At 45.6% G+C, this 274,941-nt stretch overlaps 2 protein-coding genes and 1 long non-coding RNA gene across 7 annotated transcripts; 2 read left to right on the top strand and 1 right to left on the bottom strand.

The window, feature by feature from the left end:
• Positions 1–66,868: 66,868 nt before the first annotated feature.
• LCA5L (lebercilin LCA5 like) lies at positions 66,869–104,855 on the bottom strand. 3 transcript variants are annotated; one of them, XM_077293867.1, is made up of 9 exons: positions 104,785–104,855; positions 95,350–96,026; positions 94,266–94,447; positions 93,930–94,160; positions 84,785–84,922; positions 78,727–78,817; positions 76,945–77,045; positions 73,793–73,856; positions 66,869–67,547 (listed from the first exon to the last, which is right to left on the bottom strand). In XM_077293867.1, the coding sequence occupies exons 2-9, from the start codon at positions 95,930–95,932 to the stop codon at positions 66,988–66,990; spliced, it is 1,950 nt and encodes a 649-aa protein (XP_077149982.1). In that variant the 5' UTR covers positions 95,933–96,026; positions 104,785–104,855; the 3' UTR covers positions 66,869–66,987. The 3 variants fall into 3 exon arrangements, with proteins under 3 accessions (XP_077149982.1, XP_077149980.1, XP_077149981.1); XM_077293865.1 differs by having other exon boundaries at positions 93,930–94,447; XM_077293866.1 differs by lacking the exon at positions 104,785–104,855 and adding an exon at positions 104,662–104,769 and having other exon boundaries at positions 93,930–94,447.
• Positions 104,856–114,802: 9,947 nt separating this feature from the next.
• On the top strand, positions 114,803–174,902 carry SH3BGR (SH3 domain binding glutamate rich protein). The gene is made up of 7 exons (XM_077293871.1): positions 114,803–114,963; positions 140,082–140,267; positions 147,129–147,209; positions 152,473–152,544; positions 154,195–154,230; positions 162,872–162,953; positions 174,605–174,902. Exons 1-6 carry the CDS (start codon positions 114,919–114,921, stop codon positions 162,920–162,922), a joined length of 471 nt encoding a protein of 156 aa, XP_077149986.1. The 5' UTR covers positions 114,803–114,918; the 3' UTR covers positions 162,923–162,953; positions 174,605–174,902.
• A 26,610-nt stretch (positions 174,903–201,512) lies between these two features.
• LOC143817915 (uncharacterized) lies at positions 201,513–206,494 on the top strand. Of its 3 annotated transcripts, none has more exons than XR_013224204.1 (3): positions 201,513–201,527; positions 205,458–205,729; positions 206,331–206,494. It is a non-coding gene; the product is annotated as an uncharacterized LOC143817915 (long non-coding RNA). The 3 variants fall into 3 exon arrangements; XR_013224205.1 differs by lacking the exon at positions 201,513–201,527 and adding an exon at positions 202,043–202,078; XR_013224203.1 differs by lacking the exon at positions 201,513–201,527 and adding an exon at positions 202,430–202,444.
• The last annotated feature ends 68,447 nt before the right edge of the window (positions 206,495–274,941 follow it).

Raw genomic sequence — 274,941 nt, 5'->3', positions numbered from 1 at the left:
TAAAGCGCTGCGGAATATGTTGGCGCTATATAAATAAAGATTATTATTTTTATTAGTTATATTCTTGTACAGAGGAGCAGTATTATAGTAGTTATATTCTTATACATAGGAGCAGTATTACAGTAGTTATATTTTTGTACATAGGGGCAGTATTATAGTAGTTATATTCTTGTACATTGGGGCAGTATTATAGTAGTTATAATCTTGTACATAGGGGGCAGTTGTAATAATTATAGGGGATAACTCAGGAGACTCTTTGCGTGGAACAAGACAACTACAGGACACAGTTTTATAAGTGGTAAAGTCTATATTATCACACGGTGATTCAAACAGGTGCAGAGAGAAACTCAAGTCCACAACACTTGGTATAAATATTAAACGCAGCTTAGCAGTCTATAGGAAACTTCAGAGGAAAATGCAATCAAGCAGAAAGTCTATGAAGCACAGTTATTCTTGAGGATACTTGACACGAATAAATCCTTGTCTTAGTCCAAACACAGATAGATATGCTATAACGCAGTTCAAATCATATCTTAGCTCAACCAGGGAGGCCTGGTTAATAGTCTCAGGTTTTTGCAGAGCAGCAACAGCTTACATGTCCAGCAAATGCAGGTGGAAGTAAATACGAGCAGCAGATGAAGGAGGATTACTGGAAACTGGTGTATGCAGCAGGAACTCAGAGCAGAGTAGCAGGATCACCACACAGGTTCACAGGAGCAGGTATATAGCCAGGGAGTAATCAGAGGTGAGGAGCTGGATGCAAGGCAGAATAATCTAGCACAGACTGAAGGCTGGGGTGGAGTTTTATAGCAGGAAGACACAGTGCACATGAGACCAAAGACGCCATCTTGGAAAAGGGCAGTAATGCACAAAAGGTAATAAAAATGTTCAGAGTCCTGACACTACTCCCTCCTTAGAAGTGGCCTCAGGACGATCCTGGACCTGGTTTCTCAGGGAATCTCTGATGAAAACGATAAATCTTCTGTTGGGCATTGATGTTTTCCACAGGTTCCCAAGAGTCTTCCTCAGGGGGATATCCCTGCCATCTTATCAGATATTGGAGCCGATTCCTGCGAATCCTGGAATCAATAATTTCCTCCACCTCAATTTGTTCTTGCCCCTCAATCACCACAGGCTGCGGAGGTGGCACAACACGTCCCTGGAAGGTATTAGGAGATACAGGCTTTAGTAAAGATACATGAAAAACTGGGTGTACCTTCATAGTCCTAGGCAGCTTCAGCCGGCAGGCCACAGAGCTCACAATACCGTTGATCTTGAAAGGGCCAATGAATTTCTGTCCAAGTTTTTGTGAAGGAACGTTTAACTTCAGATTCTTGGTTGCTAACCACAAGGAATTTCCTACCTTGAACATGGGTGCAGGTTTACGGAATCTATCAGCCGATCTCTTATAACGTTCTTGAGCTGTGGTCAGGGATTCCTTCAGAACCTCCAGATTTTGCCTCATCACAGTCAGCCTTTCCTCCACTGCCGGAACCGGAGAATTAATTGGAGACCTAGGTAAGATACACGGATGATAACCCAGATTGGCAAAGAGAGGTGTAAATTTAGTGGAGGCGCTCTGAGAATTGTTATATAAAAATTAGGCTAGCGGCAGCAACTCCAACCAATCATCCTGGAGATGGCTGACATAACATCTTAGATATTGTTCCAGCGTCTGGTTGGTCCGCTCAGTCTGACCATTTGTCTGGGGATGGTAAGTGGAAGAGAGACAGACATTAATATTGAGTGCAGAGCAAAACCCCTTCCAGAATCTTGAAGTGAACTGTACTCCACGGTCAGAGATCTCATCCGGGACCCCATGCAACCGAAAGACATTCTGTATAACCAAGTTCACTGTATCTTTAGCTGATGGGAGGCCGGTGCACGGAACAAAATGAGCAGCTTTAGTCAGGCGATCAACTACCACCATGATTGTATTCATGCCCCCCGATGTAGGCAGCTCCACAATAAAGTCCATTGATATAGACCTCCAAGGGCGGGACGGAACAGGTAATGGTTGTAGAAGACCCGTAGGTGCCACATGAGGAGTCTTGTAACGAGCACATACCTCGCAAGAGAGAACATAGTCCTTGGTATCCTTCAGGCAAGTTGGCCACCAGAAGAATCGGCTCAGGAACTCTTGTGTCTTCTGTACCCCCGTGACCAGCCAACTTGGAGTCATGTACCAAATTGAGGATCTGCAGACGGACGACCTCAGGGACGTAGATACGTCGATCTCTGAACCACATGCCACCCTTAAAGATAAGATTAATATCCAAAGGTGGGTTGGCCAGAAATACATCACCGTCATAAGCCTCCCTGCACTCCTTCCACAAGTCCTGATCGTGGATAACTCCGATGAAATTGGCATCAGATAGAATGGTCTTGGACGGGGCTCCAGGTACGGAATCCGCAGCATGGATTCGGGATAAAACATCAGCCTTCCCATTACGAGAACCTGGACGGTACGAGATAACAAAGTTAAATTGATTTAAAAATAAGTTCCAACGAGCTTGACGAGGAGAAAGACATCTGGCGGATCTAAGGAACTCTAAAATTGCGATGGTCAGTTAGCACTATGATCTGTTGTGCAGCTCCTTGCAGATGATGCGTCCATTCTTTGAAAGCCGCAATAATAGCCAGCAATTCCTTGTCTCCCACATCGTAATTCTTCTCTGCTGAGGTTAGTCTACGGGAAAAGAAAGCACAAGGATGTAGCAGACCCTTCTCTCCAGTTCTTTGGGAGAGAATAGCCCCCAAAGCATTATCAGAAGCGTCCACCTCCACAATGAAAGGATGTGTTGGATCTGGGTGTATCAACAGTGGTGCTGATGTGAAACCGATCTTAAGCCGATCAAAAGCTTCTTGAGCCTGTGATGACCACTTAAAGGGCTTTTCCTTCTTTGTAAAGGAACGATGGAACTCGCATTTCTCCGGCTTAATATACAGATGGTTCCCTTTCAGACGTCTTAAAACAATTTTGACATGTTCTTCATGTTCCTGTAGAGAGTCAGAAAAGATTAGTATATCGTCCAAATAGATCACCACAAACTAGTCCAACAAATCTCTGAAAATGTCATTAGCAAGGTGTTGAAATGTTGCAGGGGCGTTACAAAGCCCGAAGGGCATCACAAGATATTCAAAGTGTCCATACCGGCATCTGAATGCTGTCTTTCACTCATCCCCTGGACGAATACGCACCAAATTATAAGCCCCACGAAGATCCAGTTTAGAGAACACTTTAGCATGGCGGACTCTTTCCAGTAATTCGGGGATCAGAGGCAAAGGGTAACGGTTTTGTATGGTTACTTTATTAAGTTCCCGATAGTCAACACAGGGTCTCAGGGTCCCATCATTTTCATCAATATACTCCTTTAAGGCTTGAAGCTCAGGTGCCGCCAAAGGTTATACGTTACCAAAAGGAATAGCTGCCCCAGGAAGCAGGTCAATGGGACAGTCATAATGCCTGTGTGGAGGAAGCTGATCTGCATTCTTCTTGTCACAGATGTCAGAGAACTCTTTATATGCTGAAGGTAAAGTAAATACCTGTACATGTGGTTCCGTAGCCGTGGACTCAGGGACAGCTTCTGTTAACGCTGAGTTGCTTCTTGTTGGAAAGATAATCTCCTTGGTCTCCCAGTTGATAATTGGGTTCTGAGAACGCAACCAAGGAATGCCTAAAATCACAGGAAAATGAGAAGAAATTAGCAAGAAAGAAAGTTGCTCCTGATGATTAGGCTCCAACAAAATTTCAAGGGGTACGGTCTCCTGATCCACAGGCCCAGAGATTAAAGGTGACCCATCCACTGTTTCCATGGTAATTGGAGAGGCTCTTTGCTGAATTTCAATACCATGTTCCTTGGCAAATGCGATATCCATGAAATTGCCACCTGCACCAGAGTCAATCATAGCTGCACTGGAAATCCACTGTCCTGAATACAGGATCTTAATAGGGAGAGAACAGTGAGAGTTCCTTCTCCTTCAGCTCCTTGGGGGGTGAAGTCATAGAAAGTGAATGGAATACAGCGTTTAAAGGCAGGCTACATTCAGAGATGTCAGATTCATCATCACAGTTGTCATATTCTCCTACCGCTGCTAGCACCTTGTTTGGCCGCTTGGGACACTTGGGACAGATGATTAAAAAGTGGTCAGACTGACCGCAGTAGAAACATAGACTTTCATGAATGCGATGCTCCTGGCGCTCATTAATCTCGCGCCTCTGAACGGAATCAATTTGCATGGGCACCTCCTCCACCTCCCGAGAGGTTTTACCTGCAGGCTCTTTGGAAGGAAGGGAAAAGTTAGAAATACGGTTATATGCAGCAAATTTCTCCTGCCTACGCTCAGTAAGGCGAATGTCAATGCACACAATGCTGTATAAATGTCTCTAGCTCTTGGGGTGACTCAGAGCGGGCTAGTTCATCTTTTATTTTACTAGACTGACCCCTTTTTAAAATTAGGCAATTGTGCATAACTGTCCCAATTGGTATCTACCGCTAATCTCCTGAACTCAGTAGCATACTCAATAACAGAACGTTTAGCTTGGCGTAAAGACAATAAAGCAGATTCAGCGGTTGCACGGCGATTAGGGTCATCAAACATTAATGCCATAGCGGCCAAGAAATCATCCAAGTTATTTAACCGTGGGTCACGAGACTCAATCATCGGATTCGCCCAGGCGAGCGCTCGTGAGGTCAGTAGCATTAATACACACAATACTTTGGATCTATCAGTAGGAAAACGGTCAGCATGCACATCAAAATATAGCATACATTGATTCACAAAGCCACGAAATTTGTCGCGATCACCATTAAATCTGAATGGGGGCAACTTAGGTGGGCTAGCTGGTGGCGGTTGCCCAGAGGGTAAAGTTACTTGTGCAGCTATTTGCGTGCTTATGTCCTGAAAAGCCCGTCCATACTGGGACTTTATGCCAGCAAGTTTGTTTTCCTGGGCTGCCATGCGGTTGCTTAAGTCCTGCAAAGTTTGTCCAAACACTTGTTGATTGTGTTCAAAGCTTCCAAACTTCTTTTGCAGACCTTCCACATCTTTCTGCAGTGATCTAATTATGGAAAACACCTGCTCTAATCTGCTTTCTGCAGTCATTGTTCCAGCAGTCTCCTTTTTTTTTATGGCTAGAGTATCCTGTAATAATTATAGGGGATAACTCAGGAGACTCTTTGCGTGGAACAAGACAACTACAGGACACAGTTTTATAAGTGGTAAAGTCTATATTATCACACGGTGATTCAAACAGGTGCAGAGAGAAACTCAAGTCCACAACACTTGGTGTAAATATTAAACGCAGCTTAGCAGTCTATAGGGAACTTCAGAGGGAAATGCAATCAAGCAGAAAGTCTATGAAGCACAGTTATTCTTGAGGATACTTGACACGAATAAATCCTAAATTGACACAGATAGATAAGCTTATAAGGCAGTTCAAATAATATCTTAGCTCAACCAGGGAGGCCTGGTTAGTAGTCTCAGGTTTTTGAAGAAGAGCAACAGCTTACATGTCCAGCAAATGCAGGTGGAAGTAAACACGAGCAACAGATGAAGGATTACTGGAAACTGGTGTATGCAGCAGGAACTCAGAGCAGAGTAGCAGGATCACCACACAGGTTCACAGGAGCAGGTATATAGCCAGGGAGTCATCAGAGTCAGGAGCTGGATGCAAGGCAGAATACTCTAGCACAGACTGAAGGCTGGGGTGGAGTTTTATAGCAGGAAGACACAGTGCACATGAGACCAAATACGCCATCTTGGAAAAGGGCAGTAATGCACAAAAAATAATAAAAATGTTCAGAGTCCTGACAGCAGTATTATAGTAGTTATATTTTTGTACATAGGAGCAGTATTATAGTAGTTATATTCTTGTACATAGGAGCAGTATTATAGTAGTTATATTCTTGTACATAGGGGCCGTATTATAGTTGTTATATTCTTGTACATAGCAGGCAGTATTATAGTAGTTATATTCTTGTACATAGGGGCAGTATTATAGTAGTTATATTTCGCTTTAATTATTGTATTGATAACGTTACTCATGACTGTTGTGTTTGAAACTGTTAAACTGTAAAGCGCTGCGGAATATGTTGGCGCTATATAAATAAAGATTATTATTATTATTAGTTCTTGTACATAGGGGCAGTATTATAGTAGTTATATTCTTGTACATAGGGGGCAGTATTATAGTAGTTATATCTTGTACATAGGGGGCAGTGTTATAGTAGTTATATTCTTGTACATAGGAGCAGTATTATAGTAGTTATATTCTTGTACATAGGGGGCAGTATTATAGTAGTTATATTCTTGTACATAGGAGCAGTATTATAGTAGTTATATTCTTGTACATAGGGAGCAGTATTATAGTAGTTATATTCTTGTATATAGGAGCAGTATTATAGTAGTTATATTCTTGTACAAAGGGGGCAGCATTATAGTAGTTATATTCTTGTACATAGGGGGCAGTATTATAGTAGTTATATTCTTGTACATGGGAGCAGTATTATAGTAGTTATATTCTTGTACATAGGGGCAGTATTATAGTAGTTATATTCTTGTACATAGGAGCAGTATTATAGTAGTTATATTCTTGTACATAGGGGCAGTATTATAGTAGTTATATTATTGTATATAGGAGCAGTATTATAGTAGTTACGTTCTTGTACATAGGGGCAGTATTATAGTAGTTATATTCTTGTACATAGGGGCAGTATTATAGTAGATATATTCTTGTACATAGGGGCAGTATTATAGTAGTTTTATTCTTGTACATAGGAGCAGTATTATAGTAGTTATATTCTTGTACATAGGGGCCGTATTATAGTTGTTATATTCTTGTACATAGCAGGCAGTATTATAGTAGTTATATTCTTGTACATAGGGGCAGTATTATAGTAGTTATATTTCGCTTTAATTATTGTATTGATAACGTTACTCATGACTGTTGTGTTTGAAACTGTTAAACTGTAAAGCGCTGCGGAATATGTTGGCGCTATATAAATAAAGATTATTATTATTATTAGTTCTTGTACATAGGGGCAGTATTATAGTAGTTATATTCTTGTACATAGGGGGCAGTATTATAGTAGTTATATCTTGTACATAGGGGGCAGTGTTATAGTAGTTATATTCTTGTACATAGGAGCAGTATTATAGTAGTTATATTCTTGTACATAGGGGGCAGTATTATAGTAGTTATATTCTTGTACATAGGAGCAGTATTATAGTAGTTATATTCTTGTACATAGGGAGCAGTATTATAGTAGTTATATTCTTGTATATAGGAGCAGTATTATAGTAGTTATATTCTTGTACAAAGGGGGCAGCATTATAGTAGTTATATTCTTGTACATAGGGGGCAGTATTATAGTAGTTATATTCTTGTACATGGGAGCAGTATTATAGTAGTTATATTCTTGTACATAGGGGCAGTATTATAGTAGTTATATTCTTGTACATAGGAGCAGTATTATAGTAGTTATATTCTTGTACATAGGGGCAGTATTATAGTAGTTATATTATTGTATATAGGAGCAGTATTATAGTAGTTACGTTCTTGTACATAGGGGCAGTATTATAGTAGTTATATTCTTGTACATAGGGGCAGTATTATAGTAGATATATTCTTGTACATAGGGGCAGTATTATAGTAGTTTTATTCTTGTACATAGGGGCAGTAGTATAGTAGTTATATTCTTATACATAGGAGCAGTATTATAGTAGTTATATTCTTGTACATAGGGGGCAGTATTATATTAGTTATATTCTTGTACATAGGGGCAGTATTATAGTAGATATATTCTTGTACATAGGGGCAGTATTATAGTAGTTATATTCTTGTGCATTGGGGGCAGTATTATAGTAGTTATATTCTTGTACATAGGGGGCAGTATTATAGTAGTTATATTCTTGTGCATTGGGGGCAGTATTATAGTAGTTATATTCTTGTACATAGGGGCAGTATTATAGTAGTTATATTCTTGTGCATTGGGGGCAGTATTATAGTAGTTATATTCTTGTACATAGGGGCAGTATTATAGTAGTTATATTCTTGTACATGGGAGCAGTATTATAGTAGTTATATTCTTGTACACAGGAGCAGTATTATAGTAGTTATATTCTTGTACATAGGAGCAGTATTATAGTAGCTATATTCTTGTACATAGGGAGCAGTATTAGGCTATGTGCACACGTTGCGGATTGGGGTGCAGAAAATCCGCATCTCCTGACAGAAAACGCAGGGGCAGATTTGATGCTTTTTTATGCGGATTTTGTGCGTTTTTGTTGCGGATTTTGTGCGGATTTCATGCGTTTTTTACTACTGCGGATTTCTATAATGGAAGGGTGCAGAAACGCTGCAGATCCGCACAAAAGAAGTGACTTGCTACTTCTTTCGTTCCGCAGCGTTTTTCATGCGGAATTTTCCGCACCATTAGCACAGCATTTTTTTTTTCCTATTGATTTACATTGTACTGTAAATCACTTTGCGGATTTGCATCGTTTCTGCGCGGAAAAAAAAATGCTGCGGATCCGCACTAAATCCGCATCGCGTGCACACAGCCTTTTGGTAGTTATTTATTTATTTTATTTCATATGCTTTGCTTATATAGTGCTATCTTATTGCGCAACGCTTTACAGACATCATCATCACTGTCTCCGATGGGGCTCACAAGCTAAATTCCCTATCAGTTTGTCTTTGGAATGTGGGAGGAAACCGGAGTACCCGGAGGAAACCCACACAAACACAGGAAGAACATACAAAGTCCTTGCAGATGTTGTCCATGGTGGGATGTAAACCCAGGACCTCAGCTCTGCAAGGCTGCATTGCTAACCACTGAGCCACCGTGACATAGTAGTATTATAGTAGGTATATTCTTGCACATGGGGGGGTTTATTGCAGTTGGTGTTAAGGGGCCTATTTTGTGGCAAGCTATATAACCATGCAGACCTATTGACAGAAAGCTAATTTAATAGATGAATTTAAGTGTGAGATCCTGACCCTGACAGTGTAGATGCCTGTTCTTCAGACAAGGTAACTTTAGCCGTTCAGCTTTGGAGTGTCTGTGACTATTGTCACTTCCCATGTTTTACTTTTGGGAGTGTAAACCAGTGAGGTCTTCTACTGTGGTGGTTCATCCATAGAAGACACGTATGAAGATCATGCCTAAGCTGGATAAATGCCACAAACTTTATTGCCCTCCATGACCCAAAGTCTTGGACCTACCTTAATTAATGTAAATGTCTCCTTTGATACTTGTCCACCAGTACTTTTTCTTTTTATTATGGCTAGGTTAAGTCCTTACCAAATTAAAAATTGTTTCCCCTAGGGAACAAAACATCAGAAAATATACATTTTCAAAATATAAACTTTGGCATTTTATGATATTGCTAGTTATGTTTGCCAGGTGAAGTGTTCTATCACCCAAACATTAGGTTTATTATTTGTGATTCGACAGTGTTTTAAAAAGATTTGTTAAAAATAGGAAAAAAAAACTCGAAACATTTTTACACACCCCTCACCCCGCAATAAATATATTTGGTACCGCCGGGGCCAAACTATAACATTAATTTCCTCAAATGCCTTAAAGAAAAAAAATCATCAGATTTGCTGTTGGTCACAAAAAAAAATAGTTACGGGTCCCAGAAAATGGTGACACAAGCAAAATATATATTTTTAAAAAATGTCCCCAAAATATGAAAAAAAAATTTTTTAAAAATCATAATGACCTGGAGAATCATGTTACCATGTTTCACAGCACAAAGAACACTGTCAAAACAAAACCCTAAAAACAAAGGCGGAATTGTGTTGTTTCTCTTTTCACCAGTTTATTGCACTGTAGGTATTCATGCTCTCAGGTAGGCATTAGGTAGCGTTCACACAAGCAATGCGGTTTGGTCACAACGTGCAGTTTTATATCTTTCATAAAGTTCCAAGGATTCAAAACCAAAGCATCTCCAACACACAGACTGCTGAGCTTTCCTAGCTGATCCTATGCAGAGAGAGAGACTCTGGCTTGTCTCTTCCCCAGTTAAAGCTCACATTTTGGCTGGTCGCTCACCAACACCACACTTGACTATGCTTCATCCAACAGACTGACACCCCTAGTGAACACAGGCCCTGGTTCTTAGTTAAAACATGTTTCACCGTACATTATATGGTAAAATGAATGGTGCCATTCAAAACTACAGCTTGTCCCACAAAAAAAATGACCTCATGAGATTATTTCTAAAAAAAATAAAAAGAAGTTGTGACTTTTGGAAGAAGAGAAGGAAAAGTCAATCTACCATCAATAATATACAGATGACACATGCAATATTTTTCTGTTACAAAATCAATGGCTTAGGCTGGGTTCATACAGTGTTTTCTTTTATGTTCAATTACTCCATTGACCTCTGAACACCCCGCGAAATGGGATTTAGGCTTGTGCGCCAACGAGGCCTTTGACTATAATTATGCAGACAGAGTGTGCTCTGTCCTGCATCATTTTCGGCCCTGTATGTCTATTGGAGAAGGACACCAAGGCCATAATATGGTAGTGCTAGTTGTGCATTGAGTATTCATGTAAATATAGTATGGCATTATTATATGAGCAGTTGCTCAAAAGTTTACATACCCCAGCTGAATTTTTGCTTTCTTGGCCTTTTTTTACAGAGAATATGAATGATAACACCAAAACCTTTTCTCCACTCATGGTTAGTGGCTGGGTGAAGCCATTTATTGTCAAACTACTGTGTTTTCTCTTTTTAAATCATAATGACAACCAAAAACATCCAAATTACCCTGATCACTCATGGTACTCATGTTGGAGTAGCTTTTCATACTCAAATCTTAATTTGGAGTCTGGTGAAGTATACTTCGTTGTTTATTCATTTCTCTATTTGTATTGTGTTCTCTCCACGCACATATTGTGTCGTCCTGATAGTTTGCTTTGTGGTGCTGTTTACTTTATCCCTGTCGGTCTTTATCAGTGTTTTCCTTTACAGTTCACCTCCTGGGGTGGGGGTTAGGGACTTAGGGTACCGTCTCACAGTGGCACTTTGGTCTCTACGACGGCACGATCCGTGACGTTCCAGCGATATACATACGATATCGCTGTGTCTGACACGCTACTGCGATCAGGGACCCCGCTGAGAATCGTACGTCGTAGCAGATCGTTTGAAACTTTCTTTCGTCGCTGGATCACCCGCTGTCATCGCTGGATCGGTGTGTGTGACACCGATCCAGCGATGTGTTCGCTTGTAACCAGGGTAAACATCGGGTTACTAAGCGCAGGGCCGCGCTTAGTAACCCGATGTTTACCCTGGTTACCATTGTAAATGTAAATAAAAAAACACTACAAACTCACCTTCTGATGTCTGTCACGTCCCCCGCAGTCAGCTTCCCACACTGACTGTGAGCGCCGGCCGTAAAGTAAAAGCAGAGCACAGCGGTGACGTCACCGCTGTGCTGTGCTTTACGGTCAGTCAAGCGGGAAGCTGACGACGAGGGACGTGACAGACACCGCAATGTGAGTATGTAGTGTTTTTTTTTTACATTTACAATGGTAACCAGGGTAAACATCGGGTTACTAAGCGCGGCCCTGGTTACCCGGGGACTTCGGCATCGTTGGTCGCTGGAGAGCTGTCTGTGTGACAGCTCTCCAGCGACCACACAACGACTTACCAACGATCACGGCCAGGTCGTGTCGCTGGTCGTGATCGTTGGTAAATCGTTTAGTGTAATGGTACCCTTAGCTCAGGGCTGGACAGGAGATAGGGACAGGTCGGTGACTCAGGCCTCGCTACCATCAAGAGTACTCCTGAGTTAAGGAGAGACAGGGCTTCCCTAGCCTGAGGGGCAGTTCAGGGGCCCAGGATTCTTATCTCCTGTTTTCCCATTGCTCCCCATCAAACTGTGATTAACAAATGGAAAATCAGGGGCTCTGTAAAAACAAAACCACTGTAAGGTAGACCAACAAAAATGTCATCCACAACTGCCAGGAAAATTGTTTGGGATGCAAAGAAAAACCCACAAATAACATCTGCTGAAATACAGGACTCTCTGAAAACTAGCAGTTTGGCTGTTTCAAGATGTACTATAAGGAGGCACTTGAAGAAAAATGGGCTGCATGGTCGAGTCACCAGAAGAAAGCCATTACTGTGCAAATGCCACAAAGTATCTCACCTACAATATGCAAAACAGCACAGAGACAAGCCTCAAAACTTCTAGAACAAGGTAAAATGGACCACAATTTAACTTTTTGTCCACAACCATAAACGTTATGTTTGGAGAGAGGTCAAGAAGGCCTATGATGAAAGGAACACCATTCCTACTGTAAAGCACGGAGGTGGATCGCTGATGTTTTGGGATGTGTGAGCTACAAAGGCAAAGGAAACTTGGTCAAAGATGAAGGAAAGATGAATGCAGCTTGTTATCAGCAAATACTGGAGGCATATTTGCCTGAAAGCTGCGCATGGGATGTACTTGGACGTTCTAACATGACAACGATCCAAAACACAAGGCCAAGTCGACCTGTCATTGGCTACAGCAGAACAAAGTGAAGGTTCTGGAATGGCCATCTTAGTCTTCTGACCTCAATATCATTGAGCCACTCTGGGGAGATCTCAAGCGCGCAGTTCATGCTAGACAGCCCAAGAATTTACAGGAGCCGGAGGCTTTTTGCCAAGAAGAGTGGGCAGCTTTACCATCTGAAAAAATAAAGAACCTCATCCACAACTACCACAAAAGACTCGAAGCTGTCGTTGATGTTAGAGGGGGAAATACACGGTATTAAGAAATGGGGTATATATTCATATTCTCTGAAAAAAGGCCAAGAAAGCAAAAATTCTGCTGGGGTATGTAAACTTTTGAGCACAACTGTATGTGTGTGTACATATATACAGTATATAAATATATATCTAATGTACTGTGGGCATAGTCTTTACTATATTCCCATCATCCATTGTCATTGCAATACTCAATGTACATACGTGGGATTATTTTCTTCTATTCTTCTCTCAGAATTCCACTGATATATACGTTTATTTCTGTCTTTCCTTCTTAATTTAATAATATACCAAATTGTTCCTGCAATATCACAAATGCAGATTTCTTCATTTTTATGCCTACAGAAACGCTCGGTACAGAAAAAAAAAATCACTGAATTCACTTTATGGCAGTCTGTTAAATTGCCCGAACCCCCTCCTTCCTCCCTCCATCTCCTCCGCTCCCTGTTTAATCTTCTCCTGTCCCTTGCTTTATGCGCTATGGATGCAGGATAAGAGATCACGTTCTATCAATTGGACGGTCAGGGGCTTCCTATGGCAAAAAAAAAGGTTAAAAAATAAAAATAATGACAATTAGTATTGAAATGTCCAAATTAAATCAGAGAGCCGCTGAAATTCGATTCGAGACCTCGCTGCTTCATTAACCAGGGGTTCCAGGATTTCACACAAAGGCAGAGAGAGCCGAGGCGGATCGTACGGCCGGGGTTTTACAGTATTTAGTGATTTAGTGGGCCGTTCCATATGTTGTGTAAGGATTTGGGGAAGGGGCAGATATGGATGTATATATAGACTATAAACAATGACGTCCCCGCAGGCTGACGGGCACGGATCAGCACTTTATGCGGCAGGGAGAATAGAAATGCACAGAAAAATGCAGAATATTTTTACAATTCCCAGCTCAGCATTAGCATTTCTTTATGTCTACGTGACATTTGTGATTATCTTCCTGCACGGATTCGATTTCCAAACGTCCATTTTAAGGCAGGGATGGCTGAATGCCAGGAGGCAGCTCCACGCAGGATGGATCCGCCAATCAATGGAGTGCAGAGGGCTGAACACGCTCATTAGAGAGGCACACAAACAGCACGGACGGCGCGGACAAACCTTTCTGTAACCCAGCAGATGTTTGCTCGTCTTTCTAGATTTTTTTTTTTTTTTTGCATTTTCCAGGCAACGCCACAAGGCTTTGCTCTGCCCATGCAGTATTTACACTGTGCCATCCTAAATTATTTTTGCAGCTTTGCAGATAAACATATTTTCACTCCTCCCAAACTCCCGAACCAACGTCATTATAAAAAGGAGGCTGTCTAAACCTGTATTAGGCTTGTCTAGGCACATATGCTTTTCTATTATTATTGAGCGTTTTTTAGGCATTTTTTTATATTTGACTGTAATAAAGGCATAATATAACCAAAATAAAATAGATATATTTTTATAGGTTTTTATCTTTTGCATTTAACTGCATCGACTGCAGATTACAATATATATATATATATATATATATATATATATATATATATATATATATATATATATATATATATAATTTTTTAAATATATTTATTTATCTATAATTGTTTATATATAAATATAAAAAATACAGATTATAACTACAATAATTTACGTTTTTGTTTTTTTTCATTGTTTTTGTATATTTTTCATATTTTTAGGCATTTTTATGTTTAGCTGCATTGGCCGCAGATTATAGCTAAAATAATATATATTTTTCATTATTTTTCTATATTTTTCTTTTTTAGACATTTTTTGTATATAACTGCATCGGCTGCAGATTATACTAAGAAAATATATATATTTTTATTTTTCATTGTTTTTGTATAGTTTTCTTTTTTTAGTTTTTTTTGTGTATTTAACACTATTGACTGCAAGTTATAACTAAAATTCTATACTATATATATATATATATATATTATATTTTTCTATTTTTTTAGTTTTTTTGTACTTTACTGCACTGACTGCAAGTTATAACTAAAATTCTACACTGTATATATATATATATATATATATATATATATATATATATATATATAATATATTTTTCTATTTTTTTTAGTATTTTTTTTGTACTTTACTGCATTGGCTGCAGACTATAACCAATAAAGTGTAATATTTATTTGTCTACTCATTTAGTATTTTATTGTTATTGATGTTTTTTTAGACATTTTTTGTGTTTAGCTGCATATTATAACCAAAATAATATATTTTACCCAATTGTATATTGTTATCTAGGCATTTTTTTGCATCTCACTTCATCAAGTGCAGATTATGGATAAAATATTTGTTTTTTTACTTTTAATATATTTGTTTATTTTACAGTAGACTACGGATATAATCTAATGACGCACAAACACTCAAAATTAATGCAAATATATGAATACATTCTAAAAAACATAAACACAAAAAATGAAGAAAAAAAAAATACATTTCAAAAAACGCAAATAAAATAATAGTCTGAAAACCTAGTAAATGAAACAACCTAAAAATGTAATAAAAAGAATAAAAAAAAATAACAACCTAAAAATATAAATAAAAAATGGACAATCATAAAAGTAAATTTAAATATTGAATTAAAATAAATAAATAAAATACCCAATATCCTGTTTATGTGGTTGATTTAAATTTTTTAGAATAAATAAATTAGAATATTGGAAGGAAAATCCTTCGAACAAATAAAGCTTACTCTAATCCACGCTGTACATGGCGGAGGATTAGAATTATGTCAGTGTTTGTGGTTCTTGCCTAATTGTGGCAAGGGTTGCCCGGCAGTGCCCTACTATGCAATTTGTGACTACAGCAGAGTTAGAAAAGGCTAGTGAATAAAATGTTGATTTTGCGTTTTGCCGCCAGCTGCTGCTCTCTATCTGACAACAGACAACAGGGGAGAATGATTCAGAACAAAAGACAACGCTGATCGGATGTTCTCATGGAGTGACCCATATTTTATGTGCCGGTGAGGAAGCTGCAAGTGGAAATTTTCATGGAGACTGTTAAATTATTGCTAAGAAAGTACCTCAAGAGACGAGAAAATAAAGATGTATTTTATTCTGTTTTATTACTATTTTTTATTATAATTTATATTATTCTATATTTTTTAGATTTTTTTATGTTATTATTTTACCTATATATATATATATTTTTTTTTAAGAACATCAGTCAAAACTACATTTGGAGATGTCCATGTTGTCTCCGTGGCACAACGGCGATTCTTTATGATAATTTCCAAGATGTGGAATAGTCTGTTTCTAAATTATAAAATTCCACAGAATTTCATTATAGATAAGTTCCGCAGACACCGGGATGTTGTAATTTTTTTTTTCATGTTAATCCCTTTAATTACAAGGGAGTTTGGGTCCGTTATGAACAGACAGCAATGTTTGATATTTTCTGGCTTAAAGGGGTTCTCTGGTATAATAAAATAATTTTCCAATGTCTTATTAAAAAATTCTTAATTATTAAGCGGGAAGAATCCCTGTTTCACAATCCTTATCTATTAACTAAATTATTCAAAGATTATCTCCCGTTCTGGAGGACCCTACCTGTTTATTTGAATGGGATATGTGTAATGCTTTATTTCTCTTGTGGTGGCGCTGCATGGGAACTAAACACTTGCTGCCAAATTTCCGCGCAGATCATCAGTGGGAAAGTAGTGGGTTCTCCAAAGCTAAAATCTGATGGACACTGGCTGAGCCGGGGTGTAAAGTCTTAGGGACTCCCTAGTACTCAAACTTTAACCAGTGGCAGTGAATACCGGTCTCAGATAATTATTATTGGCTCATCTGGTGAGGAAGAGTCATCGAGCTGTTGGTCAGGATGAGAAGCACAGACCAGTGGCATTGATGCCGTGGAGTTTGATAAGCCAGACAGCTTATGGAACAGTGAGTGATCAGTAAAGCTGGATATGCTGGTTGACACACTACCGTTCGAAAGTTTAGGGTCACTTAGAAATGTCCTTATTTTTGAAAGAAAAGCAGTTTTTACCAATGACACTAACATTAAATGATTCAGAAATACGCTCTATACATTGTTAATGTGGTAAATTACTATTTTAGCTGCAAACTTCTGGTTTGTAATGCAATATCTTCATAGGTGTATAGAGGCCCATTTCCAACAACCATCACTCCAGTGTTCTTATGGTACTTTGTGTTTGTTAAGTGTGTAAGAAGGCTAATGGATGGTTAGAATACCCTTGAAAACCCTTGTGCGAGTATGTTAGCACAGCTGAAAACAGTTTGGCTGATTAGAGAACCTATAAACCTGACCTTCCTTTGAGCTAGTTGAGAATCTGGAGCATTACATTTGTTGGTTCCATTAAACTCTCAAAATGGCCAGAAGCTCGACAGTCTATTCTTGTTCTTAGAATTGAAGTATATTCAATGCGAGAAGTTGCCAAGAAACTGAAGATTTCCTACAACGGTGTGTACTACTCCCTTCAGAAGAAAGCACAAACCGGCTCTAACCAGAGTAGAAAGAGAAGTGGGAGGCCCTGCTGCACAAATGAGCAACAAGACAAGTACAAGTCTGTAGTTTGAGAAATCGACACCTCACAGGTCCTCAACTGGCAGCTTCATTAAATAGTACACGCAAAACGCCAGTGTCAACGTCTACAGTGTAGAGGCGACTCCGGGATGCTGGCCTTCAGGGCAGAGTGGCAAAGAAAAAGCCATATCTGAGACTGGCTAAAAAAAGGAAAGATTAATATGGGCAAAAGAACACAGACATTGGACAGAGGAAGACTGGAAAAAAGTGTTATGGACAGAAGAATCCAAGTTTGAGGTGTTTGGATCACACAGAAGAACATTTGTGAGACGCAGAACAACTGAAAAGATTCTAAAAGAGTGCCTGACACCATCTGTCAAGCATGGTGGAGGTAATGTAATGGTCTGATGTTGCTTTGGTGTTGGTAAAGTAGGAGATTTGTACAAGGTGAAAGGGATTTTTAATAAGGAAGGCTATCACTCCATTTTACAACGCCATGCCATACCCTGTGGACAGCGCTTGATTGGAGCCAATTTCATCCTACAACAGGACACCTCCAAATTATGCAAGAACTATTTAGGGAAGAAGCCGGCAGCTGGTATCTATCTGTAATGGAGTGGCCAGCGCAGTCACCAGATCTCAACCCCATTGAGCTGTTGTGGGACCAGCTTGACCGTATGGTGCGCAAGAAGTGCCCATCAAGCCAAACCGACTTGTGGGAGGGGCTACTGGAAGCATGGGGGGAAATTTCTCCAGATTACCTAAGCAAATTAACTGCTAGAATACCAAAGGTTTGCAATGCTGGAATTGCTGCAAAGGGAACATTATTCTTTGACGAAAGCAAAGTGTGAAGGAGAAAATTATTATTTGAAATAAAAAAAAATTTTTTCGAACCTTGTCAATGTCTGGATTAGATTTTCAATTCATTTGGCAACTCATTTTATTAATAAAAGTATGAGTTTTCATGGAAAACACAAAATTGTCTGGGTGACCCTAAACTTTTGAACGATAGTGTAGATTACCGGAACTAGATATGTTAGATAGCACGTAGATTAGCGGAGTTGGATATGCTGGATGGCATATGTACCAGCAAGCATCAGCAGAGGAGATGAGAACAGGTGCTTTGTTATAGCATAGTAGAGTGTGGGACAGCAGCTTAGAGCAGTAGAGTCATATTAAGGGAGCGATACCTTGATGCATCAAAGCCGAGTGTGCAGGCAACACTGTAACAGCAGAGCCACATAGACATGTATCTCGATATAGCAGACACAAGTGTCTGGATAGCGACTTGGAACAGCAAAGCTGAGACAGTCTTGTGGCACTGGCTGTGCTTGTGGTAGCAGCATGTACTTACCACCTGAATACGCAGGTGTAAGCAGAAGGACTGGACTGGGGGTGCCTTTCTTGTGCCGGGTCCAGAACTGTAGGGGCTGTCTCCTCTGTTGTCCGGGGGAAAGCTTAAGCAACCGGACAGACCTTTGCACCCATCAGCAGGGGGCGTAGTTAGCTTAAAAAGAGCGGAGCTTGCGCAAAAGAGGGCAGACTTGGCGGGAAGGGACAGCGTACGGCAGGCAGGCGTGAGCACTCCGGCCCTAGAGTACCGGTGTGACGCAGGCCCGCGCCGGAGTTTCCCCGCTGTTTCAAGCCGAACTTGTGATCAAAGACATGCAGTGCGTCCGCTTATCGTGACTAAGCAAGAAGCTGAGCGCTCCGGGCCTGTGAGTACAGTGCAGTTGCCTCTTGAGAGAGACCGAGAGTGGAACTGCTGGCAGTGCTCTGCTACTCCCCGTATACTTTTGCCGGGCCAAGTGGGCTCAGACCGTGCGGTGGCATCCATCCTTACAGCCACACTGATACATGGACTAGGGACTCAGCGGAAGGTACCGGAGACCAAGCGCTGCTGCCAGAAGACAGAACACCCTTACTTCCAGGACCTCCGTGGACAAGCGTTGCATCAGCCATTGTCGGCACCATCACCGCTCTACAACACCCACGGCCCAAGGATCAGCAGATAGGATAAGTTAAGCCCACAAGAACTGTCCCTACTGTTATTATTGTTCTTTTACCCTGCCCACAATTTCACGTTGCATTCCTTGTTTTACCCTTTATCAAACTGCGTGGAGTATCCTACTGTCCTACTGTTGATTAAAACCCAGTTAATCCTTGCTCTGTTTCCTGCCTGTCACTGCATCCCGCAACCTGCTCACACAGGCAAGGTGCAGCCACCTGAGCCAGCCTTAAAAGGTCTAGGGTGATGACAGGAGAGAGATTTGACTGCTGAGGAAGGAAGGCGCATGGGCCACCCCTAGCTCCCCAGACAGGGGAGTGACATTAATCAATTTTGGTGCTGACAGGAAAGCATGGTCAAGGACCAAGTACGAAGGCAGGTAGTGACAGGCAAAGGGATGATCAGATGCCGAGTCAAGGGCTAGCGAGGGATAAGGATCACTAATGATAGCAAGGTATCCGAGGAACAAGAGAGGCGCATGCTGAGGGACGAACCCGGGATCACAACAAGAACCAGGCAGACAATGCGGAAGAGCAGGAAGAGCAAAGGCAAAGATGAGGTCAGGAGGAGTGATGAGCGAGTGTACTCGTTGCTCGGGTTTTGCAGAGTACGCTCGGGTGACCTCCGAGTATTTATGACTGCTCGGAGATTTAGTTTTCATCAAGGCAGTTGAATGATTTACAGCTACTAGCCAGGCTGAGTACATGCGGGGGTTGCCTGGTTGCTAGGGAATCCCCACATGTAATCAAGCAGGCTAGTAGCTGTAAATCATTCAGCTGCCGTGATGAAAACTAAATCTCCGAGCAGTCATAAATACTAGGAGGTCACCCGAGCGTACTCTGCAAAACCCGAGCAACGAGTATACTCGCTCATCACTAGTCAGGAGCAGAGGTGAGTAACAAACGGTCAGGACTGAGGTGTAAATGCTGAAGACTGCTGTAAAGAGGACTTGTCACTTGCCATAAATAGGTCATTTTCTGATGTAAGTGCCAGGGTTCCCCTGAATCCAGTGTTTTTCTTTTCTTTCTTCGCCTCTCCTTTCTGGAGATATGGTCCTCTCTTCCCTGTATATAAATCTAGACCTTTTTTTTGGCAAATGGGTGTGTCTTTGGAAGTCTTCTTTAGGATGACACCCAGTTGGATATTTTTGTTACTTGTCTAAATTTTTGTGTTTTTGTGTACTTTAGAGCATTTAAACACAGTTATGAAAAATGTTGATTTTAGTGGCTTTTTTCAATGAAAAAGTGTGAATTGGCTGCAAAGTCACAGACATGCCAATTGCCAAGCGTTAATTTAATCCTTTCTTGAGGTTTTACACTTGGAAAGCATCTTTCCTCTATTATATGAGCACCCAAGCAATTCCTAGGTTATAGCAGCAGTTCTTTCCTCCAACAGCGATCAGTGATTGACATAAGAGCTCATATGTCCCCTATGAGCCATACAGCGCCTTCAGTACTGCATAATAGCTGCCACCAGGGATGTCTGGCGTCTCCTTCAACCTTGGATCTCCGTTAATTAGCAGCAAGGGGATTGAGGGTAAACAGGGTTTGGTGTTATTGTGATTTGTGCCACACATCCTGAGCGCTATAGCAAACAGTAACATGGCATGAGCATTGGGATGTGTGTAATAACTGTTCGATATCTGGGTATGAAGGGGTGCTAAGGTTGCGGTTGCACCTAGATCCTTTAGGAGCCCAAATTCCTCAATGCTACATAAGAGGACATCAGTATTACTAATAGCACTCGGGATGTGCTTGATTCATAGTTTAATAGCACCTTATTACACGAGTTACATGGTCTACAAAGGCAGTCAGTCTGTTAGGCTCAAAAGGTGAGGTGGATCCTCCAAGCTCAAGGTCTGGGTGAGCACATGGGCCATGGGCATCGGTACAGCAAACAGGTGAAGCATGCAGAACAGGGAAAGTTGGGATACTGGACACCACAGAAGGGATGCTGGAAGCCATAGGCAGGAAACGTCCAGTAGGACACGGACATGCAGCTGCGTGCTGGAAACCGCAGGCAGGAAACGCCCAGTAGACCATGGACAGGCAGCTGGGATGTTGGAAACCGCAGGCAGGCAGAAGAAGTCAAGGATACCATGGACAGGCAGCTAAGATGCGGAAAACCGCAGGCAGGCAGGAGATGTCCAGGATACCAAGACAGGCAACTGGGATGCTGGAAACCGCAGGCAGGAGAAATCCAGGATAGCACAGACAGGCAGCTGGGATGCAGGAAATCACAAGCAGGTGGAGACATCCAGGAGACCACGGACAGGCAGCTGAGATGCTGCGGGAGATCGCAGGCAGGTGACAGACGTCCAGGAGACTGCAGATTAGGTCAAGTTGCTTAGATAAATGCACAGTTTTAGAAGCACTGAATCTTAATACCAAGACACAGGTGTGTGTCTTGCTGAGCCTTGTATAGATGGACAGTTGTTCACATGGGATCACACAGGCCATCTGTGAAGCCTGACATGGAGCACAACAGACTAGCGGACTGAGGTGAGGGAAACAAAGTACGGATTCGGGCATAGGTGTGTAATGCAGCCACTTTTATTGGGAGTGTAAAGTTGCCCATTCACTAAAAAAAAAGTGATTTGAACCCACTTATTTTGTCAGGACAAGCTGGCTACCTAGTGTGGATGGGGTTGGTCAGGACAAGCTGGCTACCTAGTGTGGATGGGGTTGGTGCCAACTTTTCCCCAAAAGTGATTTTGGTGGCGAAGAAAAATTAAAAATTAAGTGTGTTAAATATCAAAGCCTGAACTTTTTCGTTCTCAGGGGAGAAGAGGCGTCATCAGAGGTGTCTGGCAGGAGCTTATACTCCTCTGCCTATTGGGGACACGTACATACTCAGCTATTGTACATAACTTTTTGGCATGTTCCACTGCTTTGTTGCCATAGACAATAACGATTGATGTACAGTAATCTGCAACAGTGTTAACAGGTGTTGGTAAAAAGCTGGAAAATAGTTTATTTTTATCAATTAACAAAATGCAAAGTGAATGAGCACAGAGGGATACATAGAAATCATGGAGCCCCATAACAGAGGTCCCAATAGTGCCCCTTCCCCACACAAAAAAAGAAAAAAATGACTGCAGAGGAGCATATCTCACAACTTTGTAGCCCTAACAAAGTCTATTTCCTCTAATTGAAGCCCCTTAGAGTTCCCACGCATTAAGATACCTCTTTCATTGCCCCTACTAAGTATGTTGCCTACAAAAGTGCCCCCGAACACAATATGATATCCCCACAGTGAACTTCTATACAGCACCCTACAGACAGTTTGATGACCCTACATTACCCCCACCCTGCAAATTATGATACCCCCGCAGTGACTCCATCACAGTTTGATGGCCCTGATATATCCCTCTATACATATAATGACCCTGCATACAGTATAATTGCACTTACACCTCTCCACACAGTTTGACAGCCCCAACACAACCTTCCACATTGTATTGTTTCCCGCTCACAATATAATCGGCCCCATTAGCCCTTCAAACAGTCTAATGGACCATCCAAATAGTATAATAGATCTCACATAGCCATGCAAAAAGTATAAAGGCCTCCACATAACTCTCCAAACAGTATAATGGTCCCCACATAGCCCTCCACATAGTATAATGGCCCCACATAGCTCTCCGAACAGTATAATGGCCCCCACATAGCCCTCCACATAGTATAAAGGCCCTCACACCCCTCCACACAGTCTGACAGCCCCAACACAACCTTCCACATTGTATATTTGCTCGCACACAGTATAATCGACCCATTAGCCCTCCAAAGAGTATATTGGCCCCCACATGGATTGAGGACACGGCAGTGTCAGCACCTGCAGCTGTACCACCACCAATTGGCGGCGGCCTTATACCTCACAGACTGGCCATACTTCTTATGCATCACTAGGGGACACAATAGCATATGTTCCCTGCACCGTGCGACTATGTGACCAAGGCCACTAATTTGGCCGAAACGTTTTCCTTGTCGCTACAAATCACTTATAAAATTACACTATTAAGCATAAAACTTCATTTTGACAAGTGCAGTATTTTTCGGAATCATTGACTATTGGGACAATCAGTCCCTTCTTACTAGCACCGTCCAACCCCCTTAGTTGAGTGCTAGCCCTCTGTTTCCGTATTCAAGTAACTATAGTTAAGATCTTATAACAGTATGTCCTAAACCTATTTCCCTCATCTTATGTCCTAGATCCTAAACTATATCTTACCCTATACTGTACACTACCATATCACAGTCTATTCACAATACATGTTACACTCATGTATTACCTCTACATTACTCACGCACTATATTTTATCATATCACAATACATTACACAACTAGTATTGTGAGGAAGAAGGGAGACACAAGCACAAACAGATAGAGTAAGCAATTTAACTGAAAACTGCTCACCTGGTATTAGTTATTCAAAGCATGTGTAGGTAATGGCTGCCGTAGATCCACAAGTCGGTCACCGACTGCATAAAACAGAACTCTGCAAAGGAATATGTGGATTTCGGCAGCGCTGCCCAAATGATAAGATTCCAGAAAGTTGTTAAAGTTTGTCAGTGGTTTATTCTACGCGTTTCAAGGTTTTTTTGTAACCTCTTCTTCAGGAAATACCACCTTTCGCTAAGTCTCATACTCAGTAGATCAGTGGTCAGTTCTCCAAAATGTTTGCAACAGCCTCCAGCAGGGCTGCTTAAAAACTGTGACCGATTAATTGATGCTGTTATGCTGCTTAACCCCTTTCCGACATTTGCGGTGTATACAGTATGCGTCATGGTTGGGAAGTACTGAGAAAGAGAACCGTGCGCACCACTATATGAGGTGCCAGGGTAGGCTCCAACACCTAGTACTTCCCGACCGATGAAGTATACAGTGAGGGAAATAAGTATTTGATCCAGTGGGGGAATAAATATTTGATCCCTTGATGATTTTGTAGGTTTGCCCACTGACAAAGACATGAACAGTCTATAATTTTAAGGGTAGGTTAATTTTAACATTGAGAGATAGAATATCACTACATATCAATACATGACTCCATCCATTCTCCCATTGATGCGGTGATGTAGGCCTGTGCCCTTAGCAGAGAAACACCCCCAAAATATAATGTTTCCACCTCCATGCTTGACAGTGGGGATGGTGTTCTTTGGGCCATAGGCAGCATTTCTCTTCCTCCAAACACGGGGAGTTGATTTAATGCCAAAGAGCCCAAGTTTTGTCTCATCTGACCACAGCACCTTCTCCCAATCACTCACAGAATCATCCAGGTGTTCATTGGCAAACGTCAGACAGGCCGCACATGAGCCTTCTTGAGCAGGGGGACCTTGCGGGCACTGCAGGATTTTAAACCTTTACTGTATAATGTGTTACCAATGGTTTTCTTGGTGACTGTGGTCCCAGTTGCCTTGAGATCATTAACAAGTTTCCCCCGTGTAGTTTTATGCTGATCTCTCACCTTCCTCATGATCAAGGATACCCCACGAGATGAGATTTTGCATGGTGCCCAAGATTGATGTCGATTGCCAGTCATTTTGTATTTCTTCCATTTTCTTACTATTGCACCAACAGTTGTCTCCTTCTCACCCAGCGTCTTACTTACGGTTTTGTAGCCCATTCCATCTTTGTGCAGGTCTATGATCTTGTCCCTGACATCCTTATAAAGCTCTTTGGTCTTGCCCATGTTGTAGAGGTTAGAGTCTGACTGATTGAGTCTGCGAACAGGAGTCTTTTATAAAGGCGACTATGTAAGACAGCTGTCTTTAATGCAGGTAACAAATTGATTAGGAGCATCTAACTGGTTTGTAGGAGACAGAACTCTTAATGGTTGGTAGGGGATCAAATACTTATTTCTCACTGCAAAATGTAAATAAGTTTATATAATTTATACAATGTGATTTTCTGGATTTTATTTTTGATATTCTATCTCTCAATGTTAAAATTAACCTACCCTTAAAATTATAGACTGTTCATGTCTTTGTCAGTGGGCAAACTTACAAAATCAGCCAGGGATCAAATACTTATTTCCCCAACTGGATATACTATCGGCGCTCCCGCAATTTCATCGTGAGGGGTCGAGCGTTGCCATGATGACCCAATTTCGTCCCAGCTAGCAAACTTGTTATATTATGCACAGAGCATGGTGTATCAAGTTTGTGTGTCGGTGCAGCACTGACATTTTTTAAAGCATAGCAATACTTGTGCATTGCTATGCTTTGAAAGCAATCAGAGCTGTCAAAGTGAAAGTCCCATAGAAGTACTAAGTAAAAAAGTTTTTTAAAAAAAGTAAAAATATATATTAAAAAAATCACAAAATAATAAAAAAAATTGTACACATAAATATTTTTATGAAAAAAATGTACACATATATAGTATCGCCTTGTCCGTAATCACCTGACCTATAAAACTATCCCACTTATTAACCCCTTAGGCCTCTTTCACACTTCCATTTTTTGCCATACGTCGCAATCCGTCGTTTTGGCAAAAAAACAGATCCTGCAAATGTGCCCGCAGGATGCGTTTTTTTGCCATTCACTTTTATTGACAACGGATTGCAACGAATGGGCACATGTCGCATCCGTCGTGCAACGGATGCATCGTGATTTTGCGGCCCGTTGTGACGAAAAAATGTTCAATGTAATGTTTTTTCGTCCGTTGAAACTGCCATATCCGACCGCGCATGTGCAGCCGGAACTCCGCCCCCTCCTCCCCGGAACTCATAATGGGCAGCGGATGTGTCTGAAAACTGCATCCTCTGCCCACGTTGTGCACTATTTGCACAACGTCCGTGGGTACATCGGGCCGACGGTTTGCGACGGCCCCGTACTGACAGAAATGTGAAAGAGGCCTTAGGTGGAGACCGTCAAAAAAAAAAATGAGGCAAAAAATGTTTCTTTATCATCATACTGCCGAACAAAAAGTGGAATAAAACGCGATCAAAAAGACACGTTAATAAAAATGATATAGCTGAAAACGTCATCTTGTCCTGCAGAAAACAAGCCGCCATACAGCTCTATGAGCGAAAAAATTAAAAAGTTATCGCTCTCAGAATAAATCAATGCAAATATAATGCTTTTTTCTATAAAATAGTTTTTATTGTGTAAAAGTACCGAAACATAAAAAAACTAAAATAAATGTGGTATAGCAGTAATCTTACTAATCCGAAGAATAAAGCTGCCTTATCAATTTTACCACACGCGGAACAGCATAAAAAAAGGAAAAAACAATTACTGTACTGCTGTTTTTTGTTCATTCTGCCTCCCAAAAATCAGAATAGAACGTTATCAAAAAATGTCATGTGCCCGAAAATGGTACCAATAAAAACATCAACTCGTCCTACAAAAAAACAAGTCCTCACATGACTGTCAGCTGAAATATGGAAAAAGTATAGCTATATATACATACAGGGCCCGGACTGAGCATCGGGTACTACGGGCAATTGCCAGAAAGGCCGATGCTTGTAGTGGGCCGCTCGATCGGCGCATGCTGGCTGAGTGGCAAGTACCAGCGTCAGAGAACAGTGGCAGAGAACAGCAGCACGCAAGCTGAAAAGTAATAACTGCCTGCGAAACTGCTTCCCTAGCTCTCACTGGAAGCACAGAGTCAGCGCAGTGACATTATCTCCTGCTCTGATCTCTCTGCTTTCATTCCCGGCAGAGAAGGAGAGACCGGGGAGGTGCCGGGACAGAGCTGCTGTGAGCAGGAGAACCTGAAGAGCTGCACATGGACATCAGCCTGCTCTGCACCACAGAAGTGTGTGTGCGTGTGTGTGTAGTCTGTGAGTGTGTAATGTTGTGAATTTACCTTTTTGGCTCCCTCTAGTGGTTACTAGTGATTTGACTCTGGGAATGTCTGCCATCCCTTGTATGCTCACCTGGGTCGTTAGGTCAGGGGTGTTGCTATATAAGCTCCCTGGACCTTCAGTTCAATGCCTGGCATCGTTGTAATCAGAGCTAATCTGTTGTGCTCTTGTCTACTGATCCTGGTTCCTGCTAGATTAAGCTAAGTCTGCTTTCTTGCTTTTTGCTATTTGTTTTTGTTTGCATTTTTGTCCAGCTTGTACATAATCTGTATCCTTTCCTTGCTGGAAGCTCTAGGGAGGCTGGAGTTCTCCCCCCGGGCCGTTAGACGGTTCGGGGGTTCTTGAATTTCCAGTGTGGATTTTTGATAGGGTTTTTGTTGACCATATAAGTTATCTTACTACATTCTGCTATTAGTAAGTGGGCCTCTCTTTGCTAAACCTAATTCATCTCTGTGTTTGTCATTTCCTCTTACCTCACCGTTATTATTTGTGGGGGGCTTGTATCCAACTTTTGGGGTCTATTCTCTGGAGGCAAGAGAGGTCTTTGTTTTCCTCTTCTAGGGGTAGTTAGTCCTCCGGCTGGCGCGAGACATCTAGCGACCAACGTAGGCATGTTCCCCGGCTACTTCTGGTGTTGGCGTTAGGAGTAGATATATGGTCAACCCAGTTACCACTGCCCTATGAGCTGGATTTTTGTACTTCGCAGACTTACTTGTTCCTCTGAGACCCTCGCCATTGGGGTCATAACAGTTTGCCAGGCCAGTATTAAATGTTAAATGCATTGCAGAAGCGGGATTATAAGAAAGAAAATTCTGAGGTTTTTTTTCTCTTTCTCATTTTTTTTTTTCTTTTCCCCTTTACCTCTGAGTGGCTTGTGTTTGCTGCAGACATGAATGTCCAGACCTTGATTACAGGTGTGGACCAGCTTACTGCTCGTGTGCAGGGCATACAAGATTATTTTATCAGAAATCCTATGTCAGAACCTAAGATACCGATTCCTGAACTGTTTTCCGGAGACCGATTTAAATTTAGAAATTTCAGGAATAATTGTAAATTGTTTTTGTCCCTGAGACCCTGTTCATCTGGAGACTCCGCTCAGCAAGTGAAAATTGTTATTTCTTTTTTACGGGGCGACCCTCAGGATTGGGCCTTCTCGCTGGCGCCAGGAGATCCGGCATTGGCTGATATTGATGCGTTTTTTCTGGCGCTCGGTTTGCTTTATGAGGAACCCAATCTTGAGATTCAGGCAGAAAAAGCCTTGCTGGCTATGTCTCAGGGTCAGGACGAGGCTGAAGTGTATTGCCAAAAATTTCGGAAATGGTCCGTGCTGACCCAGTGGAACGAGTGTGCATTGGCTGCAAATTTCAGAAATGGCCTTTCTGAAGCCATTAAGAATGTGATGGTGGGTTTTCCCATTCCCACAGGTCTGAATGATTCCATGGCCCTGGCAATTCAAATCGACCGGCGGTTGCGGGAGCGCAAAACCGCAAATTCCCTCATGGTGTTGTCTGAACGGACACCTGATTTAATGCAATGTGATAGAATCCTGACTAGAAATGAGCAGAAAATTCATAGACGCCAGAATGGCTTGTGTTACTACTGTGGTGATTCTACACATGTTATCTCAGCATGCTCTAAACGTCTTACTAAGGTTGTTAGTCCGGTCGCCATTGGTAATTTGCAACCTAAATTTATTCTATCTGTAACTTTGATTTGCTCACTGTCATCGTATCCTGTCATGGCGTTTGTAGACTCAGGTGCTGCCCTGAGTCTGATGGATCTGTCATTTGCCAAGCGCTGCGGTTTTGTTCTGGAGCCATTAGAAAATCCTATCCCTCTTAGGGGTATTGATGCTACGCCTTTGGCAAAAAATAAACCGCAGTTTTGGACACAGGTTACCATGTGCATGACTCCCGAACATCGGGAGGTGATACGTTTTCTTGTTCTGCATAAAATGCATGATTTGGTTGTTTTGGGTTTGCCATGGTTACAGACCCATAATCCAGTCTTGGACTGGAAGGCAATGTCGGTGTCAAGTTGGGGCTGCCATGGAATTCATGGAGATTCCCTGCCCTTGTCTATTGCTTCTTCTACGCCTTCGGAAGTTCCGGCGTATTTGTCTGATTATCAGGATGTCTTCAGCGAGTCTAAGTCCAGTGCACTGCCTCCTCATAGGGAATGTGACTGTGCAATAGATTTGATTCCTGGCAGTAAGTTTCCTAAGGGGAGACTGTTTAATTTGTCGGTACCTGAACATACCGCGATGCGTTCATATATCAAGGAGTCTCTTGAGAAGGGGCATATCCGTCCTTCTTCTTCCCCTCTTGGTGCGGGATTCTTTTTTGTGGCCAAAAAGGACGGATCTTTGAGGCCTTGTATTGACTATCGGCTTTTAAACAAGATCACTGTCAAATTTCAGTATCCTTTGCCGCTGTTGTCAGACTTGTTTGCCCGGATTAAAGGTGCCAAGTGGTTCACCAAGATAGACCTTCGTGGTGCGTACAACCTTGTGCGCATTAAGCAAGGCGATGAGTGGAAAACCGCATTCAATACGCCTGAAGGTCATTTTGAGTACTTGGTGATGCCATTTGGGCTCTCTAATGCACCTTCAGTTTTTCAGTCCTTCATGCATGACATTTTCCGGAAGTATCTGGATAGATTTTTGATTGTTTATCTGGATGATATTCTGTTTTTTTCTGATGATTGGGACTCGCATGTGGAGCAGGTCAGGATGGTTTTTAAGATTTTGCGTGAAAATTCTTTGTTTGTTAAAGGCTCAAAGTGTCTCTTTGGTGTACAGAGGGTTCCCTTTTTGGGGTTCATTTTTTCCCCTTCTGCTGTGGAGATGGACCCAGTCAAGGTCCGAGCTATTCATGATTGGACTCAACCCTCGTCAGTTAAGAGTCTTCAGAAGTTCTTGGGTTTTGCTAACTTCTACCGTCGTTTTATCGCAAATTTTTCTAGCGTTGTTAAACCATTGACGGATATGACCAAGAAAGGCTCTGATGTAGCTAACTGGGCTCCTGTTGCCGTGGAGGCTTTCCAGGAGTTGAAACGCCGGTTTACTTCGGCGCCTGTTTTGTGCCAACCTGACACCTCACTTCCCTTTCAGGTGGAGGTGGATGCTTCGGAGATTGGGGCAGGGGCCGTTTTGTCGCAGAGAGGCCCCGGTTGCTCTACTATGAGACCTTGTGCCTTTTTCTCCAGGAAGTTTTCGCCGGCAGAGCGAAATTATGATGTGGGCAATCGGGAGTTGTTGGCCATGAAGTGGGCATTTGAGGAGTGGCGTCATTGGCTCGAGGGTGCTAAGCATCGTGTGGTGGTCTTGACTGATCACAAAAATCTGATGTATCTCGAGTCTGCTAAACACCTGAATCCTAGACAGGCCCGCTGGTCATTGTTTTTCTCCCGTTTTGACTTTGTGGTCTCGTATTTACCAGGTTCTAAGAATGTGAAGGCCGATGCTCTGTCTAGGAGCTTTGTGCCTGATGCTCCTGGAGTCGCTGAACCTGTGGGTATTCTTAAGGAAGGAGTTATCTTGTCAGCTATTTCTCCTGATCTGCGGCGTGTGTTGCAGAGATTTCAGGCTGGTAGGCCTGACTCTTGTCCATCTGACAGATTGTTTGTGCCTGCTAAATGGACCAGCAGAGTCATTTCCGAGGTTCATTCCTCAGTGTTGGCAGGGCACCCGGGAATTTTTGGCACCAGAGATCTGGTGGCCAGGTCCTTTTGGTGGCCTTCCTTGTCAAGGGATGTGCGGTCATTTGTGCAGTCCTGTGGAACTTGTGCTCGAGCTAAGCCTTGCTGTTCTCGTGCCAGCGGGTTGCTCTTGCCCTTGCCTGTCCCGAAGAGACCTTGGACACACATCTCTATGGATTTCATTTCTGATCTTCCAGTGTCTCAGGGCATGTCTGTCATCTGGGTGATATGTGATCGTTTCTCCAAGATGGTCCATTTGGTTCCTTTGCCTAAGCTGCCCTCATCTTCTGATCTGGTTCCTGTGTTCTTCCAGAACGTGGTTCATTTGCACGGCATTCCTGAGAATATTGTGTCGGACAGAGGATCCCAGTTTGTTTCCAGGTTCTGGCGATCCTTTTGTGGTAGGATGGGCATTGATTTGTCGTTTTCGTCCGCTTTTCATCCCCAGACTAACGGACAAACGGAGCAAACTAATCAGACTCTGGAGGCTTATTTGAGGTGTTTTGTCTCTTCTGATCAGGATGATTGGGTGACCTTCTTGCCGTTGGCTGAATTTGCCCTTAATAATCGGGCTAGTTCCGCCACCTTGGTTTCGCCATTTTTCTGCAACTCTGGTTTCCATCCTCGTTTTTCCTCGGGACATGTGGAGCCTTCTGACTGTCCTGGGGTGGATTCTGTGGTGGATAGGTTGCAGCGGATCTGGAGTCATGTGGTGGACAACTTGAATTTGTCACAGGAGAAGGCTCAGCGTTTTGCCAACCGCCGTCGCGGTGTGGGTCCCCGACTTCGCGTTGGGGATTTGGTATGGCTGTCTTCTCGATTTGTTCCTATGAAGGTCTCCTCTCCCAAATTTAAGCCTCGCTTCATTGGTCCTTACAAGATATTGGAAATCCTTAATCCTGTATCCTTTCGCCTGGATCTTCCGGTGTCGTTTGCCATTCACAACGTATTTCATAGGTCCTTGTTGCGGCGGTACGTTGTGCCTGTGGTCCCTTCTGCTGAGCCTCCTGCTCCGGTGTTGGTTGAGGGCGAGTTGGAGTACGTGGTGGAGAAGATCTTAGATTCTCGTCTCTCCAGGCGGAGGCTTCAGTACCTGGTCAAGTGGAAGGGCTATGGTCAGGAGGATAATTCCTGGGTGGTCGCCTCTGATGTGCATGCGGCCGATTTGGTTCATGCCTTTCACACCGCTCATCCTGATCGCCCTGGTGGTCTTGGTGAGGGTTCGGTGACCCCTCACTAAGGGGGGGGTACTGTTGTGAATTTACCTTTTTGGCTCCCTCTAGTGGTTACTAGTGATTTGACTCTGGGAATGTCTGCCATCCCTTGTATGCTCACCTGGGTCGTTAGGTCAGGGGTGTTGCTATATAAGCTCCCTGGACCTTCAGTTCAATGCCTGGCATCGTTGTAATCAGAGCTAATCTGTTGTGCTCTTGTCTACTGATCCTGGTTCCTGCTAGATTAAGCTAAGTCTGCTTTCTTGCTTTTTGCTATTTGTTTTTGTTTGCATTTTTGTCCAGCTTGTACATAATCTGTATCCTTACCTTGCTGGAAGCTCTAGGGAGGCTGGAGTTCTCCTCCCGGGCCGTTAGACGGTTCGGGGGTTCTTGAATTTCCAGTGTGGATTTTTGATAGGGTTTTTGTTGACCATATAAGTTATCTTACTACATTCTGCTATTAGTAAGTGGGCCTCTCTTTGCTAAACCTAATTCATCTCTGTGTTTGTCATTTCCTCTTACCTCACCGTTATTATTTGTGGGGGGCTTGTATCCAACTTTTGGGGTCTATTCTCTGGAGGCAAGAGAGGTCTTTGTTTTCCTCTTCTAGGGGTAGTTAGTCCTCCGGCTGGCGCGAGACATCTAGCGACCAACGTAGGCATGTTCCCCGGCTACTTCTAGTGTTGGCGTTAGGAGTAGATATATGGTCAACCCAGTTACCACTGCCCTATGAGCTGGATTTTTGTACTTCGCAGACTTACTTGTTCCTCTGAGACCCTCGCCATTGGGGTCATAACAATGTAATACATGAGTGTATGGTATCTGTAGTGTGTGTGTAATGTGTGTGCAGTATCTGTAGTGTGTGTGTGAATGTGTGTGCGGTATCTGTAGTGTAACACTTGTGTGTGCAGTATCTGTAGTGTGTGTGTGTAATGTGTGTGCGGTATCTGTAGTGTGTGTAATGTGTGTGAGTTATCTGTAGTGTGTGTGTAATGTGTGTGCGGTATCTGTAGTGTGTAATGTGTGTGTGTGTGTGTAATGTGTGTGCAGTATCTGTAGTGTGTGTAATGTGTGTGCGGTGTCTGTAGTGTGTGCGGTATCTGTAGTGTGTAATGTGTGTGTGTGTGTGTAATGTGTGTGCAGTATCTGTAGTGTGTGTAATGTGTGTGCGGTGTCTGTAGTGTGTGCGGTATCTGTAGTGTGTGTAATGTGTGTGCGGTATCTAGTGAAATACTTGTGTGTGCGGTATCTGTAGTGTGTGTGTAATGTGTGTACGGTAACTAGTATGTGTAATGTGTGTGTAATGTGTGTACGGTAACTAGTATGTGTAATGTGTGTGCGGTATCTATAGTGTGTGTGTGTAATGTGTGTGCGGTATCTAGTGTGTGTAATGTGTGTGTGGTATCTGTAGTGTAATACTTGTGTGTGCGGTATCTGTAGTGTGTGTGTTTAATGTGTGTGCGGTATCTGTAGTGTGGGTAATGTGTGTGCGGTATCTGTAGTGTGTGTAATGTGTGTGAGGTATCTGTAGTGTAATACTTGTGGGTGCGGTATCTGTAGTGTGTGTGTAATGTGTGTGCAGTATCTGTAGTGTAATACTTGTGGGTGCGGTATCTGTAGTGTGTGTGTGTAATGTGTGTGCGGTATCTGTAGTGTGTGTGTGTAATGTGTGTGCGGTATCTGTAGTGTAATACTTGTGGGTGCGGTATCTGTAGTGTGTGTGTAATGTGTGTGCGGTATCTGTAGTGTAATACTTGTGGGTGCGGTATCTGTAGTGTGTGTGTAATGTGTGTGTAGTATCTGTAGTTTAATACTTGTGTGTGCGGTATCTGTAGTGTGTGTGTAATGTGTGTGCAGTATCTGTAGTGTGTGTGTGTAATGTGTGTGCGGTATCTGTAGTGTAATACTTGTGTGTGAGGTATCTGTATGTGTGTAATGTGTGTGCGGTATCTGTAGTGTAATACTGGTGTGTGAGGTATCTGTAATGTGTGTGCGGTATCTGTAGTGTGTGTGTGTAATGTGTGTGCGGTATCTGTAGTGTAATACTGGTGTGTGAGGTATCTGTATGTGTGTAATGTGTGTGCGGTATCTGTAGTGTAATACTTGTGTGTGAGGTATCTGTATGTGTGTAATGTGTGTGGTATCTGTAGTGTTTGCGTGTGTGCAAATTCTGCGCTCCCAAATCCAAATGCTCCTCCCTTCAGAGCTCCAGTGTGCCTAAACCACATTTGCGTCCACATGTTTGGCATTTCTGTAGCATTGAGAGGCCGCCTAATTTAAGATTGCATGGCTCCAGAAGCATGAGCTGGGCACTACTATGCACTAGGTACTACAATGTTCTGGTGACTATAATGTACTGGTCACTACAACGTCAGTCTGCAATTTACTGCTGCTTGTTTCTGGAAAACAACCATGAAGTCAAAATCGTCACTACATCTGTGGATAAATTCCCAAAGGGGTATAATTTCCAAAATGGGATCAGATGAGGGGGGATTCTGCTCTTCTAGCACTTAGAGGCTCTGTAAATGGAGTCCGAAAACTATTCTAGGAAAATCTGCGCTCCATGAAGCAAATAGCGCTCCGTCCCTCCCAAGTCTCACTGTGTGGCTAAGTAGTACTGTACAGTCACACATGGTGTATTTCTACATTCAGCAGAAATTGTGGGACAAATTTTGGTGCCATTTTTACCAATTTACCCTTATGAAAATGTAAAATCTGGGGCTAAAACAAAATTTGGTAAAAATGTAATTATTTTTTCTTGACTGCCCAATGGTATAAAATTCTGTGACACACCTGTGGTGTCAATATGATCACTGCACCCCTAGATAAGTTCATAGAGAGGTTTAGTTTGTAAAATGGGGTCACTTATAGAAGTTTTGCTGTTCTGGCACCTCAGGGGCTCTGCCAGTGTAACATGGCACACACAAACTGGTCTATCAAAATCTGAACTCCAATATGGCGCTTCTTCCCTTCTGAGCTCAAAAGTAGTTTTAGACTACTGTACTTATGGGGTATCGGTGTAATCAGGGAAATTGCACAACACATTTTGGGGTTCATTTTCTCTTTCTATCCTTGTGAAAATTAAAACATTTGGAGTTAAAACATTTTTGTGGGAACAATATTTTTTTCTCATTTTCACAGATCAACGTTGTAAAATTCTGTGAAACACCTGCGGGTTCAACGTGCTCACCACACATCTAGATAAATTCCTTGAGGGGTCTACTTTCTCGTCACTTGTGCAGAGTTTGCCCTGTTTAGGCACTTCAGGAGCTCTGCACATAAGAGATGTCACTCTAGGGGAGAGATGACCCTGTACATAAGAGCTGACACTCTACAGGACAGAGGAGCCTGCACAGAAGAGCTGACACTCTACAGGAGAGAGGACCCTGCCCATAAGAGCTGACACTCTACAGGAAAGAGGACCCTGCACATAAGAGCTGACACTCTACAGGGGAGGGGACCCTGCACATAAGAGCTGACACTCTACAGGAGAGAGGACCCTGCACATAAGAGCTGACACTCTACAGGAGAGAGGACCCTGCACATAAGAGCTGACACTCTATAGGAGAGAGGACCCTGCACATAAGAGCTGACACTCTACAGGAGAGAGGACCCTGCACTTAAGAGCTGACACTCTACAGGAGAGAGGACCCTGCACATAAGAGCTGACACTCTACAGGAGAGAGGACCCTGCACATAAGAGCTGACACTCTACAGGTGAGAGGACCCTGCACATAAGAGCTGACACTCTACAGGAGAGAGGACCCTGCACATAAGATCTGACACTCTACAGGAGAGAGGACCCTGCCCATAAGATCTGACACTCTACAGGAGAGAGGACCCTGCACATAAGAGCTGACACTCTACAGGAGAGAGGTACGCAGGGATGTACGCTGTTTGCAGATGCCTCCGCATGCGCCGTTTGGACACTGCATCGACCGCAACAAAATGCAACATGTTGCTTTCGGCACAGATTGGCGCAATGTCCAAACGGCGCATACGGAGGCACCCGCAAACAGCGTACGTCCCTGCGTACCCAATGATAAAGATAGGTACGCAGGGCACCGCAGGACGCAAGGAGGCATAGGCAGAGCGTAGGCGTGGTTTCATGGAGGAAGAAGGGAGGAAGTACGCTGCCATCCGCAGCACTCCCATACGTTAGTGTGAAACCAGCCTTACACTATAGTATAAACCAGCCTGAATTTCCGACCAACAAGTAGTACTTCAGGGCATCTATTGCCCATTTGATTGCCAAACACTCTTTCTCCACAAACTAGTAGTTCCTCTCACACATGGACAGTTTCTGGCTTTGGTACATCACGGGGTGATCCTACACATTAATCTTCTGCAACAAGACCACACCCAGCCAGACATCCGATGCATCCGTCTGGACCACAAACTCCCAAACTCCAGTTTCAGTTCCTGGAACTCTGCTTCAGTTTCCAGGGACCACTTAGCCATACAGTAGCTGACTTCGTACCTTTTAGGAGGTCCACCAGAGGGGCTGCTTTCAGGGTAAAGTTAGTGGCAAACCTTCAACAATAGCCCTCGATGCCCAGGAACGCTCTGACTTGCTTTTTTGAGACAGGTTTTGGCCAACTTTGCATTGTCTCTACCTTATTTATTCGGGGTTTGATCTCGCCCCTGTCTACCACATAGCCGATGTACATGGCATCCTCCAACCCGATGGCACATTTCTTCGAGTTAATGGTAAAGCCTGCCTTCCTTTCAATGAGCTCATCTACGTGGGGCATTGGGTAGGTGTCAGACTTTGAAACTTCATTCCGATTTCTGTAATCTTTACAAAACTGCCATTCCCCATCTGGCTTTGGTATCAACACTATGGGACTGCACCACTCACTCTTGGACTCTTCAATGACTCCCAGGTTCAGCACCCATTTCACGTCCTTCGAGGTCACCTCTTGCCAGCCTTCTGAGATCTGATAGGGCTTCAATTTGACTCGCACATGAGGCTCTGTGAGAATCTCATGTTCTATGACTTGAGTGAGACTTGGTAACTCCAAGAATGGGTCTCTGTTCTGGTGCAACAACTCCCAGCAATGTTAATTTTGGGAACGCGACAAAGATTCTGCCACCTTAACGTCTTTCACTCTAACTTCAGACTTGACCATCAGACAAGGAGCTTCCACGCGTTCAATGTCCTGACAAGGTTTAATCAGGTTGACATAGTAAACCTGGTAGGGCTTCCTTTTACCTGGTGAACTTTATTGTTGACTTCGCCATCTTTTTCTACCACTCCATAGGACTTTTGCCACTTGGTCAGGAACTTGCAACCAACCATGGGCATGAGCACAAGTAAATGATCTCCAGGGTTGAGCTGTCTCATTCTGGCCAGATGATTATACACCCTTGACTGCACCACTTCTGCCTTGAGGAGGTGGCCCTTCACAATGTGCATCACATTGGAAATCCACTCTTGCATCTGGGCCACATGCTGTAACATGCTTCTGTAGAGTGTGGCCTCATTTTCCCTGGACTTTTTGACAGATCCAGGAATCCACAAGGATGTCAAACGATGTAGCTCCGGTGTCTCTGCATGCTGCCCCTCTTCCCCGGCAGAGACGCCAGCTTACTCACTTCCTCCTTGTCTGCTGATGCCTGGGGTGCTCCCATGGCGTGTGCAGATCCCTGGGCACTGTGCTTAGGGCATGTGCACTGTTGTGAATTCTGCTCTTGGGCTCCCTCCGGTGGTTGTAAGTGGTAGCGCTGCTGTCTCTGAATCGCAGCATTTATCAGGTGTGTTCACTTTTTGCAAATCTGACTGGGCTATTTAGTCTTGCTTCACCCTTTAGTCAGTGCCAGTTGTCCATTGTTCCTGGAGGATTCACATCTCTGCCTGGTCTCTCCTGCTTTGCAGTTCTTTTCAACAAAGATAAGTTCTGGCCTTGATTTTTTGCTGCCCACATGCTGTGGCCTTATTGTTCAGTTCATTTCCATGTTTTTGTCTTGTCCAGCTTGGTCTGTATAAGGATTTGTTTAGCCAAGCTGGTATCTCTGGAGATGCAGATATAGCCTCCATATCTTTAGTTAGCTGTGGAGTTTTTGTATTTTCTGTGGTGGATATTTTCTAGTGTTTTAATACTGACCGCATAGTACTCTGTCCTATCCTTTCTATTTAGCTAGAAGTGGCCTCCTTTGCTAAATTCTGATTTCAGTCTGTGTATGTTTTTTCCCTCTCCTCTCACAGTCAATATTTGTGGGGAGCTGTCTATCCTTTGGGAATTTTCTCTGAGGCAAGATAGTTTTCCCTTTTCTATCTCTAGGGGTAATTAGTCCTCCGGCTGTGTCGAGATGTCCAGGAAGTGCTAGGTACATTCCACGGCTACTTCTAGTTGCGGTGTTAAGTTCAGGGTCTGCGGTCAGTACAGGTACCACCTTCCCCAGAGTACGTCTCATGCTGCTCTTAGGCCACCAGATCATAACAGTGCACGCTCCCTCTTTCTTAAAAGGGCCACATTTGGCTTCCTAATGTGTCTCGAGCCAATAGCTGGGGACACCGACTATTTAAAGCATCTCCTCCAGCGTGGAGGTGCCTGAGCAACGTATGTGGCCCCGGCATCTTCACCATTAGGAGTTACCTGGGGAGCAGGGACAGCTAGGGCACTGTTGTGAATTTTGTTTGTGGGCTCCCCCGGTGGTGTTTTATGGTAGTGCCACTTATTTGCCTTCTTCTATCCTTGATCACCTGTTGACACCCATTAGGGGAGTTTCCTATTTAAGGCTGCTTGGCTGCTGGTCTGATGCCGGCCAACAATGTATCAGTAGCATTCTGTTGCATTCTCCTGCCTCAAGATCCTGTTCAGCTAAGTTGAATTTTGTTTCTAGTTTATGCTATTTTTTGGCCAGCTATTTGCAATGTGACTCTCTGTAGCTGGAAGCTCTCGTGGACTGAAATTGCCACTCCAGTGGCATGAGTTGTCACTGGAGTTTTAAAGTAATTTCAGGATGGTGTTTTTGAGTAGTGTTTTGAAGTTGACCGTGAAGTAACTCTTTCCTGTACTTCTGCTATCTAGTAAGCGGACCTCACTGTGCTAAATCTGCTGTTCATCCTACGTATGTCTTTTCCTCTTGACTCACCGTCAATATCTGTGGGGGGCTGCTATCTCCTTTTGGGGTTCATCTCTGGAGGTAAGGCAGGCCTGTATATTCCTCTGATAGGGGTAGTTAGATCTCCGGCTGGCGCGTGGTGTCTAGGGCATCGTAGGAAACACTCCCCGGCTACTTCCAGTGTCGTGTCAGGTTCAGGTCACGGTCACTTTAGTTCCCATCACCCGAGAGCTAGTCCGTTGTTATTTTGATTTCCCTGCCATTGGGAAAATCATAACAGTTTGACCGGCCAACATGTGTTAAAACTATGCACTAAAGCAGGAAAGGATATGAAAAGGTTTTTTTTCCTTCTGTGTTTGGAAAGTGCACCTTAGTGCTTATTTGTACTCCTTGCTTAAACTGCAGTCTTCAGCCTTTTTTTTTTTCCTCTCCTCTTAATCTCTGAATGGCTTTGGTTACACCTGTTTGAATCATGGATCCACAGAGTTTGGTTGCAGGTCTGAATAACCTGGCTACAAAGGTCCAGAACTTACAAGATTTTGTTATACGTGCTCCAATGTCTGAACCTAAGATCCCTATGCCTGAATTTTTTACCGGAGACAGATCCCGTTTTTTGAATTTCAGAGAGAATTGTAAATTGTTTTTGTCTCTGAAATCTCACTCTGCTGGTGATCCTGCGCAACAGGTTAAAATTGTTATTTCTCTATTGCGGGGTGACCCACAAAGTTGGGCATTTGCATTGTCGCCAGGGGATTCTGCGTTATTAAATGTAGATGCGTTTTTTCTGGCTTTGGGGTTGCTTTATGAAGAACCTAATTTAGAGATTTTGGCTGAGAAAGCCTTGATAGCTCTTTCCCAAGGGCAAGATGAAGCTGAGATATACTGCCAAAAATTTCGTAAATGGTCGGTGCTTACTAAATGGAATGAGTGCGCTCTAGCAGCTAATTTCAGAGAAGGTCTCTCTGATGCCGTGAAGGATGTCATGGTGGGGTTCCCTGTGCCTACAGGTCTGAATGATGCCATGAAATTGGCTATCCAGATTGATCGGCGTTTACGGGAGCGCAAATCTGTGCACCATATGGCGGTATCTTCTGAGCAAAAATCTGTGCACCATATGGCGGTATCTTCTGAGCAAAAACCTGTGCATCATTTGGCGGTGACCTCTGAAAAGGCACCAGAGCATATGCAATGCGATAGTGTATTGTCTAGAGGCGAACGACAGAATTACAGGCGCAAAAATGGGTTGTGCTTCTATTGTGGAGATCCAGCTCATGTTATATCAGCATGCTCTAAACGCATAAAGAAGGTTGATAAAAAGGTTGATAAATCTTTTTCTATGGGTACCTTGCAGTCTAAATTTCTTTTGTCCGTGACATTGATTTGTACTTTATCATCTGTTACTGTGGATGCTTATGTGGATTCTGGCGCCGCTCTGAGTCTCATGGATTGGTCCTTTGCCAAGCGTTGTGGGTTTGATTTAGAGCCTCTGGAGGTTTCTATTCCCTTAAAGGGTATTGATTCTACACCTTTGGCTAGCAATAAACCACAATATTGGACACAAGTGACTATGCATCTTTCCCCAGACCATCAGGAGATTATTCGTTTCCTTGTGTTATATAATCTACATGACGTATTAGTACTTGGATTACCATGGTTACAAATTCATAATCCAGTCTTGGACTGGAGATCAATGTCTGTGCTGAGCTGGGGATGTCAGGGGATTCATGGGGATGCACCTTTGGTTCCCATTTCTTCATCTACTCCCTCTGAGATCCCAGCATTTCTGTCAGATTTTTATGATGTCTTTCAGGAGCCTAAAACTGATTCTCTCCCCCCTCACAGAGAGTGTGACTGCGCTATTGAGTTGATTCCCGGTAGTAAATTTCCTAAGGGTCGCTTGTTTAATTTGTCTGTACCTGAACATACTGCTATGCGGGAGTATATCAGAGAATCTTTGGAAAAGGGTCATATTCGCCCCTCTTTGTCTCCACTGGGGGCAGGGTTTTTCTTTGTGGGTAAAAAGGATGGTTCATTGAGACCTTGTATCGACTATCGACTTCTGAATAAGATTACAGTTAAATACCAGTACCCGTTACCTTTACTGACTGATCTTTTTGCTCGCATAAAGGGGGCGAAGTGGTTCACTAAGATCGATCTACGTGGTGCGTATAATTTGGTGCGGATTAAGCAGGGGGATGAGTGGAAAACCGCATTTAATACGCCTGAAGGCCATTTTGAGTATTTGGTAATGCCTTTCGGTCTCGCGAATGCCCCTTCCGTTTTTCAGTCCTTTATGCACGATATTTTCCGTGAATATCTGGATAAATTTATGATTGTGTATTTGGATGATATTTTGATTTTTTCGGAGGACTGGGAATCTCATGTTCAACAGGTCAGGAGAGTTTTTCAGGTTTTACGAGCTAATTCTCTATTTGTGAAGGGCTCAAAGTGTATTTTTGGGGTTCAGAGAATTTCCTTTTTGGGATATATTTTTTCCCCTTCATCTATGGAGATGGACCCTGTTAAGGTTCAGGCTATTTGTGATTGGGTACAACCTACTTCTCTAAAGAGTCTTCAGAAATTCTTGGGATTTGCTAATTTCTATCGCCGATTCATAGCAGGTTTTTCTGCCATTGCTAAACCTTTGACTGATTTGACCAAGAAGGGTGCTGATGTTGCTAATTGGTCCTCTGCGGCTGTGGAGGCCTTTCGGGAGCTTAAGCGCCGCTTTTCTTCTGCTCCTGTGTTGCGCCAGCCTGATGTTTCGCTCCCGTTCCAGGTTGAAGTAGATGCTTCCGAGATCGGAGCAGGTGCAGTTTTGTCGCAGAAAGGTCCTGACTGCTCAGTGATGAGACCATGTGCGTTTTTCTCTCGAAAGTTTTCGCCCGCTGAGCGAAATTATGATGTTGGAAATCGGGAGCTCTTGGCCATGAAGTGGGCATTTGAGGAGTGGCGTCATTGGCTTGAGGGGGCTAGACACCAGGTGGTGGTCTTGACTGACCACAAAAATCTAATTTATCTTGAGTCAGCCAGGCGTCTGAATCCTAGACAGGCGCGCTGGTCGTTGTTTTTCTCTCAATTTAACTTTGTGGTTTCATATCTGCCTGGGTCTAAGAATGTGAGGGCGGATGCCCTCTCTAGGAGTTTTGAGCCTGACTCGCCTGGTGATTCCGAACCTACTGGCATCCTGAAGGATGGGGTGATATTGTCAGCTGTCTCCCCAGACCTGCGGCGCTCTTTGCAGGAGTTTCAGGTGGATAGGCCTGATCGCTGTCCGCCTGGTAGACTGTTTGTCCCTGATGACTGGACCAGTAGAGTTATTTCGGAGGTTCACTCTTCCGCGTTGGCAGGTCATCCTGGAATTTTTGGCACCAGGGATCTGGTGTCTAGGTCCTTCTGGTGGCCTTCCTTGTCTCGAGATGTACGTATTTTTGTGCAGTCTTGTGATGTTTGTGCTCGGGCTAAGCCCTGCTGTTCCCGGGCCAGCGGGTTGTTGTTGCCCTTGCCTATTCCTAAGAGGCCTTGGACGCACATCTCTATGGACTTTATTTCTGACCTTCCTGTTTCTCGTAGGATGTCCGTCATCTGGGTGGTGTGTGACCGTTTTTCCAAGATGGTTCACTTGGTACCTTTGCCCAAATTGCCCTCCTCCTCTGAGCTGGTCCCTCTATTTTTTCAGAATGTTGTGCGTTTGCATGGTATTCCTGAGAATATAGTGTCTGACAGGGGTACTCAGTTTGTGTCTAGATTTTGGCGGGCGTTCTGTGCCAGGATGGGCATCGACTTGTCTTTTTCGTCTGCATTCCATCCTCAGACTAATGGCCAGACTGAGCGTACTAATCAGACCTTGGAGACTTACTTGAGGTGTTTTGTGTCCGCTGATCAGGACGATTGGCTTGATTTTTTGCCATTGGCAGAGTTTGCCCTTAACAATCGGGCCAGTTCTGCCACTTTGGTTTCTCCATTTTTTTGTAATTCAGGGTTTCACCCTCGCTTTTCGTCCGGTCAATTGGAGTCTTCGGATTGTCCTGGAGTAGATGCTGTGGTTGATAGAATGCATCAGATTTGGGGACAGGTTGTGGACAATCTGAAGTTGTCCCAGGAGAAGACTCAACAGTTCACTAATCGTCATCGGCGTGTCGGTCCTCGTCTTTGTGTTGGGGACCTGGTTTGGTTGTCTTCTCGATTTGTTCCTATGAAGGTCTCGTCTCCTAAGTTTAAGCCTCGGTTTATCGGCCCTTATAGGATTCTGGAGGTTCTCAATCCTGTGTCCTTTCGTTTGGACCTCCCAGCATCTTTTACTATTCATAATGTTTTTCATCGGTCATTGTTGCGGAGGTATGAGGTGCCGGTTGTTCCGTCTGCTGATCCTCCTGCTCCTGTGCTGGTTGAGGGTGAGTTGGAGTATGTGGTGGAAAAGATCTTGGACTCCCGTGTTTCCAGACGGAAACTTCAGTATCTGGTTAAGTGGAAAGGCTATGGTCAGGAGGATAATTCTTGGGTGACAGCATCTGATGTTCATGCTCCTGATTTGGTTCGTGCATTTCATAGTGCTCATCCAGATCGCCCTGGTGGTTCTGGTGAGGGTTCGGTGCCCCCTCCTTAAGGGGGGGGTACTGTTGTGAATTTTGTTTGTGGGCTCCCCCGGTGGTGTTTTATGGTAGTGCCACTTATTTGCCTTCTTCTATCCTTGATCACCTGTTGACACCCATTAGGGGAGTTTCCTATTTAAGGCTGCTTGGCTGCTGGTCTGATGCCGGCCAACAATGTATCAGTAGCATTCTGTTGCATTCTCCTGCCTCAAGATCCTGTTCAGCTAAGTTGAATTTTGTTTCTAGTTTATGCTATTTTTTGGCCAGCTATTTGCAATGTGACTCTCTGTAGCTGGAAGCTCTCGTGGACTGAAATTGCCACTCCAGTGGCATGAGTTGTCACTGGAGTTTTAAAGTAATTTCAGGATGGTGTTTTTGAGTAGTGTTTTGAAGTTGACCGTGAAGTGACTCTTTCCTGTACTTCTGCTATCTAGTAAGCGGACCTCACTGTGCTAAATCTGCTGTTCATCCTACGTATGTCTTTTCCTCTTGACTCACCGTCAATATCTGTGGGGGGCTGCTATCTCCTTTTGGGGTTCATCTCTGGAGGTAAGGCAGGCCTGTATATTCCTCTGATAGGGGTAGTTAGATCTCCGGCTGGCGCGTGGTGTCTAGGGCATCGTAGGAAACACTCCCCGGCTACTTCCAGTGTCGTGTCAGGTTCAGGTCACGGTCACTTTAGTTCCCATCACCCGAGAGCTAGTCCGTTGTTATTTTGATTTCCCTGCCATTGGGAAAATCATAACAGGGCACCCCTAGCTTTAGGGATCGGGAAGGAGCCTCTAGCCTTGTGATATGGAACTACAGATACGTGGCATTTATGGGACTGATCTCTCGGAAGTGGTTCAGATGCCTTTTTTGGGCCTTTGGATGCCCCACAGATTGGCCTCCCTTTGTGAAATCTAGTAAGTGACGTTTAAACCCCCCCCCCCCTCCCCCTGGACTTCCCAGGGAACTTTCAGCTGTCAGGTATTTCTCCATCAGGCTCACCAGGTCATCAGCATTCTAGGGATCTCCCTGGGCAACTCCGCATTGAACCGACCTTGGCAGAGAATGTATGCATCAGTCATCACCAGGCTTTCTACCATCCGCCTGTGGGAAGAATTCTCCATCTGCAGCCATTTTTGCACCAGGTGCAAGAGATCAAACATCTGAGACAGGGGAGGTTTGTCCCTGTGATAGCCTCAATGATGCACCAGCTATGCCCGGACTGCCAGGGTTACACCCAGACGAGCCAAAATCTTTACTTTCAGCTTGCCATAGTCCTTGGCATCCTGAAGGGTCAGGTCATAATATGCCTTCTGCGGTGCCTCAGTCAAATATGGCACCAGAGCCTCCACCCACTGTTTCGGAGGCAATTTCTCTCGGTCTGCCACCCTTCTCAAACAAAGTTAGGAATGCCTCAATGTCGTCATCTGGAGTCATCTTTTGCAACGCTCCTTCAAACAAAAAAAGAAAAAAATAGACCTCCGCACTGCTGTTTGTAAGGCTAGACTCTGTTGTTTTTATCACCCTTCATTAGTGAGCCGATATCAGATCCTTTTTATACAACGGGGTGCAACTTACAAAGTAATACATAACAGTCCATGAAAAAGATAAAAAAAAGTGCACTTACCCGTGTATGTAGAAAGTCACAACTTTATTCGGACAACATTATAATAACAGCAAGGGAGAGTGTAGAAAAAATGCGGACAACGATCGTTTCGTGCCTCAGCACTTCAACGGGTCCGGGTTTGGACCCGTTGAAGTGCTGAGGCACGAAACGATCGTTGTCCGCATTTTTGCAACGCTCCTCTTACCTTCTTCCTCACCTGGGACTCGTCTTTACAGTTTGAGGAAGGAGCTGTTTCCCTGGCCCAGACCGTCTTTTCCAAGAGTGTCATCTGCTGCTGCTGTTGCTGCAGATGGATGTGTTGCTGCTGCAGCTGGAACTGTTGCAGTTTTTTGGTGCCTGCTTCTCTGGGTCATACATCACCGAGGCTTGGCACCTCGGTGACAAGTACCTCCCTGACAGGACCTCTCAAGCTGCCACCTTTCACTATCCAAAAACTCAAAAGTTCAATGGATGCAAGAATTGTGAAGGTGATATCAAAGAAGGTTCCTATGTTAACATGTACTATAACTTAGCCTGTTAAAATTGCTGGCATGGGCCCCTGGAACCTGTTTAAAAGCTTGTAATAACTAGGCAGTGTATAGCTGAACTGTGTTTATTGCAGGCTGCTGATAAATCAGTGATGTGAAACTGAAAATGCCGCTTTGTTGATGCTTATGGCAAAGGTTTATCTTGCAGCCCTTATATAAGTGTGGACGCACTAGTGACTTGTACAGAGGCCAAATTATGTTCTTGTCATGAGCAGCTCAGCCTATTTTAATACATCCAATTATTGTATTGGCCTTGTCAGCAGCTTCCTGACATTGGTCACTAAAGTTGAGTTTCCCATCCATTAATATGCCTAAAACAGTTTTACCCAATGTTTTACCATTTAATACATAAATTTATACATTTTATTTCCTAGGCCAGGTACATAACTTTACATTTAAATACATTAAACTCCAATAGCCATTTCTCAGCCCAAGCCGACAGCTTACATAAATCCTACTGTAATATTAAATCATCCTCCTATGTGTTGATTACCAGGCAGAATTTACCATTATCTGCAAAGAATTTTTCACCAAGTTTTTCATGTTGAACTGCACACACAATGTAATAGTGGCTGCAGAGCAATATAATATAATATGGGTTTTTTTGCTTTAATTTTACCTCTGTCATCAAAGTATGTGGCACATAATGAGTTAACGTTTGTTAAGACATAGTGGTGTTATTAGATACTCAGGGGAAAAAAATACACCCCCAGTGAAAAAGATCTAAGAACTCCCACTTGGACTTAATTAAAGTTAACTGACTAGGTGCAAAGTACTTTGATTACTAATACAATATTTCCTCAATGGAGTGGAGAAATTATGAGAAAATAAAAAAGTTATATTCCGCTCTGTGACCACTATTATATTGTGTATCCAGCTGAACATAAAAAAATTGGTGAAAGGTGCACTTTAAAATTTTTCTCTGCATTCCCTCTACAAAGTAATTAATAAATGTTACAAAGAAGAGGGCCCAATTCTGACCCCTGTGGTACCCCACTATTAATGCATACCCAATCAGTTTGTGTTCCATTAATAACCACCCTCTGTTTCCTATAATTGAGCCAGTTGTTACCCCCAATTACATGTATTTCACCTAGCCTGATTGCTCTTATTTTGTATACCAGCCTTTTAATTGCACTGTGTCAAACAACTTAGTAAAGAGGACATTCTTGGTCTTGGAATGGTTAAGACTGGAACTTACCTCCTCACCGAAGATGACCAGATTAATTGACAGGACCGATCCCTCAGAAACCCATATTGATATTTTGTCATGAGGCTATTCTTATTGAGATACTCCAGGATAGCATCTCTTAGTAAACCCTCAAGGATTTTACCTACAGTAGAGGTTAAACTCACCAACCTATAATTTCCAGACTCAGTTAGTGAATATTGGCACCACACTTGCTATGCACCCATCCTGTAGTGGATACCCAATTATTATTGAATTTTTTAATATTAAAAATTACAGTCTGTCCATCACAGGATTTAATTTTTGCAGTACTTAGGTGTCTATGCCATTTGGGCCTGGAAATTTGTTTACTTTATTTAGTGATTTTGAGGCGCCACTGTATGTTCTGCTGGGTTAAGCCGGTGACATTTAAAGAAGCACTGCTTCTATTATTATCATATTATATAGCACTGTGTACTTACAATTGCTCTTTTTACCTTTCCACCCAGTTCTTCTCCCATCAGCGGCGCCTGCTCTCACGTTTATCAGTGACAGCAGGCATACACTGATGAGATACCAAACAGGAGGACACAGGAGCATTGATAAAAAATTATAAATATACAAAGACCTCCCCTTGAGAAAGCGAGCAGTATTAGAGTGAAACGGGGTGGCACTCAATTCATTTTGACTCCAGTATTTGGTAAGAGGATTACTATGTGGCATTCCCATGTTAAAGGGAACCTGTCACCCCGTTTTTTCGGTATGAGATAAAAATACTGTTAAATAGGGCCTGAGCTGTGCATGCCCGCGGCCATTTTCCTGAAGCCGCGGCCAGCAGAGCGCCGCTTCTGCGCACGCGCGGCCAAAGCAAGATGGCCGCGCCCACCGACCACCAATGGAATAACGGACATCGCTGCTATTTTCACCCCCCCGTGCAGGATTCAGGACCTTGGACATGCGCACACCACTACGCCACCAACGGAAAACTACGCAAGATCTGGGGGAAGACACCACGCCCATCTGACCTGACCAGCCTGGTTGACAGGCGAAAACGACTACTTTGGTAACGTATTTCGGCAGCATAGGTGGGGAATCGGGGTCCACAAAATACACTATTGTAATGCACAGCTCAGGCCCTATTTAACAGTATTTTTATCTCATACCGAAAAAACGAGGTGACAGGTTCCCTTTAATGGTTACGCCAGCGGGCACTTTATGGAGATTTGTCATGGGTTTGTCCATAGGCTGGTCAGAACCCCAGATCTATTATTTGCTATATGCCTGCATATGAGCCTATTTGGGCACTATTTGTGATAGGGGGCTTTAAGCAATACAATTGCATGGTTTTTTGTGGGTTTTGGATAGGGCAGATCCTCTTTTCCATACTATTTTAAGCTTATGGTAAAGTTATTGACTATTATTATTGGTGCATTACTGGATGTCAGCGTATGGTGTCCATATTTCATGTAATTTTATGTGTGTGATTTTTGTTTGATTTTATTAATAACATTTTGTATATTTATAATTTTTTATCAATGCTCCTGTGTCCTCCTGTTTAGTAAATGATTTATTGGGAGTAATATATATAGGGGCCAGGATATGGTTCCTGTATACCTTACAATATGAGTCTGGGTTTCTATGTATTGATACACTGATGAGAGTAGTACTTTCTCATCAGCCAAAGCCTGTGGCCTATGTTTTTCCACCAGTCACAGCTGCTGGCTCATGCTGTCATCTGTCAGCGTGGGAACGTCATCTATCTGACCGGCAGTAATTCTCTTACCGCCGATCAGAGCCCATATTTGCCGTGCTGTCATGCAGATGATAGAGTGGCAAACAATGGACGTTCGGACCCTTCACCCATCTGAATGGGGTCCGAGTTTGAGTTCGGGTACCATTCTAGTACCCAAACTGAACTTTTTTTTTGGAGCTTCAGTCGAACCCAAACATCCACGGGTTCGCCCATCAATAGTAATTACCCTTCTCCCAGTTCCAGTTCACTACCTAGACTATCTTCCCTCCTGTGCAGTAATCGCATCCCCCCCAGTCCCTAGTTTAAACACTTCTCCAACGTTCTAGCCATTCTTTCCCCTTCCCCTGGCATAGCTGCACCCTCCCATTGAGATGCAGCTCATCCCTACTGTTAGACTCACCTGGTGAGGTGGATTCACTAAGCTTCAGGACTGGGTTGGTACACGGACCCCAGGTGTGGCAGGCAGAATGGTACGTGTTGAATGAATGAAGACTTGAAACACTGGATATCCGAAGTGCTCAGGTACAGAGAGGATGCAGGAAAGTCCAAAGCAACTAACGCAAGAGGCATGAGAGGTCACAAGGCAGATTCAGATCAGGGCGCTGATAGAGGATCACAGCAAACCAACAATACACAGGACTAGGAGTCTTAATACTAAGACTAAGACAGGTTGTGTGTCTTAATAGGCCTTAAATAGACCTAGACCGATGATGGCATTCTGGGACACTTGTAAAACATGAAGTGGAGAACAGCAAAGGGCAACGGCCATAGTGGAAAGTAGTGAAGCCCCGTCAAACTGAGGCAGGTGCATAACACCTACCATAGAACCTGTAGCCAACAGAGAAGTCGGCTTAGTTGTCTAGGAATACGAAACCCTTTGGTACAGGCAATTTTTCCGAAAATACTAACTTTGAGGTCCGTGCCTTTAATTTTCGGCCTAATTTCCTATAATAATTTTAAGGACCTGCCTCTAACTTTTTCAGTGGTGCTGATGTGCATCCAGTCCGCTCTGTCATCAACAGCCTTTCCCATTAATCTGTCAACCTGGTCTGCAATGTGTTGAATTCAAAGGCAAGAACAGCACGCCATTCGATGATCCCTGTCTTTGTGACAGACTGCCCTGTTTGTTCCACTAATAATGGAGTCCTCCACTACCAATCTGTATGGTCTGCCGTCCTATTTCCCCCTTTAGTGGAGCATACACTCCCCCGGCTTTCAGAGAACATGTCATACTGCAGCAATTTTATCCCTGTAGTGACACCCCCTCATCTGCCAACTTACCAAACTTCTTGGGGTGTACCAAAATCAGGACTAGCCTCCCTGACAATTTCCTTCCATCACACATTCTGTCACCTGGCTAGCTGCCTCACTGTCCTGCGGCTCCATGCTACCACCCTCCCCCACATTTACCCCAGCGAGCAGCAAACTTCTTTACATATTGTCAATGGAATTTAGTGTTGTCGGCTGGTCATTTAGATCCTGTACCTGGGCTTTCAAATGTACAACATGCACACATCTTGCACAGCAGTACGCACCATCACACGACAGGTCAAAGATTGCTTACATGTGACAAGATGTACTGAATCGCATTGTCAATAATGGAGCACATATTACTAATAGGGATTTCCCAAGACAGAAATAAAACAATGAATTAATACAAGTCTATCTTTTCTAAAATCCTTGAATCCAAGTCACACTTAAGCCAGACTACACTTAGAACAAAATATTCGTAAGCTCAGAATTGAGGCAAAGCTTAGCTGTGCACAGGTGTTTGCTGTGAGGTCATGGATGCCCTTCTGGACAGCATGTCTAGATTGTAAGTTGTGTTTGAGTTTATTTTAGGCAAAAAAAATTTTTGTTCTGAGGCTTTGCTTTTAATTTTAGTATAAGGACTCACAAGACAATGAAGACTCTTGACATGAGTTAATAGCCACAAAAACCTCTTTGACATAATTCTGTCAACATAAGGGGCTACAGTTAGCCCATTCAGAAAAAGAAAGAAACTACCCACTCAGGAAGATATACATGCAAGGAGAAACAGGAGTTTTATGTATTTTAGAATAAAAGCTAGAGTTTATTGAAAGTTCACATAATATAATTGTATACAAAATTCATCACAAAAAAAGAGACCAAGTAAAATTATACATATGCAGACCAATACCAGGGTTACCAGGAACTACCAAAATCACCTGCCCATCTGTGCCTAGAAGTCAATCCGATCATAAAGTGCATGTGCAGTAAAGTATGACACAGGTAAGTATGCCTCACCCAAGAACATTACATGTAAGGCGACTAAAATGCAGCACCATATAGGGCAGACAGGCACTTACCGCGAGCAGAGATTGGGGGGTCCTGGACCGAGAATAAAAAAAGCCCGACGCGCGTTTTGCGTCTTCAATAGACCGCTTTTTCACTTCCCTTGAAAAACATGTGCTGATTTAGATGCGTTTTTACCACGTTTTCCATGCGTTTTAGAAGCGGATTACAAGCGGATTTGCAGCGCCCCAGAGTCCTGGTCGTTGCAGTACTGATGCTCCGCCGCTAAGGGGGGCTATGGTACGTCTGATGGCACTGAAGGAGTTCTTCTGACCAGGTATCACAGTCACCAATACACTTCACAGTCTGGCCTCCAGGGGGAGCTAAGGGTTCTATGTATTAGGCCACTCCTCACAATCTGGTAAAACTGGGGGTTAGGCAGAAAGTTAGACAGAAGCTGACTGGGTTGGAACCAGGCAACACCTTGTGGCAGAGGGTGTTGTAGGGGAAGATTCAGAGGGGTCCCTGTCAGGGGTGGGATCCTGACAGAGGCCTAGCAACCAGAGAGAACGTTACGGGACCACGCCTGCACGATATAGCGGCGGTACCCCAAGAAAGGACAAGAAGCGAGGTTCATTGTGCTGAGTGAGAAACGAGATCAACGCAACAAGGAGAATACCAGTAGGAGTCGTGCTGTAAGACGAGGCAACATCCTATTGAGGCGCATAACCGGTGGCCGGAACGCCGAGGAAGTATAGAGCTCCAGGCCAAACTTCAAACCTACGGCAGGACAGTCAGTTATAGGCGGGCTGTCTCACCCAATTGACCCAGGAAGACACAGGGGGGGTAACATCAGGAGTGGGGCGATGCTAGAGTCCCGGAAGAGCTCCGAGCCTCCCCGTCATACGGGTGCGTCCTAACCATAAGATCTGGGGGACGTGGAAGAACATCAGAATCGAGTTGTGAGGGAACACGAGGAACAGACACAACAGTTGTGGGGACTATCCCGTGAGCACAGCAGGGGAGGACCACAACACACAAGCGCTAGAAGGTAGGCACAGATTTCCACCTGCAAAGGGAACTCTGGAGGTGCCATCGGACCGGCCAGGCTTGCGCAGCCCGGTTAACCGTATTCCGGATTGAGGATCCTGAAGTCTTCAGTAAAGAGGTAAAGAGACTGCAACTTGGTGTCCTCGTTATTTACTGCGACCTGCACCGCACCACCATAACATCATCACCATTCCCTCCACCTTTATTGTACGCCCCTCAGCAGGGTCACGGACCGGGTCTAGCCACCGTGACAACCCCAGAGCAGAGACTTAGAGGCCCGGTACCGGGTACCCCTCGGCCCTGCGGCAGTGGGGGCGCTACAACTTGGCGTCACGAACAGGATCTACTTAAGCCTGAAGAATCAGGTCATGTGTGCCTTGGAACTGTAATTTATTGTGCTTGGACTGTGACTTATTGTAAAGACTGTGCATTGCCATTTACCGCCAAAAACCGCCACCATTACAGCGCTGAGGAGAGCGCAGGAGAAGAAGAGGGGCGTGGAGTAGGTGTGGATCGGCTGGAGAGCGCGAAAGGACAATGGCCGCCCAGTCTAAACATTTTTGCATCCTGAGGACGTGTCCGTCAACGGCCGAGGTCCACCTTCTCATCCTCTTTGAAGGGTGGAGACCATGGAGACGGGGCCGCCCACGAAAGAGACCGCGGGAAGAAGACACTGGAGAAGAAGCCAAGATGGCGACGCCGGGAGCACTGCATGGGGACGACCCGACCCAGCATGAGGCTGCACCACTCGACACAGCTCCAGATGTGCCATCGTTGCAGGGACTGGCCCTTACGGAGCTACCAATGGGCAGACCCAACTGGCCGCCGTCGGAGGAGTGTGTAGCCGCAGCCGAGGCCCGGCAGATAGCACGTCGCCTGGAGGCCGACGCTCGCGTGATCGCCCGACTGAGTCAGCCTACGGAGGTCCGCCTAACTCCGGTGTCCCTTGCTTCCTCCAACCCGGCCGCACAGGGCCTGAGGATCCTGCCGGAGGCAGAACACCTGCGGTGCCTGATGACAGAGTGGCAGAACAGACCCCTGCCTGCAGCCCAGGTCGATCTGACAAGCATCGAAGAGACCCCACCGTCACACTGGGGTGTTGTGGTGTCCTTCAACTCCCGGAAAGTAAGGGGAGTTATTCAGGAGATCGGGGAGCCACTACAGGTCCGTGTTGATCGAGAAGAAGTGGAACCCTGTGGGGGAAGGTACGATTGCGACCTGGAGCCTGGCGACACAGTGACCTATACCCGGTGGAGGAGGGAAACTGGCGAAACTGGCTGGATAGCTCGAGGTGTCCAACGGTGCGTCGCACTCCAGGCTGCTGCCGGAACGTCGGAGGACGAGCCTCCTGCAGGGAAGGTGCCGGAGCCCGTCCCCGCAGAACCTCAGGAGGTCCAGGCCCACCGCATGCCTCTGGGTCGCGCTCGCCCACAAGCCAGGAGGGCATCCCGACGAGGGATCCTGTCGTTGCTGGAGCTGGGACCGGTCCTTGTCACGTCGACGCGGCCCGTTGGCCGGGTGAGACCCGGGAGGAGACCGCCCCCTGCGCAGCCAGAAACTGAGTAAGCAAGAATGCTTTATCACTTGTAAATAGTTAACTGTTTGTCCTTCTGATGTTTTGCTGCTACAACCCGATCAGGGTTAACTCTTAAAGGGATCCCTTTGTTTACCCGGGATCCCTTCTTTTGCTTTTTGTTTTTGTTTCCTGTTTATTCATCATTGAAAGAACTGCTGAATCATGAACAATGCATGATTACAAACTTTTTGTACATAGTTTGCACCTTCTTAAAGGTGCTCCCTACTGGTTTTACACAAGGAAAGGACTCTTTGCGAAGACACTGGTCTTGGAACCAGCACCGGAGTCCTTGCTGCGAACAGACTTGCAGCTGGAGAAGTTGCACTACCTCATAGGGACTTGGTCCCCTCTTAAAGGGAATGTTCACATATTGCACTTATGAACAGTGTTGCCTTAAGCTGGTTAAATGGCAATAATGTCTTGAAAGAAGAAGTTAAATGTAGCTAACTAGTTGATTGTGAGAAATGTTTAATGATGTTGATAAAAGAATGAGGACAGAAAGTGAACCCGTACGGGGTTAGTTAGTGAGTCCTCCTAGGAGCCATACAGAGATGGCTCAGTAATCCTGAACTGAAAGATGGATGATAAGTTCTATACCGTGTATAGTAGTGGAAAGGCAGTAGGCCCGGGCAGAAAGGGGCGGTCCTGTAACAGAAAGGAGAGGCAGTAGGCCTGGAGCAGATAGGACAGGCAGTCCTGCAGATGTAAAGAAGGAGAATGCAGAAAAGTTGATTAGCCTTATAATGTTTTATAAGAAGGTCTTTAGTGGATTCAGCGAGTACGTCCTTAAAGGCAATGTTAAATTATTGTTCAAAAATTTTGCACTTAGTAGAATACCCGGTTGGGTAAGAAAAGTTAGTTATAGTATGTTATTTAAAGTATTTAAGTATTTAACCATGTTTGTAACGTTCAAGTGTCCTCACCTCCCATAAAGGGAAGCTCTGTTAAAAAGTTTACTTGTACTTGCATTTTCAAAATTGTATGTCTTTTTGCTGACATGTATTGTTGTTTTCTTCCCAGTCCAGGAGTACTGGATTTAACCGGGGGGAGTGCAGCGCCCCAGAGTCCTGGTCGTTGCAGTACTGATGCTCCGCCGCTAAGGGGGGCTATGGTACGTCTGATGGCACTGAAGGAGTTCTTCTGACCAGGTATCACAGTCACCAATACACTTCACAGTCTGGCCTCCAGGGGGAGCTAAGGGTTCTATATATTAGGCCACTCCTCACAATCTGGTAAAACTGGGGGTTAGGCAGAAAGTTAGACAGACGCTGACTGGGTTGGAACCAGGCAACACCTTGTGGCAGAGGGTGTTGTAGGGGAAGATTCAGAGGGGTCCCTGTTGTGAACTCTATTTTTGGGCTCCCTCTAGTGGTCACAAGCGGTACTGTGTAGTGTTGTCTTTCTGCAGGTTGGCTTCATCACCTGGTTCGTTATCCTTGGTTGGTTTCCTATTTAGCTCACCTGGATACTCAGTTCCTTGCCTGCTATCAATGTATTCAGTGCTCTTCAGATTCCTGGTGACTACCTTGCTCCCAGTCTCTCCAAGACAAGCTAAGTTTTTGTTTGTTCAGTTTCTGGTTATCAGCGTTCATCATGTTTTTTGTCCAGCTTGTTAAAATGTGATTTCTTACTTGCTGGTTGCTCTAGGGGACTGAGTTTCTCCCCTCACACCGTTAGTTGGTGTGGGGGTTCTTGAAATCTCAGTGTGGATATTTTGTAAGGGTTTTTTACTGACCGCATAGACCCCTTTTCTATTTTCTGCTATCTAGAATTAGTGGGCCTCTTTTGCTGAATCTGCTTTCACCCCTGTGTATGTGCCTTCCTCTTACCTCACCGTTATTATCTGTTGGGGGCTTCTATATCTTTTGGGGATTATTTCTCTGGAGGCAAGAGAGGTCTTTCTTTCTCTCTAGGGGTAGTTAGTTCCTCAGGGTGGCTCGAGACGTCTAGGATTTTAGACACGTTCACCGGCTGCCTCTAGTGTGGTTGGATAGGTTCAGTTTTGCGGTCAGTCCAGTTTTCCACCTCCCTAGAGCTTGTCCTATGTTTAGTCACCTTGCTGGAGTAATTTGTGATCCTCAACCACTAAGGATCATAACAGTATAGCAGGCCAAAAAGTGTTTTTGCATCGCAGAAGTGGGATTAAAAGAAGACCTGAGTACATTTTTTTTTTTTGTGTGTTGCAGTCTGTCTAGCTTCTTTCATCCCCTTGAACTCTGAGTGGTTTTGAGCTCAGCTGCAGACATGGATGTTCAGACTCTGACTTCTAGTGTGGATCATCTTGCTGCACGGGTGCAAAGTATTCAGGATTTTGTTATTCATAGCCCTATGTCAGAACCAAAGATACCCATTCCTGAGTTGTTTTCTGGAGATAGATCTAGGTTTCAGAATTTTAAGAATAATTGTAAGTTATTTCTATCTCTGAGACCTCGTTCCTCTGGTGATTCCGCTCAGCAAGAAAAAATTGTTATCTCCTTGTTGCGTGGCGACCCGCAGGATTGGGCTTTCTCTCTGGCGCCAGAAGATCCTGCATTGCTTAATGTGGATGCGTTTTTTCTGGCTCTTGGATTGCTTTATGAGGAGCCTAATCTTGAGAATCAGGCAGAAAAAGCGTTGCTGGCCATCTCTCAAGGGCAGGATGAAGCAGAGGTGTATTGTCAGAAATTTCGGAAATGGTCAGTGCTTACTCAATGGAATGAGTGTGCCCTGGCTGCAAATTTCAGAGAAGGTCTTTCTGAAGCCATTAAGGATGTTATGGTGGGGTTCCCCACTCCTACAAGTCTGAGTGATTCTATGGCTTTAGCCATTCAGGTTGATCGGCGTTTGCGGGAGCGCAAATCTGCTCATCCTTTGGCGGTATTTTCTGAACAGAGACCTGAGTCTATGCAATGTGATCGAACCCTGACCAGAATTGAGCGACAAAGTCATAGACGTCAAAATGGGTTGTGCTTTTACTGTGGTGATTCTGCTCATGTTATCTTAGCATGCTCTAAACGCTTAAAAAAGGTTGCTAAACCTGTCACCATTGGTACTATACAGCCTAAATTTATTTTGTCTGTTACTTTGATTTGTTCTTTGTCGTCCTACTCGGTTATGGCCTTTGTGGATTCGGGTGCTGCCCTAAATCTGATGGATTTGTCATTTGCCAGGCGCTGTGGTTTTGTCCTGGAGCCTTTGGAATTTCCTATTCCTCTGAGGGGAATTGATGCTACGCCATTGGCTGAGAATAAACCTCAGTATTGGACGCAAATGACCATGTGCATGACTCCCGTTCATCAGGAGGTGATTCGCTTTCTTGTTCTGCATAATTTACATGATGTTGTCGTTTTGGGTCTGCCATGGCTGCAGGCTCATAATCCAGTTTTAGATTGGAAAGCTATGTCTGTGTCTAGTTGGGGTTGTCAGGGAATTCATGGCGATACTCCATTGGTGTCTATTGCTTCTTCCACTCCTTCTGTGGTCCCTGAGTTTTTGTCTGACTACCAGGATGTATTTGATGAGCCCAGGTCCAGTATCCTGCCCCCTCATAGGGATTGTGACTGTGTTATAAATTTAATTCCTGGTAGTAAATTCCCTAAGGGACGACTTTTTAATTTGTCTATACCAGAACATGCCGCAATGCGGAGTTATATAAAGGAGTCTTTGGAGAAGGGACATATTCGCCCATCCTCTTCCCCTCTTGATGCAGGATTCTTTTTTTGTGGCCAAGAAGGACGGTTCTTTGAGACCGTGTATAGATTATCGCCTTCTGAATAAAATCACAGTCAAATTTCAGTATCCTTTGCCACTATTGTCTGATTTGTTTGCTCGGATTAAGGGTGCCAGTTGGTTCACCAAGATAGATCTCCGTGGTGCGTATAATCTTGTGCGCATTAAGCAGGGAGATGAATGGAAAACAGCATTTAATACGCCCGAAGGCCATTTTGAGTACTTGGTGATGCCTTTTGGACTCTCTAATGCTCCTTCTGTGTTTCAGTCCTTCATGCATGACATTTTCCGAGAATATCTGGATAAATTTATGATTGTTTATCTGGATGACATTTTGTTTTTTTCTGATGATTGGGAGTCCCATGTGAAGCAGGTCAGGATGGTGTTTCAGGTCCTGCGTGCTAATGCTTTATTTGTGAAGGGCTCAAAATGCCTCTTCGGAGTACAGAAGGTCTCCTTTTTGGGTTTTATTTTTTCTCCTTCTACTGTGGAGATGGACCCAGTCAAGGTCCAGGCTATTCATGACTGGACTCAGCCCACGTCTGTTAAGAGTCTTCAGAAGTTCTTGGGTTTTGCTAATTTTTACCGTCGTTTCATCGCTAATTTTTCTGGTGTGGTTAAACCTTTGACGGATTTGACCAAGAAGGGCTCTGATGTGACTAATTGGTCTCCTGCGGCCGTGGAGGCCTTTCGGGAGCTTAAGCACCGGTTTTCTTCAGCTCCAGTCTTATGTCAGCCAGATGTCTCTCTCCCCTTCCAGGTCGAGGTTGATGCTTCCGAGATTGGAGCAGGGGCTGTTTTGTCGCAGAGAAGCTCTGAGGGCTCTGTGATGAAGCCGTGTGCTTTCTTTTCAAGAAAGTTTTCGCCTGCCGAGCGAAATTATGATGTTGGTAATCGGGAGTTGTTGGCTATGAAGTGGGCATTTGAGGAGTGGCGACATTGGCTCGAAGGAGCTAAACATCGTGTGGTGTTCCTCACTGATTACAAAAATCTGATTTACCTCGAGTCTGCCAAGCGCCTGAATCCTAGACAGGCTCGTTGGTCGTTGTTTTTCTCCCGTTTCAACTTCGTGGTCTCATACCTGCCTGGTTCGAAGAACGTGAAAGCTGATGCACTTTCTAGGAGTTTTGTGCCTGACTCTCCGGGAGTTTCTGAGCCGGCTGGTATTCTCAGAGAGGGAGTGATTTTGTCTGCCATTTCTCCAGATTTGCGACAAGTGCTGCAGAAATTTCAGGCGGATAGACCTGACCGTTGTCCACCAGAGAGACTGTTTGTCCCGGATAGATGGACCAGCAGAGTTATTTCCGAGGTTCATTCTTCGGTGTTGGCGGGTCATCCTGGGATTTTTGGTACCAGGGATTTGGTGGCTAGGTCCTTCTGGTGGCCTTCCTTGTCGCGGGATGTGCGTTCCTTTGTGCAGTCTTGTGGGATTTGTGCTCGGGCTAAGCCTTGCTGTTCTCGTGCCAGCGGTTTGCTTTTGCCTTTGCCTGTCCTGAAAAGGCCTTGGACGCACATTTCCATGGATTTTATTTCGGATCTGCCAGTATCTCAGAAAATGTCTGTCATCTGGGTGGTGTGTGATCGTTTTTCCAAGATGGTCCATTTGGTGCCCTTGCCTAAGCTGCCTTCCTCCTCCGATTTGGTTCCTCTATTTTTTCAGAATGTGGTTCGCTTGCACGGCATTCCTGAAAATATTGTGTCTGATAGAGGATCCCAGTTTGTGTCCAGGTTTTGGCAAACTTTTTGTGCTAAGATGGGCATTGATTTGTCTTTTTCGTCGGCCTTCCATCCTCAGACTAATGGCCAAACCGAGCGAACTAATCAGACGTTGGAGACTTATTTGAGATGTTTTGTTTCTGCTGATCAGGATGATTGGGTGACTTTTTTGCCATTGGCCGAGTTTGCCCTTAATAATCGGGCTAGTTCTGCTACCTTGGTTTCGCCTTTTTTCTGCAATTCTGGTTTCCATCCTCGTTTTTCCTCGGGTCAGGTTGAGTCTTCTGACTGTCCTGGGGTGGATTCTGTGGTGGATAGGTTGCAGCAGATTTGGAGCCATGTGGTGGACAATCTGAAATTGTCACAGGAGAGGGATCAGCGCTTTGCCAACCGCCGCCGCGGTGTGGGTCCCCGACTTCGTGTTGGGGATTTGGTGTGGCTGTCTTCTCGGTATGTTCCTATGAAGGTTTCATCTCCTAAGTTTAAGCCTCGCTTCATCGGTCCTTATAAGATCTTGGAAATCCTTAACCCGGTGTCTTTTCGTTTGGATCTCCCAGCATCGTTTGCCATCCATAATGTGTTCCATAGGTCTTTGTTGCGGAGGTATGTGGTACCTGTGGTTCCTTCTGTTGAGCCTCCTGCTCCGGTGCTGGTCGAGGGCGAATTGGAGTACGTGATGGAGAAGATTTTGGATTCTCGTATCTCTAGACGGAGACTTCAGTATCTGGTTAAGTGGAAGGGCTATGGTCAGGAGGATAATTCCTGGGTTGTCGCCTCTGATGTTCATGCGGCCGATTTGGTTCGTGCCTTCCACGCAGCTCGTCCTGATCGTCCTGGGGGTCTTGATGAGGGTTCGGTGACCCCTCCTCAAGGGGGGGGTACTGTTGTGAACTCTATTTTTGGGCTCCCTCTAGTGGTCACAAGCGGTACTGTGTAGTGTTGTCTTTCTGCAGGTTGGCTTCATCACCTGGTTCGTTATCCTTGGTTGGTTTCCTATTTAGCTCACCTGGATACTCAGTTCCTTGCCTGCTATCAATGTATTCAGTGCTCTTCAGATTCCTGGTGACTACCTTGCTCCCAGTCTCTCCAAGACAAGCTAAGTTTTTGTTTGTTCAGTTTCTGATTATCAGCGTTCATCATGTTTTTTGTCCAGCTTGTTAAAATGTGATTTCTTACTTGCTGGTTGCTCTAGGGGACTGAGTTTCTCCCCTCACACTGTTAGTTGGTGGTGGGGGTTCTTGAAATCTCAGTGTGGATATTTTGTAAGGGTTTTTTACTGACCGCATAGACCCCTTTTCTATTTTCTGCTATCTAGAATTAGTGGGCCTCTTTTGCTGAATCTGCTTTCACCCCTGTGTATGTGCCTTCCTCTTACCTCACCGTTATTATCTGTTGGGGGCTTCTATATCTTTTGGGGATTATTTCTCTGGAGGCAAGAGAGGTCTTTCTTTCTCTCTAGGGGTAGTTAGTTCCTCAGGCTGGCTCGAGACGTCTAGGATTTTAGACACGTTCACCGGCTGCCTCTAGTATGGTTGGATAGGTTCAGTTTTGCGGTCAGTCCAGTTTTCCACCTCCCTAGAGCTTGTCCTATGTTTAGTCACCTTGCTGGAGTAATTTGTGATCCTCAACCACTAAGGATCATAACAGGTCCCTGTCAGGGGTGGGATCCTGACAGAGGCCTAGCAACCAGAGAGAACGTTACGGGACCGCGCCTGCACGATATAGCAGCGGTACCCCAAGAAAGGGCAAGAAGCGAGGTTCATTGTGCTGAGTGAGAAACGAGATCAACGCAACAAGGAGAATACCAGTAGGAGTCGTGCTGTAAGACGAGGCAACATCCTATTGAGGCGCATAACCGGTGGCCGGAACGCCGAGGAAGTATAGAGCTCCAGGCCAAACTTCAAACCTACGGCAGGACAGTCAGTTATAGGCGGGCTGTCTCACCCAATTGACCCAGGAAGACACAGGGGGGGTAACAACAGGAGTGGGGCGACGCTAGAGTCCCGGAAGAGCTCCGAGCCTCCCCGTCATATGGGTGCGTCCTAACCATAAGATCTGGGGGACGTGGAAGAACATCAGAATCGAGTTGTGAGGGAACACGAGGAACAGACACAACAGTTGTGGGGACTATCCCGTGAGCACAGCAGGGGAGGACCACAACACACAAGCGCTAGAAGGTAGGCACAGATTTCCACCTGCAAAGGGAACTCTGGAGGTGCCATCGGACCGGCCAGGCTTGCGCAGCCCGGTTAACCGTATTCCGGATTGAGGATCCTGAAGTCTTCAGTAAAGAGGTAAAGAGACTGCAACTTGGTGTCCTCGTTATTTACTGCGACCTGCACCGCACCACCATAACATCATCACCATTCCCTCCACCTTTATTGTACGCCCCTCAGCAGGGTCACGGACCGGGTCTAGCCACCGTGACAACCCCAGAGCAGAGACTTAGAGGCCCGGTACCGGGTACCCCTCGGCCCTGCGGCAGTGGGGGCGCTACAGATTTTTAATACATGTCTATGGGTGCGGAATTGCTGTGATTTCGCAAAAATAATGAGCATGCTGCGTTTTTTACCGCAATGCGTTTCCACGGCGGTAAAAAAAATGCAGCATGGGCACATCAATTGCAGAATGCATAAGAAATTAATGGGATGCTGTTTGTAAGCGTTTTTTAAGCATTTCTGAGTCGCCCCCAGGGCAGTGGGGTACTCGGTACCGGGTCCGGTCGCAAGGGGGGATGTCACAGTGACTGTGACCTGGTCCGTGGCCCTGGGCCTCAACGTTAAAGGGGAAAATGTTCAAATTTTGTCATGATGCCACTTGTGGAGTTCGGTAAGTAGTTGGACCGACGCTGCATTAAAGTCGTCCCCTGGGGGATGTTGCGGCAGCACAGACGTTACACTTCCCACAGGGCTCCTCAGGTGCTGCTGCATCTCAGGCGTGGTGCGGGCAGGTAACGTGTAGTGTCGTTCCCTCTGCTCTTGTCCTAGAGTCCCACAAAAGCCTCGGGCTCCCGATTCCCGGCTACTGCACTTCGACTCTGAGGGTGCCCTGCCACAGTTCCCCTCTGAGCTCTGTTCCTCTCCTGTGCTCCTTCCCTTCCGGCTACTCCACATTTAACAACCCTTCAGGCTCTCTCTCCTTCCAGAGGCTGCAGCTCCCTCGTGTCTGCCAGGCCTCTGTCTGCACTCAGTTCCAGATTTCCTTCTACTTCTGTGTCTTTCCCAGACTAAACTCGCTCCTCCTCCAGGTCAGAATACATAAAGCCTAGGGAAGCTCCCCTGAATCCGGGTATTGAGCTCCCCCTCCTGGCCTGGATTCAGAATGTGTTGCTTGTGTGTGCCTTACCTTGCCTCCGAGCATGATATAACCCTCCCCGAAGGAAAAGCAACATCACTGCAGCAACCGGTCACCTGGGGTGCTGCATTTCCGCCACGGAAACTCGACGCAAAAATGCTTAAAAATGCAACGTGGGCACATAGCCTTATACTAAGCAATCACATCTTCCATTATTGGAAGGTTGTGAGTGGTTGTCTCATCAGTACGTTGCACCTCTGTTGCCTTTACCTTTATCAAGGAGGTTTTCTGCCTCCAGTTAGGGTATTAATTTATGTGACCTGGGAAGGAAACATTGTCCTTTCTATTGCAAACCTAATTTTTGACTTTTTTGTGGAATTTTAATTCCTTTTTATGTGGCTTTGTTTTGAATCTCGAGTCACACTTAAGCCAAATCACACTTAGAACAAACCACTCGCAGACTCAGAATTTAGGCAAAGCTTAGCAGCGCACAGAGATGTTTGCTGTGAGGTTCTGGATTCTTATTTTGAAAGCGTGTCTGAACTAGAAGCTATGCTGGAGTTTGCTTTAGACTGCAAAGAATATGTGATACGTTGCAGATCCATGAGGGGCCAACCAGCAGAACCCCCACCAATCCCAACGAGGTCCTGAAATGACCCTCGGAATGAAGCACTCCATTTACTCTCTACGTCAGTGTTCCCCAACTCCGGTCCTCAAGACCCCACAACAGGTCATGTTTTCAGGATTTTCTTAGTATTTCACAGGTGATGGAATTATTGCCTGTGAAGGTGATGCAATTATCACCTGGGCAATACTAAGGAAATCCTGAAAACATGACCTGTTGGTGGTTCTTGAGGACCGAAGTTGGGAAACACTGCTCTACGTGATTGCCGGAGATAGCTGTCGGTCTCGTCCATCTCTGACAGTGAGCGATGGTGTGCATGATGGACCGTCGCTGCATTTCACTGCAGAACCCAGTCCTAAGGATTAGTTGGGGTCCTCGCAGTAAGACCTCCCCCAGGGATTAGCAAGTTATCACATACCAGAATGTTGTATCTATAACTGATCCTGCAGAAAACAATCCCTCATATCATAATCTGATAAAGTCAAACGAAAAAAAAAAAATCCTGAATGCCAAAATATGCCTGACCCTTGAAGGCCTAAGAATATTTTTAAATTGGGGGGTGGGGTGGAGGAAATGTTTATTTTTTATATATATTCCGACTGTGTTATTGCAAGACATGACGGATGATGATGATGATGGGGAAGGGTGGTCTGCACTGCAGCAGGGAAACACAGTCTGGTGTCGCGGATGCGCCGTCTCTTGCAGCCAGTGATGGGGAACTAACAGGCTGAGCTGGAAATGGCTCTGATCTACACAGACTTTGTGCAGCCACAGTGATGAGATTACAGCAGCTCGGGCTCAAAAAATCATCCTTGATGCCGCCCTTCTGCTGCCTCACACACCGGTACCCGAATATCCAAGAAATGATCTGCTCTCCTGACAACAGGGGCGATTAGAGCTAAAAATAGAATGATGCGGAGAATGGTCAGACCGCCGAATCCGAGCCCAATTATCTCCCTGCTATAATTACAAAAGCTTGCTCCCGGTGATAACATGATGGACGGCGACGAGGCCTCGTTTACTCTCATTGTACGATAAAGGAATTCTTACATTGTAGAGCACAAACCACATCGAGTTGATTTGGGACCTCGAGGATGGGGTTAAAAAATTCTGGCTCCATCTCGTTAATTATAATATAAAGATGGGACTCAATCAGTTCATGTAGAAGAAGGCAATGGACGGTAGGGGGGTCCTGGAAAGGGTGACTCCATGGCTGCATGCAAGACCAGCCTTAGGTGGGTTTTTCGGCTCCTACGTTGTGCCGTACAATGCTCAAAATATAAAACAGCGTGCAAAAAAACACAAAAGAGGCAAAATGTAGGCTCAGGAATGTATGAGATCAACTGTTCCAGCTCTGTGTGCCGGATCACCAGTGATGTCCCCTTCAGTAGTAATAGGTTCAAAATTCTGTGCTAGTTAAAAAAAAGGTTCTTGACCCCCAAAATTTTTTTCATAAAAAATTCAAACAAACAAAGAATATCGGTCACTTTTTTCACATCATTGCCTGGGTTCTCCTGCAATCCCAATCCCAAGCCAATCTTTGCTGTCTGGGTACATGTCTGCGCGGCCACTACCGGCCCATTCTGTGCATACTGTTCCCAGCACTGAATTCAGGATTCCCGATTGCTGGCAATGTGCTAATTTTATTGTAGTCGTTACAGTGCTAGGCAGAATTTCCACCAAGATTTTTATTCTCATCCGCAAAAAAAATAACAATTTTCATCAGTGTGCCCAATCTGTTTACATCTGGTTTCGGTCCGTGTGAGCATCTTTACTTCTATGAATAATAAACATGATGGAGGCATCTCCTGGTTCTCCTACCAGTCAGAGAAATCGGTCGACCCACAGATGTAACACATCATGATGGTCATGATGTCTGTTTTTTTGCGGAAACAATCACGCAAATTGGACCAGACTCGGACATGTCTCCATTTCTTTATTGGGTTAACGTGAAAAAAGCCATAGACGACAGTTTTACAGTACCAGTCATAATGTGTAAGGAGGCACAATGGGGTTATTATATGTAGCGGGCATGGTGGGGGCATCATAATGTACAGGGGCACACGGTTGGGGCATATACTCTGGGAACTGTGTGGCAGGGGCACTGTACGGGGATCATAATGTGTGTGAGGGCATCTTTGTGACAAAAAAACATTTTGGTTGTGCATCATATTGAGTATGGGCCTTAATTGGTGTGTAAAATTGTGTGGGGACACTAAGGGTCTTCACTAGACTGGACAAGGTGCAGCTTAGCTGGCTGCGTGCTCCCCAATTTGTGTCATTTAATGTTGTAAGGTATGTCTCTGTTACTTGCTCCATATATTCATACAACGGGACCTTTGCTGTAGATGTCTGATCCTGAGCCTCAAATTCTGATACCTGTCTGTTCCTGGGCTTCTTTAAGCTCTATTTTTCTCTGATAACTGTCTGTCTGAACCTGAAATTTTGCTGCCAATACTTTTGCACTTTGGCCAGTAGGCCATAGCTCCTCTTCTTGTGGTTCCACTCTTACTGCTCTAATATCTGTACTCTGTATTGACCTTCACACACGCTCTCCGCTCACATGATCTCTGTACACTCACACATGGTCTCTGCACACATGATCTCTGTACACTCACACACGCTCTCCGCTCACATGATCTCTGTACACTCACACATGGTCTCTGCACACATGATCTCTGTACACTCACACATGGTCTCCGCACACATGATCTCTGTACACTCACACATGGTCTCCGCACACATGATCTCTGTACACTCACACATGGTCTCCGCACACATGATCTCTGTACACTCACACATGGTCTCCGCACACATGATCTCTGTACACTCACACACGGTGTCCGCACACACATGATCTCTGTACACTCACACATGGTCTCTGCACACACAAGTACATACAGGCACAATTCTGCACATGCTTCTGCCCTGGTCTTGGCTGGATGTTACAGCTGATTTTTACGCCGGCCACTAGCATGCCATCTAAGTGTCGCCCTACTCACCATGTGTTTCGCTCTGCTCCACCCTCCATTTCTTGCCTGAACTTCGTTTCTAGTAGCTCAGTCTCTAGCTTCTTGTATTGGCATATTCTTGTTTTGCCTCACCTGTTATCGACCCTGTCTGCCTTCTCGTTTATCCTGATCTCTTCGCTCCTGATCTCAACTACGAATTCTGATCCTGGGCTTCTTGCTCCGACCTCGGAACTTCTGACTATGCTTTTGTCTCGCCCTCCTGTACCCCGTACCTGAATCTTTGATCCTCTGGTCAGATGCTGCAGTCACGGGGCCTGTCGTGGAGTGGTACATGGTGTCAATCGGCTGCCCATCCCATCCTCACCATCAGAGGCTCTAGTGTAAACACAGTGTGTGTTTCCACGTTCAGGAAACGCTGCGTGTTTGATGCTGCGTAGAGCCGCAGCGTCAAACACGCAGTGTCCAGATGTTACAGCATAGTGGAGGGGATTTTTAAGAACGCAGCATGTCCTTACATTGCTGAAACAACGCAAGAACAACGCAGGTGACCTGCCAGTGACCTCAGGTGCAGATTTGGTCAAGATTTTACCTGCGTAAAATCCTGACCAAATCCTGATGCAATCCTGAAAGTGGACACATACCCTAAGTCAGAGGTGTCAAACTGCATTCCTCGAGGGCCGCCAACAGGTCATGTTTTCAGGATTTCCTTGTATTGCACAGGTGATAATTTAATCACCTGCACAGAATGATTCTAGCACCTTGTGGAATGCTAAGGAAATCCTGAAAACATGACCTGTTGGCGGCCCTCGAGGAATGCAGTTTGACACCTCTGCCCTAAGTCATATTCCATCATTGCCAGCTTGTTAAACTTGACTCACGGCAATCAGCTGATCACTGGCTGCACTAATATGCCCAATATTTGGCGTCTCTACATAAGAAGACGGTGCTGATAATAACGATAGGTGATATTTTATTAAACATAAGTAACGGCCGATAGGGGACAGATTCTTAGCACGGATGGTTAGTTTAGACTTGCTCTAATTTTCTGGTTACTTTTACAACTCTGTAAACTGAACTATTTCTCGAAATTAACTAAAACATTTGAAAAACAATTCTGCATGTCATACCCAGGTCCAAAAAGTTCCTCCATCAAGTTTTTCTTTCTGTTGCTCAAAGAAACTTGTGGACATTTAGCAATCTTTTCGTTCTCGTTGCCGATCTCAATTTCTGGCAGTGAAAATTCTACTTGACTAAGAGCTGAGTCGCACTGAAGCTTTAAACTTTTGCAGTTTTGGGCCTTATATAAGCTAGGGATTGGCCCAATTGCCGGGAGGCCTTGGTGGAGGTTCTCTGTGGCGGCAGTGAATATGTAGCGTCTACTGATCCTCGGGAGCAAAGGCTTCGTGTGGCTGGTCTCAACGCTCATCACCGAGCCAACTTTATCTTTGTTACGCAAATTTTCTGGATGGTTCTTCTCATAAGTTCTTGCGTCCCCCTGTGCCAAGTCTTCCTCCATTAACAGCTGGTTTAGCCATTCTGTTGAGTGCTCTCTGTCTTGCACTTTGGACTTGTGTCCATCTATGTCCACTAGGGCATTACTTTTCTCGTCCTGCAAAACGTCAAGTGTCGGGGCCTCTAAAAATAAAAAATACAAAAATCTAATGAAAGTAAGAGGCAAAAATGTCTGGTTCCCAATAAAATCCTAAAAATCATTTCATACAAACTGTGAAAGTATATAACCCTACAAAAAAAAATACTGCACAAAATGGGAAACATCTCAAAAATTTAATTTTATTGAATAAAGTCAAATTAACAATGGTACCAACAAGAGGGGATTATCTGAGGTGACAACTACACCGGGGCCGCAGATCAGAGGCTATAAATATGCAAAAGGGTAACAATGATGTCTACAATGGAGATTAACATGTAAAAATAGTGGGTTCATTAACATACAAACAAAATACCACTCAGCTGGTAAAAAGCATACAGCCAGCAACCAAACCAGACATAATAATAATGAACATTATAAAGCATACATTACCTCAGATTATCCCCTCTTGTTGGTACCATTGTTAATTTGACTTTATTCAATAAAATTAATTTTTTGAGATGTTTCCCATTTTGTGCAGTATTTTTTTGTAGGGTTATATATGTTTATTGCATGGGATTTTGTTATTTATTAATCCCCTATTAGGGCACAGGTGTAATTTATTACTAACTGTGTATTGTGGCTCAAATTTTGGTTTACAAACTGTGAAAGAGTAAAATGCCACTCACCCCAGTTCCTTTAATAGGCACCTAATGGTAAGTGACTGCCTCCGGTCAAGCCCAAATAGGGCGATCCTTTGGACCTGTGGATCCATTATTGTATGAGAAATCAGGCCCAGCATACAGAGGTTCCACAAAAATGGCTGCCCCTTTCTGCGGGCCTTTCTCCATTGTGAAAAAATTAGCAAAAACCCTGCTGTAAGTAAGTAACAAGGAAAAGGTGCATCTAAATAACACAGAGTTTTTAGTAATACTGTTTTTGAACAAAAAATAGCACAAAAGCAATCCTACCACGACAAGGTAACTCTGATTGGGACAGTCCTACACTGTCTAATATTAAAAACCTTACCATGTGTCAATGTTGACCTCAGTGTGAATAAGGGCAGACAAAAAGGACTGGGCCCAACCAGTGGACACCAGTTTGGGGGAGCCTTACAAACAATCTCCAGCTCAGAAAAAGGGAGGCCATACCCCGGCTTGCACAGAATGCAATAATACAAAGAAAAAACACAAAAATTGAGCTTGACTTAAGTTGGTACACATGCAGCACATAAACGCATGTTCACATTGGCCATAAAACATATAAAGCCTACAAGAGAAAAAATGAGCAAAAACCCTACTGGAGCTAAGTAAATAAAAAGCAAAAAGTGCATCTAAACAACACAGAGTTTGTAGTAATACTGTTTTTGATCAAAAATAACACAAAAGCCATCCCACCACGACAAGGTAATTCTGATTGGGACAGTTCTACACTGTCTAAGATTAAAACCTTACCATGTGTCAATGTTGACCTCAGTGTGAATAAGGGCAGACAAAAGAACTAGGCCCAACCAGTAGAACACCAGTCCTTTTTGTCTGCCCTTATTCACACTGAGGTCAACATTGACACATGGTAAGGTTTTTAATATTAGAGAGTGTAGGACTGTACCTGTCAGAGTTACCTTGTCGTGGTGGGATGGCTTTTGTGCTATTTTTCATCAAAAACAGTACTACTAAAAACTCTGTGTTATTTAGATACACGTTTTGCTTTTTACTTAGTTACAGCAGGGTTTTTGCTAATTTTTCTCTTGTAGGTTTTATATGTTTTATGGCCAATGTGAACATGTCTTTATGTGCTGCATGTATACCAACTTAAGTCAAGCTCAATTTTTGAGATTTCTCTCTCCATTGTGACCTATGGTGGCTGGAGAAACAGCGGAGCCAGTTTGCTATTGCATTGATCTATCATAAGTTTCTTTGTTTCTGTAAAAGATAATGTGTCAGCAGAAAATTACCTATTTTTTTAAATCAGGTTTTTATGTTAAATGCATCTTTGTTAGCTTTTATATTTTTTTTCTAGTTCTCATATAATATAAACATGAAAAAAATAAAAAAGTGAAATGTAGCAATTTTCACACTGGCTGCTAGGCCTAATTCTGTCTATATAGCTTTCAACAGGCAGCAGGTGTTGAACCAGTCAGGTCTGGAACCTGCTCTGCTCCCAGAGTTAGGGACCGTCCTGACTGGGGTACACCTTGTCACGGTGGGATGGCATTTACACTCTTTTGATCCGAATACTGTCAACTATGTACCATATGGTGAGCTGGGACATCATCTATAGTGAATGGTGGATCCTGTGTTATCTACTGTATATAGAGGTGTTATCAGTCATTGTACAGGAGGAGGAGGTGAGCTGTGACATCATCTATAGTGAATGGTGGATCCTGTGTTATCTACTGTATATAGAGGTGTTATCAGTCATTGCACAGGAGGAGGAGGTGAGCTGTGACATCACCTATTGTGAATGGTGGATTCTGTGTTATCTACTGTATATAGAGGTGTTATCAGTCATTGTACAGGAGGAGGTGAGCTGTGACATCACCTATTGTGAATGGTGGATCCTGTGTTATCTACTGTATTTAGAGGTGTTATCAGTCATTGTACAGGAGGAGGAGGTGAGCTGTGATATCACCTATTGTGAATGGAGGATCCTGTGTTATCTACTGTATATAGAGGTGTTATCAGTCATTGTACAGGAGGAGGTGAGCTGTGACATCACCTATTGTGAATGGTGGATCCTGTGTTATCTACTGTATATAGAGGTGTTATCAGTCATTGTACAGGATGAGGTGAGCTGTGACATCACGTATTGTGAATGGTGGATCCTGTGTTATCTACTGTATATAGAGGTGTTATCAGTCATTGTACAGGAGGAGGTGAGCTGTGACATCACCTATTGTGAATGGTGGATCCTGTGTTATCTACTGTATATAGAGGTGTTATCAGTCATTGTACAGGAGGAGGTGAGCTGTGACATCACCTATTGTGAATGGTGGATCCTGTGTGATCTACTGTATATAGAGGTGTTATCACCGATAACACCTCTATATACAGTAGATCACACAGGATCCACCATTCACAATAGGTAACTTATCAGTCCTTGTAGTCTTTCCTAGAATGAGACTATTGAAAAGCCTTGTGTGAATCCAGTTTTAGGCCTACTCCCTGTGTGAAAATTGCAAACCTTCTGATTTGTTTTTAAAATATAAATGGGGTTATGAAAAAATTTCTGACGACACATTTCCTTAAATTCTTCAGTCAGTATTGTCTTTTTGGCATCTTGAACAAAAACTCAGCAGGGAAGATCATATGAGGGAAAAGATATAAAGATTACAAATGGTGTTTATCAAAATCTTATTTTCAAAGTGCCTTTAAAAGGAATCTGTCACCAGGTTTTTGCCACTCAATCTAAGACCAACATAATGTAGAGATAGAGACCCTGATTCCAGTCATTTGCAACTTACCGGGCTACTTGTTGTAGTTTTGAAAAAAGCACAGTTTTATCATCAGGAGATTATCACTAGAGGACTAGTAAACTGCTGCCAAGTAGCCCTGCATAGTCATGAGCTGTGTATAACCCCGCCCCAATCACTGTTTGGCAGCTTTCTGCCTATGCACAGTGCACACAAAAGCTGCCATAAAGTGGTGTAGGTGGGATTACACAGAGCTCAGCATTCAGAGAACATCTAGATCTGCAGGAGATAAAAATAGTGATTTAATTAAAACTTCTGGAAGCAGCCCATTAAGTGACATATCGCTGATATCAGGGTCTCTGCCCCTACATTGTGCAGCTCTCAGATGGTGACAGATTCACTTAAAGATGTGGCCTTAAAGGGGTTTTCTAGGATTTACCATGCCATCAATGTGTGCTCGGTGCACTACCACAAGCAAGGAGTGAAGTATCTGTATTACTAACTGAAATGCTTTTCCCCTTTTCACAACAGTACCCAGCACAGCGCCATCCATGTGCTTCAGGATGTAATGAGTACTACTGCGCACAATCAACACATCACCCCAAAAAGTTACACAACCTCCTCATTATATTGTTTGGGTGCCAGGACTAAGACCCCCTTCAAAATCACATTGATGACCCAGACTAAAGCCGCGATTAGACCAGCCGATCAGAGGTCAAATAACCCCCAGGGACATCTGTCAGTCTGCGGTTATTTAATAGCCTGTTTACAGAGGCCGACCGCGCTCATGATGTGCACAGAACAATCAGTAATATATCAGTAATAGTGGGGAAAATAAGTATTTGATACACTGCCGATTTTGCAAGTTTTTCCACCTACAAAGAATGGAGAGGTCTGTAATTTTTATCGTAGGTACACTTCACCTGTGAGAGACAGAATCTAAAAATAAAACCAGAAAAATCACATTGTAGGATTTTTACATAATTAATTTGCATTTTATTGCATATAATAAGTATTTGATCACCAACCAACCAGCAGGAATTCTGGCTCTCACAGACCTGTTAGTTTTTCTGTAAGAAGCCTCCTACTCTGCACTTATTACCTGTATAAAAGACACTTGTTCACACAATTACACTCCAACCTCTCCACCATGGCCAAGACCAAAGAGCTATCTAAGGACTCCAGGGACAAAATTGTAGACCTGCACAAGGCTGGAATGGGCTACAGGACAATAGGCAAGCAGCTTCATGAGCAGGCAACAACTGTTGTCACAATTATTAGAAAATGGAGAAACACAAGATGACTGTCAATCTTCTTCGGTCTGGGGCTCCATACAAGATCTCGCCTCGTGGGGTAAGGATCATTCTGAGAAAGGTCAGGAATCAGTTCAGAACTTCATGCGAGGACCTAGTCAATGACCTGAAGAGAGCACAGCCTCAAACATTACTGTTAGTAACATACTACGCTTTCATAGATTAAACTCCTGCAGGGCACACAAGGTTCCCCTGCTCACACCAACTCATGTCCAGGCCTGTTTGAAGTTCACCAATGACCATCCGGATGATCCAGAGGAGACATGGGAGAAGGTCATGTGGTCAGATGAGACCAAAATAGAACTTTTTGGTATCAACTTCACTCGCCGTGTTTGGGGGAAGAAGGAAGATGAGTACAACCCCAAGAACACAATCCCCACTGTGAAGCATGGTGGGGGAAACATCTTACTTTGGAGGTGCTTTTCTGAAAAGGGGACAGGACGACTCCACCACATTGAAGGGAGGATGTATGGGGTCATGTATTGCAAGATTTTGGCCAACAGCCTCCTTTCCTCAGTAAGAGCATTAAAGATGGGTCGTTGCTGGGTTTCCAGCATGACAATGACCCAAAACCCACAATCAGCGCAACTTAGGAGTGACTCCGTAAGAAGCATTCCAAGGTCCTGGCGTGGCCTAGCCAGTCTCCAGACCTGAACCCAATAGAAAATCTTTGGAGGGAGATGAAACTCAATGTTACCCAGTGACAGCCCCGAAACCTGTAAGATCTGGAACAGATCAGTATGGAGGAGGGGGCCAAAATCCCTGCTGCAGTGTGTACAAACCTGGTCAAGATCTACAGGAAACGTCTGACCTCTGTAACTGCAAACAAAGGTTTCTGTACCAAATATTAAGTTCTGTTTTTCTATTGTATCAAATACTTATTTCATGCAATAAAATGTACACTAATTATGTAATAATCCTACAATGTGATTTTCTGGTTTTTATTTTTAGATTCTGTCTCACAGGTGAAGTGTACCTGGGATAAAAATTACAGACCTCTCCATTCTTTGTAGGTGGGAAAACATGAAAAATCCTCAGTGTATCAAAAACTTATTTTCCCCACTGTATATTGTTCTGTGCGCATGGGCTATCATTGTTCTCGGCAGCACAAGCCCTAATTACCCAGGACGATGTGCTGCTGAGAGCGATGACTCTTTAGCAAACTTAAAAATCATTTCACAGGACAAGCTAGCGTTCTCCTCATTTCATCGACTGAGCAGCAGCCTGTCTACACTGATAGAATATTGGGAAAACAATCGGGAATTGTTAAATAACAATTTGGGATTTTTTTCTTCATGCTGTCCCTCAATTGTTCCTCCTGGAAATATATACAAAGTTAATTCCTAACTGGGTGTAACTTTTTCTAGTCAATAGGACATTTCTTTCCACAGTCTGACATTATCGGTATTGCGGCACAACTGGCAGTTCTAAGAAAAGATACAGAACTGGTATTTCAGGTGGAACAAAGTATTCACTAAAACAGACACGAGAACCTGGCGTTCCCCTGTAGGCACCATTGATGGTCGGATCTGGAGAAGAGGAGGCCGGGCTTTCCTCTGACACTCACCTTCGCCGCCCATCTGAGAATTACTGTCTTCCTCTCTAGCGCTCTCGTTTCCTGACTCAGAGCTCTGCAACAATAGTCACGTTTGATACGATATAAACAGAAAGGTCTGCGGCTAAGATGGAAAACCATATAATGTAGTTATCGCCAGTGACATTAGCTTTTCACATTGCCCTAAAGACCCTCGATAATGTGAAACCTTTAAAGGGGTATTCTGGTCAAAAAATATACATGGCATAAATCGCAGCTCAGATAAGTGTCATGGAAGTGAATGGAGAGATCACACACAGCCACAGCCTCTGCACCAGGCGGAATGGATAGACTGTAGCTCCAGTCCGATGGCTATATACATGGCTGACTTCACGGGAAACCCAAATAACAGTCCATGTTCTCATTATATCCATTGTCAATGGCTGTAAGTCAAGTAATAAGATCCATAGAAGTTTGGAGACCCACGGACCATCTATCACTGGAAGAAGAAGACCCGCAGGTCGCTACCTGGAAGTTATATTTTTTTAAAGACAGTACAGGCTCTTTTGAGACATCATAGACCACCAGTCCCCCGGGAAGATGACTTCCAGAGACTTGTGAATGCCGGAGAGACCAGACACTTTGGATTTGATGTCCCCAATAAGGAGTTTGTTGCTTTCTTTTTCTGTAGGACAGAAATGTAATTCAGAGTCAGAATTTAAGAGATCATTGAGCCAGATGTGAACGGCATAAATGATCACTGGGTGTCAAGTTGCTCCCAAAATGTCTCCAGGTTTTGAGTACCAAATTGGTGGCTAACAATTCCCTAATCAGTGACAGAATAGTTTTTCTCATCAGGATTGCAAATTTTCTAGAAAAAGACAGGTCAGAGCTTTCCCAAAGGCTTTTTTTTTGTGATCACAGCTCTGATTCCCACCGATGAAGCATTTTCAGGGTGAATTGACAGCAGGAATCAGAGCCTGGGCTGAAGCAAATTCCTTCTTTAGTTTTTTTAAAGCCTCCAGGGCCTTAGTCGGTCATTCTGAGATTCTTTAGGATTGCTCCCGTTGTAAGTCAAGAGAAGAAGTGGTGGGTGAACTGTGAATAGTAAATTGCAAAATTCTAGAAAAGACAGGGTTTGCAATAAAACCACAGAAACAACGTAACACCAAAACACATCACAAGAATATGCCATATCTTTTATACCCCTGATTCCCTCGTTTCGTAAAATCAGGGAGCAGATTTGGGGTTCGAAAAATCAGGCTCAGATTCAGGGTTCACAAGGAAACACAGGGTTCAATTTCAGTCTCTGTATACATAATTGGGTTTAGAGTGCAGCAAAGATCCAGAGACAGAGCTAATGCAGAGCAGCTAAAGTAATGGCAGGAAGTGAGCACCGTGTGAGGCTGAAACACGTACGGAGCACTACACACTGGGGCGAGGATATCTCACTACAATAGGCAAAAGAAGAGGAATTTGTTCAGGTACTTTATTACACAGTGGCTGAGGAAACCACAGAAAGGCCACGTTTACAAGTTCAGTATTTGGTCAGTATTTTGCATCAGTATTTGTAAGCCAAAATCAGGAGTGGAACAATCAGAAGAGAAGTGTAATAGAAACATATGCACCACTTCTGTATTTATCACCCACTCCTGGTTATTGGCTTACAAATACTGATGTAAAATATTGACCAAATACTGATTGTGTGAATGTGGCCAAGAAGTCGTCTACAAATTTCAGAAAAACAGCAGTATGAATGGCAAGGCCAGGTTCTTATAACAGCCACCTTGTGCACTGAATGTTGTCTTTCACTCATCACACTTTGTATATGATCAGACTGCAGGTTCCCCTTGGATTACATTTTGGGAGCAATCCTAGCCCTATAGAAGCGATCAAAGAGCTCAGATATTTATTCTTGACACTTTTAAGTCCTCAGTAGTGAATACAGAGTCATAGACCTTGATTAATCAAAGTTTTTAAAGCAGAGTTCTGGTGTACAAAGATTTGAAAAGTTGCAAACTTTTTGTACAACGTGAGGCTTTCACGTGAGGTTTCACGCCTTCTATGCCAAGCGTCAACGGGGCATAATGAACCCACTTGTCAAATTCATGACAAGCGGAGGTGTTCCTTACATCCCTGACTTCGCGAACTACTTCATGCCTTGCCATATTCAGTAAGAGGAGTGCGCCTTTTAATACATCAGGCCCCTCGCACTCCACTCTTCACCCTCATCGGGTCCAGCATGAAAAAAGTCTTGGTGAATCGAGGCCTAACATTTATCCTCCAGATACTCCTCGCTGGATAGAAGAGAGAAGGCCTCGGTAACAGACATGAGACACACACAACCACGAGAAGAAGTGCCGGACGAGAGGTTAATGACATGACGGTTATCGACAAATCTTTAGATGACGTAAAATTACATTTTCTCTTCATTACAAGCAACTACAGAAGTCGATGGATTGGTCACCAGGTGGCACCTCACCATTACTGGAGGATATGTACAATCGCTAGAGCAAAATTCACAGTGAAATGTGATGCTCTTTGACCCTGACCTGGTTCTCATTTCTAAAAATGACTTAGCTTGGGCTAAACTGAAGTTATAGTCAACCCTGGGAGCCCCCGGTGTTCACCCTTCACCCACCTCCACTGTGAGATCTCTGAAGTATAGTCAGACAAGCTGAGGTCAGGGCAGATGCTGTTCTAACAATATGGTTGTTCATGCAGAAGATCAGAGTTGGCGACGTTCACTCTAAGTTGGAGGAAAGGTCAGGGCAGGCGGCAGACAAAAATCACGATTGGAAAATGGAAGTCAACACTGAATCTTTGCAGACAACAAACCTATAAATGCTTGTTGCTCAGAGGGTCCCTCTAGTGTCCCTCTAGTGTTCTGGGTCTAATTCTATTTCACAGTTAAAATCTAGAAAGATTTCCATAAAAGCTGAAACTAACATTTTCACTGATTGATTATGGAATTTCTAGGCATTTCAAGTGATTTTACGGGGGTGATTAGAAAAGAAATGTCCAAGGTCTGTGCAGCCTACGTGTATTGATGTTTCTCCAAAAACCAGCAAGCAGAGATTTTGAAAACGGTAAGAAATGAAGGGATATACAGTATATTACATCTAACACATTGGAAATCTGCAGAACGTTTCATTATAAAGTTATGTTCTTGGTATGTTATTTACTTTGTCTTGGAGATCGGCGTATTCGTCATTTTCGTGGGTATCCGGCTGTTTTGGTGTAAATGCCTCGCTCTCAGTCTGCGTGCTCCTAGTGAAAGTAAACCCTGCAAAACCAAATGTTACAAGTCAGTGATTCTGTACAAAGTGGCAGCGGCAGTTCTCCAGAGATGTACTCCAGTGCTCCAGAGCTGTACTCCAGAGCTGTACTCCAGAGCTGTGCTCCATTGCTTCAGAGCTGTGCTCCAGTGCTGTACTCCAGAGCTGAACTCCAGTGCTCCAGAGCTGTGCTCCAGTGCCCCAGAGCTGTATTCCAGTGCTCCAGAGCTCTACTCCAGAGCTGTACTCCAGTTCTCCAGAGTTGTACTCCAGAGCTGTGCTCCAGTGCGCTAGAGCTGTATTCTAGAGCTGTACTCCAGAGCTGTACTCCAGTGCTCCAGAGTTGTACTCAAGAGCTGTGCTCCAGTGTGCTAGAGGTGTATTCTAGAGTTGTACTCCAGAGCTGTACTCCAGTGCTCCAGAGTTGTACTTCAGTGCTGTACTCCAGTACTCCAGAGCTGTACTCCAGTGCTCCAGAGTTGTACTCCAGTGCTGTACTCCAGAGTTGTACTCCAGTGCTCCAGAGTTGTACTCCAGAGCTGTGCTCCAGTGCGCTAGAGCTGTGTTCTAGAGCTGTACTCCAGTGCTGTACTCCAGAGCTGTGTGTCGGAGCTGTGCTTCCTCCTCTAAGAGAGAACAGTGCTGTAAGTTAGAAAGCAGAACCTTCTGGCCATGGTAGATCCGAGCATACAGAAACCAATCCTCATGTCTTTCCTGTGCCGCCCCTCTCACCTCATGAATGTTGGGGTATGTTTACACTATGAGTTTTTTTACATGGATTTTGGAGCTGATTTTTCTCCAGAATCCACATAAAAAACAGCTTCCATTACTCTTTGAACAAGTTTCCTATTGATTTATAGGTCAAAGCCACATTGATGGTTAGTGTATCTCTGATGTAGTTTTAAAATCTGTGCCTTGCAAAAAAAAAGTGACGAGACAACTATTTGCAGTTGACAAAGAAGTCAAAAGGTTGCAAAAAAAACGCTTTAAAAAAATGTCAGAATTGAAAACCGCATTAAAAACGTACATGGATTTCGGTTGAAGCCCATTATGGATTTTATCTCCTGAAGATCACGGATCGTAAATGGGGTCCGCCAACAATCGAATACGAATGGTAATTGGTCCTGATCCAACCGGCAAGGAAAGCCTTAGCTCCGATGATGCCCATTGCAATTCATTCAGTGGCACCAGGCCATCGGGGTCAGTGGCGCCCCCTTTCTGTAGTGACACGTAATACACCCTGTGTGACCGCACCGATCACTATCTAAGGTTGGAAATGTTGGATTCCTTTTCCAGGGTGACATGCCATCCACATAAGTGCAGAGGTGTTATGTATACGTGAGCGGATCCGAGGGTCGATGGCATCACTCCATCTGTGTGATGATGTCTCTCCAATGGTTGGAGCAATCTCCATACTTTGTATATTGCTCCTATACTGTCTATCTTCATGGGGTTGTGTAATAGTGCTGGCGCCCATGATTATAAAGATGGCAGCTGCCAGGCATCTCGGACCACCGCAGAGTCAGATCAACCTGTCGAATGCAGATCGGACCCTGTGACATCCCCCATAGACTATCTGAGGTGCCTGGGGGTCCCTCCCATATACACGGAGTGCCTACAGGTCTGTAACACGGACCCATTGCCAGAAACAGTGCAAACAGGGCCTGAGCATTCATAACTCGCACCTACCTCCATGACCACCCAGGCCACCATACTTCCATATGTTTCTTGGCATTCGATGGGCATAGATGTTTTTTATATGGATCTCTCTCTCTTTCTCCTTAAAATAAAGGAAAATATTAATTAAAAGTTACCATACATTTCATTATGATATATTCCTATATTATATGGCGGGATAACGGGACTTCATGCGCTGACCTGGCAATGAGCCGGAGGTGGGCTTCTGCATGTACATATCACATCATGGATGGATGGATATTAATATTATTATAATATTATAAGGAGGCACGATGGGGGCATTATTATAAGGAGGCATAATGGGGGCATTATTATAAGGAGGCACAGTGAGGGCATTATTATAAGGAGGCACAATGGGGGCATTATTATAAGGAGGTACAAATAGGGGCATTATTATACGGAGGCACAAGTAGTGTCTGTGACAGAAGCTTCTTGCTGCTTTGGATATGGTATTGGTCCCCTTACCTCTTGGTCCCTGTGCGGCAACATCAATGGTATGTCCGCGCCTGTCACAGATACAGTGTCACACTGATGGATCATGGACCCACTGTGCCATGGTCCAGGCTTACCCTGGTAGGATGTGGCTAAGCGGCTACCTGGTGTTCACTAAAGCCCTGATGGTGGAGTGAATCAAGCTCGAGCTGCAGCTATCCACCTGGTACCACTCCAGGGAAGTCCCTAGTACTGCAGCAGCTGACTCCAAGAGTCAGGATCTCAGTTACGGACATGGACTCGGAGTCACTGGCAGGACAGGATTCGGAATCACTGGTAGAATGGATATAGGAGCGGGTTCAGACAGAAAAGGATCAGGTTTGGACAGAACAAGATGTTCAGACGGGATGGACTCAGGGTGTAGACCAGAGAGGTTTTGGAATACTGGCAGATGGTGCAGGTTCAGACAGGACGGCTTCAGAACTCAGGATCAGGTTCTGGCAGGATGGGCTCAAGTTCAGGTTCAGACAGGATGGGCTTAGGAACAGGTTCAGAGATGACAGGTTTTGGAACAGGTCCAGGTTCAGAGAGGACGGGATTAGTAACGGGTCCAGGTTCAGAGTATACTGGCTTAGTAATAGGTTCAGGTCCAGAGAGGACGGGCTTAGGAACAGGTTCAGAGAGGACAGGCTTAGTAACAGGTTCAGGTTCAGAGAGGACGGGATTAGGAACAGGTTCAGGTTCAGAGAGGACGGGCTTAGGAACAGGTTCAGTTTCAGGGAGGACGGGCTTAGTAACAGGTTCAGGTTCACAGAGGACGGGATTAGGAACAGGTTCAGGGAGGATGGGCTTAGAAACAGGTTCAGGTTCAGAGAGGACAAGATTCGGAACAGGTTCAGGTTCAGAGTGGACAGGCTTAGGAACAGGTTCAGAGAGGACTGGATTAGGAACAGGTTCAGGTTCAGAGAGGACAGGCTTAGGAACAGGTTCAGGTTCAGAGAGGATGGGCTTAGGAACAGGTTCAGGTTCAGAGAGGATGGGCTTAGGAACGGACGAGCTTAGGAACAGGTTCAGAGAGGACGGGCTTAGGAACAGGTTCAGGTTCAGAGTGGAGGGGCTTAGGAACAGGTTCAGGTTCAGAGAGGATGGGCTTAGGAACAGGTTCAGGTTCAGAGAGGAAAGGGCTTAGGAACGGACGAGCTTAGGAACAGGTTCAGAGAGGACAGGCTTAGGAACAGTGCTTGATAAAGGTCTGTTGACCGAAACGTCACTACAGGAGGCAGAATAAATGTAAGCTCCTATTTTTTCACCATCCATTGTGGCGCTGTCTCTTGGTTTTTTGTAGGCTTAGGAACAGGTTCAGGTTCAGACAGGACGGGCTTAGGAACAGGGTCAGGGAGGACGGGCTTAGGAACAGGTTCAGGTTCAGAGTGGACAGGCTTAGGAACAGGTTCAGGTTCAGAGAGGACATGTTCAGGAACAGGGACCGGACAACAGACTAGTAGATACAAACACTAACTAGAAACTAAAGTTGCTCAGGCACCATCCTACAGGTGAGAGTGCCTTAAGTATCTGATGCCTCTCAGCCATAGGCTGAAGACATTGCCGGAGTGCTCTTGTTGCCCCTTTAAGAAGAAGGGAGCACATTGCAGGGAGACCTGACCTGTACAATGTGTGCAGCCCCTGGAAGCAGGAAACCGCAGCATAGACCGAAGCAGAAGAAACAAAGAGCGGCTGTGGTGGTGAGAATGTCGGCGTCCTTGCCGGGAGGAGGAAGAGGGATCATGCAGGGATGCTGGCCTTATATACAGCTGAATATAATGGTGGCAGAAAGAGCCGGAAGGTCCTTCCACCACTGTTCAGTCTACAGGTACAGTATGTAAAGACTGAAGGTCTTTTGGGTAACGTGACTGTAACACCCCAGGTAACCGGTTGTTACAGTGATGTTGCCTTCCTTTCGGGGAGGGTGATATCATGCTTGGAGGCAAGGAGGATTCCCTGTAGGCACCTACTTTGAACACATTCTGAATCCAGGCCAGAAGGGGGAGCTCTGAACCCGGATTCAAGGGAGCTTCCCCAGCTTTAAGTATTCTGGTCTGGAGGAGGAGTTAGATTTGTTCGTAGAAGGCAGTGGAGAAGGAAGTCAGGAACAGATTGTGAAAGCAGAGAGCGGAGCCGTGCAGCCAGGAGAGAGCTGCAGCTTCAGGAACGGAAGATATCCTGAAGAGCTGGAATGTTAGTGAGCATCTGAGGAAAGGAGCAAAGGAGAAGGAAAGGGCTAAGAGGGGAACTGTGACTGGGCACCCTCGGAGCCGAAGCGCAGGAACCGGGCACCGGGATCCCGAGGTTGTGTTGAACTCTAGGTTGCACAGCAGAAGCGGAGGGCAAAGGACTTTTCGTAGTTTGCCCACACCCACACCCGAATGTGAAGCAGTACACAAGGAGCCCGGGTCGTGATAGAGACCCTGTAAAAAAGCTCGTACTGACCACCATACGGGCTACTGTCCCAGGACAGGAGAGAGAGGATTTTGTCAGAGAGCCACAGGCAGCAAGGACCTTGCATACGAGCGCGAGCAGGAAGGCTTACAGATCTCACCTGGGGGATCCACCATTGCCTCCAGGCCTCGCATACGAGCGCGAGCAGGAAGGCTTACAGATCTCACCTGGGGGATCCACCATTGCCTCCAGGCCGGCCGGACCACATAACCACCTGTTGTTGGTACCCTGGACTGTTGCCTGATTCTGCCAGTAAACCAGGTAAAGACATTGCAACCTTGTGTCCTCCATTTATTTGCCAGCATTCACCACCCTTGCCATACACACTGGGAACCCTGGGGACCCCGCTTCACCTGTGGGAAGTGACACCATTTTTGCTGCAGCACCATCACCCCAGAGGACCCCTTTAAGCAGCATTGGTCACCTCTGACCGATAACCACAGGTGGCGTCACGAACACAAACGTTATTATCGCTCCCTTTAAAAACTCCTTTACTTGGGCGCCCAGGGCCACGGACCGGGTCGCTGCCACTGTGACCACCCCTTTAATTGCGACCAGACTCGGTACCGAGTACCCCTAGGCCCTGGCGGGCGTTCCATGACAATATCAGGTCACATGACCAGGTATCGGAGAAGAGGAGCAGGGCAGGGGCAACTGTGTGATGGAGGTTGTGTGAGGGGGCATCCTACTCTGTGATGGGGGTTGTGTGAGGGGGCATCCTACTCTGTGATGGGGGTTGTGTGAGGGGGCATCCTACTCTGTGATGGGGGTTGTGTGAGGGGGCATCCTACTCTGTGATGGGGGTTGTGTGAGAGGGCAACCTACTCTGTGATGGGAGTTGTGTGAGGGGGCATCCTACTCTGTGATGGGAGTTGTGTGAGGGGGCATCATACTCTGTGATGGGAGTTGTGTGAGGGGGCATCCTACTCTGTGATGGGGGTTGTGTGAGGGGGAATCCTACTCTGTGATGGGGGTTGTGTGAGGGGGTAGCCTACTCTGTGATGGTGGTTGTGTGAGGGGGCATCCTACTCTGTGATGGGAGTTGTGTGAGGGGGCATCCTACTCTGTGATGGGGGTTGTGTGAGGGGGCATCCTACTTTGTGATGGGGGTTGTGTGAGGGGGCATCCTACTCTGTGATGGGGGTTGTGTGAGGGGGAGGGGGCATCCTACTCTGTGATGGGGGTTGTGTGAGGGGGCATCCTACTCTGTGATGGGGGTTGTGTGAAGGGGCATCCTACTCTGTGATGGGAGTTGTGTGAGGGGGCATCCTACTATGTGATGGGGGTTGTGTGAGGGGGCATACTACTGTGTGATGGGTGTTGTGTGAGAGGGCATCCTACTCTGTGATGGGAGTTGTGTGAGGGGGCATCCTACTCTGTGATGGGGGTTGTGTGAGAGAGCATCCTACTCTGATGGGGGTTGTGTGAGGGGGCATCCTACTCTGTGATGGGAGTTGTGTGAGGGGGCATCCTACTCTGTGATGGGGGTTGTGTGAGAGGGCATCCTACTCTGATGGGGGTTGTGTGAGGGGGCATCCTACTCTGTGATGGGAGTTGTGTGAGGGGGCATCCTACTCTGATGGGGGTTGTGTGAGGGGGCATCCTACTCTGTGATGAGGGTTGTGTGAGGGGGCATCCTACTCTGTGATGAGGGTTGTGTGAGGGGGCATCCTACTCTGTGATGAGGGTTGTGTGAGGGGGCATCCTACTCTGTGATAGGGGTTGTGTGAGGGGGCATACTACTCTGTGATGGGGGTTGTGTGAGAGGGCATCCTACTCTGTGATGGGGGTTGTGTGAGAGGGCATCCTACTCTGTGATGAGGGTTGTGTGAGGGGGCATCCTACTCTGTGATAGGGGTTGTGTGAGGGGGCATACTACTCTGTGATGGGGGTTGTGTGAGAGGGCATCCTACTCTGTGATGGGGGTTGTGTGAGGGGGCATCCTACTCTGTGATGGGGGTTGTGTGAGGGGGCATCCTACTCTGTGATGATGGGGGTTGTGTGAGGGGGCATCCTACTCTGTGATGGGGGTTGTGTGAGGGGGCATACTACTCTGTGATGGGGGTTGTGTGAGAGGGCATCCTACTCTGTGATGGGAGTTGTGTGAGGGGGCATCCTACTCTGTGATGGGGGTTGTGTGAGGGGGCATCCTACTCTGTGATGATGGGGGTTGTGTGAGGGGGCATCCTACTCTGTGATGGGAGTTGTGTGAGGGGGCATCCTACTCTGATGGGGGTTGTGTGAGAGGGCATCCTACTCTGTGATGGGAATTGTGTGAGGGGGCATCCTACTCTGTGATGGGGGTTGTGTGAGAGGGCATCCTACTCTGATGGGGGTTGTGTGAGGGGGCATCCTAATCTCTGATGGTGTTGTGTGAGGGGGCATCCTACTCTGTGATGGGGGTTGTGTGAGGGGGCATCCTACTCTGTGATCGGGTTGTGTGAGGGGGCATCCTACTCTGTGATGGGGGTTGTGTGAGGGGGCATCGTATTGTGTGATAAGAGGTTCTGTTGGGGCATCATACAGTTTGGTGGGCACTGTGATGGCATTATACTATGTGCGGTGGCATACTACTGTATAGGGAGCATTGTGGGGGCCATGAGAGGGGTACTATACTGTAAGGGAACTCTGTTGGCCGTTCCTAGGAGCAATGTTTCTGTGTGGGCACATATAAAGAAGAGGACGAGGTTAAGGTGCTCTCTGAGTGTAAATATATGTGTCCCTCTTTCTTATTTTAAAAGTTGGTGGGTCTGGAATAGACAATCATGTCTGGAGCAATGGTCACATAACCTCTCTGGCTCCGTTCACACAGAGGACTTTGGCACCCCCATTCTCAATATCACTGGGGGTCCCAGTTGTCGGAACACCAGTGAAGATACATTTATCTGTCCTGAGGATAGGTGATATATGGTCTTTATGGGATAACCCATTCAACCTTTTTTGTACAGTAAATATTATAAGTTTTTTGCTCATTTTGAGAAAAATACTGAAGTTTGGGAGTGATTCTCATTCACAGCAAGGCACAGAGGGGCATAATGTGACCACATTTAGGGTCTGTCTTGTCACGCCCAACGCTGTACTGTGTGAGGTCTGGAGTGGGACCACCAGCCCCCTATGTCACCTTCATCTTCTGCTGCAGTAGTAGAATTTGCTCCTGCAGATTCCTCGCCATGTCCTGAGCCTCGGACCCCTTCTTACTTTCTAGGACCATCTGCCGGTCGTAGAGGCGCGTTGTGAGGTGGAGTTGTTTCTCCAGGACCTGTAGGCAGCGGAGGAATAAATGAATGGAGCTGTGGAGATTCTATTCATGTACGCAATCACTGTCACTATCTCTGGAGATGTAGAAAAATCTGGGGAGCTGGGATGCTGAGGCCATTGGCTCCTGGACCATGTGAAGTTGTACTTCTGGGCTGCAAACATCTAGACTTTAACCCTTCATTACTCCCACCTATTGACCTGGACCACAAAGGGGTGTGACTTGGGTGTATTTGCATATATTTTGCATAATATTTGCATATTTTAAGGTTTTACCCCAGTGGAGCAGGAAATGGGCCTAAAATGTTCCTTAAATTCGGTTTTCGGATGTGAGTTATGCTCCTGCTGAATAAACCCAAATTTACACAAAAGCCAAGAAGAGCTGCAATGGAAAGCATGGGAAAAACAGAACAGTAACCTCCAGCTGTGCTGTGACACAAGGTTTCAGACCCCTCTAGACTGCCGAAGGATCAGAACTCGCAATCTGTTACTACTGATATGCAGCTAATTTATATATATATTAATCCCTAGATTTTTTTTTACATTTTTAAATGAAATCTGCAAATGTAAGATTTAATTTAAATAAAAAAACAACATAGCCTTAGTTCCATGTAAAAGCATTACTATATGAGGCCTCCGCAGGCCCGACACCTCGATGCACACAAGACTACATGAACCTGTAGGTGGTCTTCTTCTATGGATCTCATGCAAGAAAACCAGAGGAGAAATATTCTACATATTAAGGAGGGATGCAATTTCCCTTATTGGGGGCAGGAAGGCACGAGGCAGAGGTATGAGGTTGGCACTTACATGGGCGCAATGTTAGTACTTATTACGGGGAGATGTGTCAGGCAGTTATGCGAGACTTGTGGCAGGCTCTTCCTGGATGTGGCTGCCACTTTGCATGGTGGGCACGTGGCTGCCCCTTTATTCGGTGGCTGAGACGGCATGTGCTGCACTGTATATAGGGGTCATGTGACAGGCACTTATAAGAAGCATCTGGCTGCTACCTTGTATGGTGGCTGTCACAGACATTTTCTGCATTGTACCGTACATAGGGAGCACATGTCAGGAACTTTTGGGGAGTCTATGGCTGATGTCACTTTGGTGGGGTATTGTGTACAGTGGGGGAAATAAGTATTTGATCCCTTGCTGATTTTGTAAGTTTGCCCACTGACAAAGACATGAACAGTCTATAATTTTAAGGGTAGGTTAATTTTAACATTGAGAGATAGAATATCAAAAATAAAATCCAGAAAATCACATTGTATAAATTATATAAATGTATTTGCATTTTGCAGTGAGAAATAAGTATTTGATCCCCTATCAACCAGTAAGAGTTCTGGCTCCTACAGACCATTTAGATTAGCCTCTCCTAATCAACTCGTTACCTGCATTAAAGACAGCTGTCTTACATAGTCACCTTTATAAAAGACTCCTGTCCACAGACTCAATCAGCCAGACTCTAACCTCTACAACATGGGCAAGATCAAAGAGCTTTATAAGGATGTCAGGGACAAGATCATAGACCTGCACAAAGCTGGAATGGGCTACAGAACCATAAGTAAGACGCTGAGTAAGAAGGAGACAACTGTTGGTGCAATAGTAAGAAAATGGAAGAAATACAAAATGACTGTCAATCGACATCGATCTGGGGCACCATGCAAAATCTCACCTCGTGGGGTATCCTTGATAATGAGGAAGGTGAGAGATCAGCCTAAAACTACATGGGGGAACTTGTTAATGATCTCAAGGCAGCTGGGACCACAGTCACCATTGGTAACATTACACCAAAAAGGTTTAAAATCCTGCATTGCCCACAAGGTCCCCCTGCTCAAGAAGGCACATGTGCAGGCCCGTCTGAAGTTTGCCAATGAACACCTGGATGATCCTGTGAGTGATTGGGAGAAGGTGCTGTGGTCAGATGAGACCAAAATTAAGGTCTTTGGCTTTAACTCAAGTCGCCATTTTTGGAGGAAGAGAAATGCTGCCTATGACCCAAAGAACACCTTCCCCACTGTCAAGCATGGAGGTGGAAGCATTATGTTTTTGGGGTGTTTCTCTGCTAAGGGCACAGGACTGTTATGACCCCAATGGCAGAGGGTCTCAGAAATAATTACTAAGTCTGCAAACACCAAAAACCAGCTCATAGGGCAGTGGTAACTGAGCTGACCATATATCTAATCCTAGCACCACAAATAGCAGCAGCCGTGGAACGTGCCTACGTTGGTTCTAGACGTCTCGCGCCAGCCGGAGAACTAACTAACCCTAGAAGGGAAAAGAAAGACCTTTCTTGCCTCCAGAGAAAAGACCCCAAAAGTTGGATACAAGCCCCCAACAAATAATAACGGTGAGGTAAGAGGAAAAGACAAACGTAAGAATGAGCTAGGTATTTAGCAAAGAGAGGCCCACTAGCTAATAGCAGAATATAGTAAGATGACTTATATGGTCAGCAAAAACCCTATCAAAATATCCACGCTGGATATTCAAGAACCCCCGAACCGTCTAACGGCCCGGGGGGAGAACACCAGCCCCCTAGAGCTTCCAGCAAGGTCAGGAATCACATTTAGTACAAGCTGGACAAAAATGAGAGCAAGCAAATAACCAAAAAACAAAGAAGCAGGACTTAGCTTAATTTTGCACGAACCTGGACAAGCAGACAGGAGCAAACAGAAAGGATCTGATTACAACGATGCCAGGCACTGGACTAAGGATCCAGGAAGCTTATATAGCAACTCCCCTGGACTAACGACCCAGGTGGGTGCCAAACTGAGGAAAGACAATCCCAGAGTCATATCACTAGTAAGCACAAGAGGGAGCCAAAAAGTCTAATTCACAACACAGGACTACTTCACCGCATCAATGGGAGAATGGATGGAACCATGTACCGTAAAATCCTGACTGACAACCTCCTTCCCTCCACCAGGACATTAAAAATGGGTCATGGCTGGGTCTTCCAGCAAGACAATGAGCCAAAACATGCAGCCAAGGCAACAAAGGAGTGGCTGAAAAAGAAGCACATCAACGTTATGGAGTGTCCTAGCCAGTCTCCAGACCTTAGTCCCACAGAAAACTTATGGAGGGAGTTAAAGCTCCGAGTCACCAAGCGACAGCTTCAAAATCTTAATGATTTAGAGATGATCTGCAAAGAGGAGTGGACCACAATTCCTCCTGACATGTGCGCAAACCTCATCATCAACTACAAAAAAGTCTGACTGCTGTGCTTGCCAATAAGGGTTTTACCACCAAGTATTAAGTCTTGTTTGCCAGAGGGATCAAATACGTATTTCTCACTGCAAAATGCAAATAGATGTATATAATTTATACAATGTGATTTTCAGGATTTTACTTTTGATATTCTATCTCTAAATGTTAAAATTAACCTACCCTTAAAATTATAGACAGTTCATGTTTTTGTCAGTGGGCAGCCTTACAAAATCAGCAAGGGATCAAATAGTTATTTCCCCCACTGTATATCACTGTGATTGGGGGAACATGATTATTGCTGTCTGAGGTGCTGTAGCTGGCACTTTATTTATCCCTCCAACAGGAATGACTCAAAAATTCACAAAGATACTAATATATATGAACAATTTTGGTTTTGGGTGGAAGGAACCTTTCATCAGGTTTTTGTGTTAAATGTATTTTTTAATGTTTAGTAATTTTATTTATTTTTTTTTCATTTCATGATCTTTATTTAAAAACACTATCTGAAATCTTGCAATTTTCACTCCGACCATCGGGGCTTTTAGTTTTGTAGACAAACACTTTCTGTCCTTTTTATTTTCATCAGTTTCCATATCGTCAGAGGCAGGATTACAATGACAGGTAACATCTCACAATAGGTGATGTCACAGTTCACCTCCTTCTCCCTTCAAAATTTGCCCTACTTTTGCACACTCTCATTAGATGCCTCAACACAAAGGATAGGGTTGGGATCTGGCCTTTGCTGCTCATGTAAATGTGCATTTCCTGAAACAACAGAAAGTTAGTCTAAAAAGACCCACTGATCGGTTTGAAAATTGCAATATTTATTTTTTTTTTTTAACTTTTAATACAGATTGTGATAATAGGAAAAAAAATCAGAAAACTGTCAAAAATCTAATATATAAAGCTGAATGTGTGTATGTGTGTATGTATGTATGTATGTGTGTATGTCCGGGATTGGCATCTGAACCGTCGCAGCTACAGCCACAACATTTTGCACAGTCACACGTCTGGACCCCGAGAGCGTCATAGGCTATGTTGTGAGGTGAAATTTTAACCCCGCGCTTTCCAATTCACCAAACAATTTTGCCCCTATCTACATAATGGGGAAAAAATGAAAGGAAAAGTGTTGGAGGCAAATTAACAGCTGCCAGATGTGAACAAGGGGGACTTAAAGAATGAGAGCGATGGCGCCAAAGAGTATATACTGTACAGTTGCTAAGGTGGGGCCCCAACATGGGATAATCACCACACACGGGGATATGAACACACACACAAAATGCGCCACACACTACCACGTGCTCGAACACATATACCACCCTCAGCGCACATTTCACCACACATACACCAACCTCGCCACATAAAAGTAGAAACACAAAAGTCGCCGCTCAAAACTCGCCACGTGCAAAACTCTCCACATGCAAAACTCGCCACACGCGCAAAACTCGCCACACGTGCAAAACTCACCTCATGGAAAAATCGCCACATGCAAAACTTGCACACGCAGAAAAATTGCCACACGCAGAAAAATTGCCACATGCACAAAAGTTGGAACACATGCAAAAGTTGCCTCACACAAAACTTGCACATACTCAAAAGGCACCACACATAAAACTCGCCACGCGCAAAACTCGACATGCGCAAAACTTGCTGCACACAACTTGCTACACTAACCTGTCACATGCAACTCGACACACAAAAAGTTGCTACACGCATGTCGCCACACAAAACTCATCTCACAAAAGTCCCTACATGCATGTCGCCACACGCAACTCAACACACACAACTTGACACACGAAACTCGCCCTAAAACACACACAAGTCTGGTATTATCCTTCAAAAATAAAAATCTGATTAATAAGCAGACAAACTACAAGAGCAACAAATGTACCATATAGGAATCCGGCAGCTGTCAGTCACATGACCAGTCTATTATGTGTATGTGTGAGCTAATATATACTGCCAGGGGGTGGGCTTACTGTTGGCTGGGGATTTATCAGGCTGCCATTTTAGCTTACAAATACTGAGGTAAAAATACTGACCAAATAACGTGTGAACGAGGGCTAATACAGGAGGAGATGACATACAGATATATACTATATACAGGAGGAGATGACACACAGTTATATACTATTTACAGGGGAGATGAAACACAGGTATATACTATATACAGGAGGAGATGACACACAGATATATACTATACACAGGAGAGATGACACACAGGTATATACTATATAGAGGAGGAGATGACATACAGGTACATACTACATACAGGAGGAGATGACATACAGGTATATACTATATACAGGAGGAGATGACACACAGGTATATACTATATACAGGAGCAGATTACCTACAGGTATATGGTATATACAGGAGGAGATGACATACAGGTATATGCTATGTATAGGAGGAGATGACATACAGATATATACTATATACAGGAGGAGATGACACACAGATATATACTATATATAGGTGAGATGACACACAGGTATATACTATATACAGGAGATTACATACAGGTATATCTAATATATAAAGCTGAATGTGTGTATGTATGTATGTGTGTATGTCCGGGATTGGCATCTGCACCGTCGCAGCTATAGCCACAAAATTTTGCACAGTCACACGTCTGGACCCCGAGAGCGTCATAGGCTATGTTGTGAGGTGAAATTTTAACCCCGCGCGTTCCAATTCACCAAACAATTTTGCCCCTATCTACATAATGGGGAAAAAGTGAAGGGAAAAGTGTTGGAGGAAAATTGACAGCTGCCAGATGTGAACAATGGGGACTTAAAGAATGAGAGCGATGGTGCCAAAGAGTATATACTGTACAGTTGCTAAGGTGGGGCCCCGACATGGGATACTCACCACACATGGGGATATGAACACATACACAAAATGCGCCACACACTACCACGTGCTTGAACACATATACGACCCTCAGCACACATTTCACCACACATACACCAACCTCGCCACATAACAGTCGAAACACAAAAGTCACCACTCAAAACTCGCAACGCGCAAAACTCGCTACATGCAAAACTCGCCATATGCAAAACTAGGCTCACGCAAAACTCGCCACACGTGCAAAACTCACCTCATGGAAAACTCACCTCATGCAAAACTTGCACACACAGAAAAATTGCCACATGCACAAAAGTTGCACCACATGCAAAAGTTGCCTCACACAAAACTTGCACATACTCAAAACGCACCACACATAAAACTCGCCACGCGCAAAACTCGCCATGCACAAATCTTGCTGCACACAACTTGCTACACTAACCTGTCACATGCAACTCGACACACAAAATGTTGCTACATGCATGTCGCCACACAAAACTCATCTCACAAAAGTCGCTACATGCATGTCGCCACACGCAACTCAACACACACAACTTGACACATGAAACTCGCCCTAAAACACACAGAAGTCTGGTATTATCCTTCAAAAATAAAAATCTGATTAATAAGCTGACAAACTACAAGAGCAACAAATGTACCATATAGGAAATACGGCAGCTGTCAGTCACATGACCTGTCTATTATGTGTATGTGTGAGCTAATATATACTGCGAGGGGGTGGGCTTACTGTTGGCTGGGGATTTATCAGGCTGCCAATAGCAACCAATCACAGCTCAGCTTCTATTTTGCTACAGTTAATTAACCTGAGCTCTGATTGGTTAATATAGGCAACAAAGACAGTCTCAGTATAACAAAGCTAATATACACTGTGTTCCAAATTATTATGCACAAAGCGTTTAGGAGTGATAAGGTTAGATTTTTTTTGTTTGTCATTTAAACTCATTGATGGTGATGTGTGTCAGGGCTCTTTATATCACTGACAGTAATTGCAGATACCTGTGCACATTAGTTTGGCCGGTGTGTCCAAATAAAGGCAAGACTACTTAAGAAGGCTGTTCCACATTATTAAGCAGCCTACATTTTTTGCCAAAATGGGAAAGAAAAAGGATGTGTCGTCTGCTGAGAAGCAACAAATTGTGGAGTATTTAGGTCAAGGCATGGACTACAATCAACATTGCCAAGACACTTCATCGTGATCATCGCACAATCAAGAAGTATGTAGCTGATTCCCAGCACACACGTGTGCGTGCCGATAAGGAAAAATTGAGGACTCTTTCCAATAGGCAATTGCGTAAGGTTAAAAGAGCAGCTGCAAAAATGCCTTGTCATAGCAGCAGACAAGTTTTTGAAGCTGCTGGTGCCTCCAATGTCCCCAGAACAACAAGATGCAGGGTCCTTCAGCAGAGGTTTGCAGCTGTGCGTAAGCCATCCTGTCGACCACCTCTATCCACTGCACACAAGCAGAAACGGCTCCAGTGGGCCAAACGATACATGAAGACTGACTTCCAAACTGTTTTGTTCACCGATGAGTGCCGTGCAACGCTCGATGTCCAGATGGATGGAGTGGAGGATGGCTGGTTGATGGACACCCCATGAAAACACGGCTAAGGCGCCAACAAGGAGGAGGTGGAGTAATGTTTTGGGCTGGAATCATGGGGAGAGAGATTGTCGGCCCCTTTTTGATCCCTGAAGGGGTAAAGATGAACTCCATAATCTATGTGGAGTTTCTAAAACAACACTTCCTGCCATGGTTCAAGAGGAAGAACCGTGCTTTCCGCAGCAAGATCATTTTCATGCCTGATAATGCACCGTCTCATGCTGCAAAAAACACATCTGCATCTCTGGCTGCTATGGGCATAAAAGAGGACAAACTTATGGTGTGGCCACCATCTTCCCCTGACCTCAACCCCATTGAGAACCTCTGGAGCATCATCAAAAGGAGTGTCTATGATGGCGGGAGGCAGTTCACATCTAAGCAACAGCTCTGGGAGGGTATTCTGTCCACATGCAAAACAATTGACGCAGAAACCATCCAAAAACTGACAAATTCAATGGATGAGAGAGTTCAGAAGCTTCTTTCGAACAAGGGGTCCTATGTGCAAATGTAACATCACCTAGAATAAAGTTCTCACTTGAAAACTGTTTGATTTCATTTTGTAATAAGCTGATAATGCTTATAACTTCACAATTGGCCATTTTTTTGTTCAAAATAAAAAAAAAGGTTGAAAACTCTGCTGTGCATAATAATTTGGGACATGCATTTTGAGTGTTTATTTTTTTTAAAAAGATCCTGTTTTCATAGGCAGTTTGTTCCAAAACATTGCAATTATACTAGAATAGTAGATGACTGCAAAATAACAATGACTGCAATTCAGAGAGGTAATTGAGAGAAAATATGAGGAAATATTATTTGCATAATAATTTGGAACACAGTGTATGTTGTGAAATGCTTCTATTAGCTTAGTTTTTGCCTTTTAATAATTACATTTCAATCTATTTGTTTTGTGGTTTTTGTGTGCAGAATAAATTTTTGTTAACACAGTCTATTTCAGCAGTCATTAACCCGGGCGAAGCCGGGTAGTACAGCTAGTATAAAATAAATACAATAACAAAAACCTGATTAAAAAAAATAGTTTTTTTTCTGATAATAGCTTCCCTTTAAAATAGGGAATACTTGGCTTCCTTATTCTTAAAACAGCACCCCTCATGTCTGCAGGTTATGACTGGTACTGCAGCTCAGCTCCAGTGAAGTGACGAGTACAGAGCAGTAATACCACACACAACCTGTAGAAAGAGTGGTGCTGTTTTAAGAATAAGGAAATTGACATAGTTTTAATTTTCTGGACAACCCCTTTAATTTTCTGAGCTACTAGACCCTAAGCCATGGGGTCTATCCCGGGGACAGGTTCACTTTCTGGATAGGGGTTTACCTTAACTTTGGTGCTATCAATTTCCTTCTTAATCAGAAGACTGGATAGCTTCTGGTTGAGCTCTTCTCTCTCGGCGAGGTTCTTGTCTTCGGAGAGTCTCTGTAACCTCAGTAAATTATCCTTCACTTTGAGCAGTTCACTCTCCGCCATTCTCAGCTTTACGGATAGACCTCGTTCGCTCTGCTGCGTGGACCTCAGGCTCTGTCTCAGCATCCTCACTTCATTACCGAGCTGGAAGATAAGATGGTGTATACCGCCCTCAGAGCTTTCGTACTTGTCCAGTGCCTTCATGTGCCGGTACTGGAGACTGGTCAGTAGCTTGTTCTCTCGGCTTACTTCCTCCAAGGTGCGCTGGACGTCACACAATTGGTCATTCAGTTCTTTAATTTTGCGAACCTTTGCTGATAGGACGCGCCTTGCGACATCACCTTCATTCTTATGGGTGAGGAGTGGTGGGTGTTGTGGCTTCATTGATGACCGCTTCCGTGGCGGTGGCTTCCTCCAGGAAAATACTTTGTCTGCAAATCACAAAATTAGGGTTTAATTAGATGAATAAAGGAGCAGTCCAAAAAAAACGAATATGCAGTGTTAAGCAGGGGCGGGGTATGACACAGGAAGTTATTTTGTTTTGTTCTTCATGTCATGCTCCACCCCCGCAGGTCTGATTACAAGAAGACTCTGCTTCGGATCCCTTATTTCAGGGGGAATTTTAGAGGAAAATTCTAATTTCAGGAGCCCAATCTGGAGGAATTAAATTTCTTTCATAAGCCTTTAACTGGATGTTAGTGGCTCTAGATAAAGGGGCTACTTTGGTGTATGGACATTAAACAGGTGGTCCCCTGCTCTGAAGTCCCCAGAATAATACCAGTGCCAAAACAGAGAGGAGTTCTGAATGAGTTGAACCATCCTTGTATACAAGGATGGCCATTCACCTAGGGATCCCCTGCGTGGCTGGCCCTGTCTCCTATGAGGGTGCCAGGAGTGGGACTCTGATCGCCCCTGACTCTGATCTGCTTTTTGTGAAAGGTTGTCACTGATGAGTGAACTGTGTACATCTGGATGCCATCGGGAGCTGATAATATCCAATCAGATCACGTGGTGGGTGTCAGACCTCATTAACCTGATACTAATAAGTTATCCTAAGAATAGGCCATCAATATCAAAACTCTGCACATCAAGCCTTTATTTTTCATTTTGCTACAAATACATAAAAAACCAATTCAGCCACAATTTTATATCTATGGATCTATATCAATTACGGTATATACATTTATTGTGCTGGTTGTTAAAATTTTACCAATTTTGTTTTGATTTTGAACGTATATTAAGTTAGGTTTATTTATTGCAAAAAATGTGCAGAAGAGGGAGATACAATTTTTGCATCAATGGATGGAACACGTTATAAAGAATGTTGACTTACCAACTTTAGAAAATGTTTGACATGTTTTGTTGTTTGTTATTGCTGACGTTTTTATTTGCGCTTTATGTGCCTCATTTACACTTTCTGAATTCTTGGAGTTTTTGCTGGGGGATCGGTCGTTGCGGTTTGTCTTGCTCCTGGGTGATCGGTCGCTGCTGCTCATCTTGCTCCTGGGTGATTGGTCGCTGCTGCTCATCTTGCTCCTGGGTGATTGGTTGCTGCTGCTCATCTTGCCCCTGGGTGATTGGTCGCTGCTACTCATCTTGTTCCTGGGAGATCGGTTGCTGCTGCTTGTCTTGCTCCTGGGTGATCGGTCGCTGCTGTTCATCTTGCTCCTGGGTGACCGGTCGCTGCTGCTTGTCTTGCTCCTGGGTGAACGGTCGCTGCTGCTTGTCTTGCTCCTTGGGGATCGGCCGCTGCTGCTTGTCTTGCTCCTTAGGGATCGGTCGCTGGGGCTTGTGCTGCTGCCATCACTGCTGGGATTGTGGTTTGGGTCATTACTTTTGCAGAAGGACCTCTGCTCAGGGTCTGTCAAAGGTTCCTGCCTCCATTCTCTGTCTTCACCTGGAACTTTAAAACTCATTCTGATAGGACTAAGTATTGAAAAAAATCAGACTTTTCTTTTTTTTTTCTAGAAACGATCCGGTTCGGAAAATTGGATCACAACTGTCAAGGTCCTGAAAAAAAAAAGGATTGTACAGATCAACGTTGGCTTTACAAAAAAGTTGCATATTATGGAACCTGGACACATTTGCGGAACACTTTGTGACTTTTTGCCCATTTGCACCTTTTTGCAACTTTTTAAAGAAGGCAGTGTTTAGTGGAAGGGCGTATAGACTTACTATAGCTGATACTCATAACTGGCAAATATTTCATTTTCTGGCACACAAATCTCTATTGTGGAAGCTTCCATTGAAGGGGTTAATTCCACCTTGTATATTTGTGGCATATCCATACGATACACTACAACTGTATACTAGATGAGGATCAGCAATCTGCCATGCACAGAAATGGAGAAAGCTGCGCATGTGCGTCCACTTCTACACTGACAGCAGTGCGTGATGGAGCATCCCAGTGGCGGGATGAAAAAAAGGATGTAGATTATCTGCACTGCATCAGTTTTTTACCATTGGTGTTTCATCAATTTTTTTCGGTAGGCAAAAAAAAGCTGTTGAACATTTCTCAAGCTCCTCCTAGCAAACAGCCAGCAGAGCGAACAAGACTAAGGTGCGACTAGGATGCCATCAATTTGCTGTTCAGAGTTTTCAAGAAACAATGGATTTTTAATTGTGAGTCAAAATTGGACATGTTTCCGTTTTTTTCTTTTTTTTTTTTTAATGATACTCGACCACCCAAAAAAAACACAAACACTATAATGGGTTTGTGTTCTAACTGTTGAAAAAGTGCGGGTAGAACACATATGTACAAATGTCAGAGACCGGCCTTAGGGATACAAGCATAGAGAGGGTTGCATAAAGATTTCCACAGAATGGAAGGGGGTCAGTGTAAATTATCTTAAGGATGGTGGGTAGAAGTCTGTAGAAAAGGAAGAAAGCACATGAAGAGGAAATTAGTGCAGGATAGACGTTGTTCTGATCAGCACGATGGCTATGCACAAAGGTCAAATTCAGCATTTATTACTGGGAAAGGCACATATACCTCACATCCAGTCAATATTACTGTAAGAGACACGCAGAGCTCGCACCCAGCCTATATTACTGGGAAAGACACACAGAACTCACATCCAGCCTATATTACTGGGAAAGACACACAGAACTCACATCCAGCCTATATTACTGGGAGGCACACAGAGCTCACATCCTGCCAATATTACTGGGAGGCACGCAGAGGTCACATCCAGCCTATATTACTGGGAGACTCTCAAAGGTCACATCCAGCATCCAGCCTATATTACTGGGAATCTCACAAAGGTCACATACAGCCTATATTACTGGGAGACACATAGAGCTCACATCTAGCCTATATTACTGGGAGAGACACACAGACCTCACATTCAGCCTATATTACTGGGAGAGACACACAGACCTCACATCCAGCCTATAATTCTGGGAGAGACACACAGGCCCCACATCCAGCCTATATTACTGGTAGAAACACACAGACCTCACAATGAACCTATATTTCTGGGAGAGACACACAGAGCTCACATCTAGCCTATAATACTGGGAGGCACACAGAGGTCACATCCAGCCTATATTACCAGGAGAGACACACAGAGCTCACATCCTGCCAATATTACTGGGAGGCACACAGAGGTCACATCCAGCCTATATTACTGGGAAACTCACAAAGGTCACATCCAGCCTATATTACTGGTAGAGACACACAGACCTCACATCCAGCCTATATTACTGGGAGAGACCCACTAACCTCACATGGAGCCTATATTACTGGGAGAGACACACAGACTCACATCCAGCCTGTGTTACCAGGAGGGACACAGAAATATGACACCCAGCCTATAATTCTGGGAGAGACCCACAGACCCACATCCAGCCTACCGGTCTATTACAACATACCTCCCAATCAACCCAAATCCAGCAGTACAGTTCCAAATTCAGGGAGTGGTCCTAGGAGGATGGGAATATTTACTGATGTCAACTGTATCTGTGTCCCCAAGACTCATTCAGTTGAATACAATGGTGAAAACAGGAGCAGTCAGATCCTTGCTCTATCATTGGGTATGGGTAGAGACTGAAAGACCTTCAAGGACCTTCAGGTCACTTTTGTATTATTCCTATACACATAAAGGAAATAATCATGTGTAATTGCAATAATTTCCTGGATAAAAGCTTCATTTTCTGGAACAATTTCAAGGGTGCCAAAACTTTCAGCCATGACGGTATCTATATCATCATAATATAGGCTGGATGTGAGGTCTGTGTGTCTTTCCCAGTAATATAGGCTGGATGTGAGGTCTGTGTGTCTCTCTCAGTAATATAAGCTGGATGTCAGCTCTATGTTTCTTTCCCAGTAATATAGGCTGGATGTGAGGTCTGTGTGTCTCTCCCAGTAATATAGGCTGGATGTGAGGTCTGTGTGTCTCTCCCAGTAATATAGGCTGGATGTGAGGTCTGTGTGTCTTTCCCAGTAACATAGGCTGGATGTGAGGTCTCTGTCTCTTCCAGTGATATAGGCTAGATGTGAGGTCTGTGTGTCTCTCCCAGTAATATAGACTGGATGTGAGGTCTGTGTGTCTCTCCCAGTAATATAGGCTGGATGTGAGGTCTGTGTGTCTTTCCCAGTAATGTAGGCTGGATGTGAGGTCTCTGTCTCTTCCAGTAATATAGGCCAGATGTGAGGTCTGTGTGTCTTTCCCAGTAATATAGGCTGGATGTGAGGTCTGTGTGTCTCTCCCAGTATTATAGGCTGGATGTGAGGTCTGTGTGTCTCTCCCAGTAATGTACATAGTTACATAGTTACATAGTTATTAAGGTTGAAGGAAGACTTTAAGTCCATCTAGTTCAACCCATAGCCTAACCTAACATGCCCTAACATGTTGATCCAGGGGAAGGCAAAAAAACCCCATGTGGCAAAGAGTAACTCCACCATGGGGAAAAAAATTCTTTCCCGACTCCACATACGGCAATCAGACTAGTTCCCTGGATCAACGCCTTATCAAGGAATCTAGTGTATATACCCTGTAACATTATACTTTTCCAGAAAGGCATCCAGTCCCCTCTTAAATTTAATTAATGAATCACTCATTACAACATCATACGGCAGAGAGTTCCATAGTCTCACTGCTCTTACAGTAAAGAATCCGCGTCTGTTATTATGCTTAAACCTTCTTTCCTCCAGACGTAGAGGATGCCCCCTTGTCCCTGTCAGCGCTCTATGATTAAAAAGATCAGCAGAAAGGTCTTTGTACTGTCCCCTCATATATTTATACATAAACATAAGATCACCCCTTAGTCTTCGTTTTTCCAAACTAAATAGCCCCAAGTGTAATAACCTATCTTGGTATTGCAGACCCCCCAGTCCTCTAATAACCTTGGTCGCTCTTCTCTGCACCCGCTCTAGTTCAGCTATGTCTTTCTTATACACCGGAGACCAGAACTGTGCACAGTATTCTAAGTGTGGTCGCACTAGTGACTTGTATAGAGGTAAAATTATGTTCTCCTCATGAGCATCTATGCCTCTTTTAATGCATCCCATTATTTTATTTGCCTTTGTAGCAGCTGCCTGACACTGGCCACTGAATATGAGTTTGTCATCCACCCATCCACCCAGGTCTTTTTGATTGACGGTTTTGCCCAGAGTTTTAGAATTAAGCACATAGTTATACATCTTATTACTTCTACCCAAGTGCATGACCTTACATTTATCCCCATTAAAGCTCATTTGCCATTTATCAGCCCAAGCTTCTAGTTTACATAAATCATCCTGTAATATAAAATTGTCCTCCCCTGTATTGATTACCCTGCAGAGTTTAGTGTCATCTGCAAATATTGAAATTCTACTCTGAATGCCCCCTACAAGGTCATTAATAAATATGTTAAAAAGAAGAGGGCCCAATACTGACCCCTGTGGTACCCCACTGCTAACCGTGACCCAGTCCGAGTGGATGTGAGGACTGTGTGTCTCTCCCAGTAATATAGGCTGGATGTGAGCTCTGTGTGTCTCTCCCAGTAATATAGGCTGGATGTGGGTCAGTGTGTCTCTCCAGTAATATAGGCTGAATGTGAGGTCTGTGTGTCTCTCCTAATAATATAGGCTGGATGTGAGGTCTGTGTGTCTCTCCCAGTAATGTAGGCTGGATGTGAGGACTGTGTGTCTCTCCCAGTAATATAGGCTGGATGTGAGCTCTGTGTGTCTCTCCCAGTAATATAGGCTGGATGTGGGTCAGTGTGTCTCTCCAGTAATATAGGCTGAATGTGAGCTCTGTGTGTCTCTCCCAGTAATATAGGCCAGATGTGAGGTCAGTGTGACTCTCCCAGTAATATATCACCTATAGAGAACAACGGAGTATGACGCCCCAAGAAAAATAAATTTCTTATACATCATATAATAAAAAATATATAACTTTATTGAAAAATGCAATATATCATAAAAAGACAGTAACATGATAGATAATTGGTGATGCCACGAAAAACAAACAAACGGTACCATAAAACTACATTTTTAGCACCAGATAGCATCATGGATCATGGATGACAGACCATTCTGTGAAAAATCTAGCTGCATCTTATATAAAGTGAGAAGATAGATAGCGATCTGTCAAGCGCCCATAGGAACCTCCGACATTGCCCCAAGTAAGTCTAGAGTGGCATCTTGCCTGGAGACCCATGTGCCACCGCCATAAAGTAAAGTGCCAAGTGCTTAGAACCCATGTTGCATAAGGTGCTTACCCATGTGGGAATGGTAACCGCCGAGTTTGTAGCCCCGACGTACGTTTCGCAATCAATTTCCTGCCTCGGGAGGCTCCTGACGAAGCCACTTTGGTGGCGACACGCGTTGGGCCTCATGCCCCCTGGACCTCTGGGTGATGGATCTTATGGTCATGTTCTTATAGCAGGGTTATTCCCTTGGTACTGATAGTGTGGGCTTTATGTTCTACATGCAACCTTGTGGTATTTGCCTGGGCTGCATGTCTTCCATGGGATATCTTTAATATTTGTGTATAGGCTCGCTCAGTTAATCTACCTGGATTCAACACTCTAACCCGACCATGATATATGTACGCTTTAGGTGCATTCCTCTATGCTAAAAGGAGCCATAAATAATCTGGCCAAATATTGTTAGATATTGGTAGTGGGGGGTTTACCCTTGTTATTGCTACATCTTTGGAGTATATTCCATCTCTCCTTCTTTGCGATTTAGCATATAGAGTGTTGTACTGATATACAGGACTTGTTGCCTCACACGGCTAAGAATGTTTATTAGCAGCTATTGTTTAGGTGCACATTATTTGTAAATGTTCATTTTTTGCTATTTATGCTGCGAGCTGTGCCATACCTCTTTATTTAGATATGGCTTTTCCATGGTGATACCCTTCTAGCTGTTAGATCTATCTATTTATTCAGGACAGATTTATTACTGCTAATGCTGTATATACCATCATCTATTTTTATCTATCTGTCTGTACATTTGTTTTCCACCACAACCATGTCCAGGGGGGGTGGTTCCTCACTTGGAACCCATGACTCATTTTGGTTTAGGTTTTAAGTGTTTTTAATAGTGTGGTGTTTGTTGTTTTTTTTGGTTGACAAATACAATTTATACTTAATTTATATTGTATTTAGTGGTGGTCCCCTATATATAGCTTGACGCTTTCTTTTTCTATATGGTTATACTATATGTATGACTATGGGCTGTGCATTATACTACATGGATGACTATGGGCTGTGCGTTATACTTTATGGATGACTATGAGCTGTGTATTATACTACAGTTGTGCTCAAAAGTTTACATACCCCGGCAGAATTTTTGCTTTCTTGGCCTTTTTTCAGAGAATATGAATGACTAGATGGTGGCCCAATTCTAACGCATTGGGTATTCTAGAATATGCATGTCCACGTAGTATATTGCCCAGCCACGTAGTATATTGCCCAGCCACGTAGTATATTGCCCAGCCACGTAGTATATTGCCCAGCCACGTAGTATATTGCCCAGTCACGTAGTATATTGCCCAGTCACGTAGTATATTGCCCAGTCACGTAGTATACATCACAGAGCCACGTAGTATATTGCCCAGCCACGTAGTATATTGCCCAGTCACATAGTATATTGCCCAGCGATGTAGTATATTGCCCAGTCACGTAGTACATTGCCCAGTCACGTAGTATATTGCCCAGTCACGTAGTATATTGCCCAGTCACATAGTATATTGCCCAGCGATGTAGTATATTGCCCAGTCACGTAGTACATTGCCCAGTCACGTAGTATATTGCCCAGCCACGTAGTATAGTGCCCAGTCACATAGTATATTGCCCAGCGATGTAGTATATTGCCCAGTCACGTAGTACATTGCCCAGTCACGTAGTATATTGCCCAGCCATGTAGTATAGTGCTCAGCCACGTAGTATATTGCCCAGTCACATAGTATATTGCCCAGCGACGTTGTATATTGCTCAGTCACGTAGTATATTGCCCAGACACGTAGTATATTGCCCAGCCACGTAGTATATTGCCCAGTCACATAGTATATTGCCCAGCGATGTAGTATATTGCCCAGTCACGTAGTATATTGCCCAGTCACGTAGTATATTGCCCAGCCACGTAGTATATTGCCCAGCCACGTAGTATATTTCCCAGCCACGTAGTATATTGCCCAGCGACGTTGTATATTGCCCAGTCACGTAGTATATTGCCCAGTCACATAGTATATTGCCCAGCCACGTAGTATATTGCCCAGTGACGTAGTATATTGCCCAGCGACGTTGTATATTGCCCAGTCACGTAGTATATTGCCCAGTCACATAGTATATTGCCCAGCCACGTAGTATATTGCCCAGCCACGTAGTATATTGCCCAGTCACATAGTATATTGCCCAGAGATGTAGTATATTGCCCAGTCACGTAGTATATTGCCCAGTCACGTAGTATATTGCCCAGCGACGTTGTATATTGCCCAGTCACGTAGTATATTGCCCAGTCACGTAGTATATTGCCCAGTCACGTAGTATATTGCCCAGCCACGTAGTATATTGCCCAGTCACATAGTATATTGCCCAGCGATGTAGTATATTGCCCAGTCACGTAGTATATTGCCCAGTCACGTAGTATATTGCCCAGTCACATAGTATATTGCCCAGTCACGTAGTATATTGCCCAGTCACATAGTATATTGCCCAGCCACGTAGTATATTGCCCAGCGACGTAGTATATTGCCCAGCAATGTAGTATATTGCCCAGCGACGTAGTATACAGCACAGAGCCATGTAGTATATTGCCCAGGTAAGTATATTGCCCAGCGAAGTAGTATATTGCCCAGCGACGTAGTATATTGCCCAGCGACATAGTATATTGCCCAGCGACGTAGTATATTGTTCAGCGCCGTAGTATATTGCCCAATTACGTAGTATATTGCCCAGTGATGTAGTATGCAGCACAGAGCCACGTAGTATATTGGCCAGTCACGTAGTATATTGCCCAGCCACGTTTGTCACAGGTTAAAAAATAAAAAATAAACATATACTCACCTTTCCGAGGGCCCCTTGTAGTCCACGGCAGCTTCCGGTCCCAGGGTTGGTCTGAGCGCAGGACCTCTGATGACGTCGCGGTCACATGAGTGAGTGCGGGCAGTAAGGAGCGGCCATTTTTTTCCGGACTGTGCGCATCGCTGATTGGTCGCGGCAGCCATGACAGGCAGCTGGCGAGACCAATCAGTGAACGAACAGACAGAAGGACAGACGGAAGTACCCTTAGACAAATATATAGTAGATAACATCAAAACTTTTCCTCCACTCATGGTTAGTGGTTGGGTGAAGCCATTTCTTGTCAAACTTCTGTATTTTCTCTGTTTAAATCATAATGACAGTTTTTCTTTTTTAATAAATTTACAAAAATTTCTACATTTCTGTTTTTTTTTCAGTCAAGATGGGGTGCAGAGTGAACATTAATGAGAAAAAAAATGAACTTTGTTGAATTTACCAAAAGGCTGCAATGAAATAAAGAGTGATAAATTTAAAGGGGTCTGAATACTTTCGTACCCAATGTATGTAGTGGCGTCTCTAGTTACGCCCCTAAGCAGCGGTTCCCAGTCTGATCGTACCATCTGAATAACCGTTATATAATACTACACAAAAGATGCTCTGCTACATGAGGTGAAGCTAAATTCATCATTTAAAATTTTCAGGAAGTCGCCGAGTTTGGATAGTAGGAGGATTAGTTATGGTATACCATAAATTAGATTCTGCTGAACTTAGCTCTGCTACATCACTCTGGACTGAATGTCATACTCGGCTCTGCTACATCACTCTGGACTGAATGTCACACTCGGCTCTGCTACATCACTCTGGACTGAATGTCATACTCGGCTCTGCTACATCACTCTGGACTGAATGTCACACTCGGCTCTGCTACATCACTCTGGACTGAATGTCATACTCGGCTCTGCTACATCACTCTCGACTGAATGTCATACTCGGCTCTGCTACATCAGTATAGACTGAATGCCATACTCAGCCCTGCTACATCACTCTGGACTGAATGTCACACTCACTGCTGCATTAGTATACACTATGTCTATGAATTAAATGTCAAACTCGGCTCTGCTACATCAAAACTCTGTTTTAATACTTATTATAACTGAAGTCTCCATCCGCTATTTTGCCATAAGAAACTCACTGCATTTCATAGTTCAGGACCCCAAACTGTCCTGACCCCGGCTGACCCCAGGTAGTGCCCCTCTTGCCTTCCTAGGTGATAGGCGCTTACTAACGAGACACTACAACCCCCATCCTCTGTTACCTGCGCTCCGTGCGCTTCCTACCAACAGTTTCCAACAGATGTTTCACTGGAGAAAAAAAAATCCTGTATCCTGTTGCTATGGAGACAGGAAACCTAAGCATCTGCAGTGCATGCTGGGAGATGTAGTTCCTAGAGGCAGGACTCCATCTTGTGGCCAGATAAGATGCCGGTATATATATATAGCACCACACTGCGAGTCGCCTTGTACCCCGCTTTGGTATATGGCGACGCCGAGAAATTCATATAGAATTTTCTATTAAATATTAAAATAAATAATCGCTATCCACAAGTGACAAACGTGAGAACGTGCGGATTTCTCCCTGATCTGATCGACCACCGCTGACGGGAGCATTTTTTTTTTTAACCCTTTCACTTTTTTCATTTTTAGAATTTCAGTTTTTCCTCCCCTTCTTCCCAGAGCCATGAATTTTTTTTATTTTTCTGTATACATAGGCGGACTTGTTATTTTGCGCACTGGTTGTAGTTTTGAATGACGCCGTCCATTTTACCGCATCTGAATAACAAGGGAAAAAAAATGCTGGTGTAGGTCCACTGTGTTTTATCAAGACCAAAGTCATCACAGCCGTTTACCAGGAAATTTTAGAGCACTTCATGCCGACAAGCTTTTTGGTGATGGAAATTTCATTCTCCAGCAGGACTTGGCCCCTGTCCACACTGCCAAAACTACCAATACCTGGTTTACAAGCAACAGTATCACTGGGCTTGATTGGCAGCAAACTCGCCGGACCTTAACCCCATAGAGAATCTATGATAGTGAATCCATGGGGTATTGTCAAGAGGAAGATGAGAGACACCAGACCCAACAATGCAGACGAGCTGAAGGCTGTTATTTTCAAGAAAATTACTCTGGAAATATGTCTCAGGCATTGTGGTCACCTGAGATCCCGTGTGCATCAAGCAGCGAATGCGTTGGCCGTTGAATTCAGCCCAGGCAATGGGTCTCTCACAGACAATATACTCAGTATTCTCTCTTCCACCCTCTGAGGCTCGAAACTCCAAGGTATGCTCCATGACTGTTGGGAGCGTTAGTTTAACAGGCTCCCCCGTTTCCTCCTTTCTTGACTCGGACAGTCTCTTGAATTATGCCCCCTTCCACGTCAGGTTAAACACTCTCACTTGCTTTCCACTGGTGGGCTACGTACACGGTGAGATGGGGTTTGGAAGTAGCAACTTTCCCGCTCTGACCTCCTCTCACATGAGGAGGGTTGGCAGCAGGGGTCCCCTTGATGCTGCACACCTCACCTGACATGTCCCAAATCTCTTGAAGTATATCCCGCACCCAGCTCAGTACAGGTTGACTCAGGGATGAACACTTCATAACTCTGGACCGTGGCGGAAAGAACAGGGGTCTCTCGCTCTAAGATTCTAACATCGGCTCCAACCTCAAGGAAGCTCAGACTGGGATTCAGGCGTAGGCGCTACCGTAAGATCTGCTTCAGAGAGGGATCCTTCAGTCCAGCAATGAGTTGATCCCGCAACACTTTGTCCAAGAGATTAAGTCCTTGGTGCCCATCTTGGGTCTACTTGGTGATATGGGCCTTCACTTTCTGCAATGCGAACGTGCCCTAGGTTTGTGGTGTCACCATGCATATCCTCCAAGAGTTTTATCACCTTAACCACAGTGTCACAATCCCTAGGTGGGCAGTACATAACCGTCTGTTGGGCCTCTCCATCAAGGGTTAGAACTAACTTGGCCTGAACAGAAGGGGTCAGTGGATACATGAGCAGCATGCTTTTCAGCCTCTCTACCTTGTCCCACAGCGACACGCTGCTCCCTGTGAACTTGGGAAGGTTGCTAAGCATATCCCCCAAGGGTATATTTGCCTTGCCGGGCTTTGTCACAGACTGGTCCTCCATCTCTGTGTCTGAATGTTCCATTCTGCCGACTATGCCAAATGTAATGCAGGTGTCTGGATGCAATGAGCAGAGATTACGAGTTGGAAACAGTCAGGGTCTGATATAATTTTTTTATGTACAACAGTAACTTTAAACAATTAGTATTAATAACTATGCAATTTACCAGTAGAAGGAATAACAAGTTTAGAATAACCAAGAACGTCTTTCACTATTTAACGTTAGTGTCCTTTTAACAAAGGTGGTGTGCCCATTCTTGGGAGACACCACGTGAGCTCCCACTCGAAGCTCTGGGTTTTCTCGCAAGGAGGCAAGTCTCTTCCTGACGTAGTCTATTAAAGCCCGTTGAGCCTCCCATGCACCAACCAACCTCCTCCCAACGTGTACTCCTAATCCCATTCAACCCTGGTACCATTGATGATAGCCGGAAATGTTGTCCCTGCTCACTCGCACTGTCCCTCCACAGAGGTGTGCTTCTCCTGTCGCAGTCTCCGCACGGCTCTTCTCGGCTTGACCGTAGGCAGAAGTCTCTCAGGTTCAGGGACTAGAGGTCTGGGCCTCAGCTCTTGACAGGCATAGTCGGGCCTCGGAGATTTGACCAGCGCAGGGCTCAGATTCCGGCTCTGACCAATGTAAGCCGTACTTGGAAAAGTCTTCTGGGGATCCGGACCTTGACAGGCGGTGAACAGACATGGGTGGCACAGACTCCCCGCTGAGGCCTGTCATGTTGGTCTTAGCGGTGTCTTTGGAGCACGTCTGCCCCCATCTCTTCCCTGGCGCCAAATCTCCTCGTGGTTGGGCATGCAGAGCTTTTATAGGTCGCTCCCCCTGCAAATCTTACAGCACACTTTGGTTACACTTGATTTTGGCTGGCCAGCAGATGGCAGCCTCTCTTCATCAATGGCACATCCTGTAAGAGTTTTCCTGAGATGTCATGGCTTCTTGTTACAGTTAAACCATTTCGGTTGCTCCTGTTAGAGGAAGGTGACGGGTGTGTAAGAGGGAGAACAAGATCGGGTATACCTTTCTCACGCCGGTTCTGGAACTACCGGGACTGTCACCAATGTTGAAGGGGGAAGATTTTCAGACAAGGACCGACCTTTGCATGTGACTGCAGTAGGCGGGATCGTATTAAAAAGCGCTGTGCGCGGGAAAAGAGACAGAGTCCAGGCGGGAAAGCTAAGCGGACAGTTGGGTGCAGTGTCGGCTGTAAAGACAGAGCATCCCTTTAACGCAGGCCGACTTGACGGAACCCCTGCGTACCGGTCCACTGCAGGTGGACGATCGACTGCCAGTTTCCCGCTAACGTCCGTGCCAGGAGGTGACTTAGACTTGAAACCAGAGACTGTAATGTGCGCAGCACAGTGGGAAGCAGGTGACTAGGCCAGAGCCTCTTAGCCGGGTACCTGTATACACCGCGGAGCAAAGCCTTGTTCCGGTGGTTCTTCGTACTGGACTGAGCACAGTGTTTAGCATCCATGAGTGCAGGAACTCCCCGCACCCTTCAAAGACTCTTTACCCGCTCAGTGGATTGGAACCCTGTCCTCTACACCTCCGAGACGTCACGTGCCGCTGTTGTCAGTGCCACCATTGGAGAACCGAAACGCTGCAGTCAAGAAGACTACAGACTGAAAAGTTTTATTGCCTTTGTTTCTTCCTATCGAACTATCGTTCGATCCTGCCCTACCCACTTCCAGCTCCCAGTTCTGCCCTACTTCCTAACACCCCCCCGCGTCCTACCACTCCCTGCGCTTAGTATATGTGTTGTTAATAAACCTGCTAACTCTTGATCTGCCTCCTGTCCGTGACAACATCTCACGTTCCTGCGATTTCTACAGCTGTATAGTACAGCCATCATCTGCCATGTTTACAGCGGCTCAGCTCCAGAAACCCCCAATATAGATGGCTGCACCTGACATGGACTTATACCAACACTCCCTATGTCAGGAAGGGGCTATGCTCACACTAAAAGGACCTGAGGCGCTCTATTATCAGACATTCTAGATTACTAGATGTTCGTAGAAATGTACATCCACACACCTTCCCAATATTTGGATCCCCCAGCTATTTTGAGGCATAGTTGCATAAGTTTTGCCTCCTTTCGGGTGCCTTTCGAGGGACAGTCCTGTAAAGAACAGGACTGTTGTGACGTACCTCATACTGTACATATGTGTTAATTTTGACCACGACCCTTTTTTTTTACCCTGGCACGAGGAGTTGTCAGAGGGGCTGTGGCAGCAAGGGACATTTAGCAGACTGCAGGGCATAGACCCAAATCCGGGACTGTCCGTTGCATCCGGGACAGTTGGGACTAGAGATGAGCGGATTGTTTCACGGGAGGCCGTGAATCTCTAACCTTCCGGTGTCCCCGGCGTGGCTTTTGATCACCCAGGACTGGCGGGACGTCATCTGTGCATCCTACTCCTCTCTAGTCAGGATCTGTGGATTTATTTTTTATTAATCAATTCACAGTCGGAGCCACCAGAACTTTCTCATCGTTATGTACAGTTGCTTCACTATAGAACATTTGGCTTTTTAGTGCCTGTAGGTCGTGTTTTTGGTGCAGATGTGAAGCCGCGTTTTTAAGTGTTTTTTATATTGCTCCAAATTTAATTGATGCAGTTTCTTACATGTGTTTTTTTTAGGCTCCACATAGAAGCCCCTAGAGAAAAAAAGCAGCGAAACCGCATAGTTCAGCAGCGTCTTTAGATGCACAGAAGACGCAGTTTTTATGAAATCCCATCCACTTTGCTTGGACAGTTAAACACAGCAGAAATTTTGTCGAAAAAAGCATCAGAAAATATGCAGCATTTATACAACATGTGAAACAGGGCCTAAATGTCCAAGCAAATTGGATGTGATTTCATGAAAACTCAGTCCTTGATGCGTCTAAAGATACTGCTGCACTCTGCGGTATTATGGGCCCCATATAGTCCTCCATACAGTATTATGGGCCCCGCTTAGTTCTCCATACAGTATAATGGACCTCATATAGTCCTCCTTACAGTATTATGGGCCTCATGCAGTCCTCCATGAAGTATTATAGGTCCCACATAGTCCTCCATACAGTATTATAGGCCCCATATAGTCCTCCATACAGTATAATGGGCCCACATAGTCCTCCATACAGTGTTATGGGTCCTACAAAGTCCTCCATACAGTATTGTCAGCTCCACATAGTCCTCCATACAGTATTATGGTCTCCATATAGTCCTCCATACAGTATAATGGGCCCCACACAGTCCTCCATACAGTCTTACAGGTCCTGTATAGTCCTCCATACAGTATTATCCGCTCCACATAGTCCTCCATACAGTAAAAAGGGCCCCATATAGTCCTCCATACAGTGTTATGGGTCCCACATAGTCTTCCATAAAGTATTATGGACCCCACAGTCCTCCATACAGTATAATGGACCCCATATAGTTCTCCTTACAGTGTTATTGTCCCCACATACTCCTCCATACTGTACTATGGGCCCCACATTGTGCTCCATACAGTATTATGGACCACACATAGTCCTCCACACAGTATAATGGGCCCCATATAGTCTTACTTACAGTATTATGGGCCCCACATAATTCCCTATAAAGTATTTTGGGGTCCACATAGTCCTCTGTACAGTATTATGGCCTCATATAGTCCTCCTTACAGTATAATGTGCACCATATAATCCTCCATACAGTATTATGGATCCCATATAGTCCTCCATACAGTATTATGGGCCCCACATAGTCCTCCATACAGTACTATGGGCCCCATATAGTCCTCCATACAGTATTGTGGAGTCCACATAGTCCTCCATAAAATATTATCACCCCCTGACGTTGGCAGACGCTGAAGCGTGCGTCAGGATGGACGCATCCACTGCACAGCTTGTGACAGTTTTCATCTTACAGTAGGTATTACTCTATTGTATTATGTGCAGCAGCAGTACAAATCTCTAGACTATTATTGTCTTTTTTTTTCCTCACTTGAGTAAGTACACTCTGGCCGCTCCAGCACATGTACTATCACTATATGCACTGACACTTTAATTATCCTATTAATTCTGCTTTCACTAGATATACCTGCTGTTGTCTGTCACATTGCATATCACTTGATCTATATTTGCAATTAACAATGAGTATTTTTGTTTATATCAAATATGCACACATGCACTTTCCAATTGGCCTTTTGTATATACGTTATTGGATTTTCTGCCGTGATTTATTGTTACGTCTTAACTTCAGCTGTGTCTTCCGTGTTTAGCGTCCTTTTTACTGGTGTTTTGATCCCACTTGCACCTTATTTCAATGTTATTCTATAATTAATAAAATTATAATTTTTTCACTCATTTTGGGCTCTTTCTATTCGGTGCTCTCCTTTTGCTGTCATTATTATGGCCCCATATAGTCCTCCTTACAGTATTATGGGCCCAATATAGTCCTCCATATAGTATAATGGGCCCCACATTAAAAATAAATAAATACTAACCTCTCCTCGTTCCCCTTCTGCTGCCATCTCTCCAGGATACCTATTCATTTGAAAATACGATGTCAGATGGGGTGCCCAGTGCAGATTCCCCCCTGGCACACGGGCCCCATAGCGGTTGCGTGGCTTGCTGCCATTGGTGGTAAACCAGTACTGTGGGGTCATTACCTGCAAGGTATCTTCAAGTATAGAAAATTCTCTCATGCTTGTCAATGGAGGCTGTGGCTCATAGCATTAGCTGATGCCTATAATGATGCAAGTTGTAAGTTTGATTTCCCAGAGTGTAATCCAGGACAGTTTGGAGCCATGTTATTATCCTTGTACAGTGATATCATTGTGTTTATTACCTCTGTTCTGTGACATCACTGTTATCAAATTATGTATATTGTCTCTGTACTGTGATATCACTATGTTTATATTTGTAACTTGATATCACTGTGTATATTTTCCCTGTACTGTGACATCACAGTGTTAAATCCTTCTACGGCGACATCTCTTTCATTATTACCCCTGTACTGTGACATCACTGTGTGCACTATCTCTGTACTGTTAATTTCCCCTGGCTGTATTGTGACATCACTGTGTTTATTTTCCCTGCACTGGGATTTAAAGGGTAATGTTTCTCCCTATGGAGAGTGGCATGCCTGGCATGCCAGTGTAAGGAGACTTATAAGCCATGCCATGCTCCTCTCGGAAAATTAAATATGCAAATTGCCACTTCAAAAAGGAAAAGGATTTGAACTCTAATGCCACCTATATGAAGTAGCAATTCGACCCTTTAACGAGTCTTGCCATATGACTTAGGATAAAAGCCAAACCAGAATCTCAATTTGCAGACACAAAGGGCAATACCCTGAAACATTATTTCTGCAAATTGAGATTCTGGTTAGGCTTCTATCCTAAGTCATATGGCAAGGCTTGTTGAAGGGTTGATATTAACTTTAAGGATTGCTACTTCTCTAAAGAGGCAATTTGCATATTTTCACTGTACTGTGACATCACTGTGTTTATTATCTCTATACTGTTGCAGCGCCCCAGAGTCCTGGTCGTTGCAGTACTGATGCTCCGCCGCTAAGGGGGGCTATGGTACGTCTGATGGCACTGAAGGAGTTCACCTGACCAGGTATCACAGACACCAATACACTTTACAGTCGGGCCTCCAGGGGGAGCTAAGGGTGCTATGTATTAGGCCACTCCTCACATACTGGTAAAACTGGGGGTTGGATAGGAAGTTAGAGAGAAGCTGACTGGGAATCTAACAGGCAACATCCTGTGGCAGAGGGTGTTGCGGGGAGAGACTCAGGGGGGTCCCTGTCAGGGGTGGGATCCTGACAGGGGCCTAGCGAACTGAGAGAACGTTACGGGACCGCGCCTGCACGAGATAGCGGCGGTGCCCTAAGAAAGGACAAGAAGCGAGGTCTATTGTGCTGAGTGAGAAACGAGATCAACGCAACAAGGAGAATACCAGTAGGAGTCGTGCTGTAAGACGAGGCAACATCCTACTGAGGTGCGCAGCTGGTGGCCGGAACGCCGAGGAAGTACTAGGCTCCAAGCAATACTTCAAACCTACGGCAGGACAGTCAGTTATAGGCGGGCTGTCTCACACAAATCACCTATGAAGACACAGGGGGCAACAACAGGAGAAGGGCGACACTAGGGTCCAGGAAGAGCTCCGAGCCTCCCCGTCATACGGGTGCGTCCTAGCCATATCATCTGGGGGACGAAGAAGAACATCAGAATCGAGTTGTGAGGGAACACGAGAAACAGACACAACAGTTGTGGGGACTATCCCGTAAGCACAGCAGGGGAGGACCACAACACACAAGCGCTAGAAGGTAGGCACAGATTTCCACCTGCAAAGGGAACTCTGGAGGTGCCATCGGACCGGCCGGACTTGCGCAGCCTGGTTAACCGTATTCCGGACTGAGGATCCTGAAGCCTTCAGTAAAGAGGTAAAGAGACTGCAACCTGGTGTCCTCGTTGTTTCCTGCGACCTGCACCGCACCATAACATTGTCACTATACCTTCACCTTTATTGTACGCCCCTCAGCAGGGTCACGGACCGGGTCTAGCCACCGTGACAACCCCAGAGCAGAGACTCAGAGGCCCGGTACCGGGTACCCCTCGGCCCTGCGGCAGTGGGGGCGCTACACTGTCACATCACTGTGTTTATTATCTCTGTACTGTGACATCACTGTTTATTATCTCTGTCCTGTGACATCACTGTGTGTATTATCTCCGTACTGTGACATCACTGTGTGTATTATCTCTGTCCTGTGACATCACTGTGTTTATTATCTCTGTCCTGTGACATCACTGTGTGTATTATCTCCGTACTGTGACATCACTGTGTGTATTATCTCTGTCCTGTGACATCACTGTGTTTATTATCTCTGTCCTGTGACATCACTGTGTGTATTATCCCTGTACTGTGACATCACTGGGTTTATTATCTCTGTACTGTGACATCACTGTGTGTATTATCTCTGTCCTGTGACATCCCCTTATCTATTATCTCTGTACTGTGACATCACTGTGTGTATTATCTCTGTACTGTGACATCACTGTGTGTATTATCTCTGTCCTGTGACATCACTGTTTATTTTCTCTGTCCTGTGACATCACTGTATTATCTCTGTCCTGTGACATCACTGTGTGTATTATCTCTGTACTGTGACATCACTGTTTATTATCTCTGTCCTGTGACATCACTGTATTATCTCTGTCCTGTGACATCACTGTGTGTATTATCCCTGTACTGTGACATCACTGTGTGTATTATCCCTGTATTGTGACATCACTGTGTGTATTATCCCTGTACTGTGACATCACTGTGTGTATTATCTCTGTACTGTGACATCACTGTGTGTATTATCCTTGTACTGCAACATCACTGTGTGTATTATCTCTGTACTGTGACATCACTGTGTGTATTATCCCTGTACTGTGACATCACTGTGTGTATTATCTCTGTACTGTGACATCACTGTGTGTATTATCCCTGTACTGTGACATCACTGTGTGTATTATCCCTGTACTGTGACATCACTGTGTGTATTATCCCTGTACTGTGACATCACTGTGTGTATTATCCCTGTACTGTGACATCACTGTGTGTATTATCCCTGTACTGTGACATCACTGTGTGCATTATCCCTGTACTGTGACATCACCTTATCTATTATCTCTGCACTGTGACATCACTATAGTCATTGGGGAAATTTTCCACTGAAAATCATTGGGGAACATTCTGCTTTATAATTTTGGGAACTTTGGCTTTAGACACTAGTGGGCTTTGCACCTGAGGCTAGGAGGGGTCTTTGTCTGGCAGGACGGCTTTGTAAATGTCTTTATGGGGGGATTCCCTGTTCTGTGACTGGTAGGGCTCTCACACTTCAGCTATTCTAGGGTCAGCAGCTGGCTTCTCAAGAGTTAATGCATTTTCCGCTTAGTGCAAATTCTTTTTTCTCTTTTAATTCACTTACTAATATCTGGGCATCATAAATCAATTGCACGCTTCAAGAACCTTCTGATTGGTGTATTATCTTACCTTACCTTCTAGGGACGGCGGCCAACCTAACGTGCTGAGATGGAGTTGCTAGACTGCCCACACAACAGATGCCCTCCGAGAACCAATCGCTCCCAAAATATCCCCGAGCCAATGATCAGGTTGCAATGTGGACAGGCTGGAGAGGGTTAGGTTTACACACACTGCCCTGGGATTCTGTCTGTGAAAGACACTTGGGATCCTCGGATTAACAGGGTCCTCGGAAATCTCCAGACAAAATGGTCATCAAGGTATTTGTCGCCACCGTAGCTGGATCAACTGCGGTAAGTGTCGCCACCATTGTTGTTATATATACATATAAATATATATTTTTTAACGTGCAGGTTTAGTTTAAAAAGTTGTAGCTATACACAATATATACCACAAAACGTCAAAAAAGTAAAAAAGAGATTGTAGTAAAAATATAAAAATACATGGTAACAAGTACAATATATCCAACATAAGCTAGATATAAAAACTGTATAAAAGATACAATAAAAAATACAAAAATAAAGAGAAATAATAAATATACAAAACTATATAAAGGTTACGGTTAAAAAAAGGCAAAAATATACATAAAAAATACACAATAAATATACAAACTGGTATAAAAAATATAGTAAAAAATACAAAAAGATGCAATCGATATGCAAAACCATATGTCATTAAAAATTCAAAAAGATATACAAAAAGTATAAGTATGGTATGCTTGATGATTATTGTATTGAATAAGTATACAAAACTTTAGAAAAGATAAAGTAAAATAAAAATACAAAACATTTAAAAGATATATTGAAATTTTTTTTAGAAAAGAAACCTGTGTCAAAACAATAATAAAATAATAATAATATTAACAGAAAATAATTGAAGTGACAAAAAGCATAAAAGCAAAAAAGAAAATTAAAAGTTAACAAGCAGATAGGGAGATTTTTTTGCTATATTAATCTGATTGTTTTTATTTCCCCCTTTTTTTTCAAGAATAAAAGTAAAAAGAGGAAGAATTACATAAAGCAAAAAAAAATATATATATATATTTTTCTAGAATGAATATTATTTAATTATTGGAAATTAGCACATTTTATTATGTTAAGGTCTGTTTAACACAATGATCTTAAAAAGTCTTAGCTTTAACTGATTTTTAAATATTTGGCTAAAAAAATTAAGCTAAAATAAAAAAGTAATAAAGTTTACACCACTCCAGTGTAAAGAAAGAAATAAGGAAATGTATAGTGTTTTATGGGGTTTTATATACAAAATAATAAAAACACTCAAAACGACAAAAACACATGTAATGATAACTACTGTACATTGCGGAAACTTGGCCTTCTTGTCACTTGAGTTTGCAGATCGAGTTGCTCTTGTGTGTAATTTAATCCATAGGGGGATCATGTTCGCCCCATGCGCTGGATGATGGGATAATGTGTCTCTATATACAGTGGATCGGGTGTACTTTTTTTTTTTTTAAATGATTGGAATATTCACTGTATAATGTGCAGAAAACCCTGGAGTTGTAAATGAAAAAAGCGAGAGAACAGGGGAGAGGTAGAGCAGGGGGCTTCATGGGGGAAGGGCCGCTGTTTCCGTATATATCCCTGCTTGACAGCTGATCTCTGATGAATTTGAGCCTAGTATGTTTCAACTACTCAAAGACAGTTCTCGTGGAGCTGACGGAGATATTGAAGGAATGCTTGGAACCTTCCAGACATAAAATAAATCAATGTAAAACTTTTCTTCTATATATCTTTTTAGATAAAAAAAAATACGGATCCTGGAAAATTACCCCCGACTGTCCGCTGTTCTAGTAATGATGCCCCCCTAAAGCAATTAATGCTTCATGAAAACCCCTCAAACAAGCAATGCCCTCTTAAAGCAAATAATGCCCCTTTTAGAAATTTTTAACACCCCCTTATAAAAGGTTATGATGCTCCCTGAGTACCCCCTCGAAAAATAATAATTCCCCCCCAAAAATAAAATTAATATTTATCTTATCGAAGTGAAGGAGTCCTAAAACAGAGCGGACAACGGGCACAGACGGTATAATGCGGCGACTTGATTGTGCTGCCTGTGGCACGCAGGGTGGAGAGCGGCAGAGCAGGCTCAGAGCTCCCTGCACTGGCGGACTCTGACAGAATAGCCCCCCTGTGTAAGAATAATATATGGGCCCTTGCAAGTCCAATAGCTCATAAATAGGCACAATTCCACATGTTTTGGAGATGGAAATGGGGCCCACTTACCTCTTGAGCCACTAGTTGCACCAATGACAAGTCCGCCCCTGGCTCCCTGCTCTACCACTATATCCAACTGTATGGGTGCCATGTTGACGCTGATACAGATAAACGTTACGCTCCCCCAGAGATTGGGTACAAACCCATGGGCATGTCCACTGCCCGGGATCTTCAACATTAAACACACCACTACTATTTTTTTCTTTTTTAAATTATGCGCCCAGGGAAGCTGCTGCATGCTGTGACGATGTTCTGTTGTCATATCCACCAAAAAAGGACAAACAGGAGTTAAAAGGGGTTTCCTTTTTTGCAAATGTTTGGCCCCGATATGATGGGATTGCACAGCCAGAAGAGATAGCGGTGTGTGCATGCACTGACTCCGGCGCCACTTTATTGAAGTAATGTACTCAGGGCCGTATTTAGGGTTTCTGCTGCCCTAGGCACTTTTAGTGCTGCCCCCCCCTTTGGTGAGTATGACACTATCGGCAGTGACTTTAGCAAGAATTGCTGATGTGAAAGTCGCCTTTTGCAGCAGATCCGTCAGTTTTTCTGCATGTGCCGTGTAACGGATCACTTACAGCAACACTGCGTTTGGCCTCATTCATTCCCTATGGAATTTGCGGCACTTGCCATGACCTGGCAAATGCGGTACCATACCTCCCAACTTTTGAAGAAGGGAAGGAGGCATAAAGTGTGCGGCGCGCAAATTTTAGGCCACGCCTCTGACCACACCCATTTCACAACTAGTCACACCCATATCCACGTCCCAACCACAGCCATTTAGCACTGCTGATCACACTGTTTTATATACAATAATTATAAACAAAACAATATGGTCACAGTGCTCCATACTGTATAATGGCCACACATGATGCTCCATACTGTATAATGACCACACATGATGCTCCATACTGTATAATGGCCACAAATGATGCATAATGGCCACACGTGATGCTCCATACTGTATAATGGCCATTGGCCACACATGATGCTCCATACTGTATAACGGCCACACATGATGCTCCATACTGTATAATGACCACACATGATGCTCCATACAGTATAATGACCACACATGATGCTCCATACTGTATAATGGCCACAAATGATGCTCAATACTGTATAATGGCCACACGTGATGCTCCATACTGTATAATGGCCACATATGATGCTCCATACTGTATAACGGCCACACATGATGCTCAATACTGTATAATGGCCACACATGATGCTCAATACTGTATAACGGCCACACATGATGCTCCATACTGTATAATGGCCACACACAGTTCTCCATACTGTATAATGACCCCCCCTCCTGTAAGCATGGCTCATATTCCCCCCTGTATGCATGGCTCATATTCCCTCCCCCCTGTATGCATGGCTCATATTCCCCCCCCCCGGTATGCATGGCTCATATTCCCCCCCTGTATGCATGGCTCATACTCCCCCCCCTGTATGCATGGCTCATACTCCCCCCCTGTATGCATGGCTCATATTCACCCCCCCTGTATGCATGGCTCATATTCCACCTCCCCCCCTGTATGCATGGCTCATCACTCCACCCCCCCTGTATGCATGGCTCATCCCTCCCCCCCTGCATGCATGGCTCATAATTCCCCCCCCTGTATGTATGTGGAGCGCCCCCACACCGCCGCAGGGCCGAGGGGTACCCGGAGCCGGGCCTCTGGGATCTCAGTCCTGGGGTTGTCACGGTGGCTAGACCCGGTCCGTGGCCCTGTCTGTCAGTGGGGGACGTCCGGTGCAATAAGTGGTGTTGTAACGGTGCAGTTGTGGGGTGCAGGTCGCGATAAATAATGAGGACACCAGGTTGCAGTCTCTTTACCTCTTTACTGAAGATCTCTGGGTCCTCAATCCAGAATACGGCTCACCAGGCTGCGCAAGTCCGGCCGGTCCAATGACACTTCCAGAGTTCTCTTCACAGGAGGAAATCTGTGCCTTCCCCCTAGCGCTATGTGTTGTAGTCCTTCCCTGCTGTGCTTACGGAAAGTACCCCACAACTGTTGTGTCTGTTTCTGATGTTCCCTCACAACTCGACTAGATGATGTTCTGCTAATCCTCCGTCCCTCCCTGAGGTTCGGGTAGGAACGGCACCCGTTTGACGGGTAGGCCTGGAGTTCTTCCGGGACCCTAGAGACGCCCCTCTCCCACAATTGCCTCCCAAGACTTCATAGGTGATTTGAGTTAGACAGCCCGCCTGAGACTGACTGTCCTGCCGCTGTTTGGAGTATTGCTTGAAGCTGAATGTTGTTCTACTCCCTTGGCGTTCCGGCCACCGGTATTGCGCCTCAGTAGGATGTTGCTTCGGTCTTACAGCACGACTCCTACTGGTATTTCTCCTTTGCGTGATCCCGTTTCTCACTCAGCACAATCTATCTCTCTTCTAATCCTTTCTTGGGCACCGCCGCTACCCGGAGCAGGCACGGTCCCGTTACGTTCGTTCTCTTTGCCAAGCCTCTGTCAGGATCCCACCCCTGACAGAGACCCTACTGTATCTTCCCCTACAACATCCTCTGCCACAAGGTGTTGCCTGGTTCCAACCCAGTCAGCTTTCTAATCTAACTTCCTGCCTGACCCCCAGTTTACCCACTATGGTGGGGAGTGGCCTAATGAAGAGCACCCTTAGCTCCCCCCGGAGGCCCGGCTGTGAAATGTATTGGTGTCTGTGATACCTGATCAGATGAACTCCTTCAGTGCCATCGGACGCACCATAGCTCCCCATAGTGGCGGAGCCACAGTACTGCAACGACCAGGACTCTGGGGCGCTGCATATGGCTGATGGCTCATATTCCCCCGTATGCATGGCTCATAATTCCCCCCCCCAAAATGTATGGCTGATGGCTCATATTCCCCTGTATGCATGGCTCATAATTCCCCCCCTGTATGCATGGCTGATGGCTCATATTCCCCCGTATGCATGGCTCATAATCCCCCCCCTGTATGTATGGCTGATGGCTCATATTCCCCTGTATGCATGGCTCATAATTTCCCCCCCCCCCTGTATGCATGGCTGATGGCTCATAATTCCCCCCCCTGTATGCATGGCAGATGGCTCATATTCCCCTGTATGCATGGCTCATAATTCCCCCCCCCCCCCGTATGCATGGCTGATGGCTCATAATTCCCCCCCCCGTATGCATGGCTGATGGCTCATATTCCCCTGTATGCATGGCTCATAATTCCCCCCCCCTGTATGCATGGCTGATGGCTCATAGTTCCCCCCCCCCCTGTATGCATGGCTGATGGCTCATATTCCCCTGTATGCATGGCTCATAATAACCCCCCCTGTATGCATGGCTGATGGCTCATTATTCCCCCCCCCCTGTATGCATGGCTGATGGCTCATATTCCCCTGTATGCATGGCTCATAATTCCACCCCCCCATATGCATGGCTAATGGCTCATACTCCCCGGTATGCATGGCTCATCTCTCCACCCCCTCCCCCGCTCCTTCTCCCATCTTGCATGGCTCGGGCGGCTTACCTTCCTCCTTCATCCCCCCATCCCCCATCCCTCGTCCCTCATACTCACCTGTCCCACACACCGCGTGGCTGCGCCGACATCCTCCCTCTGGCTCTGTCCCGCCGCAGCGCCTTCTTCCTGAGTGAGCGGTCACGTGGTACCGCTCATTAAAGGTCATGAATATGCGCATATTCATGACCTTAATGAGCGGTACCACGTGACCGCTCACTCAGGAAGAAGGCGCTGCGGCGGGACAGAGCCAGAGGGAGGATGTTGGCGCAGCCGCGCGGTGTGTGGGACAGCTGTTAGGTGAGTATGAGGGATGAGGGACAGGGGGGATGAAGGAGGAAGGTAAGCCGCCCGAGCCATGCAAGATGGGAGAAGGAGCGGGGGAGGGGGTGGAGAGATGAGCCATGCATACCGGGGAGTATGAGCCATCAGCCATGCATATGGGGGGGTGGAATTATGAGCCATGCATACAGGGGAATATGAGCCATCAGCCATGCATACAGGGGGGGGAATAATGAGCTATCAGCCATGCATACAGGGGGGGGGGTCATTATGAGCCATGCATACAGGGGAATATGAGCCATCAGCCATGCACATGGGGGGGGAATAATGAGCCATCAGCCATGCATACAGGGGGGGGTCATTATGAGCCATGCATACAGGGGAATATGAGCCATCAGCCATGTATACAGGGGGGGGAATTATGAGCCATCAGCCATGCATACAGGGGGGGGGGAATTATGAGCCATGCATGCAGGGGAATATGAGCCATCAGCCATGCATATAGGGGGGGAATTATGAGCCATCAGCCATGCATACGGGGGGGGGGATTATGAGCCATGCATACAGGGGAATATGAGCCATCAGCCATGCTGAGACCAGGCATCGCTGGAGCAGGGTGAGTATCGTCTTCAAGGAGGATGGGTGGGACTCGGAGGCGTGCGGGGCGGTCGGTCGCGTTTGTGACCCGGGACTAAAAAAAAAAAAAAACCTTGCTCAGGTGCCACCCCCCGCAATGTCGCCGCCCTAGGCACGTGCCCTCGAGTGCCTAGTGGCAAATACGGCCCTGAATGTACTACAACAATACATAGTAACATAGTAACATAGTTATTAAGGTTAAAGAAAGACTTTAAGTCCATCTAGTTTAACTCATAGCCTAACCTAACATGCCCTAACATGTTGATCCAGAGGAAGGCAAAAAAAAAACCATGTGGCAAAGAGTAAGCTCCACACTGGGGAAAAAAATTCCTTCCCAACTCCACATACGGCAGTCAGACTAGTTCCCTGGATCAACGCCTTATCAAGGAATCTAGTGTATATACCCTGTAACATTATACTTTTCCAGAAAGGCATCCAGTCCCCTCTTAAATTGAAGCAATGAGTCACTCATTACAACATCATACGGCAGAGAGTTCCATAGTCTCACTGCTCTTACAGTAAAGAATCCGCGTCTGTTATTATGCTTAAACCTTTTTTCCTCCAGACGTAGAGGATGCCCCCTTGTCCCTGTCTCAGGTCTATGATTAAAAAGATCATCAGAAAGGTCTTTGTACTGTCCCCTCATATATTTATACATTAACATAAGATCACCCCTTAGCCTTCGTTTTTCCAAACTAAATAGCCCCAAGTGTAATAACCTATCTTGGTATTGCAGACCCCCCAGTCCTCTAATAACCTTGGTCGCTCTTCTCTGCACCCGCTCTAGTTCAGCTATGTCTTTCTTATACACCGGAGACCAGAACTGTGCACAGTATTCTAAGTGTGGTCGCACTAGTGACTTGTATAGAGGTAAAATTATGTTCTCCTCATGAGCATCTATGCCTCTTTTAATGCATCCCATTATTTTATTTGCCTTTGTAGCAGCTGCCTGACACTGGCCACTAAATGTGAGTTTGTCATCCACCCATACACCCAGGTCTTTTTCATTGACGGTTTTGCCCAGAGTTTTAGAATTAAGCACATAGTTATACATCTTATTACTTCTACCCAAGTGCATGACCTTACATTTATCCCCATTAAAGCTCACTTGCCATTTATCAGCCCAAGCTTCTAGTTTACATAAATCGCCCTGTAATATAAAACTGTCCTCCCCTGTATTGATTACCCTGCAGAGTTTAGTGTCACCTGCAAATATTGAAATTCTGCTCTGTATGCCCCCTACAAGATCATTAATAAATATGTTAAAAAGAAGAGGGCCCAATACTGATCCCTGTGGTACCCCACTGCTAACTGCGACCTTCGATGGCGAACCTTTTAGAGACCAAGCGCCAACATGGCAAATTAACCCGAATAGAGTTATTAGTCTAGAAAAAAGCAACTCATACAGAGAGCAGGCAGGGGCAGTAGAGAGCAGGCGGGGGCAGTAGATAGCAGATGGGGCAACAGAGAGCAGGCAGGGGCAACAAACTTCAGCCACAGACAGAAGACTGCAGCTATAAAGGAATATTCTTCTCCCCCATCCTGGTATTTGTTCGCCATCCTGGTATATTTTCCCCCATCCTGACACATGTCCCTCCATCCTGACATATGCACCCCATCCTTGTATATGCCCCCATCCTTGAATATGCTCTTACATCCTGGTACATGCACCCCATCCTTGCATATACCCACCTTCCAAGTATATGTCCCCATCCCTGTATATATCTTCCATCCTTGTATATACCTCCCATCCTGATATAAGCCCCCAATCTTTGTATATATCCTCCATCCTGGTATATGCCCTCCATCATGGTATATGCCCCCCCATCCTTGTATATGCCCCCCATCCTGGTATATATCCCTCATCCTGGTATTTATGTGCCCCCCATCCTGGTATATATCCCTCATCCTGGTATTTATGTGCCCCCCATCCTGGTATATATCCCCCATCCTGGTATTTATGTGCCCCCCATCCTGGTATGTATCCTCTATCCTTGTATATGTTGTATATGCTCCCTATCCTGGTGGATGCCCCCATCCTGGTATATATCCCCCATCCTGCTATATTTCCTCCATCCTTGTATATATCCTCCATCCTGGTATATATGTGCCCCCATCCTTGTATATAACCCCCATCCTTGTATGTGCCCCCCATTCTGGTATATATACCCCATCTTTGTATGCTCTCCCATCCTTGTATGTGCCCCCCATCCTTATATATGCCCCTCATCCTCATCCTGAGTGTATCCCCCATCCTTGTATATGCCCTTCATACTGGTATACAATACATACCAAAAGTTTGGACACACCTTCTCATTTAAATATTTTTCTGTATTTTCATGACTATGAAAATTGTAAATTCACACAGAAGGCATCAAAACTATGAATTGACACATGTGGAATTATATACTTAACAAAAAAGTGTGAAACAACTGAAAATATGTCTTATATTCTAGGTTCTTCAAAGTAGCCACCTTTTGCTTTGATGACTGCTTTGCACACTCTTGGCATTCTCTTGATGAGCTTCAAGAGGTAGTCACCGGGAATGGTCTTCCAACAATCTTGAAGGAGTTCCCAGAGATGCTTAGCACTTGTTGGCCCTTTTGCCTTCACTCTGCGGTCCAGCTCACCCCAAACCATCTCGATTGGGTTCAAATCTGGTGACTGTGGAGGCCAGGTCATCTGGCGTAGCACCCCATCACTCTCCTTCTTGGTCAAATAGCCCTTACACAGCCTGGAGGAGTGTCTGGGGTCATTGTCCTGTTGAAAAATAAATGATGGTCCAACTAAACGCAAACCGGATAGAATAGCATGCCGCTGCAAGATGCTGTGGTAGCCATGCTGGTTCAGTATGCCTTCAATTTTGAATAAATCCCCAACAATGTCACCAGCAAAGCACCCCACACCATCACACCTCCTCCTCCATGCTTCACGGTGGGAACCAGGCATGTAGAGTCCATCCGTTCACCTTTTCTGCGTCGCACAAAGACACAGTGGTTGGAACCAAATATCTCAAATTTGGACTCATCAGACCAAAGCACAGATTTCCACTGGTCTAATGTCCATTCCTTGTGTTCTTTAGCCCAAACAAGTCTCTTCTGCTTGTTGCCTGTCCTTAGCAGTGGTTTCCTAGCAGCTATTTTACCATGAAGGCCTGCTGCACAAAGTCTCCTCTTAACAGTTGTTGTAGAGATGTATCTGCTGCTAGAACTCTGTGTGGCACTGACCTGGTCTCTAATCTGAGCTGCTGTTAACCTGCGATTTCTGAGGCTGGTGACTCGGATAAACTTATCCTCAGAAGCAGAGGTGACTCTTGGTCTTCCTTTCCTGGGGCGGTCCTCATGTGAGCCAGTTTCTTTGTAGCGCTTGATAGTTTTTGCCACTGCACTTGGGGACACTTTCAATGTTTTCCCAATTTTCTGGACTGACTGACCTTCATTTCCTAAAGTAGTGATGGCCACTCGTTTTTCTTTACTTAGCTGCTTTTTTCTTGCCATAATACAAATTCTAAGGGTATGTGTCCACGTTCAGGTTTGCTTCAGGCTTTGGTTAGGATTTTATGCAGGTAAAATCCTGACCAAAACTGCACCTGAGGTCACTGGCAGGTCACCTGCGGTGTTCCTGCGTGTTTTGCTCATTGTAGCAACATGCTGCGTTCTGAAAAAACGCAACGCATGTGCGTTTTTGCAGGAAAAACGCATGCGTTTTTTAATGCACAGTGGAGACGGGATTTCATTAAATCTCCTCCACTATGCTGTAACATCTGGACGCTGCGTTTTTGACGCTGCGGCTCAGCGCTGCGTCAAAAACGCAGCGTTTCCTGAACGTGGACACATACCCTAACAGTCTATTCAGTAGGACTATCAGCTGTGTATCCACCAGACTTTTGCTCAACACAACTGATGGTCCCAACCCCATTTATAAGGCAAGAAATCCCACTTATTAAACCTGACAGGGCACACCTGTGAAGTGAAAACCATTCCCGGTGACTACCTCTTGAAGCTCATCAAGAGAATGCCAAGAGTGTGCAAAGCAGTCATCAAAGCAAAAGATGGCTACTTTGTAGAACCTATAATATAAGACATAATTTCAGTTGTTTCACACTTTTTTGTTAAGTATATAATTCCACATGTGTTAATTCATAGTTTTGATGCCTTCAGTGTGAATGTACAATTTTCATGGTCATGAAAATACAGAGAAATCTTTCAATGAGAAGGTGTGTCCAAACTTTTGGTCTGTACTGTATGTCCTGCTGCCTGCGCTGCTGTTGTTCAATACATAGGAAAAAAAAAAAAGAAACAATAAACGCTCCTACTCACCTTTGCCCCGCTCCCCTTTAGTGTGTTGTCATCTTCTGAATCCGGCAGCTGACTTCAGCGTCCAAGCGATGGGTGGCGCCAGACATCACTGCCATGCACCCAGTCATGTGCATGCCGACATCAGCTGCTGACCTATGATTGTCCGGCAGTATATATTGCGTCATACGGACCTGGCAAGTTTGTGCACTGCAATACGCTCCGGCGCCATTTTGTTGGATACACTGTGTCTGCGAATTCACATGCACAGTGTCTTCAATAAAATGGTGCCATAGTGCGGTGTGCGCATGCTCTGACTCCAGTGTCACACTGTGCAGGCGCCGGAGGCTTCGGACAGAAGGACACATCTCCAGTTATAGTATAGATGCCTATGTAGTTGCATATTTTGCCATTGCACTATGTTTTTTTGTAGGACAGCCAACCCCTCTTGGCTACCATTGGCTGTACTCAGCTTTTATTTGGAGGCCAATCTGCCCACTGACTCGGCAAGTGAAGCTAAAGGATGCATGGACAAGCCATTTGCTTTAGTGGCCCTCAGTACAGCTCCCCACAAATAATATTACTCATTTTGCACCAATATTTAGTTATCTTTCCCTTTCATATACATAGATCTCCAGGGAATCTTTGGCAAAATAGATCACAAGATAATGTAATCCCCGCCCAAAGTGGTAGCTCTGGGGCCGGCTGGGGCATTTCTAGGTTGTGACACTCCCACAAGGAGCAAGGTAGGGCTTGAATGTACCCAAAAATGGTTGCCCAAGTAAACATATGAATCAGCCATCCATCTAATGTTTATGTGGGTTGGGGGGTCCCAAATCTCCCCCCCCAAAAAAAAGATTGGCTGCTGAATTTTAAGATGTCCAATCTTTTGTTTTGCTGCCAGAGGTGTCAGGTGTGGCCAGCGAAGTGTGCATTTATATGTGTCAGGAGGACTAGCTGCTGGGACATTGTTGCTGCGTCTTCACCCACTCCTGGTATTGTTGAGGGAGGATCTAAAGTGATCCTTCACGGTTAACTCAGTGATTTCCAAATTAATCTACAGGGCGTTGCCGGCAACTGAAACTGACCAGACTGAGACGTGTGCCTCTGTTTGGGGGATCAAGCAGATCTCTCTGGCCCCCGTTTATTGTGTATGACTTTTCATAGTCATAGAAATTATACTTCAACCAATCAGCATAAGAACACGCTCACAGTTCTTAACCTATAAGAATGCAGGAACAGTCTGTGCGTCAAAGTTTCATAGAACAATACACCCTCAGTCTCATGTTCTGTTTAGATTGCAACAATCAAGGTCTCATAACAGCTGTAAACTTTAGCCTACTAACAAAATTTATATCAAAACAACAAAATGGAGTCGAAAAGCACAAAATGGAGAATCTTTCTTAATTTGTCCCTTCACATTCCCCCCTAGATAAATTTTGTTAATTAATGTCCAGCATCAGAGGTACTATCCCAAGCTATAAGCTTGAGGGGTACTGGTCTTCACATGGCTGGTGCCATGTTACCAGCCATGGCTGTTGCGGCGTACCTGTCCCCCCTGTATACTAGAATTTACGAATAACAATTATTGATAACAGTGGTGGGGATCTTTTGAAGGTATCTTCATCAGGTAACTTTGTGAAATCGATGTAGAGAAGAGCAGGCGTGGCAACGCTTTTGGTTTCATCATTAGTTGTCTTAGTGCAGAATTTCCTAATACATACAGAAATACACCAAAGAACAAGTTTTAGTGTTATATACATAACAAGGATAAAGGCAACAATATATAACAAACTTTGCAAGATTCCAGCTATCCAGCCCCCAAGTCCCTCAAACCAATTGACTGGATTAAGAAAGGAGAAGGTGTCTGCCCACCAACTGTCCTTATTACGGTCATTGTCTTTATTATATTGATCTCTGAGTCTTTGAATATCCTCTAACTTTAACTTCCTAGTGCTATTGGGATCTATATAATGACAGCAAGCGGATCCAATAACCTGACACATACCACCCTGTGCTGCTGTTAAGTAATCCAGTACTACAGTGTATTAATTAGTGACCATAATAAATTGGTTTTGGACAGCAACAGTAGTATTAAGTATATCCAATATATCCCAAATTTGATCATCTAGAAAATCTATGGCCCTAAGCAATTTATCCCACATTTGTGTAATCATAGGGTAAATGGAAATAGAACTGACAATTTTATTGGCTATACCCATCTGTGCTATTAATCTTTCATGATATTGTACAAACTTATTATTCAAGGATATTGGGGAATTTAGGCTGTCCCATGTGGTTACCAATATTATTATATGGAAATACGAAAAACCAAAACATTATGTCCCCTTGTTTGCTACTAGTCTGTTTGACCAGCTTGCAGTGTGATACATGGATCCACGTCGACCTTCCTTCCAGCTTTACTGACATAGGAGTGATACTGAGGACTTGGTAGGGATCGTCATGCAGCGCCCCAGAGTCCTGGTCGTTGCAGTACTGTGGCTCCGCCACTAAGGGGAGCCATGGTGCGTTCGATGGCACTGAAGGAGTTCCTCCAATCAGGTATCACAGACACCAATATGTTTCACAGCTGGGCCTCCGGGGGGAGCTAAGGGTGCTATTCATTAGGCCACTCCCCACCATAGTGGGTAAACTGGGGGTCAGGCAGGAAGTTAGTAGAGAAAGCTGACTGGATCGAACAAAGCAACACCTAGTGAGAGAGGGTGTTGTGGAGGAAGAGACAGTAGGGTCTCTGCCAGGGGTGGGATCCTGGCAGAGGCTTGGCATTGAAAGAACGTAACGGGACCGTGCCTGCTCAGAATAGCGGCGGTGCCCTAAGAAAGGATTAGAAGCGAGATAGATTGTGCTGAGTGAGAAACGAAATCAAGCAGAAGGAGAATACCAGCAGGGGTTTTGTTGAAAGAGGCAGCACCTTGCTGAGGCGCATTACCGGTGGCCGGAACGCCGAGGGAGTGGAATAATATACAGCTTTAAGCCATACTCCAAACAGCGGCAGGACAGTCAGTCTCAGGCGGGCTGTCTACCACATATCACCTATGAAGTCTTGGGGGGCAATTGCGGGAGAGGGGCGTCTCTAGGGTCCCGGAAGAACTCCAGGCCTACCTGACAAACGGGTGCCGTTCTTACTGTAACATCAGGAAGGGACGGAAGATTAGCAGAAGATCAGTTAATCGAGTTGTGAGGGAACTTAAGAAACAGACACAACAGTTGTGGGGTACTTTCCGTAAGCACAGCAGGGAAGGACTACAACACAAAGCGCTAAGAAGGAAGGCACTGATTTCCACCTGTGAGGAGAACTCTGGAGGTGCCATTGGACCGGCCGGACTTGCGCAGCCTGGTGGACCGGATTCCGGACTGAGGACCGAGAGATCTCCAGTAAAGAGGTAAAGAGACTGCAACCTGGTGTCCTCGTTATTTACCGCGACCTGCACCCCACAACTGCACCGTTACACCACCGTTAACAGCACCTATTTGCAACGGACGTCCCCCACTGACAGACAGGGCCACGGACCGGGTCTAGCCACCGTGACAACCCCAGGACTGAGATCCCAGAGGCCCGGCTCCGGGTACCCCTCGGCCCTGCGGCGGTGTGGGGGCGCTCTGCAACTTGGCGTCACGAACAGGATCTACTTAAGCCTGAAGAATCAGGTCATGTGTGCATAGAGACTGTGATTTGTTGTGCATGAACTGTAGCTTTATTGAGAGACTGTGTGCTACCACTGACCAATAGAAGTTCCCGCCAAAAGCCGCCGCCATTGCTACTCTGGAGAAGAAGGAGGGCGTGCTATGGGAGGAGACTACCAGAATGGCGCGAGAAATGGATACCGCCCTCTGCGCTTCGGGCTGCAAGGAGATGACCTGCCCCAAAGCAGAAGACAACCTCCTGATTTGCGACGGCGGGAAGCAGGAGATGGAGAAGCCCGACCTCGGAGGAATGGTGGAGTCAGGTGCATGCACTGCCACCGACTATCAGGCAGCGATGATGAACAGCAAGTGCCTGAGCGAGGAAGGAACAGTCCCGGCTTACCCTCGTTCACTGGAAGTGGACCCGTGTCCTCTACAGCCGGCGGATCCGAAGTCCTTGGAACAGATAGCGGCCGAGCTCCCCAATCCTGGCCTCGGAGTCAGTGGAGGAGGAACCACAGCGAGCGGAGCAGCGTTCGGGGGCCGCATCGGAAGAGCCGCGGTCCGAGCAGCAGCCGACTCCAGCGTTCTTGTCAGCGGACCGGATCGACATCGGTGGAACCACATCAGGCGTAGGTACGGAAGACGCCCCTGCTCCCCCTCCCGAGTCCGCTTCCACGACCCACCTCCATCTCAGTAAAGGTCGACCCTTCTCGGCAGGGTTAATGGTGTTATCCCCTGGTGACCTGGGGAGGATGGTGCCACCGCTGTCGACTAGAGTGGGAGAGCCCGTGGATGTGAGTCTAGATGGAGTAGTTCTTCGGTGGGACAGCCCCTGGGTTGGGACAGATGGATCCCAGGAGAACGGGTCCACTCTTGCGGTGCTTACGTGAGAACAATATAGACAGTGCTTGATTCTACAGTGGAAAGGCCGGAAAGAGGCCGAGCCGATGGGTCCATCGAAAATACAACAATCCCCTCCGGCATGGGATGACAGAGACGTGATAAGGCGGGGCACTGTGTTGGCCTACCATGCAAGAAGGGGGTGGGGCCTCATACACGAGCCGGGATTGGATACTAACGTTTTTGTTGCGCACTGTAACGTGAGGGCTCCCTGCTGTGGCCGAAGTGGAGAACCATTGCAAAAGGGGGATCAGGTGACCTACAGCCGCCACCAGAACCCACTCGGGTGGTATGCACGGAATGTTCGGCGGTGTATGTTTGGAGCCGCGACCCTTACCACCTCGGACCTGGTCCCAGGAGCACCCGACCTTGTCACCATCGCAACGGTGCGCCTGGTAGCGGCCACCGAGTTGGCCAGTCGAGTTCATCTGCACGTTCGAACCGCGGACACTGGCACCACAGTGGCCGGGGGGCAGGAGCCCAAGCCACCTGAGCAAGAGTAAACCTCGGAAACCTGAAAATGTAAATAGTTACTGTTTGTTCTTTAAGTTGCTGCTAAACCCGTCCAGGGTAAACTTTAAAAAGGTGACCCCTTTGTTGACCCGGGGTCACTATTGTTGTTTTCTTGAAGTTTTGCACAAAGTTACACAAACTGCGAAATCATGGACTGTGCATGATTTGAACTTCCTTGTAAATAGTTTGCACCTTCTTAAAGGTGCTTCCTACTGGTTTTGTTTAAAGACATTTTGCGAAGATACCATTCCGGAGCCTTTGCATGGACTGGTAGGCTGAGAAGAAGAGCTACCTCAGAAAGACTTGATCTCCTCTTAAAGGGGAGGTTAGAATTGAACTTGAAAGTGATACTGTTTTAGAACAGTAATGTCGAGATAATGCTTTGAAGAAAATGTAACTGTTTTTCATGGAAAAGTTATGTGTGTTTAATTTGTTTAAAATGTGAAACTTAGATAATGTTCTTTGAAGAGAAAGATGCAGAAAGCCCGTAGGGGTAGATGTAGAGTTCCATTTAACTGAAAGTAAAGAAGTAATAACGAATGTGAGGATAGAAGGTAAACCCTGCGTCCCCATAGAAAGTTAGTTCGTTACTAAGGACAGAAAGTAGACCCGTAGGGGTTAGTGAGTGAGTCCTTATAGGAGCCAAGCAGAGTGTGCTCCATGCTCTCAAATTGAAAGGAATGTTATGTCTATACTATGTATAGTAGAGAAAGGCAGTAGGCCCTGGCTGAACAAGGCGGTCCTGTAAAAGAAAGGAGAGGCAGTAGGTCTGGTGCCATAGGGACAGGCGGTCCTGCAGGTTCAAAGTAGGAGAATGTGAAGTTACCTTGCCCTGTAATGTGATTATAGGAAGGCCTTTGATAAACTAAGAGTGTATGTTTCTTAAAGGCAATGTTAATTTATTGTTCCAGCATTTGCACTTAGTAGAATACCCGGTTGGGTAATGAGAGTTAATTGTAGCCTGTTGCTATGATATTTGATTATGTTTTGTAACGTTAAAGTGTCCTCACCTCCCATAAAGGGAAGCCTGTTCAAGTATGCTTATTGTTTTGCACTCAACAAATTTGTATGTCTTTTTGCTAACCTGTATTGTTGTTTTCTTCCCAGTCCCGGAGTACTGTGTTTAACCAGGGGGGAGTGCAGCGCCCCAGAGTCCTGGTCGTTGCAGTACTGTGGCTCCGCCACTAAGGGGAGCCATGGTGCGTTCGATGGCACTGAAGGAGTTCCTCCAATCAGGTATCACAGACACCAATATGTTTCACAGCTGGGCCTCCGGGGGGAGCTAAGGGTGCTATTCATTAGGCCACTCCCCACCATAGTGGGTAAACTGGGGGTCAGGCAGGAAGTTAGTAGAGAAAGCTGACTGGATCGAACGAAGCAACACCTAGTGAGAGAGGGTGTTGTGGAGGAAGAGACAGTAGGGTCTCTGCCAGGGGTGGGATCCTGGCAGAGGCTTGGCATTGAAAGAACGTAACGGGACCGTGCCTGCTCAGAATAGCGGCGGTGCCCTAAGAAAGGATTAGAAGCGAGATAGATTGTGCTGAGTGAGAAACGAAATCAAGCAGAAGGAGAATACCAGCAGGGGTTTTGTTGAAAGAGGCAGCACCTTGCTGAGGCGCATTACCGGTGGCCGGAACGCCGAGGGAGTGGAATAATATACAGCTTTAAGCCATACTCCAAACAGCGGCAGGACAGTCAGTCTCAGGCGGGCTGTCTACCACATATCACCTATGAAGTCTTGGGGGGCAATTGCGGGAGAGGGGCGTCTCTAGGGTCCCGGAAGAACTCCAGGCCTACCTGACAAACGGGTGCCGTTCTTACTGTAACATCAGGAAGGGACGGAAGATTAGCAGAAGATCAGTTAATCGAGTTGTGAGGGAACTTAAGAAACAGACACAACAGTTGTGGGGTACTTTCCGTAAGCACAGCAGGGAAGGACTACAACACAAAGCGCTAAGAAGGAAGGCACTGATTTCCACCTGTGAGGAGAACTCTGGAGGTGCCATTGGACCGGCCGGACTTGCGCAGCCTGGTGGACCGGATTCCGGACTGAGGACCGAGAGATCTCCAGTAAAGAGGTAAAGAGACTGCAACCTGGTGTCCTCGTTATTTACCGCGACCTGCACCCCACAACTGCACCGTTACACCACCGTTAACAGCACCTATTTGCAACGGACGTCCCCCACTGACAGACAGGGCCACGGACCGGGTCTAGCCACCGTGACAACCCCAGGACTGAGATCCCAGAGGCCCGGCTCCGGGTACCCCTCGGCCCTGCGGCGGTGTGGGGGCGCTCCGCAACTATACAAGGGTTCTAGTCCGTGTTTTCTGACATGGCTTTTCACGACCACAAAATCACCAGACTTCAAGTTGTGACAAGTATCGGTTTCTGCTTAATCTGGAAGGGAAGAAGAAACTAAAACATAGATGTTAGCAAGATTTTTACTAAGCTGAATAACATATTGAACAGCACGGTCAGTTTCTTCTGATAACTACTGAGACTGTAAATTTTCAACTGGGGGCCTAGCACCAAACAATATCTCATATGGGGACAGGCCATGTTTTGCCTTAGGGGTAGTGCAAATATGGTACAGTACAATGGGTAGGGGCTCTGGCCATGGAGCCGTAGTCTCCTGCATCATTTTGGTCAATTGTCCCTTCAGTGTGCCGTTCAGCCTCTCATCTTTCCCACTGGATTGTGGATAGTACAGAGTATGGAGGGCTACAGTAGATCCAAGCATTGTCAGAACCTCCTGATACACATGAGAAGAAAAGGCCGGACCTTGATCACTTTCAACAACTTCTGGAACACCATATCTGCATATAACTTCCATCACCAGTTTCTTCGCTGTGGTTTTTGCAGTCATGTTGGTAACGGGGAATGCTTCCGGCCAACTGGAGAACATGTCAACAACCACCAGACAATATTCATACCTTCCAGACTTAGGCAATGTGATGTGGTCCACCTGGAGCCTTTAGAAAGGATAGTCGGGCTTAGCAAGGTGCTTCGGGGGTACATGTTGAAGTTGACCGGGATTGCAGGTCTGACAAATATTACATGCACGGTTGAGTGCTGTCAGGACTGTAGAAATACCTGGAGCCCAGTAGAATTTTTGTACCAGGGCAAGGGCCTGTTTTTTTTTTCCTCGATGTATGGGCCCATGTGCCCACATGGCAATAGCAAGGTACAGCCGCTTAGGGAGACACACAAGTTGGTCCTTTTTCCAGAGACCATGTCCATACGTGCTCCATCAGCCTTCCACTGCTTCACTTCTTCCTTTGGGGACATTCTCTGCATCGTCATTAAGCAGTCTCGCGGGGTCCGACAGAAAACCAGTCTGTCGTCGATCATCAGGTTCCTGTAGAGTCAGTGTTTCTTGTAACTGTTTATGCTGAGAGCGTGTGGTCACCATAGCTGGTATGGTCAGGTCAATGGGTAGGAGAGCAGCAGCTTTTGCTTGCATATCCGCAAAGGCGTTACCAACAGTCTGTGGACTGTTCCTAGGACCGTGCTCCTTAACTTTGATAATGGCCACCTGGGTAGGTAATTTGATTGAGTCCATGAGGGTTTTAACAGCTTCAGCATTCTCCACTGGAGTCCCGGCGGTGGTAATAAACCCTCGATTGGCCCATAGGGCTCCGAAATCATGAGCAATACCAAATGCATACTGTGAGTCCGTGTATATATTAGCCCGCCTGTCTTTGGCCAGAACACATGCAGTAGACAGAGCCTGAAGTTCTACTTCTTGTGCTGACAGTGAAGGAGGGAGTGCAGCTCCATGCACTACAGTGTCTTCCGTAGTAACAGCGTATCCGGTGTGTAATCTGCCAAAATCATCAGCATATCTTAAACCGTCTTTCAGGGCATTGTAGAGAGGTTGCATTATGTGGGATGTGTCCGGTATCCACTGACGACAATAAGTACATAGTCCAAGAAAACGCTGGAGTTCAGTCTCATCTTTTGGAAAAGGAAGGGAGCTGATGGCTATTTTTCTTTCTTTTATGAGGTGTCTGACACCCTTGAAGGAGACAGTGACCCAAAAATATCACTTGACCAAGGCAGAACCGAAGTTTCGAGGCCGAAACCCGACAGTTCAGATCTGCCAGATACTTGAGGAGTCTAAAGGCCCCGTCTCACATAGCGAGATCGCTAGCGAGATCGCTGCTGAGTCACTAGTTTTGTGACGCAACAGCGACCTCAGTAGCGATCTCGCTATGTGTGACACGTACCAGCGATCAGGCCCCTGCTGCGAGATCGCTGGTCGTGTCGGAATGGCCTGGACCTTTTTTTGGTCGTTGAGGTCCCGCTGACATCGCTGAATCGGTGTGTGTGACACCGATCCAGCGATGTCTTCACTGGTAACCAGGGTAAACATCGGGTTACTAAGCGCAGGGCCGCGCTTAGTAACCCGATGTTTACCCTGGTTACCAAAAAAAACAAACAGTACATACTCACCATCTGATGTCCGTCAGGTCCCTTGCCGTCTGCTTCCTGCTCTGACTGAGATCCGGCCGTACAGTGAGAGCGCAGCAGTGACGTCACCGCTGCGCTCTGCTCTCACTGTACGGCGGCTCAGTCAGAGCAGGAAGCAGACGGCAAGAGACCTGACGGACACCGAAAGGCGAGTATGTACTGTTTGTTTTTTTTGGTAACCAGGGTAAACATCGGGTTACTAAGCGCGGCCCTGCGCTTAGTAACCCGATGTTTACCCTGGTTACCCGGGTGCTGCAGGGGGACTTCGGCATCGTTGAAGACAGTTTCAACGATGCCGAAGTCGGTCCCCTGATCGTTGGTCGCTGGAGAGCGGTCTGTGTGACAGCTCCCCAGCGACCACACAGCGACTTACCAACGATCACGGCCAGGTCGTATCGCTGGTCGTGATCGTTGGTAAATCGCTATGTGAGACGGGGCCTTAACAGTGGCAGCAATGGCTTCCTGCTCTGTTCGTGCACACAACAAAAGATCAGCCACATATTTTTTTTTGCAAACTGATTGGGACTATTTTGGGCCCCTTGTGGCAGGCATAACTGTCCATGTCAATTGTCGTCCCTGATAAGTGAATGCAAACAGAAACTGGCAATCTGGGTGTAATGGAATGCTGAAGAAGGCATTGGCGAGGTCGATGACTGTGAACCAAGCAGCATCCTGAGATATCTGTGACAAAAGAGTATGTGGATTAGGCACCACAGGAGTTTCTAGAACAGTAACTGCATTAACTGCCCGTAGATCTTGTACCAGCCGCTACACAGGGGGTTGGCCGGGTGGGGTCTTTTTCTTAACAGGAAACAAGGGCGTGTTACATGGGGAAACACAGGGTACCAGGGCACCATTATCGAGTAACGTTTGTATTTGCCCCTTGAGGCCCCGCTCCTGATCATGTTTCAAAGGGTATTGATGGACTTTGGGAAAAGGGGCACCGGGTTTCAGACTTTTACTGGTTCTACAGGCATTTTCCCTATATCATCTGGCCCTTTTGACCAAAGTTTGGGTGGTATCTCTGAGAGATATGGGGTGAGTCGCTGATCCTCCGGCATTATTAGGGGAGGATCTGGGCCTATCAGGGCCATCATAACCGTGGGAAGGGCGTGTAGGATACAGATCTCCTCATTGTGTTCATCTGCATAGGGGTTATATAATGTGAGGACCATCTGACCATCATCTTGGAATTGTATTCTGGAGCGAAACTGTGATAATAAATCTGCCCCCAGTAAATTTACCGGACATACGGGAGAGATTAGGAACTGAACAGTGACTTCAGGGAAGGGTCCCAATGGGATGGGTTTTGTAAGAGTATATTTATTGGGTCTGCCATCTACTCTAATTAAAACAAGCTCTTGGTCTGAGAATTGACATGGCGGGGCTGGGGAGTGAGATTCCCATACATAGGGTTAAAAGGGATATTGGAGTATGAGACTGGATTTGTGTACGGTGGGAGGAGGGCAGGAGCTGGAGTCTGTTACATGGGCCACTGATAAGGAACGGAGCTGTGTCCTTGAAGCTGTGAGGGGGGGCTGAGATTGGAGCAGGAATCACTGCGGCTACTGCTTTAACCTTTAATTTCCCTGCTGATGCAGAACGGGCTAAGTTCTGAAAACCTTCTTTTTTTTTTACTACTTTTAATGCATCATCCGGAGTGGAAGTCTCAATATCGGGTCTGACTGACATTATTGCCTCTTTCAATTCAGGTTTAAGGCCGGACATTAAAGCTACTACAAAAAAGTGTGTATGGGCTTTTTGTTACAATGAGAATCCCAGATCTTTAAATACTACCATAAGACGCCCACAGAACTTCTCGGCAGTCCAGGATATATTGGTGCCTTGGGGTTAAGGGGCATAGGGCTTACAGTCGGGAGTAGAGGCTTAATTTCCTGGGGAGGGACCACATTATCTAGCAGGGAGACCCCCTCTCCCAAATTTTTGATTGTTTGCTTTCCCGACACATTAATCTCAGTCACTTTCTCAGTTCCTTCTAGTACCACAAAACATCCAGTTTTTTGTCATAGTAATAGACAACTTTCCCTTTTCAACGTGACAAAACAATCAGAATTCACGTCCTCTGTTGATCCTCAATTTGCTATATATCAACCACTCAACTTGAAGCAGGTGAATCTTTTACCAATCTTTCAATCACACTGATAACCAAACAATCACTTACAAGTTTCCTTCTAAAACTAGGCACTATATTTCACTTTCAATTTCCAATTTCAACTTACAATATTTCTTTGTACTTCAAAACAATATTGTCGCTTTAAACAAAACACAGATCTACCAGCGTGTACTACACCAAGAAAATACAGAGAGACTTAGAACGCAGCTACGTGCCCCCTCCATACCAGAGACACAGCATAGATAAGAAAATTGCAACATTCCTCAGCACAGAAAGGAGAAAGCAATAGCGCAGCTATTTGACCCCTCCCATCTGGTATCTTAGAAATTTCACACAGAAACGGAATACAGCAGTTCTCAGACTTAATTATTTCTACAAAACCTTCATCACACAATTCACATGCCAGAACACCTTAGAAAAACAAATGACTGAGAATATTTTCCCTGCATTCCTGACAGATTTCTTTCCCCGTCTTTGGGCTAACAATATCAGATTCATCACACATTCAAAGTCTTCTTCTTCTTCCACGGAAACTGATTCTCCTTTAGAGCTAAATATCCATACTTAAGTTGTGTACAATACTAAAATGGCCGTATAATCTATTCTACCGGGTTTACCTGTCCCCCACTGGGACAACCCAAAAAACACGGTACTTGGTGAAAGGAGGAGGACGTCGTCTCAAACTAGCCCTCCGGACACTTCTGGAAATACACATATATATCTATATATTCCTGAGTTACGCATCCTACCCATCTTCGATCACCTCACCGCGCCTGATTCTAACAGTGATCAGGAATTCAGGATATTTTGACTATAAAGAGAATTACATCACTGGTCAATCCGGGGTGTCCGTCCCTTATGAGGTACGGTTCGAGCACTGGGCTCCCAACGGAACTACACCTCTCTATGATTCCACCCAAGAATCACCACACCATCGGGGACAAACCTCAGATCCTCTTTGCAGCAACACAGGAAAACCACACCAAACAGTCAGTCTGAACAGTATAACTGCCAACTTACCGTGGTTGTTGTGGGGGATGATCAGTCCCAATTTTCCAGTGCCTGTGTCCGGTCCGAGGGTCCTTTGTCTTGTTGTCCTCCGGGGGGCAGAGGCGTTCCTATTTGGGGCCCCACGTTTCGGACGCCAACTGTTGAGGGAGGATCTAAAGTGATCCTTCACGGTTAACTCAGTGATTTCCAAATTAATCTACAGGGCGTTGCCGGCAACTGAAAATGACCAGACGGAGACGTGTGCCTCTGTTTGGGGGATCAAGCAGATCTCTCTGGCCCCCGTTTATTGTGTATGACTTTTCATAGTCATAGAAATTATACTTCAACCAATCAGCATAAGAATACGCTCACAGTTCTTAACCTATAAGAATGCAGGAACAGTCTGTGCGTCAAAGTTTCATAGAACAATACACCCTCAGTCTCATGTTCTGTTTATATTGCAACAATCAAGGTCTCATAACAGCTGTAAACTTTAGCCTACTAACAAAATTTATATCAAAACAACAAAATGGAGTCGAAAAGCACAAAATGGAGAATCTTTCTTAATGTGTCCCTTCACAGTATAGGAAAGCTATGTTCACACGGAGTATTTTTTTTTGTTTGTATCAGATCCTCTTCAAAATCATACTCAAAAACTGCTTTAAAAACTCTTTGAAAACCCTTCCAATTAATTTCTATGGGAAATCCACCTTACTGTTCATGTGATTTTTTTTTTTTAATTTTTTTTTTACCTTCTTTACCCTGAAAAACGCTTGGTAGAAAAAAAAAAAAGAAAGTGCATGACATTGTTTTGAATCAGATACTGAAGGAAATATCTCTAAACTGTGCACTGTCCAATCAAAAGGCTTCAGGAATTTTTTTTCCCCAAACCTGTTACTGTTTAAGCCTACGTTCCCATGACGGGTATTTGGTGAATTTTGGATGTTGCAAATTTATTAAAAATCGCAAGTAACCTGTTTTACTTAATGGGTGCGGAAAATCAAAAACTCACCAAAAGCTCTTCATGGGAACGTAACCTAAGTGCATGTGCACACAAAGTTTTTTTGGACGGAAACTGTCTGAAAAGCATATTAGAAAACGCTCAAAAGTAGGAACATTTGCTTTTCTATGTAAAAATCACTCTCTTTGAAAACCTTAGAAACAAAATGCAAAACAAAAAAATGCTCAGGAAAAGACCGGAAAAAAAACCCCTACATATAAGATGCTTCAGGAAAACAAAAATGCCAGAGTTTGCTGATGCGTATTCTGCTTGAAAATCTCAACGTTTAAATGATGTTGTGTGCACATACCCTCAGGAAAAGTAGAGAACATCCTGAAGAGTTTTTGAAGAATTTTGGAAAGTTTTTTTATTCCTTAAGAGTGCACAAAACATGAACATTACTCCGGCAGAGCCGCCAAGTTTTTCTAGGCGAAGACACTTTAAGAAAATGCCGGCAGTCTTTTTCCTCAAGTGACTTCGCTATCGGCTTTTGCTGTAGTTTTTGTGGTAGCGCTAAAATTGAATATAGTGCACAGCAATGTAAAAACAACCCTGCTGTGCACATGTTCAGACTTTTGTTACTTCTTTTAACCCCTTTAAGGTTCTGAAACTGTGAAGTGGTTAAAAAAAAAGGAACATGCTCATTTTTCAGGTGACCATAGTCTGATAGTGACCAACTTAATTAACGATTCGTTTTACCCATACTAGGAATATTCAGTCCCCTTGATTTATTTAATTGGGGGGGGGAGGGGGGGTTATTTTGGACATTTTTATAGGACACAACAATAATTCTATCTGTTCTTCTACAAGCAGATCAAGAAGAAACAACAAGAAGTGGTCGGATTTCTGGAGGCGAACAGAATCGACTTCGAAGAGAAAGATATTGCATGTAACGATGACAATCGGCAATGGATGAGGGAGAACGTGCCGGGAGAGAAGAAGCCCAAAAATGGAATCCCTCTCCCTCCCCAGATCTTCAATGAGGAGCAATATTGTGGGGTAAGAGCGACATGGTGTCAAAGTTCAAGGAGATCCTACGGTGGTCCTTCTCATACACTGATAGTCTTGAATGACTAGCCTGGGACTAGCCCACAGAAGTATCATCATGGACCAAAATCCATGCACCATCAGATATGTGAAGGACCCACGTCAGCGACCATAATATGCATCAAAGTATAGGCCTATGCTGTACATCCAGGAGCCTCCAACTTAAGAAAATTATGGGATATTCCATTGAGTGCATATTATTGGGGTAAAATACATAGAGTTCATGGAGGCCCCAAACTGGGGCACACTAGACCTACAGCTGTGCCATCCTGGACCAAAGGGACCACATCTGCATAAAAGAAATTTTGATTTTTGGGCAATCCTATATAACGTCAGTCTGAAGGTCTATCTAAAGGGACTCGGCCATCACCACCTCACTGTATATCATGGGATATCTTGTAACACTGCCCTGTTTGTTGATGACTCTGACATAGGGTGGATTTTAGTACCGTAACGAGAGTCCTGTAGGCCCCGGGACAAAATTTGGCCCAGGGCCCCCTCTATCACCAGCTTGTTGCACAGTTGCTTGGGCCCCAGTAGTGTTGATATCTGTGTTAAAAAAAATAGAAATAGAAAATATAAATATGACAGAAAAATAATATAATTTAGTAAGCAATAATTCTAAATAATACCGACATATAATTACTGAAAAATAAATATTATCGCTATACTGTTAGTGAGCAAAGTCCACTATCCCAAGCCCGTATACCAATAATACTACTGTGCAAGGGCAAATAAAACATGCAAAGTTTGTGGTCCATATTCGTGCTGCCGGCTTGTGAAGAAACGTCGGACGCCAGAAAGATTATAGAATAACGATTTATTTTACTTTTCTATGCATTTCAAAGTGTAGCCCACTTCTTCTTCAGGAAATAAGAAACATTTGGCCCCGATATTATAATAATATTCCCCTTTGTGGCCCCATACACTAACAATATCCTCCTATGTGGCTCTCACACAATAATAATGTCCCCCTATGTGTTACCCCAACAATAATAGTGCCCCCCTCTGTGGCCCAAATACAGTATAATGTCCCCTTTTGTGTCCCACATACAGTATAATGTCCCCTTATGTGCCCCCCTCACAGCAGAATGCCCTCCTCTGTGGCCCACATACAGTATAATGTTTCCCGATGTGACCCGCATAAATTATAGTTTACCAATATACAACCCCCACACAATAATAATGTCTCCCAATGTGATTCCCAATCAAGTATAATGTCTCCGTACGTGACACCCGGCCCATACAATAATAATGTCCTCACATGTGACCTCTATATAGTAATTTTGCCCCCTTATATGACCCCTATAAATTAATAATATCCTCATATGTGGTCCCCTTCTACTAATAATGCCCCCACATGTTGTCACAATATATTAATACTGTCCCCCTTGTGGCCCCCATTATGCTGCCGCAGGCTACAGTCACAGTGCCCCCCACCTGCATCTCTCACCTTGCTCCACTCCTTTGATGAGTTGCTCGGTCTTCATTCATCTCCCGACATGGTGACAAAATGAAATGACATCATTGTGCCCCACAATAGGTTACAACTGGAGGTGCAAGCGAGGACTCACCTACTGTCGAAAATAGCGCACCTCCACGGGCCCAGTGGTTCCCCCGCGACAGTAATAGTTACATCCCTACTTGGTTGCTGTATTATAGTTTTGTTTCTCCCCGTGGTTCTGTTGCCTGGTACCTGTTGTACGTCTCCTGGCCCATCGCCTATGTTCTCACTTTATACTTGTACATCTTTCTCGGTGCGGACCCTGCACTAAACCAACTGCTACTTACAGTGTGATCACACGGAGTTTTTTGTTGCTGCTTCAGAATCCACATAAAACACTTCAAATCCACAAGAGACTTCACATCAGTTTGAATTGGAGGCATGTTAAGTTTTTTCCACAAATTTTTAATGTGGGCTAGAAAAGCGTCGTCAATTTTTTGATGCATTTTCTGCTCATAAATCATGGCAAAATGCGTACTTTTGCCATGTTTCTTGTTTAGCTTTTTATCCATTTTTACAAGATTTTTTGCAGTGTTTGTGTGCTTCTTGTTCTAATAAATGAATACATTACTGATCCTGAGTTACATCCTGTATTATACTCCAGAACTGCACTCACTATTCTGCTGGTGCAGTCACTGTGTACATACATTACATTACTGATCCTGAGTTACATCCTGTATTATACTCCAGAGCTGCACTCATTATTCTGCTGGTGCAGTCACTGTGTACATACATTTCATTACTGATCCTGAGTTACATCCTGCATTATACCCCAGAGCTGCACTCACTATTCTGCTGGTGCAGTCACTGCATACATACATTACATTACTGATCCTGAGTTACATCCTGTATTATACTCCAGAACTGCACTCACTATTCTGCTGGTGCAGTCACTGTGTACATACATTACATTACTGACCCTGAGTTACATCCTGTATTATACTCCAGAGCTGCACTCACTATTCTGCTGGTGCAGTCACTGTGTTCACACATTACATTACTGATCCTGAGTTACATCCTGTATTACACTCCAGAGCTGCACTCACTATTCTGCTGGTGCAGTCACTGTGTACATACATTACATTACTGATCCTGAGTTACATCCTGTATTATACTCCAGAACTGCACTCACTATTCTGCTGGTGCAGTCACTGTGTACATACATTACATTACTGATCCTGAGTTACATCCTGTATTATACTCCAGAGCTGCACTCATTATTCTGCTGGTGCAGTCACTGTGTACATACATTTCATTACTGATCCTGAGTTACATCCTGCATTATACCCCAGAGCTGCACTCACTATTCTGCTGGTGCAGTCACTGCATACATACATTACATTACTGATCCTGAGTTACATCCTGTATTATACTCCAGAACTGCACTCACTATTCTGCTGGTGCAGTCACTGTGTACATACATTACATTACTGACCCTGAGTTACATCCTGTATTATACTCCAGAGCTGCACTCACTATTCTGCTGGTGCAGTCACTGTGTTCACACATTACATTACTGATCCTGAGTTACATCCTGTATTACACTCCAGAGCTGCACTCACTATTCTGCTGGTGCAGTCACTGTGTACATACATTACATTACTGATCCTGAGTTACATCCTGTATTATACCCCAGAGCTGCCCTCACTATTCTGCTGATGAAGTCACTGTATACATACTGTACATTACATTACTGACCCTGAGTTACATCCTGTATTATACCCCAGAGCTGCACTCACTATTCTGCTCGTGCAGTCACTGTGTACATACATTACATTACTGATCCTGAGTTACATCCGGTATTATACCCCAGAGCTGCACTCACTATTCTGACTGGTGCAGTCACTGTGTACATACCTTATGCAGCGCCCCAGAGTCCTGGTCATTGCAGTAATGTCGCTCTCCCACCAGGGGGAGTGATGTTACGTCTGATGGTACTAAAGGAGTTCACCTGATCAGGTATCACAAGTCACACACTGCACTTCACACTCCAGTCCACCAGGGGGGGCCTTGCTTCTATCTATTAGGGCACTCCTCACATATGGGTAAAACTGGTGGGTTGGATAGGAAGTTAGGGAGAAGCTACCTGGGTTCGACCCAGAGAGGACCTGTCAGGCAGACAGGGGAAGAAGGAGGAACATCTGAGCTGCAGACAGAGGGTCCCTGTCAGGGGTGGGATCCTGACAGAGGCCAAGCACGAGATAGAACGTTACGGAGCTGCGCCTGCACCTCATTGCGGCAGCATCCTAAGAAGGGACACGAAGCGAAGTGTACTGTGGAGAGTGAGAAACGAAGTCACAGCACAAGGAGATAATACCGGGAGGAGACCTGCCCCAAGATCGGCAGCCTCCTTCTGAGGCACGTAGCCGGTGGCCGGAACACCGAGGGAGTAATTGACTCTACGTACTACTTCAGAGACCGGCAGGACAGTCAATTCCAAGTTGGCTGCCCGACCTTAATACCTAAGAAGACACGGAGGCAAAATTGTGGGAGAGGGGCGTCTCTAGGGTCCCTATAAATAAGCTCCAGGCCTACCCCATCATACGGGTTGTCCTATCCATACCATCTGGGGGACAGAGAGAGAGAAGATCAGAAACATCCACGAAAGTTGTGAGGACTATCCCGTGGTGCTCAGCAGGGAAGTACTACAACACACAGGCTCTAGTAGGAAGGCTACTGATTTCCACCTGAGTAAGGGAACTCTGGATGTGCTTTCGGACCGGCCCGATTCTGCCTGCCCTGTGAATGGTACTCTGGACTGTGGATGCTGAAGTCTTCAGTAAAAGGTGAAGAGACTGCAACCTTGTGTCCTCGTTATTCACTGCGCCTTACATCGTCCATCATCACCACCTACACATCTGGGAAGCCCTGGGGACCTACTTCACCTGTGGGAAGGTATACCATAACATCACCCCAGCGCACCCCTAAGCAGCGTCGGTCACCCTGACCGAATACCACAGGTGGTGTCACGAACACCGTACAAACAACTACACCTTTAATTTGGGCGCCCCTCAAAGGGCCACAGACCGGGTCGGGCCACCGTGACATCCCCAGAATCGAGAGAGAGATAGACCCGGTACCGAGTACCCCACTGCCCTAACGTGGGGGCGCTCCACTTACATTACTGATCCTGAGTTACCTCCTGTATTATACTCCAAAGCTGCACTCACTATTCTGCTGGTGCAGTCACTGTGTACATACATTACATTACTGATCGTGAGTTACCTCCTGTATTATACTCCAAAGCTGCACTCACTATTCTGCTGGTGCAGTCACTGTGTACATACATTACATTACTGATCGTGAGTTACATCCTGTATTATACCCCAGAGCTGCACTCACTATTCTGCTGGTGCAGTCACTGTGTACATACATTACATTACTGATCCTGAGTTACATCCTGTATTATACCCCAGAGCTGCACTCACTATTCTGCTGGTGCAGTCACTGTATACATACATTACATTACTGATCCTGAGTTACATCCTGTATTATACCCCAGAGCTGCACTCACTATTCTGCTGGTGCAGTCACTGTATACATACATTACATTACTGATCCTGAGTTACATCCTGTATTATACTCCAGAGCTGCACTCACTATTTTGCTGGTGCAGTCACTGTGTACATACATTACATTACTGATCCTGAGTTACATCCTGTATTATACTCCAGAGCTGCACTCACTATTCTGCTGGTGCAGTCACTGTGTACATACATTACATTACTGATCCTGAGTTACATCCTGTATTATACTCCAGAGCTGCACTCACTATTCTGCTGGTGCAGTCACTGTGTACATACATTACATTACTGATCCTGAGTTACATCCTGTATTATACCACAGAGCTGCACTCACTATTCTGCTGGTGCAGTCACTGTGTACATACATTACATTACTGATCCTGAGTTACATCCTGTATTATACCCCAGAGCTGCACTCACTATTCTGCTGGTGCAGTCACTGTATACATACATTACATTACTGATCCTGAGTTACATCCTGTATTATACTCCAGAGCTGCACTCACTATTCTGCTGGTGCAGTCACTGTGTACATACATTACATTACTGATCCTGAGTTACATCCTGTATTATACCCCAGAGCTGCACTCACTATTCTGCTGGTGCAGTCACTGTGTACATACATTACATTACTGATCCTGAGTTACATCCTGTATTATACCCCAGAGCTGCACTCACTATTCTGCTGGTGCAGTCACTGTGTACATACATTACATTACTGATCCTGAGTTACATCCTGTATTATACTCCAGAGCTGCACTCACTATTCTGCTGGTGCAGTCACTGTGTACATACATTACATTACTGATCCTGAGTTACATCCTGTATTATACCCCAGAGCTGCGCTCACTATTCTGCTGGTGCAGTCACTGTGTACATACATTACATCACTGATCCTGAGTTACATCCTGTATTATACCCCAGAGCTGCACTCACTATTCTGCTGATGCAGTCACTGTATACATACATTACATTACTGATCCTGTGTTACATCCTGTATTATACCCCAGAGCTGCACTCACTATTCTGCTGGTGCAGTCACTGTGTACATACATTACATTACTGATCCTGAGTTACATCCTGTATTATACTCCAGAGCTGCACTCACTATTCTGCTGATGCAGTCACTGTGTACATACATTACATTACTGATCCTGTGTTACATCCTGTATTATACCCCAGAGCTGCACTCACTATTCTGCTGGTGCAGTCACTGTGTACATACATTACATTACTGATCCTGAGTTACATCCTGTATTATAACCCAGAGCTGCACTCACTATTCTGCTGGTGCAGTCACTGTGTACATACATTACATTACTGATCCTGAGTTACATCCTGTATTATATTCCAGAGCTGCACTCACTATTCTGCTGGTGCAGTCACTGTGTACATACATTACTTATTCACCTTGTTACAGTTTATATGCCAGAGCTGCATTAACAATTCTGTAGACTTCAGAACTAAAATCTCCCAGCATTCCTTGCTAATTGAATGTCTGCACATTTAGCAGTCATACAGACCTTCCCCTGTGGAGATGCTGTGACCCGGCCAGACTATCACAATTCGGCCCTTGTCATAGATCATCACACAAACATCAGATCTCATCTCTCGCCCATGTTTCCTGACTGCTCATACAATGCCTAATATACGGACAGGCACCATTGTCACCAGATAACCAATGCTATTCTGCGTATGAACTATAATTTAGACAAAATCTTAGAGGAATCCAAGATTTATTCACCCTGTACGTAATTTTTAAAACCAGTCTATTTTTTTTTTCAGGACTTTGAGTCTTTCTTTGATGCAAAAGAAGGGAATGAAATCTATGTGTTTCTTGGTCTGGCTCCACCTGCAAGTAAAAAGGTACATATTACTGTATTACATAACATTGTAGGCGACATTAAAAGTCTACACCCCCCTGTTAAAATGTCAGATTTTTGTCATATAAAAAAAGATACCAAGAAAAATCATTTCATTGTTATGGTGCCCCCTGTTGTTACACACTTGTTATGGCGCCCCCTGGTGTTACAGGCTTGTTATGGTGCCACCTGGTGTTACATACTTGTTATGGCGCCCCCTGGTGTTACATACTTGTTATGGCGCCCCCTGGTGTTACATACTTGTTATGGTGCCTCCTGATGTTACATACTTGTTATGGCGCCCCCTGGTGTTACACAGGTGTTATGGCGCCCCCTGGTGTTACATACTTGTTATGGCGCCCCCTGGTGTTACAGGCTTGTTATGGTGCCACCTGGTGTTACATACTTGTTATGGCGCCCCCTGGTGTTACATACTTGTTATGGCGCCCCCTGGTGTTACATACTTGTTATGGTGCCTCCTGATGTTACATACTTGTTATGGCGCCCCCTGGTGTTACACAGGTGTTATGGCGCCCCCTGGTGTTACATACTTGTTATGGCGCCCCCTGGTGTTACATACTTGTTATGGTGCCCCCTTGTGTTACATACTTGTTACGGCGCCCCCTGGTGTTACATACTTGTTATAGCACCCCCTGGTGTTTCACACTTGTTATGGTGCCTCCTGGTGTTACATACTTGTTATGGCGCCCCCTGGTGTTACATACTTGTTATGGTGCCCCCTGGTGTTACATACTTGTTATGGTGCCCCCTGGTGTTACATACTTGTTATGGCGCCCCCTGGTGTTACATACTTGTTATGGCGCCCCCTGGTGTTACATACTGGTTATGGCGCCTCCTGGTGTTACATGCTTGTTATGGTGCCCCCTGGTGTTACATACTTGTTATGGCACCCCCTGGTGTTACATACTTGTTATAGCACCCCCTGGTGTTTCACACTTGTTATGGCGCCTCCTGGTGTTACATACTTGTTATGGCGCCCCCTGGTGTTACATACTTGTTATGGTGCCCCCTGGTGTTACATACTTGTTATGGTGCCCCCTGGTGTTACATACTTGTTATGGCGCCTCCTGGTGTTACATACTTGTTATGGTGCCCCCTGGTGTTACATACTGGTTATGGCACCTCCTGGTGTTACATACTTGTTATGGTGCCCCCTTGTGTTACATACTTTTTACGGCGCCCCCTGGTGTTACATACTTGTTATAGCACCCCCTGGTGTTTCACACTTGTTATGGCGCCTCCTGGTGTTACATACTTGTTATGGCGCCCCCTGGTGTTACATACTTGTTATGGTGCCCCCTGGTGTTACATACTTGTTATGGCGCCTCCTGGTGTTACATACTTGTTATAGCACCCCCTGGTGTTTCACACTTGTTATGGTCCCTCCTGGTGTTACATACTTGTTATGGTGCCCCCTGGTGTTACATACTTGTTATGGCGCCTCCTGGTGTTACATACTTGTTATAGCTCCCCCTGGTGTTACATACTTGTTATGGTGCCCCCTGGTGTTACATACTTGTTATGGCGCCCCCTGGTGTTACATACTTGTTATGGCGCCCCCTGGTGTTACATACTTGTTATGGCGCCTCCTGGTGTTACACACTTGTTATGGTGCCCCCTGGTGTTACATACTGGTTACAGCACTCTCTGCATGTATGTAACATCGGCGGTTACCATAAGTTCAAAAAAGCAAAAATAAATAAATATTATGGTTTATGTGATGTAAAAAAGAAATGTAATATTTCATCCCCATTTAAGTAAAATATTGCATTTTGTATTATTTTGGCTGTTCTTGTAATACTATGACAAGATATTAGTGGACACTTTCTAATTGAGCTTAGCGCCCTCTTGTGGGCACCAGGGGAAGGACCGCTCCTTCTCTTCACAAACTTCATATTAAAAAATAAACATAAAATGAGGCATTCACGATACCAGGATATCAATAATCAAAAGTGCAACGAAGTCCTCTCCCCAGTACAATCCTACGTTATGTCAGAGGCGCTGTCAGTCCTCCAGGATTAGAAACAAAGGAAAGTGGAACCTGCAGCAGCTTCTCTTAGGCCCCCTGCGAGCAGTATAATGCATTACATGGGCACTGTATGGTCGTATTATTTAGACACTTTTTGGTGGTTTTATTTTTGCAACATATAATAGACTTTTTAATTCTTGGATGTGAGACTTTTCTGGCCTCAATATTGCGGTATTATTCTATGAAGGTTTTATTTTCTCACTATATGGCGGTATGGTGGCACTATCCAGCGCCTCTGTCTTCTGTATCAGGAGGTGATGATCACCGCGGACCAATTGCCGAATATCAGCAGATCTGCGCCTCAGTCGCGCCTTTGATACCTGTAGTGACCCGCAGAAGACGCAGCCGCAGGTTTACTTGTCCCGCAGCTCCTCTTCGCTTTCGATTTTTCCTATTTTTCTTCCAAGAGCTAGAACTTTTTTTTTTTATTTTACATTTCTGCTGTTCATTCTTTATCATCAGCATTTTGGGGTCTGATCTCTTATTATGACATTTTTCGGGAGGCGTAGGGACCATAAAACGGCCATTCTGCCATTTTGTTCCATTTCGGTGATAAATATTGTGATGGAAACTTTTACAGTTTTTGGATTTTCATTTTTTTTTTATTTATTAGTTTTCCTCGAGGACTTAATCAGAGAAGTGCAGAAAAGCTTCATTGGCCCCAGAAATTGCTGGCGCTGATCACCCCGGCAACGCGTCTCATCTCCCAATACGAAGGACCCCTTTAAATACCGCGAACATAAGGGCGGCCATGCTTACAGCCCGTATCTGCATAAATCTGTCCGGATTATATTACCAGAACTTTTTATAAAGTGCCGACCTAAGGTTTCCCGGTCCTCTAAGCAGATTCCCTCCCCGCTGATCGCTGAGTGCAAACATGTCCGTGTATCCTCCCGGCTTCCCCATGATCCTATTAAACCAGGCTGAGCACACAGCGCACAGTATGATGGGCGCAGCCTGGGTAATAGCACCGCCTGGGTAGGCAGCAGTATGTCATATAATATGCATGTATCTGGGCGAGCAGATGGCCGCTGTCATGTCTCCATCAGATCAGCTTAGACCTGATTAGCTGCAGTCATGACCAATATGTCACATTCCAGTATGAAATGGGTGGTCTCTCCAGGACTGATTAAATATGGCGGGGGTCAGACAGCCGGCTATAAACCCGCCACTCACTATGTATCTCACTCCACCCCAATGTCTTCTACACTCTTGTTGTATCCAAAGCCAAGCTCGCCCCCTTATGGCCACATGCGGACGCTACATCAGAATTCGGAACTGGAAATTTTATTTATTTTATATCTATGTGGACACTGGTAAAAAAAAAAAAAAGGACATAGCAAAAAAATGTTGATAAAAAAATTTCCAGGGTTGTGTATACAGCTCCTATGCGGATTTCTGTGTCTTCATGGTTGCAAACTACTCACAACCCTGCAGTCGTCTGTTCCATTTATTACATTCTTCACGTGTCTATTCACATGTTCAACAAAATCATGGACCGAGAATGAGATCTGCGAGGCTCAGAGCATGTCCATTTGTGGTCCAATGATGAGGATCAGAATAGGACATGCTCATTGGGTCTGTGTGCTGTCTGCGAAAAAAAAAATTGGGCAGCACCCTGGCACTTTACAGAGATACAGCAATGTAGCCTTATTATGTATAGTACAATCCCTTAGTATATGGTGTACTTTCGTGTTATATATAGTGCCATCCCTTAGTGTATAGTGTACTCTCGTTATATATAATGCCATCAATTAGTATACAGTGTACATTATTGTTACACATTCTGCCCTCTTTAATTACATTGTTTTGTCTTTTATTATGTATAACTCCTTTAAATAGCATCCTCTCTAATTTTGTATGATTCCATCCCTTATTATATCATTTCCTGTGTTATGTACATCACCATTCCATTATTATATAGTATTATCTCTAGTTAAACATAGCACTGTCCCCAACATAGCATATTTTTGCTATTTTTGATAATCACAGCGCCCTTTCTTAATTATACAGTCCTTTCTTGTTAGATATAAAATGACTAATGATGAAGCAGCATCTGGCCAGAAGACCAGTCCATCATCTGCCTCGATCAGAAAAGAAGCTTTCTCATGCTCCATCAGCAGTCATATCAGTTTATATCTAACAAGAGAGGACAGTATATAATAAAGAACAGGGTGCTATAAATAACAAAAATATAGAAAATTTGATATGTAAGGGATGGTGTTGTACATAGCAAGAGAAGGCAATATGTAATAAGGGACGGTGCTGTACATAACAAGAAAGGGCACTGTGTAATAAGGGATGGTGCTCTACATAACAAGACGGCACTGTGTAATAAGGGACGGTGCTGTACATAACAAGAGAGGGCACTGTATAATAAGGGACGGTGTTGTACGGTGTTGTACATAACATGAGAGGGCACTGTATAATAAAGGGCGGTGCTGTACATAACAAGAGAGGGCACTGTATAATAAGGGACGTGTTGTACATAACAAGAGAGGGCCCTGTATAATAAGGGATGGTGCTGTACATAGCAAGAGAGGGCACTGTGTAATAAGGGATGGTGTTGTACATAACAAGAGAGGACACTGTATAATAAGGGACGGTGTTGTACATAACAAGAGAGGGCACTGTATAATTGGGACAGTGCTGTATATAACAAGAGAAGGAACTGTGTAATAAAGGATAGTGCTGTGCATAGCAAGAGAGGGCACTGTATAATAAGGGATGGTGTTGTACATAGCAAGAGAGGGCACTGTATAATAAGGTATGGTGTTATACATAACAAGAGAAGGCACTGTGTAATAAGGGACGGCAATTTATATATAATTAGAGGAGACTATGTAATAAATTTATATATCTCTGTAGCTTGGTCACCATAAAAGGAGGGGGGCCCAAACATATTCCTTTGACAGTGGCCCCAAGCTGTAAGTGTCCATCCCTAGAGCAAGGCCGGGCGCTGGAGCCAGGACACATTATTAACAGTTCTGTCACAGCTTATGGTGTAGGAACAAATTATAAGTCTATTTATAAAGTCAGTACATTAGCGTTGTTAATAGACACACTTTATTTGTCATTGTATGGATGTGGCCTATAATTTTGGGCAGGATTTTCTAGAGCTGCGGTTTTACCTCCACATGCAAAATATCTAAAGTAAGATGTGGATTGTGCTTAATATTTAACTTTTATATATGACCGGTCTATATTGTCTGTCCAGATTAGTGACACCGCAGCGGTAACTGAGGAAAATCATGACTTGTCAGAAGCTAATCCTCCTGAAGAGAAGCAGGTAAGACACACATGTAGATACATATAGACCACGTTGTGGCCAAAAGTTTTGAGACTGACACATTTTGTTTTTCACAGTTTGCGGCTTCAGTGTTTCACTGCCCTTTATTTCTCCAGACTTCTGCCCTTCCCCCTGGTGGCTGGATATCATCTTCCGGGCCAAATCCTGACTGATGTCCGCCCATTCTTGCCTCATCATTGCTTGGAGTTGATCACAATTTCTGTGTTTTCGTTTGTCCACCTTATTTATTGATCACAAATTTTCAATGGGATTGAGATCTTGGGAGATTCTTGACTATAAACCTAAACTTCAATGTTTCGTTCATTGAGCCACTTAGCTCTTACATTTGCCTTGTGACATGGTCTCCTGATTGTTGGGAGAAGTTGCTCTTGGACGATTTGTAGGTCATATTCTTTATTCATGGCCGTGTTCTTAGGAAAAATTGGCAATGAGCCCCTCCATAGATGAGAAGCCCCCACACATAATGGTCTCAGGCAGCTTTACTGTTGGCAGACACATGACTCATGGTTGCACTCACCTTTTCTTCTTTTAGCAATAATTCTTCCAGATGTTCCGAACAGTCTGACGGGGACTTCATCAGACAAAATAACTTTACCCCTGTCCTCTGCAGTCCAGTCCCTGTAGAATGTCAGTCTGATCTTAATATTTTTTCTCGCAGCGAAGTGACTACTTTGCTGTCCTTTTTGACAGCCTCTAAAAGCCTTCACCTCACTGTGCATGCACTGACACCTGCCTGCTGCCATTCCTGAGCAAGCTCTGCACCTGTTTTGAATCAGTGTCAAAGCCTGATCCCCTTTAAGAAACGATCTTGGCACTTCGTGGACTCTCTTGGGTACCCTAAAGCCTTCTTCTCAGCAATTAAACCTTTCTTTTTAAAGTCTTTGGTCTGATAAATAATTTAATTAGGGGCAATCTTACAAGCAGCAATGTCCTTGCCTGTAAAGCACTTTTAATACAAAGCAATGATGTCAGCTCATGATTCCTTTTGGAGGTAACCCTGATAATGATCTCAAGCACTAGACCCCCTTTTAAAGCAATGCTCTTATGATTCATTCAGCAAGACAGAGTGTTATCAGCTGCCTTGTCCTTGTTAACACTTTGTCCTAAGCTAACGAGAAGATCACACAAATGATGTAAACACTTAATGTAATTTTGTGTCAGGACTGAAATTCTGTGGAAATGAGGTTTTTATGATTAAGTAAATTTACATAACAAGGAATGACTTCACATTTTTTCCGTAACAATTTAGAGATTATGCAAATTGCCATGATTAAAACTGAAGCAGCAAACTTTCTGAAAACCAAAATTTGACTGTGTCGTAAATGCAATGATTTCCTATGGCACCTATGAGCCTGTTACTGTTGCTCAGCTTCATTGAAGTAAAAGGAGCTTAGCTGTAATACCGCAGACAACCTGGTGACAGCTGTGGCGCTTTTCTGATGAGTTACAGCGCCTTTAGATTTATCCAGCATAGAGCCCTGAACTGAAAATACAAATGAAAACACAGTGGGGGAGATTATCATCAGTCAGTTTTCAAATATTACGACCCCATAATTTTGGAAGTAGTTGAACAAGATTAATAAATCACCACTAAACTTTTTTATATATTTTTATATTTAACTTTTTCAGGAAGAACCTGAAGCAGAGACAGCAGTGGTCGAGGAGGTAAGATGAGATTAACAACAATGGGATCTGCTCTGCTGCACATCTCCCTTCCATACCAGACCGGGCTCTGCTGAGTTCAATTTCCAAGATCCAGAGCCCCTTTCTCAGAATTGCTGCGGCCCCCCATTGTCGTATCCTCAGCCATTAGCAAGTTTTGATTCTCCCTGGATGAATCAGTAGATTTGGGTTCCAGTACCATCTCTATGCTGACGACACCCAATTATACATTTCTTCTCCTGACATCACGCCTGCATTATTACAAAACACCAGTGATTGTCTCACCGCTGTCTCTAACATCATGTCCTCCCTCTATCTGAAACTGAACCTGTCAAAAACTGAACTCCTCGTGTTCTCTCCCTCTACTAACCTACCTTTGCCTGACATTGCCATCTCCGTGTGTGGTTCCACCATTACTCCAAAGCAACATGCTCGCTGCCTTGGGGTCATACTTGATTCCGAGCTTTCATTCACCTCCCACATCCGATCACTGGCTCGCTCTTCTTATCTGCATCTCAAAAATATTTCTAGAATTCGCCCTTTTCTTACTTTCGACTCTGCAAAAACTCTCACTGTTGCTCTTATTCATTCTCGTCTGGACTATTGTAACTCTCTACTAATCGGCCTCCCTCTTACCAAACTCTCCCCACTCCAATCTGTCCTGAATGCGGCAGCCAGGATCATATTCCTCACCAACCGTTACACCGATGCCTCTACCTTGTGCCAGTCATTACACTGGTTACCCATCCACTCCAGAATCCAGTACAAACATAGTACCCTCATCCACAAAGCACTCCATGGCTAAGCTCCACCCTACATCTCTCCCTCATCTCAGTCTACCACCCTACCCGTGCCCTCCATTCTGCTAATGAACTAAGATTAACATCCTCATTAATCCGAACATCCCATTCCCATCTCCAAGACTTCTCACGTGCTGCGCCAATTCTTTGGAATGAACAACCCAGGTTAATACAATTAATCCCCAATACCTGCAGTGTTAAGTGTGGCCTAAAAATGCATTTCTTCACACTGGCCTATTGCCCCACCTCACTTATCTAACTATCCCTCTGTTGCCTATTCAACATTTTTCTTCTAAACCAGGACTCTTGTATCATCTGTCTTCACACCTTTATGGTTTTAATAATGGAACGCCCCATCAGGGCTGTAGGGTACTCGGTACCAGGTCCTGCGGTTCATGGGGGATGTCACGGTGACTGACCCGGTCTGTGGCCCTGGGACGTCCGTATAAAAGGCAAAGGTCTTTAAAGGAGAAAAGTCTATGTTCGTGATGTCACCTGTGGTGTTGTGAAATTGGATTCTGGGCTCCCCCGGTGGCCACTTGTGGAATTGTACTTGTGTGCATCATCCCCTCTGTTCACCTGCTCCTATCAGGATGTGGGAGTCGCTATATAACCTTGCTCCTCTGTCAGTTTCATGCCGGTCAACAATGTAATCAGAAGCCTTTCTGTGCATGTTCCTGCTACTAGACAACTCCCAGCTAAGTTGGACTTTTGTCCTTGTGTGTTTTTGCATTTTGTTCCTGTTCACAGCTGCTGTTTCGTTACTGTGTCTGGAAAGCTCTTGTGAGCGGAAATTGCCACTCTGGTGTTATGAGTTAATGCTAGAGTCTTAAAGTAATTTCTGGATGGTGTTTTGATAGGGTTTTCTGCTGACCATGAAAGTGCCCTTTCTGTCTTCTTTCTATCTAGTAAGCGGACCTCGATTTTTGCTAAACCTATTTTCATACTACGTTTGTCATTTCATCTAAAATCACCGCCAATATATGTGGGGGCCTCTGTCTGCCTTTTGGGAAAATTTCTCTAGAGGTGAGCCAGGACTGTCTTTTCCTCTGCTAGGATTAGGTAGTTCTCCGGCTGGCGCTGGGCATCTAGGGATAAAAAAAACGTAGGCATGCTACCCGGCCACTTCTAGTTGTGCGGCAGGTTTAGTTCATGGTCAGTATAGTTTCCATCTTCCAAGAGCTAGTTCTCATATATGCTGGGCTATGTTCTCTCGCCATTGAGAATCATGACAGTTTGACCGGCCCAAAAAAAAGGGGTTAAATTACTGGCTGAGAAAGGAGAGAAAAAAGAAGTCTGCTACAATTTTTTTTTTTTTTTTTTTTTTTACCCTCTAGTTCTGAGTGTGCTCTTAATTGAATCACTTGCTAGTCTGCCTATACTGCAGCCTTCCTCTCTTTCTCTCCTTCTTATCCTTGAATGGCTCTGTGTTCACCTGTTTCAAATGGATCTTCAGAGTGTAGCTACAGGTTTGAATAATCTCGCCACAAAGGTACAAAATTTGCAAAATTTCGTTGTTCATGCACCTATGTCTGAGCCTAGAATTCCTTTGCCTGAATTCTTCTCGGGGAATAGATCTCACTTTCAAAATTTTAAAAATAATTGCAAATTGTTTTTGTCCCTGAAGTCTCGCTCTGCCGGAGACCCTGCACAGCAGGTCAGGATTGTAATTTCCTTGCTCCGGGGCGACCCTCAAGACTGGGCTTTTGCATTGGCACCAGGGGATCCTGCGTTGCTCAATGTGGATGCGTTTTTTCTGGCCTTGGGGTTGCTTTATGAGGAACCTCATTTAGAGCTTCAGGCGGAAAAGGCCTTGATGTCCTTGTCTCAGGGGCAAGATGAAGCTGAAATATACTGCCAAAAATTCCGCAAATGGTCTGTGCTTACTCAGTGGAATGAGTGCGCCCTGGCGGCGATTTTCAGAGAAGGTCTCTCTGATGCCATTAAGGATGTTATGGTGGGGTTCCCTGTGCCTGCGAGTCTGAATGAGTCCATGACGATGGCTATTCAGATCGATAGGCGTCTGCGGGAGCGCAAACCTGTGCACCATTTGGCGGTGTCTACTGAGAAAACGCCAGAAAATATGCAATGTGATAGAATTCTGTCCAGAAGCGAGCGGCAGAATTTTAGACGAAAAAATGGGTTGTGCTTCTATTGTGGTGATTCAACTCATGTTATATCAGCATGCTTTAAGCGTACTAAGAAGCCTGACAAGTCTGTTTCAATTAGCACTTTACAGTCTAAGTTTATTCTATCTGTGACCCTGATTTGTTCTTTGTCATCTATTACCGCGGACGCCTATGTCGACTCTGGCGCTGCTTTGAGTCTTATGGATTGGTCCTTTGCCAAACGCTGTGGGTATGATTTGGAGCCATTGGAGGCTCCGATACCTCTGAAAGGGATTGACTCCACCCCATTGGCTAGTAATAAACCACAATACTGGACACAAGTGACTATGCGTGTTAATCCGGATCACCAGGAGGTTATTCGCTTTCTGGTGCTGTATAATCTACATGATGTTTTGGTGCTGGGATTGCCATGGCTGCAATCTCATAACCCAGTCCTCGACTGGAGAGCTATGTCTGTGTTAAGCTGGGGATGTAAAGGAACTCATGGGGACGTACCTTTGGTTTCCATTTCATCATCTATTCCCTCTGAGATTCCTGAATTCTTGTCTGACTTTCGTGACGTTTTTGAAGAACCCAAGGTTGGTTCACTACCTCCGCACCGGGAGTGCGATTGTGCCATAGACTTGATCCCGGGTAGTAAATACCCTAAGGGTCGTTTATTTAATCTGTCTGTGCCTGAACACGCGGCTATGCGAGAATATATAAAGGAGTCCTTGGAAAAGGGACATATTCGTCCTTCGTCATCTCCCTTAGGAGCCAGTTTTTTCTTTGTGTCTAAGAAAGACGGCTCTTTGAGGCCGTGTATTGATTATCGACTTTTGAATAAAATCACGGTTAAATATCAATATCCGTTACCACTGCTTACTGATTTGTTTGCTCGTATAAAGGGGGCCAAGTGGTTCTCTAAGATTGATCTCCGTGGGGCGTATAATTTGGTGCGAATCAAGCAGGGGGATGAGTGGAAAACCGCATTTAATACGCCCGAGGGCCATTTTGAGTATTTGGTGATGCCTTTTGGTCTTTCAAATGCCCCTTCAGTCTTCCAGTCCTTTATGCATGACATTTTCCGCGATTATTTGGATAAATTTATGATTGTGTATCTGGATGATATTCTGATTTTTTCGGATGACTGGGACTCTCATGTCCAGCAGGTCAGGAGGGTTTTTCAGGTTTTGCGGTCTAATTCCTTGTGTGTGAAGGGTTCTAAGTGTGTTTTTGGGGTTCAAAAGATTTCCTTCTTGGGATACATTTTTTCCCCCTCTTCCATCGAGATGGATCCTGTCAAGGTTCAGGCTATTGGTGATTGGACGCAACCCTCTTCTCTTAAGAGTCTTCAGAAATTTTTGGGCTTTGCTAACTTTTATCGTCGATTTATTGCTGGTTTTTCTGATGTTGTAAAACCATTGACTGATTTGACTAAGAAGGGTGCTGATGTTGCTGATTGGTCCCCTGATGCTGTGGAGGCCTTTCGGGAGCTCAAGCGCCGCTTTTCTTCCGCCCCAGTGTTGCGTCAGCCTGATGTTGCTCTTCCTTTTCAGGTTGAGGTCGACGCTTCTGAAATCGGAGCTGGGGCGGTGTTGTCGCAGAGAAGTTCCGACTGCTCCGTGATGAGACCTTGTGCTTTTTTTTCCCGTAAATTTTCGCCCGCCAAGCGGAATTATGATATTGGGAATCGGGAGCTTTTGGCCATGAAGTGGGCTTTTGAGGAGTGGCGTCACTGGCTTGAGGGGGCCAGACATCAGGTGGTGGTATTGACTGACCACAAAAATTTAATTTACCTTGAGTCTGCCAGGCGCCTGAATCCTAGACAGGCGCGCTGGTCGTTGTTTTTCTCTCGGTTTAATTTTGTGGTGTCTTACCTACCGGGTTCTAAGAATGTTAAGGCGGATGCCCTTTCTAGGAGTTTTGAGCCTGACTCCCCTGGTAATTCTGAGCCCACAGGTATCCTTAAAGATGGAGTGATATTGTCTGCCGTTTCTCCAGACCTGCGGCGGGCCTTGCAGGAGTTTCAGGCGGATAGACCTGATCGTTGCCCACCTGGTAGACTGTTTGTTCCTGATGATTGGACCAGTAGAGTCATCTCTGAGGTTCATTCTTCTGCGTTGGCAGGTCATCCTGGAATCTTTGGTACCAGGGATTTGGTGGCAAGGTCCTTCTGGTGGCCTTCCCTGTCACGAGATGTGCGAGGCTTTGTGCAGTCTTGTGACGTTTGTGCTCGGGCCAAGCCTTGTTGTTCTCGGGCTAGTGGATTGTTGTTACCCTTGCCTATCCCGAAGAGGCCTTGGACGCACATCTCGATGGATTTTATTTCGGATCTGCCTGTTTCTCATAAGATGTCTGTCATCTGGGTGGTGTGTGACCGTTTCTCTAAGATGGTCCATCTGGTTCCCTTGCCTAAGTTGCCTTCTTCTTCCGAGTTGGTTCCTCTGTTTTTTCAAAATGTTGTTCGTTTGCATGGTATTCCGGAGAATATCGTTTCTGACAGAGGGACCCAATTCGTGTCTAGATTTTGGCGGGCATTCTGTGCTAGGATGGGCATAGATTTGTCTTTTTCGTCTGCTTTCCATCCTCAGACTAATGGCCAGACCGAGCGGACTAATCAGACCTTGGAGACATATTTGAGGTGTTTTGTGTCTGCGGATCAGGATGATTGGGTTGCTTTTTTGCCTTTGGCGGAGTTCGCCCTCAATAATCGGGCCAGCTCTGCCACCTTGGTGTCCCCGTTTTTCTGTAATTCGGGGTTTCATCCTCGATTTTCCTCCGGTCAAGTGGAATCTTCGGATTGTCCTGGAGTGGATGCTGTGGTGGAGAGGTTGCATCAGATTTGGGGGCAGGTGGTGGACAATTTGAAGTTGTCCCAGGAGAAGACTCAGCTTTTTGCCAACCGCCGTCGTCGTGTTGGTCCTCGGCTTTGTGTTGGGGACTTGGTGTGGTTGTCTTCTCGTTTTGTCCCTATGAGGGTTTCTTCTCCTAAGTTTAAGCCTCGGTTCATCGGCCCGTACAAGATATTGGAGATTCTTAACCCTGTGTCCTTCCGTTTGGACCTCCCTGCATCCTTTTCGATTCATAATGTTTTTCATCGGTCATTGTTGCGCAGGTATGAGGTACCGGCTGTGCCTTCCGTTGAGCCTCCTGCTCCGGTGTTGGTTGAGGGTGAGTTGGAGTACGTTGTGGAAAAGATCTTGGACTCTCGTGTTTCCAGACGGAAACTCCAGTATCTGGTCAAATGGAAGGGATACGGTCAGGAGGATAATTCTTGGGTCACTGCCTCTGATGTTCATGCCTCCGATCTTGTCCGTGCCTTTCATAGGGCTCATCCTGATCGCCCTGGTGGTTCTGGTGAGGGTTCGGTGCCCCCTCCTTGAGGGGGGGGTACTGTTGTGAAATTGGATTCTGGGCTCCCCCGGTGGCCACTTGTGGAATTGTACTTGTGTGCATCATCCCCTCTGTTCACCTGCTCCTATCAGGATGTGGGAGTCGCTATATAACCTTGCTCCTCTGTCAGTTTCATGCCGGTCAACAATGTAATCAGAAGCCTTTCTGTGCATGTTCCTGCTACTAGACAACTCCCAGCTAAGTTGGACTTTTGTCCTTGTGTGTTTTTGCATTTTGTTCCTGTTCACAGCTGCTGTTTCGTTACTGTGTCTGGAAAGCTCTTGTGAGCGGAAATTGCCACTCTGGTGTTATGAGTTAATGCTAGAGTCTTAAAGTAATTTCTGGATGGTGTTTTGATAGGGTTTTCTGCTGACCATGAAAGTGCCCTTTCTGTCTTCTTTCTATCTAGTAAGCGGACCTCGATTTTTGCTAAACCTATTTTCATACTACGTTTGTCATTTCATCTAAAATCACCGCCAATATATGTGGGGGCCTCTGTCTGCCTTTTGGGAAAATTTCTCTAGAGGTGAGCCAGGACTGTCTTTTCCTCTGCTAGGATTAGGTAGTTCTCCGGCTGGCGCTGGGCATCTAGGGATAAAAAAAACGTAGGCATGCTACCCGGCCACTTCTAGTTGTGCGGCAGGTTTAGTTCATGGTCAGTATAGTTTCCATCTTCCAAGAGCTAGTTCTCATATATGCTGGGCTATGTTCTCTCGCCATTGAGAATCATGACACTGTGGTATTCGGTCAGGGTGACCGACGCTGCTTTAAGGGGTCCGCTGGGGTGATGTTATGGCAGCTAGATGGTATACCTTCCCACAGGTGAAGTGTATCCCCAGGGCTTCCCGGCGTATAGATGACGAATGGTGAGAGGCGCAGAGAAGAACGAGGACACAAGGTTGCAGTCTCTTTACCTTTACTGAAGACTTCAGCATCCACAGTCCAGAGCACCAGATCACAGGGCAGGCAGAGTCCGGCCGGTTTGGAGGCAAGTCCAGAGTCCCCTTGTCCAGGTGGAGAATAAAAGCCTTTCCTCTAGCGCCGTGGTAGTGTAGTCCCTTACTGCTAAGCTTCTCATAAGGTCCTCACAGATGTTATCTCTCTCTGTCCCCCAGATTGGATAGGACATATCCGTATGACTGGTGGCTTGAGGCGGTTTATAGGGACTCTAGCACGCCCCAGCCTCTCAGGTTGTCACCGTGCCTCCTGGGTGTTAGGTCGGACAGGTAAAGTAGAGTTCAGCTGTCCTGCCGGTCTCTGATGTAAGCCATAGAGGTCCTTACAACCTCGGTGTTCCGGCTACCGGTCTCTGCGCCTCAGTAGGAGGCAGCCTGCTCGGGGCTGGTCCCCTTCTGATATCCTCTCCTGTGCTTCCTCTCCTGCATGCTCGCTGCAAACAATTCGGCCTTCAAATGTCTCTTCCTGGGAGCTGCAGCTCTGAGGGCATGCACAGCTCCATGAACTCTCCTCTGTCCTCTGACAGGAATTCACTCCTGCCAGGAACAGCTTCCCTGAAGGACTGACTAACTTTCCCTACAGACTACCAGTTATAAATATGTGGGGGAGTAAATAGGATCAGAAGCTCCCCCTGGTGGCCTGGAGTGTGAAGTGTTGCATGTTTGTGGTACCTGGATGCAGTTATCCTTCCTTGCCTCCAAACGTAGCATCACTGTCCCCGGGAGACAAGCGACATTACTGTGATGACCAGGACCCTGGGGCGCCACAATAGCCCTCTGTATCTGTAGTTTTACACACACTGGTTGGTAACCGGTTCATGCAGCATTACATGAACACCCGATTTATTACATTGATGGGCGGACCGTACAATAGAAGCAATTGTTACCATCCACCTCTCGTGTCTCCCTTTTTCCCCATAGATTGTAGCTTGCGAGCAGGGCCCTCATTCCTCCTGGTATTTATTGTTTAAGTGATTATTGTTATTCTGCAATGTCCTTTATTGTCTGTATAAGTCCCCTCTAAAAGTGCTGCGGAATATGTAAATGTGAAGCGCTATAGAAGTAAAATTATTATTATCATGATATAGTGCCATGTTAACCCCACAAAGTGCCATGACATGCTGATATAGTGCTATATTGTGCTCAGATATCACCAGATAGTGACCATGCAATACCCAGCATTACAGAGTGGACGCCATTTTCCTCAGATTTTATTTTCTCATGCATTTTTTGGCATTGGGCAGGACAGTTATACTGCCCCCTGTTGACAGCATGGAAAACTAATATGTACAATACAATGCCCCAGGGCACACGCTCAGCCGACTCCTAGATTTTTATTTACTGTGCCGTTCACTACTGCTAATTAATTTTTCTGTTCCTATAGGTCGCAGTAGAAGCAGATGATGACCAAGGAGAAGAAGAAGAAGAATCCTAGAGATAAGAGCTACCTCTGCTGTACTATTCAGGTATTGTTTGGTGGCTGATTTACACACATTTCTTTCATCAAAAAGGGGAGAAATAGGATAATTTATAAATCTTTACATTTTTTTATTACGAATATATAAAAAATGATTATAGTACATGATTTCCATCTTTGCAAATTTCTGACCCTTCTTCTTTGCACACTCGCTTTGCTCAGTGAGATTGGATGGAGACGGTGCAATTTACAAGTTTTGCCACAGATTCTCAATGGGATTTGTGTCTGGACTGTGACTTGGCCGTTCATATATATAGTATGTGCTCATCTGACCAAAGCATCTTCTTTCTTGTAGGCGACACAGAGAGCATGTGGGAGAAGGGGCTCCGATCATACAAAACTAAACTAGAGAGCTTTTGAGGCCACATGCAAAACAGTATGTGTGGAAGAAAACTAACACAGGACCTAACTCTGAAAACACCATCCCCACTGTTACACATAGTGGTGGCAGCATCCTGCTGTGGGGAGGCTTTTCTTCAGCAGGGACAGGGAAGCTGGTCTACAAAAGACTTCACAGTGGGGCATAGGTTCACCTTCCAGCAGGACAACGACCCTAAACATCCTTCCAGAGCCACAGTGGATGGTTTAGATAAAAGCATATTCATGTGTGTGAACGGCCCAGCCACAGTCCAGACTGAAATCCCATGAGAATCTGTGACAAGACTTTTAAATGGCTGATCACAGACGCCTCCTTCCAATCTCACTGTGTGAGAGCGAGTGTGCAAAGAAGGGGCAAAAACATCATCTCTAGATGTGCAAAGCTGGAGAGACAGACTCCTAAAGACTGCATCAGTAATTGCAGCAAAAGTTGATCTTACAAAGTATTAGCTCAGGGGGGCTGAATACAAATGCACCTCACAATTTTCAGATTTATATTTTTAAAATATTTAGAAAACCAGGTATAATTTCCTTTACATTTCACAAATGGCAGCATTGTGTCTGTATTGTATTTAAAGGGAACCTATCACCCCGTTTTTTTCGGTATGAGATAAAAATACTGTTAAATATGGCCTGAGCTGTGCATTACAATAGTGTAGTTTGTGGACCCCGATTCACCACCTATGCTGCCGAAATACGTTACCAAAGTAGTCATTTTCGCCTGTCAATCAGGCTGGTCAGGTCGGATGGGCGTGGCTTCTTCCCCCAGATATTGCGTAGTTTTCCGTTGGTGGCGTAGTGGTGTGCGCATGTCCAACGTCCCCAATCCTGCACGGGGGGGTGAAAATAGCAGCGATATCCGTTATTCCATTGGTGGTCGGTGGGCGCGGCCATCTTCCTTTGGCCGCGCGTGCGCAGAAGCGGCGCTCTGCTGGCCGCGGCTTCAGGAAAATGGCCGCCGCGATCTCCATCTGCGCACGCGCGGCATCCCGCGGCCATTTTCCTGAAGCCGCGGCCAGCAGAGCGCCGCTTCTGCGCACGCGCGGCCAAAGGAAGATGGCCGCGCCCACCGACCACCAATGGAATAACGGACATCGCTGCTATTTTCACCCCCCCGTGCAGGATTGGGGACCTTGGACATGCGCACACCACTACGCCACCAACGGAAAACTACGCAATATCTGGGGGAAGACACCACGCCCATCTGACCTGACCAGCCTGATTGACAGGCGAAAATGACTACTTTGGTAACGTATTTCGGCAGCATAGGTGGGGAATCGGGGTCCACAAACTACACTATTGTAATGCATAGCTCAGGCCCTATTTAACAGTATTTTTATCTCATACCGAAAAAAACGGGGTGATAGGTTCCCTTTAAGTTTTTTATATAATTGAATCTCAGTATTTGTGTTTATTTTGTACATCCATAATTCCAACAAAATTGGAACTCTCTGTAAAATGTAAAGAAAACAAGAATGCGATGATTTGGAAATTTCTTATATTTTATTCACCACAGAACACAGGACACAGATCAGAAATTGACCACTGGACGTTTTTCCATTTTATCTGAAAAAAATTTAGAAATTGATGGTAGCAACACATCTGAAGAATATTGTGCCCGGATCGTGTCACCATTGTGTACCGTCACCGTCCCCTCTTCTTCTTACAACAGTCTGTAAACGGTGGGGAAGTGAGGAGACGATTGCTGGAGTTTTGCGAGAGGAACGTTGTTCCATTCTTATCTGATGTAGGTGTCATGCACACACATGGCCCACGTGGCTCACGGACCCACTGTGCCACAAGGCCAAGCATACCTAGGAGGAGCGTGGCTAAGCAGCTACCTGGTGTTCACTGGACCTCCTGATGGTGGAGTTATTCTTGAGATGCAAGTAGCCGCCACATACCACGCTAGACCTTTGGTACTGCAACTGCTGACTCCAGAGGTCAGGATAGCAGGCACAGACTGGGCTCAGAGTAACTGGCAGGACAGGATTCGGACTCCGTTCAGATTACACAGATTCTGGATCCTCAGGCAGAACGGATACTGACACGGAGTCACACACAGGGCTGGATTCAGAGAGTGGAACAGGCTCCGACAATACAGACTCTTGTCCACTAACCAGGATAGACACAGGTGCTAGTTCAAGTACCGCCAGAACGGTTTCAGGTTCAGATACCGCTGATGCAGCTTCAGGCACTCCTAGTGCGGTTTCAGAGTTCAGGTACCACTGCTGCGGCTTCAGGTTCAGGTACCACCGCTGCGGCTTCAGGTTCAGGTACCACCTGTTGCGGCTTGAGGGTTCAGGTACTGCCGGTGCGGCTACAGTCTCAGGTACCGCAGGGAGTGGTGCCAGGGTTTACATGCCACGGGTGCGGCTTCAGGTCCAGGTTCAGATAGAGCGATTTCAGAGTTCAGGGGCCACTGATGGGGATTTGGGTTCAGACCCTGGCCACACAAGGACCAGCGGATCAGGAGCAGGGACTAGCCACACAAGACTAAACTGATAACTTTACGATCAAGGGACAGTGACCAGGCAACTCACTGGTTGCACCAAAAACTACCAAGGGAGAACATTACTCAGGCACCTTGCTACTGGGGAGCAGGCTAATGGCTGCAGGCTTTTTCACAGTATGCATGCTGCCCTTTAAGAGCAGTGGAGCAGGCACTAGGCATGCTGCCGGGAAGCCTGTGTGATGTGCACAGAGCAGGAGACAGAGAGCTCAATGTGTGGCTGAGGAGGTGAGTATGTTGGCGTCCATACATGAAGAAGGAAGAGGGATCATGCAGGGGCGTCGATATTAGTGTTACAGTAGGATTCTTGCTGCTCCACAGTCGAGGTCTTTGATGGATTTTTCATTTCATAGTGGGCCAAATGTTTTCTATTGGTAAAAGGACCAGACTGCGGGCAGCCGTTTCATCACCCAAACCCATCTTCTGCGGAGCCATATTATTATGATGGAGGCAGTATGTGGTTTACCATTGTCTTGCTACAATAAACCAGACCTTCAATGAAATACATGTTGTCCGGATGGAGCAGATGTTGCTCTAAGACTTCTACAGTCATGGCCAAAAACATTGGCACCCTTGAAATTGTTCCAGAAAATGAAGTATTTTTCCCAGAAAATTATTCCAATTTACACGTTTCGGTATATTTCCTTTTTTTTCCTTTGTGTGTATTGGAACAAAATAAAAAAACAGAAAAAAAGGCAAATTGGACATAATTTCAAACAAAACCCTAAAAATGGACTGGACAAAATTGTTGGCACCCTCAACTTAATATTTGGTTGCACACCCTTTGGAATAAATAACTGGAATCAATAGCTTCCCATAACCATCAATGAGCTTCATACACCTCATTTGTATTTTCTGTTTCTTTTACTCACTCTGGGATCTTTTCGAATTCAGCACACTTTTCCTTCTATAGGTAATTTACACTAAGCTCTGCCCTCCAATTCTTTAGGAGGAACGTGAAGTGCTCGATGGCTTTTCAGGCAGTATAGGTCCGAGTCACCATAGTCCGGGCTAAGGATACGGCTATCTCAGCTCATGCAGGAACCCTTAGGAACTGTGGATTCAGGATCTCTACTCTGTATAGGAAATGCCAGGGTCAGTTGCAGTTTTTGTGTGTTACCTATTTTTCTGAGTGAGTTGTCTTTGGAGGAGGCAGACATCAAGTGGCAGCCACAGCATGCGTTATTTGCCACTGCGCATGTTCTACTCCACCCAAATTAGTCTTTACTCCCTAAGGTAAATTTACTGGATTGTTTCAACTGAGACCAAAGTAAGTTTTCCATTTTTTTCTTCATGTAAGTTGTACTTTCATCTCCTTCCTGTCTTATCCAGAGGAGAGCGTAAATGCGTGGGTATTGTTCTGTGGTGATGATCCTCAGGCTTGGGCATTTTCTCTGCCTAAGGATTCTCCAGTGTTTTCCTCAGTTGATGCTTTTTTCTTTGCTCTGGGGCTCATTTATGGTGACCCTGATAAAGTTGCAGTTGCTGAATCAATGATCCACAGGTTGGTTCAGGGAAATCGTAAAGTGGAGGACTACTGCTCACAGTTCAGACGCTGGGCAGTGGAAACCTCCTGGAAGGACTCAGCCTTTCGCAGTCAATTCGGTCAGGGTTAATATGTAAGGGCACTGGTTCTGAAGGTTTGAAGTTAACTCTCATGCAGTCCACTGGATATTATTTTTACAGGAGTCTCTGGTTACCAAATCTGGAGATATAGTTACCTCTGCATTTGTTGACTCAGGTCTGCCTTAGATCTTATTGATAGTGATTTTGCTATCAAATGTGGGTACACAGTTGCAACTCTCGGTCATTCTATTCAAGTATCAGCATTTGATAATTCTCTCTCTCTCTATAGTTGAGCGAATTTGTTCGGATTTGGTCGCCTAATCTGAATTTGCCATATTCATGCCATATTGGTACCCTATTCGTGCCGAATGTATGTTTGATGATCAGTTCCGAACATATTCGGTAAATTCTACTCCCATTGAGTCTAATGACGTTCGGCTGAAACGAACATTGAAAAAACAAGATTTGATGCCGATCGTATTCGGAACCGAATCTGAACAAATTCGCTCAACTCTAATTCTCTCCAAACCGAAAGTCATGTTACTTCTAAGGTTGAGAATTTGTGCAGGAGAGTGGGAGTGTTAAACACAGAATATTTCATTCATGGTGTTTACTTCCTTGCCCGCTAAAGTTGTGTTGGGTATGCCCTGGTTGGTGAAACACAATCCTACCATCAATTAAGGCCATGTTCACATGGATCCGCGGCGATTTTGATGCTACGTGTCCGCAGCAGTTTCCATAGCGTTTACATTAACATGTAAACCCTATGGAAACCGCAGTGCACATGCTGCAGGAAAAACCGCGCAGAAACGCAGCGGTTTACAACCCGCAGCATGTCACTTCTTTGTGCAGAATCGCTGCGATTCTGCACACATAGGAATGCAGTTGAAGCGCCCCCACACCGCCGCAGGGCCGAGGGGTACCCGGAGCCGGGCCTCTGGGTCTCAGTCCTGGGGTTGTCACGGTGGCTAGACCCGGTCCGTGGCCCTGTCTGTCAGTGGGGGACGTCCGGTGCAATAAGTGGTGGTGTAGCGGTGCAGTTGTGGGGTGCAGGTCGCGGTAAATAACGAGGACACCAGGTTGCAGTCTCTTTACCTCTTTACTGAAGATCTCTGGGTCCTCAGTCCGGAATACGGTTCACCAGGCTGCGCAAGCCGGCCGGTCCAATGGCACCTCCAGAGTTCTCTTCACAGGTGGAAATCTGCGCCTTCCCCCTAGCGCTAGGTGTTGTGGTCCTTCCCTGCTGTGCTTACGGAAAGTACCCCACAACTGTTGTGTCTGTTTCTTAAGTTCCCTCACAACTCGATTAGATGATGTTCTGCTAATCCTCCGTCCCTCCCTGATGTTCTGGTTGGGACGGCACCCGTTTGACGGGTAAGCTCGGAGCTCTTCCGGGACCCTAGAGTCGCCCCTCTCCACAAGTTGCCCCCCAAGACTGCATAGGTGATTTGAGTTAGACAGCCCGCCTTAGACTGACTGTCCTGCCGCTGTTTAGAGTATTGCTTGAAGCTGGATATTATGATACTCTCTCGGCGTTCCGGCCACTGGTTGTGCGCCTCAGTAGGATGTTGCTTTGGTCTTACAGCACGACTCCTACTGGTATTCTCCTATTGCTATGATCTCGTTTCTCACTCAGCACAATCTATCTCGCTTCTGATCCTTTCTTGGGCACCGCCGCTATCCTGAGCAGGCACGGTCCCTTTACGTTCGTTCAAGTTGCCAAGCCTCTGTCAGGATCCCACCCCTGACAGAGACCCTACTGTATCTTCCCCCCACAACACCCTCTGCCACAAGGTGTTGCCTGGTTCCAACCCAGTCAGCTTCTGACTAACTTCCTGCCTGACCCCCAGTTTACCCACTATGGTGGGGAGTGGCCTAGTGAATAGAACCCTTAGCTCCCCCCGGAGGCCCAGCTGTGAAATGTATTGGTGTCTGTGATACCTGATCAGATGAACTCCTTCAGTGCCATCAGACGTACCATAGCTCCCCATAGTGGCGGAGCCACAGTACTGCAACGACCAGGACTCTGGGGCGCTGCACTCCCCCCTGGTTAAACACAGTACTCCGGGACTGGGAAGAAAACAACAATACAAGTTAGCAAAAAGACATACAGTTTTGTTGAGTGCAATAACAGTAAGTATACTTGAACAGGCTTCCCTTTATGGGAGGTAAGGACACTTGAACATTACAAACATTGTTAAATATCATAGCAACATGCTATGAACAACTCTTCTTACCCAACCGGGTAATCTACTTAGTGCAACATTGTTGAACAATAATTTAACTTTGCCTTTAAGGACTTACACTCGGAATCCGCTAAAGACCTTCTTATAATCACATTATAAGGCAATTTAACTTTTACATTCTCCTTCTTTAGATCTGCAGGACCGCCTGTCCTATCGGCACCAGACCTACTGCCTCTCCTTTCTTACAGGACCGCTCCTTTCAGCCCGAGCCTTCTGTCTTTCAACTACTATACACAGTATAGAACATAACATTACTTTCAATTTAAGAGCACTGAGCCATCTCTATATGGCTCCTATGAGGACTCAGGGTTTACCTTCTAACCTCATTATCTATCAACATTATTAAACATTTCCTATAGAACATCAACCTTCTCATTATTTTTCTCACTAACATGCACGCTGGACACTTCGTCTATCCCTATGGGCCCACTGCGTCCTTCTTCTAGCTTTCACTTTCAGGGAACATCATCAGCATTTCTTTACAATTAACTAGTTGGATACATATAACTTTCTTTCACAAACATTATCATCACTTCTTCTTTATCAAAGCATTATTGCTATTTCTCAGTCTTAAAGCAATACGATTCTCTCAAGTGCAACATATGAACACCCCTTTAAGAGGGGTCCAAGTCTCTATGAGGTAGCATATCTTCTCAAGCTACCAGTCCTTACTCAGCAAAGGTTCCAGTGTGGTATCTTCACAAAGAGTCCTTTTTGAAGTAAAACCAGTAGGGAGCACCTTTAATAAGGTGCAAACTATGTACAAAAAGTTTGTATCATGCACTGTTCATGATTGCGGCAGTTCTTAAAACTTGTGCAAAACTCAGAAAAAATAAACAAAACAACAGGGATCCCGGGTCAACAAAGGGATCCCTTTTAAAAGTTAACCCTGAACGGGTTTAGCAGCAAAACAGGAAACAGTAACTATATACATATTTTAAGAGTAGTATTATCTTACTCATTCGGTGCAGAAGGTGGTTTCCTCCCGGGCCTCACCAGACCAACGGGTCGCGCTGGTGATCCAGGAAGTGGTTCTGGTCCCAGCAACGACAGGATCCCTCGCCGCAATGCTCTTTTCGCCGAGGATCCTGCACGCCCCCAGGGTACATGGTGGGTCCGGGTTCTCCGCTGCTCCGCTGGGTCAGGTTCCATTGCCTTTTCGGCAGGAGGCTCATCTTCAGATGTTGCAGCGGCGGCCTGGAGCGCGACGCACCGCTGGACGCCCCGCGCCATCCAGCCAGCCTTGCCGGTTGCCCTCCTCCACCTAGTATAAGTGACAGCATCACCGGGCTCCAGGTCGCGAGCAAACCTTCTCCCGCAGGGCTCGACCTCTTCCCGGTCCACGTGGACTTGTAGCGGCTCCCCGATCTCCTGTATAACCCCTCTTCCATGTCGGGGGTTGAAGGAGACCACTACACCCCAGTGTGACGACGGGGTTTCTCCCACACTGGTCAAATCAATCTGAGCTGCAGGCTGGGGCCGGCTCCGCCACGCCGTCATCAGGTGCCGCAGGTGCTCGGCCTCCGGCAAGATCCTCATACCCTGTGTGGGCAGCGTACCTTCCGCCGCGGCCGGGTTGGGAAGAGCAGGGGACACCGGAGATAGACGGATCTCCGTGGGCTGGCCTAGCCGAGTAAGTACGTGGGCATCAGCCTCTAAGCGGCGCACTATTTGGCAAGCCTCGGCTGCAGCTACACACTCCTCAGACAGTGGCAAGGGGGGTCGGCCCATCGGTAGCTCCGTGAGGGTCAGTCCCTGCAACGTTGACGCATCTGGGGCTGTGTCGGGTGGTGCAGCCTCAGGCTGGATCGGGTCAGTCCCACGCGGTGTTCTCGGTGTCGCCATCTTTTCTCCTTCTCCAGTGTCTTCTTCCTGCGGTCTTTTTCGTGGGCGGCCCCGTCTCCATGGTCTCCACCCTCCAAACAGGATCAGGAGGCGGACCTCGGCTGCTGACGGACATGTCCTCAGGACACAGAAATATTTAGACTGGGCGGCCATTGTTGTTCGCGCTCTCCAGCTTACCTACGCCCACTCCACGCCCCTCTTCTCTTCCTGCGCTCTCCTCAGCGCTGCAATGGCGGCGGATTTTGGCGGCAAGTGGCGCAGCACACAGTCTTTGCAATAAAGTACAGTCCAAGCACAGTAAATCACAGTTCCAAGGCACACATGACCTGATTCTTCAGGCTTAAGTAGATCCTGTTCATGACGCCAAGTTGAAGCGCCCCCACACCGCCGCAGGGCCGAGGGGTACCCGGAGCCGGGCCTCTGGGTCTCAGTCCTGGGGTTGTCACGGTGGCTAGACCCGGTCCGTGGCCCTGTCTGTCAGTGGGGGACGTCCGGTGCAATAAGTGGTGGTGTAGCGGTGCAGTTGTGGGGTGCAGGTCGCGGTAAATAACGAGGACACCAGGTTGCAGTCTCTTTACCTCTTTACTGAAGATCTCTGGGTCCTCAGTCCGGAATACGGTTCACCAGGCTGCGCAAGCCCGGCCGGTCCAATGGCACCTCCAGAGTTCTCTTCACAGGTGGAAATCTGCGCCTTCCCCCTAGCGCTAGGTGTTGTGGTCCTTCCCTGCTGTGCTTACGGAAAGTACCCCACAACTGTTGTGTCTGTTTCTTAAGTTCCCTCACAACTCGATTAGATGATGTTCTGCTAATCCTCCGTCCCTCCCTGATGTTCTGGTTGGGATGGCACCCGTTTGACGGGTAGGCTCGGAGCTCTTCCGGGACCCTAGAGTCGCCCCTCTCCACAAGTTGCCCCCCAAGACTGCATAGGTGATTTGAGTTAGACAGCCCGCCTTAGACTGACTGTCCTGCCGCTGTTTAGAGTATTGCTTGAAGCTGGATATTATGATACTCTCTCGGCGTTCTGGCCACCGGTTATGCGCCTCAGTAGGATGTTGCTTTGGTCTTACAGCACGACTCCTACTGGTATTCTCCTATTGCTATGATCTCGTTTCTCACTCAGCACAATCTATCTCGCTTCTGATCCTTTCTTGGGCACCGCCGCTATCCTGAGCAGGCACGGTCCCTTTACGTTCGTTCAAGTTGCCAAGCCTCTGTCAGGATCCCACCCCTGACAGAGACCCTACTGTATCTTCCCCCCACAACACCCTCTGCCACAAGGTGTTGCCTGGTTCCAACCCAGTCAGCTTCTGACTAACTTCCTGCCTGACCCCCAGTTTACCCACTATGGTGGGGAGTGGCCTAGTGAATAGAACCCTTAGCTCCCCCCGGAGGCCCGGCTGTGAAATGTATTGGTGACTGTGATACCTGATCAGATGAACTCCTTCAGTGCCATCAGACGTACCATAGCTCCCCATAGTGGCGGAGCCACAGTACTGCAACGACCAGGACTCTGGGGCGCTGCACATTGTTCTGCTTACTTCCCGCATGGGGCTGTGCCCACGTTGCGGGAAGTAAGCGGATAATGCGCGGTTGCTACACGGGGTGGAGGAGAGGAGACTCTCCTCCAGGCCCTGGGAAGCATAAATAGTGTGAAAAAAAAGAATTAAAATAAAAAATAATGATATACTCACCTCTCAGCGCTGCACGTGGCCGTCCCCGGTCTCAGTTGCTGTGCGAACAGGACCTGCGGTGACGTCACGGTCACATGACCGTGATGACGCCGCGGTCACATGACCGTGACGTCACGAAGGTCCTTCTCGGCACAGCATCTTTGGAACCAGACCGCCGAGTGCAGCGCCGAGGAGATCGCGACGTCAGAGGGTGAGTATAGCCAATTTTTATTATTTTTAACATTACTATTGATGCTGCATATTGCTGCATATGCAGCATCAATAGTATAGGCGGAAACCCGCAGCAGAAACCGCGGAACAAGCCGCGATAAATCTGCAGGGATAACCGCAGCGGGTTTGCCTTGCAGATTTATCAAATCCGCTGCGGGAGAACCCGCAGAGGTCACACGCAAAGTGTGCACATAGCCTAAGAGACTCGCGAAGTGAAGTCTTGGAAGGAATGTTTGTTTTTCCAGTTGTTCATCTAAATCCCTGGCATCTATGAAATATCTTCTTCTAGGTTTTATTCAGTATTTTGAGGATGTGTTTTTGAGACTGAATGTGAAGTTCTCCCTGCACATCTGTCATATGATTGTGCTATAGAATTTATCCCAGCGGCCAAATTGCCAAAATATTCGTCTTAAAGATCCATCAAGGAAATTTGCTCCTAAATTTGTTAGTCTGTGTAAGGTAATTAAGATCATTAATCCTGTGATGGTCAAGCATAGGTCCAAGTTACCATTGTCTAGTCTGTGGTTAAGGCTATCTCATCTCACCCAGGAACCACTAGGGACTGTGGAGTCAGGATCTCTAGTCTGTACAGGACCAGCAGGGTCAATTGCAATTTTTCTGTGTTACCTATTTTCCAAAGTGAGTTGCTGCACCTTCATAACACTTACTTTTCCAGAGTTAACTTTTTCAAATTAAATTTCTGATCCGTATCCTGTTGGGAATAAAATATGAGAAGAGATTTTCACATCGTTGCATCATTGTATTCTTTACATTTTACACAGTGCCTCAACTTTTTTAGAATTGGGGTTTAGAATTATATTTTGAAATACGCAACTATCAAAAAAATATGTTGAGGGGTTGGGACTTCTCTACTTTGTACCCAGGACCCTATTTGTTTTTATAACACACTGACCACTTTGCATTTCCATGTCAAAATAGACACACGACTTGCAGCCTCACTCAAAGGCCTCATTTAAATATCAGTGATTTTACAGCTACGCAAAAAATGCGAATGTGTGAACAGTTCCATAGATTATAATGGGTAAATGGTCTATACGTGAAAAGCACAGAGAGAACACGTATGTGAAGAACGGGACGTCTGAATGAGGCCTCCACCTCTTCTTTCAACAAGACCATCAACGATGGACACCTCTTTATGACACTTTAACCTATCTGTTATCTTTTCTTTCAGGCCATCTAAAATAATCGTCTCGGAAGAGAACTGCACTCGGCCACTAAACTGCAATTTGTTTCCACTAAATTTTTTTCTGAAGTCCGACACGACGCCTCTCCATAAGGCCTAAGAGCAGCTCCGCGGAGCCCCTTCTCGGCACCTTAACTTTCGTTTCCACCAGGGGTTTTCACATGGGTTTAAGTCATGTGCGGTGGTGAACTTTGCACTGGATATCCTCAGGATTTCTTACTCACTGGGTATTATGGACGTGATTTGTAATAAAGTTGGAATTAAAACTTCATTTCTTTTTCAAGGAGACTTAAGAAATTTGTGTTTCTTTTATATTTTTGAGTTTCCTCCAGGAAAATCTTCTTATACCTATCACCTCAGCCGTCTCATATAGTGACATGGGTGTCACATGTAGTTCTGTCTTCACTAACACAACCTGTCATCACTTTCCAGCAAAATCAGCACAGTTTTCCTGAAATGCTAGACCCCGTTCTTTCCTCCAATGGTGACCTCTCGCTTGTCTCCACATCACTGATCTCAACACACACCGGTGTATCCTCACTAGCAACATCATAGTTAAGCAACCACCTCTCCGACATCTTCTGAAATACTCTGTGCTTCTAGGACTCGTCTTCCAATATTTAGCTCTGACCTCCTATTTGTCAACCCCTTTCTCACCGACATTTACCAATCTTGGATCACCGCCCTATGATGATCTACTGTGAAGGGAAGTCCAGGCGCTGAGGTCATAATATCAATTTGAGCGGCCAAAGGATGCACTTACCATTAAGTCAAGGACAGAGAGTTCATGGAGTGGATATACGCATGTAGATGGCATAGACCAGCACAACTAAATAATACCGCCATACAGTACTATAAACAATACCACCGTAATACTGCTTTATAAAAATAATGCTGTCATTTTCAGTACTAATATATAATACCACTACCATGCGCTATACAAGAATAATGCTGCTATATACGGTACTATAAATAATGCTATCTATATAATTTTAGAATATGCAGTACATAGAAGAATTATACAAATACAAGTGCTTCTCACAAAATTAGAATATCATCAAAAAGTTAATCTACGATATTTCAGTTCTTCAATACAAAAAGTGAAACTCATACAGCGTCATTACAAACAAAGTGATCTATTTCAAGTGTTTATTTCTGTTTATGTTGATGATTATGGCTTACAGCCACTGAAAACACAAAAGTCATTATCTCAGTAAATTAGAATATTTTATAACACCAGCTTGAAAAATAATTAAAAAATCTGAAATGTTGGCCTACGGAAATGTATGTTCAGTAAATGCACTCAATACTTGGTTGTGGCTCCTTTTGCATCAATTACTACATCAATGCGGCGTGGCGTGGAGGCCATCAGCCTGTGGCACTGCTGAGGGGTTATGGAGGCCCAGGTTGCTTTGATAGCAGCCTTCAGCTCGTCTGCTTTGTTGGGTCTGGTGTCTCATCTTCCTCTTGACAATATTCCATAGATTCTCTATGGGGTTAAGGTCAGGCGAGTTTGCTGCCAATCAAGCACAGTGATACTGTTATTTGTAAACCAGGTATTGGTACTGTTGGCAGTGTGGACAGGGGCCAAGTCCTGCTGGAGAATGACATTTCCATCTCCAAAAAGCTTGTCAGCAGAGGGAAGCATGAAGTGCTCTAAAATTTCCCGGTAGACGGCTGCGCTGACTTTGGTCCTGATAAAACACAGTGGACCTACACCAGCAGATGACATGGCTCCCCAAACCATCACTGATTGTGGAAACGTCACACTAGGCCTCCAGCAGCTTGGGTTGTGGCCTCTCCACTCTTCCTCCAGACTCTGGGACCTTGATTTCCAAATGAAATGCAAAATTTACTTTCATCTGAAAACAACACCTTGGACCACTGACAACAGTCCAGTTCTTTTTCTCCTTGGCCCAGGTAAGACGCTTCTGGCATTGTCTATGGGTCATGAGTGGCCTGACACAAGGAATGCGACACTTGTAGCCCATGTCCTGGGTACGTCTGTGTGTGGTGGCTCTGGAAGCAATGACTCCAGCAGCAGTCCGCTCCTTGTGAATCTCCCACAAATTTTTAAATGGCCGTTTCTTAACAATCCTTTCCAGGCTGCAGTTATCCCGGTTGCTTGTGCACCTTTTTCTACCACACTTTTTCCTTCCACTCCACTCTCCATTAATATGCTTGGATACAGCACTCTGAACAGCCGGCTTCTTTATCAATGACCTTTTGTGAATTACCCTCTTTGTGGAGTGTGTCAATGACGCCTTCTGGACATCTGTCAGGTCAGCAGTCTTCCCCATGATTGTGGAGCTACTGAAACAGATGGAGAGACCTTTCTAAATGCTTAATAAGCCTTTGCAGGTGTTTTTTGCTATTTATTCTAATTTACTTTCATAACGACTTTTGGGTTATCTCTGGCTGTAAGCCATAATCATCAACATTAACAGAAATAAACACGTGAAATAGATCACTATGTGTAATGACTCTATATATGAGCTTCACTTTCTGCATTGAAGTATTCAAATAAATTAGCTTTTTGATGATATTCTAGTTTTGTGAGAAGCACCTGTATGTAAATATTACATGCATATTACACGCATGCACATTATATACACATTACACACATGATTACTGAGCAGATAGCGGAGTGATGGACACAGAACTTAAATGATCCATAAATTCCTTAAGGATGAAAAGATGGTGGGGTGGCCACATGATAAGCCTCTTCTTTCCAGTACAGAAAACTGATATACCTGTAGGTTTTCTAACAGCAGCTAGTGAAGCTCTTCTGTATGACAGTTAAGGCTGGAGACGACCTGGGATTTATAGAGTTAAGTTGCATAAAAGACCGTCATTCTACGATGTAATCCATGTCCTGAGACTGTGACAAGCAAAACATGCAAACCACCTCCCCCAGATAACATAAAATAATGACATAACCCAATAATCTGAGGTATTTTCACTTTTATGATGAGCAAGTGTTGTGATTGGTGGAGGAGGTGCAGGCTCCACCTATGAGGAGCAGAAAGAACCAATGCAGGCAAATCAAAGACACCCATGTCATCCTTCTTTAGTCTGAGCTGCCCATGTCAAAAAAGGTACCCACCACCCCTACCGGAAAAAATACCAGTCCTAAAAATTTAAATGCATTTTCATTAAAATGTTCAGGGCTAAAAGGGGTTGTACGGTCCAAATTTAGTCTTGGTATGTTTTACATACTCCCGACCAGGGCCCTGCCACCGGGTGTAGCCTTGCTCCATACACTTATATTGAATGAGGTCACATCCTGACTAGTGATGCGGCCGTCCAGTGGGCATGGTTGACTAGAGGGTAAGGCCGACTAGAGATGTGGCCTCGCTCCATAGAAGTGTATGGAAGTGAGGCCGCGTCCACTGGCTGGAGTATGTATAGCGCATAATACCCTCAGGTCCTGGCTCAGAAACCGGTGAATCCTCGTAGCGCACAGTGCGTGTGCTGGGGGGACTGATAAGTCTGCAGTCACACAGAGAGACTGCAGACTTAACGATTTGCACTGGACAATCCCTTTAAGGGGTTCGTAGCTTGGCAAATGATTCAAAGAAGAGAATCCTTGTTTGATGCTGATGATGAAGAGCTGTACTTCCTACTATAATTGTGAAGATGACATTGCAGCCATTATGGAATTACTGAGCCAAAACTTACAAACCAGCCAAAGTCGGACTAAATGGCAAAATGTTCAGAGGATCTCATCCCCTTTTCCACACAGCCCCGATTATGCAAAATATGTATCAAAATATGGAAAGCATTGTAAGATAAAGAAACGGTGTCCACTGCAGAGGAAATGTAAAGTATAGCTGTCAAAGAACGCCAGATTGGTAGTGGAGACAAGCCACAGAGACTAATGGAAGGTACAGGAGTCATAAGCAGGGAACCTGCTCAGTGAGTTCCATATACTCTAATAGGACATATACCTGAAGATTGTATTCAAAGATAAACATTATCATACATCTAAATTTAAAAACATTACAAAAAAATGCACAAGTTAATTAAAAAAATTAGAAACCCCCCCACATTTGATCCATTTCACATGATTTGACCATTTTGTATATGTAATTCCTATTGTAACCAGCAGGGGTCAGTGTGTGCTGCTGGGTTCTATGGACAGATACAATTACTACTACTATTATTATTATTACTATTATTACTATCATCATTATCATTTACTATTATAGTTATTTTTATTATTTTACTGGAATTAATTCTCTTGTATTTGCGTCCCGTCCGCTACAATCAGCCTCAGGGATACAAAGAGATTTCTTCTGTGTTTTATAGTACTTTATTTCATCCATAAAACATCTTATTGTCAGTTCATGGCGTAATTATTACATTTTTCCTGAAGACAATAATTTCTGTAAGCGAATATTAAGCTTTTATTTTTTATGCTATTGCTTTTTGGTCCTGGAATAGTCAGAAAATTGTGAGAAAACAGAAAAAAATATAAATAAAAACGTGGCTTTTGTTGGATAAGTTATTGCGATGGCTCAGCTTGGGGTAAGTCAGTGCTGCTACAGATATAGCAGTGTGCAATAACAATGGTAAGACCCCTGAGAGCAATCTTGTGACTATAATAAAGGTGCAATGCAAAAAAAAAAAAAGGAAAAACAACAGCAAATTACCCAGTGCTCATGATTTTGAGTATTATATTCAGAATTTAAAAATTGACCAGCAGGATTTAGTGTGTGCTGCTAATGTATGAGTAGTAGTAGCAGCAGCAGCAGGGGAAGACACTGATAGCTCGGGGCCGCTATTCAAGACATATGTTTGAGCCCATCTTCTTTAACGACAACAAAGCAACAGTGTCACGACACAGCTGTCGAGTGACCTGGGACCAGGAGGTCCTTTCCTGGCCCTAACACTAGGGGGCTCCCTAGCTCGCCCTGTTCCTCAGGATACTTCAGATGGTGAAGATGCCGGGGCTTCCACCTTTGCCTTATCTCCTAAGTTAGCTCTTTGTCTGTCCCCCTCCCCCAAACAGGGCAACAAAGACAAGAAGAAACTGAAAACTCCACACACACAAAATTTTCACTCACATATACAGAGGAATCCACCAGGGTGTGCAGGAAGGGGATGAAAGCAAAATTAAGCGTACAAACCAAACAACTCCTCCAGCTCTCCTTCTCATACCAACTTCTCTCACTCCTTTTGTCATGCAGCAAAAGCTAACTCTGAGAAGGACTCAGTAATAGAACCCAGATTTTATAGTGAACAGGAGTGGCTAGCCGAGTGCAGCTGAATACAGGGTTTTTTCAACATAGCCCATTAACCCCTTTTCTGCTGGAAGAAAGAAACATGTTTAACCCCTTAATCCCATTGGACGTACTATCCCGTCGAGGTGACCTGGGACTTAATTCCCAGTGACGGGATAGTACGTCCAGCGCGATCAGCCGCGCTCACGGGGGGAGCTGATTATTACAGCTGACATCCGGCACTATGTGCCAGGAGTGGTTACGGACCGCTCCCGGCACATTAAACCCCGGAACACTGCGATCAAACATAACTGTCCCACTAGTTAACCCCTTCAGTAAACACTGTAAAAAAAAAAAAAAACCGAGAAAAAAAAACAGCGCTTTATTATCATACCGTCGTACAAAAAGTGGAATAACACGCGATCAAAAAGACAGGTATAAATAACCATGGCACTGCTGAAAACGTCATCTTGTCCCGCAAAAACGAGCCGCCATACAGCATCATCAGCGAAAAAATAAAAAAGTTATAGTCCTCAGAATAAAGCGATGCAAAAATAATCATTTTTTATATAAAATAGTTTTTATCGCATAAAAGCGCCAAAACATAAAAAAATATAAATGAGGTATCGCTGTAATCGTACTGACCCGAAGAATAATACTGCTTTATCAATTTTACCAAACGTAGAACGATATAAACGCCCCCCCCCCAAAGAAATTCATGAATAGCTGGTTTTTGGTCATTCTGCCTCACAAAAATCGGAATAAAAAGCGATCAAAAAAAGTTACTTGCCCAAAAATGGTGCCAATAAAAACGTCAACTCGTCCCGCAAAAAAAACAAGATCTCACATGACTCTATGGACCAAAATATGGAAAAATTATAGCTCTCAAAATGTGGAGACGCAAAAACTATTTTTTGCAATAAAAAGCGTCTTTTAGTGTGTGACGGCTGCCAATCATGAAAATCCGCTAAAAAAATGCTATAAAAGTAAATCAAACCCCCCTTCATCACCCCCTTAGTTAGGGAAAAATAATACATTTTTAAAAAAATTATTTCCATTTTCCCATTAGGGTTAGGGTTGGGTTGGGGCTAAAGTTAGGGTTAGGGTTGGGGCTAAAGTTAGGGTTGGGGCTACAGTTAGGGTTAAGGTTGGGGCTAAAGTTAGGGTTAGGGTAGGAAGTAGGGTTGGGATTAGGGTTAGGGGTGTGGTTAGGGTTATGGTTAGGGTTGGGATTAGGGTTGTGTTTGGGTTAGGGTTTCAGTTAGAATTCGGGAGTTTCCACTGTTTAGCGCTAAAGCGCTTAGCGCTAAACGGATTGCCCTAACGCAATCTGAACCTAGCCTAACGTGCAAACCACCCTCGGGGGTTAAGGGGTTAATAAATCGGAGAAGTGCTTCTTCTCAGCAGCGGAGTAGGAGCCAACCAGACGCTGCAGTCTTCTGGCTCTGCTTCGTTGTGGTAACCCTGTGACAAACAGATTATATATGCTATGTGTATATATTACATAGTTTCCTCTCTTACTATGTATAGCACCATCCCTTATTACATATCATCTCTAGTTATTTATGGCGTTGTCGCTTATTATATAATATCCTCTCTTGTTATGTAAAGCGTCATTCCTTACATATTAAATTATATTGTTATTTTGGTATTCATAGCACCGTCTCTTTATTTTATAACATACTCCTTTATTAGATATAAAATGCAATGACTGCTGATGGAACATGGTAAAGCTTCTTTTTTAATGGAGGAGGCTGATGAACTGGTCTTCTGGTCAGATGATGCCCCCTATGCCGTCATATTATATCTAGTAATAATAGTGTTTAATATTGATAGCGTCCTTCCCCACCCTCCCCTGTGGCGGCTACTTTCTAAATCATGCAAGCAGCGTGCTGACATCCTCACATCGTGCGTGCCTGTTTTCCTTTGTAATCTTCCTCTGACATCTAGAGATATTTTATCTGCTTTATATCTTTCGCTTCTTCCATAAAACTTCTCTCCTGCTCATTGTGTAATAATTGCTCTTAATTGATGTTTAGCATCCATTTTTTATGATGTTGCTTCCTATTCTAGAATTGCAAATCTGACTTTGAAGTTGGTTGCTTGTACTATTGATTTATGCAAAGTTCATCGAAATGATAGTGACCATCTATCAGTAATAGATGCCTAAGTGTTTAAAAATTTACATTTAAATGAAGTACGTAAAGCAAAGTTAGCTGTGGTGCATCCAACTTTGCTTTATATAACATCAGAGTTGAGGCACAAAGCCTGGTGGTTGCACATCAGAGTTGAGACACGGAGCTTAGTGGTTACACATTGTAGTTGAAGCACAGAGCTTGGTGGTTACACATCGGAGTTGAGGCACAGAGCTTGGTGGTTACACATTGGAGTTGAAACAGGGAGCTTGGTGGTTACACTTTGGAGTTGAGGCATAGAGCTTGGTGGGTACAAATCACATTCGATACACGGAGCTTGGTGGTTACACATTGGAGTTGAAGCACAGCGCTTGGTGGTTACACATTGGAGTTGAAGCACAGCGCTTGGTGGTTACACATTGGAGTTGAGGCACAGAGCTTGGTGGTTACACATCGGAGTTGAGGCACAGAGCTTGGTGGTTACACTTTGGAGTTGAGGCACATAGCTTGGTGGTTACACATTGCAGTTGAGGCACAAAGCTTGCTGCTTAAACATTGGAGTTGCGGCACAGAGCTTGATAGCTACACATTGTAGTTGAGGCACAGAGCTTGGTGGTTACACATTGAAGTTGAGGCACAGAGCTTGGTGGTTACACATTGTAGTTGAGGCACAGAGGTTGGTGGTTATACATCAAAAAATTACAACACAGCAGGGTTGAGGCATAAAACTAGGCAATCGCCAACAGGAGCAGTGAAAATCTCACCATAGTGAAACTCATATGGAGTAGATTCAGAGCCCAATGGCATGACAGATGAGGCTTTACAACATCTAAAGGGTTAAACTGCTGCTATCAGGGCAAGCTCCAGTTGCAGTGGGTGTTTGCTGTGAAAAATAGTTGTCCCTCACCTGGTATGGAGCGGGCTCAGTTTAAGAGTCTGCTTCATATGACTAAACTCGACTTTTGCCTTTGTGAGAGAAATCAATATCCGTATGTGAAAATAATTGCTTTCACAGCACAGTTTTACCCAAAACTTTTTTTTTTACTATTTCCTGTTTGTTGACGCTTTGTTTGAGAATCCCTAGAAAACTCAAAAGAGTTGTCATCATGGGGTAGAGGTCACAGTCACTGCCACAGACTATGCCACTATCTTGAAACAAAGCGTCATCAGTGACATTCATTTCAGTGCCCGGGCTAGTCCCAAACTGAGCATGTGTTAGTTCTCAATTCCGACAAATTTTCTGTAGGATCTTGTCACTGTAAAGTCACTTGCGGGTGCGGTGTTGGTCTCTGCGTGCACGTTTTCTCCTTACAATGCGCACTGATAGTTCGCTCTGTTGGCAGCTTGTCACTTCTGATCAGAGCTGGTGAGAGAGTGCACTGTCACTGTGCACTGAGAAGAACAGTGCACAGTGACAAGATCCTACTGAATATACGTTGGAATTGACATCAGAGGCATGCTCAGTAGAACAGGGACTAGCCCAGACCCTGAAATAAAGGTCACTGATGACGCTTAGTTTCAGGGAGGGGGCCGAAACTGCCACAGTGACTGCAACGTCTGCCCCCTGATCACAACTCGTTTGAGTATCCCAGCATGCACTGGGATGCTGAAACGATTATTGTCTATTGGACACTCACCCAGGTAGCAGCCAGGATCACAGGAGCCAGCTTTGAGGTGATGAAACTCTGCTGCTCAGTTGTGCAGAAGAATGACAGCCAGGAAAAAGTTAAACAAGAGTCCTGAAATGCAGTCCTAGCTCCTCCCACAGAGAATATCTGACCAGTGTCATGAAGGAGGAGCTATCCGTTCTGACTAGGTCCACCCACACAGAGCAAAGTAGTGCTGAAGCTGGCTGGATAGAGTCCAACACTGCAGCGTGACTATGTTTCTTGCAGACAGACAGTATCTGAGTGGATTCTCTCAGGGGGCAGCTCAATCCTCCTGACAACAACTAGAACTAGGAGCAGGAGGGTTGTGCCACTCCCCTGAGAGATACCTCATAGTGCCGCCTAAGGCAAAAGACTCGCATGATGGTGCTCAAACAAAGTCCAAACTGTGGCTTTTGCTCTTAGGCCACTGTGAATACTGCGCAGTATATAGTAAAAGCGATCAAATGATCATAGTTTCAAGTCCATTAATAGGACAAAAATAAAAAAATAAAATGTTTGTAAAAACAAAAACATCAAAATCACCACTCTTATCCCTCGTTAAAAATAACTAATAAAAAAACACTTAAGTGGTATCTACACGTCTATAAAAGTCTGATCTATCAAAATATCTGTCAATATCTATCAAAATATAAAACTAATTAACCAGATTGGTAAACGCCTTAAAATGGAAAAATATAAAAATGCCTGAATTGCGTTTTTTAACTATGACAGCATAAACTGCAAAAAAAAAGTGAGATGAAAAGATTATATCTGCTCTAGAATGAAATCAATAAAAATGTCAGCTTCGTACACAAAAAACAAGCTTTGATGCAGCTCCACTGATATAAGAATGAAAACGAGCCTTAAAAAATGGCGACACAACCTAATATTTTTTCTCACAAATTTAGAAAAATGTTCTAACCACTTAACGAGGAAAAAACATCACAAGTTTAGTATTAATATAATCATACTGACCTAAACTATTATGTTAGCAGGTCATTTTTACAGCATAATAAGTACCATAAAAACAAAACCCAAAAAAATAAAGGGGGAACTGCATTTTTTTAACAATTTCATTGCAGTTAGAATTTTGTTTTACAGTTTTCCACTATATTGAATGGTAATATGAATGGTGTCATTCTAAACTTTTTTTTAAATCTAATTTCACAAGTAGATTAGACCATGCGTTTTTTCATATAATATACTGATGAGACCCTGTTAGACCCTGACAGAACCTAATAAGAGTGCAGAAATTGTCATTTACTCCTGGTTGCCCTGTGACACTCTTGGGGTGATGTAGGGGACCCTCTACTTATGTCTAGACCGCTTTAATATTAACTGTAGCATCTAAAGAGGTTAAAGGACTGGGATCTGAGTAATTTCCGATCTCGGTCATTGCAGTGGAGTGGCAAATTTTTTTGGGCTGCAATTCTAGCAAATTTGAGGGGTCCTAGGCCAAAAAAAGGGGAGTTCTGGTCAAAATTAGGGCGAAAACGCATAAGCACTAGTGATGAGCAAATATACTCGTTAATCGAGATTTCCTGAGCACGCTCGGGTGACCTCCGAGTATTTTTTAGTGCTCGGAGTTTTAGTTTTCAGCACCTCAGCTGAATGATTTACATCTGTTAGCCAGCATAAGTGCATGTGGGGGTTGCCTGGTTGCTAGGGAATCCCCACATGTACTTATGCTGGCTAACAGATGTAAATCACTCAGCTGAGGCGATGAAAACTAAATCTCCGAGCACTAAAAAATACTAGGAGGACCCCGAGCATGCTCGGGAAATCTCGAGTAACGAGTATACTCTCTCATCACTAATGTTGGTGACTATGTCTGTCCAAAATTTTTTCTAATCCCTTCTAGAAAAATCTGTATTTTTGTGACCTGAATTACTAGTAGTACCTCAGTGGGGGGTCACATACATACCGTAAGTGTTTCCTGTATGACCTGTTTTTGCAGGAGCTCGGAGTTACATCTTTACCCCCACACAAGCCAACTGAACAATAGCCGTTAAGCACTTAATTGCCTCTTCGTAGACCAACTCCTTGCAATCTTCTGATGCCGGGATATGTAGGCTTGGATTAGTAGTGATGGCATCGAAGCTGGAGTGTAGTAATTCTCACTTGAGATCATATTCACATCGTTCAAGTACTCGGTAAACACAAGCTAACTGTCCATTATGTAGAGATTTGTAAAGAAACAGAAAGGGTGCGCTTCCTTTCCTTTTTCCCTCCCCTCCTTATTAGAGCCTTAGCTTTATTGTATCTGTTCATACTCATAGCCCTACTAAGGTTTGTTTTTTGCAAGATGTGTTGTAACTTTGAATGTCAACATTTATTTTACAATCCAACATATTGGGAAACTGGAAAAAATAATTCCAATCGGGTGAAATTGAACTGAAAAAATAACGTAATTGTTTTTTTGTTTTTGTTTTTACGGCGTTCATTGTACAGTAACAATGACCCGGTAGCATGATTCCCTAGAGTAGTAGGGTTATGGGAATGCCAAATTTGTACATTTTTTTTCATTTTAGTGGTGACATTTTTTTTTTAGATATTTAGAAAAAAAATTGTTTGTGTCGCCACATTTCAAGCACAGTAACATATTACATTTTCAATTGATGGCATTGTGTGATAGCTTGTTTTTGGTGCCCTGAGCTGATGTTTATATTTATACCATTATGGGGCAGACATGATGTTTTGATCATTTCTTTTTTCTCTCTTTACGCTGTTTAGGGGTTAATTAATATAAAATTTTGATACATCAGTGTTTTATGGAAGTGGAAATGCTAAGTATCGTATAGTTTATATTTTTTATTTCTTTCTTTCAAATGTAGAAAAGGGGGTGATTTCAATTTTTACCTATACTTTTTTAAACTTTTACTTTTTTTGGTCCCCTTGGTCTAATTGCTTGTACAATACATGGCAACACCGTAGTATTGCTGTCATGATCCAGACCAGGTTTTGGGTCTTGTCTCTCCTTTCCCAGTCTGGTCATGTCAGTGGGTTAATTTTCTCTGCCTCGTTCCATTGTCAGGTCTGTTATTTAGCTGTGCTGTATCCTGCAGGCAGTGCCAGTTATATTTCCTGACTACAGCATGTGTAGCTGGCTCTGGTGACACCCTGATTAGTCCTGCTGCGTTTAGCTGACTTTGCCCTTGTCTGTTCGTACCTCTTTGTTTGTCCCTGTGTGTTTGGATTCCCTGGTACTCAACTCTGCTTTGGCACTGACCTGCTTCTGTCTCTCCCTTCTGATACTTCTGATACAGACCGGTACTGACCTTTTAGCGCTCCTTTGACTCTGTGTTTGGAATTCCGCTTGGTACTACGCTACTCTCTGGTATCTGCCCAGTTTATATCATCACATCAATAACTCATAATTGTAAAATGCCAAAAAAAATTAACAATCTCACCCATGTTCAACTCAAAGCTTGTATCAGGTTCCTAGGTTCATTAGTGGCCTACACAGAGCTCCCTGCAATATCAGGTGAGGCATCAGAGGAGACAAATGCCCTACTACACCTTTTCAGAACTATGCAACACTAGGAGCCTTTGACAAAGGCAGTCCATAGCATTCCATAAATATGGCTTGTCACTTTGACGTGTTTCTTTCATAAAAGAGTGCCAAGGTGGTGTAAAAAGAATTATAGGTCAAATTCATCAAATCTGGAGGACAGTCTTTGAGTACTACTCTAATGTACGTAGATGCACCCCATTTATTAGAGGTGTAATGTGGCTCAAGGTGGCAGCCATGGGGAAGGTACTTGTCTTTTGTGGACTTGTGCTGTGTGGGTGCTATGCCCTTGCAGGCCGCATGTGACCGATGATTTTGATTGGCCAGGACCAGATGTTTGACAGTTCAATGAGGGAGATCACCAGTCAAAAATAGACATTTTACCCAACCTTTCCAATACCGAGCATTTTCCACACACAGTTTTAATTCCTTCCTCTTAATTCGTTTGTTTGTTCCTTGTCTTCTTTCCCCTCTATTGAACTATATTGCCAGTATGGCTGGTGTTACGGAACCCCCCAGCACCCAGAATATGTTGTGCAGTCATATGTATGTGCAGCGCCCCAGAGTCCTGGTCGTTGCAGTAATGTCGCTCTGCCACTAAGGGGAGTGATGTTACGTCTGATTGCACTAAAGGAGTTTCTCTGACCAGGTAACACTCACACTACACTTCACACTCCGGCCACCAGGGGGGGTGGTTCTATCTAGTAGGCCACTCCTCACTCTTTGGTAAAACTGGGGGTTGGACAGGAAGACAGAGAGAGAAGTTACTGGGAAGAGCTAGTGAGAGGACCTGTCAGGAATGGGATCCTGGCAGACTCCTAAGAGCAGAACTAACCAGTGAACAACGGGAATACAGAAAAGAGGCATTAGGACCAGAAGGAGTCGTGCTGTTAGACCGAGGCAACATCCTTCTGAGGCGCAAACAGTCGGTGGCCGGAACACCGAGCAAGTAAGAGACTCTAAGTACTACTGCAAACCACGGCCGGACAGCCAATTATAGGTTGGCTGTCTCACACAAATCACCTAAGCAGACAACGGAGGCAGCTGTGGGAGAGGGGCGACTCTAGGGTCCCGGAAGAACTCCAGGCCTACCCCGTCATACGGGTGCGTCCTACCATATCACCTGGGGGACGGAGAGAGAACGAACATCAGAGACAGGCAGAATCAGTTGTGAGGACTATCCCGGGAGCTCAGCAGGGAAGGACTACAACACACAGCGCTAGAAGGTAGACACTGATTCCCACCTGTAAAGAGAACTCCTGATGTGCCTTTGGACCGGCCGGTCTCTGACAGCCCTGTTGACAGCGCTCTGGACTGAGGATTCTTAAACCTTCAGTAAAGAGGTAAAGAGACTGCAACCTGGTGTCCTCGTTATTTACTACGACCTACACTGCACCGCAATATCACCACCATTTACCACCACCTTTCACTGGACGCCCCTCAGCAGGGTCACGGACCGGGTCTAGCCACCGTGACAACCCCAGAACAGAGACTCAGAGGCCCGGTACCGGGTACCCCTCGGCCCTGCGGCAGTGGGGGCGCTCCATTTTGGCATCACGAACAGGATTCTACTTAAGCCTGAGAAATCGGGTCATGTGTGCCTTGGAACTGTGATTTATTGTGCTTGGACTGTAACTTATTGCAAAGACTGTGCGTTGACAATTGCCGCCAGGAGTTCCCGCCACGATTCGCCATCGCAGTGTGCGGAGGGAGGAGCCTCAGCTTCGTGGGCGGGACCGGCCAAAAAGAAGCGCGGAACGAGAAAGCGCGGTAACGTGCCGATCCCGGAAGAGGAACTCCGATCTCCAGCAGGTTAGTGGAGGAAGGGCCAGCCATGTCCGAGTCGGGAGGAGCGGAGGAAGAGGCCGCAGCCGGGGACGCAGGGGCACCTCGGGCCCCGCAGCGGGCGAAGCCGCGGCCCTAATACAACCACCGGTTGCCGCAGAACCCGCTGTTCCCCTCAGCCAGTCGGACGCTGCCGCTAACACAAAAGCCATAATGCCCTTCTCTATGCCGTACCTGCCCGGAGCGGCCTGGCTCCCACGATACTCTGGGGAGTCGCATACATTCACTGACTTTAAGGAAGGGCTCTGCAGCCTGCTCGAGTTCTATCCCCTGACGGAGCCCCAGAAGGTTCATATGATAACCGGCCAACTCTTTGGGGCGGCTCTGAGAGAATTGGAGTCCTGGCCCGCCGAGGATAAGGGAACTGCACAGCAGATTTTTGCAAAGCTTAAAGCCACCTTCGATACTCGCACTGCTACAGAAATTAAACTGACTTTCTATGGATGCAAACAGAGACCGCAGGATAGCTTACGGGACTATGCCCTTAATCTCCAGGAGGCAATGCGGGCCATTAAGCAGAGTGACCCCGGCAGCATGCAGGATGAGGATAAACTCCTGAAGGAGCGGTTCATTGAGGGGCTCCTGTGTAGTCACCAGCGGGGCCAATTACACTTCCTGGCCATGCAAAATCCAGACTTGACTTTTGCGCAATTCAAAGATAGAGCTATCCAGGCATTGCAGGAGCGACAGCCCAGCCGCGCAATACCACCCAGGCGCCCCGCTCTCACATACCACCAGGAGGTGGCATCGGATACCCCAGTTGCCGCGGAGGCCGACGCCCAGAGCTTCGAGGACGACTCCCCTGCAGGACTCCGTCTTCAGATGCAGGAGCTGACCAAGAGCGTTGCTGCCCTAGCCCGGACGGTGCAGTCCCTACAGGAGGCCCCCAAGGAAAAGATCCAGCTAGCCTCCAGACCAGAAGATGTCCCCTGGATGCGACAGAAGAGGACCCCACCGACCAGAGGCCGGGACAGCGATCGCTTCCATCAGGACGGACGACCCATCTGCCGCCGCTGTCACCAGGTGGGCCACCTTGCAAGGTACTGTCCGTTAAACGAGCAACCCCTGGGGCAAAGGGCCAACCCCCAGGAGTAGGACGGTCAGGCCCGCAGCATTGGAGAATCAAGTATATTGGAGGACGACCAGTTCTCCCTGTAGTGGTTGATGGAATCCCCTTGAACGCTTTGCTGGACACCGGTTCTCAGGTGACGACTATACCTTACGTGCTTTATAAACGGTATTGGGAGGACACCGATATTACTCGTGGCCCTGACGATGATTTCACCATAATAGCCAGTAATTGTCAGCCGTTGCCACAAGTGGGGTATAAGGAGGTCACCATCAAGGTGGAGCGGGTGGAATTGAAAGCCCAAGGGATTGTGATTGTTGATATTGATCGTCGAGAATGTAATCCCATGATGACTCTTGGTACTAATGTTATAGAAAATTGTCTTGCAGAAGTTATTGTTTTGTTGCAACAGGTGGCAGAAACCGCTGGCCACAGTGAGCAACGTGCCCTGCAGAAGGAAATCAGAGCTCTGATGCAGAGACAGCAGGTAGAGCTGACTGGTGGTGAGATTGGTCGTGTCACTGTGAGTGATTCAAACCCCATCGCGATACCCCCCAGGAGTGAAATGTTAATATGGTGTCGGGCAGCCATAGGCCTCAGGGGAAAGGACTACCAGGCCTTGGTAGAACCCGTATATTCAGACAATAGGCCTACTATTCTGACAGCCCGGGGGGTGGTCGACGTTCGCCAGGGGAGAGTGCCCGTACGTGTCCTCAATTGTGGGGAGGAGGAGGTTCACCTCACCAAGTATGCTACGCTCGCCAAATTGTTCACTGTTAATAATAGTGTGATACAGACACCTGAACCCTTGGTCCCGTCAAACGTGGCGGAGGACAACGGTTCTGCAGAGCACTCGAAAGACTGGTGTCGGGAATTGCATGTGGGCACTGACTCTACCCCATCCCATCAAAAACAGGGGGCCTACAGGGTGGTACACGAGTACGAGCAGGTATTCAGCAAACACCCCTTAGATTTTGGGCAGGTGAAAGGGATCCAACATCATATCCCCACGGGAGATCACCGACCCATAAAAGAGAGATATCGCCCTGTACCCCCAGCTCATTACCAGTGTGCCAAGGACATGTTGCGGGAAATGAAGGAGGCTGGGGTGGTGAGAGACAGCTGTAGCCCCTGGGCAGCTCCGTTAGTCCTTGTTAAAAAGAAAGATGGTACAATGAGGATGTGTGTTGATTACAGGCAGTTGAATCGCATTACACATAAGGACGCATACCCACTGCCCAGGATAGAGGAGTCTCTGGCTGCCTTAAAATCTGCTAACTACTTCTCTACCTTAGATCTCACCAGTGGGTACTGGCAGGTTCCTGTAGCAGAGGCGGACAAAGAGAAGACGGCCTTCACGACGCCAATGGGTCTCTGCGAATTCAATTACATGCCCTTCGGATTGTGCAATGCTCCCGGGACGTTCCAGAGGATGATGGAGTGCTGCCTGGGGCACATGAACTTCGAAACCATGCTGCTGTATTTGGATGATGTCATTGTCTTCTCTAAGACCTACGAAGACCATCTGAAGCACCTGGCCGAGGTGTTTGAAGCCCTGTCCAACTTTGGCTTAAAGGAGAAACCGTCCAAGTGTCATCTGCTGAAACCTAAAGTGCAGTACTTGGGCCATGTGGTGAGCGCTGAAGGAGTGGCCCCAGACCCCGACAAGGTCACGGTGATCAAGGACTGGCCAAAGCCCAGTGACCTCCACGAAGTCCGGCAGTTTCTCGGGCTGGTAGGCTATTACCGGAGGTTCATTAAGGACTTCACTAAGAAGGCCGCACCCTTGCAAAACCTGTTGGTAGGCCAACCAAAGAAGACCAAGGGGAAGAACACCCCCTTTGATTGGAACGAGGAGCTGGAGGGATCCTTCACTTGTTTGAAGTCGGCACTGACGGGAGAAGAGGTACTGGCTTACCCCGAACACGACCAACCGTTTGTGCTGTACACAGATGCCAGCAATGTGGGATTAGGAGCCGTGCTGTCCCAGGTCCAGAAAGGCAAAGAAAGGGTGATCGCTTACGCCAGCAGGAAACTCCGTCCCACGGAAAGGAACCCTGACAACTACAGTTCCTTTAAACTGGAATTCCTTGCCATCGTCTGGGCAGTGACAGAGAGGTTCAAACACTACCTGGCCTCCGCGAAATTCACTGTCTTCACGGATAACAATCCGCTAACGCATCTGGATACTGCTAAACTCGGGGCCTTGGAACAGCGGTGGATGGCCCGGCTGTCCAACTACGATTTCACCATCAAGTACCGGGCAGGACACAAGAATGCCAATGCCGATGCCTTGTCCCGAATGCCCAATTTGCCAGAAACGGGAGAAGACCCAGAGGCACTTGAAGAGGTGGAGCTGCCTGTGTTCCATCGCCCCAAAGCCACTCAGAACTCTCATCATGTGAAGAACAGGCACAGGAACCAGCCGGATGCCACGCTGAATCCCCTGCCCCATCATGGGTGGGCGGAGACCCAGGATGGTGACCCCACGGTCCGTCGGGTGAAAGAGCTCTTGACGCAGGCAGGGTTGCATCCCGGCCCAGATGATCCACAGGAAACCCAACAGCTGTGGAAGGGGAGAAGCAAACTGTTTATCCATGATGGCAAGCTGTGCAGGAGGAGCATCGACCCACGTACTCATGAATTGGTGTGGCAGATAGTGGTGCCAAGGCGAGATGCGCCCATAGTCCTGGGAGCCTACCACGATGGAGCCGGACACTTCGGATGGAGGAAGCTAGAGAGGCTACTCCGAGGGAGGTTCTATTGGATTGGCATGAAGAGAGCCATTGAGAAGTGGTGTCGGGAGTGCGGCCCATGTAGCCTACGCAGGAAGGACCGTGGCAGCCAACGGGCTCCCCTGCAGCCTATCATCACCAAACGGCCGCTCCAACTGGTCGCGCTGGATCATGTGAAGTTGACACCTAGCCGGTCAGGCTATATCTACGCTCTTACCATCGTAGATCACTACTCCAGATTTTTGGTGGTTGTACCTGTCAAGGATCTAATGGCCAGGACTGCCGCCAAGGCCTTCCAGCAGTACTTTTGTAGGCCCCATGGCTACCCGGAGAAGGTACTGACCGATCAGGGACCAGCGTTCGAAGCAGAAGTGTTCCAAGAGTTCTGCCAACTGTACGGGTGTAAGAAGATCCGAACCACGCCGTACCATCCTCAAACCAATGGGATGTGCGAAAAGATGAACCAGGTGGTGATCGACTTATTGAAGACCTTGCCCGTAGAGGAACGAAACCTGTGGCCGACGAAGTTGCCTGATTTGGTGGATATCTACAATCACATCCCAGTAAACTCCACCAACTGTACTCCAGCGTACCTAATGAGGGGAAGGCCTAGCCAGTTACCCGTTGATCTGGACATGGGGGTCCTAGTCCCCGAAGACACCTCACCGGATGCAGATTGGGATGCAGAAAGGCAGCGAAGGTACCGCAAAGTACAGGAGTGCGTGGAAAGAAGTCTCGCCCAGGCCAGGCAAAAACAAGAAAGGGACTACAACCAGCACGCTCCTGCAATTCCCCTGTCACCTGGTGAGCAAGTACTTAAACGAAAGAGGAGACTACACAAGCTCGATGACCAATGGGAAGCGGAACCGTATACCATCCTGCCATCCGATTTCGACAACACGAAGGTCTGTCTCATCAGCAAGGACAGAGGGGAGACCTCGACAGCGGTATCCAGGGATCACCTTAAGGTCTGCCCCGATAAGTTGAGAGAGAGGGACACGGCCCCAGGAATCTCCCCGCCGGTGGAAAAGGAGAAGATGATCCATACCGTCCTTGGTGACTTTCCCCAGTCCTGGACTCAGATAAATCAGGCCATCGTGGTACCTGTTCTAATGTTTCAACAGCCGGACTCACCAGAAACAATGGTGGTACCAGATAATCCGGCCCCGCAACCTCAACAAGCCTTACCTGAAGATGCCATGCCAACCGTTGACCCGGCAAATCCTCCCTCTGCTATCGGTGAATCTGCTGTACCCACTGTTGATAGCAGCAGCTCTGAGAGCCCCAACCTGACAGTGCTACCCAGAATCACTAGAAGTGTAGCTAGAAGACAGTGCACTACACCAGCGGTAGCAAGCATAGCGGGCCCTGTTAGGCCAATAGCAACCCCTGCACTGCGAAGGTCCACACGCAGCACTCAGAACCAAACTCCCCTCCGCTACAAAACTTGGAGGTATTAATAAGGGCTGCTATTTAATTAAAAATGTTTGTGTGCATATCTTTTGTTATAGGTTTCAAAATGGACAATAGAGTAATGGACGGTGAATTGCTCAAAAATTTTCAAAAGGGGGACCCCTTTGTTTACCCGGGGTCCCCGCTGTTTTAACCACTGAACTGAGAGTCATAAACTGTGCATGACCTAACTTTCGCAACGTTCAAGAGTCCTCACCTCCCATAAAGGGAAGCACTGTTATGTTTAATTGTTTATGCTATTTCCAAAATTTTGTGTGTTTTCTGTTAACATGTATTGTTGTTCTTGTTTTCCCAGTCCGGGAGTACTGGATTTAACCGGGGGGGAGTGCAGCGCCCCAGAGTCCTGGTCGTTGCAGTAATGTCGCTCTGCCACTAAGGGGAGTGATGTTACGTCTGATTGCACTAAAGGAGTTTCTCTGACCAGGTAACACTCACACTACACTTCACACTCCGGCCACCAGGGGGGGTGGTTCTATCTAGTAGGCCACTCCTCACACTTTGGTAAAACTGGGGGTTGGACAGGAAGACAGAGAGAGAAGTTACTGGGAAGAGCTAGTGAGAGGACCTGTCAGGGATGGGATCCTGGCAGACTCCTAAGAGCAGAACTAACCAGTGAACAACGGGAATACAGAAAAGAGGCATTAGGACCAGAAGGAGTCGTGCTGTTAGACCGAGGCAACATCCTTCTGAGGCGCAAACAGTCGGTGGCCGGAACGCCGAGCAAGTAAGAGACTCTAAGTACTACTGCAAACCACGGCCGGACAGCCAATTATAGGTTGGCTGTCTCACACAAATCACCTAAGCAGACAACGGAGGCAGCTGTGGGAGAGGGGCGACTCTAGGGTCCCGGAAGAACTCCAGGCCTACCCCGTCATACGGGTGCGTCCTACCATATCACCTGGGGGACGGAGAGAGAACGAACATCAGAGACAGGCAGAATCAGTTGTGAGGACTATCCCGGGAGCTCAGCAGGGAAGGACTACAACACACAGCGCTAGAAGGTAGACACTGATTCCCACCTGTAAAGAGAACTCCTGATGTGCCTTTGGACCGGCCGGTCTCTGACAGCCCTGTTGACAGCGCTCTGGACTGAGGATTCTTAAACCTTCAGTAAAGAGGTAAAGAGACTGCAACCTGGTGTCCTCGTTATTTACTACGACCTACACTGCACCGCAATATCACCACCATTTACCACCACCTTTCACTGGACGCCCCTCAGCAGGGTCACGGATCGGGTCTAGCCACCATGACAACCCCAGAACAGAGACTCAGAGGCCCGGTACTGGGTACCCCTCGGCCCTGCGGCAGTGGGGGCGCTCCATATGTGTAATAGGTGCCATGTGAGATGCATGTCCCTAATGCATCAGCCCACAGGCTGCGCCCCTGGGCAGAGGGGACAAGATATCCCCCTTCTGACCTCCCCCACTTTTGTAATTCACACAGTAAATATCGGCAGGCTCCGGCCACCTGCGGCCATTGTAATGTATGTCTGGCCTGCCGCTTTTCAATTGGCCTGCCCTCTGTATCTGTGTGATATATTCTGTGTCCTATGAGTAAAGTGTTGTCACACTGGAAATACGTGGAGAAGCAGTGATCTTTTATATCCGCCCATGTAACCAAGCAATTCCAGCCAGGGTCCTTCATTCAGACTCCAGCCAAAGCAGAGTGGACCTCCTGAACCACGGGGTGGTACTGAAAGAGGTACTCCAGCACGGTAGACCCCGTTACAGCTGGTATATTTCTTCTTTGTCTTTGACGGTTTGAAGCTCCCTCCCAGGGCACTCTCTTTGTCTTGTGTACTCTATCCATCCTGTCTACACCTGTTACCTTTATAAATTATAAACTCTGAGCTGTACTGCTAGTTGTCCTGTCCCAGGACCCATCTACAATCGATCACTCTATCCCTTTGGTCACTTTTCTCCTACTTTCCGCTAGGATCTTGCTACCTCTTAGCTCAGTCTCATTGCACATTTTGGACACCCTCGTCATGCGGCACATGGAAAATAAAATGTGGTCAATTTCGTCAATATGTCCAACTCAATTATCCAAGTATGCAAAGCAAAAAACATTAGAATTAAGGAGAACTAAAATCTAAGTTTTTATAGAATTGTTAAAAACAATGAGCTCTAAGCATAAAAATATATAGAATAAAAAATATGCAGGAAAAGAAAAGACTAAACTCAGTAGTGGGTCTTGTACACCGATAGTCAAAACAAAAATTAGATCACAATGTTAAACTGATAAAAAATGCACAAAAAGGTGTATAAGGCTACGTTCCCATGAGGAGCTTTTCGTGAGTTTTTCATGTTGCAGATTTTCAGCACCATTTCTGCTCCTATTAGATAAATTAGATTACTTGTGAATTTTTAGTGCATTGTTTTTACATTCTGTTTTTATCGGATTTTTGACGCTGTGGTTTTAGTCTCTTTTTGATGTGTCATGTTGCATTGTTTTTGATCCTTCTGAGTATTTGGCTTTGAAAAAACTTTAAATATCCCTATAAAAAAATCACCAGTAGAAAAATGTGTCTTAAAGGCATAAACGATTATGAGAAACGAAAGGAGAAAAAAATGCCAGACATGTATACAGTATAAAACAGATATCCTATATTGAATTAAATATAAATTAATAAATATATGAATAAAAATTGAGGCCATGGGCATAACAAGCATGGAAGGTTACACATACACGGGTGGGTGAGAGTCATTATTGTAATGATCAGTATACTCAATGACTATAGTGACTACATAGGGTATGGCACTGAACGTTAGCGGCTGAAGAGAGATAAGGAATCAAATCATTACTTTCTAGATGATAACCTGCATCACCGAATGAATGGTACAGATGCGTATGAACATGTAGCAAATAAAAACCTATGGAATAGTGAAGGCTCATCACCATATACATTGTCTCACCATGTGTGCATATGGAGACAGGAATGTCGTAAATGTAATGTCGTCAATGTATCAAAGTATCACAATCATCGAGAATGGTAGTATATCATAGTGTAGGCATAATAAAAAGATGAACTGTAATCAACAATGGAAATCTCAGCAGCCAGAAAGTAGAGACATATGCAGAAAGAGAAAAAGCCATGTGTCGTCGCTCATGTGAGAAAGCGATTAACTAGAGTTGAGCGAATCTATTCGAGTTCCCTCTTATTCGGCACTCTATAGCGGTTACCAAATAAGCTGCAGAGAGATCCCGGCTTCCTGGATTGTGCCGGCTGATCAGCTGATCGGCGCCGAAGCTGCATGTGTCGCGGCTGTGTCACAGTCACAGCAGATGCATGGAACCCAAGAAACTGAAGGAACCCAAACAAATTTGCTTAACTCTACCCTTAACCCCTTCACCTCGAAGCCTGTTTTCACCTTCCGGACCAGGTCAATTTTTACAATTCTGACCACTATCACTTTATGAATCATAACTCTGGAACGCTTCAATGAATCCCACTGATTCTGAGATGGTTTTCTAGCTACATATTGTACTTCATGATAGTGGTAAAATTTCTTTGATATGACTTGCATTTATTTGTGAAAATAATGGAAATTTGGTGAAAAATGTCAAAATTTTGCAATTTTCAAACTTTTAATCTTTTTGCCCTTACTTACACACATGGTCAAAATTGTTTGTATTCCTCGTTTAATGAAAGAAAAACCCACAATGGTCATAGAAATAGCTTGAATCTGACAAAAAGTAATAATAAATTAAAAATCTATGAAAATGAACAAATGAAAGTCAGACATTGCTTTTCAACCAAGCTTCCACAGAATTTGAAAAAAATAAAAAATAAAACTCATGAAATAGGCCTGGACAGAAATGATGGTACCCTTAACTTAAAGGGAATCTGTCACCCCAAAATTCTCCTATAAGCCAAGGCCACCGGCATCAGGGGCTTATGTACAGCATTCTGTAATGCTGTAGATAAGCCCCTGATGTATCCTGCAAGATAAGAAAAACGAGTTAGATTATACTCACCCAGGGGCGGTCCCGCTGCGGTCTGTTCTGATGGGCGTCGCTGTCCGGTCCGGGGCCTCCTATCTTCATGCGATGATGTCCTCTTTTTGTCTTCCTGCTGTGGCTCCGGCGCAGGCGTACTTTGTCTGTCCTGTTGAGGGCAGAGCAAAGTACTGCAGTGCGCAGGTGCTGGGCCTCTCTGACCTTTCCCGGAGCCTGCGCACTGCAGTACTTTGCTCTGCCCTCAACAGGACAGACAAAGTACGCCTGCGCCAGAGCTGCAGCATGAAGCAAAGAAGAGGACGACATCGGATGAAGATGGGAGGCGCCGAACCCGGACACCGACACCCATCGGACCCGAACTGAACCAAGACCGCCCCTGGGTGAGTATAATCTAACTCATTTTTTTTATCTTTCAGGTTACATTACAGAATGCTGTAGATAAGGCCGGTGGCCTTAGCTTATAGGTGAATTTTGGGGTGACAGATTCCCTTTAATATTTAGTTGCACAACCTTTTGAGGCAATCACTGCAATCAAACGATTCCTGTAACTGTCAATGAGACTTCTGCTCCTCTCGACAGGTGTTTTGGCCTCTCCTCCCTTTTTGAGCTCAGCAGTAAAATAGGATCTTTTGGCCTATGTGCCTTTATGTCTTGCACAATTGATGTTTGTGCAGCTGGTGGTTTAAGTTACAGTTTGACCGTATACTTGAATTGAGCAACATTAATATTTGCTACACCAGTAGGATTTCAATTTGTAAGTGGTTCTGTGATTAGCCCTTCTGTAATGTTGAGTGTGCAGTACTATTTTACTTGTTTGTCTTGGCATGTGCACTTTATGTTGTTTGGCTTTTAATGTATATCAATAAAGTTGATTAGTTTTATTTTGTTACTTATATTCCAATACGTTATTCCTTACTGATCTTTAATTGGATTACTATCTACTACATGGTGATTTTTTGCACACAGAGACTGTGCGCGAGTGCCGCCAGGTGTCAGCTGATTCAGTGCGGGAGCCGTGCCCGCATAAAAGTGCCATCGGCCACAGTTTTGGGCACCTCTGAAAACTCTGCTGCATCAATATAGTGAAAGGATCCCTCTGGGGTTTCATTTGAATCACTTCACTCGGAGATTTAGATAGAAACCCCGATGTACGTAGGCACAAGATAAATGTGATCTCAAATGTTATATAACATGTTCCTAACAAAAGCTCCAAATCAATCCACAAAAAAAAGCAAGCCCCCACTCAGGTCCGTCATCTGTCGTTGGAAATATAGGGGGCTTCCACATTACTGGTAGTAAAAAGTCTCTGGAAAAGCAAAATGGCTCCTTGCCCCTCAGGGCTTTAGGGATAAGTTGTTGCGGATTGCCCATGAGATTTCGCTGGCTGGAACGTGGGGGTCAGTAAAAATAAAGCCTGGCTCTCACTGTAAGACAACTGGCTGCAGCAGGAGCCTCTCCCCTCTGTGCCCTGGGTCCAAGGATTGATATTTCCTGCCCTTTTGGATATCAGTTGAGGACAGGCATGGACAGGCCCACAGGGTAAAGGGAATCTCCCGATGGGCCTCTGTGTAGATCTGGGCCCCCAACCCCACTGTATGGGCAGTATTGGCATAATTCACTTGATTCACTCTGTACAGAAAACCAAACTACCCAGTTTATTATTATATAGAGATATAGGTAAATTTGTGAGCAAAGGTAGTATAATATTTGCATGCAGGTGAAAAATGGGGCCCCCCAAAGTCAATGTTACTGGTGGGCCCTTGTCACCCCAGTCCGAAACTGGTTGAGGATGAAACTGATCAGCATGGGATTGATCCTCAGGGTAATGCAATCCCTGTACCTGACCTCAGATCCCTGCACTATGTGCCCCGGCCTGTTATGTGAGTACTGTGCCAGTGCAGGACACAACTTGTAGACAGACAGGAATCTAAACGTGATTCGGCATAGCTCCTTCAGTAACTTCTCCTGCCTCCTTGTCTATTCCAGGGCGTTGTCCACAAGTTAGTCAAAGTTTTTCAAATGATATCCAATTAATAATCCACTTTCACTGTTTCCAAGGGGCATTTAGCATCTCGAATCACTTTCGTTGTCTCACGTAAAAAATCCACATACAAAAATATTTCATTCATTCATTTAATCACCCCTTCATTGGGTGACATCCAATTTATACCAAACTGCAGTTTCAGCAATTCAAACATCCAAATGAGCTTTACCTTTTTCTTTCTGCAGCCAAAAATATCTTGAGGAACTTTTTTTTTTCTTTACTTGGACTAAAATTATTTTTTCATTAAATATTTGGCATCTTTTGGGTTTTGCTGAGAATCCGTCGGTGAACTCATCCTGATAGGGAGTTTGTAACTATTTTACGTCTTTTTCTGAGCTCCTTTCAGCTATATTATCACCACATTAATAGTAAGAGACCTAGCACTCAACTTTAGGTAAGATGCAGCAGGAAAAATGTATTGTAGTAAATACAGGAAAAGGTTTAGGTCAATTGTGACCTTCATCAGTTACTACAAAAACACAGACATCTGTGTCAGTATAAGGAAACAATGACAAACAAAATAATAAGAATAACAAAAGTATATACAAAGAACATAGCAAACAGTATAAGGTCATAATATCACATAACAATATATTAGCAGAGCTAGGAATCACGCACAATACCAATTCTAATCTCTATTATTGAATCTATAATCAAGACAAAGTGAAGGAGTGCCCGAATAGGTCAAAAAGGGACATACCAGGAGGTTATTAAATGAAAGCTCTATCCTGGATGTATGACTCATATACCACTTCAGTACAATCTCAATCAGTCTCAGGATCCCATTTCTTGGCCCCGCCGACAATCGTCATGTGACTCTATGGACACACCCACAGCCGGCTTCCTACATCACGACTCCAGATTTCCACTTCCACCCGGGTTAGGAACGCGGTATCATATCGCACATATCCCCGCTGCACCTCCATAATACAGTTCAGTTCAGTACATAGTATAGTATAGCTTTTTTTTGTTTTTTTCTCCCACTTCCGACCACCAGCCTAGCGATCTTATTGGCCACATCTCTTGATAGTCGCGCCCTTCCCTTCTTATATGGGCACGCTGACCCTATATGGCCAGACAAGCGGTGGATGCCGCGTCGGAGAGCACTGCAGCTCCAGGCAACGGATTTATCTCTCCTTTCAATATCCCTGGCCCTTTTTTTCTATTATTATAAGTAGTCACTTCTTATTGCCCCCTTAGGAATCTTCCTATTTGCTCATAGCAGGTTTGCCTACAACAACCACGCTGAACTAATTTTGATGTATGTAAGTGGACTAGACTTTCCTATACTACTTGGCACCTACATATGTAGTCGTCTAAAGGCCCCGTCTCACATAGCGAGATCGCTAGCGAGATCGCTGCTGAGTCACAAGTTTTGTGACGCAACAGCGACCTCCATAGCGATCTCGCTATGTGTGACACGTACCAGCGATCAGGCCCCTGCTGCGAGATCGCTGGTCGTGTCGGAATGGCCTGGACCTTTTTTTGGTCATTGAGGCCCCGCTGACATCGCTGAATCGGTGTTTGTGACACCGATCCAGCGATGTCTTCACTGGTAACCAGGGTAAACATCGGGTTACTAAGCGCAGGGCCGCGCTTAGTAACCCGATGTTTACCCTGGTTACCAAAAAAACAAACAGTACATACTCGCCTTTCGGTGTCCAGGTCCCTTGCCGTCTGCTTCCTGCTCTGACTGCCGGCCGGAAAGTGAGAGCAGATCACAGCAGTGACGTCACCGCTGCGCTCTGCTCTCAGTGTACAGCGGCACTGTCAGAGCAGGAAGCAGACGGCAAGGGACCTGGACACCGAAAGGCGAGTATGTACTGTTTGTTTTTTTGGTAACCAGGGTAAACATCGGGTTACTAAGCGCGGCACTGCGCTTAGTAACCCGATGTTTACCCTGGTTACCGGGTGCTGCAGGGGGACTTCGGCATCGTTGATGACAGTTTCAACGATGCCGAAGTCGTTCCCCTGATCGTTGGTCGCTGGAGAGAGCGGTCTGTGTGACAGCTCCCCAGCGACCACACAGCGACAAAACAGCGACGCTGCAGCGATCAGCATCGTTGTCTGTATCGCTGCAGCGTCGCTGTGTGAGACGGTGCCTTTACTTCACTCTTATCTGTATACAGGATCGTGCAGCGATTACAATTCCCGTTAACGGCTTTCATTTAATAACCTCCTGGTATGTCCCTTTTTGACCTATTCGGGCACTTCTTCACTTTGTCTTGATTATAGATTCAATAATAGAGATTAGAATTGGTATTGTGCGTGATTCCTAGCTCTGCTAATATATTGTTATGTGATATTATGACCTTATACTGTTTGCTATGTTCTTTGTATATACTTTTGTTATTCTTATTATTTTGTTTGTCATTGTTTCCTTATACTGACACAGATGTCTGTGCTTTTGTAGTAACTGATGAAGGTCACAATTGACCGAAACGTTTTCCAAAAATTTACTACAATACATTTTTCCAGCTGCATCTTACCTAAAGTTGAGTGCTAGGTCTCTTACTATTAATCTATATGGAATGGGAACCTGTCCTTAGCACCCCTTCTCTAGTAGTGCTCACGGTTAAATTTTTCATATTATGACCACAGACCACAAAAAAATTTGAACTTGCATGATATCATCAGTTCCCACAGATTTGGCTGCACTTATAGTCCAGAGATGACGCACACAGAGGTTAGTATCACATAGAAGTTGGATGCACCCGGTTGCTACATAAAAAGAGATCATTTTGTTCATTTTTTTCCTTCCCTTCTAAGAGCTGTCATTTTTTTTACCTTTAACAAAGTCATATGAGGACTAGTTCTTTAGTGGGGTGAAATTCCACAGTTGTTTTGGGGTTTTGCTTTTACGTTTTTTTCATTATGGGGTAGAAAATCACCAGGAAACACGTGTGGTTCTTCAGGTCAGTTCTCGGTGATTGTAAAAAAATAAAATTTGCGTTTTGCCACGATTTTCATAGATACATAACTTATTTGTTTTCCAATCGATGGAGATGATTGTGGGCTGTCATTTTTTTTTTGTTTTTTATACCATTCTGAATTGCAATAAAATGTTTTTTGATCACTGTATATTGCCTTGTTTGGAAAAAGTGTGGCGACTAAGAAAAAAAAGCAACTCTGGCGTCTCAATTTTTGTTTTCTTTACGCAGTTTACCATTTGGATTCATTCATCTTACAGTTTCAGGCCGGTTTCACACGTCAGTGGCTCCGGTACGTGAGGTGAGTTTCCTCACGTACCGGAGCCACTGACACACGTAGACCCATTAAAATCAATGCATCTGTGCAGATGTCATTGATTTTTTGCGGACCGTGTCTCCGTGTGCCAAACACGGAGACATGTCAGTGTTCGTGGGAGTGCACGTATTACACGGACCCATTAAAGTCAATGGGTCCGTGTAAAACACGGACCACACACGGACCTTCTCCGTGTGCAGTCCGTGTGGCGTGCAGGAGACAGCGCTACAGCAAGCGCTGTCCCCCCCACATGGTGCTGAAGCCGCGATTCATATCTTCTGTGCAGCAGCGTTTGCTGCATAGAAGATATGAATAATAGTGTTTAAAAGAAAGATCTATCTGTCCGCCGCCCTCCCACCCCCTGTGCGCCCCCCCGCTGTTCTGAAAATACTCACCCGCTTCCCTCGTTGGCTGTCAATGCTTCCTGGTCTGGCCGCCCCTTCTACTGTATGCGGTCACGTCGGGCTGCCGATTAGAGTCATGAATAGGCGGCTCCGCCTCCCATAGGGGTGGAGCCGCTTATTCATGACTGTAAATGAGCGGCCCCACGTGACCGCATACAGTAGAAGGCGCGGTCAGACCAGGAAGCAGCGACAGCCAACGAGGGAAGCGGGTGAGTATTTTCAGAACAGCGGGGGGCGCACAGGGGGTGGGAGGGCGGCGGACACATAGATCTTTCTTTTAAACACTATTATTCATATCTTCTATGCAGCAAACGCTGCTGCACAGAAGATATGAATCGCGGCTTCAGCACGATGCAGTGTACCACACGCGTGGGTACCACACGCTCCGTGTGGTACCCACTCAGCACACGGGCGGCACACGTGTGCCGCACATATGGCCTACGTGAGCTCACAGGCACACGGACACGGATAACTCCGGTACCGATTTTTTCCGGTACCGGAATTATCTGGACGTGTGGGACAGCCCTCATAGTGTGGACTTATAAGTGGGCAGTAACAAATCTGTTTATTTGCTTAAATTCTTTATGTTTATTTTGGGGAAAAGGAGCTGATATAAACTTTTATATATTTTCTATTGCTTTTACTATTTTGGAAAACATTTATTCATTTTAGACTTTATACTTTGGCTTCCATAGGGACTTGAATGTGGGATTGTTTGATCATTTGTTCTATACACTGCAATAATATAGTATTGTAGTGTATTGTCAGATAAATATTCTCCTTTGAAGCCCATAGGAGAACCAAAATGGCAGTGATGGGGTCCTTCTTTAAGCCCGTGGCTGCACCTATCGCCTTATCATGTTGGGTGGGAATAGACGCCTGTGATTGACATTTATATAGCTAAACAGCAGCGATTGGAGCTAGCTCAGTTTCTTGCTGTTACAGGCAGAAACCTGCTGCATAAAACAGCCAGCATCTGTCGAGAATAGTGTAGGATGAGCTCCTATACCCAACCCCATATACGCGGAACCCGGTGTGGACATAAAGTTATGTCCATATGTGGAGGTAAAAAAAGCAAGTTAGTCTTCATCAGAAAATAAAAAGGCACCTGGCATAAAAATTTCTAAAAAAAACAATCAAGCCAGTCTTGATGATTTGTGCGCTGGGGTAACATTTCTGTCAGTTTTCGAAAAGGTGAAAAGGCTGGCAGGAACTGGAGTAAAGAGGCCAAAAGTTGTAAAACTTTTGCACACCTACGAGTTGTTTAAAGGTTTTGCAACATTTCAAGCAAAACGCACAAATTGATTATTTGATTAATTAATTTTTAGTCAACATTCAGATTTTTATTGTTAAATGTATTATTCCACCTCAGCTACATCTATACATTTCCCCTTCACTTTAGAACATTGGGTCACATAATCACCAGGAACATGGCGTGAACCCAGCCATGCAGATGTATTTTATCTTCAGTAGATATTACATTCGGTGCCCTCTTTGTATTCATTCATGCTTCTATATGATGTCATGGATGTCTCTGGATTCTAGGTGATGTCACAGAAGGTTCTATGGCAGGTTATAAAATTTTGCAGTCAAGGATCTCCCAGTCCTTAGTCCCTGTCAGGATCAGTTACCATCTGAAGATCCAGCTGAACAAAAAATGTGTATGGAAAGATTTGGCCGCCGCTCCATGTCAAGAAACAGAAGAAGAAAGTACCGAAGCAGCTGTGGTTCGGACTACTCATACAGAGTCAAGAGCTCTCCATCCAGAAGACGTGGACATAAAAGAAGAGAGAGGCGCAGGAGAAGACATTAAGGAGGTATGTTCCATAAAAGATGTGAAATGCTCCAAAACCTCTGAGGCCATCAAAAGCATATATATATATAAGGTGATCCTCCTGCAATGTCTCCATACTCCTGGCCCATCCCAACCCTGTTCTCTAGATCTGATCTAGATCTGGGAGGAGATCCCTCCCAGGCCTGGATTCTACATCTGCATCCTAAATCTTTGCCGACAACCCCTTTTTAGTTTATATAGTTCCCTTTGTAAAATAAAAATAGCAGATACTTACCTCTTGCTCCAGCGCCATTCCAGCGATGTCAACACCAAGTCTACAAAAGGGACTATTTAATTTAAAAAGGGATTGTCCAGATAATGGACAAACATTTTAAGGGAAAGCTATGTTAAAAAGAGAGATTCATGAAACTACCTAAGAGAAAACCTGTCTTTATTATCCACAGCAGCCAATCACAACGCAGCTTTTATTTCGTATTCTGGTCTTGAAAAAAATTAAATCTACATTTAGGTAGTTTAAAAAAATGTCCCCAATATTACATGGGCCTAAATGTAATTTATAACTCAGAATCTTTCTTGTGCCTGATTTTTAGCCTTCAATAACATTCCCCAAACATTTTTTATAGGATGCCGTCCATTACGAAGATTTAAGCAGTTTCACCACTAGTCGTTAAGAAGTATGGACATCGTCTTCTCTGATCTATCTTCACCACCAGAAAAGATGGGACTACAGTAATAAGGACTTATCCTTCCATTCCACATAATAAATGTGACAGTTCAGCATCTACAACCCTTCAGTCTTTTATTCTGTTAGGTGCAGGGCCGTATTTAGAGTTTCTGCTGCCCTTGGCACTTTTAGTGCTGCCTCCCCCTTTGGTGAGTATGACACTATCAGCAGTGACTTTGGCAAGAATCACTGATGTGAAAGTCGCCTTTTGCAGCAGATCCGGCAGTTTTTCTGCATCTGCCGTGTAACGGATCACTTACGGCAACACTGCGTTCGGCCTCATTCATTCCCTATGGGATTTGCGGCATTTGCCATGATCTGGCAAATGCGGTACCATACCTCCCAACTTTTGAAGAAGGGAAGGAGGTATAAAGTTTGCGGCACGCGTAGTGCGCTGCGTCAAATTTTAGGCCACGCCTCTGACCACACCCATTTCACAACTAGTCACACCCATATCCACGTCCCAACCACAGCCATTTAGCACTGCTGATCACAGTTTTATATACAATAATTATAAACACAAAAAAATATGGCCACACAGTGCTCCATACTGTATAATGGCCACACATGATGCTCCATACTGTATAATGGCCACACATGATGCTCAATACTGTATAACGGCCACCACACATGATGCTCCATACTGTATAATGGCCACACAGTGCTCCATACTGTATAATGGCCACACATAGTGCTCCATACTGTAAAATGGCCACACACAGTTCTCCATAATGTATAATGATCCCACATGATGCTCAATACTGTATAATTGCCACACATGATGCTCCATACTGTATAACGGCCACAGATGATGCTCCATACTGTATAATGGTCATTGGCCACACATGATGCTCCATACTGTATAACGGCCACACATGATGCTACATACTGTATAACGGCCACACATGATGCTCAATACTGTATAATGGCCACACACAGTTCTCCATACTGTATAATGATCCCACATGATGCTCAATACTGTATAATGACCCCCCTTCCTGTATGCATGGCTCATCTCCCTCCCATCCCATATGCATGGCTCATATCCCCCCTCCTGTATGTATGGCTCATATCCCCCTCCTGTATGCATGGCTCATATTCTCCCTCCTGTATGCATGGCTCATATTCCCCTCCGAATGCATGGCTCATATCCCCCCCTGTATGCATGGCTCATATCCCCCCCTGAATGCATGGCTCATATTCCCCCCCCGTATGCTTGGCTCATATTCCCCCCCTGTATGCATGGCTCATATTCCCCCTGTATGCATGGCTCATATTCTCCCTACTGTATGCATGGCTCATATTCCTGTTGTGAATTTGCTTTTTGCTCCCTCTAGTGGTTACTAGTTTTTTGACTCTGGTTTTTCTGTCATTCCTTTTATCCGCACCTGGGTCGTTAGTTAGGGGTGTTGCTATATAAGCTCCCTGGACCTTCAGTTCAATGCCTGGCAACGTAGTTATCAGAGCTAGTCTGCTGTGCTCTTGTCTACTGATCCTGGTTCCAGTTATATCAGCTAAGTCTGCCTTTTGCTTTTTGCTATTTGTTTTGGTTTTGTATTTTTGTCCAGCTTGTTCCAAATCTATATCCTGACCTTTGCTGGAAGCTCTAGGGGGCTGGTGTTCTCCCCCCGGACCGTTAGACGGTTCGGGGGTTCTTGAATTTCCAGTGTGGATTTTGATAGGGTTTTTGTTGACCATATAAGTTACCTTTCTTTATTCTGCTATCAGTAAGCGGGCCTCTCTGTGCTAAACCTGGTTCATTTCTGTGTTTGTCATTTCCTCTTACCTCACCGTCATTATTTGTGGGGGGCTTCTATCCAGCTTTGGGGTCCCCTTCTCTGGAGGCAAGAAAGGTCTTTGTTTTCCTCTACTAGGGGTAGCTAGATTCTCCGGCTGGCGCGTGTCATCTAGAATCAACGTAGGAATGATCCCCGGCTACTTCTAGTGTTGGCGTTAGGAGTAGATATATGGTCAACCCAGTTACCACTGCCCTATGAGCTGGATTTTTGTATTCTGCAGACTTCCACTTTCCTCTGAGACCCTCGCCATTGGGGTCATAACAGTTTGCCAGGCCAGTATTAAATGTTTAATGCATTGCAGAAGAGGGATTATAAGAAAGAAGATTCTGAGTTTTTTTTTTTTTTTTTTTTTTTTCTTCTTCCCCTTTACCTCAGAGTGGCTATGCTTGCTGCAGACATGAATGTCCAGACCTTGATTACAAGTGTGGACCAGCTGGCTACTCGTGTGCAGGGCATACAAGACTATGTTATCAGAAATCCTAGGTCAGAACCTAAAATACCGATTCCTGAACTGTTTTCCGGAGACAGGTTTAAGTTTAGGAATTTCGTGAATAATTGTAAATTGTTTTTGTCCCTGAGACCCTGTTCATCTGGAGATTCTGCTCAGCAAGTAAAAATTGTTATTTCGTTCTTACGGGGCGACCCTCAGGATTGGGCTTTTTCGCTGGCGCCAGGAGATCCGGCATTGGCTGATCTTGATGCGTTTTTTCTGGCGCTCGGTTTACTTTATGAGGAACCCAATCTTGAGATTCAGGCAGAAAAGGCCTTGCTGGCTATGTCTCAGGGGCAGGACGAGGCTGAAGTGTATTGCCAAAAATTTCGGAAATGGTCCGTGCTGACACATTGGAACGAGTGTGCACTGGCCGCTAATTTTAGAAATGGCCTTTCTGAAGCCATTAAGAATGTTATGGTGGGTTTTCCCATTCCCACAGGTCTGAATGATACTATGGCACTGGCTATTCAAATTGACCGGCGGTTGCGGGAGCGCAAAACCGCAAATTCCCTCATGGTGTTGTCTGAACAGACACCTAATTCGGTGCAATGTGATAGAAAAACCGCAAATCCCCTCATGGTGTTGTCTGAACAGACACCTGATTTAATGCAATGTGATAGAATCCTGACTAGAAATGAGCGGAAAATTCATAGACGCCGGAATGGCTTGTGCTACTACTGTGGTGATTCTACACATGTTATCTCAGCATGCTCTAAACGTATAGCTAAGGTTGTTAGTCCTGTCACCGTTGGTAATTTGCAACCTAAATTTATTCTGTCTGTAACTTTGATTTGCTCACTGTCATCTTATCCTGTCATGGCGTTTGTAGATTCAGGTGCTGCCCTGAGTCTCATGGATCTCTCATTTGCTAAGCGCTGTGGTTTTACTCTTGAACCATTAGAAAATCCTATTCCTCTTAGGGGTATTGATGCTACACCATTGGCAGCAAATAAACCGCAGTATTGGACACAGGTTACCATGTGCATGACTCCTGAACACCGCGAGGTGATACGTTTCCTGGTTTTACATAAAATGCATGATTTGGTTGTTTTAGGGCTGCCATGGTTACAGACCCATAATCCAGTCCTGGACTGGAAGGCTATGTCAGTCTCAAGTTGGGGCTGTCGTGGTATTCATGGGGATTCCCTGCCTGTGTCTATTGCTTCTTCTACGCCTTCGGAAGTTCCGGAGTATTTGTCTGATTATCAGGATGTCTTCAGTGAGTCTGAGTCCAGTGCACTGCCTCCTCATAGGGACTGTGACTGTGCTATAGATTTGATCCCAGGCAGTAAATTTCCTAAGGGAAGACTGTTTAATCTGTCGGTACCTGAACATACCGCTATGCGTTCATATATCAAGGAGTCTCTGGAGAAAGGACATATTCGTCCGTCTTCTTCCCCTCTTGGTGCGGGATTCTTTTTTGTGGCAAAAAAGGACGGATCTTTGAGACCTTGTATTGATTATCGGCTTTTAAATAAGATCACTGTCAAATTTCAGTATCCTTTACCGCTGTTGTCTGACTTGTTTGCCCGGATTAAGGGTGCCAAGTGGTTCACCAAGATAGACCTTCGTGGTGCGTACAACCTTGTGCGCATTAAGCAAGGTGATGAATGGAAAACCGCATTCAATACGCCCGAGGGTCATTTTGAGTACTTGGTGATGCCTTTTGGCCTCTCCAATGCGCCTTCAGTTTTTCAGTCCTTTATGCATGACATTTTCCGGAAGTATCTGGATAAATTTTTGATTGTTTATCTGGACGATATTTTGGTTTTTTCTGATAATTGGGATTCGCATGTGGAGCAGGTCAGGTTGGTCTTTAAAATTTTGCGTGAAAATTCTTTGTTTGTCAAGGGCTCAAAGTGTCTCTTTGGTGTACAGAAGGTTCCCTTTTTGGGGTTCATTTTTTCCCCTTCTGCTGTGGAGATGGACCCAGTCAAGGTCCGAGCTATTCTTGATTGGACTCAGCCCTCGTCAGTTAAGAGTCTTCAGAAGTTCTTGGGCTTCGCTAACTTCTACCGTCGTTTTATTGCTAATTTTTCTAGCATTGTGAAACCTTTGACGGATATGACCAAGAAGGGCTCCGATGTAGCTAACTGGGCTCCTGCTGCCGTGGAGGCTTTCCAGGAGTTGAAACGCCGGTTTACTTCGGCGCCTGTTTTGTGCCAGCCTGACGTCTCACTTCCCTTTCAGGTTGAGGTGGATGCTTCGGAGATTGGGGCAGGGGCCGTTTTGTCGCAGAGAGGCCCTGGTTGCTCTGTTATGAAACCTTGTGCCTTTTTCTCTAGGAAGTTTTCGCCTGCCGAGCGAAATTATGATGTGGGCAATCGGGAGTTGTTGGCCATGAAATGGGCATTTGAGGAGTGGCGTCATTGGCTCGAGGGTGCTAAGCATCGTGTGGTGGTCTTGACTGATCACAAAAATCTGATGTATCTCGAGTCTGCTAAACGCCTTAATCCGAGACAGGCCCGCTGGTCATTGTTTTTCTCCCGCTTTGATTTTGTTGTCTCGTATTTACCAGGTTCAAAGAATGTGAAGGCCGATGCTCTTTCTAGGAGCTTTGTGCCTGATGCTCCTGGAGTCGCTGATCCTGTTGGTATTCTTAAAGATGGAGTTATCTTGTCAGCTATTTCTCCGGATCTGCGACGTGTGTTGCAGAGATTTCAGGCTGATAGGCCTGAGTCTTGTCCACCTGACAGACTGTTTGTCCCGGATAAGTGGACCAGCAGAGTCATTTCCGAGGTTCATTCCTCGGTGTTGGCAGGTCACCCGGGAATTTTTGGCACCAGAGATCTGGTGGCCAGGTCCTTTTGGTGGCCTTCCTTGTCAAGGGATGTGCGGTCATTTGTGCAGTCCTGTGGGACTTGTGCTCGAGCTAAGCCTTGCTGTTCTCGTGCCAGTGGTTTGCTCTTGCCCTTGCCTGTCCCGAAGAGACCTTGGACACATATCTCCATGGATTTCATTTCTGATCTTCCGCTATCTCAGGGCATGTCCGTTATCTGGGTGATATGTGATCGCTTCTCCAAGATGGTCCATTTGGTTCCTTTGCCTAAGCTGCCTTCCTCTTCCGATCTGGTTCCTGTGTTTTTCCAGAACGTGGTTCGTTTGCACGGCATCCCTGAGAATATTGTGTCAGACAGAGGATCCCAGTTCGTTTCCAGGTTCTGGCGATCCTTTTGTAGTAGGATGGGCATTGATTTGTCGTTTTCGTCTGCTTTCCATCCTCAGACTAATGGACAGACGGAGCGAACCAATCAGACTTTGGAGGCTTATTTGAGGTGTTTTGTCTCTGCTGATCAGGACGATTGGGTGACATTCTTGCCGTTGGCTGAGTTTGCCCTTAATAATCGGGCTAGTTCCGCCACCTTGGTTTCGCCTTTTTTCTGCAACTCTGGTTTCCATCCTCGCTTTTCTTCGGGTCATGTGGAGCCTTCTGACTGTCCTGGGGTGGATTCTGTGGTGGATAGGTTGCAGCAGATCTGGAATCATGTGGTGGACAACTTGAAGTTGTCACAGGAGAAGGCTCAGCGCTTTGCCAACCGCCGCCGCGGTGTGGGTCCCCGACTACGCGTTGGGGATTTGGTATGGCTTTCTTCCCGCTTTGTTCCTATGAAGGTCTCCTCTCCCAAATTTAAACCTCGTTTTATTGGGCCTTACAAGATATTGGAAATCCTTAATCCTGTATCTTTTCGTCTGGATCTTCCTGTGTCGTTTGCTATTCACAATGTATTTCATAGGTCCTTGTTGCGGCGGTACATTGTGCCTGTAGTTCCTTCTGCTGAGCCTCCTGCTCCGGTGTTGGTTGAGGGCGAGTTGGAGTACGTGGTGGAGAAGATCTTGGATTCTCGCCTCTCCAGGCGGAGGCTTCAGTACCTGGTCAAGTGGAAGGGCTATGGTCAGGAGGATAATTCCTGGGTGGTCGCCTCTGATGTTCATGCGGCCGATTTGGTTCGTGCCTTTCATGCCGCTCATCCTGATCGCCCTGGTGGTCGTGGTGAGGGTTCGGTGACCCCTCACTAAGGGGGGGGGTACTGTTGTGAATTTGCTTTTTGCTCCCTCTAGTGGTTACTAGTTTTTTGACTCTGGTTTTTCTGTCATTCCTTTTATCCGCACCTGGGTCGTTAGTTAGGGGTGTTGCTATATAAGCTCCCTGGACCTTCAGTTCAATGCCTGGCAACGTAGTTATCAGAGCTAGTCTGCTGTGCTCTTGTCTACTGATCCTGGTTCCAGTTATATCAGCTAAGTCTGCCTTTTGCTTTTTGCTATTTGTTTTGGTTTTGTATTTTTGTCCAGCTTGTTCCAAATCTATATCCTGACCTTTGCTGGAAGCTCTAGGGGGCTGGTGTTCTCCCCCCGGACCGTTAGACGGTTCGGGGGTTCTTGAATTTCCAGTGTGGATTTTGATAGGGTTTTTGTTGACCATATAAGTTACCTTTCTTTATTCTGCTATCAGTAAGCGGGCCTCTCTGTGCTAAACCTGGTTCATTTCTGTGTTTGTCATTTCCTCTTACCTCACCGTCATTATTTGTGGGGGGCTTCTATCCAGCTTTGGGGTCCCCTTCTCTGGAGGCAAGAAAGGTCTTTGTTTTCCTCTACTAGGGGTAGCTAGATTCTCCGGCTGGCGCGTGTCATCTAGAATCAACGTAGGAATGATCCCCGGCTACTTCTAGTGTTGTGTCATGATCTCAATGGCAAGAGAACATAGCATAAGCAAATATAGGAACTAGCTCTTGGAAGATGGGAACTGAGCTGACCATGAACTAAACCTAACGCACAACTAGCAGTGGCCGGGTAGCATGCCTACGTTGATTCTAGATGCCCAGCACCAGCCGGAGGACTAAATAAAGCTAGCAGAGGAAAATATTAGTCCTAGCTCACCTCTAGAGAAATACCCCGAAAGGAGACAGAGGCACCCCACATGTATTGGCGGTGAGTTGAGATGAAATAACAAACGTAGTATGAAAATAGGTTTAGCAAATTTGAGGTCCACTTACTACATAGCAGAAGACAGAAAGGACACTTTCATGGTCAGCTGAAAACCCTATCAAAAACACCATCCAGAAATTACTTTAAAACTCTGGCATTAACTCATAACACCAGAGTGGCAATTCCTGTTCACAAGAGCTTTCCAGACACAGTAACGAAACTACAGCTGTGAACTGGAACAAAAATGCAAAAACAAACATGGACAAGAGTCCAACTTATCTAGTAGTTGTCTAGGAGCAGGAACAAGCACAGAGAGGCTTCTGATAACATTGTTGACCGGCAAGCAACTAACAGAGCAGCAAGGTTATATAGCGACTCCCACATCTTGATGGGAACAGGTGAACAGAGAAGATGAAGACACCAGTTCAATTCCACCAGTAGCCACCGGGGGAGCCCAGAATCCAAATTCACAACAGTACCCCCCCCTCAAGGAGGGGGCACCGAACCCTCACCAGAACCACCAGGGCGATCAGGATGGGCCCTATGAAAGGCACGAACCAGATCGGAGGCATGAACATCAGATGCATTCACCCAAGAATTATCCTCCTGGCCGTATCCCTTCCACTTGACCAGATACTGGAGTCTCCGTCTGGAAACACGAGAGTCTAAGATTTTCTCCACAACGTACTCCAACTCACCCTCAACCAACACCGGAGCAGGAGGCTCAACGGAAGGCACAACCGGTACCTCATACCTGCGCAATAATGACCGATGAAAAACGTTATGAATAGAAAAGGATGCAGGGAGGTCCAAACGGAAGGAAACAGGGTTAAGAATCTCCAATATCTTATACGGGCCGATAAACCGAGGCTTAAACTTAGGAGAAGAGACCCTCATAGGGACAAAACGAGAAGACAACCACACCAAATCCCCAACAGAAAGCCGAGGACCAACACGACGGTGGCGGTTGGCAAAAAGCTGAGTCTTCTCCTGGGACAACCTCAAATTGTCCACCACCTGCCCCCAGATCTGATGCAATCTCTCCACCACAGCATCCACTCCAGGACAATCCGAAGATTCCACCTGACCAGAGGAAAATCGAGGATGAAACCCCGAATTACAGAAAAACGGGGACACCAAAGTGGCAGAGCTGGCCCGATTATTGAGAGCGAACTCCGCCAATGGCAAAAAAGCAACCCAATCATCCTGGTCAGCAGACACAAAACACCTCAGATATGTCTCCAGGGTCTGATTAATCCGCTCGGTCTGGCCATTCGTCTGAGGATGGAAAGCGGACGAAAAAGACAAATCTATGCCCATCCTAGCACAGAATGCCCGCCAAAATCTAGACACGAATTGGGTCCCTCTGTCAGAAACGATATTCTCAGGAATACCATGCAAACGAACAACATTTTGAAAAAACAGAGGAACCAACTCGGAAGAAGAAGGTAACTTGGGCAGAGGAACCAAATGGACCATCTTAGAAAAACGGTCACACACCACCCAGATGACAGACATCCTCTGAGAAACAGGCAGATCTGAAATAAAATCCATCGAGATGTGCGTCCAAGGCCTCTTAGGAATAGGCAAGGGCAACAATAATCCACTAGCCCGAGAACAACAAGGCTTGGCCCGAGCACAAACGTCACAAGACTGCACAAAGCCTCGCACATCTCGTGACAGGGAAGGCCACCAGAAGGACCTTGCCACCAAATCCCTGGTACCAAAAATGCCAGGATGACCTGCCAACGCAGAAGAATGAACCTCAGAGATGACTCTACTGGTCCAATCATCAGGAACAAACAGTTTATCAGGTGGGCAACGATCAGGTCTATCCGCCTGAAACTCCTGCAAGGCCCGCCGCAGGTCTGGAGAAACGGCTGACAATACCACTCCATCCTTAAGGATACCTGTGGGCTCAGAGTTACCAGGCGAGTCAGGCTCAAAACTCCTAGAAAGGGCATCCGCCTTAACATTCTTAGAACCCGGTAGGTATGACACCACAAAATTAAACCGAGAGAAAAATAATGACCAGCGCGCCTGTCTAGGATTCAGGCGCCTGGCGGTCTCAAGATAAATCAAATTTTTGTGGTCAGTCAATACCACCACCTGATGTCTGGCCCCCTCAAGCCAATGGCGCCACTCCTCAAAAGCCCACTTCATGGCCAAAAGCTCCCGATTCCCAACATCATAATTCCGCTCAGCGGGCGAAAATTTACGGGAAAAGAAGGCACAAGGCCTCATCACGGAGCAGTCAGAACTTTTCTGCGACAACACTGCCCCAGCTCCGATCTCAGAAGCGTCGACCTCAACCTGAAAAGGTAGAGCAACATCAGGCTGACGCAACACAGGGGCAGAGGAAAAACGGCGCTTAAGCTCCCGAAAGGCCTCCACAGCATCAGGGGACCAATCAGCAACATCAGCACCCTTCTTAGTCAAATCGGTCAATGGCTTAGCAATATCCGAAAAACCAGCAATAAATCGACGATAAAAGTTAGCAAAGCCCAAAAATTTCTGAAGACTCTTAAGAGAAGAGGGCTGCGTCCAATCACAAATAGCTTGAACCTTGACAGGATCCATTTCAATGGAAGAGGGGGAAAAAATATATCCCAAAAAGGAAATCCTCTGTACCCCAAAAACACACTTAGAACCCTTCACACACAAAGAATTAGACCGCAAAACCTGAAAAACCCTCCTGACTTGCTGGACATGAGAGTCCCAGTCATCCGAAAAAATCAGAATATCATCCAGATACACAATCATAAATTTATCCAAATAATCGCGAAAAATATCATGCATAAAGGACTGGAAAACTGACGGAGCATTAGAAAGACCAAAAGGCATCACTAAATACTCAAAGTGGCCCTCGGGCGTATTAAATGCGGTTTTCCACTCATCCCCCTGCCTGATTCGCACCAAATTATACGCCCCACGAAGGTCAATCTTAGAGAACCACTTGGCCCCCTTTATGCGAGCAAACAAATCAGTCAGCAACGGCAATGGGTATTGATATTTAACAGTGATTTTATTCAAAAGCCGATAATCAATACATGGTCTCAAAGAGCCGTCTTTTTTTGACACAAAGAAAAAACCGGCTCCTAAGGGAGATGACGATGGACGAATATGTCCCTTTTCCAAGGACTCCTTTATATATTCTCGCATAGCAGCATGTTCAGGCACAGACAGATTAAATAAACGACCCTTTGGGTATTTACTACCCGGGATTAAATCTATGGCACAATCGCACTCTCGGGGCGGAGGTAACGAACCAAGCTTGGATTCTTCAAAGACGTCACGATAGTCAGACAGGAACTCAGGAATTTCAGAGGGAATGGATGATGAAATGGAAACCACAGGTACATCCCCATGAGCCCCCTTACATCCCCAGCTCAACACAGACATAGCTCTCCAGTCGAGGACTGGGTTGTGAGATTGCAGCCAAGCCAATCCTAGCACCAAATCATCATGTAGATTATACAGCACCAGAAAGCGAATAATCTCCTGGTGATCCGGATTAATACGCATAGTTACTTGTGTCCAGTATTGTGGATTATTATTAGCCAATGGGGTGGAGTCAATCCCCTTCAGAGGAATAGGAGTCTCCAAAGGCTCTAAATCATACCCACAGCGTTTGGCAAAGGACCAATCCATAAGACTCAAAGCGGCGCCAGAGTCGACATAGGCGTCCGTGGTAATAGATGACAAAGAGCAAATCAGGGTCACAGATAGAATAAATTTAGACGGTAAGGTGCAAATGGAAACAGATTTACCAAGCTTTTTAGTGCGCTTAGAGCATGCTGATATAACATGAGTAGAATCACCACAATAGAAACACAACCCATTTTTCCGTCTAAAATTCTGCCGCTCGCTTCGGGACAGAATTCTATCACACTGCATACTCTCTGGCGACTTCTCAGTGGACACCGCCAGATGGTGCACTGGTTTGCGCTCCCGCAAACGCCTATCGATCTGAATAGCCATTGTCATGGACTCATTCAGACCCGCAGGCACAGGGAACCCCACCATAACATCCTTAATGGCATCAGAGAGACCCTCTCTGAAAGTCGCCGCCAGGGCGCACTCATTCCACTGAGTAAGCACAGACCATTTACGGAATCTCTGGCAGTAAATTTCCGCTTCATCTTGCCCCTGAGATAGGGACATCAAAGTTTTTTCTGCCTGAAGCTCCAAATGAGGTTCGTCATAAAGCAACCCCAAGGCCAGAAAAAACGCATCCACATTGAGCAACGCAGGATCCCCTGGTGTCAATGAAAAAGCCCAGTCTTGAGGGTCGCCCCGGAGCAAGGAAATCACAATCCTGACCTGCTGTGCAGGGTCTCCGGCAGAGCGAGATTTCAGGGACAAAAATAATTTGCAATTATTTCGAAAATTCTGAAACCCGGATCTATTCCCCGAGAAAAATTCCGGCAAAGGAATTCTCGGCTCAGATACAGGTGCATGACAAACAAAATCTTGCAAATTTTGTACCTTCGTGGCGAGATTATTCAAACCTGCAGTTACACTCTGAAGATCCATTACAAACAGGTGGACACAGAGCCATTCAAGGGTTAAGAGGAGGTAAGAAGCAGCTAGACAGCAATTAAGGGCTAGTGTTGTGAATTTGGATTCTGGGCTCCCCCGGTGGCCGCTTGTGGAATTGGACTTGTCATCCTCTTTCCTGTTTCACCTGATTCCATCAGTAGTGGGTGTCGCTATTTAAGCTCATTTCTCTGGTGGTTTCTTGCCGGTCAACAATGTTATCTGATGCCTCTCAGTGCTTGTTCCTGCTTCTAGACTACTACTAGATAAGTTGGACTTTTGTCCATGTTTTGTTTTGCCTATTTGTTCCAGTTCACAGCTGAAGTTTTGTTACTGTGTCTGGAAAGCTCTCGTTGATCAGGGATTGCTACTCTGGCGTTATGAGTTAATGCCAGAGTTTAAGGTAATCTCTGGATGGTGTTTTGTTAGTGTTTTTCTGCTGACCATGAAAGTATACTATCTGTCTTCTGCTATCTAGTAAGCGGACCTCAAATTTGCTAAGACTATTTTCCTGCTGCGTTTGTTGTTTCATCTGAACTCACCGTCATTATATGTGGGGGGCTACTGTCTTCTTTGGAATATTTCTCTAGAGGTGAGCCAGGTCTTATATTTCCCTCTGCTAGCTATTTAGGTCTTAGGCCAGAGCTGGGCATCTAGCGTTAAATAGGAAATGCTACCTGGCTATTTCTAGTTGCGCGGCAGGCTTAGTTCATGGTCAGTATAGTTCCATCTTCCGAGAGCTTGTCCCTCTATAGGTTTGCTATGATCTCTGCCTGCACAGATCATGACAGTTTGACCGGCCCATAAAGTGTTAAAGACCCAGGTTGAGAAAGGAGAGTTATAAGAAGTCTGCTGAAATTTTTTTTTTTTTTTTTTTTTTCCTCCAGTCTGCCTTGCTGCAGTCTTTTCTCTCTCTCTCCTCCTAATCTCTGTATGCTCTGTGTGCACCTGACAATAATGGATCTCCAGAGTGTAACTGCGGGTTTGAATAATCTCATCACGAAAGTACAAAATTTACAAGATTTTGTGGTACATGCTCCGGTATCTGAGCCGAGAATTCCTTTGCCGGAGTTCTTCACAGGGAATAGAGCTAGCTTCCAGAATTTCCGAAATAATTGTAAGCTTTATTTGTCCCTGAAGTCTCGTTCAGCTGGAGACCCTGCTCAGCAGGTTAGGATTGTGATTTCCTTGCTCAGGGGTGACCCTCAAGATTGGGCCTTCTCATTGCCAGCAGGGGATCCTGCGTTGCGCGATGTGGATGCGTTTTTTCTGGCCTTGGGCTTGCTTTATGAGGAACCTCATTTGGAACTTCAGGCAGAAAAAACTTTGATGGCACTATCTCAGGGGCAAGACGAAGCTGAAGTTTTCTGCCAAAAATTCCGTAAATGGTCTGTGCTTACTCAGTGGAATGAGTGCGCCTTGGCGGCAACTTTCAGAGAAGGTCTCTCTGATGCCGTTAAGGATGTTATGGTGGGGTTCCCTTTGCCTGCAGGTCTGAATGAGTCCATGACAATGGCTATTCAGATTGATAGGCGTCTGCGGGAGCGCAAACCGGTGCACCATCTGGCGGTGTCTATGGAAAAGACGCCAGAAAGTATGCAGTGTGATAGAATTCTGTCCAGGAGCGAGCGACAGAATTTTAGACGGAAGAATGGATTGTGTTTCTATTGTGGGGATTCTACTCATGTTATATCAGCATGCTCTAGGCGTACAAAGAAGCTTGATAAGTCTGTTTCCATTAGCACCATTCAGTCTAAGTTTATTTTGTCTGTAACCCTGATTTGCTCTTTGTCATCCATTGCCACGGACGCCTATGTTGACTCTGGCGCCGCTCTGAGTCTTATGGATTGGTCCTTTGCCAATCGTTGTGGTTTTGATTTAGAGCCTTTGGAGACTCTTATTCCTCTGAAGGGGATTGACTCCACCCCATTGGCTAATAATAAACCACAATACTGGACACAAGTAACCATGCGTATCAATCCGGATCACCAGGAGATTATTCGTTTCCTGGTGCTGTATAATTTACATGACGATTTGGTACTGGGATTGCCATGGTTGCAGTCTCACAACCCAGTCTTGGACTGGAGAGCAATGTCTGTGTTGAGCTGGGGATGTAAGGGTATTCATGGGGACGTACCTTTGGTTTCTACTTCGTCGTCCATTCCCTCTGAAGTCCCTGAGTTCCTCTCTGATTATCAAGACGTCTTTGACGAACCCAAGCTTGGGTCGTTACCTCCGCACCGTGAGTGCGATTGTGCCATAGATTTGATACCGGGTTGTAAATATCCAAAGGGTCGTTTGTTTAATTTGTCTGTGCCGGAACATGCTGCTATGCGGGAATATATAAAGGAGTCTTTGGAAAAGGGACATATTCGTCCATCTTCTTCTCCCTTGGGAGCTGGGTTTTTCTTTGTCTCAAAAAAAGACGGCTCTTTGAGACCATGTATTGATTATCGGCTTCTGAATAAGATCACTGTTAAGTATCAATACCCATTGCCATTGCTTACTGATTTGTTTGCTCGTATAGAGGGTGCTAAGTGGTTCTCTAAAATTGATCTTCGTGGGGCGTATAATTTGGTGCGGATCAGGCAGGGGGATGAGTGGAAGACCGCATTTAATACGCCCGAGGGCCACTTTGAGTATTTGGTCATGCCTTTTGGTCTTTCTAATGCCCCTTCAGTTTTCCAGTCTTTTATGCATGATATTTTCCGCGATTTTCTGGATAAATTTATGATAATATATCTGGATGATATTCTGATTTTTTCTGATGACTGGGACTCTCATGTCCAGCAGGTCAGGAGAGTTTTTCAGGTTCTGCGGTCTAATTCTTTATGTGTGAAGGGGTCTAAGTGCGTTTTTGGGGTCCAGAAAATTTCCTTTTTGGGGTATATTTTTTCTCCCTCTTCCATTGAGATGGATCCCGTCAAGGTGCAAGCTATTTGTGACTGGACTCAGCCCTCCTCTCTTAAGGGTCTTCAGAGATTTTTGGGCTTTGCCAACTTTTACCGCCGATTTATTGCTGGTTTTTCGGATGTCGTTAAACCACTGACTGATTTGACCAGACAAGGCGCTGATGTTGCTAATTGGTCCCCTCATGCTGTAGAGGCCTTTCAGGAGCTTAAGCGCCGTTTTGCCTCTGCCCCTGTGTTGCGTCAGCCTGATGTGAATCTGCCTTTTCAGGTTGAGGTTGACGCTTCGGAGATCGGAGCTGGGGCAGTGTTGTCGCAGAAAGGTTCCGACTGCTCCGTCATTAGGCCTTGTGCCTTCTTTTCTCGCAAATTTTCGCCCGCAGAGCGGAATTATGATGTTGGGAATCGGGAGCTTTTGGCCATGAAGTGGGCGTTTGAGGAGTGGCGCCATTGGCTCGAGGGGGCTAGACATCAGGTGGTGGTATTGACTGACCACAAAAATTTGATTTATCTTGAGACTGCCAGACGCCTGAATCCTAGACAGGCGCGCTGGTCTTTATTTTTTTTCTCGCTTTAATTTTGTGGTGTCATACCTACCGGGTTCTAAGAATGTTAAGGCAGATGCCCTTTCTAGGAGTTTTGACCCGGACTCTCCTGGTAATTCTGAACCCACAGGTATCCTTAGGGAGGGAGTAATTTTGTCGGCCGTTTCTCCTGATCTGCGGCGGTCCTTGCAAGAGTTTCAGGCGGATAGACCTGATCGTTGTCCGCCTGATAGACTGTTTGTTCCGGATGATTGGACCAGCAGAGTCATCTCTGAGGTACATTCTTCTGCATTGGCAGGTCATCCCGGAATTTTTGGTACCAGGGATTTGGTGGCAAGATCCTTCTGGTGGCCTTCTCTGTCACGAGATGTGCGAGTCTTTGTGCAGTCATGTGACGTTTGTGCTCGGGCCAAGTCTTGTAGTTCTCGGGCTAGCGGACTGCTGTTGCCCTTGCCTATTCCTAAGAGGCCTTGGACACACATCTCGATGGATTTTATTTCAGATCTGCCTGTTTCCCAGAAGATGTCTGTCATCTGGGTGGTCTGTGACCGTTTCTCTAAAATGGTCCATTTGGTTCCTCTGCCCAAGTTGCCTTCTTCTTCTGAGTTGGTTCCTCTGTTTTTTCAGAATGTTGTCCGATTGCACGGTATTCCTGAGAATATTGTTTCTGACAGAGGTACCCAATTTGTGTCTAGATTTTGGCGGGCATTCTGTGCTAGGATGGGCATAGATTTGTCTTTTTCGTCTGCTTTTCACCCTCAGACTAATGGCCAGACCGAGCGGACTAATCAGACCCTTGAGACATATCTGAGGTGTTTTGTCTCTGCTGACCAGGATGATTGGGTTGCTTTTTTGCCATTGGCAGAGTTCGCCCTCAATAATCGGGCCAGTTCTTCCACCTTGGTGTCCCCGTTTTTCTGTAATTCGGGGTTTCACCCTCGATTTTCCTCCGGTCAGGTGGAATCCTCGGATTGTCCTGGAGTGGATGCGGTGGTAGAGAGATTGCATCACATTTGGGGGCAGGTTATGGACAATTTGAAGTTGTCCCAGGAGAAGACTCAGCGTTTTGCCAACCGTCATCGTCGTGTTGGTTCTCGGCTTTGTGTTGGAGATTTAGTGTGGTTGTCTTCTCGTTTTGTCCCTATGAGGGTCTCTTCTCCTAAGTTTAAACCTCGGTTCATCGGCCCTTATAGAATATTGGAGATTCTTAATCCTGTTTCTTTCCGTTTGGACCTCCCTGCGTCCTTTTCCATTCATAACGTTTTTCATCGGTCGTTATTGCGCAGGTATGAGGTACCTGTTGTACCTTCAGTTGAGCCTCCTGCTCCGGTGTTGGTTGAGGGTGAGTTGGAGTACGTTGTGGAGAAAATTTTGGACTCTCGTGTTTCCAGACGGAAACTCCAGTATCTGGTCAACTGGAAGGGTTACGGCCAGGAGGATAATTCTTGGGTCAATGCATCTGATGTTCATGCTTCTGATCTTGTTCGTGCCTTCCATAGGGCTCATCCTGGTCGCCCTGGTGGATCTGGTGAGGGTTCGGTGCCCCCTCCTTGAGGGGGGGGTACTGTTGTGAATTTGGATTCTGGGCTCCCCCGGTGGCCGCTTGTGGAATTGGACTTGTCATCCTCTTTCCTGTTTCACCTGATTCCATCAGTAGTGGGTGTCGCTATTTAAGCTCATTTCTCTGGTGGTTTCTTGCCGGTCAACAATGTTATCTGATGCCTCTCAGTGCTTGTTCCTGCTTCTAGACTACTACTAGATAAGTTGGACTTTTGTCCATGTTTTGTTTTGCCTATTTGTTCCAGTTCACAGCTGAAGTTTTGTTACTGTGTCTGGAAAGCTCTCGTTGATCAGGGATTGCTACTCTGGCGTTATGAGTTAATGCCAGAGTTTAAGGTAATCTCTGGATGGTGTTTTGTTAGTGTTTTTCTGCTGACCATGAAAGTATACTATCTGTCTTCTGCTATCTAGTAAGCGGACCTCAAATTTGCTAAGACTATTTTCCTGCTGCGTTTGTTGTTTCATCTGAACTCACCGTCATTATATGTGGGGGGCTACTGTCTTCTTTGGAATATTTCTCTAGAGGTGAGCCAGGTCTTATATTTCCCTCTGCTAGCTATTTAGGTCTTAGGCCAGAGCTGGGCATCTAGCGTTAAATAGGAAATGCTACCTGGCTATTTCTAGTTGCGCGGCAGGCTTAGTTCATGGTCAGTATAGTTCCATCTTCCGAGAGCTTGTCCCTCTATAGGTTTGCTATGATCTCTGCCTGCACAGATCATGACAGGCTAGGCAGCAAAACTCTGAGGGGAAAAAAAAAAAAAAAAAATTTCCCTTCAACACTTCTTTTTCTCCTGCTTCAGCCCAAACAATTAACACTTTGAGGGCCGGTCAAACTGTCATGCTCTCAATGGCAAGAGAACATAGCATAAGCAAATATAGGAACTAGCTCTTGGAAGATGGGAACTGAGCTGACCATGAACTAAACCTAACGCACAACTAGCAGTGGCCGGGTAGCATGCCTACGTTGATTCTAGATGCCCAGCACCAGCCGGAGGACTAAATAAAGCTAGCAGAGGAAAATATTAGTCCTAGCTCACCTCTAGAGAAATACCCCGAAAGGAGACAGAGGCACCCCACATGTATTGGCGGTGAGTTGAGATGAAATAACAAACGTAGTATGAAAATAGGTTTAGCAAATTTGAGGTCCACTTACTACATAGCAGAAGACAGAAAGGACACTTTCATGGTCAGCTGAAAACCCTATCAAAAACACCATCCAGAAATTACTTTAAAACTCTGGCATTAACTCATAACACCAGAGTGGCAATTCCTGTTCACAAGAGCTTTCCAGACACAGTAACGAAACTACAGCTGTGAACTGGAACAAAAATGCAAAAACAAACATGGACAAGAGTCCAACTTATCTAGTAGTTGTCTAGGAGCAGGAACAAGCACAGAGAGGCTTCTGATAACATTGTTGACCGGCAAGCAACTAACAGAGCAGCAAGGTTATATAGCGACTCCCACATCTTGATGGGAACAGGTGAACAGAGAAGATGAAGACACCAGTTCAATTCCACCAGTAGCCACCGGGGGAGCCCAGAATCCAAATTCACAACAGTGTTGGCGTTAGGAGTAGATATATGGTCAACCCAGTTACCACTGCCCTATGAGCTGGATTTTTGTATTCTGCAGACTTCCACTTTCCTCTGAGACCCTCGCCATTGGGGTCATAACATATTCCCCTCCGAATGCATGGCTCATATTCCCCCCTGTATGCATGGCTTATATCCCCCCTGAATGCATGGCTCATATTCCCCCCCTGTATGCTTGGCTCATATTCCCCCCCCCCCCCCCCCGAATGCATGGCTCATATTCCCCCTCCTGTATGCATGGCTCATATTCCCCCTGTATGCATGGCTTATATCCCCCCCCCTGTATGCATGGCTCATATTCCCCCTCCTGTATGCATGGCTCATATTCCCCCCCCCTGTATGCATGGCTCATATTCCCCCCCCCTGTATGCATGGCTCATATCCCCCCCTCCTGTATGCATGGCTCATATTCCCCCTGAATGCATGGCTCATATTCCCCCTGAATGCATGGCTCATATTCCCCCCCCCTGTAGGCATGGCTCATATTTCCCCCCTGTATGCATGGCTTATATCCCCCCCCCTGTATGCATGGCTCATATTCCCCCTCCTGTATGCATGGCTCATATTCCCCCTCCTGTATGCATGGCTCATATTCCCCTTCCTGTATGCATGGCTCATATTCCCCCCTGTATGCATGGCTCATATTCCCCCCTGTATGCATGACTCATATTCCCCCCCTGTATGCATGGCTCATATTCCCCCCCTTCTGTATGCATGGCTCACATCCCCCCCTCCTGTATGCATGGCTCATATTCCCCCCCTGTATGCATGGCTCATATCCCCCCTGTATGCATGGCTCATATTCCCCCCCTGTATGCATGGCTCATATTCCCCCCCCCCTGTATGCATGGCTCATATTCCCCCCCTGTATGCATGGCTCATATTCCTTCCTGTATGCATGGCTCATATTCCCCCCCTGTATGCATGGCTCATATCCCCCCCTGTATGCATGGCTCATATCCCCCCCTGTATGCATGGCTCATATTCCCCCCCTGTATGCATGGCTCATATTCCCCCCCTGTATGAATGGCTCATATTCCCCCCTTGTATGCATGGCTCATATTCACCCCCTGTATGCATGGCTCATCTCTCCACCCCCCCTCCCATCTTGCATGGCGCCGCTTACCGTCCTAATTCATCCCCCCTTCCCCCCTGTCCCCCTGTCCCTCATACTCACCTTTCCCACACTGTGCGGCCGCGCCGACATCCCTCAGGCTTTGTCCCGACTCCCGGCGCAGCACCTACTTCCTGCGTGACCGGTCATGTGATACCGCTCATTAAGGTCATGAATATGTGCATATTCATGACCTTAATGAGCGGTACCACGTGACCGCTCATTCAGGACAAGCTGCAGATGCCGAGGCCAGGCATCGCTGGAGCAGGGTGAGTATCGTCTTCAAGGAGGGTGGGTGGGATTTGGGTGGGTGGGTGGGCGGGCGGCCGGGGAGGGGGGGGCGCGGAGGGCTGGTTGGTTGGGAGGTGACCCAGGACTTATAAAAAAAAACAAACAAAAAAAAACAACAAACCTTGCTCAGGTGCCGCCCCCTGCATTGTCCCCGCCCTAGGCACGTGCCCTCAAGTGCCTAGTGGCAAATACGGCCATGTTTGTAAGGATTGCATGTAATTATATGCACCTTTCCACAGCCTGTTTTGGTTCAACCTTTAAAGGGCCACTGTCACCACCCTCCAGCCGTTATAAACTAACTTAGGGCAATCACATGGCAGTGACGTCATCGCAGGTCCTACAGCTATTTGCTGTGCAGCGATCCATCCTGGTGTTCTGTGGATGTCTTTTGTTCTCTGGTATCAGCCATTACACGGAATATTCTGTATAGGTGGAACCTTTGGAATCCCCGCACTGTGCATAATGCATAACACAGTGCGGGGCGGGGATTCCAAAGGTGACTGGCCGCAATGCCCACTCAGGCGCAGTGTGCAAGCCTGGCTGGGACATCAGACGGCCAGAGCTTACTGCGTCTGCGCAGGACACCAGTACACAGCGCAGGCGTCATTTTTGAAAAGATAACAGCGCTGAGGGGGTGGCGCCGAAAACGCAGGAAATGTGAGTGACGGCAGAGGAGCTGGCCAAGCTGGGGAGTGAGGACCCGCCTACCTGGCTAGAGACAGGAATTGTGGCTAAGTATAAAAACGCTTTATTTGGGGTATACTTGAACCTAAAACTAAAAGAGCCACCTTGTTAGAATGCAGCATTACTGCTGCACAAGGTGGCTCTTTTAGTTTATAACGGCTGGAGGGGGGTGACAGTGGCCCTTTAACTCCTGCCATTGCCTGTCCATATAGCAGCAATTTGTATTGAAGGGCTTTTTTGGCAAGGAGTTCTCATATCATTTCATGTGCAGTAATTATTGCCTGTGTACTTAATAGCTGTCCAGCTCTTGCTGACCCTATTTATATGTAGTTTGCTCGAGGCACCTTATTCTATGTTTGTTCATGGTTATATGTATTGTGTATTTTATACCTTCAATAAAGATTCATATTGATTTTATATATGTAGCACTTCTCTTGACTGCAGCTTTAATTGCTATGGGATAGTTATGTTCTAGTTATATATGAAGTGTTGCCTATTCTCTGGCTGGGATTATGGGCTTGGGTATTATGCTTACCACACTATTTTTGCCAAATACACCGGGAGCTCTGGGGACCCAGCTTCACCTGTGGGAAGCCGTACCATCCTTGCTGCAGAGCTATCACTCCTCAGAGGACCACTTTAAGCAGCGTCGGTCACCTCTGACCGAATACCACAGGTGGCATCACGAACATTCTTATTTCTAATAACCCCTTTAAAGGCCTTCCCTTTAATTTGGACTCCCAGGGCCACGGACCGGGTTGCTGCCACCGTGACCACCCCTTTAATGACGACCGGACCCGATACTGAGTACCCCTAGGCCTTGGCGGGCGCTTCACTCTCCACCACCCACATCATTGTTATCCCTAACGTCCATCATTGTCCTCCCCACCTTCATTATTGTCCTCTCCACCACCGAAATCATTGTTCTCCGCACCTCCATCATTGCTCTCTCCCCACCTTCATCATTGTCCACTTCACCACCCCAATCATTGTTAACGCATCTACATTTTTGTCCTCTCCCCCTCCATCATTGTCCTCTCCACCACCCACATCATTGTTCTCCCCAACTTCCATCATTGTTCTCCCCCACCTTCATGATTTCCCACTCCCCACCTCCATCAATGTCATCTCCACCACCCAAATCATTGTTCTCCGCACCTCCATCATTGCTCTCTTCCCACCTTCATCATTGTCCTCTTCACCACTCCAATCATTGTTATCCCATCTACATTTTTGTCCTCTCCCCCTTCATTATTGTCCTCTCCACCACCCATATCATTGCTCCCTCCCCACCTCCATCATTGTCCTCTCCACCACCCACATCATTGTTCTCCCCCACCTCCAGCACTGCCCTCTCCCCACCTCCATCATGGTCCTGTCCACCACCAACATCATTGTTCTCCCCACCTCCATTATTGTCCTCTCCCCACCACCATCATGGTCCTCTCTACCACCCACATCATTGTTCTCCCCACCTCCATCATTGCTCCCCCTCCTTCATCATTGTTATCTCCCTCACCCCCCTCATTGTCCTCTCTTCCTCTTTCATCATTGTCCTCCACCATCTCCATCATTATCTTCTCCACCACGCACATCATTGTTGTCCCTCACCTCCATCATTGCCCTCTCCCTACCTTCATCATTGTCCTCTCCACCACCCACATCATTGTTCTTCTCAACATCCATCGTTGTCATCCCCCACCTGCCTCACTGCCCACTCCCACCTTCATCATTGTACTTTCCACCACCCCAATTATTGTTCTCTCCCACGTCCATTATTGCCCTCTCCTCACCCCATCATTGTCTTCTCCACCACCCACGTCATTGTTCTCCCCACCTCAATCATTGCCCTCTCCCCACCTTCATAATTGTCGTCTCAGCACCTTCATCATTGTCCTCTACACCACCGCCATCATTGATCTCCACCACCTCCATCATTGCTCTCAGCACCTTCATCATTGTCCTCTACACCACCCACATCATTCTACCCACCTTCATCATTGTTCCCCCCACCTCCATCATTGTTCTCTCCCCACCTCCATCATTGTCCTCTCCACTACCCATATCATTGTTCTCCCCCACCTCCAGCATTTCCCTCTCCCAAAATCCATCCTTGTCCTCTCCACCAGCCCAATCATTGTTCTCTCCACCTCCATTATTGTCCTCTCCCCACCTCCATCATTGTTCTCTCTACCACTCACATCATTGTTCTCCCCAACCTCTATCACTGTCCTCCCCCACTTGCATCATTGCCCTCTCCCCACCTCCATCATTGTCCTTTCAACACCCCAATCATTGTTGTCTCTACCTCCATTATTGTCCTCTTACCCACCTACATCATTGTCCTCTCCACCACCCACATCATTGTTCTCCCCAGCATTGCTTGCTCCCCAACTCCATCACTGTCCTCTCCATCACCCCAATCATTGTTCTCCTCACCTCCATTATTGTCCTCTCCCCCACCTTCATCATTGTTCTCTCCACCACCCACATCATTGTTCTCCCCAACCTCCATCATTGTCCCCTCACCTGCATCATTGCCCTTTCTGCACCTCCATCTTTGTCCTCTCCACCACCACAATTATTGTTCTCCTCAGCCTCCATCATTGTCCTCCCCACCTGCATAATTGCCCTCTCCCCACCTCCATTACTGCCCTTTCCACCACCCCAATCATTGTTCTGCCCCACATCCATTATTGTGCTCTCCTTTCCTCCATAATTGTCCTCTTCACCACCCACATCATTGTTCTCCCCATCCTCCATCATTGTCCTCCCCCACCTGCATCATTGCCCTCTTGCCACCTCCATCATTGTCCTTTCCACACCCCAATCATTGTCCTCCCCATCTCCATTATTGTCCTCTCCCCCACTTCCATCATTGTCCTCTCAACTGTCCACATCATTGTTCTCCCCACCTCCTTCATTGTCCTCCCCTACCTGCATCATTGCCCTCTCCCCTTGTGTTGAGCGATACCTTCCGATATCCAGAAGTATCGGTATCGGATTGGATCAACTGCTGATACCGATACCCGATACCAATGCACGTCAATGGGACACAAATATCGGAATGTAAATAAGCCCTTTCTGTCCTTGTCCTTCCTGTTCAGGAGGGGGGAAGAGTGTGGGCACTGTGCGTGTCTGTGTGTGCGGGCTGGGTCTGTGTGGGCCTACCGGGGATCTGTACGGGCCTCTTGGGGGTTTGTGCGGGCTGCCGGGGGTCTGTGCGTGCCTGCCGGGGGTCTGTGCATGCCTGCCGGGGTCTGTGCAGGCTGCCAGGGGTCTGTGCGGGCTGCCGGGGGTCTGTACGTGCCTGCCGGGGGTCTGTGCGGGCTGCCGGGGGTCTGTGCGTGCCTGCCGGGGGGCTGTGCGGGCTGCCGGGGGTCTGTGCGGGCTGCAGGGGGTCTGTGCGTGCCTGCCGGGGCTCTGTGTGGGCAGCCGCGGTTCTGTGGGGGCTGCCGGGGCTCTGTACGGGCTGCCAGGGCTCTGTGCGGGCCTGCCGGGGCTCTGTGCGGGCTGCCGGGGCTCTGTGTGGGCTGCCAGGGCTCTGTGCGGGCCTGCCATGGCTCTGTGCGGGCTGCCAGCGCTCTGTGCGGGCCTGCTGGGGCTCTGTGTGGGCCTGCTGGGGCTCTGTGCGGGCTGCCGGGGCTCTGTGTGGGCTGCTGGGGGTCTGTTCGGGCTGCCGGGGCTCTTTGTGGGCTGCCGGGGCTCTGTGCATGTGCAGGCATCATCCGATGGGACTACAAGTCCCATCGGACGATGCCTGCTACAGTTAAAGTGATTGACACATTAGCCAATGATGGGACAGTAGTAGTCCCATCATCCGGCTAATGTGTTGAATGTAAAAAACAAAACAAACCACATACATACTACATACATACTACATACATACAACATACTACATACTTACAACATATAAGCAAAAAAACGTCATATGGACACCCAAGACTAATGATCATGTAAGAAAGCCACGATAACAAAAAATGGGAAGAGATAAAATATATAAGCCTTTATTACTTATTATATTTATATGGCACAAATGGCACAACTGTGCACGTACTTGGGAATTAATAGATACAAATATACGTAAGGGAGTAAACAGGATAAAATGCAATAAAATTAAAATATACAATCTCACAATCTTTTTTTATTTTATATTAAAAATTCATAAAGGTGTGCATTTCATAAAAATATATGTGTAAACATATGTTTCAAATGGCAAGGAATTTAAAAATATGTATGTGTAAAAAAATATATATAGTATATATATCAAAAAGTGCAAGTGCAAAAAATTATAAATAATGTAAACAATGCGTCACAAAAATTGATAAAGCTAAAGTGCATGTGCTAAAATGCAAGATAATATATTAGCAATGTGCAAAAAGGTGTTTAAATGGAAGAGGAACCACGCCAATATATATTTTTGTTCACATATGCACAATTAAAAAGGATTATAATTAATATAAGCAATGTGCCACAAAAGTTACCGTATTTTTCGGACTATAAGACGCACCGGACTATAAGGCGCACCCAGGTTTTAGAGGTGGAAAATAGGGAAAAAAATACTTGAAGCAAAAAAATGTGGTAAAATATTTAATAACATACTATTATATGTGGTGTTATTATACATAATAGTATGTTATTATGTTGGAAGCTGCGAGACCAGTGTGGTGAAGTACTATATGAAGATGCTGGAGGGTGAGTATAAGAATGGGGGCACAGGGCTTATATTGAAAGCACCACTCCAGCACTGCAAAATAACACTGGAGTGCTGCTTTAAAATCCCTTTGGAGAACTATAACTCCCAGCATGTCCTGCAGATCCTATGACATGCTGGGAGTTATAGTTCACTAAAGGAGTGGCAGATTGCTTTATTGTGTTTTGGAAAGACTAACCTCTTAATTGTTATTATTGAAATCCACCGCACTCCCTGTGTGGAATATCTTAGAAACAAAAGGATTTTTTGAAATTTGCTAATTTATTCAAGTGAAAAACAGAAAATCAAATGTGACAGATCAAATAGTAGGCAGTATAAGCGACTGAGTGATTTGACGTTTCGACCCTCCCGGGTCTTACTCTAAAGTCGTCCTTCCCACAGGACGCAGGAGCGCTATCCCCCATCCACTAAGGGTACTAAGCCTACATGTCCACCAGCAAGACGCAGTTGCGCCGCTGTTACCCCACTACAAGGCTTTATCCAGAACTGGCAAATCCATTAAACCACATACAACTTACCAGCAATTTAAGGCTGATACATTGGCACCTGCAAGAAAGGTTGTCTCCAGTGACATACCAACTTTCCATTTGAATCACGTATGCAAACAGCAGCAAGACGCTGATGCACCGCTGCTATTCCTCAGCAAGGTCATACTCAGAGAGAAATCAACTATCGGGCCATACTTGGTATCAAAAAGACTGTACCTGCCCCTTGACACTACAGGGATAACATCCTCACTACCATAAGAGCCACTTATAAATCCTGGATTAAGTGCGACTTTAGAGTAAGACCCGGGAGGGTCGAAACGTCAAATCACTCAGTCGCTTATACTGCCTACTATTTGATCTGTCACATTTGATTTTCTGTTTTTCACTTGAATAAATTAGCAAATTTCAAAAAATCCTTTTGTTTCTAAGATATTCCACACAGGGAGTGCGGTGGATTTCAATAATACTGATACTAGACCTTACGGTCTGTCTCACCAGCACCCCGATCTAAATTTAGAGTGCAGGCCAAATTATATTTACATTTAACCTCTTAATTGTGGCAGCCAGCCTGTGGTGGGGTAAAAGCATCCCATGACTGCACACACAGAGCCCTCCCTCTTCTTGCCTTTCCACAGCACAGGTAATGGAAGCCAGCAGATTCTAGTGTTGGAGTCTGAAGGACCTGTGATGATGTCAAGAAGAGGGAGGGCTCTGAGCTGCCATGTGATGCTCCAGCCCACCCACTTCTGACATCACAGGTCCTCCTTGTGCACACTGCACAGCACTCAGCTACAGCCTAGGAAGGTACCAGCGATCTCCTCTCCCCCGGACCCTGCTGCTGCTGCCTCCTCCTCCCCCGGACACATGGATCTCCCCAGCTGCTGCAGGAATCAGCGCTGAGGAATCCATGTGTGTCCCAGCTTAAGTGCAGTATTCCTTTGCTGCTCCCGGCTCACCGCTCAGCTGATAGGTGGGCGGGGAGTAGCTAATGAATATTCACTGCACTTAATCATCGGGACCACATGGTTTCCCCAGCAGCTGATTCCCGGCAGTGGGAACATTTTTCTGCCTCCTGAAGTCGGATAACATTGCGATCCCACTCGCTGCTGCCCCCCTCCCCACATGCTACATCCCTACCATAAGACGCACCGACACTTTCCTCCCAAATTTGGAGGAAAAAAAGTGCGTCTTATGGTCAGAAAAATACGGTAATTAAAGGGAACCTGTCACCCCATTTTTTCAGTATGAGATAAAAATACCATTAAATAGGGCCTGAGCTGTGCTGGACAATAGTGTATTTTGTGTACCCTGATTCCCCACCTATGCTGCCGAAATACCTTACCAAAGTTTTCGCCTGTCAATCAAGGTGGTCTGGTCAGCTCAGGCCCTATTTATTGGTATTTTTATCTCATACTGAAAAAACGGGGTGACAAGTTCCCTTTAAACGAAGGTGCATGTGCTAAAATGTAAAAAAATGTGTGCTAAGAAAGTGTTAAAATGAAAGGGGAACCATGCCAATATACGGATCCACATATGTAACACAAGATGGTATGTGCTCACCAGAAAAAAGAGAGAGATTGAGATATTTGGGGATATCCAATGTATATATATACCTGTCAGTCCTGTGGGCCCAAGTACAGAGCACCCCGACGCGCGTTTCGGATATTCCTTCGTTATCGTGGCTTTCTTACATGATCATTAGTCTTGGGTGTCCATATGACGGTTTTTTGCTTATACATTAGTTCTGAGTGGTCTGCCACTTTTTCTTTCTTTTAGCAACAGGATCCTTTTTAATTTATATATCGATTTGTCATTTAATAGCGTATAATATCCTGATATTTTATATAATAGTTGCTTTTAAGTTCTTTTATACTTACAACATACTACATACATACAACATACTACATACATACTACATACATACTACATACATGCTACATACATGCTACATACATACATACTATATACATACTACATACATACTACATACATATATACTATATACATACTACATACATTCATACTATATACATACATACATACATACTACATACATACATAAATACAACATACATACTACATACATACATACAACATACATACATACTACATACATACATACAACATACATACTACGTACAATACATTAATACATTACATACAATACATACATATAGACAGTACATTAAACCATTACTTGGCATTTTGTTCTCCGAAGCCAGTGTCATCTGTAAAAAAGATTAAAATAACAAACAACCAATATGCTCCCTGAAATCCACGAGTGTCCCATGACGATCTCCCGTGGAGAACGGCAGCATCAGCTGATGCGACCGCTCTCCAGGGGCTCCAGGAACACAATGATGGGTGGAAGGTATCCTTCCGCATTGTATTCCTCCGCTGCTGTAAAAAAAATAGTCCCTAGTCTCACTTATGGCATTGCTGTGTGAGAAATTTTTCCACGCAGCAATTGCCATAAAGTGAGACTGAGAAGTTACTATAGTTCAGTGATGCACTGCAGGAGCCATTGTCTCCTGTCAGTGTGTCACTGAAGGTCCTATAGAGCAGTGACATCACCCGATGTCACTATTCTATAGGCGAGATCGTTGTGGGACACTCGTTATTAATTGGACTATGGCGGACAGGTAGTATACGGTTTATTATTTTATGTTTTTTTGCAGGCGCTGAAGTATGGTAAGTATGGTTAAATGAAGAATATTAAAATACTTTTTTCCTAATGTGTGTGTGTTTTATTAACCCTTTACTAGTATTGGATTAATAATGGATTAACTTGAACGCTTTTTCGTGCCGACGGTCCCCCAAAACACGACGGACCCATGGCACGACGGACGCGACGTGTGGCCATCCATCGCGATCCGACGCTAATACAAGTCTATGGGTAAAAACGCATCCTGCAAGCACATTTGCAGGATCCGTTTTTTTCCGCCAGATCCGTTTTTTTCTCATAGAGTTGTATTAGCGCCGGATTGCACCTGATGGCCACACGTTTCATCTGTTTTTTTGCAGTATCTGTCAAAAAAGCTGTTTCCGCCAGACGGAAAACACATACAGAGGAATGGTTTTTCTGCGAAAAAACGCACAACGGATCTGGCAAAAAACGGATGAAACTGAGATGTGAAATGATGAATCCGGCCTCCGAATACATTTTTTCATGCATGTTTCCATTCAAATCATGCACACTTTCCATTTATATATTTATTTATTTCCAAAAACTGCATCAAAATCTGCATCAAAAACTGCGTCAAAACTGCATCAAAACTGCACCAAAAACTGCATCAAAAACCGCACCAAAAACCTGCATCAAAAACCACACAAAAAAACTGCATCAAAACTGCACCAAAAACTGCATAAAAAACTGCACCAAAAACGCTTCAAAAACCGCATCAAAAACTGCACCAAAAACTGCATCAAAACCTGCATTAAAAAACTGCATCAAAAACTGCACCAAAAACTGCATCAAAAATCGCATCAAAAACTGCACCAAAAACTGCATCAAAACTGCACCAGTTTTTCGTACAGTTTTGATGCAGTTTTCGGTGCAGTTTTTTATGCAGGTTTTGATGCAGTTTTTGGTGCGGTTTTTTTATGCTGTTTTTGATGCAGTTTTTGGTGCAGTTTTGATGCAGGTTTTTGTTGCGGTTTTTGATGCAGGTTTTTGGTGCAGCCCGCACAGAGCCTCGGCAGCCCGCACAGAGCCCCGGCAGGCCCACACAGAGCCCTGGCAGCCCGCACAGAGCCCCGGCAGCCCCGCACAGAGCAGCACCGGCAGCCCACACAGAGCCCCGGCAGCCTGCACAGAGCCCCGGCAGCCCGCACAGAGCCACAGCAGCCCACACAGAGCCCCGGCAGGCACGCACAGACCCCGGCAGCCCGCACAGACCCCCGGCAGGCACACACAGACCCCCGGCAGCCCGCACAGACCCCTGGCAGCCCGCACAGACCCCCGGCAGCCCACACAGACCCTGCCCACACACACAGACACGCACAGTGTCCGCCTACGCACCGCCCATGCACCGCCCACACTCCATTATAGTGCATAAATGCTCTATAGGAAGGTCCAATTCCGGTATCCGATATCGCAAAAGTATCGGAACTCGGTATCGGAATTCCGATACAGTGAATATCTTCTGATACCCGATATTTGCAGTATCGGAATGCTCAACACTACTCTCCCCACCTCCATCATTGTCCGCTCCACCACCCCATTGTTCTCCTCCACCTCCATCATTGTCTTTTCGCCCACCTCCATCCTTGCCTTCTCCCCCACCTCCTTCATTGTCCTCTCCACCATCCATATCATTGTTCACTTCTCCCCCACCACCCCTGATTGTCCTGGACCTCTCCCCAGTATTAAAAAAACAAACAAACACCACTCACTTCTACATCCATTGCACAGCAGAATTGTCGCTGCCAACTTTATCTCTGACGCAGGTGCAAGGCCCCCCCTACACCTTCGGACCCCAGTGCAGCTGCACTAGCGGTATGTTCGCCCCTGTACTGGTCTGTTCTTTGAGTTTGAGCTACTACTTTTATAGACCTTGACTCACTCTACTCAATGTCCTCCAAGCTGTGGTTCTTTTTGCAGATCTACAGCTCTCAAAATGTATACCATTACTGAGAATGAAGGCCTTTGCAACTTTTTCCCATGCACACTGGTGCCTTTAGATGAATTTAATGGGTCTGTAAAATAGTTCCATCCTCAGTGGGTGACAAGCAATATGCGAACTATCATGGTGGCCGTATTGGTAGTCACTTAAAAGGGTTTTCCATCACTAATGTATAGATGACCTTTCCTTAGGAAAGGTCATTAACATCATTTTGGTGGGATTCTGATGAGTGGTACCCCATTGATCTGCTGTTAACAGGTTCTGTGTCCATTGGAAATAAACCACAGCTCCACACACTGTATACTGGCAACTGAGGAGAATGAGAGCTGAGATGCAGTCCTTGAGAATGGCCACTATGCAGTGCGTAGCCGAGGTCTTAGGGTATGTGCACACGTTGCGGATTCTGCTGCGGATTTTTCCGTAGCGGATTTGGAAAATCCACAGTGCAAAACCACTGCGGTTTTCACTGCGGATTTTCACGCGGTTTCTTCTGCGGATTCCTCTGCGGGTTTTCAACAGCACTTTCCTATTGGTGCTGGTTGAAAACCGCTGCGGAATCCGCACAAAGAAGTGACATGCTACTTCTTTTAATCCCCAGCATGTGCACTGCGGTTTTTGTTTTCCATAGGTTAACATTGTACTGTACACAGCATGGAAAACTGCTGCGGATCCGCAGCGTCAAAACCGCAGCTAATGGAAACGGCAGATGGGAGAGGGGGTGTCGGACGCCCTCCAATCTGAAACTAATGATCTATCCTAAGGTCATCAAAATTCAAAAGCCTCATTTACAAAATAAATCATTGTGCTGGCTACATGTTTCCATGACTTTAACTCCAGGACTTTCCATGTGATATGATTCATTAAGTTCTGTGTCTTTTTATTCAGAGGTTAATCATAAACTTTGGACCTATTTGCACATCTGATATAAGGCTGCACTCAAAAAAGCAAAATGAGCCTGAGATATAGTAGTCAGATAAATGACTTGTGCTTCAAGTGACATACAGCTGTAGCAGAGCGGTGCTTGCCAATTAGTCATATCCCAATGTAGGAGTGTTATCACACTGCATACACAAAGTAACAATGACATTTGAATTTGTGCCTGGTACTCAATCGGCAGGTGCTGTGTCAACTATACCAACCAGCGTGCAGCAGCGTTGCATGACCAGATGGTCAGGTCATTGGAGAGAACAAAGTTGTAGGTACGCTATAAAGCAAGGGTGTCAAATACACTGAGGGCGAAATTAAAAGCTTGGACAAAGTTGCTGGCCAACCTTGATATTTATTAAAAAAATGTCTACAATTGAGGACATTATTCTTTATCATCAAATGATTAACTTTTTCATATGGAAACAGACTTATAGGGGTTGTTCTATGAACAAAGTACCGTATTTTGCGAATTATAAGACCCCAAATTTTGAGGAGAAAAATAGGAAAAAAACTTTTTTTTAATAAAATGGTGGTGCTTCTTCTAATCCATGCATCTTATTGCTTACCAGGGGTGGTGGCTGCGGTGAAGTGGGGTCCCAGGGTCACTGCTGGAGGAGGTAAGAGTGGAACGTTGCTGCAGGCCGCAGGGAGTATGCTGGTTTTGTTGGACAGGTATTGCTTGATCATCTTTAAAAACTTTTCCCTCATCAAAAATACCTGGTCATCAGGCCCTGGACGCTGGGCTAGTGTCATTAAATTGGCCCACGCCATTGACAGTGTAACCCTGCCTCTACTTTGTGTCTCCCTGCCCTCTCCTCCTTGGTTGGGCAAGGAAGCTTGCCCACTGCGCTAGCTTTGTCTGATAGGAGTTTTTTAAACACATTTTCTACAATAGCCTTCTGGTATAGGACCATTTTAGAAGACCTCTCCATCTCAGGAAGAAGAGATGGAAAGTTCTCCTTGTAGCATCTAGTAGGGTGCAAAGCCAGTAGTCTTTTTGACCAAGGTGAATGTAACACGAGGGTCACAGGAAAGGCTTCGGTACATAACATTCACCATATGTGCCAAGCTCCATACAAACAACACATCCCTGTCTTCACCATGATGACTCTCCATCTCCTCCTCCTCTTCCTCCTTATTCCCATCAGCCCATCTATGTAGGAGAGAATGGACGAAGGTTGTGTGGCTACTAGCATCTGTTACGCTAATCACCAGTTCCTGTTCTTCCTCTTCCTCCTCCTCCTCACCGTCCACCTTCTAATTGTTAGCCAATCTGTGCTGAGCACATGAGATGAGGCTGGGCTGGTCTCACCTGGTCTGCATGCAAAGCTTCATGCTTAATTGTGAGCAGCGACTGTTTAAGTAGGCACAGAAGCGGGATTGTTGCACTGACTTTGGCGTCATTGCCGCTCACCTTCTTTGTGGAGCCTTCAAATGTCTTGGAGAACCACACAAATATCAGACATTCATGCCCACTCTCCAGTTGCTATGTGCGGAGGCTGACCAGAATACTGATGGGCGTGTTGGAGCTGGTACTCAACCACTGGCCTCTGCTGCTCACAAAGCTTTGCCAGCACATGCAGTGTGGAGTTCCAGGGCGTCGTGACGTCGCACAGAGTCAGTGAGCTGGCACTTGCATGCGCTGCTGCAGCACTGACAGAGTGGCGGCAGTTGTAGCTGACTTGCGGAAATGGGTGCTGACGCAGCGTACCTTGACCAGAAGCTCTGGAAAATCGCTTCGCTGAGGGAGTGCTGCAGAGCTTCCAACTTCCGACTGATGTGGACAACGTGCTCTGAGATAGCACATCGGAGATGGAGGTTGAGGAGGAACAGGAGGGGGTGCAGGAACTGCTGTAGGAGGTGGAGAAAATCCTGATTGAAGTAGGGCCAGCAATCCTTGGCATCAGGAGCCTATGTGCCATGCCAGGGGGTCCATGAACCACGTACGCTACCTGCCTGTGTAATACTGCATACAGTATAAAGGGCCCCACATAGTGCTCCATTCAGTATAATGGGCCCCACATTCTGCTCCATGCAGAATAATTGGCCCCACATAGTGCTCCAGGCGGTACAATAGGCCAACACAGTGCTCCATACAGTTTAATGGCCCCACATAGTCCTCCATACAGTATAATTCCTGCAAGTAGTGCTCCATACAGTACTTAATAACAGGCCTCTGCATTGTCTTTCATACAGAATAATAGACCCTGTGAAGAATATGGGAAATATAATTTAATGTCAATCATTTATATCCTATGTGGCATTATATTATAAAACCCCTTCAGTGTGCAGTTATAACTATACCTAGACCCCCTTCAGTGTGCAGCTATCTCCCCAGGGGGTGCCAAGCCTCAAAAGGCTGTGAGTGACAGATTTCACACCTTGAGCCAACCAGCTCAAAGCAGGACAAAGGCTGCTTCTAAAATATTCCAGAAACATAATTCCATAAGGAGTTATGTAGATACTATACATTCTAGCCATACATTGTGCATATTTCCGAGATCCCCAGATCATGGTGAATACCCACCTGGGTCTTGACCCACTTTAGCACCCAGGGGTATGGAGATGCATAAAACAGCTAGTAGAAACCAGAGAGCAAAGCTGTCTGTGGTCTTAACTCATAGCAAGGGCCTGGCCAGACCCGATAGTGCAAAAACTGCCACCCTAGGACCATCTATTAAGGAATTATGACCCATTTTAGGTTTTGGAGTTTTTAGCAGCTAGCGGCAAGGGAAGGGGTTTTAGGTTCAGCCCAGAGGGGAGTAAGGGACTGATCCAAAGGGGATAAAGGCTAGTGTAAGGCCATGTGGTCCCTCTCTCGGATATGCATGCGGTCCACTTCGAAAGGGGGGTCACATCGAATAACGTGCTGTGAAGGACCTAGGAGACTGCTGGCCCTTGCTCCCTGTGACCCAGCTCACACATGGTCTAACATCGAACTGGTAATTGATGTGATCCATCTGCTTATGTGGGGTCCCAGGGTCCTGGTCGTCACAGTAGCATTGCTTTCCTCATGGTGAGAGTGATGTTACACTTAGAAGCAATGAATGATATATTTTATCAGGTAATCATCACCATATACACAACATGTTCACACTCCAGGCCACAAGGGGGAGCTTTTGATCCTATTTCTAGGTTTCTCCCCTATATATATTGTGGTTTGGAGGGAAAGTTAGACAGATAGTGTCAGGAAGCAGACTGGAGCAGTCTAAGGCAGGAAGAACGTATGAGGAGCCGTGCAGCCACGAGAAAGTGCTGCAGCTCCTGGACAGAGACAACACGGAAAGCAGGACATATTGCAGTGAGCATGTAGGAGAGAGAAGCACAGGAGAGGGACACAAGGGGGAGGACAGCATTGAGCAGACTGTCTACCTGGCCAAGTGCAGACAACCGGTAACCAGCACACCGAGGTTGTAAGCGACTCTAAGACTTACATCAAAGACCGGCAGGACAGCTGAACTGCAAGTTACCTGTCCGCCACACACACCTGAAGACACAGTAACACATAAAGCCCGGGGTGTGATAGATTCCCTGTAAAAAGGCTCGAGTAACCTTTCATTCAGGTATTGTCCTATCCTATATGGGGGACAGAGAAGAACTGTGAGGACCTTATCTGAAGCCATAGGCAGTAAGGGACTACAACACCACCGCGCTTTGAGGAAGGCTTTTAACTCCACCTGGTAAAGGGGACTCTGGATACACTTCCAAGCTGGCCGGACCCTGCCTGCCCTGTGATCTGGTACCCTGGACTGTGGCTGCCTGAAGTCTTCAGTAAACCAGGTAAAGAGAACTGCAAACCTGTGTCCTCGTTTTTTACTGCACCATTCACCATCTTCCATCTACACACCGGGAGCCCTGGGGATATACTTCACCTGTGGGAAGTTATACCATTTAGCTGCCATAACATCACCAAAGAGGACCCCTTAAAGCAGCATCGGTCCCCACTGACCGAATACCACAGGTGGAAACACGAACATAAAATTTATTCAATTTCCCTTTTACATGGGCGCCCAGGGCCATGGACCGGGTCACCACCGTGACATCCCCCTGTGAACACCGGACCTGGTACCCGGTACCCCAAGGTCCTGGCGGGCAACTCATCTTGGGGTCACGAACAGGATGGACTGACCCTGAGAATCGGGTCATGTGCGCCTTAAGAGACTATGTTGTGCTGAGAGACTGTGCATTGTGAATTGCCGCCAAAACCACCGCCATTATAGGGCCACGAGGAGCGCTGGAAAAGAAGGGTGCACCATCGTGGGCGGAAACTGTGTGGCGCGAAAATAATAGCCGCCCACTGCAAATACTACTGTACCATGCGGACATGCCCAGCAGCAACTGAGATTTGCCTCCTGATCCTGAATGGCGGAAGAAAGAGGAAAAAGAAGCTCCACCTCCGCGGGAGAGAGCAGGAACGAAAGGAGGACGCTAAACGCAACATGGAGGACGTCATGGCGAGCAGCCTGGACCCGGAGCGTGGAGTGGAAGCGGAGGACTCCCCCAGCCACCTGGAAGCCGTGGCGAGCCGTCACCAGCCGTCCCCAAAATCCTGCAAGCCGAAGTGGAGGAGCTGAGCGACCAACTCCTGCGGATGCAGCTGAATGCTGAGACCACGTGGAAGACTGCGCTAGGAGAAAAGCTGCAGGAACCGCGTCCTGTCTGATGGCCCCTGATACCAGCAGTGGAGACCGGCACTGGAGACACCGCAGCGGCAGGTAAGGAGACCGACCCTGCCCTGGTAGCTGAGGAACTGCTAGTGGGCCCACTAGCTGCACCACCCCATTATGGATCCGGACGGATTCAGATCCTGGGGGAATGGGACCAGGCCACGAGGATGGAACATTTCATGAAGGCCCCGATCCAGCCCACCAGTCTGCCAGGCGAGGTATACGCTGAAAGAACTGTGTATCGCTGTGTGAACCCTGGGACAGATCTTATGGGGTTCCCCGGGGCAGAAAGTAAGGCAGGAGAGGTTATGGAGGTCTTAAGCTGGGAAGAGTACCAACAGCAGCTCGTCTGTAAATGGAAGGAGAGGGATGAGGAGTACCAGGCCCGGCGCAAAGCCTTTGACGAAAGGGACCTGTGCACTAAGGCTCAGGCCCGCAAGGACCGACAGACAAATCAGGCCCCGCTGAAGCAGGGCGCGGTGGTAGCCTTCAAGCTATAAAGAGACTGGGGATTTATCAAAGAGCCAGGCATGTACGCTGAGGCCTTTGTTAATAGGAGGGATGTGGAATCCCACCTCTGGGAAGGACACCCAGACAGGGACCTCTACCCCGGTGATCGCGTGACATACACCAGACATCTCGGTGATAAAGGGTGGTACGCTTTAAATGTGAAGAAGCTCAGGGACACTGCTCCAAAGCTGGCCAGACCAAAGACACCAGTAGTGCCACCTAGCGCCAAAGTGGCCACCACCACTACCACTCCCACCGTGACACCAGTGTTGTGAATTCCGCTCTTGGGCTCCCTCCGGTGGTTGTAAGTAGCACTTTTGTGAATTCTGCTCTTGGGCTCCCTCCTGTGGTTTTGAGTGGTATAGCTGCTTCTTGGATTTTGCATCAGCAGCTGCTCCCACTGATCGTCTTTCTGGCTCGGCTATTTTAGTCTGGCCTTATTCCTCAATCAATGCCAGTTGTCAATTGTTCCTGCTTGGAGCCACTGCTCTTTTGGATTTCCCTGACACTCTGTCCAGTTCAGCAAAGATAAGTCCTTTTGTCCTTTTGCCGTCCACTTGTTGTGGACTTTATTGTTCAGCACATTCTATGTTTTGCTCATTTGTCCAGCTTATCAGTATGGATCTATTCAGCTAAGCTGGAAGCTCTGGGCTGCAGTTTTTGCCCTCCACACCTTTAGTCAGGTGTGGAGATTTTTGCATATCTCTGCGGAGGACTTTTTCTAGTTTTTATTACTGACCGCACAGTGTTTCTTTCCTTACTGTCTATCTAGCTAGAATTGGCCTCCTTTGCTAAATCTTGTTTCATACTACGTATGTCATTTCCTTCTCCTCTCACAGTCAATATTTGTGGGGGGCTGTCCTATCCTTTGGGAATTTTCTCTGAGGCAAGATAGCTTTCCTGTTTCTACCTTTAGGGGTAGCTAGTTCTCCGGCTGTGACGAGGTGTCCAGGGAGTGACAGGAACATCCCACGGCTACTGCTAGTGTTGTGTTAAGATCAGGAACTGCGGTCTGTATAGTTACCACCTGCCCAGAGCTAGTCGCATGTCGCTCCTAAATTACCAGTCCATAACAGTACAACTGGCCAAAAATGAGTTGAATGCATCTCAAAAGAAGGAAAAGAAAAAGAGTTCTGAGCCATTTTTTTTTTCTTTAGTCTGTTTTGTCTTTTTCCTTCCTCTTAATCTCTGGGTGGATTTGGGCGCGGACATGGATGTTCAGGGTTTGTTTTCTCGTGTGGATCAGCTTGCTGCAAGAGTTCAGAGTATCGAAGATTATGTTGTTCAGACTCCAGCCTTAGAGCCTAGAATTCCTACTCCAGATTTGTTTTACGGGGATAGCTCTAAGTTTTTGAACTTTAAAAATAACTGCAAATTGTTTTTTGCTCTGAAACCCCGTTCCTCTGGTGACCCCACTCAGCAAGTTAAAATAGTTATTTCTCTGCTGCGTGGTGACCCTCAGGACTGGGCATTCTCCCTTGAGTCAGGGGATCCGGCATTGCTTAATGTAGATACATTTTTTCAATCGCTCGGATTATTGTATGACGAACCTAACTCTGTGGATCATGCAGAAAAAAACTTGTTGGCTCTGTGCCAGGGTCAGGAAGCGGCAGAATTATACTGCCAGAAATTTAGAAAATGGTCTGTGCTCACTAAATGGAATGAGGACGCTCTGGCAGCAATTTTCAGAAAGGGTCTTTCTGAAGCCCTTAAAGATGTTATGGTGGGGTTCCCCACGCCTGTTGGTCTGAGCGAATCTATGTCTCTAGCCATTCAGATTGATCGGCGCCTGCACGAGCGCAAAGTGGTGCACCATATGGCAGCATCCTCTGAACAGAGTCCTGAGCCTATGCAATGTGATAGGATTCTGACTAGAGCGGAACAGAGGGGATACAGACGTCAGAATGGGCTGTGTTTTTACTGTGGTGATTCAGTCCATACTATCTCTGGTTGCCCTAAGCATATTAAGAGGGTCGCTAGATCTGTTACCATTAGTACTGTACAGCCTAAGTTTCTCCTGTCTGTGACCCTGATTTGCTCATTGTCATCTTTCTCTGTCATGGCATTTGTGGATTCAGGCGCTGCCCTGAACTTAATGGACTTAGAGTTCGCCAGACGCTGTGGTTTTTCTTTACAGCCTTTGCAGAGCCCTATTCCTTTGAGGGGTATTGATGCTACACTATTGGCCAAGAATAAACCTCAGTATTGGACTCAGCTGACTATGTGCATGGCTCCAGCACATCAGGAAGATTGTCGTTTTCTGGTATTGCATAATTTACATGATGTTGTTGTACTGGGTTTTCCATGTTTACAAGTACACAATCCAGTGTTGGATTGGAAATCGATGTCTGTGACTAGTTGGGGTTGTCAAGGGGTACATAGTGACGTTCCTTTAATGTCAATTTCCTCTTCCCCCTCTTCTGATGTTCCTGAATTTTTGTCAGATTTCCAGGATGTATTTGATGAGCCCAAGTCCAGTTCCCTTCCTCCACATAGGGACTGTGATTGTGCTATTGACTTGATTCCAGGCTCTAAGTTCCCTAAGGGCCGACTTTTCAACCTGTCTGTGCCAGAACATACCGCTATGAAGAGCTATGTTAAGGAGTCCTTGGAGAAGGGGCATATTCGGCCATCTTCGTCACCATTGGGAGCGGGATTCTTTTTTGTTGCCAAGAAGGATGGCTCCTTGAGACCCTGTATTGATTATCGCCTTCTTAATAAGATCACGGTCAAATTCCAATACCCTTTACCTTTGCTCTCTGATTTGTTTGCTCGGATTAAGGGGGCTAGTTGGTTTACCAAGATTGACCTTCGAGGGGCATATAATCTTGTTCGTATTAAACAGGGTGACGAATGGAAAACTGCATTTAATACGCCCGAAGGCCATTTTGAATACCTGGTGATGCCTTTCGGGCTTTCTAATGCTCCTTCTGTATTTCAGTCCTTCGTGCATGACATTTTCCGCAATTATCTTGATAAATTCTTGATTGTGTATTTGGATGATATTTTGATTTTTTCCAATGATTGGGAGTCTCATGTGAAGCAGGTCAGGATGGTATTCCAGATCCTTCGTGATAATGCTCTATTTGTGAAGGGGTCTAAGTGCCTATTTGGAGTTCAGAAGGTCTCTTTTTTGGGGTTTATTTTTTCTCCTTCGTCTATAGAAATGGATCCTGTTAAGGTCCAGGCCATTCATGACTGGATTCAACCCACATCTGTGAAGAGCCTTCAGAAATTTTTGGGCTTTGCTAATTTTTATCGCCGTTTCATTGCCAACTTTTCCAGTGTGGTTAAGCCCCTGACCGATTTGACGAAGAAAGGCGCTGATGTGACAAATTGGTCCTCTGAGGCTGTTGAGGCCTTTCAGGAGCTTAAGCGCCGATTTTCTTCTGCTCCTGTCTTGCGTCAGCCAGATGTGTCTCTTCCTTTTCAGGTTGAGGTTGACGCTTCTGAGATTGGGGCAGGGGCCGTTTTGTCACAGAGGAATTCTGATGGTTCCTTGATGAAGCCATGTGCCTTCTTTTCCCGAAAGTTTTCGCCTGCGGAACGCAATTATGATGTTGGCAATCGGGAGTTGTTGGCTATGAAGTGGGCATTTGAGGAGTGGCGACATTGGCTTGAGGGGGCCAAGCACCGTATTGTGGTCTTGACCGATCATAAGAATCTGATTTACCTCGAGTCGGCCAAGCGGCTGAACCCTAGACAGGCTCGATGGTCCCTGTTTTTCTCCCGTTTCGATTTTGTGGTTTCATATCTTCCGGGATCTAAGAATGTTAAAGCGGATGCCCTCTCTAGGAGTTTTTTGCCTCATTCTCCTGGAGTTCTTGAGCCGGTTGGCATTCTTAGGGAAGGGGTGATTCTTTCTGCCATCTCCCCTGATTTACGGCGGGTGCTTCAGGAATTTCAGGCTGACAAACCTGACCGCTGTCCTGTGGGGAAGCTGTTTGTTCCTGATAGATGGACAAGTAAGGTAATTTCTGAGGTCCATTGTTCGGTGTTGGCCGGTTATCCTGGGATTTTTGGTACCAGAGATTTGGTGGCTAGGTCCTTTTGGTGGCCTTCCTTGTCGCGGGATGTGCGTTCTTTTGTGCAGTCCTGTGGGACTTGTGCCCGGGCTAAGCCTTGCTGTTCCCGCGCTAGTGGGTTGCTTTTGCCTTTGCCTGTCCCTGAGAGGCCCTGGACGCATATTTCCATGGATTTTATTTCGGATCTTCCTGTGTCCCAGAGGATGTCTGTTATCTGGGTGGTTTGTGACCGGTTCTCTAAAATGGTCCATTTGGTACCTTTGCCTAAATTGCCTTCCTCCTCTGATTTGGTTCCATTGTTTTTTCAGCATGTGGTTCGTTTGCATGGCATTCTGGAAAATATTGTGTCTGACAGAGGTTCCCAGTTTGTTTTCAGGTTTTGGCGGGCCTTTTGTGCTAGGATGGGCATTAATTTGTCTTTTTCTTCGGCGTTCCATCCTCAGACAAATGGCCAAACTGAGCGAACTAATCAAACCTTGGAAACCTATTTGAGATGCTTTGTGTCTGCTGATCAGGATGATTGGGTGGCTTTCTTGCCGTTGGCCGAGTTTGCCCTTAATAATCGGGCCAGTTCGGCTACTTTGGTTTCGCCTTTTTTTTGTAATTTTGGTTTCCATCCTCGTTTTTCTTCAGGGCAGGTTGAGCCTTCTGATTTTCCTGGTGTGGATTCTGTGATGGACAGGTTACAGCAGATTTGGACTGTTGTGGTAGACAATTTGACGTTGTCTCAGGAAAAGGCTCAGTGTTTTGCTAACCGCCGTCGGTGTGTTGGTCCTCGGCTTCGTGGTGGGGATTTAGTCTGGTTATCTTCTCGTCATGTTCCTATGAAGGTTTCTTCCCCTAAGTTCAAGCCTCGGTTTATTGGTCCTTATAAGATCTCTGAGATTATCAATCCAGTGTCTTTTCGTTTGGCCCTTCCAGCCTCTTTTGCCATCCACAATGTTTTCCATAGATCTTTGTTGCGGACATATGTGGTACCCGTTGTTCCCTCTGTTGATCCTCCTGCCCCGGTGTTGGTTGAGGGGGAGTTGGAATATGTGGTTGAGAAAATTTTGGATTCTCGTTTTTCGAGGCGGAGGCTTCAGTATCTTGTTAAGTGGAAGGGTTATGGCCAGGAGGATAATGCTTGGGTGGTTGCCTCCGATGTCCATGCTGCCGATTTGGTTCGTTCTTTTCACTTGGCTCGTCCTGATCGGCCTGGGGGCTCTGGTGAGGGTTCGGTGACCCCTCCTCAAGGGGGGGGGGGGTACTGTTGTGAATTCCGCTCTTGGGCTCCCTCCGGTGGTTGTAAGTAGCACTTTTGTGAATTCTGCTCTTGGGCTCCCTCCTGTGGTTTTGAGTGGTATAGCTGCTTCTTGGATTTAGCATCAGCAGCTGCTCCCACTGATCGTCTTTCTGGCTCGGCTATTTTAGTCTGGCCTTATTCCTCAATCAATGCCAGTTGTCAATTGTTCCTGCTTGGAGCCACTGCTCTTTTGGATTTCCCTGACACTCTGTCCAGTTCAGCAAAGATAAGTCCTTTTGTCCTTTTGCTGTCCACTTGTTGTGGACTTTATTGTTCAGCCCATTCTATGTTTTGGTCATTTGTCCAGCTTATCAGTATGGATCTATTCAGCTAAGCTGGAAGCTCTGGGCTGCAGTTTTTGCCCTCCACACCTTTAGTCAGGTGTGGAGATTTTTGCATATCTCTGCGGTGGACTTTTTCTAGTTTTTATTACTGACCGCACAGTGTTTCTTTCCTTACTGTCTATCTAGCTAGAATTGGCCTCCTTTGCTAAATCTTGTTTCATACTACGTATGTCATTTCCTTCTCCTCTCACAGTCAATATTTGTGGGGGGCTGTCCTATCCTTTGGGGATTTTCTCTGAGGCAAGATAGCTTTCCTGTTTCTACCTTTAGGGGTAGCTAGTTCTCCGGCTGTGACGAGGTGTCCAGGGAGTGACAGGAACACACCAGCCTCTAAAGCCATCACTAAGACAACAGTGTGCACCATAGCCACAACTGAAACAGCAGTGGCTACAGCGCCAGTGATCACGTGTACCCAGGCAACGCAAACCCCATTGCAGGACATGACTAGACAGTACATGAGTACAAAACCCATGACGTATACTTGCTACCAGGTGTAACTTTGGCTAAAGATCTTCCCAGGCCAGGAAGCAACCAACGCCAAATATTACCGTGGAGACAGGCCAAGTAAATTAAAACAAGAAAATAACTGTGAATAAGTTGACTGTTTAAAAGTTTGTTTATCTGACCAAGGTTTTTGCGCTAAAAAGTTTAACTGTTTAAAGGACATTTGAATCATGGACAGTGAGTGATCCAAAAACTGAAAAAAAACCCGTTTGGCGTGGCAGGATTCTGGGTCTGGATATACACCTTGTAGCCTGCTCGAGTCCTACGTTGGGGGTTTATGATGGGTCCCTCGCATCGTTGCTGCAGTTATAAAGTTATTAATGGACTTGACACTATTTGAATCTTAATTGCACAATTAATTGCACTACCTCCATACTGAGAGACTTGAAAATTGTTTGCACCCTTAAAGGGAATGTTGTCAGTGACTTCGTTGGCCACATCCTCTCACTCCCCGTGCCTTCCTGGGCCAATGTGGACGGGGGCGTCTGTGTAAAACTGTACCAAGCTGACCTTACATGTCCCCGTTAGGTGCAGAACGTTATGTTAGTGAAAGTGGGGAGACCGCATTACGTGATCCGTGTGACATAATACTGATGTCAGGCGGTGTGGCGAGGTGGGGGTTCATTTCAGGCCCACATTAAAGAAAAATGAATACTCACTTCTCGTCGTTCCTCTGCTGCTCCGGTCTCAGCAGTGAGCGATCAGAAGCTCTTTACAGCTCGGCACAACGGGCGCTTTGCAATATCGCACCCACGTTGATGCTCCTTCCTCCATCCAGGATGCCGATACAGTGGAAAGTAGTGATGGGTCATTCGTGAGTGACCCGGTATAAAGAGCCATCTCCCTGTGGTGGACAATGGGAGACTGCACCCCAGTGAGAGCCACTAAATTCTCTGAATGGCTTTCACTGGGCGTAAAATCACGGTGTTCAGCAGATGTACAGTACAGACAAAAGTTTGGACACACCTTCTCATTTAAAGAATTTTCTGTATTTTCATGACTATGAAAATTTACATTCACACTGAAGGCATCAAAACTATGAATTAACACATGTGGAATTATGTATTTAACAAAAAGTGTGAAACAGCTGAAATTATGTCTTATATTCTAGGTTCTTCAAAATAGCCACCTTTTGCTTTGAGACTGCTTTGCACACTCTTGGCATTCTCTTGATGAGCTTCAAGAGGTAGTCACCGGATTGGTCTTCCAACAATCTTGAAGGAGTTCCCAGAGATGCTTAGCACTTGTTGGCCCTTTTGCCTTCACTCTGTGGTCCAGCTCACCCCAAACCATCTCGATTGGGTTCAGGTCTGGTGACTGTGGAGGCCAGGTCATCTGGAGTAGTACCCCATCACTCTCCTTCTTGGTCAAATAGCCCTTACACAGCCTGGAGTGTGTTTGGGGTCATTGTCCTGTTGAAAAATAAATGATGGTCCAACTAAACGCAAACCGGATGGAATAGCATGCCGCTGCATGATCCTGTGGTAGCCATGCTGGTTCAGTATGCCTTCAATTTTGAATAAATCCCCAACAGTGTCACCAGCAAAGCACCTCCACACCATCACACCTCCTCCTCCATGCTTCCTGGTGGGAACCAGGCATGTAGAGTCCATCCGTTCACCTTTTCTGAGTCGCACAAAAACACAATGGTTGGAAACAAAGATCTCAATTTTGGACTCGTCAGACTAAAGCTCAGATTTCCACTGGTCTAATGTCCATTCCTTGTGTTCTTTAGCCCAAACAAGTCTCTTCTGTTTTTTGCCTGTCCTTAGCAGTGGTTTCCTGTTATGATCTGGTGGCCTAAGAGCAGCATGGGACGTACTCTGGAGAAGGTGGTACCTGTACTGACTGCAGACCCTGAACCTAACACCGCAACTAGAAGTAGCCGTGGAATGTACCTAGCGCTCCCTAGACATCTCGACACAGCCGGAGGACTAATTACGCCTAGAGATAGAAAAGGGAAAACTATCTTGCCTCAGAGAAAATCCCCAAAGAACAGGCAGCCCCCCACAAATATTGACTGTGAGAGGAGAGGGAAAAAACATACACAGACTGAAATGAGAATTTAGCAAGGGAGGCCACTTCTAGCTAAATAGAAAGGACAGGACAGAGTACTATGCGGTCAGTATTAAAACACTAGAAAAATACCCACCACAGAAAATACAAAAACTCCACAGCTAACTAAAGACATGGAGGGTATATCTGCATCTCCAGAGATACCAGCTTGGCTAAACAAATCCTTAAACAGACCAAGCTGGACAAGACAAAACATGGAAAATAACTGAACAATAAGACCACAGCATGTGGACAGCAAAATCAAGGCCAGAACTTATCTTTGTTGAAAAGAACTGCAAAGCAGAAGAGACCAGGCAGGGATGTGAATCCTCGAGGAACAATGGACAACTGGCACTGACTAAAGGGTGAAGCAAGACTAAATAGCCCTGTCCAAATTGCAAAAGGTGAAAACACCTGATAAATGCTGTGATTCAGAGACAGCAGCGCTACCACTTACAACCACCGGAGGGAGCCCAAGAGCAGAATTCACAACAGTACCCCCCCCCCCTTGAGGAGGGGTCACCGAACCCTCACCAGAGCCCCCAGGCCGATCCAGGTGAGCCAAATGAAAGGCACGAACCAAGTCATCAGCATTAACATCGTAGGCAACAACCCAAGAATTATCCTCCTGGCCATAACCCTTCCATTTGACAAGATACTGAAGCCTCCGCCTCGAAAAACGAGAATCCAAAATCTTCTCAACCACATACTCCAACTCCCCATCAATCAACACCGGGGCAGGAGGATCAACAGAGGGAACAACGGGCACCACATATTTCCGCAACAAAGATCTATGAAAAACATTATGGATGGAAAAAGAGGCTGGAAGGGCCAAACGAAAAGACACTGGATTGATAATCTCAGAAATCCTATAAGGGCCAATAAACCGAGGCTTAAACTTAGGGGAAGAAACCTTCATAGGGACATGACGGGAAGACAACCAGACCAAATCCCCAACCCGAAGCCGGGAACCAACACAGCGACGACGGTTAGCAAAACGCTGAGCCCCTTCCTGAGACAACACCAAATTGTCAACAACATGAGCCCAAATTTGCTGCAACCTGTCAACCACAGAGTCCACCCCAGGACAATCAGAAGGCTCAACCTGCCCTGAAGAAAAACGAGGATGAAAACCAGAGTTACAAAAGAAGGGTGAAACCAAGGTAGCAGAACTAGCCCGATTATTAAGGGCAAACTCGGCCAATGGCAAGAAAGCCACCCAATCATCCTGATCAGCAGACACAAAGCATCTCAAATAAGTTTCCAAAGTCTGATTAGTTCGCTCGGTTTGGCCATTTGTCTGAGGATGAAATGCGGAAGAAAAAGACAAATCAATGCCCAGCCTAGCACAAAAGGCCCGCCAAAACCTAGAAACAAACTGGGAACCTCTATCGGACACAATGTTCTCCGGAATGCCATGCAAACGAACCACATGCTGAAAAAACAACGGAACCAAATCAGAAGAGGAAGGCAACTTAGGCAAAGGTACCAAATGAACCATCTTAGAAAACCGGTCACAAACCACCCAGATAACTGACATCCTCTGGGAAACTGGAAGATCCGAAATAAAATCCATAGAAATATGCGTCCAAGGCCTCTCAGGGACCGGCAAAGGCAAAAGCAACCCACTAGCGCGGGAACAGCAAGGCTTGGCCCGCGCACAAGTCCCACAGGACTGCACAAAAGAATGCACATCCCGTGACAAAGAAGGCCACCAAAAGGACCTACCCACCAAATCTCTGGTACCAAAAATACCAGGATGACCGGCTAACACAGAATAATGAGCCTCCAAAATCACTTTACTAGTCCATCTGTCAGGAACAAACAATTTCCCCACTGGACAGCGGTCAGGTTTATCAGCCTGAAATTTCTGAAAAACCCGTCGTAAATCAGGGGAGATGGCAGAAAGAATCACCCCTTCCTTCAGAATACCGACCAGCTCAAGGACCCCAGGAGAATCAGGCAAAAAGCTCCTAGAGAGGGCATCAGCCTTAACATTCTTAGAACCCGGAAGATACGAGACCACAAAATCAAAACGGGAGAAAAACAGGGACCATCGGGCCTGTCTAGGATTCAACCGTTTGGCAGACTCGAGATAAATCAGATTCTTATGATCGGTCAAGACCACAATACGGTGCTTGGCCCCCTCAAGCCAATGTCGCCACTCCTCAAATGCCCACTTCATAGCCAACAACTCACGATTGCCGACATCATAATTGCGTTCCGCAGGCGAAAACTTTCGAGAAAAGAAAACACACGGTTTCATCAAGGAACCATCAGAATTCCTCTGAGACAAAACGGCCCCTGCCCCAATCTCAGAAACGTCAACCTCAACCTGAAAAGGAAGAGAAACATCCGGCTGATGCAACACAGGGGCAGAAGTAAATCTGCGTTTTAAGCTCCTGAAAGGCAGAAACAGCCACAGAGGACCAATTCGTCACATCAGCGCCTTTCTTCGTCATATCGGTCAGAGGTTTAACCACACTAGAGAAGTTGGCAATGAAACGGCGATAAAAATTATTAACAAAGCCCAAAAATTTCTGAAGGCTCTTCACGGATGTGGGCTGGATCCAATCATGAATGGCCTGAACCTTAACCGGATCCATTTCTATAGATGAGGGAGAAAAAATGAAGCACAAAAAAGAAATCTTCTGTACTCCAAAGAGGCACTTAGACCCCTTCACAAACAAGGCATTATCACGAAGGATCTGAAATACCATCCTGACTTGTTTCACATGAGACTCCCAATCATCTGAAAAAATCAAAATTTCATCCAAATATACAATCATGAATTTATCAAGATAATTCCGAAATATATCATGCATGAAGGACTGAAACACAGATGGAGCATTAGAGAGTCCGAATGGCATCACAAGGTATTCAAAATGGCCTTCGGGCGTATTAAACGCAGTTTTCCATTCGTCACCCTGCTTAATACGAACAAGATTATATGCCCCTCGAAGGTCAATCCTAAAAAACCAACTTGCCCCCTTAATCCTAGCAAACAGATCAGAAAGCAAAGGCAAAGGGTATTGGAATTTGACCGTGATCTTATTCAAGAGGCGATAATCAATACAGGGTCTCAAGGAGCCATCTTTTTTGGCAACAAAGAAAAAACCTGCTCCCAGTGGTGAAGAAGATGGCCGAATATGCCCCTTCTCCAAGGACTCCTTCACATAGCTCCGCATGGCGGTATGTTCTGGCACAGACAGGTTGAAAAGTCGGCCTTTAGGGAACTTACAGCCTGGAATCAAGTCAATAGCACAATCACAGTCCCTATGCGGTGGAAGGGAACTGGACTTGGGCTCATTGAATACATCCTGGAAATCTGACAAAAACTCAGGAATTTCAGAAGAGGGGGAGGAGGCAATTGACATCACAGGAACGTCACCATGAACCCCCTGACAACCCCAACTAGTCACAGACATAGATTTCCAATCTAATACCGGATTATGCACCTGTAACCATGGGAAACCCAGCACAATAGCATCATGCAAATTATGCAACACCAGAAAACGACAATCTTCCTGATGGGCTGGCACCATGCACATGGTCAGCTTTGTCTAAAACTGAGGTTTATTTTAAGCCAACGGTGTAGCATCAATGCCCCTCAAAGGAATAGGACTCTGCAAAGGCTGCAAGGGGAAACCACAACGTCTGGCAAATTCTAAGTCCAATAAATTTAGAGCGGCGCCTGAATCCACAAATGCCATGACAGAAAATGACGATAATGAGCAGATCAGGGTCACAGATAACAGAAATTTAGGTTGTACAGTACTGATGGTAACAGAACCAGCGATTCTCTCGGTACGCTTAGGGCAATCAGAAATAACATGAGCAGAATCGCCGCAGTAAAAACACAACCTATTCGGACGTCTGAATCCTTGTCGTTCAGCTCTAGACACAATCCTATCACACTGCCTAGGCTCAGGACTCCGCTCGGAAGACAATGCCATAGTGTGCACAACTCTGCGCTCGCGCAAGCGCCGATCAATCTGAATGGCCAGAGACATAGAATCACTCAGACCAACAGGCGTGGGGAACCCCACCATAACATCTTTAACGGATTCAGAAAGACCCTTTCTGAAGATTGCTGCCAAGGCATCCTCATTCCATTTAGTCAGTACAGACCATTTTCTAAACTTCTGGCAATATGATTCTGCCGCTTCTTGACCCTGAGACAGGGCCACCAAGGTCTTCTCAGCATGATCCACTGAATTAGGTTCGTCATACAATAACCCAAGCGCCTGAAAAAAGGTGTCTACATTAAGCAATGCCGGATTCCCAGGTTCCAGGGCAAATGCCCAATCCTGGGGGTCACCACGCAGCAGAGATATAATAATTTTAACCTGCTGGATGAGATCACCAAAGGAACGGGGTTTCAGAGAAAAAAACAGTTTACAGTTATTTTTAAAGCTCAGAAATTTGGACCTATCCCCAAAAAACAAATCAGGAGTTGGAATTCTAGGCTCTAAAACTGGAGTCTGAACGATATAATCGGAAATACCCTGTACTCTAGCAGCAAGTTGATCCATACGAGAAGCCAATCCCTGAACATCCATACCAGCGCCGAACTCCTGAGCCACCCAGAGGCAAAGAGGGAAGAGAAAAAAAAACACAACAGACTATAGAAAAAAAAATGGCTCAGCACTTTCCTTCCCTTCTTCTGAGATGCGATTAACTAATTGTTGGCCAGTTGTACTGTTATGTTCTGGTGGCCTAAGAGCAGCATAGGACGTACTCTGGAGAAGGTGGTACCTGTACTGACCGCAGACCCTGAACCTAACACCGCAACTAGAAGTAGCCGTGGAATGTACCTAGCGCTCCCTAGACATCTCGACACAGCCGGAGGACTAATTACGCCTAGAGATAGAAAAGGGAAAACTATCTTGCCTCAGAGAAAATCCCCAAAGAACAGGCAGCCCCCCACAAATATTGACTGTGAGAGGAGAGGGAAAAAACATACACAGACTGAAATGAGAATTTAGCAAGGGAGGCCACTTCTAGCTAAATAGAAAGGACAGGACAGAGTACTATGCGGTCAGTATTAAAACACTAGAAAAATACCCACCACAGAAAATACAAGAACTCCACAGCTAACTAAAGACATGGAGGGTATATCTGCATCTCCAGAGATACCAGCTTGGCTAAACAAATCCTTATACAGACCAAGCTGGACAAGACAAAACATGGAAAATAACTGAACAATAAGACCACAGCATGTGGACAGCAAAATCAAGGCCAGAACTTATCTTTGTTGAAAAGAACTGCAAAGCAGAAGCGACCAGGCAGGGATGTGAATCCTCAAGGAACAATGGACAACTGGCACTGACTAAAGGGTGAAGCAAGACTAAATAGCCCTGTCCAAATTGCAAAAGGTGAAAACACCTGATAAATGCTGTGATTCAGAGACAGCAGCGCTACCACTTACAACCACCGGAGGGAGCCCAAGAGCAGAATTCACAACAGTTTCCTAGCAGCTATTTTACCATGAAGGCCTGCTGCACAGTCTCCTCTTAACAGTTGTTGTAGAGATGTGTCTGCTGCTAGAACTCTGTGTGGCATTGACCTGGTCTCTAATCTGAGCTGCTGTTAACCTGAGATTTCTGAGTCTGGTGACTCGGATAAACTTATCCTCAGAAGCAGAGGTGACTCTTGGTCTTTCTTTCCTGAGGCGGTCCTCATGTGAGCCAGTTTATTTGTAGTGCTTGATGGTTTTTGCCACTGCACTTGGGGACACTTTCAAAGTTTTCCCAATTTTTCGGACTGACTGACCTTCATTTCTTAAAGTAATGATGGCCACTCATTTTTCTTTACTTAGCTGCTTTTTTCTTGACATAATACAAATTCTAACAGTCTATTCAGTAGGACTATCAGCTGTGTATCCACCAGACTTCTGCACAACACAACTGATGGTCCCAACCCCATTTATAAGGCAAGAAATCCCACTTATTAAACCTGACAGGTCACACCTGTGAAGTGAAGACCATTCCCGGTGACTACCTCTTGAAGCTCATCAAGAGAATGCCAAGAGTGTGCAAAGCAGTCATCAAAGTAAAAGGTGGCTACTTTGAAGAACCTAGAATATAAGACATAACTTCAGTTGTTTCACACTTTTTTGTTAAGTATATAAATCCACATGTGTTAATTCATAGTTTTGATGCCTTCAGTGTGAATGTACAATTTTCATAGTCATGAAAATACAGAAAAATCTTTAAATGAGGTGTGTCCAAACTTTTGGTCTGTACTGTAACTCTGCCCACCTGACCCAAACTCCGCTCATTCATCAATTTAATTGGCTGACTGCAAGTAGGCGGGGTTTCGGTCATGGGTGGGTGGATTTTCGGCCACATTGACATCATTTTAATTATGTGTGCACATATTGTGAACACATATTTAATTGAGATCCATTTAGGATCCAAAAGAGCCGGCACTTCTTGGTGAGCAGAGCAGAGAGAGCCGGATCACCAAAAAGAGTCGGACTGCCCATCACTAGAAAGTGTGAAGCTGGGCGGGGAGCAGTCGCTTGACAAATATACTCACCCTGTGGGCCAGATTTCGGCTGTGGGCCAGATTTCACTCACGGGCCACAGTTTACACATGCTATAAAGGATAGCTACAGGGGCGGATTATCAGAGGGTCAATATGGGCGGTAGCCCAGGGCCCAGTGGTGTGGGGGGGCCCTGGGCTACCTCACAGACTGACCACCCGCCTCTGATAATCCGCCTGAGTGTGAGAATGCCCGCCGGCATTTATGTGCCACCGGACCCAGTGGGCAGAGAGAGGGGGCCCGCATCAGGCCCCTTCTCATCTGCTCACCGGGCCCCTTCCGGCGCTGCGGCGGTTTCCTATGGACGTGCGGGCTCGCGCCCGCACGTCAATGGTTAACAACAGCCGCCAGCCAATTGGAGGCTGGCAGCTGAAGTCGGCCGCAGCGCACACGTTGCCGGCGTCTGACGTCATTGTCAGTCGCCGGCGAGTGTGCGCAGCTGGAGGGAGCTCAGCGCCGGGAAAGCTGGTCAGGTGAGGAGACTGTTTTTTTTTTTTTTGTTTTGTTTTATTGATATGCTAACGGACGGTGGACACACTGGGGCCCCAGTGCTGGAGACACTGGGGCAGATTGCTGGAGACACTGGGGCAGATTGCTGGAGACACTGGGGCAGATTGCTGAAGACACTGGGGCAGATTGCTGGAGACACTGGGGGCAATGCTGGAGACACTGGGGGCAATGCTGGAGATACTGGGGGCAATGCTGGAGACACTGGGGGCAATGCTGGAGACAGTGGGGCAGATTGCTGGAGACAGTGGGGCAATGCTGGAGGACACACTGGGGCAGATTGCTGGAGACAGTGGGGCAGATTGCTGGAGACAGTTGGGCAGATTGCTGGAGACAGTGGGGCAGATTGCTGTAGACAGTGGGACAATGCTGAAGGACACACTGGGGCAGATTGTTGGAGACAGTGGGGCAGATTGCTGGAGACAGTGGGGCAGATTGCTGGAGACAGTGGGGCAATGCTGGAGGACACACTGGGGCAGATTGCTGGAGACACTGGGGCAGATTGCTGGAGACACTGGGGCAGATTGCTGGAGACACTGGTGGTAATATGCTAGACACACTGTCTGGGGCAATGCTGAACACACTGGGGGCAATATGCTGGAGTCAGACACTGGGGCAGATTGCTGGAGACACTGTCTGAGGGCAATTCTGGACATACTGGGGCAATATACTGGACATGCTGGGGGTAATATGCTGGACACACTAGGGGTAATATGCTGGACACACTGGGGGCAGCACTGGAGGCATGGGCAGAATGTAGACACGGGCATGATTGGATACACGGGGCAGAATGAAAGACATGGGGCAGGATTGGATCATGGGGCAGGAGAATACGATGGAGACAGATGGGGCAGGATGGGGAGATCATATGGGGCAGAATGGATACTCATGAGGGCAGGATGGGAGAACATATGGCTGGAGCCAGGAATGAGACACACGGGGCCAGGATGGGGAATATTATTACCATAGGGGCTAATTAAGGGATATTATTACTGCAGTGATGTATTTATTCTATTTTTTGAGTACACTGTTTTAAATGGGGGGACGGTCCTGTTATTGTGCAGAGTGACTCTATATCGCCTTTTTTTCTCCATGTGGTGTAATGTAGAAGTTGTGAAAAATTAAGTAATGTGTTTTGCAAGTGGAGCTCTAGATAACTGTGTTATTTCCTGCAGAGACGAGTCCTTGCTGGAAGAAATGATGACGGTCTGTGCTGGATGAAAGATGAAGGACTTCACCTAGAGACGTCACTGGTGAGTCAGTGTGTTACCTATACACTGACACTATACACTGTATACTATATACAGAGGTCCTGTGTACAATGTCACCAGTGATCTCTGTATTACCTCTACACAGACACTGCATACTAAGTACAGATCTCCTGTGAATACTGGCACTTATGGTGATAGTATTGTGGGTTTTTTTTATTACTGATCAGTGTTGTAGTATTCAGTCACTATGTGGTGGTAATATGTGGTCTGGACATGGTGTTGTGGTATTTGTCCCTTGAATGTGCTATTTGGTCACCAAGTGGTGGTAATATGTGGTCTTGACATGGTGCGGTGGTATTTGTTCCTTGTATGTGATATTATTCGATCACTGTGGTTGTAATTTGTGGTCTGGTCACGGCGCGGTGGTATTTGTTCCTTGTATGTGATATTATTGGTCAAAATATACCTAAATTGTATTGCAGATTTTAACAAATATTTAATAGGTTACAGTAGAGTAGGGCCCGGCAATTTTTCTGGAATAATCTGGTTCGGGTATCACATGACCCCCGTCACATGACCCCCGTCACATGACCCCCGTCACATGACCCCCGTCACATGACCGGGGGGGGGGGGCCACAGCGTCTGAACATTCCGGGGCCCTGGCTACCCTTAATCCACCCCTGGATAGCTACATGGTTATGGAGGTTGTCACAGTGGCTTCAACTACTGCACAGAAGAAACAGAGCTTTGCTTTACATCAGGAATCTAAAAAATAAAACAGAATCTAGCTCTGTGTCTTGTGTGCAGTAATGAGGTAGAGGGAGAAATAGCTGTTTTACCATTGATCTCTGCAGCCTTATGACAGAACTATTTCCTTTTATTAAATGATTTCCCTCTGATGATGATGCAGTGACCCGGCTCTGATGTACATGCACAAGCTGAATAGTGCTGGAGAGCTCGGTGAATACAATGAAATCTCGGTTTAGGATGGTTTTGAATATTGTGGCATGAAATATTAAATACTAATTAGATACCAAAAATGGATTAACATATTACCTTTAATGGACAATATGCATAAATGCCTATAGTAATGCAATTTAATATAATCATTTGCTCCCTGTCATCTGCCATTTCAGACTAGGTAGAGGATGGGTAGAGATTGACTTTAATGATCTTCAATGGCTCACGTCCTGAAAATCCCTGTTTCTTCAGTTTCTAGTTCCTACAGCTGATGGTTCATTAAATTCAGCCAGGCCTCTCACTCATCGCCTGAGTGCCAGTGCAGGTACTTCTGGTTCTGTTCCCGTTCCTGTGTACTTCTTTAAGCTGTTGATTATTACTGCTGGTTTGCTCCTTGACTTTATTCTACTAGTCTGTTGTTTTACAGATGCTGAATCCTGTTCTTCATTGCAGCCAATGACCAAGTTTCAACCAACTCTCTTGTTCCAGTCTGCCTGTCACCTTCTTCCAATTCCATACTCTGGGCACCGTTCCTGTCCAACTTTTGTTCCCTGCCCCAAAATGCAAACTCCAATAAAGGAACTACAACTCTTTAAAGTGTATCTGTCACCAGGTTTTTGATACCCCATCTGATAGCAGTAAAATGTAGGGACAGAGACCCTGATTCCAGCAATGTATCACTTATTGGGCTGCTTGCTGTCATTTTGATAAAATTACTGTTTTATCAGCAGGAGATTATCACTAGGGGACTAGTAAACCTGCTGCCAAGTAGTCCTTCATATTAATGAATTCTGTATAACCCCACCCACACCACTGATTGACAGCTTTCTGCCTATGCACAGTGCACACAGAAAGCTGCCAATCAGTGGTGTTGGTGGGGTTAAACAGAGCTCAGCATTCAGACAACTGTTAGATCTGCAGTAGATATAACAGATATTTTATAAAAAATACAGCACGGAAGCAATTGAGTGACACATCACTGGAATCAGGGTCTTTGCCCCCACATTTTACCGTTCTCAGACAGGGTAACTAAATCATGGTGACCGATTCCCTAGTAACAAGACTTAACTCTGAACTAGCTCTCAACCCTTTTGTAAACTTACCACCCACCCACTATAGGCAGGGGGTATATGCTATATACAGGGCTGCCAAATGTCCAAAAATTCCTGAACAGCATGTAAAAATAGGGAACTTTTTCCCCTGTCGTTATAAAATATTTCTTGTGTCCGTCATTTTTTGGAAGTTGGAGAAACTTGTACAAGTTATTATCACTGTAATAATCATCATTTCACATTTCACAGTCGATGTCGTTGATGTCGTTATATCAGAATAATGGGAAGCAGACAAAGATCAATAAAAAATTGCGACGGTTTATTATAATTTTCCAATGCGCCTATAAAAAATGTTAACCGTCTGTGATTTTTTTTGATAAGCTGTGTGACTGGAGACTAATGAATCCCTGTAGTGCACACTGCAAGAAATCGATGGTTTCTGAGCCGGGAATGGCAGTGATGTATGCGATATATATATATTCCTGGGCAGAAGCCCTTTACACTCATTCGAGCCTTGGTTCTCCATCTGGAGATCATATACTGTACTGCAATATTGTATTATATAGTATGAGCGATCAATCGCAGGTTGAAGTTCCATAGAGGGGCTGTTAAATAAAGCTAGAATTTATAAAAGTGTTTCTTTTTACAAAAATAAATATAATAAATAAATTTTAAAATAAAGAGATAAAAAACAACAATAATAAACATATTTGGTATGGCCGTGTCCATGAAAAGTTCGATCTGTTAAAATATAAAATGATCAAAAACATACGACGAACACTGAAATCAAAAGAAAAAAAATCAAAACTCTAGATTTCTAGTTTGTAAGTGACAATAGTTCCAAAAAGAAATAAAATAAAAAGTTATCAATATCACATATGTAATGATGTCAATAAAAATGACAGGTCGGAGGGCCAAAAAAAAACGCTCTCTCACAAGCTCCATAGACAGAGCAAATAAAAAAAATTATGGGTTGTAACGGGGTCTACTGTGCTGTAGTACCTCTTTAGTACCACCCCGTGTTTCAGGAGGTCCACTCTGCTTTGGCTGGATTCTGAATGAAGGACGCTGGCTGGAATTCCTTGATTACATGGGTGCATATAAAATCTCACTGCTTCTCCAGGTATTTCCAGTCTAACAACACTTTATTCACAGCACACAGAATATATAAAACAGATACAGAGGGCAGGCCAATAGAAAAACAGCAGGCCAGACATACATTACAATAGCCGCAGGTGGCCGGAGCCTGCCGATATTTACTGTGGGAATTACAAAGGTGGGGGAGGTCAGAAGGAGAATATCTTGGCCAGGGGCACAGCCTGTGGACTGATGCATTTCACATGGAACCTATTATACATACATATACTGCATAACATATTCTTGGTACTGGGGGGTTCTGTAACATGGCTCCCCTTTTCAGCGACGCGATCGGCATACACAGTCTGATCCTTAACAGATCGGTTTGGGGATGACCGAAGTTTATGGGGTTGGTACAAGTTCCGTTTGTCGACTTAGTCCATCGGCGTTACCGTTTTGTTTGTCGGGTCTGTAGTGGATGGTGAAGTCCAGAGGTTGTAGGGCTAAACTCCACCTCAGTAATCTGGCGTTGTCTCCGGAGACCCGATTAAGCCAGACTAGGGGATTATGGTCCGTTAGAAGGGAAAACTGTCGTCCATACAAATGTGGTTGTAACTTTTTGAGTGCCCATACTATTGCCAGGCACTCCTTCTCGATGGCCGCATAGCTCACTTCACGGGGCAGTAGTTTCCGACTCCCTTCTCGTACAGACTCCAGGACGCGGAAGGGGGGTTGTCGCAGGGGGGTCTGATCCTGGGTCTCAACCTTGTGTTGTGCCAGGTGAGTGTACCCGGGTTTCCCCGAAAACATCCTCTGTCGCTGTCTCAACAACGCCTCCGCCTGCTGTCTCTCCCGGGGGGCCTAGGTCTTCACCCAAGTGTACCTGGTCCCATGTTTTAGACATGAGTCCTTTCTCCTAAAACATCAGGCAAGGGAAGTCCAGCTAAATCCTCTGCTTCAGGTGCACAGATGGCCACTACCTCTTCAGGGCGCTCCCGGTAAGGCTTCAGCAAATTCACGTGGAACATGCGGATAACCCTGGGGTCGTCACAATCAGCGACATAATAGGTGGTGTCGGCTATTTTCCCCACTACCTGGTAGGGCCCCTGCCATGCAGCTTGGAACTTGTTCTGCCTAGTGGGCTCTAACACCAAGACCTTCTGTCCTATTTCCAAGGTGCGCTCTCTGGCCCTCCGATCGTACCATACGTGCTGGCGCCGCTGAGCCACCTGCATGTTCCCACGTACAGCCTGGGTCAGCTCCTGTAGGCGGTCCCAGAAATTCCAGCACATAGGGTACAATAGGTACCCCTTCTATGATGCCCTCCCCTTCCCAGTGTTCTAGCACTAAGTCTAGGGGTCCCCCTTACCCATCTCCTGTATACCAGTTCGAACGGGGAGAACCCCATGGATTCTTGGGTCACCTCCCGATAGGCAAACAGGAGGCGAGGCCAGAATTTCTCCAGTCCCTGTAGGTCCTGGTAAAAGTCCCAATGAGTTGTTTTAACGTCCCGTTAAAGCGTTCACACAACCCATTGGTTTGCGGGTGGTACGGAGCGCTTTTAATGGACTTTACGCCGCACAGCCTCCACAGTTGGTTGGTCACCTCTGCTGTAAACTGGGTACCCTGGTCCTAGATAATCTCCCGGGGAAATCCAACCCATGAGAAAACCTGGAGCAGGGCAGCCGCCACCGTCTCTGCCAGTATGTTAGGTAACGCAACCGCCTCTGGATACCGTGTGGCATAATCTACCACTGTCAATATATACCTTTTCCCTGACGGACTGGGTTTGGCTAACGGCCCTATCAGATCGACCGCTACTCAGCTAAATGGTTCCTCCACAATGGGGAGTGTTGTGAAATTGGATTTTGGGCTCCCCCGGTGGCCACTGGTGGAATTGAACTGGTGTGCATCATCCTCTCTGTTCACCTGTTTCCATCAGGATGTGGGAGTCGCTATTTAGCCTTGCTCCTCTGTCACTTCCATGCCGGTCAACATTGTAATCAGAAGCCTTTCTGTGCATGTTCCTGCTGCTAGACAACTCCCAGCTAAGTTGGACTTAGTCCTTGTTTGTTTTTGCATTTTGTTCCAGTTCACAGCTGTAGTTTCGTTTCTGTGTCTGGAAAGCTCTTGTGATCTGAAATTGCCACTCTGATGTTATGAGTTAATACTAGAGTCTTAAAGTAATTTCAGGATGGTATTTTGATAGGGTTTTCAGCTGACCATGAAAGTGCCCTTTCTGTCTTCCTGCTATCTAGTAAGCGGACCTCAATTTTGCTAAACCTATTTTCATACTACGTTTGTCATTTCATCTAAAATCACCGCCAATATTTGTGGGGGCCTCTGTCTGCCTTTCGGGGAAATTTCTCTAGAGGTGAGCCAGGACTATATTTTCCTCTGTCAGGATTAGTTAGTCCTCCGGCCGGCGCTGGGCGTCTAGGGATAAAACGCAGGCTACGCTACCCGGCTACTGTTAGTTGTGCGGCAGGTTTAGTTCATGGTCAGTTTAGTTTCCATCCTTCCAAGAGCTAGTTCGTATGTTTGCTGGGCTATGTTCTCTTGCCTTTGAGAACCATAACAGTTTGACCGGCCCAAAGGGTTAAATTAATTGACAGAGAAAGGAGAGAAAAGAGAAGTCTGCTGAAGATTTTTTTTTTTTTTTTTTTCTCAGTTCTGAGTGTGCTTGTAATTGAATCTCTTGCAAGTCTGCCTATATTGCAGCCTTTCTCTCTCTCTCTCCTTCTAATCCTGGAATGGCTCTGTGTTCACCTGTTTAAAATGGATATTCAGAGTTTAGCTGCAGGTTTGAATAATCTCACCACGAAAGTTCAAAACTTACAAGATTTTGTTGTTCATGTTCCTATATCTGAACCTAGAATTCCTTTGCCTGAATTTTTCTCGGGGAATAGATCTTGCTTTCAAAATTTCAAAAATAATTGCAAGTTGTTTTTGTCCCTGAAATCTCGCTCTGCTGGAGATCCTGCTCAGCAGGTCAGGATTGTGATTTCCTTGCTCCGGGGCGACCCTCAGGATTGGGCTTTTGCATTGGCTCCAGGGGATCCTGCGTTGCTCAATGTGGATGCGTTTTTTCTGGCCTTGGGGTTGCTTTATGAGGAACCTCAGTTAAAACTTCAGGCGGAAAAGGCCTTGATGTCCCTATCTCAGGGGCAAGACGAAGCTGAAATATACTGCCAGAAATTCCATAAATGGGCTGTGCTTACTCAGTGGAATGAGTGCGCCCTGGCGGCGAATTTCAGAGAGGGTCTCTCTGATGCCATTAAGGATGTTATGGTGGGGTTCCCTGTGCCTGCGGGTCTGAATGAGTCCATGACAATGGCTATCCAGATCGATAGGCGTCTGCGGGAGCGCAAACCTGTGCACCATTTGGCGGTGTCTACTGAGAAGACGCCAGAGAATATGCAATGTGATAGAATTCTGTCCAGAAGTGAACGGCAGAATTTTAGACGAAAAAATGGGTTGTGCTTCTATTGCGGTGATTCAACTCATGTTATATCAGCATGCTCTAAGCGTACTAAGAAGCTTGATAAGTCTGTTTCAATTGGCACTTTACAGTCTAAGTTTATTCTATCTGTGACCCTGATTTGTTCTTTATCATCTATTACCGCGGATGCCTATGTCGACTCTGGCGCCGCTTTGAGTCTTATGGATTGGTCCTTTGCCAAACGCTGTGGGTATGATTTGGAGCCTCTTGAAACTCCTATACCCCTGAAGGGGATTGACTCCACCCCATTGGCTAGCAATAAACCACAATACTGGACACAAGTAACTATGCGGATTAATCCGGATCACCAGGAGATTATTCGCTTTCTTGTGCTGTATAACCTACATGATGTGTTGGTGCTTGGATTGCCATGGCTGCAATCTCATAACCCAGTCCTTGACTGGAAAGCTATGTCTGTGTTAAGCTGGGGATGTAAGGGGACGCATGGGGACGTACCTGTGGTTTCCATTTCATCATCTATTCCCTCTGAGATTCCTGAATTCTTGACTGAATATCGTGACGTTTTTGAAGAACCTAAGCTTGGTTCATTACCTCCGCACCGGGAGTGCGATTGTGCCATAGATTTGATTCCGGGTAGTAAATACCCTAAGGGTCGTTTATTTAATCTGTCTGTGCCTGAACATGCTGCTATGCGAGAATATATAAAGGAGTCCTTGGAAAAGGGACATATTCGTCCTTCGTCATCTCCCTTAGGAGCCGTTTTTTTCTTTGTGGCTAAGAAAGATGGCTCTTTGAGGCCGTGCATTGATTATCGGCTTTTGAATAAAATCACGGTTAAATATCAATATCCGTTGCCACTGCTGACTGATTTGTTTGCTCGCATAAAGGGGGCCAAGTGGTTCTCTAAGATAGATCTTCGTGGGGCGTATAATTTGGTGCGAATTAAGCAGGGGGATGAGTGGAAAACCGCATTTAATACGCCCGAGGGCCACTTTGAGTATTTGGTGATGCCTTTTGGTCTTTCAAATGCCCCTTCAGTCTTTCAGTCCTTTATGCATGACATTTTCCGTGATTATTTGGATAAATTTATGATTGTGTATCTGGATGATATTTTGATTTTTTCGGATGACTGGGACTCTCATGTCCAGCAGGTCAGGAGGGTTTTTCAGGTTTTGCGGTCTAATTCCTTGTGTGTGAAGGGTTCTAAGTGCGTTTTTGGGGTTCAAAAGATTTCCTTTTTGGGATATATTTTTTCCCCCTCTTCCATCGAGATGGATCCTGTCAAGGTTCAGGCTATTTGTGATTGGACGCAACCCTCTTCTCTTAAGAGTCTTCAGAAATTTTTGGGCTTTGCTAACTTTTATCGTCGATTTATTGCTGGTTTTTCTGATGTTGTTAAACCATTGACTGATTTGACTAAGAAGGGTGCTGATGTTGCTGATTGGTCCCCTGCTGCTGTGGAGGCCTTTCGGGAGCTTAAGCGCCGCTTTTCTTCCGCCCCTGTGTTGCGTCAGCCTGATGTTGCTCTTCCTTTTCAGGTTGAGGTCGACGCTTCTGAAATCGGAGCTGGGGCGGTTTTGTCGCAGAGAAGTTCCGATTGCTCCGTGATGAGACCTTGTGCTTTTTTCTCGCGTAAATTTTCGCCCGCCGAGCGGAATTATGATGTTGGGAATCGGGAGCTTTTGGCCATGAAGTGGGCTTTTGAGGAGTGGCGTCATTGGCTTGAGGGGGCTAGACATCAGGTGGTGGTATTGACTGACCACAAAAATCTAATTTATCTTGAGTCCGCCAGACGCCTGAATCCTAGACAGGCGCGCTGGTCGTTGTTTTTCTCTCGGTTTAATTTTGTGGTGTCCTACCTGCCGGGTTCTAAGAATGTTAAGGCGGATGCCCTTTCTAGGAGTTTTGAGCCTGACTCCCCTGGTAATTCTGAACCTACAGGTATCCTTAAGGATGGAGTGATATTGTCTGCCGTTTCTCCAGACCTGCGGCGGGCCTTGCAGGAGTTTCAGGCGGATAGACCTGATCGTTGCCCACCTGGTAGACTGTTTGTTCCTGATGATTGGACCAGTAAAGTCATTTCTGAGGTTCATTCTTCTGCGTTGGCAGGTCATCCTGGAATCTTTGGTACCAGGGATTTGGTGGCAAGGTCCTTCTGGTGGCCTTCCCTGTCTCGAGATGTGCGAGGCTTCGTGCAGTCTTGTGACGTTTGTGCTCGGGCCAAGCCTTGTTGTTCTCGGGCTAGTGGATTGTTGTTGCCCTTGCCTATCCCGAAGAGGCCCTGGATGCACATCTCGATGGATTTTATTTCGGATCTTCCTGTTTCTCAGAAGATGTCTGTCATCTGGGTGGTGTGTGATCGTTTCTCTAAGATGGTCCATTTGGTTCCCCTGCCTAAGTTGCCTTCTTCTTCCGAGTTGGTTCCTCTGTTTTTTCAAAATGTGGTCCGTTTGCATGGTATTCCGGAGAATATCGTTTCTGACAGAGGTACCCAATTCGTGTCTAGATTTTGGCGAGCATTCTGTGCTAGGATGGGCATAGATTTGTCTTTCTCGTCTGCTTTCCATCCTCAGACTAATGGCCAGACCGAGCGGACGAATCAGACCTTGGAGACATATTTGAGGTGTTTTGTGTCTGCGGATCAGGATGATTGGGTTGCTTTTTTGCCTTTAGCGGAGTTTGCCCTCAATAATCGGGCCAGTTCTGCCACCTTGGTGTCTCCCTTTTTCTGTAATTCGGGGTTTCATCCTCGATTTTCTTCTGGTCAGGTGGAATCTTCGGATTGTCCTGGAGTGGATGCTGTGGTGGAGAGGTTGCATCAGATTTGGGGGCAGGTAGTGGACAATTTGAAGTTGTCCCAGGAGAAGACTCAGCTTTTTGCCAACCGCCGGCGTCGGGTTGGTCCTCGGCTTTGTGTTGGGGACTTGGTGTGGTTGTCTTCTCGTTTTGTCCCTATGAGGGTTTCTTCTCCCAAGTTTAAGCCTCAGTTCATCGGCCCGTACAAGATATTGGAGATTCTTAACCCTGTGTCCTTCCGTTTGGACCTCCCTGCATCTTTTTCTATTCATAATGTTTTTCATCGGTCATTATTGCGCAGGTATGAGGTACCGGTTGTGCCTTCCGTTGAGCCTCCTGCTCCGGTGTTGGTTGAGGGCGAGTTGGAGTACGTTGTGGAGAAAATCTTGGACTCCCGTGTTTCCAGACGGAAACTCCAGTATCTGGTCAAATGGAAGGGATACGGTCAGGAGGATAATTCTTGGGTGACTGCCTCTGATGTTCATGCCTCCGATTTGGTCCGTGCCTTTCATAGGGCTCATCCTGATCGCCCTGGTGGTTCTGGTGAGGGTTCGGTGCCCCCTCCTTGAGGGGGGGGTACTGTTGTGAAATTGGATTTTGGGCTCCCCCGGTGGCCACTGGTGGAATTGAACTGGTGTGCATCATCCTCTCTGTTCACCTGTTTCCATCAGGATGTGGGAGTCGCTATTTAGCCTTGCTCCTCTGTCACTTCCATGCCGGTCAACATTGTAATCAGAAGCCTTTCTGTGCATGTTCCTGCTGCTAGACAACTCCCAGCTAAGTTGGACTTAGTCCTTGTTTGTTTTTGCATTTTGTTCCAGTTCACAGCTGTAGTTTCGTTTCTGTGTCTGGAAAGCTCTTGTGATCTGAAATTGCCACTCTGATGTTATGAGTTAATACTAGAGTCTTAAAGTAATTTCAGGATGGTATTTTGATAGGGTTTTCAGCTGACCATGAAAGTGCCCTTTCTGTCTTCCTGCTATCTAGTAAGCGGACCTCAATTTTGCTAAACCTATTTTCATACTACGTTTGTCATTTCATCTAAAATCACCGCCAATATTTGTGGGGGCCTCTGTCTGCCTTTCGGGGAAATTTCTCTAGAGGTGAGCCAGGACTATATTTTCCTCTGTCAGGATTAGTTAGTCCTCCGGCCGGCGCTGGGCGTCTAGGGATAAAACGCAGGCTACGCTACCCGGCTACTGTTAGTTGTGCGGCAGGTTTAGTTCATGGTCAGTTTAGTTTCCATCCTTCCAAGAGCTAGTTCGTATGTTTGCTGGGCTATGTTCTCTTGCCATTGAGAACCATAACAGGGGAGGGGGCGTAATTTGGCCTTGCATCGATCTCCCCTCTTGCCAATGCGCTGGCAACTGTCACAGGTCTGGCAGTACTGACGAACATCATAGGTTAACCCCGGCCAAAAGAAGTTTTGTGTTAGACGATGCCTGGTGCGACTGACGCCGAAGTGCCCGGCCAAGGGTATGTCATGAGAGATTTGCAGTAACTCCTGCCTATACTTCTTGGGAACTACCAGCTGTCGTTTTATAGTGGGGCTCGACCCTGTGTGGTGCTGCTCTGTGATCCGGTAGAGGAGTCCCTGCTTCCATATAAACTGTTCCCCTTCCAGTACCCCTCTCCCCTCTTGTGCCTTCCCACGATATCCCTCCAATGAAGGATCCTCAAGTAACTCCCTCTTAAATTCATCTGGTGTGGCCCAAGAAATGTGCCTGGCTATGGGAATACGTCTAGGGTTGGGATGTCTTACTTGGGCCTCCTCTTAGTGTGATTTCACCTCCGCAGCTCGAGCTTGTCTCCGGGTGGTCACAGGATATGTCTCAGCCAGAGGGGCAACCGAGAAGGCAGACAACATGGGCCCCAAGTCATTTCCCAGCAAGACATCTGCGGGCAAATCCTCCATCAAGCCGACCTCAACAAGGCCATCCCCGACTCCCCAGTTCAGGTGAATCCGGGCAGTGGGCAGTCGATGTATGGCTCCCCCTGCTACACAGACTGCCACTGTCCCGTCCGTCTTCTCTTGGTCCCGGACGAGATGAGGTTTCACAAGGGTCAAAGTTGCCCCTGAATCTCTTAGTCCCTGCATATGTTTCCCATTAACCCACACGACCTGTCGATGCTGTTGTCGGTTATCTACCCGGGCTGCCTGAACGGGGTCCACTTCATGCAGCACTTCCTCCATCTCTTCCACCCGTTGGTTAGTCGTAGCCCCCAATGTCGGGTCAACTTCGCCTTGGTAGCAGTGTACAGCGGCCCGGCTGAAGGTAGCTGTTCCCGCCTTTGGCCACTGGGTATGCTGAGTCCGGTTGGGACATTGTCTTTGCAGGTGGCCCAGCTGACGACAGGTGTGGTATCGCGCCCCAGGGGAACTGTGGTAGGCCGGGTTTCTAGCTGGTCCCCCTACAATCTTCGGTGGTTTGGGGCCCTCCAGGTCCATGGGCGGACCCCTAGTGACCATCTTTGATCCGGACAACTGAGGCCTCCTAGCATCATGATGTTCATTGGCCAGACGAGCGGCTTCCTCAAGAGTCATTGGCTGCCTGTCCCGAAGCCATTCCTGTGTCTCGGGGGTTAGTCCATTAAAGAATCGTTCTAACAAGACGAGCTGGAGGACGTCCTCCTTAGTGGTTGCTTGGCTCCCTTCTACCCACTGTAGCAGTGACCGCCGTAATTTACAGGCCCATTCAGCGTGGGTATCGATTACTCGCTTTATAAGTCAGCTGAACTTTTGGCGGTATGCCTCTGGTGTCAGCGCATACCGGGTCAAGATCACTTCTTTAATCTGCTCATAGTCCATACAGTCCTCATCAGGTACTGTGCGATAGGCGTCCGCTGCCCGGCCTGTCAGCTTGCTGGCCAGAATCTGAACCCGTTCCTCCGGCTTCACTTGATGAAGGGCACACTGCCGCTCAAAGTCCTGCAGAAAGCCATCAATGTCTTCTTCTGCCTCCCCCAACTGTCGGAAGGCATTATACTGGATCTTTTTGTGGCTTACTGTTGAAGGTACCTGGTCGGAGGCCAGAGCTCCCCCTGCTCGCTGACTCTCCTCTCTCCGCTCTGCCATCTCCATCTTGGCCAGCTCCACTTTGGTCCGCTCTGCCATCTCCATCTTGGCTAGCTCTATCCTGGTCCGCTCGGCCATCTTTTCCTTCAGATCAGTACGCACATCAGCCATCACCTCTCGTATGATCTCTACTGCAGGGTTTGGGCCATAGAACGCCAGTCTGTTCTTTACCTCCCTCTGGAATTCAGTCTCCTCCATGTTCACATTGGGGGGTGCTGCACTGTCGTGTTCCATGATGGCTGCTATCAAATCCGCTTTTGTTTTGTTGCTGGCGATTAACCCTCGTGCTTCCACCAGATCTTTTAATGTAGTCCTCTTTAACTTCTGGTAGTTGTTTTCCATTCATTCCTTTCCTCCTGTAGATGGGGTATCACATCCCGCTGTCTGCCACCAGTGTAACAGGGTCTACTGTGCTGTAGTACCTCTTTAGTACCACCCCGTGTTTCAGGAGGTCCACTCTGCTTTGGCTGGATTCTGAATGAAGGACGCTGGCTGGAATTCCTTGATTACATGGGTGCATATAAAATTTCACTGCTTCTCCACGTATTTCCAGTCTAACAACACTTTATTCACAGCACACAGAATATATAACACAGATACAGAGAGCAGGCCAATAGAAAAACAGCAGGCCAGACATACATTACAATAGCCGCAGGTGGCCGGAGCCTGACGATATTTACTGCGGGAATTACAAAGGTGGGGGAGGTCAGAAGGAGAATATCTTGTCCAGGGGCGCAGCCTGTGGACTGATGCATTTCACATGGAACATATTATACATACATATACTGCATAACATATTCTTGGTGCTGGGGGGTTCTGTAACATGGGTCTTTTTCAGACACCTCAGATTTTTTTTCACTATCTACTATATAATTGTCTAAGGGGTACTTCCGTCTGTCTGTCCCGGATATTCATTGGTCACGGCCAGCCAGTGGGCGTAGACAAAAGGGCAGGGGAGGCCAGGAAGTATGCAGAGCGAGTCCCCGCCCACTCCGTGCAGGCCCGGTCAGAAGCGCTGTGAATGTGGCTGAGTCTCCATGGACCATGGGCACTGTTGGGCCTACCCCGGCAAAAAGCCGGGGACTAAATTAGCGGCCGCGGGTCGCAGCCAGCCAGTACAGGCCCGGCCAGAAGTGCTGCAAAGGGGGCGGAGTCGCCGTGAGGAAGGCAGAGCCGGCCAGGACCATGGACGCTGTTGGGCCTACCGCCGCCAGAAGCCGGGGACTAAATTTGCGGCCGCGGTCAGTGATGACGGCCGCAGTTATTCATAACGGCTGCGACAGAAGGAAACAGCGCAGCACATGCAGCGGTGACAGCGGCGGACGGAAGGTGAGTATATACTACTTGGGATGTGCTATTTACTCTGTGGCTGTGTTATATACTACGTGGCTGTGCAATATCCTACGTGGGCTGTGGCTGGACTATATACTATGTGGCTGGGCAATATCCTACGTGGCTGTGGCTGGACTATATACTATGTGGCTGGGCAATATACCATGTGGCTGGGTTATATCCTACGTGGGCTGTGGCTGAACTATATACTATGTGGCTGGGCAATATACCATGTGGCTGGACTATATACTCAGTGGCTGGGCAATATACTACGTGGCTGTGCAATATACTATGTGGCTGGGCAATATACTACGTGGCTGTGCAATATACTATGTGGCTGGGCAATATACTACATGGACATGCATATTCTAGAATACCCGATGCGTTAGAATCGGGCCACCATATAGTTAAAATATAATTATTTTTTACCAGTTTGGTGTCACCATAATTATATATACTTGCAGAATCGCTGAGCTGCCCGATCATTTTTCCTGCACAATGTGCGACTTAATGCCAACAAAAGAGAATGGGTGCAATAAAGTCTCATAAAACATTCATCTTTATTGATAATAGCTTAAAATGAATAAATTCACATATAACGGAGTATCCTAAGAAAGAGAGACCAATGCACATGCAGCAAATGCACACTATAAACAATTACTAGATGCTGTCCGGTACTGAAATCCCCCCAAAATACAAGCTAAGTGCCTGGACTATTAAATAAAGGCACAGATGATTGGCCTCGGGGAGACCAAAACATCCAACACCGCGGAGACACCATCACGTGTTTCTCAACGCAGTGATCCAGAACACTGCCCCCATCCCTTATGGGAAATATGCAAATGCATGTGGGATAGCTGCGGAGACACCATCACGTGTTTCTCAACGCAAGCAGTGAATAGCCAGGCCTTTCCCCGGGAAGGAACAACCACGGGAAGGGCAGCATCCAATACAGGAAAACCACCTATGCCAAGCATGGTATCCATCCACAGACAGCTGTTTCGGGGTGTTTGCCCCTCATCAGTGTGGAGTAGGAATCTGGCTATTAGGAGCAGTGCCTAGTAAAAGGCTGTAAAGGCACAGATGATTGGCCTCGGGGAGACCAAAACATCCAACACCGCGGAGACACCATCACGTGTTTCTCTGTGCCTTTACAGCCTTTTACTAGGCACTGCTCCTAATAGCCAGATTCCTACTCCACACTGATGAGGGGCAAACACCCCGAAACAGCTGTCTGTGGATGGATACCATGCTTGGCATAGGTGGTTTTCCTGTATTGGATGCTGCCCTTCCCGTGGTTGTTCCTTCCCGGGGAAAGGCCTGGCTATTCACTGCTTGCGTTGAGAAACACGTGATGGTGTCTCCGCAGCTATCCCACATGCATTTGCATATTTCCCATAAGGGATGGGGGCAGTGTTCTGGATCACTGCGTTGAGAAACACGTGATGGTGTCTCCGCGGTGTTGGATGTTTTGGTCTCCCCGAGGCCAATCATCTGTGCCTTTACAGCCTTTTACTAGGCACTGCTCCTAATAGCCAGATTCCTACTCCACACTGATGAGGGGCAAACACCCCGAAACAGCTGTCTGTGGATGGATACCATGCTTGGCATAGGTGGTTTTCCTGTATTGGATGCTGCCCTTCCCGTGGTTGTTCCTTCCCGGGGAAAGGCCTGGCTATTCACTGCTTGCGTTGAGAAACACGTGATGGTGTCTCCGCAGCTATCCCACATGGACTATTAAATAGACCTGTATCTGCCTGTTGAAAAGGATTGTACTTACATCTGGTGATGTGTCATGAGGAGAATGTGCATTTCGCCCGCAGCTTCATCAGGGGGCGTAGAAACAAAATCTGAAAAACCACAATTTCACCCCACCTGGAATTTTTGTTT

This window comes from Ranitomeya variabilis, chromosome 3, assembly GCF_051348905.1.
Source record: "Ranitomeya variabilis isolate aRanVar5 chromosome 3, aRanVar5.hap1, whole genome shotgun sequence".
NCBI lineage: Eukaryota > Metazoa > Chordata > Amphibia > Anura > Dendrobatidae > Ranitomeya > Ranitomeya variabilis.
The sequence above is the reverse complement of the archived record's forward strand: the minus strand, read 5'-3'. Positions and strand labels throughout refer to the sequence as shown.

What these genes read in the sequence shown, in the direction of transcription:
- SH3BGR (XM_077293871.1), top strand. Translation starts at nt 114,919, where the DNA reads ATGGTCATCAAGGTATTTGTCGCCACCGTAGCTGGATCAACTGCG. An exon ending in ATGAGGAGCAATATTGTGGG is followed by an intron (nt 140,268 to 147,128) that starts GTAAGAGCGACA and finishes TTTTTTTTTCAG; the next exon opens with GACTTTGAGTCTTTCTTTGA. An exon ending in CTCCACCTGCAAGTAAAAAG is followed by an intron (nt 147,210 to 152,472) that starts GTACATATTACT and finishes TTGTCTGTCCAG; the next exon opens with ATTAGTGACACCGCAGCGGT.
- LCA5L (XM_077293865.1), bottom strand. Translation starts at nt 95,932, where the DNA reads ATGAGTTTTAAAGTTCCAGGTGAAGACAGAGAATGGAGGCAGGAACCT. An exon ending in TACTGCAGCAGAAGATGAAG is followed by an intron (nt 78,818 to 84,784) that starts GTGACATAGGGG and finishes CTTTATTTTAAG; the next exon opens with GAGAAAGAGAGAGAGATCCA. An exon ending in TTCTCAGATGGGCGGCGAAG is followed by an intron (nt 67,548 to 73,792) that starts GTGAGTGTCAGA and finishes TTTTATTTTTAG; the next exon opens with AGGCCCCGACACTTGACGTT.